Raw genomic sequence first — 288,358 nt, forward strand, 5'->3', positions numbered from 1 at the left:
CCATCACATTTGTTAAAAACAAAAACCAGAACAAAACCAAAAAATCCCCAAAGTTTTCCTATTGCAGCCAGTCCTCAACAATATTAGATAAAGTTCAATTAAAAAAAGTTTTTGTGAGAAAAGTGGGGAAGAATGGAAATGACTGATATATAAGATTTGTCAAATGTCAAGCTCTGTGACACCTCTGATTGGTCTCATCTGAAGACTGGCTTGGGTCTCCTTCAGGCACAGTTCATTACCCCTGGCTGTGTGCACAGGATAAACTCAATGTTTTCAAGTCATCAGGGCCAAATAATGCACTAGGAATTTATTTCCATGTCCAAATATAGGCTAGGATTTTTATGTCCTGGCTTAAATCATTTGTGGGTTTTGACTACTTGAGGAAAAATAATAAAAGACATGAACACAATATACCTTGCAAAACATTTTTTAAAGGGATGTATTTCATTTGCATCTTGTTTTGTTATTAAATCTTTGTGGACCAAAATGTAACCATTGATCTCAGAACAAAAATAGCTCTAGAGGAATACAGGGGAGTAAGAGCTGCCTGAAGAAGAACCGTCTTCTCTGTGTCGGTCACACCACTCTTCTCGACAAGTCCCTTTGGCAGCTGACACGCTCATTCTTGCACTTACACACACACCAGCATGAGCACATCCACTTTCAGGTCTATAGTGATGACTAGTCACGTGAATCTTCCATTCCGTGTACAAAGGCCTGCCTTCCTATATGGAAAGAAAAGTTAGGCTTGCCGTTATTACTTAAGAGGCCTGTAAATTACACAGGTTAGACCAGTGAATAGAACTGAAAGAGGTCTACTTGACCTTCTACTTTGCAGCAATTCAACCAAATTCAGTGTGAGAAGCGGAAGCCTGGAGCCATATACTGAGGATTTAACATATCACCAGTCAATGTTGCTGCATGCCTTGCACACATGTGGCACTTTATTATTTTTCTCCAGGCTGTGGTTCCTTAAGATGACCCTCAAAAGTTTAATAAGCAAATAAAAATATAAACAAAATAATGTTCACTCAAAATAACCCAATTAGCAAAGATTTTTTTAAGAAAAATTTCTGCCAGAAAAATTTTAATTTAGTATTGAAATCCCTTGTACTTTTTCAAAAATCCCAAATGATTTTATCAATTTATAAATTTTCTCATATACAAATAAAAAAGACACAGTTTTGAAAATATGTTTTTATTATGCCAAAACTTCAAAACTTTATCACCAACTATCTATCTATCACACAAAGCATACACACACATTTACAATGAATTAGCCATAATCTTTAAGTAGGTCAGAAGCTCTTGGCTTCAAATTTGATAATTTTGTAGCAATCATTAATATAAATTCTTTCAACAGATAGTTTTCATTACCAAAACAATATATTTCTACCATAATATAATAAATTCATACATTATGAAGATGAAGTGATATTTTATTAATATTTAGATAGATAATTTTTTCTTAGTGAGAATATATGGGGAAGTTGAGTACAGTAATTTAAATAGGTTCCATCTTTCCAAAGTAGACTAAATAAGACTTAGAAACTGAGAGAAAAGAAACATCAACCTTGTTGAAAATTCTTGTATATTTTTTCTTACATAGAAGAAAGCAGATTTTAATATGCTTATTAAATTAAAACAAGGTATCAAATTCTTAAGTTATAATAAATTCTGATATATATTTTTCAATGTATAAATGCACATATAATTACTATTTTGATCTACAGATTAATATAATGTGCATTTACAATTAATATAATACACATTAACATACATATTAGTATAAACAAGGTTTATATGAGAAAAATTCTGGCTGCTCTGAAATATCAGGAATTTTCTAATCTTCTTTATCAGCCTATTAAGAGCAAGGTACTATTTATTTTATTTGCAGCAGAGTTGTTTGATGGCAATAAATATATGGGACATATACAATAATGGTAGTCTAATTGTCTGAAAATTTAAGCCTGAATCATTACCTTGCTTAGGGGAGAATTCCAGAAACAGGGTCACCTCAACTCCCAAGTTCATAGTACCTCCCTCTCCTGAGCTAAGCAGTGACTTATCCTTAAGGACTCCAGATACTCAGGAGACACTGGAGTCTCTGAGAGTCCCCAAGGGAGGAAAAGTAGTGGCAGGCTTTCTCCCCTGTGGCCTGGTGGGAGTCTGGGGCTCAGTCTTAGGAGGATCCGCTCTCTGACCAGAGATGGGGGGGACCCTGGGAGACACTACATTTGTGTGAATCTCAATTCAAGATGAAGGCTGACATTGACCCCACTCACCTTGAACAGGACATTTTGGCTCCCAAGGAGACCACGTGGGGCTGCAATGGAAGGCCAAGTGTGTATGTATTTTTAAAATATTTAACAATAATGATGATGATGTTAATAACATCTATAATTTGACTATTCAGCTCTTACTCAATAATGTCTTAAACATTACCACGACAATTTGTCTTTTTGTTTTGTTTTGTTTTACCCATTCTGGACACTTATCTAGATTGAAGTTTGTGTTTAATATTGGTATTCATTTTTATAACTTAGTTGAGAGTTTTAAAAAACTTGATCAGAGCTACAGATTAATGACAGTGGCGCAGGCCCAACATCAGGCGGCAGTCTCAGGAAAGGCTACACCTGTGGGACGCCAAGTCTTTTGTCTGATGCCATCACTTCTGGGCCAAACAAGGAAGGTAAGGTCAAGGTCACTTAATGATATATTTTTGTTTGTTTGTTTTTAGCTTCTTGTTTATCTTCTTTGAACTTAGGCTGAATCTCAACGTTATTTCTTTGAGCTGTGAAGTCCTGTTAGTTTATTTCCTCATTCCATCTCTTTCATTCACTCACGTGGTCCTTAATATTTACTTGATTGCATTTTTTGTTATGACTTGACAAAGAGTTGACATTTTGTTTATAACACAGTAGTAATTGTGAAGATTTATTTTTTATGTTTTCAATTGCCCTGAAAGATCACGCAGGCCTCTGATGGAGCCTCCTGTGTTGGACTAATACAGCGCCACTCTGATGAGATGTTTCAATCATGGAGTTCCTTAAACCATGTGAAAACTTGCATTTAGATTCTTTTTTCTTTATCTAAGGATATATTATACCAGGAATGTTATTGTAGTTACTTTAACATCTTATCTGGATCTATTTTCTGTCATAAACTTGGTGTCTTCCATTTGAGAAGGGAATTTTTTTTCCTTCTTAAATCATTTCTCGCCCTGTGAGTTGCCATGGTGGTTAGGCTGGCAAAAGCCATTTCATAGAGATGAATGTGGTTAAAAGTTGGTGTTTCTTCCTCTCTCTTCCCCACATGCACCCAGTCATACAGAGCCGCAACTACACACACATACCCCACACCATGTACACACACCACACATTGAATATGCACACACAACCCAAAAAGCGATCCAGGGGAATTCTAGGTGTAAGAGTCTTTGGACTGCCCATAGGAAAGTGAATATTTTGTTTATGGCCTTTTGCAGAAGGACTGCTGAAACTGCTAGGGTGTGTACCACAGTCACATAGGAAGAAAAATGCCTCTTTCCCAGAGCTCCGGTAGAAAGTCAGTGTCATATTATTATAAGTGCTCCTATAATGCCCCACAGCAATAGATGTGTCACTTTCTCTCCTCTATTGCAAGTAAAACAGTGTGTAATGGCATATGGCTCTATGTATTATTCTCTAGTATCAAATTTGACCTCTGAACTACAAGTTAAATAATTCAAGATTAGAAGGCTCGAGTAACATGAGAGGTAAAAATTAATATATTACTAATTTTTAAATATTTCTAACACAGAGGCTGATGTAAATGAGCTATTTTTACTGTTCTTTCTGCCAATTGTACTGTCTGAAGACTCTGGCCAATGTTTGAAAGCTCTTTTAACTCAGAACTCCCTTAGATGTTCTTTTATGATAAGGAAAAAAAGGAGAAAGCAGAACAGCTCTGTGTTCTGTGGTAATGAGGGAAGGTCAGAAACCACAGCATATAGATTTTTGGAAAAGAGTCAGAACTTTCTGGAGAGAAAAGATAAAGATTATTAGCAACATTGACCTTACAATCCAATGTAACCATTCCTAAGGCTAAATTGAAGTCTTTGTGGAACAAATAACGTGTTGACCCTCAAAATAACCTCATTGCAACTGTAATTATAATGGAGACGTTAGGTAGCGGTGACAAAAGATTTTGTTTTAAATTATGGCAGCAACTTTAGATTCACAGAATAAGCTCTAAGCAGAGTGTCCTACTATCTATATCATTTTTTTTTGGATAGTAGGACTATAAATACTGTATTTTTCTTGTTTGCATCACTATAGTAACCATATAAATTATCCAAATTGAGATACTCTTTGGGAGTGATAGGAATACTATTACTATTTTGAAGCAACAGGAATAAGCTCAGGCTGCCTGGGGGAAACAAGGATGTATGGTCAACCCCAGAATATATTTGAGGTAGAGAAAATATTTTATTATCCTAGAATATGCACTAGTATGCACCCTGTGGACCCTCAATAGTAGCTTACAATTATTTATGACACAACCTAAAATTAAACCAGTTCAACCTGCAAAATGTGGTTGACATTGAGATTTGTTGCCAGGAGGAAAAGTGATTGAGTTTCATCCAAGTTTTAATCACAGCACTTTAAAAGCTGTGTTTAATAGAGAGTGATGATATGGTCTAGTAAATATTAGAATTGGAGTCTCGTGAACTGCAAATATGATATGAAACAGTTGTCTAAATACGCCTATCAGTGGAATATTCCTGGGATGTAGTTCTCGTTTTCAGTACCTGCACAATATTGTGGGAATTCCAATAAAAATACATATATGAATCATCACACAAAAATTCTGTAATGTTTCCATGTTGTAGAAGGATGTTTATAATTAACATCCAGTCTAAGACTGGAAATGTCACAACTAATAATACAGAGAAATTTCTTAGGAAAAAAAGCGCTATTGAAAATGGTATTGTAATTCACAGAAGAATAGAGGATTAGGCTAAATTGAGTTATTTCCCCCAATTTTCTACCATAATTTTTAAGGCTGATTTAATGTGAAATTGTGATATTTTACTAAAATGTAAAATTTTCCAAAGTTAGCTTATTTGATCTAGGACACCTAGTAAATACATGCATTTACTTTGAGTTTCAATTGACTACATTAAAAAAGCTGAAACAGTTGTAGGTAGTGGCCCAATGTGACTCTTCAGACGTTCCAAGTCCAATCTCAATCTACAGGTTTCATGGATGAATGAAAAGATTATTGAAATCACAATGAGGAGACCTGGCTTGGTGGAACAGGTCTCGAACAACTGTGCGTGAATTTGAGCCTCCCGAGCTGAAGTTTGGTTACCTACAAAAATGAAAGAACTGGATTAGATTGTACCTTGGGCCTTTCTAGCTCTCCCATTCCGTACTTCTGTCCCAGTGATTCGAACCACCAAAACCTTTTGGCTCTCATTTGGCCATTGATCTTTTGATGACTATCCTCTTGATCTTGTTAGTGCTGTACCTATTTATCATAGAATGGCTTTCACTGAAATGCATCAAAAATTAACTGCACTTAAAGGAATAATGGTAGGAACATTTCTGCTTTGGGGTTTGATCTGTAAGGAGTGCACCTTTCTCATAGTTTCCCTCTAAATATCTTCACGTTGGTCATCAGCGGCGCATAGCGGCATTCTGTCAGTAGTGTGTTTCAGCTGCATTTTAATTTCACCTTTACATGAGAAGATAATCCCAGTTGGTTCATAAGGATTCACTTTCTGGGGAGGCATGGAATAAATTTCTGTGTTGTTTTTTTTTTTCCTTTTCGAAGGTATCTTTGCCAGCTACAAGTGAGATTCCATATGTTGTGTGATATTTAAAGAGAAACAGCTCTTGATTTTTTTCACACCTCAACCACCCTGTTTTAGATGTTCCAAAGAATACCTACCTAAAAATGAGCTGCAAAATAGATTATAAAATTATTTTGACACCATTTACTGAAGAAAAAATGGATAGTATTTACTAACATATTATCACACCATCACATATGAAAAGGAGGCTAGTAACTTTGCTAGTTACTAGAGTACCGTTTAAAGCAATTGAGTGAACAGAAAGGTTTCTTTTATCTCTTTGTCTCGCTTGGAATGACTTCCACATGGAATAGTTACACTGGCTGTGTGCTGTCCAAGACACCCTGATTTTTCTCTGTAGCATTTACAATTATAATAGTAATTTACAAGTTATGATAGTCATTTACCATTATAAACCCATACAACCTTGGTTTTGTGATGACATATTTGAACACAGTTTAGGTGTTGTCACCTCCATAATAATTCGAACACACTCCTGTTATTCATGATGCTTCAGAGAGTAAGAGCTGTGTAGGCACTAAATAAGTACCTGCCGACAGAGGCTGCCCATAGCAGCCCTGCTTGTGGGAGCAAGTTCAGGTGCCTGAAACAGTTTTTAAATCAGATTCCACCATTTCAGGTTACTATTTGCTCACTCTCCAGAACCTTTGATATAGTAAGTATTAGTAAAATCTCTGAAACAGAAAAAATGAGAAATTGCCCTAAGAATAGATACACTCTTAGCGTGAAGGTAAATTTTACATACATCTCTCCTTTTTTAAAGACGTTTTTCTAGACTGAATTCTAATAAACTGACCCATTAAAAAAACCTACTATTTCCTGCTGCACAATTTTATGTTTCTGTGGCTATTTTTACAACACTAACTGAAACAAGATGCTCTACCATGGATACTATATACCCACAACATACCCATGGTAGAACATCTTGTGTATCATATTCAAGACCTTTTTTCTTGAGCCTGAGGAACAATGGAATGTAAATATTAATGCTGTGCTGTCTGAGACTTACTGGTGTCTCAGCAACAAATAGTGGAATATCATTTCTAAGTATGCCAAATAGACTTAGGTGCTAAGGATGTTACAGTATATATTTTCAAAGCATCTTATTTTTAAACCCAGAGAATGCCACACAAACCTTGAAAGTATTTATCTATGCCTAAAGCAGAAACATAAATATACATTTTTTTACCAGATGAAATTTAATCATTCAGCCACAGCTTATTATGTTAAAAAATAAAGAATAGTCCAGGAGATGTCTTAAAGTCTCACATTTGCTCTTTCGATTTTTAAGCCTGAATTAAACATGAATGTGTATCCTATGATGTGATGAAAACACAGTTCTGTATATAGGATTATTACAAAGCAATGATGACACCCACAGAGACTGTATGCAAATATCTAAGTTTAATTGGTATGTGTATGTGTATATATATACACACATATATGTATATGATATATATGAATATTACATATATATATATCTCAATCATTGATTGGTATACATACTTTAAATCACAGCTATCTTAATATGTAAAAACAAGACAACTTAAGTTTGATGTGCTACATTTAAAAAGGATATTTAATTTAAAATGCAAGTCTCCTTTATTGTCCTTTCAATAAACTTTATTTGTGACATTATCATTAGTGTCAAATGAAAATGACTTGATTATTTTAACAGCCAAGGGTGGAGCCCATCCTACCAGTCCCATTGCTGTGGACCCCTCTGCTGATATCACCTGATGACATGTGTGAAACACATTCACAGTGAAAAACAAACAAACATGTTAGTTTTTCTCCTTTTGTATTTGAGTAGTATTTCTAGCAAGGAGGAGATCTATCTTTTTTTCACTGAGAAAGCTAAGATAGCATGCTCCCAAATATATTACGAGAGGCCAGGGAGACGCATGCCCTTGTTAAGTAAGTCTTTTCTCTATTGGCTCTTTAACTGCATGTTGCAGAAGAACTATTCCCCTAAAATTAAAGCATGATGTGAACTTGGTCCAATGAATACTTTTTTAGTAAGCAGAACTCACTAGCTTCTTTAATGAGGATTAGCCAAAGGAAGGCAAAAACCATATCTTTGATTAAACAAGTATTTGAGTGCTTAGTGGTCATGAGAAGAAATCAGGGGTCTACACTGATGAATAAAGTCCACTGATTCCAAGTTAAAGCTCAGTACCCTACCAGCTATAGTGATAGAAAGCATCCCATTTATTTGCAACAAGAAATACCTAAGAATTATTTTAATAATAAAAGTTCAGTAGCTTTATGAAGAAAAAGTTTACTGAAAGACAATAAAGCTGACTTAAATGAATATGAGAAACATGCTCCTAAATAAAAACATAGATTAGCATAGAGATGTCCATTATCCCCTAATTAATTTTAAATTTTACATAGTTCCAAAAAAAAAAGACTTCATTGGAGTTTTATTTGCTTGAACTTGTTAGAAGTTGTATAAAGGTTTTCAGAGAAAAAATCAGTATATACTAGTGTTGGGTAAGGCAATCTGCTTTATTCAATCTATCAATTCAAATGTTAATCTCATTCAGAAATACCCTCACGAACAACCCAGAACAGCTTTATCCCAATATCTAGGCACCCCATGGCCCAGTCAACAAAATTGCAATCACAGGTGCTAAAGGGCAAAATTAGCTAAGAGCACTTTGAACAAGAATACTAATAAGAGAAGAGTGCTAACAAATTATTATATACTTGATAAGATGTGTATTTCATTATACATACGATATGCCATATTCAATGTATATAATATGAGGTCAAAATGATTAGAACAATGTAAAGCTAGTACTATCTGCACAGATACTTCAAAAGAATAAAATTTATAGTTTATGAGTATCTAATATCACAAACTTTTGCAAAAGGAAGAATTAGTCAATAAAATGGTACTAGGAAAATTAATTTTCCATTTTATTAAATTCAAAAAATTTAGATAAAAATATAGAAAATAAATTGCATATATCGCTTGATCTTTAGATATGAATGAAGAGATTATAAACTAAAATAAAATCACAAAGAGTGGTTGAGTTAAGACCATAAAAACTAGAAATTTCTGTGTGTCACAAACATGTCACATGAATTACAGAAGACAATGACAAACCTGAGAAAAATATTTATAGTGATTATGCAAAAAAATAATACTGAAAATCTAAAAAGGTTTAATCAAAAACTAGGCAAGGATTATAAAAGGTTATTCCCAAGAGAGCTAATACAAATGTGTAATAAATATAAGAAAAAATAGTTTAACATCATTAGTAATTAATCAAATAAATTCTAGTTAATATGATAGTACTTTTTGTACATTAGTATTGTCAAAGATTAAAAGTAGATTATATTCACTATTGGGTAGGTATGTGGTGAGAATGCACTCTCTCATTTACTGCTGATAGAATATTAACATGATAAAAAACTTCTGAAAAGATTATATATAACATGAGTTTAAATAATGATCATACTTTTCTACATTAATTTCTCTACTTTTATTCTTATTGAATTCTGCTAAAGAATTTATTCTAAGGCAATAATAACAAAAGTACGAGTAAGAATGTTTATTGAAGCACCACAAAATTCGGAGTAGTCCAAATGCCCAACAATTGAAAATGGCAAGAAAGATTTTGCTGCGTCCATACAGTACAATATTAAGAAAATGTTCTATGGAAGACAGAACATTTATTGAGATGAGGAATGAATGGCCACAGTGTGGGATAGAGCCAGAGTGGGGAACACCTGTTTGGGTTGAAGAACTTAATTTGAACATGCTAACTTTGAGATGTAGAAGTACCAGATGGAGACCGGAAATGGAATATATGAGACTTGAACAGGGAAGATATAAATTAGGGGGTTAACATGTCTTTTTGGCCTTTTTATTACTGTTTCTGGTATTCTGGTCATTCTGGTTAGAACTCTTTATGTAGTGACTGATTCTTTGTCAGCCCTTTCCACTGAAAAATACAATTGTTATTAAAGTCTATGAGTTACCCCTATAGTAATTCATTTACTAGTAGAATAGGTAATACTCCATTAAATGGGCTGAAGTTTTTTCAGGCAACCTGTATTATTAGATGCATAAGCATGGACTGTATTGTCACAAAACCAACCAGGGATTGTTTGTTCCCATGGGCAGTAACCTCTCCTTCTCTGGTACGTCCCCACATACCGTTCATATTTTAAGAATCACATGGTGTCTTTTTTCCAAGTCTCACAGACACAATGTTTCTTCAGAGTGAACTTTTCATAGTTTCTATTTTCACCTTTCAGATCGCACCTGTCCCACACCAGCCTATATTTTGCGTTTTAAAAAAATATTTTATGTCATCTCCTATTTTTAAGTTATTTTTAGCAAAGTTAGAGACTTACAACATCTTGATCTTTAGCAGATCTGTCAAGCCAAAAACAAAACAAAGTAAAACAACAGTAACAGAAACAAAACAATATGCGAAGGTAGTGATAGTTTGACAGTAAAGTCATTAACACATACAAAGCATTTCCTAAATAACAGCAGAGAAAACCTGTTCCTTTTCCATGCCAATGGGACTTCAGCAAAGCTGGTTATATTTTGGTCACAAAAAATCTTAATACATTTCAAACAGCAAAAAAATTGTGCAAAACTACCTTTTTTGATCACAATGCAAAAAATAAAATAAAATGAATAATAAATCAGTTTTAAAAATCCTTAAAATCCCAGTACTTTGAAATTAAAAAAAAATCTTATAATTTTGATAGAAATATAATAAAATTAAAATAAAACTACATACTATAAAAATTATTAGGATGAGAAAAATGATTTCTAAATCTTATGAGATACTGCCTGAATTTTTGTTAAAAAATACTTTATGAGGAAGATATAGTGACTTACCTTGCTCAGTACCCATTTGAGCTTCCAATTATGGGTCGGGGGGAGGGGTTTTCTGACTGACAGGAACTAGAAAGCTAACACCTACTTTGCATGACCTTCTCATGACTAAATTTTTGGATGTGAAATGAGTCTTCTGAGAGATGACTCTTGTGAGTTCTAGAACAGCATTGTCCAATAGAAACAATGTGAATCACGTGTAGTTTTAAACCGTATAGCCATCTTACAAGTAGTAAAAAGAAAACAGAGGAAATTAATTTTAATAATCCATTTTATTTTACCTAATATATTTAAAATATCATCATTTCACCATGTAATCAATATTTAAAAACTGGAGTTTTTACATTCATTTTTCCCATTGAGTTTGTGAAAGCTGGTATGCATGTTAAACTTAAAGGACATCGACATTTGGACTAACCACATTGTAAATGTTCAGCAGCCACAGCGACTAATGTCTGCCAAGTTGGGCAGCAGAGTTCCAGAAGATGAAAATGGGGAGAAGCAATTTCCTGCTGTGAAGGCAGTTTCTCCTAGTAGGCACTGTGGCAGATAGGTTGGATTTTCTGTAAGTGGTGTTTCAGTGTTGAAACATCAGACATAGGTGTGGTGGTGACAGTAACTTCCTGATTTCTGGGTAAAAGCTGGGGGGGGGGGGTGTGTTCTTGAAGTCAGCATTTCCAATGATGGCCTCCAAATTCCTCCCTTTCTAATTGTATTAAATGTGGTACCTCCCTTGGTAGGTCTTGTTCAGGGGTTATTCCTGCTGGATTTGAATCATCCCTGCCTCTTCAGACCTTCCAATATCTCTCTAAATGTACAATTCCACAAAATTTCTTTCTGCTTAAAAGAGAACGTTTTTTGCTCCAGCACTGGAACTCCAAATGGTAAACTATATCATCATAAATCTTCTTGTGGCTAAAGAAATAGAGATAAATGTGTTGAAGACTTAAAAATGCTTTTTATAAAACTACCGTCAATGATATACGCATAAAATGAAGAAATTAATAAAGAAAATACAAATTAATTAAAATAAGAAAATCTTTTTGACTGATCTAATAAGTAAATAAAAGCTACGCTGGAAATGTGTAACATTGGGAATTAAAAGAGCATAAGTGGTACAACAAACACTGTTTAAACATTGAAATTGTAATAATCACTGTGTTTACATCAGTGTCTATAAATTTGAAAATCCTGCTCAAACAAATAGAGACCATAAATTTCTAAGGAAAATTATCAAATGTTATTCAAGATATAGTAAAACCCTGAAGATCCATGAAAGAATCAAGCATCTCAGAAGGCAGAATATCATTTTTCAGCACAGGAACTTCCACTGATGGAAGCGTCACCCTTCTCCAATCCTTCTACCAGATGTACCAGATGGAAAAATCGGAAAAAATAAAAAAGAACTGAGCTGACACCAGAGTCTTTCAATTATTTAGGTGGCGTACTGCTAGCCTCCAAAGAAAGCTTCAGCACTCAGAAATATTCGTAAAAGTTAACAGAAAGAAACATAATTTTCAGTGATGAAAAGTATGATCTAGGCATCCAAAATGATATGAATGCATGATTTTTCTTATAGCAAAGTGGGTATTTGATACAGAAAAATAGCTACTGCTTATGGCTGCTGGCGCTCTCAAGTGAAGTGCACCCTTCAATTCAGCTAAGCCATAAAACAAATGACAACATCACTCAAGAGAGACAAGCTCTCTCACATGTGATTTATGAATAATAAATTAATCCTCACTCTCCATTCTTTAAATTACTGAAGAAGTTGTTATACAGAGCCTATGCTATGCAGCATTGCATTTATAAAAGGATGAATAAAACAGAAATAGAAAATATCATGTGATGTTCAAAAGATTTACACTTACCTCTTTAGTTATTTAATGATGACGTACCCATTTTGAATTTCTATGGTAGCCTAATAATCAGCTCCTGAGTAACTATTTTCACATTATTGAAGCATACCTTGCTTCAGGTAAGACATCATGTCTTTTCCATTTTATTCTCTGGTGTACACAATGGGATGCTGGTTGAATAGAATTGGAAATAAAATAAAATAAAATTTACTTTCCTTTACTGGTTTACTTTGTGGGTCATGTTCTTCAGAGAACAATAAAATAACTACCACCACCACCACCACCACCAGATTCTGCCACATCATCTTTGAATAGCATTAAACCCATGACTAGTTTCTCTCTCAGAGGTTCTGAGCGACCAAGCCTTTCGATGGCACATGGTCATGGCCAAGTGAAAACTAGTGCAGCGATCTGGATATTGCTGGTCATATCCCCTCCACCCATTATGCAGAAGAAAATGCCTTTATCCATATCCTTTTGTATGCAGAGGCATAGCTAGACAATGCTGCTGCACGCCCAGAAATGTGCCTCAAGTACTTTCTTTTCTTTTTTTTTTTAAATTTTATTGTTGTTCAAGTACAATTGTCTGCATTTGCCTCCCCTCCCCACCCCCACCATCCCCATCTCTCTCCCGATTCCAGCCCCCCCGACCTTGGTTTTGTTCATGTGTCCTTTACAATTGTTCCTGAAACGCCTTCCCCATTTCCACCCCCCCATTATCCCCTCCCACCTCCCCTCTGGTTACTGTCAGATTGTTCCTAATTTCAATGTCTCTGGTTATATTTTGCTTGCTTGTTTGTTTTGCTGTTTAGGTTCCACTTGAACGTGAGATCATATGGACAAGTCAAGTACTTTCTAAAGTACTAGCACTCACTTGCATTATAAAGAACTTGTGACAACCAAAGACTTCAGTCATCCAGCTTAGACCTTGAATCAAACTTGAAAATTCAGACTAAACTCAAAGAGAATGACTACAGCTAACTGAGATTCTTACTGGCTTATAAAATAATGTGGATCTCCAACTAGAACAGTTGTTGCAATTATTCTAGAAATGATGTAGTTGGACATGAACTGTGATCACTTCCATGGCTATTTTTCTGATGATCCATTCTAACACAGTATCATTAAAACATTCATATTGCTCATGTTTTAAAATTAATTAAAAATTTATGACTATATGTCATCTCATTCCATACATTTGTGTATTTGAATTATATTGGTTGATTGATTGAAATTACTTTTTCAAAATCACTAATTACAAAATTAGAATCCAGTCTGGTATTGCCAAATACAATGGAGGAAAAGAAATCATGTAAATCTTTACTTTTTTAATAATATTAGTTTTTACTTTAAAAACTAATCTATAAGAATTTTAAGAAGCTATATTAATAAGAATAGTTCTATGACTATATAAACTAAATTCCTTACCTAAAAGAGAGAAAAAGAAACCAAACAAGTGATAATATAGCCAAAATTAATTAATTAATTTTGTGCTCTATTTATTACTAAAAGAATATAATAAGAAAATATTTTGTCATTACATAGGTAGAGTTTATCCAATGAAGTCTTCAGGGCATAATGAGAGTCACCCTCACATGCAAATCTCAGAAATACTACATTTGAAGCAATAATTTTAAACATATCTAAAGTTACATAATCATAGTTCAACATTATATCTATTGCATTATATGTGTGTGAGTATAGAATATTGCTGTGCATAAGTATACATAAGCATATTCCTCAAAAATTACCATAGATAAAAAGTTTTGAGAGATTGTCAAAAAATAGTTTGAGATGCAATTAAATTAAATATATTTATTTATTCTATTCTAGGGGATACATATATTTTATACAAATGAATAAACATATTGTATATAAAATACATCTCCAAGAATATGTTTCTTTGGTCAAGGAATCTTATCCTTATTCCTCAGGAAGAATTTCTGATGGAACTTATGCTTCTTGGAACATCCTCAAATGTTACAGTCCTGAAGAAGTATGGAGTGTTCCAGATTTTCTAAGTGAGTACAAGTTTTATAATTCCCATAGCAACTGTAACTCTGAAACACTGAGAAACAATATATAAATGTGTAAGTGTAAAGCACATTTTAAATATGTATTACTTAAACCAAATGCCTTGATGTAAACAATGATGCTCACTGTTATTAACAATAAAAAGATTAAAATACAGAAAATTATAAAATACATGTGACATTTGGAAAGAAATATAAGATTGGTACCCCAGGGGAGATCTGAAGAGAGACTGTCTCCCATTTTTGTGTAACGTGAAGTCGAGGCTGAAATGAGGCCAGGGCGGGCAGACTTCGGAGAGCATCCGAGGAAGCAGACAGGAGCTGGATTCCTCTTTCATTCTCCCTCGTATTCTCAAGTGAGGACTAACACCCCTATGAAAATTCATTCCTTTTTCCTAAAGTGAGAATCATGGTTTTCACAGCACATTGTAATTTTTCATTTGTTTGTCATAAAAGTGGTTTACCTCATTGTGTCGAGTTGTGCCTGCCTTCTACCGTATTAGATTGTACATTCAGTCAAGGTGGTGTCCATGGGTCACTCATCTTTCTGTATTTTGCTGTTGATAAGTGTGTATTGACCTGAAACAATTAGGCATCATTATAAAAGTTGTAGTTATTACAACTACACTTTTCAGAATGAGCAGCATGCCTGGTGCCATGTCATGTGCTTTGAGAGTTAAGCCCATGATATTCTCATACTTACGTCCCATACTTATTTATTATACATTTATGTTTTGCATCAAAATGCACTTATTTAATATCTTAATTTCAGACAATAATGTTTTGTAGGATTAATAAAAATATAGTATAATTGTATTGCTTTAAAATTTGAGGATATAATTTTCAAAAATGTTTGCTAAAAAACCATTGTCAAATAACTGTCCACTTTTAATTATTTGTAAAATATAGAGTAGGCACATTATTTTCTTTTTTTCTTTGATACTACGCTTACATTATTATTGGATTTTTCACTGTGTTTCCTCTCATTCATGTGCATTTTTATTTTAGTTTTTTTAGTAACTCAGGGTACTCTGATGGTAATAACATTTCTAGAAAATTTGAGGGAAGTTTTCTAAAGGTATATGGAGTGGGCAAAAGTAGGTTTACAGTTCATGGAAAAAGACATGCAGGTTATGCTTATTACAATTAGCTTGATTAACCAAAGAGTATGTTACAATGGCATAATGAGGCTACTTTTGCCCACCCCTGTATATTTTTAAATATGTTCACCCTCTCAAACCTGAATCAATGTTGTGATCTGAATAAAGAAAAAGTTCAATACAAGCCTTGTGGAGGTCTCTTTATCTGCAGTTCCTATAGGGAAACACACAGGGCAAGGAAATTTATGTTGGCTGACAACTTCTGGTTCTCACTAGAGGTCGCAGGATATCAAAAAACTGTCCAGCCAACAGGGATACAGTTGCCAAAGTTATCCGCATAAAGCAAGCGTCCTCCTTGTACCGTCCTGGTAAGGCCTCCGACGGCACTGCCGTTAGAGCCCCGCACTCAAAATTACTTTAAGGCCAGTCGGATGCCTGCCTCCTGCACTGTTTCTGCCTGAAAGTGAGAGCTTCAACACTGCACGGCCTTTCATGACCTAAATGAAAAACAGGATTTGAAGGGTGGTACACAATTCTCCAGATCGAGTGCTTTAATATGGTTAAGGTTATCTGAAGACTTAGATTATTACTGGATTTTCTCTTTTTTTATGAAGTGTTAGAGATATGTAATTATTATCACAGTTGATATTATAAATTCAACACTTACAAAATCAATATTTTTTAAAGAGTTTTAAGCATATCACTAGTGAAGGAGGTAATATTGACCTGTCCTTTAACTGAACACATTTTAGTAGTTTTCATATGCAAGTATATCTTTGGTAACCTTACTTTTCAACTTTCCTCATACACAGTATTTTCAATATTCAAGCTCTGATGTCGAGCTCATACTTTTAATTTTTGTTCATCATATTAACTATTAGAACACTAATAAAACAAAATTTTCTCACAACTGTGGTATAAAAGTACCAAGTGTAAATCCAAAGAAAAACTTTAATTTTAAAAAATAATTTTTAATTTTTCAATTACATTTGTCATATATTATAATAGCATCAGCCAACTTTTTTCTTTCTTTCTTTAAAATATATTTTAGTGGTTATGCTATTACAGTCCCAATTTTTCCCCTTTGCCCCCCTCCGCCTGGCACCCCCTCTTCTATCTAGCAATCCCCCCCTTTACTTCATGTCCATGGGTCATGCATGTAAGTTCTTTGGCTTCCCCAGTTCCTACATTATTCTCAACGTGCCCTTGTCTATTTTGTACCTACCAATCATGCTTCTTAATCCCTGCACCTTTTCTCCCATTCTCCCCCGTCCTCCTCCCAGGTGATAATCCTCCAAATGATCTCCATATCTATGATTCTGTTCCTCTTCTGGTTGTTTGCTTAGTTTGTTTTTTTTAGAATCACTTGTTGATAGTTGTGAATTTGTTGTCCTTTTAATGTTCATGGAGGAATCATTCTGAAAACTTAGCCAGGAGTGAGCGATATGGTCAAAGGACTAATCTTGCAGAAAAATATAATAATTGGGGAAAAACAGATTTCATCTTTCATATAAATTCTAAAAAGCACAAGAAATTTTGCAGGTTGAAAACGTAGTCATCACTTCAGCCGACAGTATTTAACATTTGAAGGACGTGACAACTGATTTTGCAATAAAATAAGTTCTATTGAACTAAATTAAAATTTATCATATATTCACTTTGATGGTTATTATTTTGGGAAGTTGTTTATTGAAAATAATGAAACTTAGGTTGGTGCAGTAAATATCTAGTTAGGCCCGTTAATTTTCAGAGGTGCAATGAGAACAAAGTAGTAACTGGTCTACTCTGATACTGTGCTTTTTGTATAGCTAAGACCATTTACTGACACTCTATTTTATGAAGCACTTTGTGTTTCATAATTTTGTTTATCCTTTGAGATCATGTCCTGTGAATGGAGACGTTTATATACTGGGTTATTAGCATAAAAATAGCTAATAAAATGTTTCACTACATATTGAATTAATTGCTCTACTAATTGTTTTCCTGTTTTACTAGTAATTAAAGAGCAAACAGCTACTTTCTCTGCGTGTGGGCTGATGATTCCCAAAGTGTAAGCCATAAACTTTGCACTGATTTTAAAGCTAAACACGTGACAATTTCCATTTCTCAAAGCAATTGTTATTATAGCGCCAGAAAACAACAGAGGACCAACTTATTTTTAAAGGTTATCTAGAAATGTTTAAATCTTTTGTTACTTCTTTTGGAAATTATTAAAGTGCTATATTTTAAAAGGGAGCTGAACTTATAAATTGTTCTAGGAATAGGATTTAATTATTTTTATGTTGTTGTTGGAACTGATATAAATGAGCAGGCTTTTAAAAAATCCTTTTGAAGAACAGTGAGAACTAGAGATAAAAAAGATAGCAACTTTCTCCAACAATGTTACAACCGGAATACTTAATAGTAAAGAATGAGTTCCTAAACATGGCTTTACAATAAACCGTGACCTTAAGTCACAGATGGTCGTGTTTTTAGAGGAGTGGTAATAATTTGGGTATAACCTTCTATCAAATACATGTTAACTAAAGTAGAAAATGGAGGAAATTATCCAGAAATGTCAGCACTTTCCTGCCAGCAAAAATTTAAACCACCACACCTATTTCATCTGAAATAGTTAGATAACTGAGGATGAGGAGTGCTTTCAAAGCCTTGTCCGAATGGTTAGCTTTCGATAACCCAGCTCGCCTGTGTGCGCAGGCAGAAGCCTCGTGCGTATTCCAGCGCTCTGCAGACCTGCAAGACCCTCAGAATCCACTGTTCAGACAGTCGATATTCCTGGGCCAACTGTGCTCTGCCTGTTACCAAGATTTTTTTTTTTAGTTGTGAGAGTAAATCTGAATGAAAGCTTTCCCCAGGAAGTTAAGAAGAGGAAAAACATGAAGGAAATTGTCCCCTGTGAAGTGAAGCCACTTGAGCATCTCAGAATTTAGAATGTGTGTTGCCAGCCTCAAACAAACCATGTTCACCTATTTTAGGGACCATTAGTTAATGTTGTTGGAGTGCTTGGACGATGAAAAGCAATCTATCTATAAATAAACACACATCAGATGTTTCACATTGATTGGAGGTTGGTTTTATAGTGCGAAACTATTGCTTTAGGGGTTGGAAAAGTGACCCAAAGTGAGTTATAATGCCTGAAGATGAAGGCCAAGGTCATTAATTATTGCCACCTGAAAGCCAGTGCAGCTTACAAAATAAATTTGGCTTGGTCCCAGAACTAGAGTCAGAGCATAATGGAGAGTTTAGAAATACAGAAAAACTAGTGTTCAAGTGCAGCTGCGTATTATGAATAGAGTTAAATAAGTTATAAAATAACTTAGTGATTTTACAATGCATCATAAAAATGAAAGTCACACAAGTTTTAAATATATGCCAACCAATTACCCAACAACTTATTCAAGAAGTTAGCAGACAATGTCAGCTTTTCCAGTTTAACTCATTTCAGCACATTGCGGCTTTGTTTACTGATCACTGAAAGATGATCAGATGAATTTTTGCCATTCACCTAACAATTTTTTTCAATCACAGTTTACATTCAATACTATTTTGTATTAGTTTAGGGTGTTTAGATATTTATTTTAAGAAGATAAATTAATGGTGTTATTAGCTATGGAGTCTAACTACCATTTGGGCATTTAATTGTTTGTACGTAGACAGACAATGGAGAGATGAGACTGTGAAGTAAATGATTTCTGATATGGATAAAACATTCTCCTTTTCCAGGCTTCCTTTCTATGCTCTTTTTATCTGTGAAGGAATAACCTTGTTTTTTCCAACCATTTTATAAATACATGTACATTTATAATTTATAACTATTTAGTGACTTTCCTTTTAGAGTCTCTGGTTGGGTTGTTGGTGTTCCCAGGACCATTTGTATTTGCGGGCAGAGAAAAGTCTTCATAGTCACCAAGCTCCTGTTAAATGCCAGGCTCCAGGCTAAGTGACTTACACAGCTGATGTGTTAGCATCACAAAATAACTGTATGAGGTAAGCATTTTATTTTAAAGGTGCAAAAAATTGAGCTAAGAAAAAATTAGTGTTCAAAGACCTCTAACAAGCAGAGGAACAAAGGATTCAAAGACGTCTGACTCAGAGATGCAGAGACCAGACTGATGGTTGGTTGCCAGAGTGGAGGGGATTGTGGGGATCGATGAAAAAGGTGAAGGGATTTGGGGATTAAGAAGTACAAATTAGTAGTTAACAAAATAGTCACGGGGATGTCAAGTACAGCCTAAGAAATATAGTCAATAATATTATAATAACTATGTATGGTGCCAGGTGGGTCCTGGAAACAGCAGGGGACACTTTGGATGTGATCATCTAACCACTGCGCTGTGCACCTGAAGCTAATGCAAAATAACACTGAATGTAAACTGTGATTTCCAAAAACCCAAACAATCGAAAATAAAAACAAAAACAAAGATGTTGTTTGATCTCAAACCTTGCTCTTATATTAAATGTAGAGATATTTTAAATCAATTTTCATTCACCTTGGTAGTGTGGCTCAGTTGGTTGGGGAGTCATACCCGCAAAGCGAAAGGTCTCCCATTTGATTCCTGATCAGGGCACAAGCCTGGGTTGTGGACCCAGTCCCCAGTTGGGGCAGGTGTGAGAGGCAACCGATGATGTTTCTCTCCCTCTCTCTCCCCCTCCCATTTTCTCTCTCCAAAAATAAACGAATAAAATCTTCTTAAAAATTAATTTTTATTCTTATTCTGGTGTTAAATATTTCTAATGATTAGAATATGATTTAGGTGGATGACTGATGAAATAGATACAATTTTATTTTTGTCAGTAAAAAAGGTATTTTGCACTAATACGTGCAAAGTCTTTTGTGGGATTCATGCACAGAAAAGACCAGGCTTCTGTCATGGAAAAGATGTGCATGAAAAAGAGGCAGCCTTGATCTGATCCATGATTTGCCCGCAAGGCAGAGTCGAGGCACTTCTGTCTGGAATGTACCCTGGGGAGCTAAGAAGGCTGTAATTCAGAGTGAGGCTTGACCAGATGCCTGAAGGGAGAATGGCCTTTAGCTGGGGCTAGAGGCTTCTGGTCAGACATACAGCTCTCTGTTGCGCAGTGCTTGTCAGAAAGATTAGCAGGACGGCAGGGCCCCAAAGAGTGGCCAGCTGAAGGAGCCAGTGGAGGGTCAAAGATTATGAGGTGACGGTAATATGCTCACGAATGACTCACTCATTCCAACTCTTATTTCCTATCTTCAAAATAGCATGTGGTCAGACAAACCTTGGCAACTGGTTGACCTGGATAATGGGCCTCATGGAGTTTGGATGTATCTTTTTTCACAAGAAACTGGTACTATTTTATTATTTATTTTAAAAATTAAGTTATTCTCATTGCATCGTAAGTATGTAGTATGTTTACTGAAGGCTTCAGTATCTATTTTTAATTTTCGTGAATTAAGTAGAATGATATGTACAAATTTCATTTGATAGGGAAATTACATAGGAAAAATTGGGAGACCTACCTTATGCTCATAATACCAAAAAAAAAAAAGAAAGAAAAGAACACAACACCAAATTAGCTAAATTAAAGGGACAGAAAATGGCCAGATTGGAGACATTCTAAATTTCAGCTATGGAATTATACTATTGGGCAATTTATAAACAACAACCGCATCACCTAAATCATTATTTCAGTTTGGTAGGTTTTGTATCAGTGGAAGTTTTCAAAGAAAACTTCCCCAGTTCAATTTAATTTAATTTGTAACTTTTTGTGTAAGCTGCATTTCTTGCCTCATAGCCCACACAAAAAACAGGTTTTTCTCACATATCACTAGGAAAATGCCATTTAATAACAACCACCTTTTACATGTGCTTACACCTGCGAAGTACATTATATGTATAATCTCAATTTAACCCTATTTAGTTTTCATTCGTTTCAAAAATCAAGAGTGAATTAAGGGACATAATTTGCCTAAGGCAAAAATAGTGGACTGGCAAAACCAGACTTAAAACTGTTTTCTGTCAGTAAAGCCTATGTTCCTAACCAGTCTGTCGGCTTCGTCTCTCTGGCACACCTTTGAATGAGCTACCGTGCCTTAGAGTTGTACCATTTAGGCCAAAATGAAAGAGGAGAAGCCTTTTTCAAAAAATGTATTTAGAGGGTCTGGAAATAGTTTGATTTTTTTTAACTCACTCAAGATGATAATAATAGCAAACAGATACCAAAAGTTCACTATATGCTTGGTACTGAAAGTACATCCAGAATATAGTAAGTAACTGAGTCTTTATAACAACTCTATGTACTGGTGTTACCCCTAAGAATACCCCTGTTTTCTAGAAGAGGACACTGAGGACACATGAGGTTAAATGATGGAATGAAAGTTGCCGAGTTAGTAAGCAGAGAGCTGGAATTCAGGTTGAGGGATATTTCCAAGCTCCGAAGTCTCCATAGCTAGATGTTCAGGGCACTGGAGTGAGGATTTTGTACAGGTGTAGAGGTTACACAATGGAATCCTACTAGTGGGCCCAAACCTCCAAGTTCCACTAGGTGGGAAATAAGGTGACCCCCTTCTCCCTTCACTCCTTTTCCTTCCATTTCCCTTTGGCAAAGCTGATGCCTAAATGAAGGATACAATCATTTCCAGATGTTGTTTGGCAATAATACATGGTTTCGGAACAAACAAGTCAGGGGCTCCTCTTGAGACTGACATAGCAAGTAAGGCCTAAACAAGCAAACAACCCAAAGTGCTAAGAGTAAATCCATGCAACTTCTGTATCCAAATATAGCCTTTCTGTATTGGGGGGCTGGAAATGACCATGGGTGATAAGCAGGTAAGAGAAGAAAATAGCCCGAGGTACTGGTGTGATGAAAGGCTCAAAAGGTTGTTTTTCACAGTGTGGGGCGGGGGACATAGGGATTGAATTAGATCAGTGATTATCAAGCATCAGGTATCGTTGGTGTGCCCCTGTTATGGTTGAATTAACATCATAAAGCAACTGACTTGTTTAACCTCGGCATCATTATAAGAAATATATATACAATTGCAAATTTGTTAATAAGTAATCATTTTTCTAATACATACATGTATGTAACTATTAACAGTATTTTTAAAAAGTTTGGTGCTCTGTTACCTAAAATTATTGCAGGTACCATCAGTGGTTGCAGGATCACACTTTGGGACACTGAACTAAAATTAGAAGATGCTAACCTTGCTCTGTCCATAGAAAACCATAAATTTGTAAGAATGTTAAGGAGATACGGAAAACAAGAATGTGCATGCGTGTGAGAAGAGGGTAGAAATGCGCGTGGTCGAGTGAGAGCCTACCAGGAAAGGTAAAGCGTTGTATCTGTGTGAAGGGTCACGTCAGAATGGGGTGAAAGGACAGTTAAAAGGTCTTGAGTCACTGACAGCTATAAAAAGAAAAAAAACAAAGGGTGTCTCTGTTCCCTAGAACCAGGGAATGCTAGAGACAAGGGTCACACAGCCAACTACCTAGTACCAAGGAATGACCAGAGACTCTTAGGTCATTAGCCCTATTCAGACCAGAATCCAGGCTGTTTTTTTTTTTTTCTTTTCCTGGGGAAGTGTGTGTCTTTTTCTAAACAAACAAATCAACCAACAAACAAATCCCTTCTTTAGCACTGTAGCTGTGAAGCAAATATTGCCTTCTGTTCACTTTTCCATTCTGTGTCTCACACTATATTTGTTACTTAGGAAACCGCAACAAGCCCAGATTTTGCCTGAATGTAGTGGCATCCTAATTATCAAGGGTCGGGAACATACTCCAGTGATGATGGATGAAATACTGTGACATAAAAGTCATAGAAAACAAGGAAAATAGGGGACATCAGTAATAGTGTCAACAACAAGAAATCATAGAGTATAAGATTTTAGGAAAAGAAAATGTGGAAGTCAAAGGCCTCTTCACTTAAAAATATTTTCCTGAGATGTATATAGTATTAATTCAGAAGAACAGCAGTACCAATACAAAGCAGGATTTTAAAAAAGCCTTCAAGTAGTAAGTTTGAACCATATGAAATTGCCAATATTTGCTGGTTTTGACCTACAGTTAAAAGAATTTCATAGGAGTCCATCTACACACACCCTCTTCAGTTAACAGGTTAACAGAGGAGCGGGGTGAGATCAAGGGAGAGAGGGAAACCCATTTTACTCGGTACACATTTGAATTACTATTATTTTTAACAAGGGACATGAGGGGGATATATTCATGCATTCCTTGACTTCATAACAGAAAATAATCACAAGTAGCTTTTCACAAATTGACTAAATTAAAAATTGACATTTCTAAATGACATTATCTACAGGGCAAATTTATTTTAATTACTTTGGTAGCAAATAGACTATACCAGTTGGCACAGAAGGTGCCTCTCACTTCAGCTCTCTTGGGTGGCTTTATTCCGAAGGACGTCTGGGGGCTGATGGGCCCCTGCTGCAGGTGGCGATGCTGGCCATGGCCAGTTGCCAGCTAGAAACCAAGGTGACTTCAGTGCATGTCTTACTATGGGAATCTATCTCTTTTTATATTCCTGAGGAGACCGGATTCACATGGCGTACAGGTATGCGGCTACATTCTGACGAAACACTCAACTCCATTCTCATGGGGATTGTTTTTTCTGTTTTCTTGCAAATCCTTGCAAATTCATGTTTATCCATGGACAGAGCAAAGGCTATTTTTAGTTTGCAATCTTGACAACAGTAGAAATAAATTAAGCTTAAAAGGTATGCATTTTATTATTCTAAACTTGGGTGTTATAAATATCAATATTTAAAAATGAATCAAGGGTCAAGGCCTGTGATGTAAATAAATATTCTCTGCAATTATTTTAGCTAAAAAGAAACATTTTTATATTTTGATGCGAGGTTCTACTGTGTTAGTCATTCTGGATTACAAATTTATAAACTTGTAAAACTAATTCTTCAAGGAAATAAATTCTCTAAGGAAATAAATGTAAAATAAATTCTTTAAGGAAAACATAATAGGCATCATTATATAATGAGGCAGATGTCCCTATATGGTATCATTTTCTTCAGGACAAATGAATGAGATATTTATTCTTTCAAGTAAGTGATGCTTAGGCAAAGTCCAGGTACAAACTCTTGCCAATTTACATATGATCCAATCGTCTAACAAGATGTTTGCTGACATTTAGACGAACAAGGGACATTTTAAAGGTCTGGGGGCAGGGAGTTGGCACACTGTCAGCAGCTCAAGGGCAGGATCTCTAAAGGAAAGTCAAGTTTTCCAGGCTTTCAGATGGGCTAAGCAGAATACATTCTTGTTTAGCCCTGCACTAGAGCAACACCATTATTAATTATGCAAACATCTTTTTTTTTTTTTGTGGATGGGTAAAGGAATTTGAGAATGACTCAGCAAGAGTTTCCAAAACCAGGCACCTCTACCAGCGTGTGGAACATGCTCTTTTGGAACCTGCTCTGTCTCTGCTCAGTGACCTGGGGGTGAAGAGTTTGAGATCTACAGAAAGGAAGTGGGGTCACTGAGAAAGCCCCAGTTTTGCCAGTAGGTCTACGTGGTCCTTCCATCCTTTCACATTTAGTTCAAGTTGGAAATAATTGATATTTCTTCACGATTAGCCTCTACTTTTTCTTCAACAAACATAAAACCTGGTCAAATCCCCTAACCAAAGACCTGGTTTACTTGTCAAAGGTGTTAGCGTGTGTGGTTACCTTCATATTTCCCTTTAGATAAGACTGTATGTTGGTGGTCCCTTGGGAAAGGGGGAAATTTAAATGTTGAATAAACATGTGAAGGCAACGGAAGCGTTTAACAAGTCTCCACTAGAGTGACAGTTCAAGGTTTGGTTGGAAAAGGGAAGGCGCTCATCACCCCTGGAAATTTCGGGGAGACGTTCTCTCTCACCTATTTGGGAAACGACTTGCAGATGTGGGCAATGCTCCCATCAGGGGTTTTGCAGAGATTTCCTCTGATTTTTTTTTTCCCTTCCCAATTTCCCACAGCCTGTGTTTGTCTTGTGTCTGCGAGGCTGACATGCGGTTTACCTCGCTGATCCTGCTGCCAGGTTTTACACACTCTCCTCTGAAGTGAAACAACTGAAGCCCAAGGATACTGAGCAACTCTGGGCATGGGCGCCAGAACTGTCATAGAAAATTTGCTTCCCGAGTATTCCGTCCAACTTCCCTTCCTGCGCCCACGTGAGCCGTAGCGCCAGCCCATCAGTAAGGTCTTAACGTTTCCTGCTGCTGCAATCTGTAACTTGACTTGGGATTTTTTTTTTTAATTACAGTTTTGAGGATCTTAGTTGTTCGCAAAAGTTTTTGGTTAGGGGAATTTTAAAGGACTTATAAACTGTTTTCTTACCTAAGTCACGGAGGCTCCGATACTTTTTCTCCATTCCTGGGCTGTACTTTGGTTAATCGGCAGCGGAGGAAAGAAACACACTCGCTGTTTACTTGGGGGGAGGGGACGCAGACACTGCAGCTAAATTATCGTGATTCCTCGAGCCGCCCCCGGTCTGACGCTCAAGACTGACACGTACATCATCTGTTAATTGCTGTTCGAGGACGCAGATGCATAATATATTCATTTTTATCTTCGGTAAAATATAAATGGAATTGTCAGCGCGCTCGTGTCTGTTTGTTTGTATAAGGCTATCAAAAGAAGTCAGAGAGGAGGCTGTGGCCCGGATCCTGACCCTGATTGTATGAATAAGTAAGCAGGATGCAAGTGATTGGGTTAGATGCGGCGAAGATTTTTTTTTTTTTCAAGTTAGGAAGAGGGTAAAAAGACTGTCTGGGGGTGGGGGTGGGGGGAGGCAAACACTGCATCCCCCAGTCCTCACACTTTTGCTCTCCTTGCAGTGAGTTGGTTTGCTGGCTTCTGCAGGCTTTTAAGGTCTCGAGGCGTAGACATGCCTGTCCCCCACCCCCTTCCTCGGTCTCCCCTTTCAGTTCAGATGTGCTGATGTGCAGACCGGATTCATCTTCCCGGAGCGGCGGCGGCGGGCGCAGGCGGCGGCGGCTCGCGCTTGGCCGCCGGGTCCTGGCAGCGGTGTGGGCGCGGCGCGGGAGCCCTAGCTCCGGTGGCAGCTGAGCCCGTGGGGCGCCGCTCGCCCGGCCGCGGCCGTGGGGAGTTCGGCCGCCAGAAGGACGACCTGGCAGGGTGCGAGCGCCCGCTCCGCTAGAGGCGAGTTTGCCCGCAGCTGCCCCTCCCCGCCTCCGGGAGCCGAGCTCCTTACCTGCCCTCCACCCACCCGCGGGCCCCTCTCCAACTTCTCTCTGCAACTGGGGGTAACAGGCAGTCCTTGCCCCCTGTACTGTCCCAACGGCACTCGCATGTCTCCGGACACCTGAACACCCTGGTCCAGCCGAGCAGCCTCCCCGCGGGGAGAAGAGCACCGGTCCCCCTGGCCCCGCACATCAGCGCGGACCGCGGCAGCCTCACCTCGCGGTCCGGCCCCCTCCTTTTCCTCCAAGGCAGGAGGATGGGGCTGGAAACGCTTTCCCCGAGGATGCTCGCGTGCCTGGTGGCCTTGGGGATTATTGTCTACGGGGAACTGTGGGTCTGCGCTGGCCTCGATTATGATTACACTTTTGAGGGAAACGAAGAGGATAAAGCGGAGATGATAGATTACAAGGACCCCTGTAAAGCTGGTAAGTGCTACTCCAGGTTGGGACGGTGGCGCGCCGGGGGCCGCGGCGCTTGACTGTCGGTGGGTGGCGGTGGGAGCTCACCTGTTCCGTTCCCTCCTTGGCCAGCCCCTCCGCCGCCCCTCCTTTTCTACCTCTTCTCCACTTCCCTCCCCAGCCCGAGGTGACTGGAGTTCCGTGCTAGTGGCATCCAATGCCAAGCTCCGGTCTCCTAGTTTGGGGGGGAAAAAAAACCAAAAACGTCCTAGATAGAGTTCTGATTCCCCTCCCCTCCCCCAGCGAAACGAAACCAGCCGTAAACACAGCTGGCAGCCGTAGGTTTTAAATACCAACACTCAACCGGCTTTATGCCCGGAGGGGACAACACCTCCTCTTTGTTCCCTACAAGGTGGGTGGGGATGGAATTGCTACCTCGGGACACATTTACTCCCTCTTTTGCCAGGGGTTTCAAGTATGGGGTCCTGGCCAGAAAGGGGTTGTGATGACCTTGGAAACTCTCACGCTAAATGGAATTTAAATGCATTTGTCCACTTAAAATCTTAAAAAAAAAATCCAAGTTGCCACCCCATTCAAACTTGTGTCTTTCTTCCTGTGCACACCCCTGGGAACTGCAGTGGGCCGGCGCTGCCTGAAGCTCAGCTTCTCGTCGCCGGGTTCCGGAGCCCCCGGGGACCTTCCCCTCCCCTCCGCGCGCCCCGCGCCTCTGCAGGTCGGGTCTCCACTCCGGTGCGGGGCGGCGCTTCCCTCTCGCAGCCTCAGGTCCCGCTGCTCGCGCGGCGGCCGGAGACCACGTGAGCGCCGCGCCCCGGGACGCGGGCCCCCGCCGCGGATTCCGCGGGGCGCCCGGGGCTCTCGGACCCTTGCTCTGCTCAAGTGCGGTGGAGGTGGTCCGGATTCAGTGGGGACTCGCGGCCGACTTCTGAAGGAAGGTTACAGGGATTGTTGGGACGGACTGTACAGTAGATTTACAGTAGAGTTTTCCTAGCCGGAGGGCACGTCCTGTCCCCTCTCCAGAGGTGTGAGCTGTGAAGAGGGAGTGGGCAGCGTGCCCGAAGTGCTGTGTCCCCGCCTCCGGGGGCGGCGTGCGGGTTCTTCGGCCTGGGCCTGCGAGGTCCTTGCTTGCATCGCTAGGTAAACCTTACTCAACCTCTCTTGGGCCAGAAGGGAGGAGGGATGTAAAGTGAAGGAGGATGCCGGAAATCCCCTTCCACCTTGGATGACACATTGTTCTGACGAGGAGGACGTGTGTGTTGTGTCCTTCTTATCAGACCCTTCTCTTGCTGCAGATACTTAAAGCTCAGAGTAGCTTAAGAGGAACTTGGCAGTCCGGAACAAAAAGTTGTGATTTAATTCAGTTTTGGCTTTTGAATTTTCTGCTTTGACCTTTAACACCCAGTAAGTCCCACCAAGACTTTCCCTGAGGGCTCGCAGGACAGGACACGGTTCTGCCAGGGGTGGGCAACCAGAGGTCAGTGCAGCTCCTTTAACATACTTTTTATTGAGACATTTGTTTGAATAATATCTGCAACTGGGTGCAGGTTTTGTGCTTTATTGTTTCAGGTAAGATGGAAAGGAAGTGTTTTATGCCTAAGGATTGCCTAGGAAAACTATTCAGCTCTGTTGTGTGAAAGGTTCAACCAGCTATCAGCCTGGGAAAACCAGAGCATGCATATACATTGGTCCAATTTCAGGAAAATAAATACAGTTTCTATACAAATTAAAGTACAAGTGTCTGGCTTTGAAACATCATTAATTTCAAATGTGAATACATCATAAGAAATGTCAAAAATTAGCTAATGCATTTTCAGCAGTTCAGCTGTTTCAGGCTTATCTTACATTAGAAATTGTCCAGAAGATTTTTGTGAGCATAAGTGGTTTATTTTCTATTTATGAATGCTTTCAGTTTTAAAATTTCAGAAGTTGCACCATACGGATTGAAACACCTCAAGCAATAAATGTTTACTTTCCTCAGCAAAAAAACATCTAGGACAAGGAAAAAGAACCTTTAATAGCATACTCTTGTTTTTCTTTTTATACAGGTTGATTTTGGAACATAACTGTTGAAGTTAAAACAACAACAAAAACAACTTGGAAAGGATTATTACTCTAATCTTGTTTCTTCCCTGTCATTGAGTACAAGAGGCATACTTGTGTGTGTGTGTGTGTGTGTGTGTGTGTGTGTAGTGAAAGTGAACTAAGAATGGCCCAAGTGGAAGGTTGAGAAGTTTGCCCAAAATCTGAGATCACTTTTTAAATGATCAGCCCTGCTTTTTAATTTAGTAAAATGAAAGGCTTTAATTTACCAGCTTGGCTAGAGAATGGCAGAATCTTAGTGCCTCTCTTTTGGCACAGTATAAAACAAAGATTGTCATAACAATAAAATAAATAGTACATTGAAATCCCAAACAAGAGTCAAAAAAAAGGGTCATTAAAATAAGAAAGTTGGGGACAGATATGTGAAAGGTGGCCACACAAAAGCAAAGAAGTGGGTGTTCTCTAGACTCTGGGGTATCCTGGCTCCCCCCCTTTCTAAGGTGCAGAGTGGAAGGCAGGGCCTTGAAATAAAGTGTTCTTTTTGAACTTTTCTAACAGGGGTCTTAATATTCCCCAGACTACACAGTCCCTTGATGTCAAGTAGCTTTATGGTTTGAGAGCACTTTTGAGTACATTACTTCAGCTCAGCACAACAGCTTTCCCATATGGTGGAATTTGTTAATCTTCCCATTGTACAGATTGGAAAACAGATGCTCCGTGAGGCTAACTGTGTTTGTTAAGATTATCCATAACTTGATTACAAGTTCCTTAGCTGTGAAGTCTGGCTGTATTAAATGATACTGCAGTCTTAGCCTTTTGGAGGCCTTCTTTGAAATACAATACAAACAAGATAAATTCGTCCAGGCTTATTTGGAGTCTAGACTAAGAGAAATGCAGTTACTTTTATATCTAATATGAGTGGAATGGCTAAAAATGGTTTCATCTTTTCCAAACCCAATTAGAATATAAAGTCTTTGAGGGAAAAGGTCACACCTGATTCTTGATATTTGTCACCGGGATGGATTACCACTGTTATGTATTTAGTGTGTTCTCAATACCTCATCAGTATCTATAGGTTATTAATAGTGATCTTCACCCCTTACTCACAAACTTCTGTTTTAACCAAAGTGAAATGTTACCCAAAGAGGAATATTTATTCATCATGATAACTTATTAAACATTGTGCCATACTTATTATAGTTGTGACATGATAATTTTTATACCTATCAGAACACTGATTTCAAATTCATGAAACTAGGGGTCAAAAAGGAAGCCTTTGTATTAATTGCATTTTGATTTAGAAAGCCATTTTTGGTATCAGTGAAAGCAGGTAGTTAGTGCAGTACAGCTTCACATATATTTATATAGCCAAACCCATTAGGACAGAATGTAGGTAGTTAATCTCCATCTAAATGGACACCAGGGTGCAGATAATTCAAAGGAATGTCTGACTTTCTTCAGGGCAGTGCATGGTCACCTGAATTTGCAATCAGATTTCTCTTTCTTTAGTTCATAAGGGTCCTGAGGGACACTGGGAAACTGACGCTGCAGGAAGCCATTCCAGAACAGAACAGAGACTGAGGTGTCCTGTTTCACTGTTGAACTCTCCTAATTGGTGCTAATCTGAGTATTATATATGTGAAGAGCTTGGGCAAATTCAGTGTATAAATTAATCTCTCAGATTTGTCTGGAGATTACATGGAAAAGCGGAGACCTGATAAACCAAGTCAGTATTCACAAATACCCTCCCTCCCCTCCTCCTTTCCCCACTTCCATCCTCCCCCTCTTCCTCCCTCCCTTTCTTCCTTCTTTTCTCTTTATGTACTTAAGGGGATATCAGGAAAGCTCAGGCAATTGAAAATATAATATCCAATAAAGGAGACTGACGATATTAGTATTTTGAATGATGGGCGGAAGCTGATAAGACTAATGAGGTAAAATATTTGTCCAGAAGGTTAACCTTATCCACTTAGGGAAGTGTTAGCACTCTGAGACTTTCTACCTTGAATCTTCTGAGTAACTGACTCTTTTTCTTGGAAACAAATCCAAGTATGATTAAAGGTCAGTGACTTGCAAGGTTAAACTTGCCTTACAGTAGCCTATGCAAGCCTGTTGATGTAGAAGTAGGCTTTTGGCATTCTAGAGGATTCTTTTTTCTGCTTTGCTTTATAACCAGTGCCCTAGTTTCCTAGCATAATAATTCTTGGGATAATTTCCTAAGTCTATAATTTCTCGGTAAGATTTTTATCATTCTTTCAGTCCTCAGTGTTGTACTTCCTGGCTTCATGGGCAGCCTCTTAGGTGTGGCATTTTAGCATTGATGTTCAATGCCATGTCTACTTTATTTCATCATAATACTAAATACTTAAACATGTTTCTTGGTTGGCAGGACTCTAGGTTGCCAAACCCTCATATTAAAAATGCATTTCATGGAGCTGTTTCTCTTAGCCAGTTACTTCTGTTTCAGTTTTCATTTCTCAGATTTTGGACTTTTTTTCTCCTCCTGCCTTTGTGGTCCATTCAGAAGTGGCCAAAGTACAGTTTTTGCAAAAGAGGTAGATAAGGCATTATGTTATGTAGACCTGAGTTCTGTTCTTCATTTACCAATACTCATTCTTTAGCCTTTGTCATGGGGACCCCCAACCATTTTTGGCCCACAAATGGCAATTACTGTTATTAGGTATGAATAAGGTTATTTTTCTTAAGTACATTCCCTCAGACTAATAATTCCATGAATTATTACTCCCTGAGAGAAGGGATTCCAGGGAAGGGATTCCTCCCTTCTCTTTTTAGGCTTCCTTGGTCCACAGGGAATCAGTTAAGAGTGCGTAAGAGGCTAGTGAAGGCCTTTTGGGAAAGTTAATACATAATCCCACAGCTTTCGCTGTGGCCCTCATGACGGCCCACTTTCCTACAGAAGTCTTATATATGCCATTACAGAGTTCCTTCTATGGAATTCATGCCATCTTTCCCCGTTGTGTATGTATGAGTCTTATTTTTGTGCGTCGTAGCAACTTTCCCTGATTTAAAATTTAGACTCACTTGCCTTGTCGTTGTCACCATGTTCTTTGTAAACCTTAAGAATATCAGTCACATCAGTAATCCCTGAGGCCTCTCAATCACTGGGTTTCATGGGAAGAAATAAGCCCTAACATGTTTCTAGAACTCAGGTAGAAAGTATGAAGTGCTAGCGATTTACCATTACTGGTTTTTTTTTTTCTTTTTAGAATATTACCTCTTATGTGTTCCTAGCATTGCCTTAGACGTGTTAAACCTGGGTTCCTCCCCAAGCGTTTCTAAGAATGCTTAGAAAAAATAGAGGCAAATAATCCATTTAAAATGAGGCCTTACACATCCTGCTGGGACCATCTGGTGTCTGGGGAGGTGGGGGAAGGGCGCGGCGCTGCTCCCCTGAACGGAGGAAAGCCCCCTGCAGCATCTCGAGCCCCCAGCTAGGCCTGGCCTGGGCCGGGGCTCAGGTGTCTGGCAAGATTCCTGGGGATGTCGGATTTCCTCTACTGGGGACATTTTTGAGGCCTCTTACAGCTCTTTCACATTCCAAGACCTGGAATTAATCGTGGACTTATCCTTCCCAAATTAATTCGTGGAGAATCCTCTCCCCAACCCTGGATCCCTTAGAATGATTTAGCAATGCGGTTTGAGTGGTCTGTTTCCTCTAGTTATCTACTGAATACTAATGCTTGGGAAGAAAATTAAAAAAAAAATGTATAGCCTCAAAGCTACGGAATGAAACTCATAAAACGTGTCCTTCCCCAGAAAGTGGGAGGAGGGAATCCCTTGCTTATTTATTTAGCTCTTGCCATTGTCAGCCTTGAAAATGGGTTATGACTGTTAGATTTTGAGACGCTGCGGGCTGGCTAATGCAATGCATGTTTTTCTAGCTCCTTCCAAAATGTGTGCTGATCCTGTCAAGCCGGCCCGGAAGAGCCCATCCGTATATTTGTATGAAGAAGTATTGTAAATTAGGTGTTAATTGAAATCCAGAAAGTGACCTGGAGAGATTGTCTTACTCAGCTCTTCTCCTGCAGTTTACATTTATAGCTTAAGGTAAAAATTTGATATAGACCATATGAAAAACAAACCAACTTCCTTGAATGATAATAGCTCTAAGGTCAGACGTGCTTCCAAAATATATTCTTTCCCCCCAATCTAATTTTATGTATTAGTATCCTACTCAAAGCATTCACTTTCACTGTTTTAAAAAAGACATTTCGACAGCTTTTAATGCACTGGACTGTTTTACAAGTTGTGGTAGTCTTTACAGAGATGGAGACATACACCATGTATTTATATTGACATTTGATATCTTCTGTGTTGTTGAACTTCCTATCGATTACATTTAATTTGTGTGATGGGGTAGGCAGAGGTGGAGGGGCAAGAGGGCAGAATAGTTTCTTCATTCCTTATTTCCTTATCTGTGCCAACCTGTCAGCACATGGGTTGTGCACCACGGGGGCACCTCGAATGGCCCCCGGCCCCGTTGCTAATATTAACGTCTTTTGAGCTCGCTTCTTTGGCCATGAGTGGACTTGAAGTGTTTATTAGGATAACCCTGGCTCTTGTGCAGCATTGGGAACTGCCTTGGCACCAGTTCAGTGGACTGACTGTCCTGAAAGGAAGGAGCTCCAGTTCCCTGCCTCAGTCGTTTTCAGGACAAATGCCCACTAGTTGAGGGCTTATGGTATTTTATGTTTTACAGTCAGGTTATTGAGTTATGAAGAATGCCTCATCTCATGGAAGTTAAATCTTTAAAATACCCTGGGAATGCCCTCATGTATGACTACAAAACAGCCAAATGGAGAACTTTCAGGAGAGTAAATTCTCGGGCCCCATGTACCTCACTCACATCTAGGCCTCCATGACTCATGTCAGAACAACCTAGTTCATGGCTTATGTTAAACACCCCATCAATTAATGTTACTGTTACTCCTTTTGGACAGAAGGGGATGCTGAGGCTCCGAAAGGTTCTTGGCTGGGCTGTCATCACAGCTGGTAAGTGGTGAGGACTCGACTCCAGGTTCTGTGTTCCAGAGGCCTTTCTGGTTTTCCAGTCCTCTGTGCTGGCTCTCCAGCCAGTACCGATGCATTAAGCCTGGCAAGTCAAGTGATGGTATTTGTGCGGGGGCGGGGGGGGGGCATCCATCCTCTGTGATGTTCTTTACTGAGAATGCGCCTTGCCTTCACCGTCCTTACATTTTATAAGCTGTGGCCAGAGTGGGGAGAGCTGCCGGGGAAATGCCCCAGCTAGGCATGAAACAAACGAGAGCGCTAACTCATGCAGGAGAGGCACTGCTGGTGCGCTGCCCCAAGTATGTACAGCAGGCTCTCCGTGGTGATTAAGGCAGGGGTTGAGTTGGGTTTGCGTAGAATTCAGTCATTGGCGTAGCTTCTTGGCACAGGTTCCAGCATTTCATGTGGTACATGTTAACTTCTTTCACACTTGCAGTTTGCTCTCTGGGTATTCAGTGAATTCATGATTATGAGCCCCTGGCGTGTGAAGAATATCCTTTCAAATGCAGGCGGTTCAGGAAAGTGGTTTACAGTGTACATTAAGTATGCAAATGATGTGTGAATGCCTTTGAGAAAACAAATATGCTTTGAGAAGGTATCTAAGTAACTTGATGTTTTTCATTCCCAAACTTGCCTAAAAGCCCTAAGGGTCAAAAGCTTGACAGCACTTGGTGATCATAAGGTTAACTAAGCTTCTTGGAACTCCACTCTGGTTTCCTAAGTCTGGTACATTCAAAATATAGACTAAATGTACTATGTATTATCATTTCTTTGAAGAAAATGTTTTTAGCTAAGTGTCAGCTTTTCAAGAAGGAAAGTTCCTGCTTCTACTTGTTCTCTCACAAGTGGGTAAGAACAAAATCTGGTAAAACAGGCTTCCCTTTTCTGTCTCCTTCTTTTTTAAACCTAAGGACAAAGGGAACGTTTTCATTTACATATATATTTTTAGCCCCAGGAGAAGAAACGCTATATATCCAGACCTGCGTGGAGCATAGACTGCAGGCAGTCATCCCGGAGGAATAATTGGGATTTGCCATCTGGAATTGGCTTGTGGTGCCTTGTGTTTCTATGGGGAAAATGATTCGTGTGCAGTTTGCTGGGTGAGCTAGTGACCGAGGGTTAAAATATCGAAGGAAGATAGTGATTAAAGGATATATGTCCAGTGTGTCCAAGGATTAAAATGTTTATGGTTAGAACCAGATCTCTAGGCTATATAATGGAGCCCGGAGGTGGAATGTGACTTCATGCACACAACTGTAGGCTTCGTAAACAGGTATCCTATGATATATCATATGTCTGTATTGAATGGCACCTGTAGCCTGGTGTTTTAAGATAACTTGCCTATGTCATGCGGTGATGGGATTAGATTTTGAATACAGGACTCTGGATACCATGTATTGTCATCGTGGCCGTGATGCTCTTCTTTTTTACTTTTGAAGGGGAATTGATACATTTTGAAAATTGGGGTTGGCTTCAAAAATTATATTTTAAGATTTCAGGGAGGCAGAATAGTGCATCTATTAAAAACTTGGGCTTTGGTGTTTGGTGGACATGGGTTCGAATACGGGACATTCCAGGTAGTAACTGTGTGGCTTTTGCTAAGACGTTCAACCCCTTTGCATGCACTTTTCTGACCTGTGCAATGAAGATGGTGTTGTGATGCTCATGGTATTATTTTAAGAATTAAATGAATGTAAAGTAAAAATCACTTTATATGGGCCACAGTAGTAAACACTGTATAATTTTTATTCATAGTAGCATAAATATAGAGGAGGTAGGAGGTTTTTTTGAATTGCAACTATTTGTGTGAAGATGCTCTTTATAAAAACATTTAAGGGATGAAGTTCTTCTTTCTTGCCAGCATGTGCATATCTCAAGTCCAATAAACATGGCAAATGAGAGGTTAAGCTTCCAGATAGATCTTTTTGTCTGGAAAGGTATCAGAGGTAACCAATATAAACATGTCTGTATGTTGTTCTCTTGGCTACTTGCTCAAGTGCCTGATACACTCAAAATATATTGACAGTTTTCAGTTGACATTGACTAATGTGTAAATAGAATCTTGGCCATCTAGTCTTTCAGTAATTTCTGGTTCAGATTTTATTTGCCATCTGGATTAACTTGGAGAGCTTACATATTCACAATCCTATGTTTGTACAGAGTTAAATTTAAGCACACAGCTCTAAGCTACAAATATTCATAAATTCATCAAAGCTTTATTGAACACTTCCTGTGAATGAAACATGGATTTGTCCTTGGGGTTACAGGAGTATGAAATCGGATTCAATGCCTGACCTGGTGTAGTCTTAACTTTACCATTTACAGGTAGACAATAGTTTAGGGATAAATAGTTGTTTATCTTCAAATCATGTAATTGTATGGTAAAGTTATTTCAGTTTAGTATTTGAAAATGGATCCTATTATAAATTATGATAATCAGAATATATATTCTTATAAGTTTTTTCCTGGAATTTTCTTTTTTTATTGTATGCAGTAGTCTCCTTTTATCTTCTGGGTATGAATACATTCCAAGACCCCCAGTAGATGCCTGACGTCACTGATCGTACCAAATCCTATTAACAGTATGGTTTTTTCCTATTCATACATACCTGCGATAAAGTTTAATGAATAAAGTAGGCAATTTCATGGATAGGAGATTTGTGTTTACTGTAGATCTTAGCAACCTCAGCATATAATTTTTTCTTTCCTTATTTAGCCAATAATTTTCAGCTTTTCACTTAAAAGAAGCACTTTATAGCTTCTGTTTGGCATATCCAAATTGCCAGTCTTACTACTCTTGAACTTTGGGGCCATTATTACATAAAATAAGGGTTTCTCGAACACAGCACTGAGACGCTGCCACAGCCGATCTGATAACGAAGACAGCTGTAAGTGCCTGATGGGCAGGGAGCCTCTGCCAGGGGAGTCCGACCTTTTGGTGTCCCTGGGCCTCACCAGAAGAAGAAGAGTTGTCTGGGGCTACACATTAAATGCCCAGACACTAATGAAAACTGATGAGCAAGAAAAAAGTTTTAATTAAATTTACGGTTTCGTGTTGGGCCACATTCATAGCCATCCTGGGCTGCATGCGGGCCAAGGTTGGACACCCCTGCTACAGCATGAAGATGCTGGACGAAGGGATGATTCGCGTGTGAGGCAGGACAGTGTGGGACTCCTGAGATTTCATCATGATACTCAGAATGGCACATCCTTTAAAACTTATGTCAGTTTTGTTTACAGGTCAAGAGAAGCAAAAACACATGATGAACAGAATGACTGTCTAGTCTTTTTACCTGTACTACTTTACTGTCGTTTCGAAAAGCAAATACAAGGGTTGTTTTCTCTAGAAATTCTACATGGTTAGTGGTATGGAAGTCGGAAAACAAATTGTACTGGTCGTAGAGGAACCTGTGTTTGTGTGTAACTTTTAGGACATCCCTAAATGCCCTGTGCCTCAGCCTCTCAGGCTCGGAAATCCCTAAGGCTATTCAAACCCTAAATCTTTTTGAATCCTGGTGTTTCTGACATTGAAAGCAAGGGCTCCTCTGAAGTGGTACCAGGAAGTCACAAGGCCAGTGACCCCCATTGACCACTGAGAGAAAGGAAGGTATTTACGTTTCTCCAATGGTCACTGGTCCTGAGCCCTTGGGTTTCTCACGCTTCCAGCCGAATCACGGCCAGGCTGCAGCTGCGGTAGACTGGGAGTCCCCTGACTTGGCTTTGCCAAAATTAGCCTTGAAAACTATTCATGCGTAGTTTCCCATCTCTCTCTTCCCACCTCAGTCCGCCAGTAAAAAGCCTGCCAAAGAAGTGACAAGGTAGGTGCGCATCACCGATGTGCTTCTCAGGGCTTGTCAGTTTCCTGTTACCGTCGGAGTCCAAGGTTGCTGCGTAGGGACATTTCACGTCCCTACGCAGCAGGGAGAGGTGGTGTGCTTGTTGGAGGAGCAGAGCGTGTCCAGTGGCCGGAGTCCAGTTATTGCAAGTGTGGGGTCAACATTCACGGTGGAGAGAACAAGAGCTACAGGCAAGGGTATTGCCGGAAAGTTTTTCTGGTTTAAAGCATTTTATTGCATATGTCACACATCGAGAGATACATGCTTATATCAGTTCATCAGTTGTACCTGCCCTTAAAAACATTCTCCCACTTGGCACAAGTATATGTTGTTAATTATCTGAATTGTCTAGTAAGGAACTACTCTTTTAATCATGTTTCCTTATGTAAAATATAGCTCTTTTTTAAATCAAGAGTCTCAGATTCTTTAGCATATTGTTGCCAAAGGAAGCTTTCATTCTTGGGTTTTTATGATATCAATAGAAGTTAATTGCATGGATCTAGGTAGTATAGTTTAATTTAAAGAATGCTAAATATTTTGTCTGGAGACTTTGGTGCAAGTCTTACCTGTTCTATGTTGAATTAGATGGCCTTGGTTTACTTCATGTTTCTGAACTTAAATTCTCTTATTTGTAGCATGGGGATACTGATGCCTAGTGTATAAAACATGTAGATTAAATGCACAAGGTCTTGATAAACTGCGATGCACTGTTCAGATGTAAATTAGTACAACCAGTGTTTTGCATTAGATGTTTCAAGAAGATGCTTGAGGGATAAAAAATCAGATGTTTCCTTTCTATAAGGATTTCAGTCTCTAACAGGAAAAAAAAGCAATGAATGTTTTGATTATCAATGCGAAAGTGCAATAAACAAAATACTGTGATAACACAGAGGAAGGAATGTATTAATTATCTTTGGGATAGAGAAAGTTTCTTAAGGAAGGTAGAATTTGAGCTGGATCTTGAAGCCTTACAATATTTTTTCTGGAGAAAAGATGGTGTAAAAATTTATAGTTAAATAACTGAGATAAAAATGGAAGCTGTAAAGATATGTAGAATTTTATGAAAGTACAAGAAGTGGTCAATAGTCTAATGTAGGCAGAGCAAAAGCTTTGTAAGGGTTTGTGCTTTGGCAAGAAATGATTCTGGAAGGGGCAATGGAAAGGATCTTTAATGCCCAGGTAGGGGGTGTGAATTTGATCCCCTTGGCAGTGGGAAGAGCATTTGCTGAAAATTGAAGTAAATCATCACCTTAATTACAGCCATATTTAATAGATAGGTGAGGTTGTAAGGATGGTTGGATGTAGTTGGCGTAGGAAGTAAAGAGCAAGTGGAAGCAGGGAGACAACTGGTTAGAGTTACAGTAGAGGTGAGTGTTGATGAGTGCTTGCATTTGGATTGTGTCAGTACTTATAAAAAAGAGAGATTGGATTTAAGAGAGCTGTTATCAACTGCTTGGCCTTGAGGTGAAAGTCAAGAGAGAAGAGGAAAAGGAGTCACCAAAGATGGTGTCTTCATGGCTGCGTACATGAGTGTTTGGAGAGAGAGTGATACAGGTGAGTACGGTAAGAAACAAAGAATTAGACACATGTTCCTGTTTTGTAGAGCAAATAAAGTTGATTTTGAGATTCCTTGAAGCTGCATATAATTTTTGATGTTTGTTTCATCAGTTCTCCTGTATTGTTCTTCAGGAGTACATTGGTATTATTTGGATTTTTGTGGTCTATATTAGGTTTGAAATCCATTTGTCAAATCCCACTGTTTAAGTTTAGATTTGGAATTGCACTGATTCTATGGGTTAATTTTGAGAGAACTGTTTTTATGATATTAAATTTTCTAAGCCACAAATATGGTATATACCTGCATTTGTTTTGGCTTTCCTTAGTACTATTTAATACATTTTTAATATTTTTATCTGTAAAAGTTTTTTCTGAACCATACAGCCAGGGAGAAATGTATTTTACTTTTGATATACTTTTTTTCCCCAACATCCTTAATAGTCATTTGTTTTAATAACTTACCTGTGTAGTCTGCACATAGGCAATCAGGTAATCTGCAATATACATGTAGTTTTGTTTCTTCCTTTACCATCCTTATGCTTTTAATTTAATTTAATTTAATTTAATTTTTCTTGTCTTACTGTGCTGATAGTCTTCCAGGGTTTCAGAGAAGTGATGACTAAGGCTAGTTTACTCTGTTTTCAGTTTTTAAGAGAATGCTTTCAATTACTTATCAGTTATGCAATTTAGTGACTTCTCTTAAAAAGAAGATACCATTTACCAGATTAGGGATTCAGCATTTACTGAGATGATATAATTGTCTTTATTTCACTTTTCAATGTGGTGAATTGGGACAATTTATTTAATAATATTAACCTACTTTGCATTCCCCAGGTGAACCCAACTTTAAGCACGACCCATTACAGGAATATCTGGGAGATAGTAAGGGTTTGGTCCCAGACTGCCGCAATAAAGCGGATGTCGCAATACAGTGAGTCACAAATTTTGTGGTTTCCCAGTGCATGTAAAAGTTAGATTTACACTGTGTTATATACACTGTGCTCTGTAAACGGGCAATAGCATTCTGTCTAAAAAACGATGTACACATCTTAATTAAAAGTATTTTATTGCTAAAACATGCCAACTATCATCTGAACCTTCAGCAAGTAGTATCGGTTTTGCCGGTGTAATTGGCAAAAACTGAGTAATCTCTTGCCTCAGGGTTGATGAAAACATGCTATTTGCAAAACAACAAAATGAAGCACAATAAAAGGAGGTATGTCTGTACTCTTTCTCCATCCTTGGATTCAATGTATTGACATTTCGTTTGTTTTGTTTTTATGTTTCCTAGTTAAATTGGCCAGAAACTGTTCTTTTATTGTTGTTGTCGGTTTTGGGTGTCAAGACTATGCTAGCCTCTTCCATACTTGGAATAATTTGTGGAGGATTGGAGTTATTTGTTCCCTTAATGAATTTGAAAGGTTTCTTTGCTTCTGTTGTGTGTCTGGGAGTACAAACAGTTCGTGACAAGTTTAAACTATGTAAATTCCCTGCTTGAGCTACTGGGCTACCACGGTACGGCAATTTAGAATGCCAAACTTGCTTTGGGGATGATTTTTGCTCATGAGAGTTCAGAAGGTATTTGCCTTTCTTCCCTACTTAGTTTCAAGTTTGAAGATCTGTGCTGTTACCTGGGGTGGTATGAGTTGAATAGTTTTTCTTCCTTAAACAGAGAAGTCTCAGGCTTGGGAGTCTCGGCTTATCCTCTCAAGGTGCCTGAGACTGTGTATTCTGTACTCTGAGCCCGGCTTGCGACAGAATCCGACAGTCATTTCAACCAAGCTTGGAAATACCCTCAGTTGAAAGCTGGCTTTCTTTAGTCCTCTTCTGTTTGCGTTTCTGGATCCCTTCCTTCCCTCAACCAGGAAAATGTTTTTGCTCATCTTGTCATGCATGCAGAGAGATTTTGAAATGTGTTTTATTTAGTATTTTTATTTATATGGGAAGTTCGGCCCCAGTACTTAGTCTGCCAGGTTGGCAGAAACAACAGTTTCTATAGAGGACTTTAAATGTTAAAAAAGTTCTTTAAAATGTTAAACATTATTGGGCATTTCCTTTAAATTTAAAATTATGGTGATTAAAGGGCTTTATTTAAAACTCACTTATCATTTTATATTAAATATAACCACAAAGCCTTCCATGAGAATATACCATGTATCTCATTTTGTTAACATGGAAATTTCACAATGATTAAGCGATCATGGTTTTAGCGGACTTTTGAGGATATTCATTCCATTCTAATGTGCACAAGACCTCCAGAAATTTCACGAGTTATTTGTGAAGTCTTCATTGTAAATGTAATCACTTTTACGAGTGTCACTGGAGAGGATTCCTTTCAAATTTCCCGGGGGAAGATCACACAGATGTAACTCAGAGCAGCCGCTGTGATGTGCAAGGAGAAGACACCACTGGCATAAAGCAGTACAAGTTGTGTGCACTGACCAGTGCTGCCTGTAGGCAGATCTGATTACTCTTTAACCTTGTGGAAGGAGCTAAGGTTATGTTTTCCCTAAAATTTCCAGTGAGGAAGGTAGGCAATGTGTTTCTGCATCTTTTGATATTTAATGCATTGGGGTTCACTGATTTTTGAAAAGATGAAAAAGCAACTCACCATCATTCAAATTCCTAAAACACATTAGTAAGGTTTTTCTTTATTTTTTAAATTTAAAATGAGCAAGTTTTCTTTAACCTCTTCTCACATGTTTATTCAAACTTTTAATAATATGACTTTAACCTTCATTGACATTTACAGTGTTTTAAAATTTCCTGTGTAACCTTTCAGTTACAGGGCCTCAAAGGAAATTTTAGTCTTTAATTTGTAGAAATGTAGCTCTGAATATACTTCAACTCCTCATGTCAGAGGCACTAGAGTGCTATTCTGAAGTCCAAATCAATCCAATGTCACGTTTCCCCCCGTCTTGGAGCAGGTGATTTATGTGAAGTTGAGGATGAACAGAAGTGAATTAGAAAGGTCACTCATTGCCCCAAATGTGTCATTTACTGATTTATTGTGGTTTCCTGAAAATATGTCATTAATGATTTCTTTGCATTAAGCATTGCTCTCTCGATGTCTCTTTTAAAACATAAATATTCTCTGCTGGGTTAATATTAAGTTATTAACATGGAAATCATTAACATGAAAGATCAGACTCATTTCACAAATGTACTGGGAACATAGACAATCAGAAGGTGGAGAGAGCAGCTCTGAGGATGAGGCTGGCCTACTTTACACTGTGCTTTCCAGCACCTCCTAGTCTGGGCATCCCCAAGACTCTCCTGCCCTTTACACTTTTGCATCCCTTTTATTATTGCCTCTGCATTATGCTCAGTCATTCTTAAGTAGCCTTGATCTGGGGTGTGGTTATAGAGATTGTTCTTCTCTAAAGAAATTCTTCTGGCCTAACTTTGGGACTTCATCTTCAAGATGGTAGCTGTTGCCCTCAGCTCCAAACTGTGTTTGCTATTTTGAATCATTAGTGAGCCCTAGTGGGTATTGAGTTTTGGAGTGAGATTATCACTTGACAGTCTTATAACTTTCCACAGAATGATAATTTTTAAGCTGCTTCTTTAGTAAGGTTTTTTTTTATATGGGTGTTCATTATTTAAAGAAACTTTGCTCTAAATTGAATGGTTATATTTATTGACATGGGGTTGGATAAAATCTTCATAAATTGAAGTAATGTGAACTGCTTCTGGCCAGGATGGAGTTACAGGGGCAGATCTATTGTTGCCTGAAGCAACTAAAAATAGACAAGAAATGTGGAACAGTATTTCTCAAGGCATTGGGGTGTCAGGTGACAAAGGAAGGTCATCTTTGGACATAGGAAATAAATGAGGTTAGCCCTATGATTGCATCAGCTGACTACCTGCAGAACCAGGTAGGAGAATCCAGGCAGAGACCGAAGTGTTCCTGTCTTGGTATGCAGCTGTGAGTTCAGAGAGCCCGAGGCAGCTAGAGTTTGCAGGACAAAGTGCCCAAGAGGAAAGAACAGCACAGAGAAAGAATTCTGGAGACCTACAGAGAATCCCTGTCTTTAATCAGCAGAGTGTCCAACTGGAATATTCCACTGACGATTGGTTAGTGTGTTCATGTAAAAAGACCACCCAAGGCTCAGGAAATAACGACCCAAAAGGATAAAAGGGAAAAAATCCTTGGAACTCATACAGACTGGGTAAATAGTATTCTGTTCTCACCAAGCAGAGTGGAAAAACCTCATATTTATTGGACATCAGGTAGAATACTGAGAAGAGTTTTTCCACAATATTGGGGAAAACTTAGCTCTAAACTAAGTAATGCACTGGTCCTACCTAACAAAGCTCAGAAAAGAGACCACCGAGGATCCAAGTAACTTAACTGCTCCCCAGAACAAAAAGTAAACAGTATTTATAGGAATATAAACTTATCCAACAGCTAACAAGTTACAATTCAACCAGTATTGCATCTGGCATCCAATTGGTATTGCAGCATCACTTTAAGAGGCAAAAATATTGGAAACAATGGGAACTGCCTGTCTTAGGAAAATAGTGACCAAGTTTGTTATACCCTTAGTAGAAAATATAATGTAGATATTGAAGAGAATTAAGGGTATATTTGTTGATCTAGTGAGATATTCATAGTACAATAAATGAAAAAAAGAAAGTTTCCTCAAAACCTTCCAACAAAATATGTATATTTGTTTATTTATTATTTACATAGAAGAGATAGAGAAAAATAGAGGTATGGAAGATATGTACAAGCCTGTTAATATTTATTACCATATTTTTTCCGACTCTAAGATGCACCTTTTTACCACATTTTTTGCTTCAAAATATTTTACCCTATTTTCCTCTTCTAAAGCCTAGGTGGGTCTGAGGTTTGTACATAAGATGAATTTAGGTTTTAGAGGAGGAAAATAGAAAAAAAATTTTGAAACAAAAAATGTGGTAAAAAAGTGCATCTTATAGTCTGAAAAATATAGTACCTGAAGAAAACAAATTTGAGTAGGATGTAGAGGCTATATAACTTTTCTTTTATATAATTGACTTGCTTTATTTGTAAAATCAGCATAAATTACTTTTAATTTTCAAAACTTAAAATTTAAGAGGAAAAATAATAACAAAAACTATATGGGCATACTTAAAAATTATTGTAATATAGAATAACAGCATAGAAATATTAATTTGACTATATACTTTGATCACAACTATCAAATTGAGATATGTATGTGCATAAGGACCGGTAAAAACTCCAGAGTGATAGATATGTATACTCCCCTTTTTTATATCTAAATGTTTGTGAGCAATAATAACAATAGTTCTAATAAGTAAAGTATGTAAAATATAGATGGATATGGACAAAATAAATGTAGATATAAAATTGTAAAAATGAAATTGTTATTCTTATGATTCATTTTTGTTTTCAGTTTTCCCAAGCTTTATGTAATGTTGTCTATCTTAAAAAAAATATCTCAACTGGGCTTGTAAAGAACCACAAAATTTGACTCACAATGAAGAGAAAACTCAACCAAATGAAAGTCTCAGAAATGATATATATGATAGAAGTAGTTGACAAAAGTGTTAAAATAATTACAGTGGTATTTTATATGTTCAAGAAGCTAGAAAGAAATTTAACATAGAATGTGGTGACTTGAAGGATGTAAAAATGACCCAAATCAAATTTCTCAGATAAAATATCCAGTCTCTGAGATTAAAAATACATTGAACTATAGTACCAACAGATTGTATGCACTGCAGAATAAAATATTAGTAAATTTGAACCCAATATAAGGAACTATGCAAAATGGAAGATGGAGAAAAAGACCTTAAAAGCCTGAATAGATAATCGGTGAGCTGTGGGACAACATCAAGTGGCTTAATATGTAAGTAATCGGAATTTCTGAAGGAGAAGTGACCAATGGGGCAAGGTGTGGTGTGGCGGAATTACTTGAAGAAATCATGGCCAATTTCTACATCTGAAGAAAACAACAACTCTGTAGATGCAATAATCTCAACAAATTCCAAGTACAAAAAAAATGAAGAAAACTGCACTGTGTCATGTATAATCATATGTCGTAAATCCAGCGATAAAGAGAAAATACTAAAGAAGCTACAGAAAAGAACACATCCCAGAAAAACATACAAAGGAATTACATATGGAGGAGCAAAGACAGCAGATTTCTCATGTAAGTGGTGCAAACTAGTGGACAGTAGAGTAGTGTCTTCAAATTATTGAAAGAAAAACATTGCCAGCTTAGAATTCTTTACCCAGTGAAAATATCTTTTAAAAATGAAGGTAAAATACTGTTTTGAAGGTAAAAACATACAAAAGGTGAAAGAACTCATCACTACCCAACTTACCCTGCAAGAATTGTTACAAGAAGTCCTTTAAGTGGATGGCAAACAACAGATGACACTCTTACTCAAGGGAATGAAGAGCATGGGAAATGGTAACCACATGGATAAACAAAGACTTTTGTTTTCGTTATTTAAACACCTTTCATTGTTTAAAACTTTTCTTCTGCACTGTCTTTTATGTCTCATTTTGCAGAGGATTTGGCGTACTAAATGCTCCCTATTTGCTGTGATTTTCAGCACCGTCATGTGGTTCTCATCTATTGGGCCATGGGCTACCTTGTTTTCTCCCCTTCCTAGCTTCCTAGTCTTCTTGCTTCCTAGCTTACTGTGTTTGCACTCCCTGCCTCCTTGGACTTAAAAACACACATGCCTACTTTGATAAAGGTGAGATTTGGTGAAAAGTAATGTCAAATAAAACACCAAAGAGGGTGTAGAATAAGTAAGAGTGATAAATATTGGAAGTTTAGGATTCAAAGCTGAAGAGATAGTACTCAAGTGTGTTAAAACCAAAGTTAAGATTCCTAATCTGTTTTCTAAAAGTGTCATCAGTCACTTTGCTGATTCACTTCCCAGACTCTCACCCATGAGAACCCCACAAATGTCCAGTGACGTGGGTACTCTGGTTATATAGTTTAGAAATGATTCTGCTTATCTTTTCAGGGTAATACCATAGTGCATTTCTAGGATAGGAGCAGTGTGAGAGTCAGCAAACTGTTGACTTGTTTTTGTGAATAAAAGTTAAAACAAAGTTTTACTGAAACACAATTCTTTCACGCAGTGCCCATGACTGTGTTCATGCCACGACAGCAGAGGTGAGTAGGTGCAACCGCCAGAGTTGGTGTGGACGTCTTGCAAACCTAAATTATTTACTTTCTGGCCCCTTAAGAAAATGTTTGCTGACCCCTATAATTAACTAAAATTAATAATAGCAAATATAGCATTTATTATGTGCCAAGTAGCTTTACTATATGAAGTAAAATTATTAGTTCTAATATTCATAAAAGGCCATATAAAGTAGCTACTATGAAAATACCAGTTTCACTGAGGGAACTGAGAGGGGTTGAGCAGTTTGTCCTAAGTCACAAAGCTTAATGTGGTAGGGCCAGGATTTGAACAAAGGTGGCTGGACTCCAAAGTCTAGGCTTTTAACAGCTGTCTCACACTGCTGCTCCAATTAAAGAAATAAAGGAAGTACAGAATTAAAAAAAGAAAATCCAGCATGTAGAATACATGAATTTCTGGATAGCCAACTAATTTAAGTGAAAAGCAGGGAGTTATTTAAATGACAAGAAAGAAGATAAGATATATTAGTTTTAGATTAATTATTGCAGTGGCTTATACAAGAAAGAATGATTGTGTGACCAACCAATTTTTAAAAAAAAATTTAGTGTTATTCACCCTTAGTAAATGACTTCTTTGATTTAGGCTTGTATCTCAGTCTAGTATTTCACAGGACAGGAGATGCAGGCTTTTTTTGGTCAGCCTCGCTGTTCCTCAGTTTTATCTTTATTGTTTTTATTCAGTGTTATATCCATGGAACTGTTCCACCAAGGAATCAAAATCATTTCCAAAATTTTAGTTTCACAACTTGGATTTTCCTTAAGCCTGTTTTACATTTTCTGCATCACTGTAGTAGAGAAATCAGTAAGCATTTATTTCGGTAATTGTTTGCAACTCAAATATGTGGAACCAAACAGGCTCAAGAGATTCTGACAGCTTGCTTATTTTTCTTGAAACTCTTTGAGTTTAGGTTTTTGACACATTGGTCTCAAAAGAGTTTAAAAATTATAAACATACAATCTGCTAACTTTCTCCTTATGGAAATTATACCAGTGTTGAGCATGCATTAATATTTAAGAATGTCAGAATTATGCTTTTATTAAAAGACCATCAAGTCCATTTTTGGACTTCAGCCACAATGTCCTTTCCCTTTTAGGGCTGCAATAGATATTTCTTTCAATGTGTTTTGTTCATCATGAGATGTTAAAGCAATGTCTGTTTGTTGCGTCCAGACAGCCACATCAGTAACAGAAATGTGTACGATATCTTTTTCTAGACACCTGTGCACTATGTGAGGTATTAAAGAGTATCTTGGAGAGAGTGTCTTGTCCTGCAGAGAGATGATGCTATGGTTGGGAAGAATAAGTATATCACTGATTGTGATAAAAATGCACAGTAAGGTCAGTTTCACATAGGACACTTTATAAACTTGTGGTAAGGTAAACAGCATTACAATATTGAAATACCTGTTCAGGACAATAATTTAAGTTCATGAAAAATACAATAAATCTTTGCAGCATAAGTGTTCTGCTAGGAACATAATTTTTTGGTTATTAACATCAAGTTAATTTTCAATGCCTTCTATAGTCCCTCCTGGCAAAAGTTTTGCCAAATTTCTTGAGTGATATAACTGATCAGCAGGAACCAGTTAGAGACCAAGTAGAGAAAAGGAATGGATGTTAAGGAAAACGACAGAAGAACATTTAGAATACAAACGGTGCCCTGCTCCACAAGGGTGTGAGGAATCATGTTGTGGTGAAAAATGCACTAGGCTGAGAGTTAGGAAATTTGGATACGGGTCCTGGCTGTTGAACTTTTCGAAATCCTTGAAACCGATTTCGCAGGGTTTAGCATGTCATCGAGATCACGAGTTTCACACAGGAAAGGATTTGTCAGCACATTGAAAAGGTCTGGGAGGACACATAGGTCAAGGAGTTCCTTCTGCAGAGCAGATCGGGCTTGGAGGGGCAACAAAGGGAGACTTTTATTTTCCTCTGTAGTATTGTTTGATTTGTTTCTAATGAACAAGTGCTACTTTCTTTAGTTTCATCCAAAAAAGAAAAGGGAGAAAAAACTGTAAGACAAAATTTAATTAAGTAACTTTCAGACATCAGTGCATCTGATCTCTTAGTCTTAAATCCTCCAATAAAATTAGGGTGTTTGGTCCCTAAAACCAGTTTCCTCTCTTGCACCGTGTGATCCCATGGAGAACCATGAATATGCACGCTTCCCTCACTACCACATAAGAAGGAATCTTTGCATTAATGTGTTCAAGAAAATCAGGTAACTGAAATGCCCTGGTATACTGTAATGCTGAAATTGTAATTTGGGTCAGTACTATGTAATTGAGTAAAATAATACATCATTTCGTATAATCATACCAAACACTTGAAATAGTTACTGTTATTGCTGCCCATCATCCAATTTTACATAGAAGGACACTGGGGCTCATCCAGGTTCGCTGACTTGTGCCTGTTCACTCTGCTGCTAAGTGATGAAACCCAAGCCCGAGTCCTCGCCTGAAATCTTAATTACTAAGTACGTCTGCTCCCTCTGTCTTTTGGGGTATAAACGTTCCTCCATGTGTGGAAGTAATGATTTATTTTAGTTTACAAAATAGGAAACTCCAAGTCTGTTTGATTTTCATCAAGTGCTTCCTTTGTGACCCTCCTCCTTTCTTTTCAAGTTAATTTTTCAATACACCTGAGTTAACGGCTCCCAGCTCCTTCCCGTGCCTCACATGATTTGCCCTTCCTTCCTATTCTTCCATCATAAAATGCATTACTCACATTTTAGTCTTCCTGAAATACAAATGTCTTTCGACTTATGGGTCTGTTTCATGTGACAGTATTTCTTTTTTCTACAGAAGAATTAAAGTCAAAGATGTTTTTAAAAATGATACTGACTCTGAACCCAAAAAGTAAGACAATGCACTGTGGCCATCATTAACAGTCTAGGTGCCCACACATTCCGTTTCCTGACTACCTTCCTGGGCCTCACGGACAGTCTCACTCAGATCTTCGGTTGGAATCTCTGATTTCTGAGTCTCTCTGAATTGTCCACCACGGAGCCCGCCTAGATCTGCCTCACTCTGTTGTTGCCTCCTAATTCTCATTCCAAAATTTGGTTTGGTTTGTCTTCTGGTTTTGTAATCAGTTTCTGTGACTGATGTGAATAGCTCTCAAACCTGTCTGAGTATCAAAATCACCTAGAGAAAAATGTTAAATTTGGGATTCTACAGTACGGCTCCGAAGTGCAAAACCAGTTGCTTGAATTGGGACCTGGAAACCTATATTGAGTGCTTTTCATGCATAACCAGACTGGGAATCCTGTCACCGAGATATCTTTACCTGAAGCAGTTGGTCATGTAGGTTTTCTCCTGGTTCAGTGGTCTGGGTTCTTCACTAGGTTTTGGGAGTTAGGGAATAAGATATCATTCTGTTATGGCACTTTGATTATCAACTTCTTACTGGGAATTTTAACAAGTAGGCATTCTAATCTACAGAAACGTGTATGTTTATACTTACAGTTGTGTAAGCACATCATAGTAAATTGCATTTAGAATCATATTCCCAATAGAGGTGCTTATTTTACCATATAACAAAAAAAAGCCTTTAGGATTGAGTTCTTTTCTTTTCCATTCTTTAATCAAATATAAAATACTTTATGCATTGGAGTTTCAAGCAGATATTTTTAAAAATCATCATCATCATACCACGTGACTGTGAAGTAATGACATGTTTATTCCAAACAGTTTTTGAAATAAGAGATTTCAGCCAATTTCCCAATGGATACATTTCATATTTGAATAACTAGGCCAAATCATTGATTTTTTTTTCAATCCCCTTTAAGTGCTTGTGAGTTTGTTACGTTTAAAATCATTAATGAGAATAAATTTACTCATACTAATTGACACATTGAATATTTAATTCATGTCTACTAAATGCTAGGAATCTTATTAGATGCTAGAGAGAAACACGGCTTATGTCTAGGTGTTGCTGACTGTTGTCCCTTTTTATTGCGTGAAAAAGAGCCCTTCCACCGCCGAGTGAGTGTTCTTGTTCGGCCCCTCATGTTATTTTTCCCTCTGACGCAGCACACGCAGGTTACTTTTTGAACTACGGTTTAATTACAAAGAACTGTTTAAAGCAAATAAAATGATATATAATTTATTCAGGGCAAAGCTGATCCTGCTTAGCTATGAAAGTCAAGTTGAAAGTATGTTAATATACTGTGTTCCAAAACAGAATCCTGTATTACGGAGCCTTCCCTCCTGTGTCTTAGCCTTAATTGGCAGTTGTGCGAAGTAACAGCTGTCTCTTAGTAGCCGTTGGAACTGAGGTGCTATGTAAAACACCTGTATTGTAGTTTATAATTATTTACAGCACACACCGGGGAAGTTCTGAAACTCTAAGAAGTCAATGCAGAAAGTCTCTATAATCCTCTCATTCTTTACCCTCTTTAGTTGCTTATAGCACCAATAAGAAATGTCTAAACTCTTTTCAGGAATGTTTATATTTTTCTATTACCCTCATTCAATAGTGTTTTCTGCTTAGCTTTCCTCCTTAGCTATGTGTAAAATGTTCATAGGGCTTGTTTTTCCATTGCTGCCCCAGAGAACAATGGACTGTCTTTAAAACGTTGTATTTATAGGGATTTGGAGAAGTCTTGAACCTACTTCTGTTCTTTTTCTTAGATATTTTTCCTAAATGCACATTTATAGTTTTTGGAGTTTGTGGAATGCAATTTGTACTGCTTTCCAAACCCATGGAATACTGTGACTTCAAGAAAGGTATCTGAAGGTTGGATGTTTGAGCCAGTTAAGTGTTACCTGAGAGAGAGACAGGTGGTCCTCCATTGAGACAGAGGAATTCCCTGGATGACGAGTGTGGACAATGGCGATCCTCATGCAGAACAGGAACAGTCTGAGACGGGTGTACATAGTTCTTGCAGGCTCCTCGCTGGCTGTTGGGTTAGCCTGCCTCATTTTCACAGTTGCAGGCAGAACTTTTGTTTTAGAGACAAAAACTTTTGCTTACGTCCAGCCCAGCAAACAGTTTGAACTAAAGGTTTCTGAGTTCTTCCTGCACACCAGGTCCTTCAGAGGTGCCTTGAAGTGAGTCAGGTGGGTGGTGCTGATGCAAAGGAATCACGTTACAACTGCAGATTTTGAACTGGGGCACTCTTTTATTATGGACTGCAAGCAAGGTTGTCCAGACTTTGCCCTATGCTGCTCAGCAAACAAATCTGCCCCCTGCCCTATCTGCCTAGGCTGTTCTTTATACAAAAACCCTTGAACAGATAGCCCCGAACAAAGAACACCAGTCCTCCTGCTCACAGGGTATGCTCCCACGAGACCTCGGAGAATGGTCTCTTAATAGTCCAGAGCAATGAACATGTTCATGCTTTATTTAAACTGTTCCTACCAGAACTTTTTAACCCCACGTACCAACTCTGGTTTACGGGAGTTTACCCGAGGGTGTATCTTTTTATATCATCTTTATCATAGGTGATGCTGGTGATTAATAGTCCAGCTCAGACATAAATAACTAGATGTACAGAGGAGGGGAGGAGCAGGTCATCAGAGATCAGGCCCCATTTCATATTATATGGCAAGTGATAGCAGCCTTTTGAGGTTCTAGGAAGCATGTTAAATGTTTCCTAGAACATGTAGCCCCAACTGGAATTTCCTTTTAAAGAAGATGGTCTAAGAAAAAAAAATTGAGAAAGAAAAACCGCCAAAGAAATAAGGTCCAGCTATTCAGTTATACCTGAGTGTCAGGTATAAGTACTGAAAACAGAATGAAGTCTCTTTCTACATTTTGAGTGAAATATTGTGGTTAGGATTAAATGATTAAGACATGGAGTGCTCTGATGAATTACAGGTTTATATCTTTCTTTGCCAGGTGCTTAATTGCCTGCAAGGAAGATAGTGCTTTTGAAGTGAATTTTGTGTTACTGTTCATATAATTGAGGTTATTAGTACTGAGGATTATTTATTTGCTCAGCATTATCAACTAGAAGACTGAGGCCCAGGAAGTCTGGGAGACTAACATAAAGTCCTACAGGACAGACGGCGGAGCTAATCTCTTACATCTCCCTGGACAGCATGTTCACTCCTCCCCCTTTACTCAAAAGGTGCACGTAATATTAAGGTCAAAATGAGAAAGTGAGGGAGAGAGGGAGAGAGAGGGGGAGGGAATGAGGAAGGGAGGGACAGGCACACACAGACAGGGAGGGAGGGGGAGAGAGGGGCACTGATCTCAGCAGGAATTGTAATCCTCTCTGTATAGAAAACTTTACTTGTCACTGTAATTGCCTACCCAAATTAGTATTGTGTTTGGGCACTTGCCAGAATGAATGAAGGTGCATTTCGGTTTATGACGAGAGCTTGGCCCTAGTGTAGAAATATATTAATTGCCATTCAGAATCATTTAAAAAAAAGATGAATATCTGAGATGCAACTACAGAATTGCCTTAAGCTCAATAAACAAACAATTAAACTAATTATAATTTACCAGTGAGACTTTCAAGCATTGAGAAATTGGCCTTGTTTCTTGTGTGGTGAAAGACAGAGAATTTCAGAGTGGTTTAACTACTTTCATGTGTAGTCAGAGGCTTTGGCTGTATTAAGCTGGAAGGGATCTTAGCATCTGTTGAGATGATTTTTCTTCCCTTCCAGGAGGCCCAAGTTCTTGGAACTCTGAGGCAGGGCAGAGGGACCCACTGAGGATGAAGGTCATATAATCAGAGCCACTCTATTTTTACCACATCTTGGCTTCTGTTAATTAGAAAACAAACTCAAGCTCTGACCAATATAATATTTTATATCTTGATAGAAGTTTGTGTATAAGCATTTATTAAAACTAAGTGAATATACCCTTATGATTTGTTTTATTATATTTGCATTTTATGTAAAAAAACTAAACAATTACTGAACTCAATTATAACATGATGAAGTACTTAGAGGGAGGTGTGCTGATGTCTGTGATTTACTTGGAAATGCACCAGAAATAAGGTGGCTTGATGGATGGGTATGCAACGAAGCAAGGATAGTCACATATTAATGGTAGAATGTAGATGGAGGGGTATACATTCTATGGCTGCTGACTGCATGATTGTTTCAACTTGGCTAAATGTTTAAAAATTTTCTTAGTTATTTGGGGGGAAACTCACCAATGTAGTTCCCCTCCCATTTTTATAAATGAGGAAAGTGAGGTTCAGAGAGAATAAGATTAAGTCATTGGCAGAGCAAGAAGAACCAAAAATCTAAGAACTGGTTCTGCTTCTTATCTTTACATTCAAGTTTGAGCATTTGCTCCAATATTTCTTTTACATCAATGTCAGAAAAATCATGAATATTGTCAAAGATGGGAAAAAGGGCATTCTACAGAACTATCAAAACTCCTACTTTCAGGAGGAGATCTTTCCCCCTCCTTTAGGGTTTATTTTTCATGCTTGTAGCACTGAGGCAATTTTTGTGTTTCTCGCAGTTTAATGCGTTAGAACTGACTGGGAACTTACATATTTTATGGTATTTCTGAGCCAACTTTCCATTCTGTTTTCCACTCACATAAAAATAAATGCATGTGGTATTTCTTGATCAGTATATTCCTCTGAAACTCTATAAGTGAAGGTAAAACATTTTTAGAAAAGAAGGTCCATGAACTTGACATAGATTCTCCTGATATCTTTTTGGGGGAGGGGGGAACTGGCTTTGCTTCTGGTGTTTGGTATAAGTCATAATGAAAGACTATCTAAAAATGACTTTTCCTTTACTCTTATACCCTTCTAGAACATTTAGAGGGGAAGAATGTCTGGAGTCAAGACTGCTTAGGTTTAAATTCTGTAAATTCTGGTTGTGATATTTCTAAGTGTGAAAACTTGGGGAAGTTACTCAAATTCTCTGAGCCTTTTTCTTTAGGTATAAAATGGGAATAATAGTATCCTACAGATAAAGTATTTAGTAAAATCAGTTGTTACAACTTTTACTTGTGGTAACCTTAGAGTTTGTTAATGAAGGACTTATATATAACATTTTATATGTGTATCTTGTTTCATTTATTTTCCTTTTTTTTTTATAGTGACATTCACTTTCACAAGGGACTGTGCTTCTGGATATTTATAGAATTTAGATCTTCACTTTTCCTGTCAATAAAGCATGCACACTCTAATTCTAACAGTAGTTTGCACAAAAGCATGAGTCATCTATGGCACACATTTTAGTTAAGATTGGGTTTATTTATTCCCTAACTCTGTTGTCCTTTAAGAGATTCTTGCTTTCTCAGATTTTAGTGTTGATTACTGCTATTTAGTTTCCTCCCTAGGATTCCTAAATGTAAGAATTATAGAGTTGTAGATTTGTACATCTCAAGAATAAGAATTATAGAATTCTAAAAGTGAAAAATTCAAGTTTTGGTCTGCATAACTTTTAAAATTTCAATGTAAAGATGCTATCTTTTCATATTAAGTAGATGAAGGTATTGTTAATTGTAGACACAATTTCAGATTAATGACAATGTGAACTAGGAAGTTATTGGATAAGCATTTTTTATCCACCTCCACATTTATAGACACATGAAATAATAGTATATCATTGAAGGAGAAAAATGTCAAGTTTATATTTTACTATAGTTGAGTAGTTGTGTAATGCTTTCTTTGTCATTTGTAATCTTTTTAAAAAAATAACGTGATATTTCATAGTTTCCAAGAGTGATGAAATGATTTTATGGTACAGAATCATCAAATTTAGAAGGCTGGGAAGAAGCTTTGAGATCATCTGGAATTTTAGATTCCTGGTTTTTAATCCTATTTCAGGAAATTAAAAAGCATACTAATGTTTAGTTGTATTCCAGATGTATTAAATTAGAATTTCTGTGAATGGGGCCTGAACCGTCTTAGTTTTCAAAACCTTCCATGAGGTCAGTGTCGGAATCATCCACTTGTTTTCTGGCTAACATTTAGAAAGGAAGCAGAACTGCTCTAGATCTCTGTGAAGTCATAGAGCTGTTTACGTTCAAAATTGAAACAGAATCTCGGTCCCCTCTTAAACCAGTGGTTTTCTCACTCTCCCACGCTGCTTTTCTTTTGTTGGTCCAGATTGTGTTATTATTTTTTATTGAGTTTATGTGGCTCCAAAGATCCTTGGGGTAGATTGCTCATGTGCACCCAGGCATTGTTTTGGTGGATGAGCTTCAGGAATATTACGCATTTGTATTTCCTGAAACACTGGGGAGTGAGTGAAGATGTTGGCATAGCTCCTACATCCCTGAACTGGACTGGTCCCGCTGCTCTGCAAGTAGGGTTTTCTGTGCCAGGAGAAAGTGCTGTGACACTTCTAGTTGGTTACTCTAAGTTTTAAGCACCATGTATTAATTAAATTATATCCTATGTTATTCAGTAATAATAGAATATATGTACAAGGTATACCCGGAAAAACTCCAACCATTGTTAACATAATGAGAAAGGCTTGTGCAACATTGATGTAACTTGGCAGCCAATGAGAGTGCACTTGGGTGCACACATGTGAACAATGATGCCTTCCCTGTACTAGTCGGGGGGGTGGTAGATGCCACTGAGTGAGTGTGTGCACTGTGTGGCCAACACATTTCAAAAAGACTGAGCAAGTAGAGCAAGTAGAAAATATGATGAATCACCATCATATTTTGCCTTAAGCTTGAACATTCCTCCATGGATACTATTTGGATGATTCAGGAGGCTTGTGGGGATGATGTAATGAGTGCAGTGCAAATAAAAGGGGCACAACCGCTTCAAAGATGGTCAAGAATCTGTTGAAAGTGATCTATGTTCTGGAAAGCCTGCCACAAGTAGAACACCTGAGAATGTTGAATGTGTATGGGCTGCAACCAACAAAAATCGGCAACTGACAGAGTGAGAACCAGAAGATTATCTGGGGATTCCAAAGACTACATCATCTGAGATTTTGAGGCAGGATCTTGGCATGAAACGTGTCATTGGCGATTCCAACAAAAGATGTTGCAAAGTGTTTGGAACAGTGGGAGAGACACTGGGAGAACTGTGTGAGGTCCCAAGGTGCCTACTTTGAAGGGAACTGAGGCATCATTGTCCTGTGTACAAAGTTTCTTGTATCTTCTTCAAGAAATGACTCTATTTTCCATAGTACATAGCTGGATACCTTCTGGACAGACCTCGTATATTAGACTAGTGTTAGTTATGGAACATATATTAAGTTTATTTTAAAGATGGTAGGATAAACAATAAATATTCTGTACTTAAAGTTCATTGAAAATTATTTTTCCTGTTTTATGATATTAATTCTTGTGATTTTGTTCCTATTTATATACAATATAATTTATATATTATTTACCATTCATTAGCATTCTGTGTGTTCCAGAACTTTTAAAATACGGAGTTATAGTATTATCATGCCATTAAAGCTAATTTTGAAATAAATAGCAATATGAAATGATGAGTTTGTAACCCTTTAATGATACATTCTTTGGATAAATATAGTTTATTCTAGGTTTTCATCACCATTTCTTGCTGTGGTGGGATAACATTATAGTCTCAAATGGCATGCGGCCAAACGTGGATGCAGGGTTAGCGCCTCTCGCAGGCCTTGTTTAAAGCACTCACGCTGGCATACTACTGTGCTTCTTTACTTCCAGACCGACCACTGCTCTAAGCAGTGTGGGGGCAATGCCTGGGCTGCCGAGCCCTTCAAGTTCAAGAAGAAGCACCTGGACTTCTCATGATGGGAGGTCAGAGTCAATGTAAGTGACTTCCTAATTTGGGGGGCTAAATCCCTTCCGTGATTCAGATCTGTGTGAAGTCAGCCACATCAGTGATTATTTCCAGTGTGTGTTTTACATCATAACCCAACGTAATGCCACTGGACTAAAATAAAACTTTAGAAATATTGCCCAGGCAATAAATTCTTATGTATCTCTGGCAAAAAAAAAAACAAAAACAAAACACCAAACATAGTAAAAAAATGATGTGTTCAGGGTTTTTTTGTTTCCTTAGGGTTACTCATAGATATTTTAATTCTGTGAAAATATCACTTTGAGGACATTGGAGTTACTTTGAAACTTTGCATGAAGTATAGTTCAGAGAAAACTTAGAAAGTTTAATTTAAAATTTTCTTGGACTTTAAAACTGAGCATAAATGGGCTCATAAATGCATAAGTGGGCAAAGCAACAAAATATGTAGCTTTGCAAATAGTTTTAATTTTGATGTATTTGAGCGTTGTTGTTGAACATTGCTGCTCAGTACAGATTTCTTTGTTTTCAACGTTACTTCATGAATTCTTAATCAGGTAGGAGTTTCCCAAGGTAACAACAACTCAGTAAATTGTTACAGAAAATACTTGGTATATGCAAATGGATAATAGAAATGGTAGAAATAATGTTCATTTGTGACGAACTGCAGGAGACTAAGCGTGGATTTTTCCTTTAGGGCAGCATAATGAAGTTATAATATACTGCTTGTATGAAGATGGCATTTCATTATAAACAAAGATAAGAGGAGAAAATAAAGATAGAAAACATTAGAATAATGTCATTTTCTCTTCATCACATCCTGAGGTTTACATCTATTTTTGAATCATTTTTCATGCAGTTTATTATTTATAAGGTAATGGCATTTAAAGATCATGAGAAAATAACTTTTTGTACAGTTGAATTCTAGAACTCATGTAAAATTGTAATATTTCACTATACAGAAGGAAACAGCAAGGTTCTACAGTAAGCAAAGATTCAAATTAGTTTCTATTTCTCTACCTAATGGCCTGGATATAACTCTGATAAACATATTTGAACTGATATTATACAAATTAATGTTTTATTGCTCATTTCCTTCATTGAATTCATTCTATGAAATATTAAAACAGAAAGTCCTGGAAAGAGCATGGTGCACAGAGCAAAAAGCCCCAGGTGAATTTTAAGTTCCTCCTCCCAGCTTTCTCATGCATCACTGGAGGTCTCTGAGCTCCAGATCTGACTGCCTGTGCTGCCTACCCACCTAGGTTGTGAAGTCCAAATGAGATTATATATGTGAAAGTACTTTGTTAGCTATAACAAGCTGTCAAAAATTTGTTAATCTCTTGGGGCAACACTTGCAGCAAAACATTTAAAATAATTTGGGTATTTTATCCAGAAGCTTTAGAGAAAGTTATCTTCTTTATATAGATTTTATTTTAGAAAGAAGCAAGAAACAAAATAATTAATAAATAGGGGGTTGAAATAATGGGATAACAACATCAACATATTTACAAAAAGCAGCTTTAGTTATCATGGCATATCCTGGGATCTTCATTAGTCCTCCTCCCTATCCTCTTCCCTCTCTCTGACTCCCCCTGCTTCTGTCTCTCCCTTTCTCCAGCCTGTCCTCCACCCACTGACTTTCCAAGGTCGAAGGACTTTCTTGCCTGTTTCCTGACCTCAAGTTTTATACCCTATGGACCCTCTTCTTTACTGGTGTTATATCACTTAGACATTCTGGCAGGTTTTGTATGAAGTTTTTTGACGTCTTTCCCTTGATGTTTTGTAGTAAGAGAAGGCGAAGCTCCAAGCTGCTGGACCACAAAAAGGAGAGTAGTCTTTGATCCCCAGTGAGTAATGAAACCACAGGTAGTGTTGACAGGTGTGTATAGCCACACTTCAGCTGAGACAGTTTCTTGGTTTGAAACTCTTTAGTTAGCTCTGTCACTACCATTTTCAGTTAAAAAAATATTTTTTTAAAACCACAAGACATGTTTAGAATGAAAACTCAGAGAAAAGCTGAGACAGAAAAGTAATGCATAAAATGAAAAGTAAGCAGAGTTTTGAGAAGAAATATACAGAAATATGAATTGCGTGAAGACGACAACAAAAGTGAATTTTTGGGTTGGAGATGAGAGGAAGGCTGTTGGATGAGTGAGAAAGACAGAGAAAACTCATTTTGCCAGGTTGCCATGGCTTGTCAGGGCTGATTTCAGAGAAGCTGACTGTGTGTGTGTGTGTGTGTGTGTGTGTGTAGGGGGGTGGTCTCTGGAACCCAGGGGTGCAGTGCACACCCGTTGACCCACACCCACCAAGAACATTGGAAAGGGAGAACAAGGCTGAAAATGAATGGAATATCTGCTTTGAAACTATTTAAACGTATTAGCATCAGACACTAGTTGTGATTCTGTTATTAGTTGTTTTTGTAACACGTAATTGAAAGGGTGATTAAGAAAGCTCAGTGTTTGTGTGAGCATTGTTTGCCATTTTGTAATCACCGTAGGGCGGAAAATTGGGGGTGCTTTTCCTCCATCATTCCATTTCCTTCATTTCTTTATTATAATCATCCTTTCCCTTCCCTGCCTTTTGTTCCACGTCTCTTTCTCCCTTTCCTTCCTTGCTTTCGATTCTCCTGCTCCAAGATTTTAGAATAACTTCTTTAGACTTACAAGGCCTAACTTGCAATTGGGCTTCTCCGCAGGATTCTCGTCCAACACATCAATCATAAATAATACCAATTCAAAAGGGAATCACGCACTTCCTTGAGTTTTCAAATTATCCCTGTTGCCTAAAGAGGCTGATATTGATAAAGACATGAAGTTAAAAAACAGACTGTTACTTCAGTAATGTAGGTTATTTGTCAGCATTGTCTCACGATTTTCAAAATTTATATGTATGTAAAAAGCTGGGACTTGCTCTTTAGATAGAGGCCACCCTTCTCTGAGGGTTCAGGTCTAGTGGCCAGTGCTGGACTGATTGGAGGGGGTTGGCCTCTGCCCCTAGAGATCCCTTCCTTTGCTCGGTCTTCTGCTAGTGAGTGATTCCCGAGCTGCGGTAGCAGTGTACCCTGGCTCACAGGCCAGGGGTATCATCAACCAGCTTGGACTTGTCTTTGTGCAAATTGCAGAAAAGCACCCCCCTCTGAGAAGAGGAACTGCAACAAGGCACTTTTCTTTCTAGTTAGGGCTCAGGACTGCAAGTGGTCTAAGTTTAGGCCCTTACTGGCCACCGGGAACTGTTGCACTCGTGTGAACAGTGTGGTCACGTGCCTCCACACCACAGACAGGGCAGTGGGAAAGGGGGAGGTTTCCCTAAAAATGACGATGCTTTATACATGACGAAGTCCCCCAAATACAGCAAAAATCTTTTTTCACTCTTTGTCAATAATCAGAAATCACTGACTTTGGAACTAGTAGGTTATAACATTTTATCTGTCAGTTTTCAATGTTTTAGATAACTTATTATTTAAAATGTTATATAAATAAAGTACTAATTTTAAAGAAAGTGGAGTCATATGATATTTGAAAGGGAATATGAAACATAAGACTTGTTTCTATGCTATTTAATGAAGCTGTGGGGTAGGGAAATAAGGCAGTTGAAATGAAGGATTAAATTTTGAATACTCGCATGGGTCAGAGAGTTAGTGGCAGTAATTATGAGTTGCCAGCCTTGGTAGCATTCCAGATTCTCAGTTAACTTGGGAACTTTGGGAAGCTAAGGACTGCAATAAAAGTAAAATATCAAACATGTGTGTATGTGTGTGTAGATCTATCATCTATATCTCTTGTTTAAAAATATTAATTTAGGTTTTAAGACCTTACTAAGGAGATAAGCAAGATGGGAAACATTTCTGGTTAAAAACTTCATATGCAAAGTTGTGATATTCCTCTTCACTGCATTTAAAAATACAACTGGCTATATTAAAACCCCACAAGAAATGATATTTGGAAATAATGTGGTTGGTACTTTGCCTTTATTCTTTGGCTAAAGTTCTTATCTTGCAGACAGGAAGACCACAGGGGAGGGTGGTATGGAGAGGGAACCAGGAAGTTACTCTGTCTCAGGAGACAGAAGGCAGAGGGGTGAGTCTTGAGCATCTTTTGGTCCAGTTTGCACAACCTAATGATGAAATCACCTGAGTTTCAGGAGTCCCTGCTGTTATTCTGGATAGCGCAGCTGGCATTAGTACCATGTATTGTCTTCATTGATATTTAAGCCAGAGTGGGCAGCTGCCACCCAAGTGGTGCCATGCCAAAGCCAGGAGCTGGAAGCCAGACTCCAGAAGCTCCCAGCCAGCTAGCTATACTGGCCAACTCTGTTGTTTTATTACCTTCGCAGTAATGGGACCTCATTGTTTTTGCACTTGAACAACTATAGTTTTAGACTGTACCTATGAAGTCATGATAAGGTGTTGCTGCATTAGATGAATAGAGTATGTTAGCTTTGTGTTACACATTTTTTAAAACAATCTCAGCTTCTTTTTCAAAAACAAAAAGTAATATCTCTAGCCATTATTCATGTTTGATATTATAGTTTTGAAATGTAAATTGGTGTTATTCTAGTTATTGAGATACTAGAGCAGAACTCTAATTCTGAAGCTGACTTACCTTTATAAAGGACCCGTGGGTGAAGACGTTGGGGTGGGGGAGGGTGGACTGTGGGAGGTGGAGGTGGGTAAGGTGGAGGAGAGTAATAGGGGAAAAATGGGGACCACTGTAATTGAACAACAATAAAAAAGAATGCTAAACAATGCAAGTACATAAAAATCTCAGTTAGAAACTGTTGCATACTACGAGAGAAGGCATGGTTTTTAGAAGATACTATATGTACTAAAATCAAATGAAGGATATTTGCTTACTCTTTTACTAATTTTTATTTCCTTAGACTATTTTGTAGGAATATTGAATTACATGTGATGTGGAGGAGGGATCTTTAAGCAGTTTTAAAGTAGAACTAAAATAAAAACTATTAAGATGATCCCTAAAACATGTTAAGTGTATTTAATTTCCTTTAGAACTGGAAGTTTTACTAGTTTTTTTTTCTGCTCTAGCTGCAGCCATAGACCAAGTGACAACATCACTGTTTTTAATAAAAGAATTAATAAAACTGTAAGAGGATTAAGCATTTCAGGTTCTTGCTTCTATGCTTAATATGAGAGTATCAGCTTGAAGCCAGTATACTATACATGCGAATTTATTGGTACTTTGCTTGAAGTAATGTAGACAATTACCTCCTCTGAGGTTGTTTACCTGGAGTATTGTCATTCTTAACCAGGTGCAATTTTACCTACCGGGGACATTGTGCAATGTCCAGAAACAGTTTTGGTTCTAGGAAAGTTCCCCAGAGCAAAGCATTAGTCAGTCCAACATGTCAATAATGTCACAGTGCAGAAGCCCTAATCTAGGAGTATTTACAGTTTGACTTCTTCCTTATGTCTTTTCTCTTTCCTTTGCTTTCTTTTTTCATTCCTCTTACTGAAATAGGTATGTGCATTTTAGTATGGAGAAGGGTAGAGGCATCTGTTTTGTGCTAAGTGTGATCTTTTCAAAGTCATTTCCCAATAGATGGGATTGCAGAGAGTGAGAAGGAAGTCAGGAGACTGGTACTATAGCTGTATGACCTTGGACACATCACTTCAACTCGCCCATTTCTTTATCTTGTAAAAATCAGAACTGAGTAGGATCTAAGGGTTCTTTTAGCCCAATATAGTCAAAATAATTTGGCTAAAGCATTCATTCAACCTGACATGAACACCTCCTTTGTATCAAATGACATGCTGGGTGCTAAGGGTGAAACAGTGCAGGAGACCAGGTGATGTAGTTCCTGATTGCTAACTGTTGTGAGTCACTGGGGAGACACACGTGTAAGCAGAAGTGCGGTCAAAGTTCTACAGAACAGGAGAGGGCAGCCCTACTGTGGATAAGGAGAGTTGGGTAAGCCGTCAGAGAGAAGATAGAATCTGACATGGCTTTTGGAGAAGAGGCATTTGCCAGAAGGCAAGGAAGACATTCTAGGCAAAAGCAACTGCATAGGCAAAGACATAGAATTACGAAAGCCCTGGTATGATTGGTAATGTTGAAAAGTTTCCCTATGGTTGGAACATAATCACTGAATAAAAACAGTCTTCTTGTGTCACCTTCAATATCACAAAGTTTCAAAAGAATATTAAAGCTAGACAAGTCCATATGACCGTTTCACCCTTGCCCCCTTCCCCTTGAGCCACCAGCCTGTGCATCACGAGCACAGGCGGCCTCAGTGGCCGCCCAAGGATTCATTCCTTCAGGCTCCCATCTCTCCGACTTGACTCATTTTAACTTGTTTCTGCTCTGCTGCTTCATTGTTCATGCTCGGGCTCGTGGTGCAGAAAAGTCAGGAACAACAAATCCATATTTTTAAAAACGTGCCTGATATTTTTCCCCCCATCTAGTTCCCTTGAAATAATTTTGAATTTTAATAACCCCTTTGGGCAGTGGACTTTGGTAATTAAAATGTTTGATTTAATTCATAAATGCAAGTGAACCAAGCATAGCACCATCCCATGTGGCCCTTCTAAAACACGTAGAGAACCTGATGGCAGAAATAGTGCCGAAGCTTCTGGCACAGGCGGAAGACAGGCAGCACAGATGTTTGACTTCGAGTGAGCAAATTGCTCAGCATTGCCGAACAGTTGGCCTAAGTCACCACCACACTCAGTTTTCTCTTGCAGCTGTGAAAACCAGTATCTTCCCTTAGAGGACATCATGAAAGGAAACGAGAGTATTCTGGGGGAAATCAATCTTTCTATCATCTGTAAAGAAGTCCACGCATTTTGCATGAGTTTTCCCTCAGTGTGTCTGACTACTCAGGAGAAGAGCGTGTAAGAGGAGTAACTCCTTCTGTTGCTTTGCTTTGGAAATATCCAGATACAAAATGAAGCTATGTAGTAGGTATCAGAGTGACTTGAAGAGAGTTTAGTAAATCTGTCTTCTGATTCCAGCCAGGCGGCTGCATTTTTGTGACACTTAACTTCTTGCTGTCTGAACTTCTCCTTTTAGAAATAAATCTGAGAATACCTGCTGTTCATTGCTCAGGACTTATGAAGTAATGTCTTTTGAGTGTTTGAGAAGAACAAGGTTCTATAACACAAATAAGTATTTTTCCACCCTTGGTATCCGTTACTCCTTTGTTTATATGATTACATTCTGAGTAGTCCGACACTCAGCAACCTTCCCCCCGCATCAGAATGTAAAATCCACGGTTAACTGTTCATTATGAATTTGTCCCAACCTCGCTTAACCTAATAAATATCCCAGAAAAGAGCCGACTTGGCTGGAGTTGAATCAGTACAGCTTTGCTAATTCGGTCACTATTAAGCCAATATTTTTTAATCTCGAATGAGCTGAGGGAGCATGTTCAGAAATCAAGGAAGGCCTGGGTGCATTCTCCCAGAAATCACTGGAGTTCAGCTTGGCAAGCTTGTCTTTATCAGCTTGGTAAGAGGAGCAGGAGGTACACATGACTGTTTCTGGCCAAGTCGTGCCCTGTGGTGTGTACAGACACCCTCCATGGTAGTTGCCGTGGGACTACAATGCAGAATTAACGCGTACGCATCGTAGTGTGATAGATGAGAATTTAAAATGGTTTGCGTTCTTAAAAAGTATCCATTATGCAATAGGTGCATATTCCTTTGTTATTTATTAGATTTTTGTTTTCTGTATCAATAATGACTTACTACATGTTCTAGTGCAGGAGTAAAGTTTTGTGGAAATGGCCACACTCATTCATTTACATGGGGCCCGTGCCTGCTCGCGCATCACAGCAGCAGCGTTCAGTGATTATGATGGAGAATGTATGGCCCACAGCGACTGAGATAGAAATGTGAGCTGTCTGGCTTATTACCGAAAAGCTTTGCTGACCCTCGCTTTACAGAAATACCTTTTGTAAACAAAAACTGATTTCTGGAATTTACAGAAATTCTGTCAGGGAGATCATTCTTTCCTTTTGAAGAAGTGGTAGCTCCCAGTACTTTCTTGTCATCTTATTTGCTTTATGATACCTGAGAAATTATTTTAAAATGCAAAGTTGAAATAATATATAAAGGAAAATACATTTTTATGATGTGTTAGCACTCCAGAAAAAACATGCACATGGCAACATAGTGACTGTAAAGTGATATTGAATAGTATGTCACCAGTTATATTGGGGAAATGGATAAATAACAATAACAATACAAATGTTTGTAAAATGCTTGTTATTCTGTGTTAGACACCATCTAAACACTTTTTAATTTCTTTCATCAGCAACCCTTTGAAGTAGGATAATTATTACCCTTATTTTATACAGGACATATTTTAGTTGTGAATACAGTTGAGGAATTTAACTTGTAAGAAAAAATATACTAATAAAATATCACTTATAACTTATTTTATGGGTTTATTGACACACAACCGAATAGTGAAATTTCCAGGGACTGTAGAGCCCAGGCGCTGTGGTCCGTGATGAAAGGATGAGAAGGATAAGGTGTGGTTTTAATACCATAGAAGAGATGTCTTGAATTGTAATGTGGTAGTTTTCAGTTCTGAGCTTAATTTAATTTTAAGGTTTTTCTAGGCTTAATTATGTTTTTTAAAATATGGTTGGGTTTCTACTGAGTTTATTTTTCTTTTCCTTTAAAGTTAACACATTTGGATGTGCCCATATTGGAGATGGCAATGGCTAGATTCATAGTCTGCACAATTGGTTCTCCATTCAGGAGTTCATTCTGAGATGCTCCACTCACACAAAGAGGAGGTGGCCTGAAGCGAAGGTAGATTTCTAGCAGGTGGCTGGATAACTGATAAGCAGAGGATGTAGTCCTCTGTATGACTTTTAGCATACAGAAGCAAAGCAGAAGCTAGGTTAGGTTGATTCGTGAGACTGTCAGAGGAGTGATCGGTCGAGATTGACGGCAAGTAGAAGTGCCAGTTGAGACTTAGCTTTGCTGAAAGTCAGACGGGGGTTGGACGTGGTGCAATAGGTAGCGAGGCGTTTGCAGTGAGCACAGAACACCACCCCCCTCTGCCAACTCTGGGACTTGTCTTGGGGGAGCACAAAGGACACATTGGAAAGAAGTGAGGGGCAAAGGCAAAGAATGCCACCAGAGACATTCGAGACCAGAAGCTCCCCCAGATAGTCCACACTAATGAGGATCCTCCCACCCAACCTTTGTCTTGAACTCATGGTATTGCTCTTTCAACTATTTGGCGTGCTGTTGTATGCTTTTAACTACTCTGAAGTGTTATCTACCCTCTTCCTTGAACCACCATCTCTTCCAGATTGTTTCCTTATGCTGGGAAATTCTCATTCGAAATGTATTTTCGTGGGTAAAGAGCATCCGAACAAAAAGTATTCCTCATCACTGATTCTCATCATTTTTATAAAATTCTAACTATACAGCTGTTTACGTCAAGATAAAATGGCAGAATAATAAATAGGGATAAACCTTACAAACCTTTCAGCATCTGCAGGGATAACCACGCCACACTCAGAAGATAGACGTTAGTCATAAGGCAAGAAATGAAGACTCAGAGTGGGGAGTTAGTACTGTGCATAATGGAATGTTCTGACATTCAGATTTCAGATTTCCTCCTTAAGAATTTGTTACCTGTTGTGATTAAAGAGGTGTAGAATTATTTTTTGAAAATTTATTTTGAAACAATAATCATTAATTTAATAATCATCAAATTAGTTATATAGATTAATTTTAATCCTATAATTGATATTGCTTTGTTTATTGATATAAACAATATTGATATTGTTTTGTATATTTATATTTATTTATATTGATATTGTTTATGAAATTATTATCAATACATTAATAGTTCATTTTCTTACATTAAAATCAGCTATGAGCTCCTTTGACTCTGTAAAAAGAAGTCTTCCATTTTGTACGCATTCATTTGATATTCTAAACTTCCTCCGAAGAGGAAGTCCATGTATACAGTGGAACACTACTCAGCCATAAGAAAAGATGAAATACTGCCATTTACAACAACATGGATGGACCTTGAGAATATTATACTAAGGAAAATCAGTCAACATGGATGGACCTTGAGAATATTATACTAAGGAAAATCAGTCAATCAGAAAAAGCTGATTTCAGTCATATGTGGGATGTAAAACTGAGTCATAGACCCAGAAAACAGTATGTGGTCACCAGAGGGAAGGGGTAGGGGTAATCTAGGGTCAAGGGGGCCAAATATGTGGTCACAGAAGATGATCTGACTTTGAGTGGTGGGTGCACAGTGCAGTATGCCGGTCAGGTTTCATAGAAATCTACACTTGAAACCTATATGATCTTATATTACCCCCCAAATTTAATAAACAAACAAACAAATAAATAAATAAAATAAACTTCCTCTGAGACAGTAGCTCTGCCGAACTGTAGAATAAATTGAATTGTCTAATGTATGAAAAGAAAGCCGTGAAAGCTACGGTGTAAATGTTCATCGGCTAACACCTCCACCGCACAGTGAGACACTGCAGTTATCTGGCCACGTTTATCGCTTCTGAGCAGAAGGTTAAAACAGCTTTCTGTATATGAAAATTTCTCAAAAAATGCCTGTATAGGACTTCATAAGTTTATATTCTTCTATATGTGCCCCCAACACTCAAAACCAAGAACAAAAACCAAATCCTCACTTTTTTCTATCTCATATTTTGAGCTTTCGTTGCATGCTCTTGGTGGCGGGCACTGAAGCACCAAGGGAAGTCGCCCAGTCTCCTTTTGCATAATTGTTTAGTAAGTTCTCCGCCCTGTCTGATCAGTTTTTTCTCATACACTCCCTGGGTTGTTATCTGGTGCACGAGGGTGGGGAGGGAAGGTTGTTTTGTGACATCATGGTCTTAGGGGACAGGAAGCGTCAGATCTGAGCATTGTCCCTGAGTTCTCACTGGCCTCTGCTGGGAGGTGACAGTTCTGGTCTTGTGCCCACTGCTGTTTCCTTGGCTGGTGTTCATTGTGGAAATCAGGGATGATGAACTTGTGTCCCTGGTGACGCAAACCCTGTGGACTTACTATTGTTGAAAATTCTGAGGCTGACAGTCCATTCTATCCTGGCAGTCTGTCTGTCAGCTTTCAATTTCAGGACCACTGTGTTGCAGGAGCTTCCTTGGATGTCTTATCCAGCACCATCAGGACTTCTGCGTCCTGCACAGGGTACAGAGGAATATCCCGAAAGCCTTCCTTGCCCAGTGGGGCTTGAGGAGGGCTTGGGCGTACTAACTTGCACTGGCATTGTACTCAGAAGCCCCACACTGGAGGGGGTCCACTGGACGGTCACATCTTCCCAGGTCCCCAGGTGCTCCGCGCTCAGGTTTTCCCTCAGCGTGCCTCAGCTGCTGCTGGCCTGTATCCTTTGCTCTTTCAGCACACGGGGTGGGAGCTGGGACACTCTTGAAGACTGATTTCCCTGCTGGTTCTCCTACCCTTCAAATTTCTATGAACTTTTATTTCTCCTTTCTGCTATACTGCATATTATTCTGCATTGTACCCACCTCCTCATGCAGGCATTCATTCTTTCTTTTTAAGTGCAGAATGACTGCTGGGAAACACTTTGTGTCATAGAGGAAAAGTTTTGAAACTACAGTGATGTTTTCAGAATATCATTTCTACTAGTTGCATTAGTTAGGGCAACTGGAAGTTGGAGGATGAAGCCCCCCGTGTCAGGTAATGATTCAGATGTCTTTAAAAGATACAGAGTGGTGCTCATAACTCAGACACAAGGACCTCACGTCTAGCTGTAGGCAAATGTCCCCCAGAGCTGAAGGCAGTGAGGAAGAGCTTCATGTGAGAGAAAAGGCAAGAGATAAAGGTACAGGGTCTCTCTGGTCCATACCACGTGCTATCTTTACACAATTTCAAAGGCAATCCTTTTACTTCCCGTCATTCTCTAGAAGTGACCAGTTAGTATTTTTACATATCATTATGAACTAATGTACACATATTTGATGTATTTCAATCCACTGCAATTGAGATCAGGAAATACTGCTCTATAGTGATTTGGATCGTGTTTCACTGTTGGTCTCACTCCAATAGACTCCAAGATCACCTCTAACCAGCCTGCTGGTGGCTTCAGTCCCTCATTAGTGACCTTTGGGAACCCAGTACATTTTAATGTGTTTGTCACAATGGCCACAGGATCCCATAATAAAAAGATAACTGTAGTACTTCTTATTGGTTCAAAATATCTGGACGGCAGCCATGGGAAATGAACTAAAAATGTTAAGATTAATGAATCTGAACCAAAGTTTTGTGTTTCCTTTGTTATGGAACAGTCAGTATTTGGGGGTTTGTTCTTCCGCTGAAGTGACTCTGAGAATTAAAAGTGGAAGTTCTGTAATCAAAATAGCAAATGATATATCTTGAGTGCCTGAACTGCTTCTGAAGCTTTATATACTAAAAAAAATTTCAGCTTTAAAAAGTAGTAGTTATTTCCGTTTTGCAGATAAAGAGACTAAAAATCAGAAAGGTTAAATTACAATACTAAAAAGAGTGGGATTGGGATTAATTATTAGGCCTGTTTGAAGTCAACACCCATGCCCTTTCAAGTTATTAAGCTTCAGTAAATAGATTATGTTACAAATACCTATGTGACAAAAAAAATCTTGTGACAAATAACGTTTCGTGCTTCGTTGTCTTAGGAATACACTGAGAAAGTTATGCAGAAAGAGCCAGTATTACCTGTCTGACGTCAGTCTCTTTTGCTCTACAAACATATAAATTAAATGAAGTACTCACTTAGTACATTGAGCACAGGCCTGCAAACCAGAGGGTCATTGGTTCAATTCCCAGCCAGAGTACATGCCTGGGTTGCGGGCCAGGTCCCCAGTTGGGGGCACTTCCCTGGGAGAGGCAACCACACATTGATGTTTCCCTCTCTTTTTCCCTTCACCTCTCTCTAAAAATAAATAAATAAAATCTTTTTAAAAATGTAGTACTACCTTAATGCACTTGATCTAAGTTTTAGACCTTAGTATTATAAAATAAAATTCAGGTGTAGGGAACTTAACCAAACAAACATACAGCTTAGTGAGTATAAGGTGGATATGCTGGTAACCACCACCCAAGTCAAGAAAGAGAGCATTTCCATGCGCCCAGCAGCTCTCCGCGTGCCCCGCCCCGTCAGAGGCCGCTCCTGATTTCTGTAATAACCACTTTTCCCTCTGGTTTTGTCAGCTCAGAGTACCATCCTAGACACTGTAGTTTACCCTGACCCACTTAAACATGTGCTGGGTCTTTTAAGTCTCTTTTAATCTACAAGTTCCCCTTCAGTCTCCTTCTTTTCCTTATAATCGACCTGAGGAGGAATGTGTACCCTTTAACTGGTGTAGCTGACCATAGTCTAGATTTTGCTGATTCAGAACTCGAGCATTCAGCCTGCGTTTCTGCCGTCTATATTTCCTGCACTTGGCAGTCGCCTCCAGACATGTCATCAGACTTGAGTTAGATCCCTCTGGGGGTGGCGTGTTGTCTTATCAGGATATACATCATTGTCTGGTTTTAACTTAAAGAGAGGTATTAGTAGCTGTTGGTATTTAGTGCTTCTAATGATTATTAACTCCTGGAGAGTTACAAAATAATTATATGTTATCATTCTTCATTTACATAAATAATATTTGAAGAAATACTTCCTCTTCTATTTTTTTGTTACTTCAAAATAGAGTTCATATGGGAAAGGCAGGATAAGTGTTTGATTCTCTTTATTTGCACAATTCTAAGACAGTAATTTTGTTTCCTGTCATCATCTAAAAGCGACCACTTGGTATTTTTAAATGTCATTCTGAGCTGACTAATTTAAACATACTTGATATGTTTCGGTCCACTGCAGTTAAAGTTGGGAAATCTTGCTTTATTTGATTGTGTACCTTTGATTGTGTTTTTTATGGTTTTCCCTGTGGTTTCTCTGGGTACAGCATCCTCATGTGACTCATCACAGTGTACTAGTGTAAACACTTTACTACTTTGAAGGAAATAAGGAACCTTTCCTTCCATTTAGGTCCCTTTACCTTTCCCACATTTAATTATCATTGCCTTAAATGGTGTATGGTATTACTCATATGAGGAATCTAAAAAAAATGAACTCACAGAAACAGATTAAAAGGGTGATTACCAGGGGGTGGGGTGGGGAATGGTGGGGAGTGGGGAGATGTTGATCAAATAGTACAAACTTCCAGTTTTCAAATGAGTCAGTTCTGTTGCAAAAGGTAGGATTTCCTTCCTTTTTATGGCTGATTAATGTACTATATATTTTTTAAAAATCTACTCATCACTGATGGCACTTGGGCTGCTTCTACATCTTGGCAATTACAAATAGCACTGCAGTGAACATAGGGGTGCTTATGTTCTTTCGAATTAGTATTTTGGGTTTCTTTGGATATATTCCCAGGAGTGGAATTGCTGGGTCATACAGTGGTTCCACTTTTAATTTTTTGAGGAAACTCCATACTGTTTTCCACAGTGTCTGCACCAACCTGTGTTCCCACCAACAGTGCATGAAGGTTCCCTTTTCTCCACCTCCTCGCCAACACTTGTTTTTTATTGATTTACTGATGATAGCCATTCTGACAGGTGTGAGGTGATATCTCATTGTGGTACAGAATCAACTGACACACAAAAGAGAAACAGACTCATAGATACAGGCTGACAGCTGTCAGAGGGAAGGAGAGTTGGGAAACTGCTTGAAAAAGGTGAACAGATTAAGTAAAAAAAGCCACAGACACAGACAACAGAATGGTGATTATCAGCGAGAAGGGTGTGGGGTGAGTGGAGGAAGGTAAAGGGCGGATGGAGACAGAAAGACACCTGACTTTGGATGGTGAGCACACAATACAATATACAGATAATGGGTTATGTAGAATTGTACACCTGAAACCTATATAACCAATGTCACCCTATTTTGTTAACCATTGTCACCTCAATAAATTCAATAAAAATTTTAAAAAGTGAGTAAGTTCTGGGGATCTAACGTACAGCAGGGTGATTATAGTTAATATTGTACTATATACTTTAAAGTTGCTCAAAGAGCATGTCTTAAGTGTTCTTACCACAAAAAAGAAATGGTAGTCATGCAACTTGAGGGAGATGTTAGCTACAATATATAAATGTATCAAATGTTATGTCAATTATATCAATAAAACTGGGGAAAGTGAGTATCATTATCTTTAGCATCAGATGATGTTATAATTTCTGTATCAACCATCAACTATGATTCATGAGGAGGATAGTATATTGTCTACGGCCCAATTTCTGCTCCTTCTGCTGTTCTTCCTATTTTCTTCATTCTTCAAGATCCTTTTACCTATCATTTATCATCGTTTCTTGGCCTATTCACTGGGAAAACTTGGAAACATGTATTTTTTTAAAAATGTTTATTTTTAGAGAGCTGAAGGGAGGGAGAAAGAGAGGGAAAGTATCATCAATATGTGGTTGCCTCTCACACATCCCCAGCTGGGGACCTGGCCTGCAATCCAGGCATGTGCCCTAGGCTGGGATTCAAAGAGATGACCCTTTGGTTTACAGGCCAGCACTCAGTCCACTGAACCACACCAGCCAGGGTGGAAATCTGTGTTTTTAAAGATATGATAACTGATGAGTTTATTCAGATAATACCAAATCAAATTTTGAATGTTTGGGATTTTACTCAATTTCTTCATTTCACTTTGGTTCTCAAAGGCACAAAGGAAATTAGATTATTCCATAATTATCACACCTATGATACCCACCATTCTCTGAATAACAATACTAGGACTATAATTATGATTTTGATTGCTGAAAATAATAAAACATAAGCTACATCTATTTGCACAGGATACACCTATTAACCTCCATTTTTCTTTTTCGGGGTCAGAGCTTTTAGCCATAACGTACAATATTTGATTCCTTCTAACTTTCATTTCTTTTTGTTCTGCAAGTGAACTTATTATTTAGTGCTCCACATAAGCTTTTCTGAGGATGTCCATCTAGTCATTTTGGCTGTCTGAAATTTGTTCTCTAGTAGATTCCTTAGGAAGGGTTAATAGTAACCATATTCTCTGAGTTCTTAATGGTTGATAGCAGTTTGTATCCCTTATATTGCAAGTCAGTTTTGTTGGGTAAAAATCTTTGGCATGTATTTTCATTTTTTTGAGTATTTTATGTCTGTGGATATTAATTATACAATAGTGTTCAGGACATTTTTTCTGTATTTCTTCAAAGGTACCTTTTCTTCTTTGTTTTGCTTTTTTTTTCGAGTTGGATACATTTCTCATATGTCTGATGGTTCTTAACTGTCGAATCACGTTAAATGTGAAGTGCCGAAAAGTTGATTGGAAGCCGTCTGTGCCTGTGTGTGCTTGCTGGCTCTGGCGCTTCACTATAGAGTGATTGTATGACTGGCTAGTCATTCACTGGTAAGTCCAAAATTATTTGCACGTGTTTCTTGCTGTGATTTGCTACATTCAAAGAAAGAACCACCAGTGTTCTTCCTGGTTATAGAAACTGCTAGTCTTATACATGTGGGACAGGAAAAGGGAACCGTGGATCTCACTGATGGCTACGTAGAATTTCACTCAACACTTTTGCTTCGAATGTCACTCCTCATCCTGGATTTATTCTTTGATTAGTGTCCTTAAATCTGGCATCTTCATGGTTCAGTTTTCTCCAGAATCTATAAGACGTCTTTCTTCTGGGTAGCTTGACAGATCTGGATGGGTAGGAGTCTGGGCATCTAACTATTCTTTAAATGAATTTTCAGGCGACCCACCTGTGTTCAGCCCGTCTCGTCACAGCCTTCCACTATACTTGCAGCTAGCTCTCCACATGCGAGTCTTCCTAGGGTTTTACAGGGCAAGTTAACTTGTTTTCTCTTTGTTTTTTCTGTACCGTTTATCTTTCTTCCATTCTGGTGCAGCCTTATACTCTGGTGGTGGCCACTTTCTTCCATTTTGCTGAGTCACTTAGTATTCCTTTATCTATTTCCTGTTTGGATTACAGTTGTTTCCTAGTTTCCTTCATGATGATGTCTAGACTTTGTTTTCTTTTTTATTTATTGTTTAGGAAAGGTTTTTGAGAGTACAAGAGTATAGAAATATCTCCGCACATCCATCTTGAAATAAGAAGTCTGCAGCTATATCCTCAGATATCTCCATGGACTTCTCGTACATAAACTCTAGTGTTTTGCAGCATTGGACACAATTAATATACTACTATTGTTAGGGTTTCTTTTCCTTTAAATTTCATGCTTTTCATTACTCTTATTCTCTTATAGCTTCCTTTCTCTTTTATCTGTTCTTATGGTACCTGTTTTATCAATAGTACCTCTTAAACATAGATATAAATCAGGGCTTTATAATTATCCCTTTCTGTCTTTTGATCAGTAATCTCTTGGACTATCATTGCTATTGCATTTACATGTTCTATCGATTTTAATAAAAGTCAAATGGTAAATTCAAAAATATCTTTTTTTACCAAAGCAGCTTCTCCTCTTCATCTTTCTTTTGAGGGGTACTATAATTTTCCTATGTAATCAGGCTTGACATTTTAGAATTACCCTTAATACAGCTTACATATTTAGTTAAAAATTAAAACAGTCCATTTGGTTCTTACTTTAAAAGTGTATGTGATTGCATTCAATGCTTTCTTTCCATTGTTGCTTTTTGAATCTGATTTGTGCTGTTTTTCTTTTATTCTAATAGAAGATATATCATGCATTTGCATAGCTAAGGAAATCTGAGTGCAAATTCCATCACACTGAGCTAAGAAAGTTGAAATTCTTAAGAACTGTACAAAATAGCTGTCCCTCTGTACACACAGCGTATCTATATCTATATCTACATATGTGTGTATATATATACACTACACACACATACACACACACACACACACAGGGTCAGGCACAAATAATGCCCCTTTTTATTACAAAATCTTTTATTACAAAATCATAAGCATGTAATTCTGTAACATAACAATATCACACTCAATCATACCATATGCCATTTTAGGTGAAATGTTTAAATTGCTGTCCATCTTGTGTGAGACATTCACATACCTTACCAACCACACTTAAGCAAGCCCTAACTTCTGCTGGACCCTGGATATATGTATATATGTATGTATGTATGTATGTATTTTTGTGCATGTGCACATACAACACACATATATTATATAATGCATGTAACACACATATATTTTTTGTAACAATTTTTTAAAAAGTTTATTTATTTAGTTTTAGAGAGAGGGGAAGGGAGAAGGAGCGAGAGGGAGAGAAACATCAATGTGTGGTTGCCTCTCACATGCCCCTTGCTGGGGACCTGGCCTGCAACCCAGGCATATGCCCTGACTGGGAATCAAACCGCAACCCTTTGGTTCTTAGGCCTGCGCTCGATCCACTGAGATATAACACATATATACTGCATATAACATACATTATATATAATATTATTTTATTATTATAATATTATCATATTTTAATGCCTGGTATGTGTAAATATGTGTGAATATATATTTACATATACCAGGCATGAAAATAATTAAAGAAATTGGTAATTTTGTGGTGGATAAATTTCTTGTGTGGAGAAAAGTTTATTTCTTAATTTGTTCAAGAGAATAAGATTTCTCATCAATATACACATGTGTAAAGTAGAAATTGTTCCAAGCAAAATACCATGAGATTTTTGCCCTCCTGGATCTTTCTCTCTGTGTTATTGTGAGGAAGGACATGATGTGGCTGTGTGAACTATTACGTATTTTATATCATCTATTTTATTAAAAAGTGGAATGCACATGGCCACCATTTGTTACCTCATTTCCTGGCTGAGTACAATATTGGATAAGACCAGACTTGCTTACATTTTGTAAGCATTCATCATCTATTGGATGATTTCTTCCTGGTGTTTTCTAGCCTGCGAGTTAACTGGAAATGTTACACATTAGGTTAATTCTGTCTCTTAGAATTGCTTATTTTACTTATTCTACACCAGAATGATTCAGAATTCAACATGGTTTTGTTATAGCAGAGATTTCATGATTGCTTTACATCATGTAGATCTGAGAATAAGATATTTTTTATTTCTCAGAGGTTTGTAATTGGGTCAAGGTTATATAAAAATTTAAAATGTCTGTCTCAGCACTTAAATTTGGAAGACATGGTGTATTTATTTGTTATTTTGTTGGACTGTCTACTTCTCAGCATAATGCATGTGCTAAATAAGACTCTGCTATTATGATAATTCAGAGAGGGACTCTACTCTTTATTCACTAGTTTATAAAAGAGTCCTAGAGAAGGGGTAATTCCTTCAAGGACCTACTGAATATATTGAACCTGTTCTAGTGATGACGCAAGAATTAAATTTTAGGAGGAAAGTAGGAGTGAATTGTAGACAAGAAATTGTTTGAAGGTGTAAAGAGAACCTCTACCATGAATGAATGAAACAAAAGTGCAAACCATTATAGCATAGCTTAGAATTTATGAGTAGGGAAACAGGATGAGGTGTTTGGTGAATGATGAGGCTAAGGCATGTTTTAATTATTTAGTGTTGCTGAAATTTAGCAATTGATCTAACTTAGCATTGCACCCTAGCAGATTACTAGGACTTTTATAGCCCAGTGCCAATGTGAAAATGTATTTAAGTTTCAAGTACATGTATTGAAAAAAGAACTTAAAATTAAGTTAAAAATAGTAAATAATTGTCCAAATGAATTATTTGCACACACAGGGGATAAATACTATAACCAATAGCTGATGGTTATTAGCTTTCCTTTCCTTTCTTTTTCCCCTCCCCTTTCTTCTTTCTTTCCTTTTTTTGTTTCTTCCTATATTTTCCATTTTTTTTTACTTTTAAGTTTTTATTTTCTAAATCATGAAGCACTGTATTCAGGCTCTTTTTCTGTTTCTTATTTTGCTCTCTTTCTTTGTCACTTTGACATTTTTTTTGAAATTTTGGGAGCTCTTAAGTAAAAATGAGCAAAAATATTTGTTATTGGAATTGCGTGTTGTGTGTCACATACATATAGATTCAGCGCTTTAGAGTTCCTCTGAACTGAGTTTAGGGGTTGGCCAGGACACTTACTAGTTTTATGACCTGGACCCAGCTAGTTGTCTTTTCTTACATAATAGTAGCAAATATTTGGATATTTAGCATGTTCCCATCATTCTCTTAAGCTTTGCTTATTAATCCATCTCTTCCTCACACAAACGGTAGGTGTTATTAACCCATTTTACAGATGAGGAGATGGGAGCACAGAGGGAGACTAAGCAGCTATCCTGAATTTCTTCATCAGGAACATCTGATGATAATCTTTCCCAGGTTCGTTTTTGGCCATTCCTTTCTGCAAGACTTATGTTCCCAACAACTTTGTTATTTGCAGTTGCTGGAACATATCGGGTCATTTCATATCTGTGTGGCTTTGTAATGTACTTTGCTCCAAGGTTTTCCCTACCGCCCTCCTGGTTTTTTTTTTTTTTCTTTTTCCTGGTGAACTCTTCATCTTCCTCCGAGACTCAGTCCGAGCCCTAGCATCACTTCTGGCAGAAAGCCTTCCTTCCCTGGCCACCTGTGGCTGAATGAAATGAATGATGCTGAGCCCCCACTGTATTCTTTATGTTTTATCCTTTCACTTTGCATTATAGTCATTGCTCTATTGGTCTGCCTTCATGATCAGGCTGGGGCAGAAATGGTGTCCTGTCTTTCTAGTACCAGAATCTAGCTGAGTACACTTCAGTATAGAGTTGAAATTGTGAGAAGGATATATATAATTTTCAAACTATAAGTTGTATAATTTGAACAGGTTACTTCACTTAGGTTTGTTTCTTCATTTGTACAAAGGGTTCAGTGCTATTTTCACCCTCACAGGGTAATTGTGAGACTTGAGATAATACATGGGAAGTGCACGCATGTTGTGGAAAAGTTACTCAAGAAGTGAGAACTCTTTTCATGATCATTGTAAGTGTCCTAGATTATTCACATACGTAGGCTTTCTCAGAACACCAAACCATGTAGTATATTCCTAGTCCTGGGTCTTCTTGGGAACCATTTCTTTTCATGTCAGAAAGATATTTTCTCTGATGATGTACACTATTTCGTTTAATGGTTGGAAAGAGCAGAGAAAATTTCTTCAGTTATCAAAATGAACAGGACTTTAAAGTTCCCTATATTCCTCTTTAAATTTGCAATATTCATCTAGGTACTTTCAACCAAAATTAATTGCCCTGCAAGATTAACTCCATTATTCATTTGCTATACTCAGCATATCAGAAAGGATTGCTTGCTCATGCAAATAGAATAATTGCTTAAGTGGGTTTTTCTTCTTCCAATCTAATTATTTAATAATTTAAAAGCTTTTCTTCAAAACCATAAATAAATTTTAAGCTTTCAAGAAGAAAAGTGTTAATTTTCTTTAAAATCTCCTTGATTAAAAAAGAACTTTATTAGTTGTATGCACTGTAATGTCAGTTTTATTTATGCTTTTAGAAACCTTAGAGAGCTTTGGAAGTTCAAATTTGAAAAGGTTGTAGTCCCCTCTCTCTGTAGTATTTTACATTTTCTGTTTCTTCTGGATATTCCTAATAGGATTTCTTAAAAGAATAGATTACGTGCATGTAATAGAGAAAGCTTTCTTTAACAGAAAACTGTGTATCTCCATAAAATTGAACCTTTAAAATACTCATGCCAGGAAGTATTAAGTAAACCATGAATCTGAGCTCTAGCTGTGGTTATTTGGAAATTGTTTCCTATAGCCTTCCTAAGCCACATGTCCTCTATGGAAAATGTGAAGCAAAATACTTATTACTGACCTCATCATTTAAAGCCATAGTAAGGCAAAGTCATGAGAAAGAAAATGCATGCACTACATAAATAAGGCAGCTAAAGTAGATTGGAGTTATGTTTTCATTTTCGACTTTTTGCTGTGTATTTTATTGGAAATGGACATTTATAGCTATTTATTTTATTGCTGCTGCATATGCACAATATATATTGGCTTCTGCCCATCATAATGTTATTGAGTTTCACTATTTCACCTTCCATACAGGGATTGACTTCTTTATGCTCATGTGTATGTATTTTTAGTAGTTTCAAATAAATTCTTGTTTCAAGTTTTATGGACTCAGCTATTTGAGAATGAGCTGTCTTCTGATACAACTTCACGATAAAAGGATAAAATGCCCCTTGGAAGACATTCAGTGTCTGGAGATGCTCTTATTATTATTGGTGATCTCAATGGTTGATTTTAGGCTATATTTTTTGGAGATATATGTTTTAAAATGCACTACATTAAAATTATTTTTGTACATCAGATTGTGTCGTTTATTGTTTTAACAACTGCAAAAGCTATCCAAAGTACTTAATAAAAGCCAAATTCCTCATCTGGTCTCTCTCCAAGGTTATTGCAGGCTCTTCTCTTCCGATTCACAACGCTTCAGTCTCCATGGTCATATTTATGTTCTTCTAACACAGGACGCTTTCTGGACTGGGGGCCACTGTGCGTGCTCTTCTCTTTGCTTTGAATATTTTTGGCTCATTTACTTAGTTGACTTATTCCTATTATTCAGACTTCAATTTAAATATTAAGTTCTCAGAGAGGCCCCAAATTACTCCTTTCCCCATATTGTCTGTCATCATTATATTTATTTACTCGATTATGTGTATGTTACACTTTGTTTCCTTTTTAATTGCGTATCTTCTCTACCATAAATGGTAGACTTTGAGGATGTGGGATTTATCTCTATTGATTAACAGGAGTTCCTGCATCTGCCACCATGATTAGCACATTATCAACACTCAACAATATAAGACAGATTGAGATTGAATGATTAAGCATATATATATTTTAAAGATTTTATTTTATTATTTATTTTTAGAGAGGGAAAGGAGGGAGAAAGAGAGAGAGAGAGAAACATCAATGTGTGATTGTTGGGGGTCATGGCCTGCAAGCCAGGTGTGTGCCCTGACTGGGAATTGAACCTGCGACACTTTGGTTCGCAGCCCACGCTCAATCCACTAAGCTATGCCAGCCAGGGCTAGCATATATTTTTTTTGATACAAAGAGAACAGATTATGCAGAGTTCTTGAGGCAGGAAGGAACTTGATGTGTTCTTGAAATTGAAGGAGGACCAGTGTGGCTGGTCCACTAGAACACAATGGGTGGCATGATGAAAAGGTCTGAATTTAAATGAGTTCAAGTTCACTGCTGATGGAGCCTGGATGAGATGTGGGAAAGAGTAAACTGGCAAAACGCAGTAGGAATCTTGTGCAGCACATTGAGGAAAGGTGGTGGTTGCACTCCAGCAGTGGTGGTAGAGTGGGTAAGAAAAAGACGGTGGGAAATGAGAGATGATGATGATGATGCATCTCTGCAGATGTGTGAATTTACTATTGCTGTTGCAAGTTTGGGGGAGGGGGAATCAAACAAGTTCAGAAATGCTGTGTTAAAGATATCTGAGATCCAGGTAAAGATGTTAACTCGGCAGTGGTTGGGTGAGCTTCAAACTCAGAAAAGAAGTTTTAACAAAAACAATGGATTTGGCAGTCTTTGATGTGTAACTATTCTTCAAATACACAGAACTGGATATAACTAATGGGGGTGGGGGTGCTGTTGAGAAGTAAGCAAGTCCAGGGAAGAAGCTTGGGAAATCTTAACATTTAAGAAGCAGAATTTTGCACAGTAGGAAAATAGACTCAGCAGAAATAGCAGATCCTATAGGATGAAAGCCGGGATGGTGAGCAGTGGTCTGCCTCGCTGGATGCTACCAGTAGACAGACTGAAGGATCTGAAATATCACTAATGTTGGTGAGGGAAGTTTTCATGGTGTTTTGGGGCAAATGTTGTTCAGCAGGAGTGGATTAAAGAGGCAAGGGGGAACTTAAGGCAACATGTATAGACAACTTTTAAAAATTGCTCTGAATGGAAAGCACAGAATAGTATAATTGTTGCGCGTGGGTCCCCGGCCAGCAGTGACCACAGAATGCTGTGGATGGCTCAACGAAAAACACGCGAGAAAAAACAACATGCACAGAGACAGACTAGTTTCTGTGGGGAAGTAGGGATGAAATGGCCACCCCCCCCTAGTGGGGAGCGCACAGATTTACCATCCATACCTGCTTTTATTGGGCTCATTTTGCATAATAATTCAGGTAAAGTACAGTACTCATTCGGGGGAAGTAAGGAACTATAGAAAACAAAGAACTCTGCCGTTCTATTGAGTTGGGGTCAAAGAGCTGTAAGACTGAGGAACAAACTAACTTCCTCCTAAGACCCTTCTCATTCAACTGAGAGCATTCTAAACAAAGAAGGTTTCACAGTAATTTACATGTTCTTTCTTAGGCCTGATCACCCCGGGGAATCTGCACTTCTCAGTACAGAGCTGCACTACCCTGTCATTGTTTCAGGCTTAGGTGGAGCAAGGGAACTAAGGCAACTGGGAGACAAGGAGGTTTTTTCCCAGACACTGAGAACTCAGGCGATGTCAAAGCTGAGGAGCGAGGGTCCATCACCCCCTTTTGCTGCAGCCCCCCAAGTCCTCCTTTTGGGGGGCCTCCCAAAGTGATCGTGCCTGTCTTAGGTTGTTCCCCCCTTGGGGAATCTTACCCGTCTTTGGCTAACCGACCAAGCTTTTGGGGGTTCAGTCATGAATAAAGCAGCAGAAGCAGCATTCCTGCCAGGAAGATAAGCTTTTGTCTCCTTGCTGGCTCACGGTTCCAAGGGCGTTCCCTTAGCCTAGGCGGGGGTTTCAGCTTCTGATAACCAGTCAGGGCGGTTCCCAACATATAATAGTACAAGAGGCATTTGGGGTCAAGAGAGGTCTTTAAAAAGAATGATAGTATTGGAGCAAGTTTGTATATTTTTTTCAAAAATACATTTTATTTATTTATTTCTAGAGTGAGGTGAAGGGAGGGAGAGAGAGGGAGAGAAACATCAATGTGTGGTTGCCTCTTGAGTGCTCCCTACTGGGGACTTGGCCTGCCACCCAGGCATGGTGCTGAGAATCAAACCAGTGACCCTTTGGCTCACAGGCTGGCGTTCAGTCCACTGAGCCACACCAGCCAGAGTGCACATTTGTATGTTGATAGGAGTCATTCAGTAGAAGGAATGGCTGGTGATTCAGCAGAGCGGGGAAATTGTCCGATAGGGCTCCAGTGATATACATATGACAACTGATGCCATACAAGGGGACAGTAGAGGACCTGCATAGTTGTAAAGTATATTTATTTGTGCTGAAGTGGCACCATGATTAATTCTAAGTTGATGGTTTAATGTGAACTGTTGAAAACATCAGAAAACCTGAAAAAATTATATAAAATCTACATAAAAGACTATGTAAGAGTCTAAAAGTCAAGAGAGTATTAAAATGGGATTCTAAAAAAAAATTCAGATACCTGAAAAGAAGGCAGGGAAAGTCAGAGGGACACAAATGCGGTGGACAGATGCAGAAGCTGGCCCCGCAGAGATTCCTATCCACAGGTTACACACTCAGACACCAATCCTAGCGCTGCTGCGAGGGGGATTTGCAGATGGACTTTGGGTTACTAGGCCGTTGATCTGAAAATAAGGAGATTATCCGAGATCATTCAGGTGCGCCCACCTTAATCACATCAGCTCTTGAAAGCAGAAGGCAGAAGAGTCGGTCAGAGAGATGAAGCAGAATAAGTCAAGAGGGATTTGAAGTGTGAGAAGAATGTGTGAGAACAACTCAGCTGCTGTTGCTGGAGGTCCAAGGTGAAGAGGATGAATGCATGGGACTTAAAGGGGCTTAAAGAAGTTCCTAAGGAAAAGGGGATCTCGGGGACCTCTGCTGCATGGCCCCAAGGGAATTAATTCTGCCAGCGACTTGAATGCGCCTGGAAGCGGATTCTTCTCCGTATCCTGCAGAAAGGAGCGCAGCCCTGCCGACGGCTCCGTTTCAGCCCTGGGACACTCTAAGCACAGCCGCCAGCTGGGCCACACTGCGCCTGGACTTCGGACCCTTAGCAACCACAAGACAAACAGCATTGTGTTAAGCCCCAGCATTTTTCATAATTTGTTACGGTAGCCATCAAAATCAGTATAGATTCTGGTACCTGGGAGTACGGTGCTTCTGTAATAAAGACCTAAATTGGTAGAACTGGCTTTGCAATCAGGCTGTGGGCAGAGGCTGGGATAATTTTGAGGAACATGATAGAAAAAGCCTAGAATGTGATATTAGTAGCATATGAACATTAAGGGTGCCTCTGGTGAGGTTTTAGAAGGGAATGGAGGAGGGGCATGCTATGGGAAATGGGAGAAATTGCTACATAGTGGAGAGTACTTAGCAAAGTTGTGTCCTGTGCTTACGTTGTAGGCAGACATTGTAAGTGATGGACTGGAATATTTACTTGAGCTTTCCAAGCAAAGTGCATAATTTTATTGGATGACTGGAAAGATCACAACTATATACAATTTATTATAACCTGTAAGGAGTAAGGGCGGAATCTCTTTCAAACAGATTCAACATGTCTCAAGAGGTAAAATGAAGGTCAAAGTGAAATGTTAAAAGCAGTTATTGTCTTGTCAAGGCATAATGCCGTAAGTATTAGGTTTGGCATCCTGATTACCAGAGCGTGATGCTGAAAGGATGAGTGACTTCTACATTTTGACACTTAACCATAGCTTTGGGTAATACAAGGCCAAGTGTGGGAGGCAGGTCCAAGTGAGTATGTACAGTATTCATCCTTTGCTATTCACTGTCATTGCTCAGGTTCCCACCCAACCTTCAGTATTTTGGGACCGTGAGGTACACCAGATGGACAGCCTGTGCTTCTCACATACTCTGCCCCCCCAAGCTTCCCTTGTCCATCTGGAGTCTGGTTCATGGTGCCAGCACTGCAGCACAAGGAGCTAACTTCTACCTGCCTCTCCACTGCTGTGTGCTCTCCCTGGAGCATCTATTTATATATCGTATCACGCTGCAGCACCCAGCTGGTCCTGTTGCTGTTGCTTTCCATTTCCCACTGCAGTGGTATTTATTCGTCATTAAAGAAACACCTTTGAGATAGGTCATCCATTTGTTCTTTGTCTTTTTTTTTTTTGTACAAATGGCGAGAGTGAATTTCACTCATTTTAGTCAAGGACACCCTGCCATTTATACCCTTATGTTTATTTATCAGTAGACCATCATTTCCCTTAAATGTCTTTTTGTAACTTTATTAGGGAGAAGTGTTTCTGAACTGAAAGGTGAACAGAGTCTTTGTGATTGAGGTAAATTCCCTTGAAGAAGTCTTGTGATTTTCTAGACCTAAGAAGGGGTTCCCTGGCAGAATGGCTTGTACTAGTTAGACTATTTTCTCATCATTTTATTTATTATTATTTTTTGTAGTGATCTTTGTTACCAAACATGGGCACTCATCTAACGTATCTATTTCAGACTTTGGTGCAGAGAATTTTAAATTTGGCTATGACATTATGGTTTTGACTTTTAAACTCAAACGTATGTATCTTACATCTTATTTAGATCTTTATGACTTTAATTCTTCAAACAACCCCTGGTTTCTTTCCAGCAGTCAGTCATTGGATCTGTATTACAAGGGTGTTGCAAAGGGCCACACACCATTACCCAGTGATGGTGGAGGACGCCACAGAATATGGAGAGAGCAGGGTCCAAAACACATCTTGGAGTCAGATCAACCATAACTATATGAGTGCAATAATCAGAATTCATACACATTTGAGAGGAGTAGTAAATCCACTTAGAGGGGTCAAGTGGATTGGAAGATTTTTAAGGATCTGGAAAATATTGGTAAACTCATAAAAAGATACATGGAACAAATTAGGACTATAAACTTAACAATAATACTGAGGATGGAGGATCGTGGGGGAGGAGGGACACAGCGAAGCACAGTATTATGTGACAACAAAAGAAAGAAGTCTGAGACTCTGGGTTTTTAAGATGCAATATTACAAAGGCTGTCAAATAAGCATATATTTGGATTAGTTTCTTTTTATGATTGTCTTATCATTACTTTATGTTCATCATATATTGTATTTTCTTATTTTGTCAGGGCAAGTGGAGAAATTATATTCTGATAGCTCAGGGAAGTTGCATTTTGATTCTCTAATTTTAAGTTTTATAGTGAACATTGAAGAATAATAAACAAGAAAATATCTATCACCCAGGTGAAAGAAAAATGCATAACATTATTGGATGACTAGAAGGATTGCCATTGTCTGTACTTCATCATACACTGTGAGGGGTAAGGGTGAAATCTCAATGCATAAGAGTCTCCATCTACACCTGGTAGGAGAGGATGAGTCTCCATGGTGATGCTCTGAGGTTTATAGTTCACTGCAGCTGTGCATTCAGCATGAAAACAGATGAGGTGAAAAAGTGTGGTTGGGAGAAATGGAAGGAGCTAGCAGTCCCGTAGAACATTATGAAATACCACCAATTACTGAGATAACATGTGTGAGGCGATATCTTTGTTGAAGCGTATTGTCATTAAGACCTAATAAGAAACATCTCCACACCAGAATCTCAAGATTTTAACCTAAATATACCAGAGTCCCATTAAGATTTTACAACTCAGTGGGGAGACATCTTATCATATATATCAAAATTAATTAGGTGCTATAAAAGAAAGATACTAAAAAAGTATTTGTAGGTAAATATTACAGTCTAATCTGAGTGCCTGGATTTGAATCCATTCAATGATTTGCTGGCTGGATTTCTGTATGGCTCAATTTCATCATCAGTTTTTCAAAATCTGAGGCCAATAACTAGACTCCCTTGAAAGTTGTTGGGTATCAATACCTGTACCATGTCACTTTAGTGCTTGTTACACACAGTAAGTTAGTGATGAGAATAGTTACGGATGAAATGTTGTGAGGGCAACGTTGTAATACACAGAGCATAGGGCATCAGAAGTCTCCGTCTGGGTGGGAGTGTCTCTGTCTGTGTGAGTTCTTTGGGCACGAGGCACGGTGCACCCAAGAGCTCTGACTTTAAAGTCGTCACGCAGATTTAGGCCTGACTTCTGGCCTTGATGCTGCTTACTTTGGACTCTGGTGATTCACTAAGCCTCTCTTATTTTTAGTCTCCTCATCTGTTGTAAATCTACCTGAAAGGGGTGTGGTGTGGGTATTAAGAGACTCTCTAAATCAAATATAAATAAATCCATTTATCTCAATTACCCTTGCATAATTTGGGGCATATATTTTGTTCATTTTGAATATGTGAAGACTGTGTTGATCGATGTTCCCTAATTGTTTCTGTTCGGATCGCTGAGATTTCTAAAACTGCATTTTTACTTTGCCCGTGACTTAGTTTGCATGTTAACTTAAAATAACCAAAGCAGTATAAATATATATGTTTCATGTTGGGATAGTATAGAGGCTCAGAAAAGAATTAACATGTTTCCTGATAGAAATTTTTGGGTTATTTTGATGAGATTATATTTACCTTTAAGAAACTCTACATATTAAAATCTTTTACACAATATTTTATCAACACCCATTTACTCTGAAGTCATATTTAGGGCTTTTTAGTTCTGGGGAGTGAGATTCGAATCTTGAAGTAAATGAAGGACTGCGACATCGTTATACCTCTGCCTCCCCAAACCTTGCGTGAATCGGGCACTTTAATTCTTGGAGTTTCAACCAGAGCCTTACTAATTCTTATTGTAGAATTTTTAATAAACTTACCAGTTTTACTGAGCCATGTCAGATTGAATCTGAGAACTGGAAGAAGACCGAGCAAAGCTTTTGGGAGTAAGTAAACTGTTAGCTGGAGAAGTGACCCCATAGACACCAGAGCGGGACACAGTAAACTCAATGTCAACACAGATGCATATTCTTGCAGATCCCAGTCATGTGTGTTCATAGTGCCTACTATGAGTCACTGAGAAAGAATGTCAGCTACCACTGTCCGTGAAGGTAGACATGTGGATTATATTTTATTATGTTGCCACGTAAGAATTTGATGTGGAATGTTCACTTGCCCGGAATACTAAGAAGTGTTATAGTATTTAGAGTGGCAGCAGGAAGGATTGGACCTTAGGAAGTACAGGAATGAGAGGAGAGGGAGCAACTGCAAAGAGCTGGAATGGAGACAAAGGGGAGAACAAAACCCGTGGTCTTGGGGCAGCGACAAGACGAGCAAGGGATGAAGCCACACTTGGAGGGCTGGAGGGTTCTCAGCTCTAAGGCTTATAAACATCTCCCTGGGGCCTAGTTAAATGAAGGTTTATGGGCCCTGTCTTCAGGGAACATATTCCAATTCCAATGGCTGTAACCCATGGCTTGTACTTTGAGAAACGGTGCCAGGGAAGATAGGACCATTTGTTGAAGGTTCTGTGTGGAGGAGTGATGGTCAGAGCTGTCCAGAAAGATTAATTTGGTGGAGTGGCACATCTCAGGCCAGTGTGAAAGCTGCTGACCAGTTCGTCTAAAAAGGGATGAGAGCCGGCCCCACATGCTGACAGAAGCATTAGGAACGAAGGAGCAGTTACTGGGGGTGTGTGGAGGGCAGAGTCTGCAGAATATGGTGATTCGCACTCAGTACAGGGTAGATGAGGGAGAGGCCAACGCTGAATTAACATATAGAGATATCACTGGAAACTAAAACCATTTTAAAGGCAATCGATAGACCTTATGTTGGGCTTCTCTTTTATTTGGTTGTAATGAGTAGGGTTTCTACTCACAGTTTATTCATGAATTAATATAACTCCATGATAACATGCTTGGATTTGAATTTCACCCCTCACCAAAACTGAGACAAGTTTGTTTACCTCACTGAATTTCAGGTGTTTTAACCTATAAAAGGGTGATCGATCGATCTACCTCATAGAGTGGTTACGAACAGGAAGGGTAAGCATCCCTTCTCTGAACTGTGTACATCAGAGAAGAGCTACGTGTCTTTGGTCTCAGAACTCTGTTTGCAGAACAAGAATTTTAATTTATCTGTACATATTGACTTGTCTTTCACAACATGGAACTTGTAAACAAGATGTATCTAACTTTCTGAGGTTGTTTTGACTGTGTTTAAAGAAATACTACATGACTCATCATTGTATCCTAAATGTGAGGACTCATGTACTTCTAAGTGCTTTGGGGCCAGAGGATTTCAAAGTACACTTTTTCTGTGCCCGGTTCCAATTCTGAGTTCTTAGCTCCGGTTGCTAATTCATCAGTTCTTGGCTTTAGAACATAGACCAAGCAAGTAACAGTGAAAAACACTACTCTTCACTGCTCTTTCGGGCAGCGGTTACTGATTCCAGGCTCAGAGCATCCTCTTCTGGGCTGTTGTGAAAGGCCCATGTCTGCCCTGATGGTTGTATTAAATACGTGATGATTCAAATGAACAGAGAGGGACTGGCTCTCTCCTAGAGAAAAATCGATGCCAATTTAGCCACACTGATGGCTTAAGAGGGAAAGATAATGAGTTTTGTTTTGGCAAAAAAATTTTTTAGAAAAAAATTTAAACTGTAATGTTTTTAGCCAAAATGTCATTTTTTAAAAAAAACTATGAACTGGGAAATGTTACAGTTCATCCCTTAAAAGTCAGCTTTTCTCTCCATGTGACTGTAGCAGCCAGGATGATGAGCTGCACAGGGCCTGGTAATACCTCGGGCGGGAGAAATGCGCATTGTGGTTTTGGAAAGCCACTTTCACTGCTGCCCGGGTGGTGAAAAGAAGAATCTAAATGTGTATGAGTTAAGCCTGGGAGAACCTGGAAGTGTTTTTGAGTTTGGCAAAATTAAATTTCACATTGAGATGTTTTATGTTGAGCAAAATTCAAAACATATTTTGAGAATTGCTTTGTCCCTTAAGTTTATACCTCTGGGTATTTAAAGCAATATTTTGATTTCTGGTTCATTTCCAATATTTTATGAGAGATTTCTGATAACCACGGGACCTTCTTCTTTGAACTTGGGAATTTTGTTTTGCCAACATTAAATTGTCTCCCAATCCTGAATGCCTGAGTTCAGTTTGAAGTTTTAATTTGTGCCTTGATGATTGGCCAGATATTCTCAGTCACTACCTGTATGTTTATGTTTAATTATATTGAAATGCTTAATTAGTCTGTCTTTTGATTGGATATGTAGTTTTCCTTGTATTACAATGTGTTTCAGTTGCCATTCATTTAGAAAGAGATCAGGACCCTAAGCCATTTAGCATCAAGATTGTCTACAGCTTTTATTTGGTAGAGTTGGAGTGCACAGCATTGTAAGTATTTATATGTACACTGATTTTTATAATGCTGCATGTACGTTGGATATATTCAAACAGGCTCCAAATTCAGCAGTTCTATCTGTAAGCCAAGTTCTGAAAAAATATATGGAAAATCTCCTTGAACAGATACAAGTTATGATAGCAGAGAGTATCATAAATTGGCTGTTTTTTTCCTTTTTATTTTAGAAATGACCTAATGGAAGTGACATGGGGTCTACCTTTCCTGTCACAGATGTGTGGCATTCTTGAGGTCATGAAAGCAAGCTATAGAGCATGAGTTCAGAATTATTCATCACTGTTCTTAGAAGGACTTTTTCGTATTAAATGTTGAAAACAACTTATCTTTGAAGAATCTTGTTTTGTATATTTTATTATTGCTAGGGCACATTCTTATCATATAAAGTTTATGAGAAATTGTTATTCCTAGCTAGAGTTTTACTCTGTGTAATGTTGTATGTATAATTTTACAAGAGTCTCCAGTTCCCACACAGATTTTCATTCTGCATAACTCTAAAGGAATTCATTAACATGAAACACACTGGCTAAGAAAGACTCTGAATGTCTCATTACTTTATAAGATGTTAACATTGAACTTTTAGTGAGTATACTAAGGCCATAGAAGATACTTTTTTTGAATAAATATTAAATTCAAAAAGTTTTGTTTTCTGCTTTTGCCTATGAATATTTATAATTAAACAGATGATTTTTATATGTATTCACTACTTTTGTGCTTAGAGATACTCTATTCTAGAATTGACATATTTTTAAAGTACTGTAAACATTGTTATTTCTTTAAGAAACCTTCCTCTCTTTGATTTCTAAATGTGCAAAAGAAGGAACACAAACACACATTCACAATGACTTTGGGAATAATTAAGTGGGAATGCATGACAGTAAACTACACACTAACAGAAATATGACTAAATATAATATTCTTAAGCAGGTGAATTCTCTGAGACCTTTAAAGTGTGTTGGAGACTATCAATTTTCCCTGCCACCAGGCTGTATGAGGCACAACGTTTTTTTATGCTCCCAAGAAAGCTTTCTGGCTTTCACCTGCAGTTTGTAATGGCTGATAAATTGCCCTTTGTCTTTTGTTAGCATTTAGCAAGAACCATAGAGTTTAGCATTAGCCACCTTACTTGCTGTCCTCAGAGGTACTGTTTTTCCTGCACTGCACAAAGCATGATGCATCACACCAAGATGCCTTTTGTAGTCTATCATCATGAGTGAATGGTTATACTGTTAGCTCATGCCAGCGGCTGTTTGTGTTCCACCTCCAACCAATGATGAGGTCCTCACTGACAGCCCCAAATCCTCATCTCTAAAATCTTTCATTTTAGTGCCTATTTATGTGTACCAATTTGGGCACCAACTGTCACAATCTACTCGAGAAGCAGACTCTGTGATGGAGGTTAGCATATGGGTTTTATTTTTTATTTTTAAAGTATATTTTATTGATTATGCAACTACAGTTGTCTCACTTCCCCCCTCCTTTACTCCCCTCCACCCTGCATCCCCCCTCCTACCAGCATTCTTCACCCTCCTTAGTTCATGTCCAGGGGTCGTCTATATAACTTCTTTGGTTCCTCCATTTCCTATATTAGTCTGAACCTCCCCCCATCTATTTTGTACCTACCACTCATGCTGCTTATTCCCTGTACCAGCATGTGGGGTTTATCAAGAAGAATTCTTGGGACCACCATTTATGAAAGCAGAATTGGACAGAGGAAGAGTGGTCTATAATGTAGTCTCCAGTGAAGGTATCAGACAGGTCTTGAGCTTTGATTCTTGGGTAACCCATCAGAGATGTGCCAAGTTGAGTCGAGGGGGCTGTACCCTTTTGCACCCTCCTCTACTAGTCATTGGGTGCTAGCTACTTACAGGAAGTGGGTTTGCCTATGGATGAGGCAGCTTTACAGCAAGTGGGCTGACAGCTGCAGTCTTCCAGTCAACAACCATTCAGCATCTGGGAATAAATTCTCTAACAAGAAGTGGGATCTGGGCAGCCCATTAGAGCATCCTCTTAAACCACTGTAGAAAAGACTGGTAGTATTACCCCACCACCCATCCCTCTTCATATTGATAGGGGTAGCAGAAACAGAAAACTTCTAGGGTACTGTATAGAAAAAAAGTTTACCCTTAAATATAATACCACATCCAGACACATTTACAAATAATTTCTGCCAACTATTTAAGAAATAAAGAATCCTATTCTTAGAAACAAGTGACTAGAAAAGAAATAATATTTGCAACTCATTTTATGAGGTTACTATAACTTTGATTCTAAAGCTAGATTATAGAAATAACAGAAAAATAATATGGGCCAACCTCTTTTAAAATCAAAATGCTAAAATCCCAAATAGGAACCTTGGATTCTTTGAGCTGAAAAGTATCTGCCAAAATCCTTTAAAAGAATTAAATCCTTTAAAAGTGGTAAAATATGAGAAGGCTTCTCTTTAATGGTTGTAAGTCAGATATTCCTGCTGTCAGTGCTTATTTTCAATATTAAATGAGTATGAAACTAAATATCTTTAAAGTAACAATGTTTTTATATAGTCATGAAATTATAATTAAGATCTCAAAAGGATTTTCCTCATAGCTTGTCAACATGCTTTTAAAATTCATATGGAAAATCATCTTGCTAAGAGCAAGTGGGAAAGTTTTGAAAACTTAGGAGGTTAATCCTATTTTATAAAGAGATTCACCATAAAGAGATCGTTAGTAATATAGCAGGGTATTGACCAGTAATTTATCAGTAAAATACAACAGAGGGCCTCAGTGTGTGACACCTGGGACTGGGTGGTAGGTGTTTGGAGAAAGTAGGTCCATGCTTTATTCGGGGCCGAGAGAGTTACTTCTCCATGCAGAAGAGAAATTTAATTTTTCCCTGTCACAAAGGAGAAAGAGTTCAATGTGGACTAAAGACATACATGTAAAAAGTAGATGTTTGAACTTAGGGAAATGTAGGAAGCTATTTTTATAACCTCGGAATAAAGAGCTGTTGCTTAAATATGTCTCAAAATCACAAAATATAAAGGAAAGGGGGTTATAAAACTTGTGTTTAAATGCATTTATATAAATTGAGGATACTTAATAAACTGCACTCACTATAAACTAGAAACTACTTTAATGAGAGAAAAATTAGTATCCAGAGTATATAAGAAGCACCTATCGTCAATAAACATAAAAAACCTTCTGAAGAAAAGAACATGCCAAACTATGGGAGCAGACCATTGACAAAAGAGGAAGAGTCCCAGTCTCACTCGTCACCAGGCAAGGCGTTTTGTAAAATCCCTTTCTTTTTACAATGGTTGCAAAGCAAATGAGTTGATTCCCTAGCATCCTCTAAAGGTGCTCACTTTTTTTAGCGTTATTAGTGATCTAATGGACGTAAATATATGTGATTATGTGTTTTAATCCAGTCATTTATTCTTTATCTTTATCTATGCTCAAATTGTTCTAGTTTTGGCCAGTGGAAGCTTATTCAGTTGTTCCCGAATCCTTTAACACAATGCTTTTTTACTCTTTGTCACTTTATCGCTTTCTGCTATTGTATCCTGGGCTCGTCTTACTCAATTCCTACGTCAGACTTAGATCAGCCGTTTCATTCAAAGAACTCTGATTTTTCTACTGGGAAGTTTTCCTGGGAGCAGTGGGCTTTGTTACCTCTGTTGGCCATTCATTTTTCTCTAGGTTTTTTGATTGGCCCGAGGTAGGACATGTGTTTATATTATTTTTGTTATATTAAAGTTATCATTTTAGTGTAGTATTTATCATTATCTACTGAACTTCTATGTTGAACATGATGTTATGCTAGGTATTGATAATGAAGTTTATTTTGTTCTTTAGATTTCACAGATTTGTGAAACCATATCATATTTGCCTTTGACTTATTTAGCACAATACCTTCTAGTTCCACCTGTGCTGTTGCAAATGGTAAGATTCCATTCTTTTGTGGCTGAGTAATATTTCATTGTGTATATATAAACCACAATTTCTCTATTCACTCATCTACTGATGGGCACGTGTGTTGCTTCCGTATCTTGGCAGTTGTAAATAATGCTGCAGTGAACTTAGGGGTGCATACTAGCCCCATAGCTTTTGGATTAGTGTTTTGGGTTTCTTCAGGTATATGACCAGAAGTGGAATTGTAGGGTCATAAGGTACTTCCACGTTTTATTTTTTGGGGAAATTCCATACCATTTTCCACAGTGGCTGCACCAATTTGCATTTGCACCAACAGTGTGTGAGGGTTCCCTTTTCTCCACATCCTCGCCAGCAGTTGTTGTTTATTGATTTACTGATGATGGCCACTCTGACAGAAGAGAGGTGAAATCTCATTGTAGTTTTACTTTGCATTTCTCTGATGATTACTTCGAGCATGCTTTTACATGTCTATTGACCATCTGTATGTCCTTTTTGGAGAAGTGCCTATTCAGATACTCTGCATGGTTTTTAATCGGACATTTCCATTTTTCAATAAAGTTTATTATGTCTATATGCCAGTGCAGGTAACCACGTTGTTGCTGCAAATCCAAAAAGAAAGGAACCACCTATTTCTTTATGTCCCATATGAGACCTTTATGTGGTTGAGTCACCAGCATGACCTCAAACTGAAATTCTTAGCCAGCCTGTGCTTCAACTTAGTATCTAACCTTAACAAACGATCTAAAGGCAGTGATAATGAACTGCTGTATCAAGTAAAGGGTAGGTATTATAATACAATAGGCAGTAAGGGATAGTTAGCTTTTAAAAAGTAAATTATATCAGTAGGCTAGTGGTATGAATAAATATCCTAGAATTTTCTAAGCCCTGAAGGGGGTAATGGTGATGAGGATACTTTGTTAGTATTAAGCACCAGACATGTGATACTAGTATAACTTACTGACATTTGATGGAACTTTAAAACTTTAAAATGTACAAAATAATAATGACTAGGTATGTGTCACAGATCTTTCATTTTTTTTACTTGTTTTGGTGTGAATAAAGTTCCTTTTAATTATCCTCCCAACTGTTCACAGTCTCTGAGGCTATGAGCAGAAGAAATAGAAATCAGTGTGTGGAGTCAAGTTTTTAGAATGTCAGTGTATTTTACATTTTACAAAGTTTATTTCCCTGAGCACATGTTGTTCTGTGGGTTGTTCAGTGGGAGATATTAACCGAAGTAAAAGGACTCCAGCCTCTGTCTTGGGCCCAAGAGGAAATCGTTTACAATGATGAATAACAACCAGAAATGTTGGAATGCGACATTTTCTCTCTCAACCTTTCATAACCGTAGACCAAATGAAAATGGAAAAAAGTGGTAAAAAAGATTCTTCTGTTTGTGTGAAGCAGAGACCAGCCAGTGGACAAAACATAGCTAGAATATAGAAAATAGTAAATACGCAGGAACAGTTTTACTTCCAGGAGGACGTCAAGATTACTCCAAGAGCTTAATGTCAATATTTAGGAAAAAAAGCAAACTTAATGTAAGAGGTACCAGGGTTGACTGCTACATTGGCCACAGATGTAAACATTAAGGGAAGAAAAAAACAAGTGTTTGCTCTGTCGTTACAAGATGTGTGACGTGGGAAATAGAAATAAAACAAATTTGCTAGTGGTTGAATTTGGTATATTCATTATCTACACGGTATAAGAAAGGTAGTTTTAAAAAAACCTATGAACTACGGTATTTCCTTTAATTAAAGATTGTGGCAGAAAATATTAGGCTGAGCAAAAAATTTTAATATTTATTTATTCATTTCTTGATCAAAGTTCTTTTCTGTCAGTGTTTTTGCTTTTGAGACAAAGAGCTCAAAATGAATATTTGTGGTATGGGTGATATTTTAAAAATGTTCTGAGAAATCCTATCCATGGCATTGTGGGCTATAAATGCAGATTGATATGGTATTTCAATGGATCTTTTGTTATGGGAAAGTTTTTGTTTTCTGACTTAAAAAGAAAGCTGTGTTTATTTGAAATTTAACATTTAATCATATTGCTTTCAAAATGGAAACTTTAACATTTAATTAATTGCTTTTGAAACAGAACAAAGATTCTAAATAGACAATTTGCTGCTTGTGTTCTGTGTTCAGAATCAATTGATCAATCTAGATTAATCTTGAAACTCATTAATAGCATGAAAAATGACTTTATTATCAGATGTCTCCATATTCTGGAGGACTATGGAGTATACATATGTCTACTTGTTTTGTATTGCAGGTTGAGATTTTTCAATACTTTTGTATTGAGATTATATTTTATTTCTTGTTCAGGATGTAATTGAAGAAAACTGTTCAACTCTAGCAGCAGTTTTGTGTTCTTGGAAGAGACCTCTAAATATGGAGTATGTTTGTTCAGTGTACTTATTTACTTATTTTAATAACCTGATCCAAACAGTATCTACCATTTTATATTACACCAAAAAATACTTCCTGGCTCCAAAAGAAAACTTTGGTTGATAAACACATCTTGTTTCACAGTAGCTAGATAAGAGTCACGTTACTCAGAAGCACCTTTCAGTTTGGTTTATGAGGGAAAGATGAGTAACATGTTTTATTTAATTCATCATTTGTGGTTAACTACATGCACACTTTTTAATGTAGTGTATGTTATTTTTTTCAGTTTATGTGATAGAATACGGTGGAAGTGAGAATGCAGTTCTTGAAAAAAAAACCCTATAAAATATTTAAATAAAACATTGTATGGGAGGCTTTCTTAATGAAGGACCACTAAAATAATTGGACTGCAAATACCTTTTTATTGTTAGAAATTTAAGAAAGAAATATACTGAATGAAAAACATTCTTATCTTTTAAAAAAAAGATTGTATTTAATCAATGTATGGTTACCTCTTGGGCACTCCCTACTGGGGACCTGGCCCATAATCCAGGCATGTGCTCTGATCTGGAAATCGAACCAGCGACCCTTTGGTTCACAGGCCAGCGCTCAATCCACTGAGCCTCACCAGCAAGGGCCTTATCCTTATTTTTTGGAAGAGTATTTCTGAGAGTCTATATAAAAATATATCTTTATTTATTTTTGTATTGTATCAAGAGTTTTTAAAATTTTAGATAATTGTTTCCCACAGTTGGAACTTAAATTAAATTTCACATGTGTCATCTTGGGAGAAAAAAATTATTCTGCGCATATGAAATGCCACCAGGAAATTATTTTCTCTTTTAAGTAGTATAACATGGTCTCCAAAATGTATATATTAGAAATTTTGCCAAAGCTTACTTTTCCTTGGGAATTTGCTTAGAGGTTGTCAATCATGTAAAAATAGTTGACTTTTGAGCCTTCCTGTTGCCCTTGTCGGAGGACATTTTCACTTGGCCTTTATTGGAGACCAGAGCAGGCCTTCACATGATGTCATTCTTCCTCCCTAAATCCAATCTCAATAAAAGCAGAAAGGTTAAGCTCTATATTGAGAAAAATGTAATAAGAAAGTGCCCTTGGCTGTTGTTGAATCTTTGACCTGTTTCTCCAAATCCCATGAATCTCAAGATAACTAATCTGTTAGTTCAGTCACGTACTTTCTGAGCATATCAGTGTGGGGTTTAGGGGACCCATTTTCCATAACAACACTTAATATATACTACGGAAATACAAAAGAAATGTGGCTGCCTTTTAATTGTTTTTGTTCAAAAGTATACAGCAGTAATCCATTCTAGATTCAAAGAATTTGAAGTACTCTTTCTCTGGAATTGTTGAATATCTAGTATTTTGGATGTTAGGGCAAATTTGTGAAGTATGTAGCAAGCCTACACTCCTTTTTTACTTTATACAACTTATACCCCATTCTGTGGTATTTTCTCATTTACAGGTTTTTTGTGCCTCAGAACAAATATTGAGGACTTAACTGTATGTCAGGCCCCCAAGCAATGAGGGTTTAATGATAGCAACACACTTCCTGTGCTCAGTAGTTGGAAACTTAGGTTGAGGAATCATATGATTGAAAATCCAGTAAGAAATCTTGTGTGTTGCCTTATTACAGAGAGAAGCTTAGGCAGGATGTGGAAGCAGGTGATGCTCCTAATGATTAGTTGGGAACATGGGGTTGCTGGGAGGGCTTTCTGTAGGCGATGCCTGAGGAGACTCTGACCACTTGTCTATCAAAGTGTGCTCTCAAGTATTGCCAGTCACCAGACACCAGATCTCTTAGCATTAAGTCAAGTAAATATATTCAGATTCTCTAGGGTATTCAGTTTGCAAGTGTTTTCTCCTGAGCAGACTGAGGAAAGACAAGCATAGTGGGTCTTTACTTTGTGTGATCTACTGGTGACCTCTCCTCTGCAAAACATGTGGTGGCTGTGTTTATAAACTGATATATAATAACTCGTACAAACTCTGAGGAATTCACAGACTTGAAGCCCCCATGAAGCTGGTCCCTGGACCACAGCTTTAAAACTGGAACTGAGTGGAACAGACATGATTTAAAGTTTGACAGACACACTGCTGCCATCATACTCAACAGACAAAAACTACAAGTGTTCCCCTCAAGAACAGGAACAAGACAGGGAAGTCGGCTTACCTCTCTTATTCAACATGGTACTGGGAGTCCTCGGCATAGCAGCCAGAGAAGAAGAAGAAATAAAGGACATCTGAATTGGAAAGGAAGAAGTAAAGCTGTCATTATTTGCAGATGACATGATACTGTACATAGAAAACCCCAAAGATTCCCCCAAGAAATATTAGAACTGTTAAATGAATTCAGCAAATTAGCAGGATACAAAATTAATATTCAGAATCAGTTGCATTTTATATGCTAATAATGAACTAACAGAAAGAGAAATTAAGAAAACAATCCCATTCATAATTGCTACAAAAAGAGTAAAATACCTAGGAATGAATGCAACCAAGGATGTAAAATGCAATACTTGGAAAATTATAAGACACTGAAGAAAGATATAGAATAAGATACATAAGTGGAAGCATATACCGTGTTCATGGATAGGAAGCATTAACATCACTAAAATGTCCATGCTACCCAAACTACTCTGTGGACTTAGTGCAATTCCTATCAAGATTCCAATGACATTTCACAAAAAGAACAAATATTTCAAAAATTTACATGAAACCACAAATGGCCCTACGTAACAACAGTTATCCCAAGAAAGAAGAACAAAGTTGGAGGAATCATGTTACCTAATATCAAATATACTAAAAGGCCATAGTAATCAAAACAGCATGGTACTGGCATAAAAACAGAAACATAGATCAATGGAACAGGATAGGGAGCCCAGAAATAAACTCATACCTTTATAGAAAATTAATATTTGACAGAGGAAGCAAGCAAGCATATACAATGGACTAAAGATAGTTTATTCAGTAAATGGTGTTGGGAAAATTGGACAGATACATGCAGAAAAATGAAACTAGACCACCTTCTTATACCACACACATTAAGTTCAAAGTGGATCAAAGACTTAAATGTTAGATCTAAAACCATAACCTAACCTAAAAATCCTAGAAGAAAACAAGCAGTAAAATCTCGGACATTGTTCATAGTAATATTTCATCAGATATATCTCCCCAGGCAAGGGAAACAAAAGAAAAAGCAAATAAATGGGACTATACCAAACTAAAAAGGCTTTGCACAGCAAAGAAGTCATGAACTAAATAAAAAGACAACCCACAGAATAGGAGAACATATTCCTCAATACATCTGATAAGGAGTTAATATCCAAAATTTAAAAAGTCACCCCAGAAAAACAAACGGCCCAATTAAAAATGGGCAAAGGACCTGAATAGACACTTCTCCAAAAAGGACATACAGATGGCCAATAGACATGAAAAGATGCTCAATATCACTAATCATCAGAGAAATGCAAATTAAGACTACAACAAGATACCATCTCACACCCGTAAGAATGGCTACCATCAGTAAATCACCAAACAACAAGTGCTGGCGAGGATGTGGAGAAAGGTGAACCCTTTTGCACTGTCGGTGGGAATGCAGACTGTTGTAGTCACTGTGGAAAGTAGTATGGAGATACCTCTGAAAATTAAAAATGGATCTGCCTTTTGACCCAGTGATCCCACTTCTGGGAATATATCCAAAGGAACCCAAAACACTAATTCAAAAGAACATAAGCACCCCGTCTGTTGCAGTGTTATATGCCATATCTTGGCAATATACAATATACAATTGTCAAGATACGGAAGCAGCCCAAGTGTCCATCACTAGATGAGTGGATAAAATAACTATGGGACATTTACACCGTGGAATACTACCTGGCCATAGAAAAGAAAACTTTACCATTTGTGACTGTATGGGTTGACCTGGAGAACATTATGCTAAGTGAAATAAACTGGTCAAAGAAAGGCAAATACCATATGATTTCACTCATATGTGGAATCTAAGGAACAAAGAGAAGTAACAAGGAAGATGGGGACAGACTCATAGATGGAGAGCAGGATGACAGCTAGTTGCAGGGTAGGTAAGGGAGTGGAAGGATTGTGCAAAGAGGAAAAAGGACTCATGGACACGGACAACCATGTGGTGATTGCTGGGGGGAAGGTGTATAAGGGAGTTAAATGATAATGGAAAAAAATAATAAAGATTAAATTTTAAAAAGTTAGGGTGTAAGGAATCACAATCTTGGACTGTGTATTCTCACCATACACTTTTTTTTATAAAAGGTGTTTACTCTGCTATAATAAAAGAGCTCTGTCTTTCTTGGTCTCTGATGAAAATTTTTTTGGTAGTATGATGAATGCAAATAGCTGTTAGGAGAAAAATGAAACCTGTGGTTTTCCATGTAGTTTAACAATTGTTCTTCTTGACATTTTATTTTGACCTATTGGTTAGCTTCCAGCCCATTTTTGACCATAGGAATCTGAGTGGAATTCCAGATAGGAAATATTCTCAATGCACGTGAGCATTTCCCTAGTGTTGTCCTCTACAACCGTTTCTTACATTGCTTTCGGTTCTGCTGTCACTAACCTCAAATTACCATGATATATGGGACTGAGCATGTTAATTCATAGTTTTAAAACTTTTTCTCTCTAGTTTTTTTATTTTGCTGCAAAATAAATAGAAAATAAATAGAAAAACAAAGATCTCCAAAGTGCACTTGGGAGTTACAGATATTTGGGAGCTTAAATAACAAATATATGTTAGATTATAATATAATTTCTAAATCCATATTAACATAAATTGTCATGATCCAGTGTGTTATATCAATGCCTGAGTAAAATATTTAACATGCACAGATAGGACACCTTGATTTAACTAGTGGGGTGAATTAAGGAAAACTTCAAATGTGTGAAATATAAAGAAAGAAAGTGTGCATTTAGAACTATGTGATAGGTTGAAAATTCTAACATGTCTATTTTCTTCGATCGATAATGTTAAGATTTTTTGAGTTGTAATATTTTATTTTTAATCATTATTCAGTTATAGTTGTCCCAATTCCCACCCCCCACGCTGTTGCTCTCCCTGCCCTGCTCACCCTCCTTGATTTAAAGATATATAAGGCTTACAATCTATCAAATCTGCACTCTACACATAAATGAGTTGGCTTAGTCACTCACTCCTGCTTGTTCTTAAAGAATATTTGGTTTCCTGAAGCAATTCATGTTATGTTCAGAACCACCAAGCTATTCTGAAGCTATTAGATCAGAAAAAAATGGCAATAAATAAAAAATGGGCTCACATACTCCATAGTTGTGTCTCTGGAAGAGTCCTCTGGTCTCGTGCCTTTTGTTCTCACCAGAAGTGATGTTTTTGCTTCTGTGAAGGGCTGTATCCTTGGCTTGCTGTTCCGTGTTTGATGTAATCCGTCAAGACATGACTCCTATTGCATGTGGCAAGTCATTACAAGAAAATAAAAATCCAAAACACATTTGAGTTTTGTTTTACCATACTCTTTTTATTATATAAATGTCGTACTGACAAGTTGTGTTTTGTTTGGTTGGGTGCCTCAGCTTCCAAGTCAACCAGCTGATTCAGAGGGGAGTAAAAGTTTATTCTTGCAGGAAAAAAACCCCACCGCTAATAAAGATGATTACAATGATAATTACTTGTAGTGATGGGAGCTTGTTAAAAATGTAGGATTTGAGGCCCCTTTCCAGACCTGCTGAATCAGAACCTGCATTTTAACCAAGTCCATGTGATTCCGATGCAAATTAATGCTGGAGTAGCATTGTCTGAGCGTCTCCAGCCTCCTTCCGGTACTAAGAAAGGATGAGCCAGGCTGAGAGTCACCAGACCCAGCCAGAACCCACAACTGTTTACTTAATAAGGACACGTGATGGAAGATTTAAATAATTCGAAAGCTTGGATTTACCTGCAAGTGTGGTAAAATCTTGAAGGAAAAAAAAAGACAATGCAAAATTTACTTTTATAAAAACTAACAAGCCTTCTATATAATTGCAAAATGTTGTATTTAGGCAGGCCACCTCCTTCTTGGGATGTCTGGCTTTAGGGCCAGTGATGCATTGGAGGTTTCTATTGCCTGTTTGTGAAGCTGATTAGAATCTGGATTCAATTTTAGGTATCAAGATCAACCTCTTAACCAGGGCTATAAACTGTTTTATAGACTTTTCATTACTTGTTTCTATGACAGTAAAAGGTAGGAAGCATCTCTTTTTCTTTGATGCTGCCATTCCATTGGCGTGAGGACAGAAAAGAGGGGTTATGGAGAGAATTCTAACTCTAATAAAATTTTTGTGTATGTTGAACTGATAACCTACATGGAGCTAAATTTTATTTTCTTCCTTTCTGGATTTACACATAAACCCAACCTCTTATCTCATGACAGTTTTTTATGTGGGAACTAATCTGGGTGAATAATTCTATATGATAAACCTTCCATGAAAGCCTAAAGCATTGTATGGCTTTCAGGATTCAAGTTTAAATTTCATAAATTAACTAATTTTGTTAGTTTTTATAGCTAAAATGTATAATATGAAGGTTTGAATCCAGTAAAGATCAGTGATTTGAAAAGCATGGGTTTTGTCACTTCCTACATTTTTCATGTATTTTCCTACTCTTCTGGTTTTGCAGAAGAAAAATCTAAAGCAATTTTTAAAAAGGAAATTTGTAAACCTGTATCAAGAAGCAAATATCCCAGCATTTTCAAGGCACTTGTCAATGTTTTATTGTCTCATGATTAATTTATTCCTTCTCTTTTCTGTTTCCTAAAGTTATTATATTTTGATGTCTGGTAGTACTATGGGATTGATTCATTTTGGATTCAAAGAGGCCATTTTTTGTTATGCTTATTTTCTAATGAGCCTTGTTCCCATTGATTTTGCTTTTAAATATTCTACATTGTAATTGAGTGTTTCTTTTTTAGCTGTGTTTTGGGGTGACATTGCCTTAGATGATGAAGAGTTAAATATCTTTCAAATTGATAGGACAATCGACCTTACACAGAACCCCTTTGGAAAAGTTGGACATACCACAGGTATGGTTGATTATTTGATTTAACTTGCGTTTATTTCAAAGAAATATATTCTCGAAATGCTATATATACTTTTTGGATCATTTTTAGTATCCCTGTGATCAACTTTGATTTCCTAGACACAAATGAGCCTATGAAGAAATTTAAGATTTGTTCATAGTTTTTATTTTATGACTTTATTTAACCAACAGGCTGTGGTGTTTACTGTGCACCAGGCCTGGTTTCAGTGCTATGGAGACAGTGACTCTTTGAGTCCTTGTAACAACCCCCAGAGTGCTGGCACTGAGATAACTATGACTTACCAGTGCGGAGAAGCAGGTTTAGAAGGTCGTAGAGTTTGCTTATCATCACGTAGCCTGGAAGTGTCTGAGTCAGGACCGAAGTTCAGTTCTGAGGAAGGCCGAATTTCACACTCTGGGGCATCATCTTCAGTTGCCTCCCATTTGCAGTTGCAGATATTGAGTTGCAACATGTAGATAGAGTAATCATACACAAACTTATTTGGAAACATTCATCTACCTGCTTATATAGATTTTATGAAAACCCAGAAGATAATTTCAATTATAGTGTTTTGACATGTTTGAATTGTGCCCATGTGAGTCTTGTAGTATTTAAAAGGTGGTTTGGGTTCTCATTTTGAAATATTTTTATCAAAATTATAAAATTCTTTATATTGATATGATTTTTATTCTGTATTCTATTTTGGAGAAAATTGGAACATTAAAAATTCTTTTGGTAGTTATAATTAAAAAGTTTATTCAGTGTTATACTTTTTGATCTCATTGAAATTCTCCTTATACACAATACTGTATTTTCTTCTATTGTGTGGAAGATAAAATATATAATTTATTTATGGCATCCAGCAGACAAAAATTAGGCTTAAGCCTTTTTACTGTGAATTAATATCTCTGTCCAATTTATATTTTTGCGACTTTTTATTATGACAAATTACAAACATATGGAAAAGTTGATAGGATAGTGTAAGAAATACCAACACAGTGGTATTCCCGCTTACATATTCAATAATTGTTAAATTTACCATATTTGCTCTGTGTGTGACTACATGCATTAAGTATATATAAAACATTTTGTAATTAATTGCAAAAACCATAACATTCTGATATTAAGTAGGGTTGCATGCACTTCTAAAGAATAAGCATTTATTACTCTGTATAATCGAAATACCACTATCACATGTAAGGTATTTATGCTAGATAATAAAACAAAGGCTTATTTAAAATGATCACACACACTACTTTAAAAAGAGGATGCTCCAGCCTCTGCTGTATGTAGTGGTGGCCTTTTCTGAAACACACAGCAAATACAGGAGGAACACTGTGTCATGTTGTGGTCACAGATGGTCCGTTCCTGTAGGACACGGTTATTGGCAGCTCTCCAATAATTGCTGTCTCGCACTTAACGTGGCCACAGAGACAATGGATTCGGGACAAGAGAGCAATGATACAACTCAGCAAATCATAGATTTATTGTGTTACATCTCGTTTTTTATTTCTGTTTTCATTAGTTTTAAGCTTTATGTATTCAGGTCATTTCCTTAACCCATTCTCTCCCTTTGTATTGGGACCATTCATTTTCTGTGATTGAAACATTTTCATAGTATTTAATTTTGTCATTTCATGTATAGTTAAGCCCTGAAATAGTAATAGCTGGAAGAAAAATACCATTATTTTAGATAAATAAGCGTAAACCAGGTCATACTGTCAATCATGAAAAAAATTCTAAATTTCTATGTGAAAGGTACACGTTTGAAAGGAACTTACATTATTCAGTTGAATTTCAATGAGAAAGTACTCCATTTTAGTGCTCTTTAACTTTGCCTTTTCTTCTCAGTTTGTGCTGAGTTGATTATATTTCTTATTTCTTAACTTCAAAATATGTAGTTTTCCCCATAAATATTTAATTTTAATATTTTTATTTTGTTATTAGAATATGAGAAATAACCACTTATTTTATTAATTTTCTTTTTTCCATCTCATTGTACTATCTAGACAGAATTTTAATGACTATAAAATCATTCAAAATTCATAAATATAAAAACATTATATGCTGTGCTAGTCTTAAAAAATTATTTTTCCAAGTCTATAATTACTCTAATCTTAATTACCTAATACTAAGACTTTTTTCTCACAATCTGTTTCAGTCCTATAAATTATGAAACATAGTTGTTACATAATGTTCACTTTAAACATAAATGCCATCTTTTAAGAATGTTTCTTGTAATTGCTTAGGAATGGATACGTTTAAGTATTACCTCATCTTTAAAATGTTCAATGAAAAAAATTTCAAAAATTTTTCTCAAGGGTCACAGCAAAAATGTGGCTGTGTAATGCAGATAATTAAACAGAATCTTAGTGAATAAGCACTCTAACTTATTTACCTTATAAGGACTTGATTGATTGTCCTAAGGGGCTTATATGGTAATAGTTTTTATTATTTTTTATTAGCTTCAATCTAGGTCATTAAATTTCAGCATTAATCCAGAGGGGGAAAACAGATATTGGGAAGCAGTAGTTCAAAATCCAAGACCAGTTTGCTGTTTTCCTGAATTTCTGGTCTTCTTTCTCTGTTTAGCCCAGAGAGACTCATGAACCACACTCTTAGTGGCATGAATTCATTTACACTTGTTCTGATTATCATTAGTGATAATATTGTTTGTTTGCTCAATGATCCCTCTTGGTTATTTGTCTATTAAAAAGTCAAGAAGAAGGGAAACCAGAAGACAATACTGAGAGAGCATTTTATGAAAGCCTTTGAATAGGAGGATTTGATTTTCATCAAATGACCTGCTTTCTGACTTATGTCAGACTCATGACCTTTTCTAGTCTTTGTTAAATTGCAAGAAGATACATTTCCTTATTTTCACCCTCTCTACTACCTTTAAAGTTATGAAATTATTTCCATCTCTTTTTGTAAATTTTGTAAATTACATAACATAACACGATGTATTTTGCAGTTGAATCTCCTTTTGAAGTCTAACCTTGGAACTTTTCCTAATTAGGTGTTGTAACTAATTTTTAAAATTTATTATATGTATTCTAGAAATATTTCAAAATTGATCATTGCTGTGGAGCAAAACTCACACTGTGCATTTGCTCTTCTGTTTTTGTTTCCATTTGGTGACCTGACATCTGAAAATATTTAGTTTGCATTGGGGAAATAGCTCGAGTGCAGTCAGCGGGGCAGAACAACTTGCTGTCATCCTATGTGATGTCATGGTCACAGTGAAGAAAAATGTTTCAAATTATCCGTAGATGACTCAATTTCCATGATGTCCAAATAAAGTCATTGAGGTTGCTCTCCGGCTCTTCCCCAGTGCCATAGTTGTAGTTACCCAAATTTGTTAACATGTAGTTTTTATCTCCTAAGATGAGTGCATAGTTACGACACTCTCTAAGACCACATAACAAAGGTATCTGAAGAGAATTGAATATAGCCTATTACTTTTGTTTATTTATAAGAACTTTAAAATACGGTGTTTCATTTACCTATTTTCTTTGATTCCTTAAGGTGGATATGGAGACCATGGTATGTCACAGAAACGAGGGGCCCTCTACCAGCTTATAGACCGGATAAGAAGGACTGGCTCTGGTATATCAATGTTTAAAGTTGCAGACGCTTGACTTGATGTACAGTAAATATTACACTCATAGCAGTTCAGTTTGCCATTGTGATGCAAAATGTGTGAAGGATGTTTGCTAAGAAAGAGTCCCTTATTTCTGTTTTGTTAGTTGGGACTTGATGTAAGTTTTTTAGAACTTAACTGTGGACAACTAAAGTGTTTTGTTGACTTATTTTCAGCTGCTTTTTATTTAAAATGTATTAGATATTTATTTTATTGTTGATATTTATTTCCAGTAAATTGGGTATCACACTTACGGTATTTTTATCAAGCATTGAACTACATCAATTTTAACCAAATGAAAAATATTGTGACTGTTTTGAAATCAAATCCACTTAAAGTAAATGGACAAACTGATTTATTAGATCAGTTTGATCTAATAAAAGTAGCTGAAAATTTTTGACCCTTCCAAAAATTAATATAGAAAAACATTCAGAAAAACTGCACTCTGCTTTTATAGTTAGTTAGTATTTATAATATTGAATTTATTCCCTCCTATTTGTAGATTTGAGTTGTTTTCTAAAAAGGTATGTTCAAAGTTCATATCCTCATCCCTTTAATTGATGGTTTAATTATTTGAAATTACTTACATTCAAGTATTAATTTTCCTAAGTATAGATGCTTTTCTCCAGGATATTAAAAAATATGCTATATCCTGTAACTAAAACAAAATAATATTGAATGTAACTGTAATTGAAAAATAAAATTTAGAAAAAGATGTTTGGGACATGGGCATAAGGGACATACATTCAACATTTGTTGTATATGAAGTGTATACTAGTGGTAGGGTGTTTGCGTTGGCAATGATAGATGAATAAAAAAATAATTATGCCAGTTTAGTTATGAAAGGCCACCAAGAAAAGTTAGTGACTACAGATTTGAAAGATGCTCCAGAACAGACTGCATTCTGTGTTGACCTTCACTTTGTGTACCGATTATGCTGTGTGTCTGGGTATGGATTCAGGGGAAGTCGTAATGGAGGTGGCCCGTTGTCCAGAAGGCTGAGCCCTTACCTCTCTCAGTGTTATTTCATTCACTGACTCTGTGATGTAATTTCATAATTTTAATCTGTACTACAGAATGTCAATCCTGAAAAAAGGATTAAGGATTTGTCAGGAGTAAGAAGAGTTTTGACTGTACGGAGTTTTTGAACAACGTGTTTTATTCTGGTGGTGAATTTCTCAGTGACCTAGTAAAGTAGGATATTTCCGTTAACATTAACAAATTTTTCTGTGACCTACAAAGTTTGTCTGACTTCTACCAGCTGTAGGCTGTTGTAGGAAAATTCATGAAATTTGCTCACAGAGGATTAAGAAGTTGCATTTTGACATGATATACTTAAATATTTTAGTACTTTTTCAAGTATGTAATATCCATGAAGCTTTTCTTTCATGCATTTTGACTTCAGGCATACTTATACAAATATGTAAATAAGACATTTTAACTTTTGTCCTTTAGGAGGTAAATGACTCCCTGACCGAGGACTTCTGTTTCACAGAATCTTTTAAATGTCACTGCAGGCTCGGAACAAAACAACACAGTTAAGGAAAAAGTACCTCTAAAATTCTCAGGGCAAAATGAGAAAAATCGAGTTCCTAGAGCTGCTACATCAAGAACCGACAGAATATGGCCTGGAGGCGTAATTCCTTATGTTATAGGAGGCAACTTCACTGGTAAGATATTCCCAGTGTTTATTGTGATAAAGAAATAATAATTCTTATACCGATAAAGTGTACATTTTTATAGAATATTAGTCTAGAAAATATAGTATTAAATCAAACTTGAGAAATACTTCCCTCACTTCTGTAGTTAGTTTAGAATATCTTTACATTGAAAAGTATTTTTAGTCTTGAGTTCTAAGGGTCTCAAGTACAATTCTGGTTTTTAAACTGAGTTTCAAATGTGTCCATTAAATCTGGAAGCTGATTTCTCTTCAACCAACAGGAAGAATGTATGTCCCATTTACAGGGCCTTGTATACACATATTTTTTTTTAAAAGATTTTATTTATTCATTTTTAGACAGGGGAAGGAAGGGAGAAAGAGAGGGAGAGAAACATCAATGTGTGGTTACCTCTTGCATGGCCCCCACTGGGGACCCGGCCTGCAACCTAGGCATGTGCCCCGACTGGGAATTGAACCAGTGACCCTTTGGTTCACAGTCCGGCACTCAATCCACTGAGCCACACCAGCCAGGGTGTACACACAGATTTGTAGGGATAGTAAGCTTGGACCTTCTAATTATAAAGCGAGTGTCCATTCTTAACAATGACAAACTGGTGGAGCTCCAGGTGGGCATTCTTTGGTTGATGATAGTAGTGGCATCTGAGCTTCCCAGCCAGATTGGGGTAGAGGAGTCGGTGTGCAGCACCCCTCTCCAGGGAAGGTGCTGTTTTATTAACGCCATGCCATTTCTCCAGGCAGCCAGCGAGCCATGTTCAAGCAGGCCATGAGGCACTGGGAAAAGCACACATGTGTGACTTTCATTGAAAGAAGTGATGAAGAGAGTTACATTGTATTCACGTACAGACCTTGTGGGTGAGTAGAATCAGGGAATGCCTTAAGTCAATTTAGAAGGTGAAAAAAAAATCCACAGGTAGAATTCATTTTCTAATACGTGCTTAGTATTTTGCCCATGAGAAAGTGTGAATTTTACAAAACGGAATACTCAGTTTTAAGTAAATATGCTCTTTGATCACGGACCCCTGTGCATCTGTCTCAAGGGCATTCCTCCACTGCCCTGTCTTCTTCCTCTCGTGCTGGAAGAATGGCCTGTGCCCGCGCCCCTGAGTTAGAACCTTCCGTGCCATCGTCTGGTGATTCTGTTGTGCTTCCTCCAAACTCCCTTCAGTGATGGATTTTAGTAAGTTTCTATCGATGCGCGCTGTGCCCTTTGGTTTACACTGTCCTGCGGCAGTGCCCTGGTCGACTCACGTCTTTGTCACCTCGTGTCTGGTCCATTCCAGTCGCTGTTCTGTGTGGCCTTACCAGTTCACTGCCGCTGGCATTATCGTCACGGAATACCAGTCATGGCAGGATGCCACACTTTAGATTCTTTAGCATTTTTTCTAGAGTGTTTTCTAGATTTGTTTCTTACAGAATGATAACAAAAGCTCTCTCTAAAACAACTGTTCTGTCATTTGTGAAAATGCTGTGTGAAATTTTGATAGATATTTCTATAGCAGTGTGTTGATGACCATTATTAATATTCAACCTCTTGAAAAGAACAGCAAATAACAGGGTTCTCTAAACTTGTTTTTAAAAAGAAACACCCATCTTACCCTTTTGAAAGTGAAAAACACACAGCAGTGTCCTGGGACACATTTTGGGAAATGCTAGCCTGAGAATAAAAGCCAAATTCCTTGGTATAACATTTAAGGAATGCCATGAACTCACCACAAGTTCCGTCTGTAGCTGCTTCTGCCACCACATCTTTCCACAAACCTGGCGATCTAGCCAAGTCACAGTAGCAGCAGCCCCCCGAGCAGTGCCGTATACTGTAAAAGCCGTCTTATTGCAAAAGTTTTCAAATTATTTTCCTTGTGTTTCCTGTTCATTGGGAGTTATATTTGAATAATTGTTTAAATCCGGTTTGAATTTTTGTTTGCTGGTGTGCTAAGGGTACCTGGCAAGGTGTGCTGTCTACATTGCATCACCCGAGGAGGCACAGAAGCCCGGACCTGCCACGCTAGTGATTACGATGGGCCAGGGCATTCAAGTGGTGACAGCCATGTCCTGCCATCCTAAAAGTTCCCATCATTGCAAAATAGTTATTTTCTAAAGGTGTTCTTTCATTCCTTCTACGTTGGTTGTCTGAAATTCTTCTATAAGGAGGAAATTTCTCTAGTCGCTTGTAGCTATTAGAGTACCCTGTAGTATAGATTATATAGGGAAATAAAAACAATGTTTAATTTATTTGGAGGACATTGTTCTTACCCTATTGATGTATTTTGTAGGGAAAATCTATTTCACTAGGTACGGTGAGGAGGGTTGTCATTTCACTCTGCGCCATCATATTTTCCTAGATCATCTAACTTCAAAGTGATGGATTTTATTTGGTCCTGAGTGACATTAAGAAAAATTATATGTTTTCCAGCTATTTTTGGATAGTGCCATAATGTTTTAGTCATTACTTAATTCAAGTGATTTTTTTCTTCTGAGTTCCTCTAATTTTTAGCCTGATAAGTTTTGGTTAATTTTGAAATGCCTCCTAGTTCTTGATATCTGTTTAATATTTAAAAGGTCCAAATCTAGGCTGTCTTTCCTCTTGGTTATTTACTAGGAAAGGATACAGCTCAGCTTAGATATTTCTAAGTACATAATGTATTCAGATCAATACATCTATTTTCTCGCTCTGCAAATTTGTAAAACAAATATAAAAAAGCACCAATCACTTGTTATTTTACTGCTCGATTTCTGTGTATAACAGATTCATATTTATACTCATTTTTGTTTATTCATTTGGCTCCTTTCAAAAATTTTTATTTCACTTGTTTGATCCTGCTAAACTATTTTTCCCCATTCACTATCATTTCTTAATGTTTTTGCTTGTGATATTTTAGTCACTTGGAATGCCTTTACTTTCCTTTTTTTTATCAGTGGCTATCTTTCACATATTTCATTTTCAGCTATTTCTGAAATGCCCACAATGAAGCTTTGCTATGAAGTTTACATTTCCGCTGCTGGTTCACCTGCCATTATTAGTGGTGAGGGGGAGGTAGCTTACCTCCAGGTCCCTGGGCACCCAGCGCACTGCCTTACAAGTAGGGACCCCAGTGTTACAGGAAATACTGACAATTCACCTATTAACTCAAGCACATCGTGTGTAACTCAAAATAAAAGAATTTAAAGGAGTATTGAAGACAATTTTTGAGCAGTGGGAAAAAAGTCTTGATAGGGGTATTGCATCAAATGGAGGGTACTTTGAAGGTGACTGAACTTCAAGCATGTAAGAATAAACACACATTTTTATAAATAAATCCCTAAGTTTGTGGGGTCCTCCCTCATACATTTTAGGGTGGGGAAGCAGAAAGAAACATGAAAATAAATGAAATGTAAAATATATTAGCAGACCCTAAATTCTAGGGCAAAAAGTAAAGCGATGTAAGTGGGATAGAGGGCATTAGTGCAAAGACTTGACAAAGATGAGGAGACGAGACAGTGGATGTCTGGGGAGCATAGTCCCTGGCGGAGGGAACAGGTAGGAAAACGGCAGCGCATGTCTGCAGGCCCAGGCGCAGCGGGGCCTGCGTGGCTGCGAGGAGCGAAGGACGGGAACAGCAGTGAGGGGTGAGATCTGCCCGGGGAGACGTTTGTGAGTGAAGATCATGTAGGATCTTGCAGTTTTTTCTAAGTACTTTAGACTTTCTTCCTAAGTAAAAGAAAGAGCCTGTATTAGTCAGCTGAGGCAATTTATAAACTTCGTTTTATAGTTAATACTTTAATAATGGATTATTGCCAGATAACCAGGTTGACAAGTTAATATAATACTTTAGGTAGATTGTGAGGATACAAATTATATTAGTTTTGAATGTGAGTCGATAAGTCTTGAGTTCAACTATATGTATAATAGCATATTAATCAACATTATAATTTAAATTCTACTCCTAAAAGTGATTGAAAGCATATGTCTAATATATGAGTTAGTACCAAAAAAGCACTTCAAGTGATTAGTTAGAGACTTTTGTTATAGATAAATTAACCTAGACACTAGAAACTGGCCATATTTGGTGAAAGGCTGTCTGCCTCTGAATGTGTTGGACCTTACACTTTATCATAGTCCTTTAGAAAATTTTACCGTATTGTAATCACCCAGCATTGCCCATTCCTCCACCACCGCCTCTCTCTGCTTCATTCCAGATGCTGCTCCTATGTAGGTCGGCGGGGCAACGGACCTCAGGCAATTTCCATCGGCAAGAACTGTGATAAATTTGGAATTGTTGTTCATGAACTGGGCCATGTGATAGGATTTTGGCATGAACACACGCGACCAGATCGAGATAACCACGTGACCATCATCAGAGAGAACATCCAGCCAGGTGAGAGAATTGGGTTTAAGGTTGACTGAGAATCTTTTAGTCGTGTTTGTACTATTTATCTTTTAACTTCTTGAAAAATGTGAACTGACTTTTTTTTATATGATAAAAATCAACATTTTGCTTGATTAATAAATACCCATGATGGTGTTATATTTTTAGTTGTTTTTTTCTTCAGAATGAATGATCTTTGTTGCTTTTTTAGGCTTACTTTTTTCCTTAAGATATAGATCCTTTATTCCTAAACTTCTATGTTTTCCAAGAATGGGTATCAGCTCTTGAACCATAAATCCATATTATTAAATATTTCAAAGCATTTTTATAATTAGGTTTATAATTTCTGTGGTAAGGATTTAGAAAGAACCCAGAGTTTACAATCAAACATGCTGCTACCAGAGGAATCTATACCGTACCAGGGACAACTTCTGGAGAAAATTCCAGGGAAACGAGTCATTCCAGGATAGTCTAAATGGTTTCCCTTTCTCTTTAAACTGACTGCCCTACAGACCAATTATTATGAATGTTTTCAGCAGTTGAATATAGTATACAATCAAAATTTAATTTTCTCTGACAGTTGATGTGTGATGTTTTATTTTAAAGCTTTTTATTTGTTTTAACTTGGATAAATTCATTAACATCAGTACATTTCAATTTTCAAGAGAAAACTCTTAGGGTTGGAATTTTCTTATAAGGTAGTATGTATTTCAAGCCTAAGCAAAGTAAAAATGTGTCTTTATTTGCTTATTTGTGACCAGTTTCAAGTTATAACCATTGAATTCCTTAGAATTCCCAGTTATTAACAGCATTGATCTATTTATTTATACATCACATTTTTGGTGACAGTTATTTCTTGAGGCACTATTAGATATTGGAACTACTGTGATGAAAAATACAAAGCTTATTGTGTATGTACATATATACATATATATACAAGTGGTTGCGAGTGAGTGAGCAAAGTACCAATGGTCGTATGTTGAGACGTGTGACGTGAGACGTGTGACAAAATGTACCTTGGAGGGTCAAGGGAGGTGTCACAGAGGAACTGAAGCTTAGAAGTAAAGACGTGTTCTAAGGGCAGAAAAGAATGATGGAATTTCTAAGCTGAAAAAAGCATCATCATGATTAAAGATGTAAATACAGAAAATGGAATTATTTTTGTTTGCCCATTGTGGCTGCATGGTAAGTTATAAGTGGGCAGTTAGCTGGTGATTATCCAGGGGAGTTAGATCATAGGGGATCTCCTATATGAAGCTAGGGGACTTAGATTTTATATTTTTAGCTCTTGGAGGATAATTAGAGCATTGGAAGCAGATTGAGTTCAGATTTAAAAACATAATTCTTTTATTTTAGGGATTATTAACTGAGAATGGGAAAATGTGGGGTGGAAAAGGTGAACCCGAAGCCAGGGAAACTCATTAAAATGCAAATGAGTAGTCTACAAGATGACCAAGTCCTCAGTTAAAGTAGCACACGTCAAGAGAAGCAAGAGGGAATAACCTTTCAAAAATATTTGGAGAGGAACATCATGTGAGGCAATATTTTTGAGAGGAAGAAAGAAAAACAATGATTTCATTTAGTGTATCCTTGAGTTTGAGAATCTGTTGGATGACCCAAATTGAGATGCTTAGTAGACAAAGGGAAGGTGAGTCTAACCCTTAGGCTGCATCTGGATAGCAATTGGACTGTGTAGGGAAATGCTGGATGGAGAAGGAAATGATTGAAGATAGAAAATGAGGAGCACCAACATTTAAAATGTTTTGTAGAAAAATCCACAAGACTAAGAAGATTTGGTCTAAGATGCAGAAAATTAATGAATGTGATGCCTAAAAGAAGAAAGAGATCATTTCAAGAATGATGAAATAATCTGTAGTGTTGAATATCAAAGAAAAGTAAAGACAATGTATTCTCCCAAAATAAAAGACTATAATGTGTGAGCCAGCTGTTCATTTTATACTTTATATCATTTGGAGAGAAATAAAGAGGGTATAATATTTCTGAAAATCTTCAATTATCTATTAAAATAGTAGTTTTCTGTTAACCACAGTTATTAAGTTTCTCCTATTATGTAGACAAAACTTATAAAGGAAATACCTTTCAAGAGTGAAAGTTATTTCTTAAAATAGAGCTCTGGTTCAACATAATATTTTATGTACCTAAAACAAGCAAGAAATGTACAAATAGTATATGGGTATAAATGTATAATACTTAACACAGTGCTAAGCAAATTATGGCTGTTTATAAATTTTGTTGACTCTACATTCAGGCCAATAGAAAAAATAATTTATTGAGTGGTATTTCCTGCGTATTTGGAACTATTATAGCAGTGCAATGCTAGTATGTAAGAACAACAAGTTTATGACTTGCTTTGGCTCAGAAACTTCGGATCAAGTGTTGTTCGAGGGCGATGTCCAGTAAGCGCAGACTTTAGCTTCTGATGTATATGCGAAATTAGTGGCTACGAGAGGAGCCACATTGGTTGAAGGACTGGATTACCTTAATGCATTTTAGACTATGCGTTTGAGAAGGAGGGTTATTCTTTTGAAGTGTACTCTTCTTCATCAAAAGTGCTCTCCACTTAGAGCTTGGAGTGGATTCATCAGAGATTCTTGCTTAAGTTTTGGATGAAATTTGTTGCTCTTGTTTTACTTTTAGTGACAAAATCACATTGCTAGAGTCTGCTGTGTTGTGTGTACTTACAAATATTGTTTTTATATATTTTTTCATTTTGTAGAAAAAGAATATAAAGCAAATAGGAAGATCACTTTTGTCAGTCTTGGCAAATGTAGTCATAAAGAGAAGGTGGGAAACTCATTAAGTAAAATGTAACTTTTTATAATCTTTTCTACAGCACTGAAAAAAAAACCCCCATAAGATTTTAAAGAAATAAACATGAAACTAGAAAAGAGTATTCATAAAAAAAAACAGACCCAAAGTATGTTTTTGGTAATCCACCCTTTTGCCAAAATTAACTTGTTAATGAAATTCAGTATGACACTTTCAGTGTGGTGTAGAGGAACACGGTGGCACTGGATGTATACTTTTACCTGACGTGGATGTCAGTATTTAATTACAGTGTGCATGTAGTGAAGAGAAGGTGCAGGCGTAGGAAGGAGCTCTTCTTTTCTCTCCTCTGACTGTTGGAAGGCTTCTGAAATGTTGTTTGTGCCTGATTCTTAGGTCAAGAGTACAATTTTCTGAAGATGGAGCCGGGAGAAGTGAACTCCCTGGGAGAAAGATATGATTTTGACAGTATCATGCACTATGCCAGGAACACCTTCTCAAGGTTGGAGTCTCAGGTTATACCTTTTGACTTTTAATTCTTTTCCTCTGCGGGGCTTCTCACAAAGCTATGTCTATCATTAGAACCGGAAGCATTCTCAAATACTGTTGCCATGAAGCACGAAAATACTTGATTGGTATTTATGGCCAACACCAGGCATTTGAGATTTTAAAAACGTATTTTTATATTTCCTATCAAATACATAAATTCAAAGTAAAAATTAAAATGAAGTGTTCAAACTATTTTATATTGCTAAGTCATAAACAAATTTAATTAAAATGATGAAACCAGTCAGCATGTGAAATTGGCAAATTGTTATTTAACATAAATTAGGCATTCACAAGTCAGACGGGGTCCTTGTTGTTGCGTTGGAAGGTCATGCCCTCCATGTGACTTGTATTTTCTGTTGCTCAAGGAGTAGTTGTACTCAAAAATTGCTATCCTGATTTAATTCTCAGAGAACATGTTAGGGAGATATTTTACTTTATATAATTTAGAATTTCATCATGTATCAAATTTAAAATCATTTTATTAGTGAATGCTATTTTTAAAAAATGTAATAAATATGGGTTTTGATTACTTCATTCTAAAGATGATGTCATCAAGCAAATAGTTCTCAGGTAAGGAATTCAGAACCACTGAGGTCAACTGTCTTTCCCAGTTTATGCCCATTTCACACTCCGATGTCCATTTCAACTCACTCTTGTGGCCCACTTGCATTATTTCTCAATTTACCCACATCTGTTTCTAAAGGCTGGGTCAGGAACAAGACTTAAAAATTCAAATTAATCCCCATTTTGTTAAAAAGGAAATTCTTGGGGAAGAGTAAAGTAGGATATGTAAATAAACTCTTAATGCTGGGGTACATTTTAAGTGATGCTTTTTTGAAAAGGCCAATTTTTATTATTATAAAAATGTGAATGTTAATAATATTTAAAACTCTTCAAAGTATATATTGATATATACATATATATCAATATATTCATATGTTCAAACATAATATGTTCAAACAAATATCCAAATATCCATTGTTTCTGGAATTGAATTTAGGTTTTGGTCGAAATATACCCATAAATGTGGCCTGAAATTACTCTTCATAAACCTTTATGTCTAGGTCAGTGCTTGAAATTGAATTTTTTGTGGAAATATGTAACAAATGGGGATTTGGTCTCAGGTCACCAAGGGGCACATCTCATATGCTACTGAAGTATGTTGTTTAGAAATAAACTGAATTGTAATTCTTTGCAACACATGTGGTACTAGAAAGTAGAGAAAAAATTTATATTTTCTTTTCTTGATAGAGGATGAATCTATACCAAAGTTTAAAACATATTTCTCCTTATTCTGTATTCCTTTTACATGTTTAAATTGTTTTTTTTTCCATAAACCATTCTGCTCTTGCTGCCTGCAGCCCCTTACCTGAGCACAACCCCTGCATCCCCACCACCACCTCGGCTACTGCATGCCAGTCAGCCTTGACCTTCTTCATTGTCTCATTGCTTTAAAATTATCCTGTTCAGTTTTCCTAATAAACTTATATGTCTATAGTGAAAGTAACAATATCTGCCTGTCAGCAAAATTGATCTGGTTAACACTACTTTATTGTTTTGGTTTTTAAAGATGATGTTTATTAGTTCATACATAGGGTTAAATCACTGAATTCAGGAGATGAAAAATTAGCCAAGTTCTCAGCCTCCACCTCTAAAGTATTTGAAGTCTCTCTCTCTCTCTGTCTCCTTCTCTCAATCTCTCTAGTAAAAAACACACGATATAATATTTACCACCTTAGCCGTTTTTATGTGTACCACTCAGTATATTCACAATGTTGTGAAATGGGTCTCCAGAACTTCTTCGTCTTGCAAAGCGGAGACCCTATGCCCATTAAACAACTCATCTTCCCTTCCCTGCAGCCCCTGGTACCCATTATTCCATTTTCTGTTTTAATGAATTTGGCTACTTTAGACACCTTATTAAGTGGAATCACACAACATTTGTCTTTTTGTAATTGACTTATTTCACGTAGTGCAATGTCCTTAAGGTTCATCCACATAGTAGCATGAGACAGGATTTTCTTCCTTTTTAAGGCTGAATAATATTTTATTGTATGCCTATACCACATTTTGTTTAATTATTTTTCAAAAACTTTTTGGTAATTTGAAGTCTTGTGTGATTTCATATGTATTTAGGACTATATCTTTCTATTTCTGTGATAAATGCCATTGGGATTTTGATTTGGATTATGTTCAATCTGTAGATCATTTTAAGTAGTGTGGACACCTTAAGAGATTAAGTTATTCCATCCATAATCATGGAACGTCTTTCCATTTATTTGTGTCTTCTTTAATTTCTTTTAGCAATGTTTTATAGTTTTTAGTGTACAAGTCTTCACTCCTTGGTTAGGTGTATTCCTAAGTATTTTATTATTTTTTATGTTATTTTATTTTTTAAAGATTTTATTTATTTATTTTTAGAGAAAGGGTAAGGGAGGGAGGAACAGGGAGAGAAACATCGATCAGTTACCTCTCATACACCTCGAACCAGAGACCTGGCCTGCAACCCTAGCATGTGCCCTGAACAGGAATTGAACTGGTGACCTTTCAGTTCATAGGATGATGCCCAATCCACTGGGCCACACCCGTCAAGGCTCTTTTTGACGTTATTTTAAATGTATTTTTTAAAATTTCCTTTTCGAATTGGTCATTGTTACTATGTAGAAATGCAACTGATTTTTGTGTGTTGATTTTGAATCCTGAAATTTTGTTTAATTTGCTTATTAGATTTGACAGCTTTTTTTGGTGGGCTCTTTAGGGTTTTTTACATATAAAATCATGTGATCGACAAACAAAGATAATTTTACTTCTTTCCAGTTGGATGCCTTTTTCTTCTTTTTCTGTCCTAATTGTTCTGGCCAAGACTTCCACTGCTGTGTTGACTAGAGGTGGTGAGAGCAAGCAGTCTTGCCTTATTCCTGATCTTAAATGAAAAGTTTCCATTTTTTACCATTAAATATGATATTAACCAGAGGTTTTCATATATGGTCTTTATGATGTTATGGTAGTTTCCTTCTGTTCCTAGTTGGTTGAGTGTTTTTTATCATGAAATTGTGTTGACTATTGTCAAATGCTTTTTCTTCATTGTACCTGTCACTGTCTGGGTTATCATTTTTTTGTTTAGTGTCTTTCCTCCCTCCCATTAGAAATGTGAGTATCATAAGGGGAGAAATTTTTGTGCTTTTCATTTACTGCTATGTATCCAGACCTATAAACAGTTCTTAGTAAATATTTCCTAAAGGAAGGAACAAGTGGAACGGAAAATGTTATTCTTTTAAAATTGATTTTATTGGGGTGACATTTGTTAATAAAATTATATAGGTTTCAGGTGCACAATTCTATAATACACCATCTGTATATTGTATTGTGTGTTCACCACTCCAAGTCAAGTTTCCTTCCATCACCATTTATCTCCCTATACCCTCTATCACCTCCTCCCATTCCCCTTTCCCTTTGTTAATCATAGTACTGTTGTCTGTGTCTGTGGGTTTTTTGTTTTGGTTTTGTTTTTGCATAACCCCTTTGCCTTTTCCATCCAGCCCTGGAACTCCACTCACCCATGGGGTTCAGTGGTGCAGTCTTCTTGATCACCAGCGCTGGGTGCTCCAGGAATGTCCCTTATGTGAAATATGTGGGCCCTCCTGTTGTAACTGAGTCTTGATTGCTATTGGCGTGTTTATGCATGGGATCAACCCTCAGGCTCAACACTGATCGTAGTGTGCTGTCTGCAGGTGCCGAGCACACAAAGCGGAATTTGCCTCAGCAGGGGCTGGTGCCTTGTGAGACCTCCCTTCAAATATGCCACTTGCAAAGCTTATTGGGTTCTGCTCTGATGCTGTCTGCAGCTGGCCACTGGGTGTGTTGACTCTGGGCCTCTTGGATGGGACGCAGGTGCAGAACAATGTCAGACACTGTCTGTGACTGGCCCTGGGCAACTACTTTGGAGCAGTCTCGATGTGACATCTTCTGTAAATCTTTGGTTATAACACTTCTCCTCAGCTAGTTTTCAGTTGGTCATTGAAGGTGATTATTCTATAATTTAGTTGTAATTTCAATTGGGTCCTGGGAGGAGGTAAGTGTAGCTTCCACCCACTCCACTGCCATCATTTGAAAATGTTCTTTTAACCTAAAGTTTAAATGTCACTTATTAATTTAAAAACTTTGGAAAGGAGTTTCTCTCATTCATCTCAGTTGAAGAGATATTTTTATCTCATTCATCTCAGTTTAAGAGATATTTTTAAAATTATATTTCTTAAATATAGAAAATTTCTCTTTAATACACACTCCATTCTTCTCACTACTTGGAATAGTCTCCCATTCCATCTAACGTTCCTTAGAGCTATAAATGTTGGCATTCATTGTGAAATTAGACTATATTTTTGGTACAGTATATTCAGAAATTTTAGTCATGTGCATTAACTAAAGTTGTGAGTTTCTGTTAGAACCTTGGGTACAAACAAGTCAGTGTCTATACCTTACCATTACTGGGGAATCGCTTAGTTATTTGGTTATTAATTTTACCATGAAAATTGTATACTCTGTGTATGTGTATGTATGTGTGTGTATCACAAAAGTATTTTGTTTTAAACTCTCCTATCTAAAATTTGACACTTTATTTTTCCTTATTTTTTAACATACACTATAATACTTGGAAGAATTATTCTTAGAAGATTACTAAGGTTAAATTAGTGTTTAACTTAAAAAGGTAACCTATATACACGTGTATATGTGTATTTCGTTTCTCTTTTACAATTCTAATAACTCCAAAAATATTTATTGTAGGTTATCCTTAAGAAAATGTGTCTCTATGAGGAAGACTTGTTTTACAGCTTGGCAATCTAAGGGGTTCTTAGGTCTGTGTGAGAGACCAAAACAAAAGCCATGTGTGCTTCATGGGGACTATATAATATTCTAGATTTCAGAAATCTTACAGTATAGACTTCTAAGGAAAAAGTGGATATCGTCACTGACTTTAGGCTAGGCAAACATATTTAGTGCACAGTATTTTTCTACTTCAATGGAAGTGTTTTGAAAGTCTGAACACTCTTGAAAGCTCAGCACTGATGTATTTCCCCTTTGAACGACTTGAGTTTGGAAAAAACCCTATTACTTGCTAGGAGTAAATGTGCCTTAATTGGGTGACTTATGTGTGGCTTGCTTATGATTTTTTTCAGGGGGATGTTCCTGGACACTATTCTCCCTTCTCGTGATGACAATGGCATACGTCCTGCAATTGGTCAGCGAACGCGTTTAAGCAAAGGAGATATTGCACAGGCAAGAAAGCTGTATAGATGTCCAGGTATTGCACCATACAAACATGGAGCGTAACCGTGCCAGAGGGCGCTCTTCCAGATGAATCAGCCACGATTTACTCAACTGTTTACTCGTTTCTTTCCATGCTGGCAAGTGATGTGTTCGGTTCAAAGTCAGTAATCATAAAATGAAATAGGAGAGAACCCTGGAACACCCACTGATATAATTAAAAACAAATTACTAGAAATCAAATTTTAAGCGCAAAGATAGTAGGTTTTATTTCTTTCAATTTAAGGAGTAAAAGCAAAAAACATGTTTGTCTGATAGCTGTTATTAAATAGTTGCATGATTTCGCAGTCGAATACTGCATTTCCTTGCCAACGTAAAAAGAATGTCCTTTATTTAAACTTTAGTATTGAGTCCTGAATGATCTTTTCTTGCAAGTACCATCATTAATTGGATATAAATTAAAATGTTATTATTGGAATTGATAACTGAGTTGCAAAGAATAAGTTTTAACCATGTTGCTAGTGAGCTACTGTAAGGTCTTAATAAGAAAGTTCTAAGGGAACATAGTGCTTACTGGTCCAAGAAAAAGAGTCTGCTTCCAATTTGGAAATGCTGCATACTCGGTTCACCTACTGTACACTCAGAATGCTTTGAAACACCTTATATCAAAGAGGCATGTTTAACTTTACTTAACACAGCTTTTCCCAATTTTTGCCCCTGAATGTATGTAAAATATATATACATATGTAGCATTTTTTTTGGTAAATCTAAATTTCCACAGGAAAGATGAGTATATAAGCCAATGGAACCACTGTGACAAAAGGCATGGGTGATCCTTGGCTGATTTCTGGCAGTATTGGATAAATTATGCTTTTTAAATTTCAAAGTAGAAAATTTTAAGAAACATTCGGTGATTAATGGATAATGGATAAACTAAATAAATGGATAGTTCCCATATAAAAATCATTTTGATTGTCTTTCTAAATTTATGCATGTACATTATATTTAAAGAGCACACTAGAGGTGCATTTATACACTGAGCTGTAGCAAAGTCAGTCAGTAGGAATCAAAAAGTAATCATACACATGGCATTTAATTTTCAACCTATGACTCTTCAATATTTTAGTTATTAACAGGAAAAATAGTAAACAGTTTTCACTTGAGACTTTAATTATGAAAATGGATAAATGGACTATTTTCTTACTTGAAAAATGATAATATTACATTGCTTTGTTTTATATGGCAAAACCACATTCATTTGGGCACCACCTTTGAGAGTGATGTCTTGTGTTTCTAAAGCAGTATAAAACACAGGCCACTGTATTGCAGCTTGTGCAATTGTGTGGAGTAAGGGAGAGCTAAAAGAAGTATAAATTTTTTAAAAAGATATGCTAACTTTCAGTTCTCAAAGTCTTTGAGAATGACTTGTACTGCACTTTTTTTTTATTTAAGTGTAGTTGGTATTCAATCTTATATTAGGTTCAAGTGCACAATATAGTGATTCTGCATTTTTGTACCTTACAATGTGATCATCCCATTAATTCTAGCAACCATCTGTCCTTAGTACTCACCAATCAACTCCCTCTCTTACTTTTTCTTACTCCCCCTCTTTCTGTTCCTTGTTCCCATAAGCCACTGCAACCCCTCTTCCATTCTCTCTGTCTGTCTGTCTCTCTGGCTGTTAGTTCTGAGCCCTTCCTATGGTTATGTATTTAAGGTTCTTCATTCCCTCACAATGGGAGCACTAATGATATTGGTAAAAACAAACTTGTTTTTGGCAAAATACAGGTCAGCTACACTGGTGCAGTAGGTTTAACAGTAACTCCAAGTGCATCCATGGAATAGTGGTGAAGATCCATAATTAATACATTGATGTCTAAATAGGATGTCTTATGTGAGAATCACCTAAGAAGAAAGTAAGAATGTATAAGGTGATTAACTACACTGAAGCTCCATTTTATTGTCTGTAAAGTGGGAATAATAACACCTATATCCCAGAGTTGTTAAAAGGATTAAATAATCTATTATATGCACAGAACTTAATTCATCACTTGGCAAGTAGTAATTACCTTTTAAATGGCATTTATGGTAAATGTCATGCATTCCTCAGTGGAGTGCTTTTCATGTGCTCTCTCTGTATTTTCTGCTGCTCGTGGGCGAGGCTTTAAGGATGCAGACATCGAGGGATGAGCTAACACAGGGACCTCACCGTATAGGAAAAAAAAGAATTTATAAGTTGACATCTGGTTGTGCCTAGGTTTTATTACAGAAAGGAGGGGTTATAAAACTGCATACTTTTTTGAGTTTGTCTTACTGTTTTGTTAGAAATTGTTGATGAGTAGTCAATAAGAGGTATTTGCTACTTTTTACTCCAACACGTTTACTCTGCATCAGGTTATGCACAAAGCTCTGTTATTTCTGCATTTTTATAGAGATGCCCTTAGAGTTGAATCTTGAAAGGAGTGCCGGCCTCGTTCGCACATAGATATCCAGGCTGTGGCTTTTATGGCCTCAGATAGCTGGGGTACTGAGTCCAAGAGGGCAAGTGCATAATAGGCAGGTTGCAAATACTGTTGCTTCTCCTTCAATAATATAGAAGATGTGTTTTTGTCTATCAGAAGATGAACAACATTAAAAATGTGTATATTTTTAATTCCCTTGAAACAACATAAACTTATTTTTTGTAGGAGTTTCTAACTGATAAATAATTTGTAATTCATTATTATATTTATGTATTTATATATGCCAAAAATGTAAGTTAGATTGGTATCTGAAACATCAGTTACTTATTCTATTTCTGTGCATACTTGCCATGAAGAAGCTTCCTACAGGAATATAGTGGCGTTTTTAAGGTGATGCAATGAAGGTAAGCTTCAGTTTAGGATTGTTTTCATTGCCATTGCTTGCTCTTACTTTTAGAAGCAGGCAAGAAAAGTGTCCTGCACATTGCTATGTGAAGAAGGATTATGGTCCTTTATAGTCTTGGCACTCTCCTGATAGAAGAGGCAGTCATCCATTGCCAGACCACATAGGTCCATGAAGGAAAAAGGAGGGAAAGGCAGAGCTGCTCAGCCCTGGGAGTGAATAGGTTTCTGATCACTGCTGCCCAAAGGCCAATCCCATGTCCCTGACAGATTCCAACCCTGTCTAGAATTAAGACATTTTAATGGACATCAGCTAATGCTACTTGCCTGTCAAAATCTCTTGCATCCTACATACTGTCAGGACAAAAAATGTCCACATGGGGGTGGAGAATTAGTCATTTTTACAATTATTCATCTTCCTTTTATCCCAATAATTTGCATTTTGCTTGTGAAGCAGAACCTCTCTAGGCTGTATGAGTTATAGTGTATCTTCTCTTCACAAATGATTGGTTTGTTTTCTTTCTTTGGTGGGGGAGGCTGCTTCTTCTTGGGATCACTTTATCTTTTTATTTCAAAGTTGCTTAATTTAATTCTTCTCCTGATATAATCACTGGTCTTTATTTGCATTTTTTTCTTAATTTTGTTTTTCTGTATCCCAATGATCTTATTACTTGTAATTAGTTAGTACTTATATCAACTATCAACCCTAATATTCTGTCAGTGATTCTTAATTAAATATGTAACATAACAGTGAAATTAGTAGGAATGTAAAATAAATTGATACCTTAAAATAAAGGGGCTTCTGAGGATATCTTCCTTTTATATGTGTTATGTGCTCATTTTGTGAACAATGAAAGGTAAAGGTCTAAGTTCATTTATTTAGATGTGCATACCTAGTTACCCCAGCACCATTTGTTGAAGAGACTATCTTTTCTCCGTTGTGGAGTGTTGGCATCCTTGTTGAATATCATTTTACTGTATGTGCTTGGGTTTATTTCAAGTCTTTATTGTCTATCTTATGCCGATACAGATAGACATACTGGTTAGATTACCATAGATTTGTAATGTGTTTTGAAGTCAAAAAGTATGAAGCTTCCAGGTTTGATCTTCTTTCTCAAGATTGTTTTGGCCATTCAGAGTTTGTGATTCTATATGAATTTTAAGACTTTTTTCTGTCTTAAAATGCAAAAAATGTCATTGGGATTTTGATAGGGATTGCGTTGAATCTCTAGATCACATTGGGTAGTATGGAAATTTTAGCAACCTTAGGTCTTCTTATCCATGAAGACAGGATTTATTTCTGATGCTTTGTTTTCTTTCATTTCTTTCAGTGATGCTTTGTGGTTTTCTTCAATTTCTTTTAGCAATGTTTTGTAGTTTTCAGTGTGCAAATCTTTTGCCTCATTGGTTAAGTTATTCCTAAATATTTTATTCTTTTTGGTGTTTTTATAAATGGGATTCTTCATTTCCTTTTCAGATTATTTGTTGTCAGTGTATGGAAATGCGACTGATTTTTTCGTATGTTGATATTTTATCCTGCAATTTTGGTGAATTTGTTTATTCCAATGGTTTTTTTATGTGCATGTGTGGAACCTTTATGGTTTTATACATATAAGATCATGTCATCTGCCTAAAGAGCTAGAACTTTAACTTCTCAACTATGATTTGTTTTAGAGTAATTTCAATTAGTACAGTGATAAAAATTTCCTTTGTATATTTCTTAAAGACTTTTTTCCTGAATATGACCGTGTTTTGTAATTCAAAGACACGTTCTAACAATTAAGACTGCATTTTTCCTATCTGTGGACAAGGTACGTAGGAAGAAGACTTAGGCCATCATAATATTTTACCCCTTACAAAACAACTCTGTGACGTGCCTATCAATAAGATAGTCACTTTGCAGAAGAGAAAACTGAGGTTGAAACTTATGAGTCTTACTTGTGTGACATAATAAGTAACAATGCCATAAAAGTTTTCTCATCCATATACCTTGCAGAGTATATGGACAGATTGCATTTTACTTAGTGTTGGCACAGTTTCCCTTGCTATTTTTTCTTTAATTCTTTAATAACAAACTTTCCCTTTTACATTTGAGCATTTATCCACAAATGGCTGGGAAGACTGATGAAAATCTTCCATAGGAGAAGTTGAGTAGCCTGAGACAATCGCTCTTACTGAGGATACTGGACAAATAATTGCCACAATTTGACTCTTGTTGCTTGCACTTCTTAGTTATAAGCAGGTGCTATATATTTATTAAATTTTTGAATTTATATTCTATATTTTTTTTTCATTTATGGCCCCTTGTTTTCTTTCTATTATAGCATTATTGTTATATTTTTGGATTAACTATATTTCTTTGTTTTAATTCCACTTTAGGAAATACAGTACCAGTATTCTCTGTGGCTTAGTAGAGTTTTTGGTCATTGCAGAATTTATATTTAAACTCAGTGAACTAGTTTAAATGCTATGAGTTATAGTTCTTTTCATTGAAGCACACTCAATTTCAAAATGACTGTCTAACATCTAAACTGACTTTAGTAAGAAACATGTTGATTGCACTAATAAATTTTAACAAATTTTAATTTTTCTGAGGGTTCTGGTAATGTTATATTTGTCAAGGCCCTTAGATAATTCATGAAAAATGTCAAAGTACTTATTTTTGACCATGAGCATTTTTGTTTTGTTCTAAAGTTTCTTATTATCTACCAATTTATTAGATGAACATTGTTTACTCTTACTTTAAATTTATTTTGTTGGGTAAACATGACAAAATAAATTTAAAGTGTTTGTAAATAAATATTTATGTCGTATCAGACATTTTATATCTCTATTGTGTGTTTTCAAAGTCATCACCTTTCTTCATATAAGATATGCAGAACCATTGATAATTTATTGAGGGTTTAGTGAGACAAGAGTTCTCTTGCTGGTAGCAATGGCCCTGTAATATGGTAGTATCTCAGTATTTATTTCAGTTGCCTTCAGAGGGACAGAACTGTTCTTTCAAATTGTTGAGTAAAAATTTAAACATGACTGGCTGTTTTCGAATGTAGGATATTTAACAGCATCTTAGCTCATACCATTATAGAATGGTTCTGACCGCTAGCCTTGGCTAAACCAATGAACTAATTACTCTCTGCTTTCACTTTTGTTGAAATGGCCCTGGAGATATCAATCACACTGATCTGAAGGCTGTGGAGCTGATAATTTGCTATTTCAGATGACTGGTAATTACTTCCAAGAAATTAGACAGGCTTAGTAAGAGAAAAATGTAATTGCTTTTCCAGCAATTTGTACTTAGGATCAACAGAAAAGAGAGAATAAATAAACATCTATGTCCTGTTGGAAAATTTGAGTCTTCCATGATGTTTTTATCTTTCAGTTTTCATGGGGCTTATTTGGAGAAAAATTTTCATTGTGATGACATTTGGGAACCATTCTTACTGGTTATTTATTGGTTATTATATAAGATTTACTTTTTCAACTTTGGTATGGAATTTACTATTGAGCTTAGCCTCAGTTTACATAGAATATGTTGATCGAATGTTTCCTGTGGTTCCAGAGCTGCACCAACTAGGTATCCACGGTCCTGACTGAAATATGGGTCACTAACAAGTTGGCTACTAGCTCCTTGGGAATGAATGGCAAAGGTTTCCATGAGAAGGAACTTTATGCATGCAAGATTATTTATATCCTAGTCTTGTTATATGGGTAGCCCTCGTGATCTCATTAAGTATAGTCAAATTCTGGTAAGAGAGACATAAAAAGTAATTCCTTAGAAAGAAAAAGTCTATTATAAAATACAAATACATATTTCTGGTCTAACACCAAAAGATTCAAGGTTTTAAGTATGATACCCGCACCTTTCATAAAATTAAAGAATGACCTTATCCTTTTTAGGACACATGGATGTCATGTTTTTAAAAAATCAAATATATGTTTTTTTGTTATTTTTATTCCAGCATGTGGAGAAACCCTACAAGAATCCAACGGCAACCTTTCCTCTCCAGGATTTCCGAATGGCTACCCTTCTTACACGCACTGCGTCTGGAGAGTCTCCGTGACCCCCGGGGAGAAGGTAGTTCATTACAGCAAGAGTTCTCTTTCACTCTGATCTAAGTACAGAGGTTCAGTTTGCAAACATAAGTGGCTTTGTGTTTTATTTTTGTTGGACTCATTAAATAAGAGGCTAAATAGTTCAGAAAATTTTATAGTGAGTTTTCAAAGATTAACTATTCTATACAAAAACATACAGAATGACCAATGTAAAAGCAAAAGGCTTATTTGATCATTTCTTTATTAAATTATGCTCATTAAAAAGGAATAAAACATGGTGTAAAATGCCACTAAATTGGTCTCTCTGAAGATAATCACATGAATTATTATCTCAAACATCATAGCACCCTTTTGACAAACATTTGAGGATTATGTTTTCAGCATAGTGGGGATTTTTTTTAATTGGGAAATTTAATAAATAGATTTAAAGTCATAAGCATGGAAAATCTAATTTTAAAAATACATATGTTAGAGACAAAATTATGGAAGACTGTACCAAAACAATGGTTATTTCTCCCTGTTGGATTTATATATAGGTTTCATGTATTTTTCCTTTCATTACCTATGGTAAGCATATATTACTTTATACAGGAAGAAATTATTTAAAAAATAGATTATTATAGCACAACAATATGAATGTACTGAATGCTGTAGCACTGTAAACTTAAAATGGTTAAAATGGTAAATTTTATGTTACATGTGCATTTTGCCACAATAAAAAAAATGAGATTGTCAGTGCACATGTATGTCTTTGTCGGACTGAGCCTGCCAAGGTACAAACAGATTCCTGTCCAACCTGAGGCTGTTCTTGACGTTGCACAGTGCATGTTGGTAACAGTCCAGGATGTGCACCTGAGAATGTAGCTGTGTTCAGCTGATAAAAGCATACAATACTGATTTTTCCATCCCTCAGAACTGATGGACCTTTTAACAAGGGTAGACTTCTTAGGCATTGAATATAGTTAACATGTTTTTTTCTTTTCCTGTGTAACCCATTTGAAAGCTATCATTTGACTACTTTCATTTCGTAAAAGAAAATTTTGTTAACCACTCATGTAATGGTTTACACATATGGAGTCAGTTTACAATATAATGTTTATATTGCCAAAGGTACTGCTTAAATGTAGCAGTTACTGTATAGACAAACTGTTGACTCCTAAAACGTGCCTTCTGGTGTGTGAAAGAAATCTTTGCTATCAAAAATTTTATGCACCTATATCAAGGACAAGGCCTAGTAATATAATAGATGATCTTTGGAAAATAATGGAAGAAAGCAAGATACAACTTGCCATGGATTTGCAGAAAGATAAGAGAGCTCAGAGCTTGGTGCTGGTGCAGTCGATGCAGAGAAGCTTGGAGACCAGTGACTGAAAAGGAAGGAGGAGAACGTTTTTAGCAGCATTGCGAGAGTATCACTTATAGAAATTGCAATTGATTAGATAGAAGGTGGAGTGGGCCTTAAGGCAAGGGAGGTATACAAAAACGTCCCTGTGAGTAGCTGGCGCTGACAAAGCCAAATGTCAAAATCCAGATACTATCATATACATTTAAACAGGAAAAATATTTTCATAGCATAATTCAACTCCTGTTTTTTGCCTATCGTACGTATAATTAATCCCTGATGGAACTCCGGGTCTACCAGAGTCACACAACTAGTGTGTTGTAAGCCAGGGACTCGGACCAAGGCCGTTCTTCTTTAGATTTTAAAGTAAGAATCCTTTACTTTGACCTGTTGATTTTCCTGAGAAATTTTCATAATTAAGCCTATATTTTTATGTTTCCTGGTATAGTTGGAGTACCTAAATTGGATTAATACTTTTATTTTATAACTGTTTTCAGCATTTATATTGTAAGGGAATGTCTGGATGTGTAGCTTGGAAATAGTAGTATATGAGAATCTTAACAATGCTTCAGATTATTAGTGTTTCCTACGCATTATCCAGTTAGATCCTTGTGATTTAATTCTGCGGAGCTCAACTTGATATGACGGCCTCCAGTTTATAGTGAGAAAACTCATTCAGCCTCAGAAACGTGAAGTCAGCTAACCACTGAGAAGCTAGAACTTTAACCCAGGCTTTCCGACTCCCAGTCACAAATGGCTTCTGGTTGTAGCAGAAGATGCACGTTTTTCCCTTTCGTATGATTCAGTCAGGGCTGAACAAAACTTTAATCATCAATTATTATGCCAGGAGTTGGCATATTTTTCTGGAAAGGATATATAGTAAATATTTTTAGCTCTGCAGGCTATACAGTCTGTTTCAGATACTCAATTCTGCTTTTGTTTCTCAAAATCAGACCTAGACAACATGTAAAGGAATGGTTCCAAGAAGACTTTTTATGGAAACTGGCTGCAGCCCGGATTTGGCCCGTGGGGTCTAGTTTACTGATCCCTCTTCTTCTGCTCCTCGTCTCGTTTCTGAGAAGAGAAATGTAGTTTCCCTAAAGAGTTCGTAGACTTGTCCAAGCTTCTTCTGGCTGGAGCCCAGAAATCTATTTCGTTTACTGCCTTTGATTCTAACATCTCTTTTGAAAGAGCTATTTAATCATATTAATCTAATGGACGAGGTTTGTAGCATCTTCCTCAGCACTATAAGCTGTCAGTGCTGTTCTGCTTAGTCTTTCTGTGGTGCTTGTGGAATTAGCTGAGCTGGTCAGTGATGTCTTCGTTGTGCTGACAGAAGTTCATTGACATATTTTTCTCTGGAGACTTGCAGACACTCAGTCCCTGAACAGTTGATCTTCTTCAGTGTTCTCCACTCTGCATCACTGTGAAACAAAGTGTTTAATAAGCAAACTCCACGGCAATTGTATCAATTTGACTTCACAGAATAATGACCAGAAACAAATCTTAGACTTACTTGTCCCTTGTATCTCCCTCAAGCACAAGGGAATTATGGCTAATTTTAAATTGATAAATGGTGATACTTGTTATAAATAAAACATGTATACAGTCATGCTCAGTAGTTTTTATTTTGCCATTCTGTGAAAAAAGATGCAACATATTTACATACAGTAGCATTACATAAAACACACAAATATTTTCCAGTGTTTATCGTTTGTAATTCAAGTATGGACTCTGTTCGCATCCTTAGTCAAAGGCTAGCATTTTGCTTCTACATCAGAGCCCTAAGATTTGATTTTTAGAAAACCTAATCTTTATTACATTTTCTGCTTCGAAAGGACTCTGTGTTTTTTATTAAAGTAGGCCAGTTTTGTTTCTCCATGGTGCTTGGCGTTTAAAATAGAAGATTAAAAACAAGATAGGAAACTTTTCTGTTTAGAGTTGCTCCTTTTCCAAATGTGTGTGTGTGTGCGTGTGTGTGTTCCAGACTTCAAATATTAACTATTCATTAGCAATCCAAACACATTGTTTCAATTCTGAATAAAATTTGATGATATACATAGTTTCAGTTTAGCTGATTTTTTCCTTCATTGAGAAGGAAGATGGAATTATTTGCACGCTATTATAAAATTCCCCTTTAAATCCAAGAGGGAAGCCACAAAGTGAGCCTTGGGGTCTACTGTTTGGGTCTGTATTCTGCTGTAATAAATGAAGTCTTGTATGATCATACAGAGTTGAAACCCTGGTGATTGCTATAAGGAGAATATACATGCAAATAAAACTTAATATCAGGCACTGGTAGTATTCCCCATTTAATAGCAGACTGAAAGTAAATACAAAGTTAAGGAGAAAAACCACAAGTCATTTCCCAATTATGTCCCAAGAATAACTTAATATTGCATTGGTATTCAGAGATGGAAGGGAAAACATATTGGGATCTTCAGGAAAATAGTTCAGGAATTATATATTTTGATAATCAACTCTTTAGGATTATTGAAAAAGAAAGAAAATGATAAGTCCTTTGTCCTTGGTTATTTTGGAAATTTTTGTAAACATTTTTGGGAATATATGAAATGATGAAATTAGGTGAAAGAGAAGAAAAACAAAAAAACACTGCAAATAAGGTAGATAGAAATAAATGAACCATTTTATTAAAACCAAATTATGCCATATCTACTGTATTACACTTAAAAAAGTGTCTGCATTTTTACATCCTTGGTAGATTTCATCTCTGTAATCTAGAAAGCATGTTTAAAGAAATTGAGATACATTGAATTCAATGGTGAAATGTTAATGCCATATAAGGTATGATTGTCTTTCATTATAGTTAAATAAGTTCTTAGTTTCTATCTCTGTAAAATGATTATTTACATATGCAGTTATAACCAACTTTGGTGTACAATTTCATTGATATCATTGCAATGTTGAGATATAAGGTGCCATGAGAAATATTTATTGTTATACCATATCTTTATTCTGAGAAGAAGTAAGCTAGTTAAAGATTGATTTGCTACAAGTAGTACTTAACTTTCATTTAAATAATCAAGAAAGGGGAGAGATATGTTTCCTAATGCAAAAATGGTAATAATATCTAGAATATGGATTCAGGATTAATCGATATATTTTTTCTTTTTCTTTCTTTTTTAAGTCATTCCTTGAGAGTTCTCATATCTAGATTTTTATATCATCACAAAAGGATTGTATAAATATTGTTACAAATTATAGTTTTATATTAGAAGCATTTTAAATATTTATAATTTGTTACTTTTAGCTAAGGTCTATTTCAGTTTTGGGAATAAAGAACAGGTTCGCTATGTGCCTTAATCATTTTAGCTATTTTAAGCAGAATAGAGTTAGAATGAGTTTTTGAATATAAAAAATAGTTTCCAAGTGAATTGTTTCAGCAGGTAGGTGAATGTCTCATTAGTTTGGCTCTCTTTTTGGTGTTATGAAGTAAAAGAGAGTTAATTATTTGAAACATAAAGTCTTTTTATAAAGCAGTGAGAAAGTTGTCTTTCCAAGAGCTGTTCTTAAATTATCTTCACAAAAAGCAACATCATTTCAAAAAAAGGTACAGAATAAAGGGGCATGTGCAAGATCTAACTTGAAAGGCCTTTGAATATATATATTCTTGTATCTAGAGAAGCACAATGACATCTGCCTTTGATCATAGTTACATGGACAAATTCAAATTCTAGAGCTGTTCCTAAAAGATTTCAACATACACAGTAATATTATGCTCTAGGAATATGGTACATGGTGGCTCTTTTTAACATGATTATATATGTCTGACTGGTCGTCTTTGAAATACATTTTTTAAGAAAAGACATTTATGGTGAAATCAGAATTTTTCATGGTTTAAGCCATGTTTATCTTAGAGAATTCAAAATAAGCCACATGAATAAAGGTTTCTGTTTCACAGTTGGTCAGATTCACAGAAACTTTGGTTTAGTTGCTAAAGTGTTGTGCTTTTATATTGTTATAAAGTGTTGTGCTTTATATGAGAACGATGAGATTAGGTTTTCTGTGTTTTTTGTAAAGAAAAAATATTAGGAGAATACTAATTTAGGGCAAAAAAATAACATCTGTTCATTTTCAGAGGAGCCTTGGCATCCTAACCTCTAGGAGTCCGATCACCAGGTGCAGGTACAATCATTTTCACTGTCTGTTGTTTCACTCCATTTTGCAGATCGTTTTAAATTTTACCACGATGGACTTATACAAAAGTAGTTTGTGCTGGTACGACTACATTGAAGTGCGAGATGGGTACTGGCGGAAGTCCGCGCTCCTTGGTAAGACATGATTTACCTCCTGTGTGGCTATGCGTATAGTCTGCCTTGCCTACAATCACCTTAGAGTTAAAACTGTATGTGGCCAACACTTTTGTTTTATTATACTTTTGTAAGCCACCGTAAAAATACTCACAGACAGATCGATAAACGAGTAGATGGATTTAAACTAGTTTGAATGATGAGGGAGTACTCAGATCTGAGTTAGCATAATGATTTAGAATAGCTTTCACATGTATTGTGTTTAGAGTGGCTACTCATCACAGTGTCTGTATTTTTAATACTAAAAACATAGTTTTAATGAGGAAACCAGAGAAATGGTATGTGTCTGTGTTTTGTTTCCTGTGCTCAGGCAGTAGAATGGGGCCTGTCCAGTATGCTGTCGGTAGCTGGCTTCCTACACCAAGCATTTTAGCTTGTACTGTAGACGACACAGTTTTGCTTCGTTGAGAGTTGCTCTTGTGGCTGAGAAGAGACCTCTGTAGTTTGTGTCATCAACTGTAGCTCAGATTTGGTGCCCAGGAAAGCCTGCTGCCGGCGTTGAACCACAGACCACACCGTTAACTTGCACAAGGGACTTTCTTTCCCATTACCTCTGTGTTACCTAACAGCAAGAGCTGTTGTGAGCAGGGGAGCATCTACTCTATGTGGATTTTGGGGGGGATTGTGACTTTTCCTTTATTCTTAGAAGTAGCTTTGCTCCTTTGTGTGTTAAGTACTACACGGATCTTCTTTTTTCTTACCATCTAAAACCTATTGATTGTACACTATTGTATTCAAAGTGTCAGCAGCCTTCATTAAGTCCAGGAGACCTGTAGAAGTGTTTAAAAGGAAGGAGAAAGTAAAGACTTGAACTAATTTGATAAGTCAGGTTGAGGCAAACATGGTCTTGAGCATTTGGTTTCTTAGCCTAGATGGAGCAATTTCTGATATATGTATGTGCATTCCAGAGAAAACATTTCAGTTGATTCCTCATGTTGGAGAGTCTAATGTAAAACTAAAATCCTGGAGAACACGGCCTTTCAGAGTGTGCCCAGCATCACGCGCTGCCGAGGCTGGGCGCCCTTCACACTGCTTCAGTCGGATGGGCATTTTCGTGTGGAGAGCTCCCCCTCCCCGTGCCCTCCAAAAGCAAGCGTAGTCATCAGATTGGCAGCATCGGAATCGCTCTGAGGGTTGTTAAAAATGTGGACATTCATGTTCACTCCGTCCCTTCTGAATTAAAGACTCCCCAGCATTCACAGGCACATTAGTGCCTAGGAAACATTGTTCCCTTTTACATGCCCGTAATGTACTTTGCCAGGTAGGAAGATAGTTCCTCACCTGTTAGCTGCTGCTGTGAATTTATTTTACACTGACTGCCATTTGTAATATACTAGAACTGTATGACATCATGGCCGGGGGCATGCAAAAATGGATGACAATGAATTATTGTTTGTAGAATAATTTCATGTGCATTGTCATATTTAACCATTTTGTCATCATATGGAAGCTGATAGCACAATGGCAGACATACAAGAAGAATTAATTATTTGTGGAGTGTCAAGGAAAGAAAGATATGACAGGAATTATTATATTCACTTGGTATTATACTTGCCTAGGGATGTACACTTAGAAAAAAGCCAGAGCTTCCATTACATTTTTCTGGTACTGTTTGCCATGCTGCCTGCCGCACTACAGGTAAGAGCGCTGCAGGTGAGGGGGGACCTGTGCAGCAACGGAAGAGCCTCCCAGCAAGGTGGGGGGTTCCCTGATGAGTCACGCTGGGCCTGGCCAGACAAAGACATGTCCAGTTTGAGTTGAGACATGCTTTGACAAGTTACTGCCCTACTAATGACCAGACTGACAACTTGAACTGGTGTCTTGTACTTTTTCCTGTTCTTCGTAGAATAATATTCCCTGCCAAGATGTATCACATGACTATTTACAAGTTTGTCTTTTGAACTAGCCGTTTCTTCTTTTTATAGATAAGGTACTGACATCAGTTGGTTCATCTGAGCATATGCTCTAATAATTTATAAACGGATACAAAGAGATTGTTTTATTTCTCCACCTTTATTAAGTAAAGATTAAGGTACAGTTATGACTCTAGTTACTAAGGCTAGAGACAGGAACTGAATCCGATTTTATGCATAATTTATAGCGAATGTGGAAAGCAGTGAGAATACAGAGTTACATTCAGGAGTCCCTCTTTATTCTTGTATTTTTTAGGCAGGTTCTGTGGGGACAGACTGCCTGAAGTCCTCACCTCCACAGACAGCAGAATGTGGATCGAGTTCCGCAGCAGCAGCAACTGGGTGGGGAAAGGCTTCGCGGCGCTCTATGAAGGCAAGTGGGGCTGCGCTTCACGGGTTACGTCCTCTGAGAGCCCTTGACAGAGACATCCTTTCTTTCCAAAGCATGAAAGAATAAATACAAATAAGTCCAAATTCACTAGGGTGCTGTTGTAACTGTACTTTCATTATGAAGTTTTCAAAACTTATGTTGTCATACTCACCAGGATGATTTTTCATAAAACGACTCGTTAAGTACAAAGGGCAGGAACAACCTGGTTTCTGGTACCGGCGATGTACTAACACATACAAGTACTCAGGGATGTGTGTGGGGAGTGGGGAGGGCACGAGAGTTCTTAAATTGCAAATGTTTCTGCATGCTAGTGTCAGGACATTATGAAGAAATGATCGTTTTCTTTCATACCGGATCTGTGTCCCTTGGGTGCCTGTATTGCTGAAATGCTCTGTTTTAGGAAACTGCACAGAAAGTAATTGTGCACATTCTGGAGCACGCATTGTCCCACGGAGCGGGTCAGCGTTCAAGGAAGAGTTTACTGGGCGCTTTGTTCCCTCCTGCTCTGAGACAATAGGTCGGCATTGTACTCCCCGGCTCGCTCCCTTCTCGCCGGGTTGTGGGCAGAGGAGGAGACCCTTCTCGCCCCTGCCTCTGCCAGGACAGGAGTTTAGGAAATTCAGAAGATGGAAGATTCCTCCTTCCCTCAAACTTTGAAGTAAATGGAGGCGTTTTGTTTCAAAGATTAACTGCATGGCAGTGAAAAGGGTTACTTGGAGGGAGCCGCAGATGGCAAGCACATGGCGCCAGCCCACTGCCAGAGGCCCAGAGGGTCGTGCGGAACTCCTCCCGATCAGCGGTTTCACCTGAGGTCACAACACCGAGGAATGCTGCTCAGGAGTCACAGAGCAAACTCACGCTAAATGTGCAAAACCTCTGAAGGGTTTTTAGTGTTAAAATAAGCTTTTCTTTGGGGAGGAAGGTGTGAATTAACAGTGATTTTAAAAAATCATATATTCATGTTATTATCTGATACTTATAGCTAAGTGGCTAGGTTTTTCTTTTTTTTTTTTTTTTTAGCAGCATCTAAATATTTACAACAGTACTACCAGCCAACTTTGATTGTTATAAACTGGTCTTTACAGACTCAGCTCCAGGCACCGAATGAAAATGTTATCTTAGAAGAAAACGAAAATGAAATAGTGTATTGAGGTTTATTTATTTATTTTTGCCGTCCTCAGCCATCTGTGGAGGTGAGATACGTAAAAACGAAGGGCAGATTCAGTCTCCCAATTATCCCGACGACTACAGGCCGATGAAGGAATGTGTGTGGAGAATAACGGTGACAGAAGCCTACTACGTCGGGTTGACCTTCCAGGCCTTTGAGGTAAAGTCTTCCAGGCAACCTTCTGGAGGCGTGGGCTCCATAAACGACAGTGGCATTTAAAGGGATCCTCATTAAATAAGCAGAGGACCAGAGAATCAGCTTTTTAATCAGCCAAGAAGCAAAGGATTGCCCATAAAATGTAACATCAAGAGCCAAAGCAGTTTTCCCCCTACCATCTTTTCTCTTCCCGCAGACATTTTCTAGAAGATTAAAGTGAGTTTACATTATCTGTGCTATTTGAATTAGAATGTTTGAAGTACTGACAATAGTTTCTTTTGACAAATGCACTGGCTTGTTTCACAAGGCTGTTTGAAGGGCCCATTAAATAATAGAACTTTTATTTCTCTTTTAAACTAAGAGGTTAAAAGGTAGGCTGTCTTTTTTGTTGTTGTTGGGGGGAAATCCATTTTTGCCATTATGCAGAAAATTGTTTATATCAGAAATAGGGATTTAAGTGTTCTTAGGAGCTTTTGACTTCATGAGGAATACTTTTGGAGGAGGAGGTCGGCACTGGCATCGTGTTATTAAATGAGGACAAAGTGAACTGCGGGCCCGTCAGCATTGTGGACCACAGTCTGGGCCCCGAACTCCCAAGCTGGCTGATGAGTCATTTTCATGGGGTCAGAAGAACTGAGTTAGGGATTACGAGCCAAGAGATGGGGGGAGTGATCAGGAACTCCAGAGTGTGTTTAAATTTTAAAAAATCAGTCTAGAAATTGTGAGCCCAAGTGCATTGGGAAGGAATGATGGGATGGAGGTGATAAATCCTGGCACGGGTTGCATGGAGCCACAACCGGAGATTATGACTTTATTGCTTAGAAGGAGGATTCGCTGTCCAAGCAACCAGAAAGCAGAGGAGAACCCCATCCACCTCCAGAGTGTGCTGAGTGCAGTGACTGTGGCGGTGTCTCTGACTGCACAGCAGGAGCCCCAGGGGAATCAGGCATCACTCAATCATAAACCCAGAGAGTATTGCACCCCACTGCAAGCTGCGTCATATCATTTTTGAGCCTCGTCTCTACCTCTTTGCATGTGCCATTTAATTTCCAAGACATGTTTTTTTAATCATGAAAAAGCTATCATTTCTGCTGTAATCATGTTTATGCTCTTGGCGGTTTTGCATTTTTGGAAAACTTGGTTCTGAGATTATTTGATTCACATTTGCATTTTGGTATATTAATGGATCAATAAGATTGCAAACATTATTCAAATTTGAACATTATTCAAAACATTATTCAAACACTTTATCATTAACAGTAAACTAAAATTGAGTAGGATTCACCTGCTGTATAGAAAACAAAAGAACTGATTCATTGAAAAATTATCTACCTAATAACCTCAATACTTATATGTTGTAATGTTGCAAAAATTAAGCAATGAACTGTCTTTCAATATATAACTCAATGTTTTATGGAATTTCATTACAGAAGTGAGGTCAGAAAATGCATTTATTCCATGCATCTAAAAACTAGGATAGTACAAAGGACAAATAGGAAAGATTTACATCTCAGGCACTTAGAATCATGCCAAACACAAAGTAGTTACAATAAATACTTGTTGATTGAGTGAATGAATAAATTATTACTAAGCTTTAGGATCAGAGAAAAGTCATGTCATAGTTTGGCTCACAGTACATTTTGTTTATTATCTGTAGTTTCCCTGCTCTCTCTTGATTTTAATTTATTTCCTTATGTTTTTTTCCTCCTTCATTTATGTATTGAATATATTTGAGTATCTCCTAGGACTCATCTTTAAATGACTAGGCCCAAACCTTCAATTGTCCTACTCACTAACCCACACTTCTTCAGTTTTCCTTATTTCAGTACTTACTATTTCAGCATGTCACTATTTACTCAAAGAATATTCTCAATTCTACTTTTCTCTGCAACCCTGAGGCCAACCCATCAGCACATCCCATTTATTTTTTTCTTCCAAGTATGTGCCGTACATAACCACGTTATACCCGTGTCCCTTTCTGGCCACCGCTCTGTTCCCACCACCGCCCCTCCCCTTGAAACTTGGCCATGGCCCCACATCTCTACCCTGATCTCCACGTGGCCAGAATGATACTTATATAATGTAAGGTAGATCATGATGCTCCTCTGCTTAAATATTTCAGGGATTTTCAGTTGTACCTACAATAAAACACAGGTTTAATTATCATGGACAAAGGCAAACCACGATTGGGTCCCAAGCTCCCTCTTTCTCTCTTCATGGTCTGTGTCTCTGGGCCTTCCTTCTCTTCCTCAAAAACACCATGTTTATTCCCTCATCACAGCCTTCTACTTCCAGACCGTTGCTTTTTTTCCTCCTCTCTTCCTTAATTCAGATTTCTGCTTAATTATCACCTCCTTAAAAAATCCTTTCCCGGTAACTCGAAAATATTTTCTTACAAGTGTCTATAAACCATTATTCTGTTTTACTTTGGTTCATTTGCACTTAAACATTTTGGAATTTGTTATGAATTTGTTTATATGGTCTTTGTCTCTCACTGTATATGATCATCAGAGGGTAAGAATCTTAGCTAATTGATCACTGTATCTCCTGTACTACTAGATGCATGATAAATATTTGATGATGGGAGGGATGAATGGATGGATGAGTTATTTGTGAGTGTGAGAACACATGATGATCAGTGGCTGGAAATTAATATAGCCTTTCTTTATCAGGGGTGTGTAAGCTTCCATACTAAAGGAAACAGGCCTGAAGAGGTGAAAAGCTTTACCTTATGGCAGACCTAGCATGCAGTGTGCCTGAATTTAATTAAAGGTCCTGGGTTCGAAGACATTCAGAAGTGACAAAGAATTTAGAAATGTGCTAATAAACCATGTAAATCTTTTCAGATTGGGGAACTGAATTTAGGCCATTAACCTAGTATCACACAATGAGCACCAAACGAGCATTAAAACCCAGGTACGGTGGACTTTCATCACTCCCAGAGTCTGTATTTACAAATCTGCCTACTCCTTGAATTGTGTTTGTAACCCTCAAATCAGTACTCATGGTGCTTTCTGGGCTACTCGTGGACATGCCCAGAGCAGCAAAATATCTGAATCATCTGACATGCACATTCCCAGCTCTGATGTGCCTTGTGGAGAAAATACGTATTTTAAATAAGCATCATTCAGGCATGAGTTATAGTGCTTTTGGCCACGAGTTCGGTGTTAATGAATTGATGATATATATTAAGGTGCCTTTAAACAGAAGCACTTAAAAGAAGATTGTATATTGATTGCTTGACAAAAATTTCGTGATCAGAAGTTTGCAGATACCTAATCAAGTATTTTGCAGGAGCAATGTATCCATTAATTCAGTGTTTTCAGTGACTTTATAGAACTTAAGTACCATAAATACTGAGAATTGATTGTATGTATATTTTAACTTGTTCTAGTGGTTATCAGGTGGTTTGTTTCCTGTAGTCAGTTATCTGTTTATAACCACTTATTTTTGTTTACATAATATATTTTTGATATACAGTTGATACATTTAATGTTGAAAATGTATAATTTTTAGAAAGTCCTCACCAATCTACAGTGTTTTGTGCTTTTGTTGGTTATTATCCACTGATATCAGTCTGTCGTTTTTCAAAAAGTCTTTCTATTTTTGTAACTTTTTAATTGTCTATATTACCCTCTCCCATTTCAGAGAAAAGATCCCTTAAGACAGATTTGTCCATTGTTCTGCTGAAATCTATAAAGAATTTAGTAGCCGTCCATTATCTCTACCTTTTTGTGAATTTATGGCATGACTTTACCTCTCCTAATGATATTTAGATTTTAATGTAAGTACAGAAAGAAAATCTGAACGAGTGCTTTTGTTAGTGAGTCTCCGGTATCTCTGAGCAGAAAAGGACACTATTTGGGGATTAGAGATCCTGAAACTCCTGTAGGCATACCCTGCGGGAAGCTGTTCTTTCTGTAGCAGGTAGCGGTGCATCTCGTCTTAAGACCAGTTCTGACCTGACTGTGCACGCCTGCAGATGATGTCTAAAATCACTGTGGACAGCTTGTCTGTGGGCTGGCAGCAGGGATTTGTAAAGAAGCCTCTGTAGCACTGTTTTACTTGAGTGCTTCAGTAAGCTGAAATACAGAAGAGAAAATGTTTGGAATACTGAAATTGCTTATAGTACCAGCTTTCCAGAAATGTTAATAAAGCAGGGAAGAAGTGAAATAAACTCAGGGCTTACTTATGTTTACATTGAAATCTCCACCTATGTTACATTAAGTGGGGTTAAGTTTGAGGTATTTGTCCACGTTTCTACATACTATTTTGGCTATAGGTCCCTTATGATGTTTAACAGTCTTACTCATCACTACTGCAAGCTACAAAGTCCTAAACTATTTACAGAAGTGTTTATGTTTGTACTTTGTGGACTGCCTTACTAAAAGTAATCTTTTCATTCTTTTAAGGATTTTATATTAGTTTAAAATAGGTAGACTAGTCTTTGTTAATGACCTAGGAAGCCTAGACAAGGAGATCTTAATTATTTAACATTTTTATGCTTGGGATATGCTGTTTTGGGATGTTTGGCTGAGAATATATATATATATTGGTTAACAACTACCAAGGAGAATTAAGTACTTCTTCAGAATTATGATTAGGATACAATTCTACTCTGAAAGATTACCACTTGTATTTTAATTTTGTTTTAAAAGGCAGTTAACTGTTGTGAATCCGGTGTATGTAGGTGTTTTGTTCTGTAGGCTTGTTTTTGTATCTGCCCACGTCTGCCAGAATGTGGGCATCATTCGCGGGCAGCGTAGCTATTGCTACACATACCAGAAATGTTCCCATTTGACACAGGTAATCTGTCATGTGACCCTATCCATAATAATCTTTTCATAGAAGTCATTTCATCTATTAATAAGGTATGTATTCACTTGTCTTCACTCTTTAAGATTGAAAGACATGACAACTGTGCCTACGACTACCTGGAAGTTCGGGATGGGACCAGTGAAAACAGCCCTTTGATAGGGCGTTTCTGTGGCTACGATAAACCCGAAGACATCAGGTCTACCTCCAACACTTTGTGGATGAAGTTTGTTTCTGATGGAACTGTGAACAAGGCAGGGTTTGCTGCCAATTTTTTTAAAGGTAATTTGAAATCATTTGAAATGTGAGATTTTCCTTGTCAGGGGTAAGTGTGATATTTCGCCTTGAGGTAGGGGACACCTGGAGCAAGGTTTTACTGAAAATTGAAGTCCACCCTGTTCATAAGGGGTTTTTGGTGGGTTTAGACAGAAAAGGTTATTGGTAAAATACTGGGATTTTGGACTTTATAGCTCAGGATCGGAGTTCCATTAGGATATTCTACCATTTTTTTAAATGAAATGGACAAAGAAAAATCCCTAAGGGGATATATAGACTGGGAGAAAAAAGTTACAATGTAGTCAACAAAGGATTCATAGTCGGTAAAGGGTTTACCGATTTGTAGTTCATCTATTTGTTTTTAGGTGGCAGCACTCTGAAATCACCCATTACAGAATGGCTTTCACTGCACTGAAAATAATTTATGGCATCCTTATTGGAATACCTGAAATGTCTTTTTTTTTAAAGTTTGTTTTTAAGATTTTATTTTATTTTATTTTTAGACAGAGGGGAAGGGAAGGAGAAAGAGAGGGAGAGAAACATCTGTATGTGGTTGCCTCTCACACGCCCCCTTATTGGGGACCTGGTCTGCAATCCAGGCATGTGCCCTGACTGGGAATTGAACCAGCGACCCTTTGCAGGCCAGTGCTCAATCCACTGAGCCACACCAGCCAGGGCGCTTTTTTTTTGGACAAAGAATTATTACTGATCTAACACTTAAAATTTATTTTTGACAGAGTTATTACTCATAAGCCTTAATTTTATCGTGTAACAAAATTTTAGTTCATTTTCATGTTCCATATTTAGTGTATATTATTAAAGTAAAAAGAAAACTATTTTAGTAAAAATCGTAACATCAAATATGCATTTAGAGAATTTATAGATGCTTATGTTAAATTTGTCATTGTAGAATAAAATCTTTTATGGGAAGACAATAAATTTGTCTTTACTGATTTTTATGGGATAAGTGATAGATTCAGTTGTGTATGTCAAAATTTGGTGTGCTAAATAACATATTTTTGGACCATAAGATACACCTAGGTTTTAGAGGTGGAAAATAGGCAAAAAAATTTTGAAGCAAAAAATGTGGTAAAATATTTAATAACATAAATAACATAATATCTCACCAATGTAAATGTAAAGGTACATTCGGACTATAAGATGTACCCCCCCCCATTTTCCTCCCAAATTTGGGAGGGGGGAAGAGGAGCAAGAAAAAAAATGTGTGTCTTATATTTCGAAAAATACAGTTTCTATCATTTTCATTATTTAAAAAACAACAGTAAAATAGATATTTCCTAAGAGTTACTTAGGTATTCAGCATATGAATGGAAAGGCAGAGAACTTTGGCAATTTTACTGTCTACTATATTCAAAGTATTTATTAAAATGTACATTTACATGTTTTAATCTCTATGTGTTCTATTCTATAATATTCTATCAGGATTCTCTCATGTGATATTTATATATTTGGTTATCAAAAATGCTTAGTGTTTTGCTGATACATAATTATTTCAAAGGCAATTGTTTGCAAATTTGCTAACTCACATTAGGTTATTCCTAAAGAGTGAAATTATAGAGTAACTTGTTATGTATATTTTTTAAATAGTATGTATTTTTCACATATGTTTCATATATATTTTATGTATAATTAAAATAGCATATTAATTTACAAAATATGGAATTGTTATATTTTTGGATTAATATGTCTTTAAAAAAACACAGAATGCTTTAAACTTAAAGAGTTCCAGTAAGTTTCTGAGTTTTTTTCTTTTTAATTTATATTCATCGTAATCTATTTCTTTAAAAGCATTTTAAAGGCTCTCTAGCAAATTACACTATGAAATTGATAGGTGAAGCTGTGTTTTTTCAGTAAGTTTTTGTTTCATTCTGAAAAACCTCTCGGTTTTAAATAATGGCCTTTGACCTTAAATGTAGAAGCTGCACATAATGTGTGTGACACAAGGTGGTCTTCAGGGGGCCCTCCTCTAGGTTTCTAGGACTTCTGGTTCTTTCACGTTCTTGGGTTGCATACCATGAAGTCTTCTTTTTTTTTTTTTTTTTTACGTATCAAGGGCTTGCAAATTGTTCCTGCTTCTTTCTTGAAGCAGTTGTCTCAGTTTCATTCAGAGCTATTAAGCCTATATTTTCAAAAAAAATCCTACGTCTTAGGAAGCAAAAACGAAACACTGCAGCCACTCTCTAACTCTCTCGGTCTTTACAGAGGAAGACGAGTGTGCCAAGCCTGACCGCGGAGGCTGTGAGCAGCGATGTCTGAACACGCTGGGCAGTTACCAGTGCGCATGCGAGCCTGGCTATGAGCTGGGGCCCGACAAAAGGAGCTGCGAAGGTAGGACTGGCTCTGCGCTTTGTGCTCCCTGCCCGAACCCCTCTGCCCGACACCTTTCGTTCCCTATAGTCCCATTCTCTTGCTCTCTTTCTGCCTCCCCCTTCCTTTCTTTTCCTTTGCAGTAACTTCTTTCCTCAACTAGTAAGACTCAACTTACAGTCACCACTAATGTGAACCTGCCTAGGTTCTCATTATAAAGTCAATCATTTCCTCCTTGGGTTACCAACCAGGCCAATTGTTTATCAGTCAATCAATCATCAATCTAATCTATATATGTTTCTACTTTTGTCTCTCAATCAATCTATGTAATCTATATATGTTTCTATTTTTGTCTCTCTCTCTCTGGGCCTAGATTTTTATACATCTGTCTCTGCATCCATCATTTACTTTTTCCTCATGTAATTTATGGGTGCATCTTTCTTGTTAAACTGCAGACACCTGATTCTGAATCATCTTTGTATTTCTGGCACCTGGCACAGTCAGATATAAAGCAGAGCACTAAATATATTAAGAAAAGGTTCATGAGCAAAGACATTTTGTCATGTTTTCTACATTTCCTCTGTTAGTCCATGGTGATACTTCTTGTAGTGTTTTGTTACCCTGTCCTGTGATCTCTTCCTTCAGAGTTTTTTTTTAAAGATCTTATTTATTTATTTTTAGAGAGAAGGGAAGAGAAGGAAAAAGAGAGGGAGAGAAACATCCATGTTCAAGAGAAATATCGACGGGCTGCCTCTTGCAGGCTCCCAGCCAGGGACCTGGCCCGAAACCCAGGCGTGTGCCCTGACCAGAAGTCAAACCAGAGGCCTCTCAGTGCAGGCCAGTGCTCGGTCCAGTGAGCCACACCAGCCAGGGCTCTTCCCTCAGAATTTAAAGCTGACTCTTTTCCATGTCTCCTGTTCCACACTGTAGGCTTTATACTCCAATAACAGAAAAGTCCATAAACTGATCTGCCTTTCTCCATTCTAGTCCTCATTCATTCCCCTCTGAAATCTCTGACAAAGTCATTCCCAGTGAACTTATAGTGCTTTAACATCATTTATATCTGTGCATTTATTAAAGTTACTTCTGATGTTTCTCACAACAATGTAAGCTCCCCACACATGGGCACCTCATTTTCTAGTGTGTCTGTAACAGAGGACATAGTAAGTGGCAAAGGTAGCAGAATCATTTGCTTAATGAATAAATACCACACTCCAGTTGACCTATTTATAAAAATCAGGGACTCCCTGTTTCTTCCTAAAAGTTTAAACTTAAGAGATATATCTATAAATATAAAGATACACACACATACAGGGTGGGGAAAAAGTAGGTTTACAGTTTTTTGTATGGAAAATTATCCAATAACTACTAAACAATACAAAAATAAATGTTTCATGTATTCACAACTGTAAACCTACTTTCGCCCCACCTGCACATGTGTGTATACACACAAAGACAATTAAACAGAGAACAGTTACTTTGAGTAACTCTTGATTCCCTAGGAATTAATGGTAAACCATGTACAATATACTTATCATCTGCTTGTTCTCATATACCCTGATTTTGCTAAACTCCCTTCAAATAAGGAAGAGAGGTAACATAGGTAGTCACTCTTTTAAATAGATCATCTGGAAGGGAAAGAATGCCAGGTGTTAAATGGAGTTTTTGGGATTACAGCTATGTTCCATTTACTATAGTTTATCTTGCCTGCTAGTCAGGCAACTCTTTCCCAGAATTGCTTGTGTTGGAAAAAAGAGTTGAAAGAAATAAAGAATTGATTTTGATCTTACTGCATCAGACTGTGTTGAGCTTTACATGTATCTTTTCATTGATTCTCACAATGACCCTATATGTTGTAGATATTATTAAACCCACCTAGGAGACAAGGGTGCTGACACCCAGTTTTCCTTATATGGGTCACCCAACTTTACAATCTAAAATGTTGTAGTGCAGCCATACTTTGCTTGGCTCCACAGCTGCAAAATAATCAGTTAATAAGCGGGGATAGATGATTTAGAAAGTTGTACTGAAGTCTTCAGGGACAGAGAATGCAGCTCTCTAGATTCTGGAAGGCGGTTGAAATTTGATGTGAAGATGTTTGGTTATCGCAGGAAGGCACTAAGATGGGGATAGCTTTGTTCAGGGAAAACCTTCTGTTTCTGTTCTCCTCTAGCGGCGTGTGGCGGACTTCTTACCAAACTCAATGGCACCATAACCACTCCAGGCTGGCCCAAGGAGTACCCGCCTAACAAAAACTGCATGTGGCAAGTGATTGCGCCGACCCAGTACAGAATTTCTGTGAAGTTTGAGTTTTTTGAATTGGAGGGCAATGAAGTAAGTGAACAATAAATGTGACTTTTTTCTGTCATGTTTTTGGAATTCCTGTAGGCAAGCTGGTGAACTAGAAATGTAGAGAAGGAAAGACTGTAGTTCAGTGGCAGTAGTGTCGGTGTTGTCATCGACATTCTGCGCTCTGCTGCTCATTTCTGCAACTGCTTACAATTCCTGTTGGCATTGGGTAGTATTGTAGACTGTTTCTGGGAGGCCGAAAGTTACACTGAGGGAGTTTTTATTTAGTGTATTAATACACGGCATTTTCTGCTTTATTAAAGAACTAAAAAATTTAGGGTCAGCTTTATATCACATAGGTTTTCCTGAAAAAAATAAATCAAAATCTGCTGGTTGAGTCGTAACAAAAAATATTCTTCTGGGAGAACCTGGTACATTTGTGGAAATGGTTACATTTTTATTACATAAGTAATTTGTTATTATTAATGTGCTTGTGGTTCACAAGTAAGGACAGATGAATACTTTATCCCCAATAAAAGATGCTTTTAGTTGATACTACCTTTGATTTACAAGATTAATATTTTTAACCTCAGTAAAAGATGCATTTACTTGATACTGTCTTTCCTTTACAAAAGTTTTCTGTAGTAAAAGTACAGTTTTGTGTTAGGTGACCACATTTAAACAAGTGAAATAATTTATTTGAAAGGCAGTCCTGTGTGTTTTTAAATCTCTTACTAATGGCTTTGAGGTAAAACGAAGTTGTTTACTTTCGTGTTTCTTTAGAGGAAATTAAAGCCTGAAATGTGACGCACTTATGTATTTTAGAGAATTGTAGAACTGTAGGGCTCAGTGGGCATTTAAGATCTTTACATCATGTCTAAGCTTCATGATGGGAAAACCCACAATTTATATTCATAACATACTTTATACACACGGGACATCACTTTTCTTTAGTGTTATCTGAAATTTGGAGATACTTTGAAATGAAGAAAATAATTTCTATCATATTTTTTGGAAAAGCTTTCATATGAGTGACACTTTTTTGAAAATGAGAATCTCCCTGCCAGTTCTGTGGTTGGATATAACTCTGCGTTGAATGACTTCTGTTCTCTCAGTTTTCCCTAAAGCTGTTAGTGGTGCCAGGTATGACACTTTGATTCATGGATTGGTTGATGTTCCTAAGGAGGCTAGAAGTTTATATTCAGGAGGAAGAAAGGCAGAGGGCTTTAAATTAATTTGAAACACTGTGTTCCAGAAGCATTCTTCTCATGGTAGTGGACTTTATTCCTGGAGGGACCCCTCACAAACTATGTAATGTGTCCCAGAATTCTTCAACTTACAATGATGTTCCTTGTGTGGAAGGCTGTCACAAAATTCTGTGCATTTTCATAGTTTGATGTCCTAACTATTTTAAATGAAGACATAAGCAAACACTTGACCCATAGAATAGTGAGTTGTTAAAACTCGGTTGTTGTGTTCATTAAATTGATACCCAAAAGCAAAGTCACTGTCAAACAACTTTATCCTTGGTAACATTCTCCTCTGTCAGAGCCCTTCTCTAAACAAAAGTTGCAGCTGCAACAAAGTAGACAGAAAACTTATTTCATTTTTCCTAGCAGCATTTTGCTAATTCACCGCCTAATGAATATCACAAGAAGTGGTAATTTGAGTTGACATATTGCAAAAGTACAGATCATGCCCCAGGGTTCAATCATATGCATTGTTAAACCTGCTAATTTCTCATTTATGTAATAAGGTCATTCACGCAAGATGTATTCTTTAGGATGTACCCTGTCACAACTTTAAAATTGTTGTATGGAAACATCTGTTAATGCCCATAAAATTGCTTAAGGATACATGGCACTCACATAGCTTCTTCCATTTTGGTGGTGTTTGTGTATTACATAAAATTTGATTTCATTTTGGTATAAATTTCTGCCCCCATTCCACTGTTTAGAATTTATTCGCAATCCTGCAGCATTGCTGCAGAGTAACTTCACGGTACCTAGGAACTCAAAGAAATGAAGAAGTACTGGTTTGTTTGTAAGTTTAAAAGGCAAGGGATCCTTTTTATTATATCTATACCTCGTATCTATCTCACTTTGAGTGTTCCTAAGGGTGCTGTTTTGATTTGAATAAAGTTTTTGGGAGGCAACTCTGGACGAAGCCAAACTCTATATCACCACGCTGCCACTTATGATATGTATAAATTGGGGCAAGTTATATAAAATTTCTGAGCCTCAGTTTTCTCATTTGACAATAGAAAGGATCATTTCTATCACGAGTGGCTGTTTCATGGACTAAATGTACCAAATTCAATGTGTAATTATTGTTAGTATGAACTAAGACAGTACATGACAAGTTCTTTCCATTTCTAGTGAAAATGTAAACATTTAAAAAGAGGTATCAGATGCATGCTATAAATATATATTAACAAGCACACATTTGTATATAAGTCTCTTGGAAGGAGATATTCAGAGAATTCTCAAATCTGTTTTCGAAGGCTTTCTGTCTCATATTCGGACCCTTTTCTTGATTGTTTTTCCTTCACCTATTAAGGCCAGTTTGATGGGGATGTAAAGTACAGCACAAGGAATATAGTCAGTATTACTGTAATAACTATGTATGGTGCCCAGTGGGTAGTGGAAATAGCAGGGGGATCTCTTTGTAAACTATATGATTGTCTAATCACCATTCTGTACACCTGAAACTAATATAAAACAATACTGGATGCCCACTGTATTTGAAAAGTAAAATTTAGAAAATAAACGTGAGTTCTCTGATACTTTCAAATCTGGTGACCGACCGCAAGAGCCATTCTCCCCCTAGGTTTGCAAATACGATTACGTGGAGATTTGGAGCGGCCTCTCCTCCGAGTCGAAGCTGCACGGCAAGTTCTGTGGAGCCGAGGTGCCCGAGGTGATCACATCCCAGTTCAACAACATGAGGATCGAGTTCAGGTCGGACAACACTGTATCCAAAAAGGGCTTCAAGGCACATTTTTTCTCAGGTATCAGTATGTGCGAGCTGCGTGTGTATATTACAAATTTTCGGGGTGGATTGGCTTAAATCATGTGTTATACGTTCTTCATGGTTTTCTATAAATGTAACTTGGAGGTACACAGAATGCATGAGCATTTAGCCTAGGTTGAACAATTTACTTAAAATAGGTTGTTCACAACAGGGACCCTGTTGAAATGTAGCTGTCAAACACTTAAATCTTAAATAAACTAATCAAATATTATAAAAGCTAGTACAAGTAACACAAAACTACTGTAATAATATTCTCGTATAGTGACTTTACTCTTTATAAGCGGATGGGGTAATGATACCAAACTTCCAATAACTAGCAGATATTTTTCAAAATAATGTATTTTTGTTTTCAGAATATGTGGTCCCATTTTTTATTCTTACTACTTAGCAACATATTTCTCTTATTAGTATGTGTTTATTCTTATTAGCTGATATTAAAATCACACTTTGCCTCATCACCATAGAAGTGATTACAGAGAGAGCTAAAACTATGGAAATTACCACTTTACTAAAAACAGTGTTATTAGCAGATATATTTAGCCTTTGACATTTTGTGTTTGAAATTTAATGTTTAGGTTAATGAATTCACAGTAAAATTTATCTGTCTTAAAAAGCTGAAATTTGATGAAAGGCCCCCAGTTTGAAGAAAATATATAGAAATAGAAACACCAGTAAAATTCCTTTATTTTCCCAATTTCAATCTTATAAAAATATTATTGTGAAATGTTAAAAATAGATACAGTTGTAATCAATCTTAGTAGAGCAATCTATTCTGCCTTTCAGACTGGCAAGCAATTTAAAGCAACTGAATTCCAATTATGTTTTAATATTAGGTAATTTGGATTGAGTTAATTCAAAGTCCATTTATTCCAGTCCCCATGTGTTTAAAATTAATGAGATCTACAATGGCCAGGGTTTGTTTGGGGTTTTCAATGTAATTGAAGTTAATGGTTCACAAGCTCCATTGAGGTCCAAGTCATACAGAAAAGTATGTTCAAAATACAATGGATCCCAGCTACCTTGTTCTCACTCCCTTCCTCTCCCCAGATTTAACTGCCTTGTAAAAATTCTTCTCTGGCATTCATCTAAGATTTGTGTTATTCAAAATAGACTTTTAATATCACATTTCAATGAAAGAAAGACTTCCTTAATTTTCACTATTTTAAAAATATTATGTATGCTACCTAATCTAGATTTCCAACCATTAGACATAAGGTTTCTTATCTTAGGGCCACCTGAATATTTATTTTAAAAATTGAAATTGTAAAGTAGGTAAGTTTTATCATAATATTAATAATATTCGGGATCCTTGTCACTTTAAGTTAGGTATACATTTTATTTAATAATACTTGTTAAAAAGTATTTGTTATTTGTTAGTATAGGTATACTGGTGACAAAGTATGATTAAACTTAAAGTTACCAGAATATTTAAAATTCAGTCTCTGATATTTTTGGTCAGGTAGATCTTTCCAAATCATAAAGACAGACTATTTGTTTGTATCTTTAGAACAATGCTAGTGAAGTGTAAGGCACGCTACTGGAATTCTCATGCCATAGATATGAAGGCACACACGGGAGGTGCTGTTCTCCGCACATGGCAGGACTTAGTCTGCTCCTGTCTCTGTGTAGCTGTGTAATTGTAGCATCATCTGAGTAGCTTGGCCACACTGAAGCTCATAATAGTTAATTTGCTGAGCAAACCACATTTACTGATGCAGATCCTTTTAGAAAATCACCTCTGTTTTTAGTGTTTATCAGTCCTGTATTTAAAAATTATAAATCAACCAGTAGACAATACTTCATTAGCTTTGACAGCATCTAAGCTAAGGTTTTTGATGATATGTAGGTAGTTAAGTGTGCTGAACAATGAAGTTCAAAGTGAAATTAAACCCCAAACCTTCCAATAGCTGCCAGTTTGAGAACTGGCTATGCAGACACACGTTATCTCTTCAATAATCAGAGTAAGTCTGTAACATTCTCATCGTTATATTCATTTGGCAGATGAAGCAGCTGAGGAGTTAAGTAAACTACTTAGTGTCACCAAACATTTAAACCCTCGTTTGTCTTGGTTTGGCATAAGTCTGGGAGCTGATCATGCCCTTTGCGAATGGCATTAGTTACACTTACGCTGAACACATTTGTGACCTGAAAAACAGCAGCTATACTTTTCACCTCTTGATTAGATTTTTATTTTGTAAAGTCCAAGATAATTATCATTAAGTATAAACTTTCAGTGTCTTTTTTTGTGCATTGAAAAAGTCTTGGCAGTATGTCAGATTCATGTTTAAAATACAGTGGCTCTGAATGAGTAATTTGATCTATTTCATATTTAAGTGCCTGGAGGATCCCTTTGCTCAGGAAAAAGCAAGATAAAAACTTTATATTTGTAATAAAGACATGGTGTGGTACTATCAAGAAGTGGCAACAAATAGGGACTTTATGTTACCTACTGTCCTAATTATGGTCATCTCACAAAATCATAATTTATAAAAGATCACCTATTTTAATAGATAGGCGCTACTCACATTGAAAAGATTATCTGAGTTCTAATAACGCTTTAAGAATAATGATATATAGCCATGTGTTGATTTAATGATTCCATTGTATAAGTAGTTATCTATGATAAAATGTTAAGGGAAATCTAAGTAGAAAACTGCACTGTGCCCACAGCTGAGCACATGGGTGGGAGCAGACCTGAAAGGTTTACCAAGAATATATGTGTTACGGCTGAGAGTTGGTGCGTTCTAGTTTTTCTCCAAATTTCTCTCAGTTTTCATCTGCTTTAAATATAAAAACTACTTAAGGAGAAAAACACATATCGTACCTCTACCTATCTGTTACCCCAAATATTTCTAGACTTGCAAACATTACCTAATACATTTTGATCATTGAAAATTAACATTATGCTAAGTGAAATAAGCCAGACAAAGATAAATACCATATGATTTCACTCACACGTGGAATCTAATGAACAAACTGAACTAGCAAAATGGGGACAGACTCATAGATGGAGAGCAGATGACAGCTGGTGGTGGGGGAGTGGAGGGACTGAGCAGAAAGGGAAAAGGACCAATGGACACGGACCACAGAGTGGTGATTGCTGGAGGGATGGGGTGTAAGGGGGCTGAATGGTAATGGAAAAAATACTTTAAAGATTACATTTTTAAAAGTCAAGACAATTTTTACTTATTAATTAGCTAATAACCAATAACACAAGTTAATATGTTTTTAATTGAGTTAAATTTTATAATTTTACTTTTTATAGTTAATTTGTAATAATCTCTTATTATAGACAATTGAATAAATGTTACTCTATCCTGCCTGTTAATCAGGAGATATTTTATAAAGACTTTAGCCTTAAATGGTTCTGTTCGTAACCAGTGTTCTAAAAATGTCAGAAGTGTTATGTGTTTATGAAAAGCTAATGAGTGATATAACATGTTCAACTACTTTTTCACATTCTTTGTCTAAGAACAACTATCAAAGAATTCAATAAAAAAACAATATTTGACACCAGGTGATTCCATATTACTTGGAGAGGAAAACTATTTCAGAAGTAAATTCTAGCTTTCTTTCTGCTAACTGATGCATCAAGGAAAAATGAAATATACTTAGGTTTTTAGTGTATAGTATACAATGAAAACATTTATAATTATATAGAGATTTTAGTTATTTTTTCACATGGCCTTTGAACTTAAGCCCTTAAGAGACCTAAGAAATGGAACTAGAAGAATTACTCTAAGGTATTTTTTTATTTTTAAATTTATTATTGTTCAATTACAGTTGTCCCCATTTTTCCCTCATTGCTCTCCCCTGCCTGGCCCACCCCTCTCCCACGTGCAATCTTCCCCCTGTCGTCCTTGTCCGTGGGTCCTGTGTACAGGTTCCTTGACTTTACCCTTTTCCTTCTTTCCCCCGTTATCTTAGAATGATTAATATTGATTTCCTGTCACCTCCATGTTCATAAAAATAATAAACCATCACGTATGAATTCTCCTGTAATATCTTAAATTAGTCATGAAACATTCTATAGCTTGAAAATTTGGAATTTATTATAGCACATGACAGAAAGTCTATAAACTCTTCTATAAGATCAAAGTGTAATATATTGTACTAATTGTAGGGTACATTTAAAAGGCAATATAATGAAGTAATACCAAAGCAAATAAGGATATTAGAGCTATCAAAGTAAGGTCATTTGGACATGATATAGAATTATGTGTCTATTCAATTTTTAGCTAATTCAGAATATAGTGGCAGACATTTTATGGAATAAGAATACATTATGTTATTTTCTTGAACTGAATGAGGTTTTTTTCCTAGATGAGCAATATACTTATTTTATATGATAGTAAAACCAAATTAATTTTATGTGATGTTGTTCTTGAACTTAGTACACAAATATACACTGGTATACACAATGTAGTTTACATATTTTAAGTGGTCAGGCAATGCTATTTTTCAGTTATAAATTGTAACTAAGAAGAAAGTTATTTTTCTTTATATGGGTTATGGAGACTTAAGGAGACTATTAGTAAGATTTTATGCATTTTAAAATTTTAATTGTAACATTCATTATTTGGAAACAATATAACAAGTAACTTTAGGCAATGAGAGCTGAGCATAGACATTGTACCTTCCTAGGGAACCTGGTATTAGTGCAAAGATTCAATTATGACTTCTCATAGTGAGAATTCAGAATCTGAAGAATAAAGCTCATTTAAAAGCAGTCTTCCTCATGGGTAACTTCAATGGGAGTGTGATGTATTACTGATGGGCCTAGTGACTTAGTTCTGGGAAGAAATGGAATAAAACCCACATGTCCTGACTCCCAGCTTCCTCATTCACTTTTTACTGTATACAGCTATTTCTTTACGTTGTTCCTCCCATACACCATTCCTGTCATGGACTGTTCATAGGTATTTTAGGAGACATTCAACCTGATTTTATTCTAACAAAAGTTTACATATCAGTGTGATTAATTTCAAGCGGAAACACAATTAGAACTTCCCTATGATTTTGAATCATGTTCCAAGTTTTCGTTATTAATGACATTCAAATATTTGCATGTTTTAGAAACAGTGAGTTGTCTTGTTGTAGGTCAGAGTTTATGAGTGATTTTTAAAGGTGATTATTTATTCAGTAGTTCTGTGCTGAAACCTGTGCACACCATGCGTGTGTACACATGCATGGGAGTGTGTGTGCATGCACACAAGTATGCATGGGTCTGTTTGTTTTATGTTTGTGCATTTGTTGGGAGTATATCTGTTCATACGTGTTTCTTTTCTGGTGCATGGACCCTTCTTTTCCTACAGACAAGGAAGCTTTCTGCAAAGGGAAGATTTTTATTTTTGAATCTTGCATGAACTTGATACAGGTTGCCACTTCCATTCTGTCCAGTATGTATTATTCATGGACTGATGGCCTCTGGTGGTCTCGGAGGTACTCTGCAGGCCTCTGCTGGGAAAATGCCACCTCCTTTGTCCCTTATAATGGACCTGTCCTTCATCTAACATGAAGGAATGGGAAGGAGCTATGTCCATTCCTGTGAAGGAGGCTGATTTCCATCTTTAGAAAATAAATGTTTTTATTTCTACTCAACAAAACATTCATTTCTCTCACTAATAAAAGCTATCTTAAAAATTTTGTGCCTATAGTATAAAAATACTAGAAGATTTCAAATGAATTATTGATCAAATACTCAGTTATTAAGTTTATTGCATGGGCATTCTAAGAAATATGTAAAACTCTGCATCCTTCTTTCCTTTGGATTTTCATTGTTCAAAATATTTGTAATTTGTGTTGTAAGAGAGAAAAGGAGAAAAAAGTGAAGACATAATTGTGTTTGCTAATAGCTTCTTCCTCTGATGTGATGACCTTTCATACATAGGAAGTCTAGAATATATTTGTGGAATGAGGTCTTTTATGGTGTTGCTATGTCTCATTAACATAGATATTCTTGAATTGCATTCACTTCTATCATTTATTTACTTCTATTCAAACAAGTGTTTTTTAGAATAACCTTAACATATTCATTACTCCCTACACAACTTAAAATATTAAGTTAAATACCTTTCTTTATCTGAATGATATAAGATACCTGGGTAATTTAAGTATTCCAGTGTTTACTGAAATTTTCTTTTTCACATCACTCTTTGACTCATGGAGGCACTTTTACATGTTAGTTTGCTGGGCACAGTGACTTTCCTCTGGTGCTTTTAGTTACTGTTTTGATTAGTTCAGTCTTGAATTTTAGCCAAACTATAGATTAATGCATACATATATTCTAGCATATATTCTTAATTTTTTGCAATATTAATTATATTAATCAACATTAAATGTAGGGATAAAAGCAGGAAACACCAGTCAACTGGGAAACTGAAAAAATAATAGATACTTAGACAATAATATATAGATAATATTTTTCTTCATCCTCTTTCTCCTCTTTCTGCTCCTCCTTTTTCCTCCAAAAATATTTTAAAATTACTATTGTTTAGCAGAACAGAAATGTAAATAATTGGCTATAAAAACTACTTTTCAAATATGATTGGTTCTACTTTCAACATTTCTCTTTAGTTAACCAATACCACAGTTCAGACTATATTCTATTAAATCTAAAGAAACCATTCTCCTTAGAAATATAACCTAGTGACTTCAGATTTCCATGAAAATGAAGCTTTAATATTAGGAATATTTTTTGTATTGGAATTGTTCTCACTGTGAAATGACTATTGATTTAAACACTCAGCAGTAGTGACTTGTGATAAGTCATGTGTTTATTTTGACAGTTTTATACCCCTCGCGTATGTCGATGCAAACAGACCCAGATAAAAGGAGGATTCAGGCCATCCCTGCTGCCGTCGGGTTTGTCACTTAGCAACTACTTTGCTTACAGTTGTCAGATTTCCAGCCAGCTCTCAAAAGTCTTGTTGACCCACAGTACAACTAAAGGTCAGCTTTATTTTAAGCACAAGAGTCAGCTTTATTTTAAATACAACAAGCCATCATGATACAACATTTTCATAGGAAATATGTGTCTATTTCAGAGTAAGAAATTCTGGCACCAGAAGATTTTTAATTGGCTCTTTCCATTTCACAAAGATGAAGTGTCAGTTCTGTCCAGAAAAAGTCCAGCCTTTGTTAACATAAGGAAAATGGTTTGCACAGCATCGATGTAACCTGGCAGCCAAGGAGAGTGGACTGGAGTGTGCATGGGTGAACAATGATGACTGCACTATACTAGTCTGTATAGACTAGTATAGACTAGTCTGTATAGCCCAGTGGGGCTGGTAGACATCTTTGAGTGACCATGTGTACTGTGTGACTGTAATATTCAAAATGACTGAGCGAGTAGAACAACAAATCTGCATCCAATTTTGCATTAAGGTTGAACATTCCTCCACAGAAACTGTTTGGATGATTCAGAAGGCCATAGCAATGGGCAAATGGTGATTGGCAGCTTTATCACCATAATGTGCCCGCTCATGCATCAAGTCTCCTGCAGTTTTTTTGCAAAACATCCAATCACCTAAGTTTCTCAGCCCCCCTACTACCCAGATTGGGTGCCTTGCAACTTCTGGCATTTCCTAAACTAAAATCACCTTTGAAAGGGAAGAGATGTCAGACCATTGATGAGATTCAGAAAAACATGATGGGGCAGTTGATGGTGACTAGGAGAACTGTGTGGGGTCCCAAGTTGCCTACTTTGAAGGGGACTGAGGCATCCTTGTCCTGTGTACAATGTTTCTTGTATTTTCTTCAATAAATGTCTCTCTTTTTCATGGCACATGGCTGCATATCTTCTGGGCAGACCTCATATTTCTTTATCCATTTATGAGATAGTGTTTTATGAAGCATCTTAAATAAAGAGCCTCTGAAAATGTACATTAAAATAATAAATTTAGATCACTTACTGCTTGACTGTCGGAATTAGAAAATGTATGTGGCTGCTACCATGGCGGTAGGAAGTATGGTTTACCATCTACCTGTTCTGCCTAAACCATTAATAACTCAAACTATACTTTTCACTACTGAAGAAAATAAGGGAACAGGGATTTCAAATTATTATAAATGCTCCAAAGTTAATTTTATAAGGCTAATTTTCTATTAACTTCTAATTTCTGTACATTTTGGTGTCTGATGCTAGATGATTTTCTCTATTCTACATTTTTTGTGGTTTTTTAGTTTCCACAGTAAGTATTAAAAGTATAAGGGAACTATTGAGGATCGGTAGAGAACACATAAATCACAGATATATTGATGCTCATACATTATTTAAAACTTTGGGACTGCCTGAATGCATTTGGAATACTTTGATACTGTCAATGCATGAATATATCCCAGGGGTGTGTGAGTGCTGTGTCATGTCATCAGTCGCCAAAAGGGGAGAAGTAGATGTATCCTTAAAAACTACTCTCAGATGCTTTGATTAAAAATGTCTTTCCCAAACCCCTCTTCTCAGAGTGGATATTGAGTTCATGAACAGGCAAACATAGCTTTTGCTATGTGAGCCACCGTGAGCTCACAAATTCCCTTTGGAAAAACCCATTGACAGTGTAAATTATGAATTCATCCTCACGTCTGATGTGACGGTCCTGGGTCCCTTCTGTTCTCTCTGCTGTGGGAGTGGTGGCACTCTGAGTCATATGTCATCATATGTGTGTGTCATGAGCAGTCTGCCAGTTTGGACTTTAATGGACAAGCCAGCCATCGCATGAGAGCTGAGCGACATCATATGGTAGATGATGCTTCTCACTGGATTGATTGTCTGCTCATCTGGTTTGGCCGTTGCTCCTGTTGTGAATTTATTGGCTCTTTCATGACGCTCCTATTTCCTGTTCTAACCTTTGCCTCTAGCACAATAACAGCCCTTTTAGGGAATTACTTATTAATAAACTGGGCTGCTGGAGTAGGGGTTGTTTTTTTTTAGATTTTATTTATTTATTTTTAGAGAGGGAAGGGAGGGGGAGAGAGAGAGAGAGAAACATCAATGTGCGGTTGCTGGGGGTCATGGCCTGCAACCCAGGCATGTACCCTGGCTGGGAATCGAACCTGTGACACTTGGAGTAGGTTTTAAAAAATATGTAAATTAGCTTTCTTCTTTACGATAGTGTAATAATGGCTTTTTCTGTCTTGGAATATTATGAAGTGTCCAGATTCATCAGTGCTTAGCTGAACTGCAAAGTTAATTTAAAAAAAAAACAGCTACTAGTTGTGCTAACTGATTTTTAAGTGATTATACACAATTCCTGGAGCCTCGTTTCTCTTCTTGCATTTATTCAAACTACTGACAATTTTTAATTTATTTTTAACAATGGGCAGTCAATGTTTAGGACTAGCTGTAAGAAGATCTGTGCTTTTCCTCTCTCCTGCTCCAAACGTCTGCTCCAGGAGGGACAGGGGACTACAAGTTCTCCTCCTGGTGCAGCCGGTCCTGGAAACTTGATCCATGGTACAGGGCACCCAGCTCATCAAGGCCTGGGGGGAATTAAGACCCTATCAATTGTTTTGTCTTTTTGTTTTATGTTGGGAACAGGAAAAGCTGTGGCTTAGTTGACCCTTTGCCAATGTTAGCCACAACTAAATGATTCCGCTTTGCTATTCTTTGTTTCTCAAGCCACTTGCTAAACTATGGGTCGTCTTTTTTGCCAGACAAAGACGAGTGCTCCAAGGATAACGGCGGGTGTCAACATGAATGTGTCAACACGATGGGAAGCTACGTGTGTCAGTGCCGTAACGGATTCGTGCTGCATGAAAACAAACACGACTGCAAGGAAGGTATGGAAGCTGCGTGCCGTCCTTGACGGCATCTAGAATTTCATGCTGTTTGGGTAAAACACTGCTTCCAGGGAGAGTTAATGATATCAATAAAGTGATACCATTTTTTGAGTGTTCAAATGTCAAAAAAAAGTATGAGTGTGGGTGCAGTGCTCAAAGATCCAAGGCACACTGTGGGAAACCTCGTATTACCTAACCAGTCAGCACTTCACACGCAGGTGGCATTGGGATAACCTTGTACAACAGACGTCGGCGCTGCTAGGATGCCATCTGGCAGTCAGAAGAACCCCACTGTATCCCCAGGTCTTTGTAGAACGGGCCTTTGTAACAGTATATTTAAACTTAACTTCTGCTAAAGGCCTTACATTTGGTCTAGCTTCTCTCCCCAAAATATCTCAAGTATATGCTCTGTGAGTGATGCCACATTAAATGCCAGGAGAGTCAAATGCCATTGCCTAGCAGAGGACAGACATTTGAAAGTGGCAGATCCTGTGCCACTGAAACAGTTTTCAGGCTTGTTTTAGAAGAAGAAGAAGAAGAAAGAAAGAAAATCACACTAGGAGCACACCAGTAGCCTCCCAGAGCCTTTGGCCCCTGGGCCTTACAATATTCCAAGATTTTATAAAAACAATGATCTTAATCTCCTCAGCCAGGAAGAGCTCGATGGGCACAAGGCATAGTAACTGTTTTCATTTCCCCCTTTGAGGGTCTGTTCCTGAATTTTTGACTTAACTTGGACTTATGCCTACTTTGAAAGAATTGCTATGGCAGATTTTATAACTTGTGTCATTAGCACATGTAGAATGACAGGCATCTGACTAGAACCACAGTTAGATAGCAACTGTTGTTTGCACATTCAGATAATACCCTGAATTGGTCCTTGTTCCATTGTGCTCCATTCAAGTGTGGTAATGGGTCAAGGTTTTTTTCTTCCTGCTTTCATTGAGCTATTGGCATTGCCCAGAATCATATGCAAGCAGGCTTTTTGTCTCTCTTCACTTTCATATGAGCACAGACCCACGGGAATTCTGATATTTGTAACTTGATAAAGTGTTCTATGAAATAAACAGGCTGGGGAATAGGCCCAGTTGTTTTGCAGCTATGGATGATAATTCAGAGCAATAGAGACAGCTTTGTAGAGTAAGCAGGTAGCCCATGGTTCACAGGTAGGAAATACATGTAAGTACCCTAAATCTCTGTTCATTACGGTAAATATTTCAAGAAAGGATTTTATAGGAAACTTCCTTTTGGGTAGAACCATATTCAGGTTCTCCAGTCAAGTTCATTTTTACTATCAGTAAAGAGGTCACATTTTCTTTTACGTTTGCCATGGTGTAGGCGCTGTCCACGGTTCATCAGCCAGCCTCTTGGCATTGTCTCATGGGCTCTATGCCAGATTCTGGGGACCCACATTTCCTGTGGCAAAGACAGGGGTCAGGAATTGAGAAAACCCTTGTCGAGACAGGGTCCTGACTTTAAGACTATTTTCTTGCATATGACCCCATATTGTTGGGAAAGAGCTGCATTTCACCTCCTTTTTGTACTCCTCACAAACCCAAAGCTCCCAATGGACACCAAGCACAGTCAAGGGCAAGGCCTAGCCGCGAGGACTGTGATGACAGCACCTGGACGCTGGCCTCGTCCCTGCACCGCGGGCCCTGCAGTGTAACAGGGGTCCTGTCTGTTCAGCAATGAAGTTCCTCGAAGAGATTTCTTGGAAAATTTCAGAGAATTTGTTGTATTTCAGAATGGGATACACAGCATATAACAAATAAGTCATAGTCTTAATCAGGATGTACAGGGCACTGCTTCATAAACTACCAGAACGAACAGAGCCCGCGGCTACTAAGTGTTCTTGAAGTTTCATATTAACAAACGGTTTCCTTTAAGATGAAGTTATTTTAATTGTGAAAAACCTGAAAGAAATTTCATGTTCATTAAATATCCTTGGAAATTAGTTTAGAAGCTATCTCCATCGCTAATAGCTCTTCACTTATTTTTCCCCTTAGTGCTTCATTATACTTTCATGAAATTAGAGTTAATTTATTTTAGCAGCTAAAATTTTAGTTTCAGTGCTCAAGCATATACTTTAAAGAAGAGAGAAGTGTAAATACATAATTCATAAAGTGGCTTGATGATGTTAATTAGCTATAGATTATGTTTTTGTTAATAGAAAAAAATGAACTGAAATGGCATAGTCCATTGATTTTGTTTGTGACATTGCATTAAATATTTTGCACATACCAAAAGCCGATATGCTTGATTGTCAATATATGTTGCTATGTTAAAGTCTGAGCTCACAGATCCAGGAGTTTAAATAGTTTATTTCCTTTTAGGCATTTCTAAAATGCATTGTAAATACTCAATTTCATGAAAGCAAGAAAACAAACATTGCTGGATTATACTAAGTAACATATATACCAAAGCAGATGGACATGATAATAGAGACTGGAATAATGATTAGTATTCAAGAAAATCTCTCAGTAGGACAGCGGGTACATAGGCTGCTTTCTTGTTGGTCCACTCCTGGGCTAGATCCCTGCACTTACCAATATTACCTTTGCTGGCACAGCTGAGTGTGAGCAGAAGATCCACAGTCCGAATGGCTTCATCACCAGTCCCAACTGGCCAGACAAGTACCCAAGCAGGAAGGAATGCACATGGGAAATCAGTGCCACTCCAGGCCACCGAGTCAAATTAGTAAGTGAGCAAGTCATTCTTTTTTTATTAAGCTACCTGTCTGTGTCTTCCATGGAAGCAAAGTGAATGTTTATTGAATTGAATTGAATTGAATTGGTAAGCAGATGGAAAAGATTTTCTTTCATACATTTGTATACTAACACTAAACAAATCCCTGATTTCCTAGATCAAGACCACAGTAGTGGTAGCCGTGAACTGCTCTTACAGTGGTCTTACCTGGATGTGTAAAAGCTATTAACAAAGCTACTGCAAGTATGTTGGTAATATGTTACTTAAAATGATGTTTCCAAATGGAGAAAATAAAGGAATGAAAAAATCAGAAATTCATCAAGACATCAATAAAATACGTATTCATTTAAATACACCATAGTAAATTCTACTGGCTGTGTCACTTCAATATTCTTCATATACAGAGCATGTAGGTGGTTTATAATAAGCCAGTTTTGTTCTGTGGTTTGGGAAATATTATTTTTCTGTAATATAACTGCCCTCTTTAGATGGATACTGATAGCCTTAGACTTCTCCCAAATTCAAAAATGAATATAATGTTTGTCCTCTCCCCTGTGTTCTTTGAGCCTTGCATTCTGTCCTTGTCACCTCAGAGTAATATTAAGTCTCATTACAGGCTGAAGGATACTTGAAGAGCATTTTAAAAATATAAAGCCATAAGAATATAGAAATTTTAATAGCTTCCTGCAGTATGTTGTTGTCAAAAGCAGGAGGGAATGCCAACCAGCGAGGCCCTGAGGACAGTCTGAACAGTTGCCGTAATAAAGGACAAGAACTTGTGTTGAGAATGAGGCTACCAGTCCATGATGGCTTACTGGAGCAGTCCAGCCATAGAGTTTAAAATTTTTTGAATTCTTGTCTTCAGTGAATTTTTTTGGCCAAGAAGGAGGCTGTATTTCTAAGCAGCATTATTATAATGATAAAATTAGAGACAGTCACTGACGCATTCATAATCCTATTATGGAACTCCTTGCCATCATCACACTTGTGAAATATTAGTAAGTGACTTTCCAAACAGAGATGTCGGTTCATTCCAGCCACTCTTTGAAAGGACGCTTGATGCTGAGATGACAGCCCTGTATGAACTTGAGTGCTTTTCAGTCCTGTCCAAGGTCCTGACTGAGAGAACGGTATTCTTTTCAGCAGTGCAGTTAGCTGAGGGAGATGGGAACATGATTTTTTTCTGTGTGTAGATCCAGGTTTTGTCTGGTATCAAAGTCTTCTCTGAAGAATTTTGCACATGCATGAACATGTATATATTTTGTATGTAGAGTATGCCCGTGTAGTGTCACTATATGAAGACATTTTCATTGGGTATAGAATACTAGGCTGACAATTTTATTTTCCAGTCTGCACTTTAAACCCTTGACTTCATTATTTTCTGACTTCCATTGTTTCTAATAAGTCTGCTGTAAACCTGAGTTTTATTCCCATGAAAGTAATGATTCTTTTTCTCTATGGCTTCATTCAACATTTTCTTTTTATCAGTAGTTTGAGCTCAGTGTATCTAGGTATGTGTGTGTGTGGTATTTTATCCTTCTCAGAATTCTGTGAATTTCTTACACATGTATTGTGGTGTCTGTCATGAATTTTTGAAAATTTTAACCATTATTTTTTCACAGATTTCTTCTGCACTACTGTCTCTCTTCACCTTCTTGGACTTAAGTTACACATACGCTAGGTTGTTTCATATTATCCTGTAACTCTTGGATGCTCTGTTAATATTTTTCATTCTTTTTTTTGAGCCAAACTTTCAGCAATTTCTATGAACCTGTCTTCAAGTTTCTAAGCAGTTGTTTCTTCTGCTGTCTTGAGTCTACTGATAAGCTTTTAAAGACCCTTTTTATCTTTCTTATAATGTTTTCTATCTCTAGCATTTCCCTTTGACTCACTATTACAGTCCTCATGTGTATGAGTCTGCTCAGGCTGCCATGACAGATGTCTAAAACAACAAAAATGTATTTTCTCTCAGTCCTAGAAGCTAAAAGTTCAAGGTCAGGTGCTTTCAGTGTTGGCATCTGGTGAGGCCCGTTTCCCTGGCGTGTAGACGGTGCTTCATCGCTCTGTCCTCATATGGCCTTTCCTCTGTGTGCGCATGGACAGAGAGGGCTCCTGTGTCTCTTTGTCTTACGAGGACATTCGCCCTGCAGGGGTGTCAGACCCACCAGGGGCCACATCAGCCTCGAGGTTGCCTTCAAAGGGCTGAAATAATTTTAGGATTGTATACATATAACTACTCCTTAACTGTTAAGGAGTTGAAATTACATTCGGCCCTTTGAAGGCAACCACAGGGCTGATGTGGCCCCTGGTGAAAATGAGTTTGACACCCCTGTCCTGTAGGGTTAGAGCCTCTCCCTTATGACCTCCTTTAACCTTAAATACCGGTACCTTCCGAAAGGACCTCTCTCCAAGGGCAGTCACACTGGGGTTTAGAGCTTTAACATACAAAGTGAGGGAGAAGGGTAATTCATCCAGAAACACAATCTCTCCGCTGAAATTCCCCACCTATTTTTGCATGTCGTCTGCATTTTTATTAGAATCCTTAGCAAATTAATCATAGTTACTTTAAATTCTGTTTGATAGTTTAAACATAGGGGTCGTGTTTGAGTCTGTTCTGTTATTTTCTCTGCTAAAACGGTATCATTTTTTTCTTGCCTTTCTGCATGTCATGTAATTTTTTATTAAACACCAGACTTGATGTATATAATAGTAGAGACTTTGTGTCTGGAAGTAGACACATCTCTTCTCCCGTTAGGCTATTAGTGTAGGTGTGTGTATGGTAGGGGGTGTTGCTGAGTGAATCTAGTCAGTTACTAAGCTGACTTGGGGTTTTCTTGTTCCGGTGATTACCCTCAGTGCACCATTGGCTTCAAATTCCTTTGAGAGGCATTTTCTCAGTGTTTGTCCTTCGTCTTTCACTTCTCCATTTATGTCCTCTGTGAACTGTGTGCCCTCCGCACTTTCCTTGCCTTTCCCAGTGGTAGACCGCAGTTGCTTGTTACTTGGCGCTTGCTAATCCGGTGGTGAGGCAAGGGGTTCTCTATTCTCTCAGCACAGCCTCCTCATTAAACGTACTCTGTGTTTTTAGGTCTCAGGGATGTCCTTTTGCACTGGCAACCAAACTCCACCTTGGGGCTCGGGGTGGTCTTCCACGGGAGAGTTTCTTTGCCCTCTTACAGTTGTAGTAGATCTCCAATGTTATTGGAATAGGATCCTGTGCCCAGGCCTTCCCCAGGGGTAGAAGTGTTTTTCATTTAGTTTTGTTTTAAACATTTCCCTCGGCTACCCTAGGTCTATACCTTTGCCCTGATGGTGACAGTGTTCTGCTGCTCCCCCAGAGGCTTAAGGCTTTGCTTCCCAGAGAAGAGCCGTCACAGGGCTTCATGCTTTTCCCACGGCAGCGACCAGTTCCCTTTCCCAGGCCTGTAACACTGAGGAAGGCACCTGGCCATCTCCTGCTGTGCCTGCAGCCCTTCTCCTGAGTGGGAGGTTGAGGTCGCTGGTCACGGAGAAGAGCCTGTGCGTGGTTGCAACCTCCCTGTGTCTGCAGCTCCCAGGGGTTTTATACTCTGAGCCTCACTCACACCTGATCTTTACCAATCCATTAAAAACTGTAGCTGAATGCTTCATACCTGGGTATATGGCATGTGACATCCCTTCTGAACTCCGTCACTGTGAGCAGGTGCTTGTGTCCCAGCTCTGCTTGGAGGGGCCTGACATTCAGCGAATTGGATACAACTTGGTTGACTGGTGACTTCAGTTCTTGGACATGTTCAGCAAAGTTGTGATTTTTTTTTTTTAGTTCACATGGGTTTTCCCTATTAGAGTAAAAGCAACACTATTTTCAGCTTTCTACATCCAGGGGGAAATAGAATTCCTGATATCCCTCTGTTTTTAATACTTTACTCACTCTCAATTATATGCTTTCTAGCTGATTGAATATCCCTTCCAACTCTAAGTCTGCTTCTTCATAAATTACAGCCTTTATGTTTTACGCAAATCTTTCTTGAGGAACGGGATGTAAGCATGTCTGTTCAACAACGGTCATACTTGCCATTAGCCTATGAAGGTGACTTTCAGAAGGAAAATGAGAGCTTTGAGGCAAATACGGATCTTTGTTCAAAGAATTTGACTTTGTGATCTTAGTACAAGTGCTGACAGTTTAAGCCAGGTTTTCTCAAATGTTGGCTCGCATCAGAATTACCTGGGAGACTTGTTAAAACACTCACTTTTGCCATCCCAAGTTCCTGAATAAGAGTATAACGTTGATTCCACTTTTTTTCCCTCCATCGTGTTTTTATAAAACACTGTAAGAATCAGGATTAGTAAATAAGAAAGCAGTCTCAGGTAGTTTAAGTCAGGGGCAAGTTTATAAAACTAGCAGGTATATTAATACCTTCAAGCCCACCCTGTCTCTGCATTTAATCTTAATTTTAGTTACACCATCCTGCATCAGAGAAAAAAGAGATCCCAAATTGCTGTGTATGTGCACATATGTAATACTTTAAGTGGAAAACAATCATGTTAGTAAGACACACTTACAATGATTGAGTAAAACCAAATATACAAGAGGCCAAAGGAGCTGGTTGAATTAAGGATCTTGGAATGGAGGGATGATGCTGGAATATCTGGGTGGGCTCCATGGAATCAGAGGGTTCCTTCTGGGAGGGAGGCAGGCAGGCAGGCAGAAAGGAGAGATGTTACGCTGCTGGTTTTGAAGACAGAGGAAGTGGACGTGAGCCAAGGAATGAGGGCAGCCTTTAGAAGCTGGAAGAATGCGAGGAAACACATTCTCACCCAGGATCTGTAGAAGCAGCACGGTGCTGCCCACCCGTTTTTATAGGCTACTGACTTCCAACAGCCCTAGGACAATACACTTGTATTGTTTTAAGCCCCTGGTTTGTGGTCCTTTGCCATAGCAACAACAGGAAACTACTAGATTTGCCTCGTGTGTGTTTAATCATGAGATAGTTACTACCACATGATAATAGCTACCAAGTAAAAGAAACCTTGGCTGAAAGATATATGGAAAACTCTTCTTACTAAAAATGGGATAAAGTTCTAAATGAGTAAGGACAAGGATCTGTTATTTCTGGCTTCATCCTGTTTTGGTTTTGAGAGACCTAAACCGATCATCCAGTTTCAGGTACCTTTTTCATTAGTTTGAATTACTCTTCATTAAAAACAGAACAGACAGTACTGAAACAAAGTTCCAGGCAAAGGGACATACAGCAATGGGATAATATACTTATGTCATTTTTATTTGTTGTATCATAGCCTAGAGTTTTGCCAAGTTATATAGTTGCAATGTATAGCTTCACGTATGGGATATTTAGAAAACAAAAACAGCCACAAGTGTTATAATTCTCTGCCATAAATCCATGAAGAGTATACTGAGCACAGTTATAGAGGACTCACGGGGGAAAGGGGCCCTTTGAATTAGAAGACTGGGGTTTGTATTCCACTTGCCATTCTTTTCAGTGGCTCCTAATTCTTCCAGTATCTTGTGGGAAACCAGGTGACAGTTCTTGCCGCAGACAGGAAAAGACGAAAGGTGGCTGGGACCGAGGAGCTCTGAATCTTGTTTCACAGCTGCTTGAACTGCATCCGTCTCTTTAAGTCTCTTACATGATCACCTGGCTACATTTTATTTCTGCATGAAGCACTGTCGCTTTATTATCTTGTCCTGTGTGAATATAGGTCGTGACTGAATGGCCTTATCCTTTAGCCAGTGCCCATATTCTCAACACAAGCGCTTCCACAGATGCTCACGTGGAGGTCCTGTGCATGCAAGCCTGGCTGGCGGCCAGCGAGGTCGATTAGGCTCGCTTGGGTGTTCCCGAAGCCCACGGTTATTCTTTCCACAGCCTCAAATGAGAGTTCAGTTTTATTTCTTTTGAATGGGACTCCTTAATCGCTTAGTTTGTCTTGTGGAAAATACATTAAGATTCCTGTCTAGAGCTTACAGTCATTCCCTCTTTCTTGGTTCTTTCTAAAATCTAGATGAGTAAGCTTAAAATCACAGAACTATAATCATGGAATGAATAAGGTTTAAGCTTGAATGGTAAAATATCTGTATAGTATTAGTGTAAGTGCTTAATAAAAATATTTAGAAGTCCCCAAAAGGAGGGTAGTGTTTCCACGGAAATCAGAGTTCCTTACAGCTGCATAGCTCAGCTTTGCTGGCTGTCCTGTCCTCACTATAAGGTTGCAGGGCTTTGGGGGCATTAAGTGTCTGTGGGGCATTTTAGTAGCCTTGGTCCCTGGTGGCTGGAAATGTTCGCATTGCTGAGATATAGAGATTCATGACTCAGCATGTGTCATAGAATAAAGTATTAATTGTGTATCTCACTTGATCTTTGGAAACTTTAAAACATATTTTGAAAGATTTCTAATTTCCCATGGACTCCCAGAATACTTATCTGTGGCCTAGAAATATTTTGTATTGAGGTAAAGTCACTCTACATGGGGGTCCCTCTACGTGGATGTCTCGATGACACTAAGGGCCAGATTTATGAGATCTCAGCGTGTGGGTTAGTCATGCCTTTGCCTGTGTGTGGCAGAGCATCGGGTTAGGCCGGCTGCTGGAGAAGGACCACCCTGTCGTTGCCGTCGACCTTACACGCTGCTACCAATTCCAAGAGGAAAATTCACTAATACCCTAATGAATGAGAGTTGTTTGCATTGCTCAAGAATATGTCGCTACAAAACCTTTGCCTAATTTGATTCCCACAGAGTCAGTCTGATTTCATTAGTAACCTGATAAAAAGCTGGAGCCAGGTGGCTCCAGACCGGGTGTCAGTATGCCTCCAGCCCCCCAGCTCAATGCCACTTTGTGTGGGGTTGCTCTGTTCTGTACAGCAGATGGCATGGTTTCCTCTGCGCATCCTGCATCTCGTTGGGGAGGGAATGGTCATGCAGTTATTTCACTCACTTAGCTTTCAGTGGACCAGTCAATGGACTGAACGTGTGTGGTCTGTAAGTTCTGATCCCATGTTTAACTTTTACTTAGAGTATATGCTTAGAATGCCGTTACCCCCATTATTCTTACAGTTTTCTGCACAGTTGGTTGCTCTGTTCTTTATATTTATAGACAAATTATTCTAAGTTACATTAAAAAAGACAATTAGTTGACATGGCTTTCAGATATTATTTTCCTCTTGAAATAATATTGATCTCATAATTCAGAAGCTTGATTTCATATTTAATAAAGTTCTCTGGGTGCAGTTAAGCCAATTTTCTCTTACTGGTTTTTTAACAGTTACAAACTGATAGAAGGCTGTAGATGTGTACACAAGGATCAGGGAAGCTGATGAGTACTCTCTCATGAGAGGCAGGAAACAAGCAGTCCCAGTCTGCTGCTCCCAGAGCACTTCCACTCAGGGGTCTGGCCACGAGCATGGGGTGGGTGGGTAGGCACATGACTGGACAGGCTTTCAGCTGACCTTGCATTTAGGTTCTTCCACATCCCATGTCTCCTCACCTCCATTCTCTGCCGCTGGATGATAGAGATTGGTAAGTGACACACTCCTTCCCAGACCACCTACCTTGAATATTGTTTCAGGATGATGAAACTCGGTTCACTATGTTTCCTGCACCATTTTTGTTTCTTTGTTTGTGTGTGTGTGTGTTTCCAGTGCAACTCTTTGTGGGATCATCATTTTTTTACACTATCCAGTTTCTTTGGTCAAACACAGTGAATATTTCTTTTTACCCATAATGATTATAACAAATAATTGTTCTCTAATGCTTATTTGTTATAACATTTTAACTTAAAGAGAAGGGAAGGGAGGGAGAAAGAGAGTGAGAGAAACATGAGTTCGTGGTTGCCTCTCATGTGTCCCCCACTGGGGACCTGGCCTGCAATCCAGGCATGTGCCCTGACTGGGAATCAAACCAGTAGCCCTTTGCTTCACAGGCCCGTGCTCAATCCACTGAGCTACACCAGCCAGGGCTTAATTTACACTTTTTATAAATTAGAGTGCAGCGGAATGAGACATAAATGATCAGTCTTCTTTCTTTTCTTTGATTTCTTTTATAAATATTTTCATTCCTTTTCTCTACATTCTAATTAATGTAAGTGGCTTCTTTCATTTACACCCTTACTCCCCTAAAGTGACAAGGGAAAGTAGACAGTGGTGTGGTATGGAATACATAACCATTCACCAAGAGAGAACTGTTCTTAGTCACTTTTTCTTTGAAAAGTACAAAATGTGTGTTTTAGTTAAACTGAGAATTATGATCACTTCACAAAATTACATTAAAGAAAACATGTATATAAAAAGTTTATGTGTGAATATTTTATGCTCCAGGGATTATAGAAAAATTAATAAATTTTCAAGTATACTGTATATTTCCTCAGGTTTCTTTCTTTCTTTTTTCAGCTTTGCTCTATAGACTTAAATAATAATGATGGCTCATTTTTTTGTAATGTACGATGGTTTTTCTGGGGAAAGAAAAAAGCCTAAATTGGTAATTGCAAATAACCTGTAATTCCTGGAATTATTAATAGTTTTGATAATGTTATTTTTACTCCACCACAATTAAACCCTTCTTTGTGATATTTTAATATTATACATTTAATGAATTTTTATTTTAAGAATTTGAGAAGACCTACACACAAACAATTACTACACAGGTAACTTAAAATGATTTTTAAATGGCAAAGCACCTAAACTTTGTGAGACTCCAAATATTAAAGTAAGTGTACCATCTGTCTGAAAGGTAAATTTAAAAATCTAGCCTAGAGACATATTAGTGTTTTCTAATAATATGGGTTGTAAGAGCTAGAGAAGTAAACACAGTGAAAATTCCCTTTGTTTTAGTTATTCTATTAAGATTTACTGCCTTTAATTTTTGTCAAAACATGCTAACTACTCTATGGATTTTTCTTCTCAGTTTAGGTTCCTAAAGGTAAGATAGTGTTCAGTAGTTTATGATCATCAAAACTGCAAGGAATCACTGTTTTAATATAGTGGTTTAACATTTTCTGATGTATTCATAAAAATTCAGATTCAAAGTCAGAATAACATATTATTTTGTTACCCTAAATTGTCTCAATACCGAGTAGATTTAATTGCAATAGTAGATTTAGTTACAATAGTTGAATAGTAGACTATCAGCTTGAGTACTACATTTTTTTCCCTCGTGTTTTTCCTGGAGCTTTTACAGTCCATTGATTTTACAGCCCTTTCAATAATGTGCTATATGGATTATCATTTGCATGGCCTGGAGATATTTTATTAATCTGTATTTGTTTCAAAACCAAGAATCTATTTTTAATGATATGTGATTTTTTCTCTTTATAAACAGGCCTTCAGTGAGTTTGAGATAGAGCAGCATCAAGAATGTGCTTATGATCACTTGGAAGTATTTGACGGAGAAACAGAAAAATCACCAATTCTTGGACGACTGTGTGGCAACAAGATCCCAGAGCCCCTAGTGGCTACTGGAAATAAAATGTTTGTTCGGTTTGTTTCTGACGCGTCTGTTCAAAGAAAAGGCTTTCAAGCTACACATTCCACAGGTCAGCAAACTAGGGCTCTGCCTCTCCTTTCTGAATCAAGTCCAGGTTTTTCTTCCTGGGAAGGCAGTGGATCCCATAACAGGATCATCAATGGCTCCCCAGACACAGCAGAAGAAACCTCACTGCAGCATGGTGTGAAATGTTTGGGAGCCATGTAGCATCCGAACTGAATAGCTTTGTAATTGATGGATATTTAGAAAAAAAACCAGTAGTTTCTTTCAAGTGCAGTATGATCAAGTAGAACTATTTCTCAGTATGTGTATAATGTATTTTATATTAAGTGTAACAGTTCAATTTATGTCATATTTAACAGATAGAAATCTATAGCTTAGTATTTAAAAATTGTGTGTTCTCTAAACCCTACGTGGTTAGCTAGTTTTTGCATTAATGTGTTTTTGTAAACCAAATTTAGGATTTATCTCTGTTTTATAGAGCATCATTTTCTCCCTTTTATTTGGCGTGCAACACGGTCACCCATACACCTAATCCTTACAGATCACAGCTGTTCTAGAAGTCTTGAAGAAATAAAATGCAATTCAGAAAAATATGGAAAATTTTAGGCAAAAATGTAGAATAACATCAATATAAGTTGGAGCCCATTTAATAATATATTTCATAAGTGTCTAGGAAATGTCTTTTTTTTTAGTTAAAAAAAATCAGTTCATTGCAGATGTTTACTGAAGTCATTTAGCTTATAGTGACATCTAGTGGCATTACCTATGTATAAACTATTGAGACACTTCTGGGAGAAGTCTATCTTGATGTAAAACATAAAAAAATAGTCTACGTAGCCGATTTTCAACTTTTTTCATCTCGTGGCACATATAAACTAATCACTAAAATTCTGCAGCACACCAAAAATATATTTTCTATTTTTTGACGATCTGACAAAAAATTAGGTATCATTTTGATTCATTCACACTGGACAGCTATGGTTGTATTGGCTAGTGTCGTTTTTTTTTTTAATTTGACAATCTAAGGGGTAATCTAAGTGTCCCTGACTAAATAGGCAGGTATTGCCTATTTTAAAAATTATTAAAATTCTTACAGCACACCGGTTGAAAATGACTAGTCTATATATTCGTCCATGAAACAATTTTAGTGAAGTAATTTTTGTTACAGTTTCATGCTGATTGCTTTTCTTTTCTTGTTTCATTTTGTTTTAGAAATCAGAATTTTAATTATTCTCATTGTCCAATATTATTTTTCACTCTAGTTTGTTTTATTATGGGCATAGATTTACATTGAATCTGAGAACGTGGATATTAATTGTCAGGGTACTTGTGTGATTTATACTAGTAATGATTGGACTCATAAATAATGCAGATTAATAATTTTTTATGGTTAATGTAAATATTTTGGTTTGAGAAAAATCTTTTATGGACCATAAATTTCATACTAATGAAGGATTTTCCATACATATGACATTCACTCTTTAAATATTTTTTTGATAATTTGTCCTGTGTTGAAGGAATGGAAAAATTGGAATTCTGTTACTCTGTCAACATTTTCCTGACCATATAGAGTTCATGGCATATGTTTAATATTCTGGTTATTATAGGTTCCCAGAATGCAGTAAGAAAACATGCTGTGAAAACTTTCAAAATAGATGATGATATAGTATTTTTAAATTGTCTATATATAAATTTCCTTTTTTTAGCTTGATAAAAATTTTATTTAACAGGGGACACTTCTTTTTATTCTTTGTGAATGGATGATAAAGATTATTTTATGTTCCATGGTGTCAGTACGTCTGGGCTTTTGGTCCAACTATGCCATTACATATCTGGGAACTTGGGAAAGATAATTTCTTTGGATCTCAGCTTCCTCATCTGTAAAATAGTAATTTCAAGGTTTCGCCCTGGCTGGTGTGGCTCAGTGGATTGAGTGCCAGCTTGCAAAGCAAAAGGTTTCTTACAGCCATGGAAGCCTGTGCCTCCTTAAATTGCCTGGCATCTGCTTGTGGAGCCTATTTGCAATGCCCATTTTACCAATAAGAATCCATTGATAGGATCTAATTCTGTATATGTTTTCATTTTATCATTGAAGTTGATATTTAATATTATATTAACTTCAAGTATATAGCATAGTGGTTAGATGTTTATATAACTTAACAGATGACATCCCTGGTAAGTCTAGGACCCACCATTGCAGGCACGTACTCGTACATATACTTTAAAACACTGAATATTCAAAAGAGCTGTAGGATATAGATACTATTTATTTTAAATTTTTTAATTGTTTTTAGAGAGAGAGGAAAGGAGATGGACAGGGAAGGAGAGAAACATCCATGTGAGAGAGAAACATCAATTGGTTGTCTCCCACACATGCCCTGACTGGGAGCTCAAACCCACAACCTAGGTGTGTGGTCTGACCTAGGATCGAACCAGCAACCTTTTGGAGTATGGAACGATGCTCCAACTAACTAAGCCACCCTGCCAAGACTATTTTTATTTTCCAGATAAAGGAATTGAAAATCTGGATGTGTTATTAACTTGCAAAGATTTCTAAAATTATGTCAAAGCCTGGGTTTTATCCTTATTCTGTCTCTAAAGCTTATGTACATTCCACTACAGTGTATTTTATCTTACTATACGAATTTTGGATTAGGAGGGAAACCGATACAAAAATGGACCACTACTATTTGAAGCAATAGGTAGAGAGTGAATGCTTCCTTGTGTAAGTTTTAAGTGAATCCTGTGTCGGAGGACTCTCACTGATGAGTCTCACTTTTTCCCGATGCAGTTCCCATCCATTCAGATTACCCGTGGGAACCACCTCAGCCTCCTTTTGTTTAGTGATATGTGCCTTGGTATTGCCTGATCCAGCACTGTCCGCTCAGCAATGAGGATTCTGAGACCTAAATGACAACTCTCGAACACAAAAAATAACAGCTGGAATTAGAGTTCTGGCTCCCAACTTTTTGTCATTTGCTCTTGTCAAAATTTTGTTTGTATGTGTGCTTTTTTCCTTCATGTATAAATTTTGCCCTCAGACAGCTTTCTTGGGATTTTCTAGATAGATTTATTTTATTCTGTTACTTTCTAGTAGTCATAACTCGTGAAATATTCTTATGTGCCGCCTGCTATGTATTTCTCCCCAAAGCTTTCTTTTCAACAAGTTTCTATTCCATAGTTTTTCACCAACTATTTATTTAGTACAAACTTTGGATAGACACTGTACAGTGTTAGTAATTTATGAGGGAAAGTTAGGAATTTGAGGGGATTTATGGAAGCTAGAAGGAATTCTTGCCTGTGGACAGCTTACAGTCGGATAAGTTAAACTGATTTTCAGTTTCTACTAATAAGACAGCCAAGTCCACTACCATGTCTGTCTACTATTTTTGCTACATTTATAAAGTGCTTATGCATTATTTACTGCCTTCTGGAATATAAGTAGCTATATGAATGAGCCCTGACATATGCATTTTTATTTGTGTCAGTAAATTTATATTTCTGCATATAATTTTAACTTTATCCACAAGAAAAGCCTCTCTTCTTTTAAAGATTTTATTGATTTATTTTTAGAGAAAAGGAAAGGGAAGGAGAAAGAAAGGGAAAGAAACATCAATGTATGGTTGCCTCTTGCCCGCCTCCCTCTGGGGATCTGGCCCTCAACCCAGGCATGTGCCCTGACTGGGAATCAAACCTGTGACACTTTGGTTTGTAGGCTGGCACTCAATCCACAGAGCCACACCAGCAAAGGCTACAAGAAAAGCTTCTAACATTATGAATTTTGAAACCAGGTGATTGGAAATATGCTTTAATATTGCTTTATGGCGACTTTTTCCTCAGGCAATACTGTCCGAATCCACAGGAAATGGACTTTATTGGAGAATCTTGTTTTCCTCTGACAGTAGATCCAATTTCTTGTAGGTCCCAATGTATTTTAATCACAGAGTGAATGGTATTGTTACAGTTTTAAATAAACTAATTGAAAGAAACGAATGATTCCACTAACAAAATCCTATGTATTTGCTCAGAGGATACCTACAACAAAGAAAAAGGGGGAAATGTGTGTGGAGAGAAAGTAGTATTTTAAAACATGGCATCGTCTGGTAGGACTTTTCCAGAGCACAGGTCATCACACTGTCAATGCCATTTAAAAATCAAATGATACATTATTAAGGTTTTTAGAAAGGAAATTATTTCGATCCAACTCAATTACATTAGAATGCCCACTGAAAGCATTTGTAGGTCAAATTATAGGGCCTCTCCTGGAATTTAATACTTCACCAGGAAGTAAACAAACTTGTCCTTCCAAATTAAAATGAAGGCCACCCCTGGGCTTCTCTTCCCTTATTTCACCTTCCTTGCTGAGCTTCATTTTCCGTTTCCCAGAATTCTGCAGTGATGCTCCAGGAGCTTGCAGAGTGTTTCCACGCAGTCCATTTAACAATGGTATCGCTCGCATGCTGAACTCCTCTGTTGATGTTTTTCTGACTTGGTAAATGAATTGGGATATTTGCAGGAAATGTGTTTAATTACTCTGTTTAAAAATCTTCTTTTAAAGAGACGTGTTAGATGACATATTGAACATATTTCAGAAGCACTCATAGGCAGCAGGCCTCATGCTGCCTATTATTTTCTGCTCGTGGAATTCCTCTCAGGGCATGAGAAAACCGTACTTCTCGCATTTAATATTCAAGTGTTTGTCCTGAAAAATGTATCCTGCAGACTAAATTCTCTTTCCTTTTCTTTTCATGGTTGGGAAATTAATTCCAGATTTATTATTTTGAGCCGTCCATAGGAACCCGTAGGGCTCAATGCACAGGATTATTTGAGTGATTTATAGGAATGCAGTGATGCACGGAAACAGATAAACAAAAGCAGGACCTTTTTGAAATATTTTAAGTCATTTGTTTTTGAAACTCTGCCACTTTCTTGACGTTTTCAATAAAATTGAATAATAATGCCTTTTGTCATTTTTAGATAGAAATAAATGTAGAAGTTAGAGAATGGTGAGACTCCACCAAAATTCTGTAATAGTGTCAACAGTAAAAATAAAGTTAAAAATAATATCATACTTAAAATTTAAAAAGGAAGGAAAGAAATTGAACCTCATTGAACTTACTCATTTTTATTTCTTTCCCCCTGGGCAGAGTGTGGTGGCCGGCTGAAAGCAGAATCCAAGCCCAGAGACCTGTACTCGCACGCTCAGTTTGGTGATAACAACTACCCAGCACAGGTCGACTGTGAATGGCTGTTATTGTCAGAACGGGGCTCACGACTGGAGTTATCCTTCCCGATTTTTGAAGTAGAAGAAGAGGCTGACTGTGGCTACGACTACGTTGAGCTCTTTGGTGGTCTCGATTCAACAGCGTTGGGGCTTGGTCGCTTCTGTGGATCAGGGGTAAATATAGTACCAGCAGGATACCGTACACATGATAAGGAATGCCTATTGATTCATGATTGACATGTGTAACATATACCAAACAGCAGCGTTTTTATAAAAAGACTTGCAATATTAATGGCTTCACACATTATAACATGCCTCACCAATTCTTACCACTTCCCATCTGTTACGAATTTACTTAGAATATCAAGTGGGACAGATGAATTGAGTAGTTATAAGTTCTTGTCACTGTCCACATTCTACATTTTATAATCTTGCTTTTATAGTGCCATAAATATTTAAATTTTTAAATAATATAAATGGAACATACTTATACACACATTTGACAATTTTGTTACTTCCTAAATTAAAGCATCAAAGAGAACAGAATGTGCACACTATTCAGATCGACATTCTCTTTACAACATTCTCTTGTGTACAAGAGAGAATGCCAGATACAGGTCGGGAGTGTGTCACTATGAGAAATAAGAAAAAAAGCCCTGACTGGTGTGGCCCAGTTGGTTGGGCATTGTGCCATGAAGTGAAAGGTCACTGGTTCGGTTCCCAGTCAGGGCACATGCCCGGGTTATGGGTTCGGTCCCTAGCTGGGGTGCGCATGAGAGGCAGCCAATCGATGTTTCTCACATTGGCATTTCTCTCCCTTTCTCCTTCCTTCCCTTCTCTCTAAAACTAAATAAATAAATATATACATATTTTAAAAAAGCAGACTCTCAGGATGGACCCCAGATCTACTGGACTAGAATCTAAAAAAAAAAAGAAGAAGGAAAACTTAATGTTTCCTCAATGCTTTTCCCCCTAGAATTTATTGCACTAATATCAAATGGTCTTCTGAATATGTATTTTGTTAGGAAGAAATTAGTCCCAATTTTTGAATGTCTATCAGTTTCTATTACTTAAATAATACTATTAAGCTCCTGTCCAAATAGCAACTGAAATGAAACCAGACACCTTCTCAGTACTTAGAGTATTAAAACAAGGAGGAACAGACGGTTTGGATCCTGCAAGCGGCTCTGCCTCAGAGTCGTGCCTGAAACAAGGCTAATGTCTCTTTACCCTCTCAACTTCATTTTATTTATTTATAACCAGAACTTAGCTTAAAAATTGGGGAAAAGCACTGAGTTCCAGAACTTGGAAACAGATTTACGTATGTTCAAAGCCCAGCTCCCTCACTGACTAGCCATGTGATCTTGACCATGTCATTGCTTCTCTCAAACGCAGGCTTTCTCATCTACAAAATCCATATCCGCCTTTTAAGGTTTTAAAAGGATTAAGTTATATATCCCCCCGAAAAATTCCCACACATGAATTACATTAAAAAGAAAGTGACTCATTCTGTTTGTTTGCTTGTTTTTTCTTCAGCCACCAGAAGAGATCTATTCAATTGGGGATGCAGTTTTAATTCATTTCCACACTGACGACACAATCAACAAGAAAGGATTTCATATAAGATACAAAAGCATTAGATATCCAGACACCATGCACACCCAATAATGACTAATACCAAAACCTCCTCCAGAAAATAAAGGAATGTGCGTAATGGGGAGAAGACATATTTTTTATTAAATGAAGATATTAGCACAAATGTTTTATATAATGAATGATAACAGAAGAAAACTGTATGACCAGAATTCTCTCTGTGCTGAAAGAGAGGTTTCCAGCAGCTAACCCCGAACGGCATTACCAGGATATCTGAACTCCATGCTTGACGGTATAAATAAAGCTGGTGGAAGGGCATCGCATGCTCCAAGGAAGACTCCACAAGCTGTTGTTCACAGCCTGACACAGATGCCTCCCAATTCAGACGGTCAGGGTCAGGGCCTGTGACCCTGCAGAGTGTTCCTTTTGACAATTGCACAAGATGTGGGGGAAATAAAATGATCTTGCAGGTCATAAACTGGAAAACCCTCTCCTTGTTTCTTGGGATAAATGCTTTGGCTTTGTGTCTCGGACGCAGTGTAAACCAGATCCATAGAAGGTGTTGTGAAATGGCAGTCTTTAGAGGGTGATTTGTACTTTCAGTGTAGGTGGGTCCAATGTTTGGAAACTGGAATATTTCAGCTTCATTATTTTCACTCGCAGGCCAGATTAACCTCTTTGAAACACAAATGATCCTGAAACCACTTTATTTTACTGATATTTTGACAAGTTTGAGATGTCGAAAGTTTCTATTATTGCAGTTAAACTGTAGACAGCATGTATTTAAGTGCTGGAAAGTGCTCAGTTGATCAATAAACTCAGTTCTTTCAGTGGAAATGCTGCCTTTTCACACCAAATCCAAGAAGCCTTGTGATGTCTTATGAACTTCATGAGAAAACTCCCAACAGGTGTGAACAGGATTCTTCTAAGTGACTGCCAGATGGGTCATCCTCAAGTTACCACTGCTGCTATTGTCTTTCTTCCATTGTTGATCTGTTCTAGTTGTTATTGTTGATGTTGTTATGATTCATGTTGCATTTAAAAAAGTGAAGTGGAAGTAGGCCTTGTAAGAATTGAAAAATCTTTCTTTTTGTCCTTCCTGGGATTCACTTCTTAAAAATGCAATGTTGGAAAAAAGAATTTGTTTCTGAAGGACTTTCTATGGTGCTATTCAGTAAACATTTTTTAAATAGTTTTTGACCTTCGAGCCAACCACCGGTACACTGCAAATGTCTCCTCGTGTCTGGCTGGTGGCATCTGAAGACTAAAGACTTGTTAAATGTATCAAGAGTGTGTCATTGCAAGGGTGGCACTTGTCCTGTGGAATGACTACTTCTAATGCCTTAGAAATCTTGCACATGATCAAACATCCTTCTAGAAACACATCTTTTGAAATATTGAACATAATAGTGTATGTTAATGAGCATCTCTTTGAGGACGGTCCATTTCTGGGACAGAATATTGGGTATAAATATGTTGACATGCTTTTGTTGTAGAAAATGATTTTCTGCTTTAAAGCCATGTGTGTTTTTAATATTAATGTATGTATATGTGAGCCTGTCTGAGTGAGTGAAGCTATAAGAAGGTGAAAAGTACTGGGTGGATGGTTTGAAAAGTTAAGATTTATGTGCCAAGTTCTATGAGAATCCTGTTTGAAGTAGCACCTTTCTGAGGGGGTTTCATGGACAAATAATGGGAACTTCTCATTATTATCAATCTGTTAAAAAAACTGGCTCTTTCCTTCAGAGAAACTCTATTTTGATATTTTTTGATGTAGATTGCTCTATGAAGTAGCTTTGTTTCTGTTAGCTGTCCATGAACACTCAATATTAATAAAGGTGGGGTGTTTTTCTTCATTTTTACAAAACTAAACTATACACACAGATGTAGTTTATTTGTTTTTCTGTTATTGTTGCCCTAAAGAACCTTTTCTTGCATACAAATTAAATATGTAAATACATTTTTAAGACCAATCTTTGGATCTTATTGAATGTTACTTTGGAAATATATAATTATTGCCTGCAAAATAATGAGTTTTTAGTGGAGCTGATTTATTCCAGTAACTTCTATATTTTTCACTAATCTCCAATTAGCCAAAATTTATCAGGAATGGGAAAGAGAAAAGAAAAAAACATTAACAGCCTGGTACTGGGCACACGCACTAGCTCTTTGTACCCTGTATGCTACCCTTTGAAAACTGTGTTGATGTTCTCATTTTGTAGTTCAGGAACTGAAGCTCACAGAAGGTATGTGACATCCCCAGGTCACAGTGTAAAGGGACATGCTGAAACCCAGCGTGTCTGATATAAAAATCTGTGCTTGTCCTACAGAATGTAGTAGAATCAATCTTGGCAGACATAAATAGTAGATTTTTTATGATGAAACTTTTCCACACTGAGTAAATTTTAGGGGTGAACTACAGTGAAACTTTCAGGATAAACCTGTTGTCCCTTTCAGAAATAGCATGACAATTTGAGTATCAGCTGTAGATAGCTTTAAGGACCACAATTAGTACTAGAAATTAAAAAAAAAAGAAACCTGTAGTTCAGCTTAACAATAACCTACAACCTTCGGACCAACTGAAACCTGTAGTTCAAAAATAGTAACCATGGACCTTTTGTTAAACATTAAATTATTTTATCTGCTGTGGTAGGGGAAATGTAGTGTTCTACTTTAAGAAATATTGTGGACATTCCAGTTGATAGTAGGCTACAAAGTGCTGCTTCCACAACCAAAACACTAGAGTAAAAAGGTGTTTAGAAAGCATATAGAGATGTTGTCACAACTTAGGTCTTCGATGTGGACATGAATTTCTATTGTATCTTCTGTCATTTCAGTTCACTGCATATTTTTATATTAACTCAACTTTGATTTAAATGTGTTGTTAAATGCAAATACAGACAGCTTCATTGTTTTGTTGATAATTGTTACTGTTCTAGACACTTTATTAAATTAATTGTGTAAATTATTTTCAACCCCGACATCAGTATATTGATTGTTCTATTTGCCACAGTTCTTACTCCTGTGCATTCTATACACAGAAAAAAACTGCTCCCATGTCATATGATTTTATTAAGTTATTTTAAAGTCATTAATCGAGTTTATTACCATGCCTTAATGTACCTGAATAAAATAACATTTTTTAAGAAATGAATGAGAAATGGAAATTATATTTTCAAAGTCCCCAGAATGTTCCCTGACTATATCGGCTAGATTTTTGCTATCTAAGACTAATTTTAATATATCACAGTATCAGATTCAAATTCTTTCCAGTTCTGTTTTTAAATATCTTAGTCTCTTTTATTTGGTTTTTATTATTACTCTATTTTTTATGGTGAGCCTCAAATAGGAAGTTATGTTCTCCCATACAGAAAATCTCTAAAAGCATCTAATAATTGTTATTTTTAAGAAGAATAAAAGTTATTTTTTAAAAGAACATAAAATTACATACTTATATCTCATAAACTATACTCATATGTTGCATTAAAAATGACTTTCACTTAGCAAAATGTTTGGAAATTTTATTTAGTGAAAATGAAAATAAGACTTACTTTTTGGAAAAAGTTTAATACCACTTGTTAAATTTGGCATGGGAGACGAAAAACAGAAAAAATAATTACCTCTTAAAGTTTTATACCTTGAACTGCAAGAATGCCTTCCATTTTATAGGAAAAGGTGTAATATGAGCTTATCAAAAAGAGAAAAGCTGGTCTATAAATGGATTGAAGCATTTCATGCTTCACTGTGATTGATATCCTCCACTTATGATTTGCTGTGCTTCAATACATAGTAAATCATTGTCGATGAATACTTCATGAAGTTGAAAAATTTAGTAATTAGCTTAGGAAACAATTGTTGGCGAGGCTGGCTCTGGTACTTTGTGAGATACTATTATTAGTCTCTAAACTTTCTTTCAACATCTGCCTTTTACACTGTCCAGCCTTGAACCCACCTGTCCTTCACTGTCCACCGCTGGACTCACCCTGAGTCCTGGCTCACCGTGTGAGCCTCTTCTGCAGCGGGACACCTGATTCGTGCTGAAACCGCGGTGGGAGGATTCCAAAGAGATTATTGGCCTGGGGCCCTGTATGTATGTCCTCCCTCTAGCACAAGATCTTAAATAAAATTTGATGCAATATCAACTTCAAATTTTAGAAGACTTGGAGGTGGAAATACACTTGAACGAAAGCTTACGAAAAGAGAAGACCGAGGGAGCCAACATGCGGTGTAAGATGTGTAGCTAGGAGGCCCCGCAGCTGGGTCTGCTCTCGTCTTTGTTGCCCAGGTGAAGGTGCTGAGTAAATGGTGAAATTACGTGTGTTGCTCTGTGTGGTTTCTGTGTGAATACAAGCTGTGGGCTTTACCCCTCCCTCTGCCCTGGCTCTGCTCACTCTGCCTGTATTTTTCAAATAGCAGGATTCTACGTACTCTGTTTGCATGAGTGATATAATTTCTCCTCCAGTTGTATGGCCCCTAGGTGTAATATTAGAAATCCTTCAAATTTACATTCCATATTCAATTCAGTACCAAGTCTTGCCAATATTACCTCCTAAGTTTCCCTCTGTTTGCTTCTCTTTATCTCTATTGCTGCTTACTGAGTGCAAATTACTGTCATGTCTTTCCTGCTCTTTTGTAATACATCGTTATATACCAGTCATGTAAGTCCTCTACATATATTAACGTACGAAACCCTTAGCCTATGAGGCCAATATTAGGATTACCCTGATTTCACCTTTGAGGCAATCTGTTTAACATCACACAAGCAGTGAGTGAAAGAGCCAGAATTTGAACCAGGTTGTGTGCCCATGTATACAACATTACACACAGAGCCTTGTGTCGAGAAATAAGTATTTTATTTTCCTTAAGTTCAGGAAAATGGATTGTGAATGTTTTCACTGAAGTTATCTTGAGTCCTTTATACAGCCTTATGAAAGGGAGCATCATATTTTTCGTACTGGAGTTTCTTAAATTATGCCTGAGCAAAACGAAAACTATAACATTGAAAAATGTTAGCTCACTGAAATTCTCTCTACGGGGAATTAACATAATTCGATCCAGATCTTTTTTTCTTTTAAAACCTGACATTTGCCTTAACTCGGGATAGAGCTTGGAGAAACTCAAGGGCAAAGATTTCACTTGTTCTTAGAAAGTACCCGTCCTACGTCAGCACTCTCGAGGAAGGCTTGGGCAAGTGCCCGCCCAGGTCTGCGTACAGTGGACCCTGCAGCCAGAGCTGGAGGGCAGCTCTTCTCACCCCCGCCCCCCCCAATGGGGGGGGCAGAAGTATCCCTGTGATTTAAACTCCAGATGCACAGGAGGCCTCCTGTTTTGAAAACTAAGGAGAGTATCTGGTCTGCATTATCAAGCCTGTCTCAAACTGACGCAGAGATCCACTCCATAACAGTCTGCGGATTTACTTAATTAGGATTAGACTCTATTTGAAAGTGACTTGATTTTCCTAGGTTATATTTGGGTATGATAGATGAATCCAAAATCAAAATCTCTGTAAGTGGGTTGACACCATTACCCAGAATTAAAAAGCCCTAAAATCCATTAAATTTTCTGGAGAAAACATTTTCTCTCCAGAGCAAGGGTTGTTTTGGGAAAAAAAAATCAGTAATTTGTACTGTCTGTCCTGATGGCATGTCTTCATCCATTTCGGATGGTGTTGAGTCCAGTGATTCTGTTGTCTTACTGTGTGTGTGTGTGTGTGTGTGTGTGTGTGTGTGTGTGTGTCAGAGAGAGAGAGAGAGAGAGAGGCCATCTATTAACAGTTTCAACTCTGGCCATTGGCTTTTCCCTCGGCTCCATCGTTTGCTGAATTAGGCAGCAGCTCTTCAGAGCTCTCCTCACCGTCTTCTGTGACAGCTCCAGGTGCCACTTTCTAATTGAGTTGGTCTTCCCAGCATCTCACCTTCTCTCACTGTTTCCAGGTGACTAAGGCACTGTCCCATTTATAGCCTGTACATAACTCCAAGGACATGGCGTGGACTTGGCCAGCTCCCCAGGGGCATTCCTCCACAGGCCTATGTAAAACCAGAGGGGCACCCCGATTCTGTCTCTTTGAGCTTAGCTGTTACTATTGCCTTCAGATGCACTGACTTGCAGCTCAGAATGAGATCTCATCCCCAGTGAGGTAACCATGCACATCTACAAAGTCACAATTTAGCAGGTTGGAATAGCCTGTGGGTAAGTCTAAGTTTACTGCCAACTCTTTTTTTAGCATCAGCTTTCCTGTTTTTATCATTCAGGGTCCCTGCCTGGAAAAAGATATTAAAACGTGGTATTTAGGGGTAGAGATAGTTATGGAAAATTTGAATGTTTCCTCTCCTCATTTCTACTCCAGGCAGATGTGATGACAATATAAAATTTTCAGTGATGTCTCCAGATTGGGGAAGAGAAGGCCTGAGGTTTACACTTACTCAATTCTGTTTCTGTTTATTGGTATAAATGTTAGTTTTGTAGAGATAGGGAAAATATGATTTTGCAAATGTAAGACCAGTGTATTATTTTGATCTTGGAAGAAACTGAGTTCTAAATTTTCTCTTGTTGGATCTGGAGTTTATAAGATCTCTCAGACTTGGGTGGTCATGGGGTTGGAGCAGTTTTTAAATCATAAAAAGAAACTGAATAGGTTTCTAAGCAGAAGAAAGGAATTCCGAAAGGATGAGACCATTCTGAGCCAAAGTGCTGAGGACAGATGGTGGGCTAAAATTCAGACGGAGACAGTGGAGAAAGCCATGAAGGGAAGCAGGGAGCTGTGTGGCTGGAAGGGTTCCTTCCCTGAGACAACAGACGGCAGGCCGGGCTGGGCCAGGCTGGGCACTTCTCTCTTACTCTGCTCGAGAATATTAAGTTGGCCCTGAGCTACACAGAGTTCTCAAAAAGTGTATGTTAAAATTAACATTGTTTGGGATTCAAAATTTTAAAAACTAGTTTGAGGTTGTTGCTTCACAAAGCATACTGCATTTTATATATATGTTTGCTACAGTATTCATGTGTGAAACAACTGAATAAAGTAAAATACTTGAAATATTATTGCCATCTGTTAGCTGGCTCATAAATCTGTGATAAGTTATTACAAATCCAATTCAGCATTACATTGCATGTATTTTTTTAATGAGTGTGGTTATCTATTTCTTCCCTCAGGGTTGGAGACGTGGTTTTAATCCAGGGCAAGGCCCACTCTCTCATATGAAGTTATGCACGCTGGCCGATTTCAGTAGTGAGCCATGTACAGATGCTTCCTATTTTCAAGTACTAAGTAAATTAATGTGGTTTAATTGTTTTTAGATACAAAGTTGTGCTTGATGGCCAGATAACCAGAAAAACAACTATTTATCAACAGAAGAGTTTCATTAAAAGTTACGGATGCAGCAGAGTTTTTCAGCACATCCGCTTTGTTTTATTTCTGGCACAGCTAGCTGGGTGAGGAGTCGCTAGGATGGTTTCTACTAGTTGTAGTTCGTAAGATTCGAGAAGGGACCTGGTGAGTAGCGACCCTCAGTGTAATGTCTCCCAAATGAAGTAAACTGTCTGAGAAAGATGCCAGGGACCACAATGAGAGTCTCTCAGGTAAGTCCTGTAGACTTCATTTGACTCTTTCTTTGCCCAACTCCGGAGAGGAGAGCACTCGCCCAGTCTGCGTGAGAGCTGACTCCACCCGCCATCGTCCGATTTCAGTCCTCCATGCTCATGGCACGTGCTCTTTCCTGGCTTTGGAGGAAATAAGCTTAAAATTCCTCCTAATGTGCTTGGCTACCTACAGCCCTTCTAAAATGTGCTTTGGGGGGTTATTCAAACATTTTAAGATCCAGCTTGGACGTGCCATCATCAGACTGTCTTTGAAGCACAATTTTCATCAATTATATAACTGGACCCCTTGGAAGGAATTCAACATAAGTCACCTTACAACACATATTTTTTCGGGCCTTTCTTCATTCCTGTGCATACTAAATTTCTTTTAGGTGCACATTTGTCCAAAAGTAAGGATGTAATACTAGACAATGATGCTCTGTGGGTCACTGGATAGTTTCAATGTTTGATATTGGAGAATACAGGTAATAAAAGTAAAAAACTTGGCAAATGGGGAGGAAAATACCTTGCTAAGCATTTGTGCCAATTTGGCTAAAGAAATCTTGTTAATTCAGAGCAGAAGTAAGAGGCAGAAGGAGCAAAAGCTTGTCGAGCTCTGAGTTAGGTAAATGGGATGGTAAAGAAGACGTGACAATTCAGAAAAACAGCCCAAGTTTTGTTTTGGCCTCGTGACCTCCTCCCTTCTCTCTTTCTCTCTTTCTCTCTCTCTCTCTCTCCCCTTCTGTAGCTGAACCAAACAAAACTAATGGACAAGTGGAAAATCAGATCTACATTTTATCTGGGGATTTTTGCTGACACTTGGCAATTACAAGCTCAAGGAGTAAATAGAAGACCACCTTCTCCACACTGAGGAAATAGCTCACTGAAATCTTTTTGTTGGAAGTTGTATTTGAGGGCAGGATGTCCTCTAAGACATGGATTTGGGAGTGTGGCATCAAGGATCCCCGGTGCCTCATGGGTGGGATCCCACAGCTCACATGCAGGGAACAAAAGGCTGTTAACATCTTGTTAGTCTATAAAACACTCTGCACTATTCTCTGTCAAAACAGATGAAAGTTTAAAAAGTAATTTAAAGTTTGGCTGATAAATATTTTGGAGAAAACATTAAAAGCCACAAAAATTAATTTTTAAGAATTGATAAAATGCTACCCTTGCATTGAACAACCAAATTTGAAGTGCACTATACTTATTTGTAAGGAAAATAAGGATGCTTATTTAAACATTAGTGGTTGGTATCACTTTGCAGGCTTGAATTAAAATAAGTGGAAAAAAAATCACAAAGTTATCCAAGCATACCTTCAGTAGTATAAAAATGAAACATTTGTGTTTTCTGAAATACATAGGAAGTGGGCCCTAGGGGCTTCATGATATTAATAATACCCATAAAATCAGAAGCAGATAGAGTGAATGACCTTTCCCTGAAGCAGCTCGGAATACTCAGTGTTGTATTCCTTATACAATATATGAACGAAGAGCAGGCAATGTGCAAACCGTGTGGGGGCAGGGAAGCCACTGCATGAAATGCTTTAGACGTGATCACCGCGCCCTTCTGTTCCTATCAGGTAGAAGGAACCAGACGTTCTCAAGCCCTTTAAAGTTAAATGAGATCGGGACAAATGGTACATTATGTTAGAGTTATCACTAACCAGAGGCAATATTTAGATTATTTTCCCTATTGCCTTCTTGTGCTTGCGACCTCCTCCCATTTCACTCTCACGCTACCATAACTCCCGAGGGCTTGCAGCCACCAGCCAGCACTGGGAAAAGTGAAAAGTGATGAGACACAAATTAGATTTACAGCCACCCACTGGCTTTCCTGAGATGCTAGCAATCATTTAGCAATAGAAGGACTCTTTCAACCTATACAAGCCTAAAGTGCTAACATCTGTTACACACAAAGCTATTTTTAAGACTTGACATTTGTTGAAAAGGAGAACATGGAATCGTATTTGCTTGAGATTTTACTCAGTTACATCCCTTGCACTCACCAAAATCCTCAGTGAAAAACTCAGCAATACAAAACAACTTGTTTGCTTATGTTATTATTTAATGTAAGAACGACCTTGAGTCCGGGTGGGGGGTTTGTCGGGCCCCTTTCCTTCACAATTCTCAAGAACGGTAGAAGCAATCTGTGCTGTCATTGAAACGTGGGCTTGTAACTCACAGGCACACCATTTTCAAGTTACAGGAAATGTGTCCTTTTCACTTTGGAGCCTCATCTCATATCTCATTAAAGTTATTTTTTCACTGAAAGATGTTTTGCTGGCACCTTCCCGCCGAATCCCACGTCTCTTCGGCGCTCTTGCCCCAACCACTGCATTCCGTCTGCCCAGGCCCCCTGCTGCGAGTCTAGGAGCTGTTTCTGATGTTCACTTTTTGCATAGCCCATGTTTAATCAAATCACCACGTACTGTTTATGGGACTCCATGAACGGTTTTTGAATCGGTCCCTAGTTCTTCACCCTAACTCACTCAGTGCCCACCTAGGCTGTCATCATTGTTGTTTGGATTACTCCACAGTCCCCTAACCGATGTCCCTGCGTTAGGACTGTGCTTGCGGTTCCCACACCCTCAGAGCTACAGAAGGGGTTGATCTAAGCAAAACCCTGGCCATGAGACTGTAGATTAAATTCCTTTGGCGATCCCCATTACCTCCAGGGTAAGTATCGACCACACTGGGCATGGTGCTGATGACTCTCTATGGGGACCTTTATGAGACACTTTAGTTTTCCTGGAATTATTAGGAGGTTTGTACCCTGGGTGCCTCTCTGTTATGCTGTTGTCTATGTTACAGTACGTTGATAAGATCAGCCCTATTGCTGCAGGCTAGATCAGAGAAGCAAACTACCACACCTTCTAAAAAGTGACTATTCCTAGTGTTACTGAAAAAAAAAAAGAACCTGAATTTGTGAGAAACTTCTATTTTAACTCACATTTTGGTATGTGTGTCATCACCTCAGTGATTCTGGATTTTGCCTTTTATGTTTAAGTTTTCATTCTCACATCAAGAAACTGTGGGCATTAAGCAATACAATAGAGTTAGAATAAGTCAGAGATTGTAAATTCTGTGCCCTAGATTAATGCTTTGAAAAAGACAGTTTAAAAATAGAAAACACTCATGGAATGAAATCACTGTGTTAATCCTGAGGCTGCTGGGTTTCTGTTTTGTTTGCATCTGTGTAATCCCAATTCTTTTGACACTCGGCTTAAACACATCACTCCCAGTCCTGGCTCTTTATTCCAAATTCCAGCCTGGAATGAGGTTTACGGCAACGTGATTTAGAGTCTGGAGAAATGTGTTTCCTGGCAGAAGTGATGATAACACCGCCATGGTCGCAGTGGCGTGGAAAGTGTGTTCACTGCCTTTTGTATGGGTCGCCACTGGTGGTCTCCCATAGGGTGTCTGTCCCAGGTAACCCAAGGCAGGGAGCACCCTGCGCAGTGCTCTGTGGCACAGCCCCCAGGGGAAGGACGCTACGTGGGCATCTGCCATGGGTGCCGTGGTGGGAAGTTTCCTTCAGGACCTTCTCCTCTGAGAGCCGTTCTTACTTCCATAAAACCAGAATTTCTCGTTTGGAAGGGCACCATTATTTCTTGCTTCACAGAGAGATGTTTATGTCAGGCAAAAAAAATTAAAAGCATGTAAAGAAAGCTGACAGTTAGTACATTTTGTGTTTATTGGTCATTCAGGCCAGCCGGGATTAGGGCCGTGGAAACTCGGTCTGCTCCCCGCAGTGGGGGGCATAGAACCGGGGTGGCGAGCAGGGAGCCCTCACCCTGCAGGGACTTCACGAGGTCTGCCTGGTGGTGCTGGTGCATGGATCTATTTCCTGGACTCTGGGTCTAATGTGTGGATTTAAAAAATTGTTGTTTACTTATTTCTTTGGCTAATTTTCCAAATTTGGAGGGGTTCCCCCAAATATGCATTTGCATTATTTGCGCATGTTTTTAAAGTATTAGTGTAACTCTGCTGACTTTAAGTCTTGTCAAGAGAATGACTCTGGTGGGAAGATTAAAAAGATAACCCAGAAGCTACACTGAGGCAATGCACTGCCACTATCTTCCCTTTCACACGTGACGTGAGGCACTTTTAAATGTGTGTCTTTCTTTTTGGCCTTGGCGCTTGAAAGGCATTTGGTTAATGTAAATAAAAGCCCCAGGCGGGATGGGGTGTCACTGATCTTCGTAATGATTTTTACAGGAGGGTCGTTCACCAAAAATGTTGTAATTATAATTAAGAGCAGAAAGCCTGAGAGAAACTATATTTGTAATATACAGAAAGAAAAGTTATTATGCATAGTGCATATGGCCTCCTCTAAATCGGTTATAAAAATTTAAAAGTGCTTAATTAAAACACACACACACAGTAGAAAGACCACAAGGGAGCAGGAAAACTACAACCACAAGGAGATAGATTTTTCACGTGTCGTATTAGGAACAGGAAGGCAGTCGCTTCTCTTGCTCACCCATGACTGCTGCTACTTCATCCTGGTGTGTGAAAGAATTACATTTCCCAACTCCTTTGCAATTAGAAGGGAAAGGGGATGAGTGCCAGTGGGTGGGGAGAGGAAATAATAGTATCACTTTTGGATCTAGATGTTTAAAAACAACCTCTCTTCTTCGGCAGCTACCTTTGAGAACATTGATTCCAGATGGTTTAGCTGCAAGGTTAGAAGAGAGAGTTTTGGTGGTACACAAATAAAATTTTGGTTGTAGTAAACCACTGGGATAAAACAGTTATGTGATTATTTAATTTTTGTGACACTGTAACACTATTTTGACCGATACAAAAAGTAAAACAGATCGGTGACGCTTGGTGGGGGTGGCCATGTGCAGTCACGAGCACCCACTGTTGATGGAAGTGTAATTTGGTACATTCTTTTGGGGGAGCAATTTAGCAATTTCTATAAAAATATAAAATTTTATGCCACTAACAAACAGTTTCACTTCTATGATTCTACCTAAAAAATGTATTTTCACAAAGGAAAAAAAATGCTCCTTGAAGAAAATTTTAAAGCAAACTATTGAAAATGAGCTAAACATTCATAAATAAGCAAAATGGTTTATCCGAAAAGATACATGCTGATGCAGGACCTCGGCTCATGGGGTCTGTCTCACTGTGGATGGGGGAGAGGCATTCGCACGGACTACCGAGTCCTGTGGAGGAAAAGAACCAGTGGCTTCACTCTCGAGGGGAGCCAAAAGCCGAGGCCTCCACCATGACAGCCTTTATTTCTATTCTCAGCACATTGCATGATGGTCCTCATTTACTATGCACAGGTTCCCTTTAGGTGGTTACCTTTTACAGAAAACAAAGGAGACAGATGCTGCTAATCACATCACAGAAGAAGGATATTTGCAAACAAAAAGGGAAAAGTGGTTGAACTGGTTACACTCGTCCTTGGAAGATTCAGCATGGATTTTAGGAAGTTACAGTAAGTACTTGCTGTCTCCATTCAGGGTCAGAGAGTTTTAGCAAAAGCAAGTCTCAAAGCGGCCTAGGTACATTGCAGGCCTGATCCCCCACAGGAGGACCTATCCGTGGGTGTGGGTCCTGTGCATCTCCAAGTGGGAGCTGGGCCCACGCCACTCAGAACGGTGTCGTACAATATGCAAGTTTAAATAATAAGGAATGTTTACATTTATTACTACTATAAAACACCCTTGATGTATCAGAGAAAACAAGAAAGCTATAAAACAATGGAACGCATTTTATAGTTTTCTGTGTTATACCCAGTTATATGTAGAAGAGAATGCAATTTTTTAAAAAAATATTTATTTTTTAAAATTCAGAGAAAGGGGAAGGAAGGGAAAAAGAGAGGGAGAGAAACATCAATGTGTGGTTGCCTCTCACACCCCTGGCAATGGGGACGTGGCCTGCAACCCAGGGATGTGCCCTGACTAGGAATCAAACTGGCAACCCTTTGGTTCAAGGCCAGCACTCAATCCAATCCACTGAGCTACACCAGCCGGACAGAATGCAAATTTAAAAAAATAAAAAAAATGCTGTGATGAGTGGATAGATATGAAATACAGTAAAAAAATGGAATGATACTCACTGAGCTGTTGAACAGCGTTGTTTATCATGAATGGGGCAGGGAGGGGGAAGGACTTTGGGATTCATTTCATATATTGCTAAGCTGCTCAGAATTGCTATGACTATCATAGAGGTTTTTGTAACGGAAAAACCTGTCCATGATAAAATATTTACATATTTCAGGATCTCTGAGGCGATTCATACCCTAGCTGTTAACATTCATAGTAGGAATGTGACTATAGCCTTTGGTTTCATTGCTAACAGATGCAAGGTATTTGGTAGTCGTGACTGGTCTTACGTCCCAGGAATAAACAAAGCTAAATCATTCATTTAGTAAGACCACAACAAATAAAAACAGCTATTAAATGGAACTTATTTCTAGCTCGATGTGTTATGGGCATATGGACTTTTATCTTGTTCAGTTCCAAACTCCAGTGAAATGACTCAAAGAAGAAAAGTAAAAAAGCAATTTGGTAGTAGCGTTAAAATAGGATTGCTTTCCTTGCATAAGCCGGAAGTATTAATAAATGATTGTATTAGGAGAATTTTCCAAAAAGGGTGTAAGAGAAAAGTCTTCAGAAACACAACAATAATGCTCCTCAGGGCTGGGGGAGAAGAAAAGGAAGGTAGTAGGCAAAGCACAAATCTTGATCTGACTCATATCTCCAAAATATACAAACTTCTCAGCACACCGCACTCACAACCAGATATAAGATAAGCAAGGAGGTGTGCTAAGGGAAGACGGGGGGCTGCTTGGACTGGCCCCTAGAAAGTACAGCTCTGATTACTAGAGAGGGGTGATCTTGCCAACTTGCAGGATTCCAGCCTGAGAGTCCCATGGTGACATGCCTTTGAAAACACCTGACTCCTGGAAAGCAAACCTTGTTTTTAATAAAAATCATTGTAATGGCTTCATGGCCAATAAATGTTACTAAATGATTGGTAATGCTGTTGCCAGGCAGGGACGCTAACAGTTCACATGGGGAAGTGCAGACAACACGTCCGTCATCACAGCCTAATGCAGCAGAGCTTGCATCTAGTTTTTAGGTTCTCTGCAGAAATGGAAAACACCCTGACCTTGAACCAGCTCATGCAAGAGAATCAGAGCAGGCACATCTCTGATCTGAATGGTTGGACAATGCTTTGTGTAATTTCAAGAGCAATTAGCATCAGAGTGATTTTTTTCCCAGAAAACAGAAAACAAAGTTAGCGATGATGAGTTGACCTTGATGCTTTACTCAAAAGCAATCTGCCTGAAGCTATTTACAGCGTGAATATGTGCTCCTCCTTTGCTGGTTTGGCTCCTGCGTCTGTCTTGGGAATGAGCTATTCAACGTGGATTTCATACCCAGCCAGTTTCAGTGTGTGGGCGGCAAACGAAGCTGCTGACACAGCCTCACTCCACCCTACCCGGGTTTTTCCAGTGTGAGGCCGGCTCCCGGGAGAAGGGCTACACAAGTTCAAGGAAGATGAGCAGAGAAGAACGAATATATTTCATGTTTTATAACTTTCGAAATCCAACCTAATTTTTAAATATTACGCACCAACTCAACAACAAACTCTTTCTTGAAAGAAAATAGCTTGGCCTTGGGAGCCTGGGCTTTTACCGGTGTACTTTAAAGGAATCTTCAATAAGGGGCCTCAGAAATAAGTGCAGACTATTTGAAATGAACTTTGCAACAGGGGAGGTGCCTTCCAACTAAGGAGGAGTAAGTTTTAGACCCTTTCAAATATTTTAGATAAGCGTTCCCCGACTCTCTCACAGTTCTCTATTCCCTCTGCACAAGCAGACACTGTGTTTCCCACAGATTTTGACTAAAATTTTCGGAAGCTTAAGTTCATGGAATGACATCATTTTCCACGGTTGTCTAAAGAGTGATGGCATTCTGTTTTTCCTGCGGCCTCCATGAAAATGATTTCTAATTTTTTCCTGCACCCATTCGGAAACCTGAATATTATATGTCTGACAGCAGTCAGTGAAATCTCTGGGAAAATGTATGTATACTTTGAGTTCATGGGTGATGTCTAAACTAATCACCAGCGATGGGGAAATTCTCTCCCATTTTAGTGCACATGACATTTGAGTATTTCAGTGAAATGGCATTTCAGTGAAATGTTCATCTCCAGTTTCATCCTGTACAAAAATAGCTGTCTTCTAAATGATAAAAGGGGGGTATGTAATATTTATATGATTTTTGAAATACTTTCTGATTCTTTCCTTCTTCCTAATGTCTGTTGACATTAAAGTCCATAAAAGGAGGCTGAGAAAGTTTGAAGAATGAGGGGAATCAGCAGAGTGTCTGAAAAGTGAAGTGCTTTAAGTATAGGATTAATTTACTGAGTCCGGTGCTACCCAGAGGTGGGATCAAATGAGGACTGCCCACTGGGACTGGACTCATAGGGACTGGCAAGGTGGAAGTCATTGGACCCCAGTCAGAGCAGGTTCAATGGACTCGATTCGTGGGCACGCGGGTCTTGCTAGAACGGGTGAGAGAAAATGGAAGGACTTGCCCACAAGTAAGAAAGTCAGCCTTAAACTAGAGTAGTTTGAACATACAATCTATTTTTAACAGTCAGAATTTTAAATAAATGAATATAAATGTAGGCCAGCGCATGTGTGTGGTGGTGGGAAGACAAAGAAATCTACTCAAAGTGATTTCCCCAGGAAACAGGAGGCAGAGTCATCGTGTGAAAGGCAGGATGAAGAGTGGGTGTTGAAAACCTGAACTGTCGAGGGGGATGTAGTAGGGTTCCTGACCAGTGCTAAAGGTTGAGTAGAGATTCAGGTGGTGAGGAAGCAGGAAGGCCGAGTTAGTGGATTAGTGATGTTTGGGGGCGGGGGCGGATAAAGGAGTTGTCCCTGTGGATGGCTAGAGCAGGCTCACTGGGAAGATGGGAGTTAATAGTCGGGAGACATGCAGAAATCTCCTAGGAATGAGTCATTGAGTGGGATTGGAATTGATCTGCTACATGGTTATGGAAATCCCTCAAAATGATGGCATGAATATTGATCGGTGGAGAGAAACATCATAATCTAGTATTGCAGTGAATGAGGAAGATAGTTGACTGTAGGAAGTGAGTGATATTGCCTATTGGTTTTCGCTTCAAAAAGTTATGCTCTCAGGGGAAAAGGAAAAGTAAATGTTCTAGAATGTGTACTAGAGCTCAGTGAGGTTACCTCCTCCTGTCTTGGGCAGATGTCAAAGCACAGTGATTAATGTTATGGATTTGGTGTCAAATTAACTTCTGCTACTTAGCAGATGTGGTGATCTTGTGTAAGTAAGTGCTTCAAATCCCACTTTCCTTATTGCTTAATTAGGAATGATATTTGTTATCCCACAGAACTGTTTTAAGGACTAAGTGAGATTAATTGATGCAAATTTCTAACACATTGTGATTATTCAGTAAGTTTGGATGTCACCCACCTTTAGCCTGTGGTGAGAAGAGCATGGGAAGGAAAACCCGTGTTGCGTCTTGACAGGACTGCAGGGTAAGTCATGCCCCAGGGAGTCATCTGGTTTGGGATAGGGCAGTGAGATGTTCAGAGGGTATCTTGGGGATGTAGATGATTTTGCTGATGGCCAATGCAGAGTCCATGGAGTCCGCTGGTGGCTTTAAATACATAGAAAGATTGGGTTCATGCTCCATGGGGATGAGAATGTGGTGGTGGGTGGAATGGAAGTCTTCCATTAGTGTTTGGGGTATATGCTTTATAACATGTTTTGGAATCCTTCTACTATTATTTTCAGAAATTCCCATTATAATTTAATTAGAACTTCCTTTTCAACTTGACCTTTCAAGCAGTTGATAGGCATGGAGTAGTCATGACATAGTGTCATGAGCATCTGAAGTACACACTGGCCCAAAAGCTCTCACTGCATGAGAGAATGGGGGATTCGGCCACAGGCGTGTCTTATCTCTGCCAGAATACTGTGCACTGATTTTGATTCACCTGGAAAAAAATAAGTAAGAGAAGCCAAACATGATGAATGTAGAATTATAAATAAACCTGGGTCTAAGTTACCTAAACAAACCCAACCATGTAAAACATAAAACAAAATGACTATTGAATTAGGTAGTGATCTGGTGCACTTTAAACTTGCATCCAGACTTGGGTTTTTCAGTTCCCTTGTAAGTCGTCAGCTTTTTGTCAATATGCCTTATCGTTTCTCTCTTCGAGAACTTATGTGCATTTATGCTTAGTCTCAGAAGAGAAGTTGTAATATAAGTAGAGCACAGAGAGTTTTAAGGAATTAGTGAAGCAGTCGGGTTGTATTAAGTCTTAGAGGCACGCACTAAGGGAGTACTTACAGAGACAAGTGGAAATAATCACAGACAAGTGGAAGGTGCAGAAGATTGGCAAACAGAGGACTGGGATAAAGGCAGGTGCCAACCCAGCACAGAACTTCCCCATCCCCTAACTCTCTGAGGCTTTACAGATTACCCTGGAGATCTTGTTAGTACATTTATGAGAATTTTAGAAGTTTTCTAAATTGCAAACTTTTTTTTACAGGTCATGTTTTTAAGATCCATATGTTACACATTTTGCAGAAAGGAAATCAATTGAAACAAGAGGAGGCCAAAACCTACATGATTTGAAAATCAAAAAGCAATAAAGAAAGCACATGCTGGCCATTACAGATGTTTGCACAAATTAGAAGCCCTGCTGCTTTTCAGAGATTCTGGGTCAGCACAAATGAAATATCGCATTAGGGAAAGTTTTCCCCTTGAGGAACTGTTGTACTAAACAGTTGACCCAATAAATTATATTTTACCATAAGCACTCATTAAATATTTATGGATGGATGTGTGTTACAAGAAATAGAACTGTTTGTGCAAACACAATTTTATTCATATGTCGTTATCAACATATAACTAATAAAAATCACAACATTTGTAATCTGATTCATAATTTTTTGTTTCTTCCTTTACATTTCTTCTTGATGTTAATCTTTCCACATTAATTCTATTATCTCTTTTTTAAGTTTTTTTACACTTGTGCCTATAATGACATTTTCACTATGTAACAAATGAAAATTAAAAATGTCAGTCATATTAAAATATTAGCACAAAACTTAAAGACTGGGTGCAGATGATTTAACAGAAGAGTTAAAAATGCCCAAAAGAAGCTTGATTTTTTCCTTTTTTTAAAGTGTATTTTATTGATTGTGCTGTTACAGTTGTCCCATGTTTTCCTCCCCTTTCTCCTCCTTCACCCTGCACCACCCCTGCCTCCAGCATTCCCCACCCCCTGTTAGTGCCTGTCCATGGGTTGTATGTATACGTTTTTTGGCTTCTCCATTCCTACACTGTTCTGAACATCCCCTGTCTATTTTGTACCTACCATTTATGCTTCCTATTCCCTGTACCTTTTCCCCCATTCTCCTCCTCCCCCTCCCTGCTGATAACCCTCCATGTGATCTCCATTTCTGTGAATCTGTTCCTGTTCTAGTTGTTTGCTTAGTTTGTTTGTTTTAGGTTCAGCTGTTGATAGTTGTGAGTTTGTCGACATTTTATTGTTCATAGTTTTGATCTTCTGCTTTTTCTTAGATAAGTCCCTTTAACACTTCATAAAATAAGGGCTTGGTGATGATAAACTCCTTTAACTTAGTAAACTCTTTGGTAAATTCCTTTAACTTGACCTTATCTGGGAAGCACTTTATCTGCCCTTCCATTCTAAATGAAAGCTTTGCTGGATAGAGTAATCTAGGCTGTAGGTCCTTGCTTTTCATGATTTTGAATACTTTTTTCCAGCCCCTTCTTGCCTGTAGGGGCTGGAAAAGGTTTCTTTTGAGAAATCAGCTAATAGTCTTATGGGAACTCCTTTGTAGGTAACTGCCTCCTTTTCTCTTGCTGCATTTAAGATTCTCTCCTTTTCTTTAATTCTGGGTAACTTAATTATGATGTGTCTTGATGTGTTTCTCCTTGGATCCGATGTCTTTGGGACTCTCTGAGCTTCCTGGACTTGCATGTCTAGTTCTTTCACCATATTGGGGAAGTTTTCCTTCATTATTTTTTCAAATAAGTTTTCAATTTCTTGCTCTTTCTCTTCTCCTTCTGGCACCCCTGTGATTCCAATGTTGGAACATTTAAAGTCATCCCAGAGGTTCCTAAACCTCTCCTCGTTTTTTTTGAATTCTTCTTTCTTCATTCTGTTCCAGTTGAATATGTATTTCTTCCTTCTGTTACAAATCACTGATTTGAGTCCCGGTTTTCTTCCCTTCACTGTTGGTTCCCTGTATATTTTGCTTTATTTCACTTTGCATAGCCTTCACTTCTTCCTCTATTTTGTGACCATACTTAATCATTTCTGTGAGCATCCTGATTACCAGTGTTTTGAACTCTGCATCTGGTAGGTCAGCCATCTCCTCATTGCTTGGTTCTTTTTCTGGAGTTTTGATCTGTTCATTCATTTGGGCCATATTTCTTTGTCTGGGTGGGCCTGTTATGTTCTAAGAGGCAGAGCCTTAGGTATTCATCAGGGCAGAGCAGCCCACTTCACTGTGTTGTGGCACTGCCTGGGGGGGTTCTGAGAGGGAACAATGCTGCTTGCTTGGCTCTCACCCCACTTTCAGTCACTTCCCTCACTTCCTCCCAGCAGATTGTGCCCCTTCAGGTGTTGCCCTGGTACTGATTCCCAGGTCGGTGGGCTTATGTACAGTCTAGGATCCCATGGGCCCCTCCAATGGGCTCTCTTATGAGACTGGGAGTTTCTCCTTCCACTGCAACCCCCACAGGTTTTTATAGCCAGAGGTTTTGAGGCTTTAGTTTTTCCCCACACTGAAACCCTGGGTTGCATGGTCTGCCTCGGTCCCCAGTTGTCCCTCCTGGCTTTTCCACACACAAATGTGGGAGCACCCAGTCTACCAGCTGCTACCTTACGATGAGTCCTCGCTGCTCTGGCTTCCCGTCTCTGCCCCTCCTACCCTTCTGGATGAATGTTTCTTTAACTCCTTGCTCATCAGACTTCCATACAGTTCAATTTTCTGGAATTTCTGGTTGCTTTTTGTTTTTAAATTGCTTGTTATCCTCCTTTTGGTTTTGTGAGGAAGTGAAGCATAACTGCCAACATCTCCATCTTGGTTGGAAGCTCACCAATTCTCAGACCTCTTCTAATATAAATGATTGAATCCAAAATAGTGTAAAGATAATACAGAGAAGTACAGAGAATTCTCGTGTACAATAATGGCCATGCTGATGCTGTTTGAGGACTGGCACATACTTCAGTAGGTCCACACTAGAAATGAAGAAAAACATAACACTGTTTAACGGGAGATAAAACCTGAGCTCTCACACACTGAGGCAGAATTCAGTGTGTTACTAAACTGCCTAAGAGCAAACACTGTCAAACATCATTTAAACTTTGCACAGACACTGAGATGAAGTAAAAGTAAATGGGAAAACCAAGCAGGGTTTGGAGGGACAAAATGAATTAACACTGTTGAAAAAAATCTGGAAGAAACTGGCAAGAGCACAGTGGCATCGGCAGCATAACTGCAGATCTTCCTGAATGTCCATGTTAAAACACGCAGTATTGGAATTAGTCAAAGAAGATCCAAGTTCTCAATAAAGGTGGTCCCTAAAGAAGAGAACAAACAAAAAATATATTCATTAGGAGGAGAAAACCAGTCACACAAAAAATAAAAGAAAAAAGAATTTGAAACAACATAGTAAATGAGCATATGGAAAAACTAATACCAAGACTTAAGTTAATAGAATTAGCAGACCTTAAAGAAAAAGCCAGAAATTACTTTGAGAATCTAGGTAAAAAGATTATGTGATGCAGCCCTGGCTGGCGTAGCTCAGTGGATTGAGTGTGGGCTGCGAACCAAAGTGTTGCAGGTTCGATTCCCAGTCAGGGCACATACCTGGGTTGCAGGCCATGGCCCCCAGCAACTGTACATTGATGTTTCTCTCTCTCTATCTCACTCCCTTCCCTCGCTAAAAAATAATAAAATCTTAAAAAAAAGATTATGTAATGCATAAAAATATTTAAAAATTACATTAGACTTTCAACAATACCTTAGGACATAAAAATGGAGTAATATATTTAGTCTTCTCAAGCAAAGAAAATGGGCACACAGTTTTTACATGCAGCAAGAACAATCTCTATCTAGAAAAGATTAGAAAGAACAGTTATTAAAATGAAGTGAATATCGCCCTGGCTGGCATAGCTCAGTGGATTGAGCGCGGGCTTCGAACCAAAGCATCGTAGGTTTGATTCCCAGTCAGGGCACATGCCTGGGTTGCGGGCCAGGTCCCTAGTGGGGGGCCATATGAGAGGCAACCACACATTGATGTTTCTGTCTCTCTCCCTCCCTTCCTGTCTCTAAAACTAAATAAAATATTTTTTAAAAGACCCCAATTCCATTTTTAAAAATAAATAAATAAAATGAAGTGAATATCAACATGCAGCTACCTAGAATATTTTCCTACCAGGCCTTTTCTCAGGTGTATACCATAAAATGAGCTTCCCATCATCAGAATGACCAGAGAGTCATCGAATTTTGACTGGCAGTTTGCATTGCTTTACTATGTAGTTACTCATAGAATTAAGGATGGAAGAAAGTAAAATAAAGAGACTACAGAGTACATAATAACAATACATTTGATGATGGAGATGTAAAATAAACACTAAAAAACTAAGATGGCATATTTAAAATTTTAACTGTTTTCATTCATCGAAGTGGTGTTAGAATTGTACATCTGAGCTTGTTCTGTATGCACTGCAGCTTAAAACCAATGAGCGCATTTGGATAAGCTCCTTGGACCTATTCCTTTGGTTGAGACAAAAATGCCTCTTTCAAGGCTTCGTCGGTAGAGCGGCAGAGGTCTGCAGCACCTTGTTCCTCTGCCCCAGGACTGCAGTTGTTTTTAACTCATGTTGTCCTGAGAAGTTGCCTGTGCTTGTGCTCGTTTTCCGTGAAAACACATCATCATTGTAACTGTTTATATTTTGTTAACCAATAAAGCTCTTCTTAATAATGACTATTAACTTTTTATGAAGAGCATTCTTTGTGTTAGACATTTATTTTTAAAATTTGAAGCAATGTACTAGGTAACTTATAGAGAGGCTTACTATGTATCAGGGACTAATTTTCATGAACTATGAGAATGAATTACTCTTTTCAACATATGAGGCAGGCACTTCCATTTTTCCTTACACAGGTGTTATGACCTGAATGCGTCCCTCAGAATTCGTATATCGATGTCAGGAACTTAAGTCTTTTGGGAGGCTCTCAGAATGAGAGGAGATCATGAAGATGGAGCCCTCACGAATGGGATTCGTGCCCTCATAAGAGTCGTGAGGGTCCGTGCTTCCTCTTTCTGCTCCCCACTGCGGGAGGATACAGGAGAAGGTGGCGGCCTGCAGACTGGAAGAGGGCTTGCTCCAGAACCCAGCCATGCTCAGACCCTGCCCTTGGACTTCCAGCCTCCAGGGCTGTGAGGGAGACATGTCCGCTCTTTAGAAGCCACCTGGTCTACAGTTCTCTGTTGGGGCAGCCTGGACTGACAAAGACAACAGAGGAGGAAACTGAGCCACAGTAAGATTAAACATTGATCATCGGTAAGTGGCAGAAGTGAATTTTGAACCCAGGCACTTTGTCTCCAGACGCCAAGTTGTTAAATAGTAACCACCCCGCTTCTCGATGATTCACGAAGGGTCGCATTGGGTTGGATACCAGATCACATCTTTCTGCCTAGATATGTATTTTCTATACCTTTCGGTCAGAGACACTGTAGTTCTTTTGACAGAGTCATCTGCACCTCACTAAACAATCAGGAGGAATTCCCTTGTTGAACTTTTGTGAGCAATTGGTGAAGATCATCTTTCAAATGTTACTGACTTAGAATGTAACAGTTCTATTCAATGATTAAATTCTGATTGTAGAAGGCACATCTGACCTCAAGGAAGCAAAATGTCTGTGAGACAAGAATTATAATTTATACATGCTCATTATGATTGAATGAGTAAAATATTAAGAAAACATAAAACTTTCCTCACTGTAGAGAAAGTTGTTGTTTCTTTTCCATACCTAGTTCTCATTCGTCATTTGTATATAGCTAAGTTAGAGTGGAAATTTCTCTCTGTATATTTTTAAGGTCAGTATAGCCTGATACGGGGACTTCGGTGGATTTTGGAGGCAATGGTGGAGCACAGTTCTGGTTCCGAAGTTTAACTTCAGGGACACTTAGAGATGTCTGACACCCACTGTAGATGTATAGCTCAATAAAACCAGAGCTAGAGAAAATAAATGCAGACACAATTTTCCCCCTGAATCATAGTAGTTTTCTGTAGGTGTCTCTAGAAATATTTAAAGTGGGCGAAACAGATACGGTTGAGTTTCCTTAGACAGTACAGCCTTACTGCCCCGTTTACACGATAACCTGGCTTTACCTCTGACAGCTGACAGTTATCGCGGATGAAAACATCCAGTGCCTCCCGGTGAGTTCTGGTGTCCTGCGGGAATTGGCTGCTGTGGGAGGGTCCGGAAGGCGTGGCCAAGCTCTGCGCGAGGCCCCTCCCACAGCAAGCACTGCTCCTATGGCACGTGGGTTACTTGATTTCCCGGCCCCCCACCCCGCGCCAGGGGGTCGAGTTGGGAGCCAGCTCCCACGAGTTGAGGAATACTCATCGTCAGCAACGGTGGGCTTTTTTGTATTAATTTACCCTCAGTGCCATGGGCATCCTAGGGATGTCTGCCATTCCCGGGCTCTAAAATGAGTGCTAATATCACAGCTTCTGCCAGCATTTCCTTAAATTCTCTCTCTCTTTTTTTAGTGAGTATCTGTCTTCACTTGGCAGGAAGTCTGAATCAAACACAAAGTGATTATGGAAATCACTAGTTATTGTAATGTCAGCAATACACACTCATTGCATACCTGGGCCTTTCTCACAAACGTAAGCACTCCGTGAGATAACTCTAAGGTTGGGCCGCAAATTGAGGCTGACCCTTTCCCCGCGTCTGTAGCCCAGGTGTCTGTCTCCTCGGCGTGATTCAGGTCATTTAGAATTCATGCTCCTGAAGGAAACTATCAGCCCTGCTCTTACAGATCATAAACACTAGATGGCAGCATTGCTCTTGTTTTCCAAACAGAGGGATCGTGAATTGTGTCATCGCCTCTTCAATCTTTCAGACAGAACATTCTCCAGACAGAAAATTTTGCAGTCACAGAATCTGCTGAGATGGTACTTGCCATGTACTCCCTGGTTTGCTCTGATATGGTTCCTGTTGTTGCAAGTTATAGGATTACTATTTTTCTTATGTGAATAGCAATATATTTATGGAAAAATTAAAGGCAAAATAAAATAAAATAGAAAAAAGAAGGTGTCTGTCAAGGCCTCATTAATCACACTAATATAATGGAATGTCATTAGCACTAATCAGCTTCAAAAAAAGTTGCTAAGAATGCCAGGCCTCTTTGAAATCTTGGTAAATGAAGAGCAGATTTGATACAAGTAACAGCATTCAGGAAAGCATTTTATGTCAAATATATATATTCTATGTTGTCTCCCACTATGTATCTTTTAAAACCTAGTAGAGCAGAGAGTTATATTTAAGCATTTTGACTTTGGCAGAAAGCAAAAGCAAGCCCAGAATACCTTGAAACAAAACTTGCCTCTCTGCACTCTCTGTCTTCAGGATTTTTCTTAATGTTCCTTCCTAATGACCCAGACATTTCCTTCTCTGCCAAACCTCCCTCTGCTAGTGCTCCGATCGCTCAGAGGCAGAGAGAGCCAACTGAAGGAAGTGCTGCGTCCCCAGAGAGGCCACCTTTTCCTACGGCCATCTCCCCAGAGCGAATAGATCCTCCAGCGAAAGATCAGGTCAGCGGGAGTTCAATATGTGCTGCGTTTGGACTCATTTCGCTTTATTGAAATCGGTTGTCAGCCTGAGTCTGGACCATATCCAGACTGACAGTTAATTCAGTCTCCACGGATGGCCCTTTCATCATTGACTCTAATGTAGTTCAGGTGAGGGCTTTTTGAGAATCAGGTGATTCTCAGGAGAGACCAGTGTGACTGCAGAGTCAGGGGGAGTCAGCAGGAGGAGACAGAGAGAGGTGATTGGGTAGGAGGCTAGGGGAGTCCTCCCTGAGACTAGACTTTGACCAGCCAATCATAGTCCTTCCCTGGGACTTGACTCTGGATCAGCTGCCAGGTGCCATAAATGTTCCCTCTTACGGGACAGGTTACCCACGGGGCAGCCATGACCCCGGCCTGTGTGGCAGAACACGACAGGTCTGTGGCCGTATCTTGGTCCACTATCCCAGTCAATTCTGCAGCCCATCGCAGCTGCAGTGGGCCCTTCCAGGTTTCTGCTACCTGAGCCAATGAGTCTCCCCCCTACCTTTTTTCACTGTGGTAAAATAGACACAACATGTACCTGTTTTGAATCACTGTTAAGTGTACAGTTCAGTGGCATGGACACATTCATTCACATTGTTGTGCAACTGTCACCTCCATCCATCTTCTCTAGACCTTCATCTTCCACTGGACATTGGAGCCCTGCCCTCACCTGGGAGCTGCCTGTGCAGGCCCACAGCATCCCCTGCCCCCTACATAGTGCCCCGACCCCCGCTCCCCCACCCCCATCCGCATGCAGAGACAGAATGAATGTGTGGATTTGGATGTTGTGGGGCCTAATGGAGTTGTTGTTGGTGCCAAGTGTGTCTGCACACACTGTCATGGTCATTGTCCCTGTGGCCAGGACGGCCCCAGTAGGGGAGCAGGGAAGTCAGCGCTGAGTCCCAGGCTGCCCCCAGCCTGCTTCCGCTCCCTTGTTGGGAGCCAGCAGCCAAGTCCTATGAGGGGTGAACATCTGAAAATCTCCCATGGAAAGGGCAAGGTGGCCACGGCCCATTGTGCTCCACTTTGCCGATCCCCGGAAACGTCAGTGCCCAGCGCCCTGAGGCCCAGCGCCCTGAGCCCCAGCACCCTGAGCCCCAGCGCGTTTGTGTGTGGTTCTGGCTGTTGGGAGGGCCCGGGCTGTTCAGGCTTTTAATTCATTCAAAGTAACAAATGAAGGCAGAAAAACCCTGTGGGACGGGAGATTCTGGGGGGTCCCCAGGTGCTGATGTTGGGAGCACAGAGGTGCTGGGAGGAAGGTCACCAGGAAAAGGCCCTTGCCACCCTGTCATTCTGGCTTTTGCAGGGTCCCCAGCAGAGGACATGGCAGCCCTCCCACGGGGCCTCTTGGTCAGGGCTGCATCAGGTTGCCTCTCCGGGCCTGGGGGACCCTGGAGGGGACAGGGCTGGGTCCATCAGGCCCCTGCCACTCTCACATTCCTCTGGGGCAGTTCTTGGAACCAGTTACTTCACCCTCTTCTTCTGTAAACAAGAGGCTTCTAAATAAGTGGTTGCCGGTGTGGCTTCACAGACGCCCGTTCCGGTGTAGTGTCAGCACGCCTTTCAGCTTGGCCAACCTGCTGGCTCAGGGAGGCTGAAACCCATTTCTCACTGCTCAGAAGCTCCTCTGCGACTATCCCAGAGAAGAATTCAGGTTCCCTGAGCCCCTCCCTCACAGCTGCACCCAGCAAAGTCTCCCCGGAAGCCCTGCCCCCAGGGTCTTTCTCCTTAACCATTTAGGTAGGGCTGGATGCACACCTGTTGGGTGAATGAACAGGAATAATGAGATGATGACTTGGCACCTGCAGAGGCCAAGCAGGACAGATAGACCGGCTTCCAAAGAAGTGTGATTGACAGGTTGCTCTGATGGGGAAGGTGAAATCGCCATTCCTTGCTCATTCAGTCACTCACCCAACATCCACTCACCAGTGGGGCTGGTACCTCAGGGCGGGGGCAGCCCCAGGTGAGGAGAAGACACTAGGGCACAGAGTCAGACACAGGCATCCCCACCTATTTGGTCAGGACTGGGCCTGAGGGAGGGACCCCGGGGCTAGAGGAAAGGTTTCCAGAGTTTACTGCCTTCTTAATTTCTTCACTTCAGGGTGGTCCTAAAAGTGAAAATATGGAACACAGAGCTTAATCACCTTCCCTTTGCCTCCCAAGTCTGTCCCTACCCTTGAGCCCCAACTATCTCAAGTGGACCCTAACTTTAGTAGTCCCTTCCACACATCCTCTCGCCCTGGGTCTAGTTCCCCATCTCCAAAGGGAAACTGCCCCAGCCTCACCATCGTCTCCCACGCCCATCATCTCCTTCAGGAAGTCCCCCACCAAGAACCCCGGAGGACCACTGAGGGGGTCCACATCAGGACAGAGCCCTGTGGGTTTCCTCCTGGCATTGGGACCTCTCCATGGCTTTAACGGCCTCTTCGAGCCCCGCGCCCAACAATGCGCCTGCGCATAGGAGGTGTGAAAACCCAAGCTCAGATTCAAACCCAGGTACCTGCATATTACACACAGGTGCATCCCTCTTCCGCCCTTACTCCCATACTGACCCTGCCCAATCTACTTTACTCAGGCCCAGCTTTACAAGGTCCTGACCCTAAAAGACAGGCCCTTTAATACCCTGGCGCAAATTAAGATCCCTTCTATCCCGCCCCACTGTGCAAGATCCTGCCCACTGACCTGCTGCAGCAACCTGTACGCCTGTACCACTCCAGACACCTTCCCAGGCTCGGCCTCTGCCCTGGCCCCGCCCACAGGGCCCGCCCTGCAAGGCCCTGCCCTGCGCCTGCGCCCCGGGTTTCAGGACCCTGGGCCGCAGCTTAACGGCCAAAACGTCTGTAACGGGTCCGGTAAGTCCGCTGTCCTGGGCACCTAGGAGGTTTCCAGTTGGGCAGGCCACCCACACAGGGACAGAAGCCCAGAGGAGAGAGGGTGATGAGGCCTGGAATGGAGGGCACCCCAGGTAGAAGGGGAGCCCGGAAGAGGTGCCTGTTCAAGCTGAGCTCGCCTGAGAGCCACGAGCGGAGATCAGAAAGGTGAGGAGACGTTCGCCAAGCACGCGGGAAGGGTGCTCCTGGGCGTAGGGAACAGCCTGGCGAGGGCTTGGAGAGGTGCTGGGAGCGGGGTGGGGCACGCTGGTGAGACAAATTCCTGGCATTGAAGGAGTGACCATGAACAAGGCAGTGGAAAGGCTGGAGTTGGCCTCCATCACAGTCGTAACTGCCTGGAGGCCACGCTCGGACCTCTCAGAGCGGCTTGTGATATAGCATGCAACCCAGGGGCCCGTGCAGTCATTCAACAAACACTGACGGAACCCCTACCTGGGGTGTATTGTGTCGCAGGTGGGAATTGGGGCAGGAGGGGCAGCACGGAGACCTGGGAGGCGATGGCAGCCTGGCCGGAGGACGGCCCTGGGGGTGCGCAGCCGCACCGGAGGTTTGAGTCCCTCATTCTGGGGGCCCGGCGGAGGTCCCCATACCCAGGGTAGGACACAGAGCCAGGGGCTGGGCGTTCAAAGCCCAGGGAGGGGGAAACCGAAGGAAGTGGAAGGTGACATTTTGGGGAGGGCAGACTTTATGGACAGTGTCTGGCAAGGGCTGGGCCACTGATGTGACCGTGGGCCCCTCTCCCCAGCAGCTCCACCGATGGGGGCAGCCTGGGCTATGGTGAGGACTTCCAGAAGAACAACTCAGGTGCATGTGCTGGGGCTGTTTGTGGGGTCTGTGAAGGAAGCCAAGGGGCATCGCAGAGGTGTGTGGCTGATGGGGAAGACCCGCCCCCTCCAAACGCATTGGACAGATCCAGCATGGGGTTCTCCTTGGGTTACAGATAGTTCCAAACCCCACAACAATGCTAGACTCAAGAACTGGGAGCTGCAGACCTGGAGTAGGCGGGCTGCCCAGGCTGAGCGAGCAGCCGCGGTTTTATCCCCTCTGGAGAAGGAATGGGTGTGAGCCGGCCTCCCGGGGCCTGGCCTCTGAGCCCAGGGAGTGGCCCAGGGTGGTGGTCGTTTACCCGCCCCCACAGCCCTGGCCAAGAGGCAGGTATTCCCCAGCGTCTGGGTTCCCCCGGGCTCCCATGAGCCCTGCTCTAGGGGATCACTAGGTGGTTTTGTGCCCTCTCCGAGGCCCCACTCTTGCTGACTTCAGCGTTCAGCTGGGAGGTAAAGGCCAACGACAGGACCTACAACAACCAGTTCAAGGAGCGAATTTTCCTGTTTTGGCGAAGGAAGAAGTACAAGGTGGGTGGCCCCAGCCCCACAACCCTCCCCTACCTCCTCCCACCCAGCCTACCCCTCCCCCTAATTTTATTGTGAACAAATTGCCAGTTTGGTGCTGGAATTTGTCCTGTGTTTCCTTGCCAACCCCCACCCCAGTTCATGGTAAAATGAGTTAATACTAAACCTTCAAAGTACAATGGGTCTATTAGGCTTTCCTGAAAATCCCCTTGCTTGTGTGACTCACTGGGAAATAGTGGGGTCACAGACCTGTTCAATGAGTCTTTGCATCTGGTACTGTTCGAGTAATGCTGGCTTAAGGCTGCACATGCAGCTGGCACACAGGAATTGCTGGTCTGAGGGCTTCACATTCAGCTGGTGCTCAGTAGACCTGGCTTGAAGCTTTGCATGCACTGGATGCTCAATTATTGCTGATTATGGCCAAAGGGCGGGGCAAGGCCAGGGTAGGGCCCTGGCCTGGGCAGCACACTAACGCTGGCTCTCATCCCAGGACAACAAGATCTGCACAGCCAAGTACAACTTCTTCTCCTTCCTACCCTTAAACCTGTATGAGCAGTTCCACCGAGTGTCCAACCTCTACTTCCTTTTTATCATCATTCTCCAGGTAGGGCAGGGGTCAGCACCTGTACACATAACCAATCCTTCTACCTGCTCAAATTGCCCCCTCCAGGAAGCCCTCCCTGACCTCCTTTGACACATGCTTCTATAAGACACACAGAGAGTTTAAGTGTGTCTGCACTGTTGGTTGATTGGTTGGGTGGATGGGGGAGATGGGAGGGTCAGTGTCTGTCTCCTCCCACACTGGGAACACCCCCATAGCTTCATCCCCACTGCCTAGCCCAGGGCCTGGCATATAGGAAGTGCTCAATATATGTTCAATGGTGAAGTTAATGAGTGACTCCCCCAGCTCTGAGGGGTCACAGCCCTTCCCCAGGATGGACAGCCTTGGTCACATGAACCCCCTTGGCCCCAGCCCACCATGTTAATCCCAGAGGGTGAGGAGGAAAGAAGGGTTGAGAGCAGGTACTTGGGACCTGCAGGCCACTTCGCAGCACCTGAGTGGCTCTGCCAGAGGAGCAGATGTCCATCCCAGGCAGCTCCCTCTCTCAGCTGGGTGGACAGTTTACAGAGCAATCCCCACCCAGTGTCTGGTCTGACCCCCTGCCTCTATCAATCCCATGAATATACCGTGAGCAGGTCCTATGCTGGACACTGGGGATCCAGCAGTGGCCCTGATACCCACTGTCATTAAACCACATAGTGGGGCCCAGGGATGGGAAGGGGACCCAACCTCGACCTAGGCTGGCCTGGTGTTCACTTGGAGCTCAGGCCTGAAGGGTAGCTGGGGAAATAGGGTTACCAGGAGGGGAGCAGTAAAGCTAAGGCTCTGGGGAGGGAGCAAGGTTGGCGTTCCTGGTGGATGTGGCCTGGGGCCTGGGCACACAAGTGAGACAAGTTTTCTAGGGAGGAGTTTTGGGTGGGGAGTGGAAGTAGAGAGGCAGTTGTCTCAAGATCTGTGTGGGGGAGGTGGCTGGCTTTAGGCCCAGGTGGTACTGGCAGGTGGGACACAGGATGCCAGGTTGGGAGGCTGGGTGAACGGGCAGGGGGAGACGGTTGGGAAAAATGTGGGGGCACGGTGGGTCGGTGTGACACGCCCTATTGTCAGGGCGTCTTCCCTGACATCTCCACGATGCCCTGGTTCACCCTCCTCGCCCCACTCATCTGCCTCCTTGTCATCCGGGCCATCCGAGACCTGGTGGACGACATTGTAAGTGGGGTCGAGGGACAGCTGGGGAGGAGATTGGATGCAGGGTGGGGTCCTTGTCTTGCTGTCGCAAGGGACAGGGACAGGTACCCCATGGCCCTTTGGTACTTGCTGTCCTTAGCCATGGTCCCAGTAGCCTACCCCCTTGCCCTGCCAGGATCCCTGGACAAAATGTGCTGGTGTGAGCTGGAACCATGCTCCGCACCTGGGCCCTCCTCATGGTGGTGTGGGGATGGGATGGGGGGCATGACGGGGGGCCGCCCTTCTGACCCATCCCTGTTGACTCAGGGGCGGCATAGGAGTGACAGGATCGTCAACAACAGGCCCTGCCAGATGCTGGTGGGGGAGAGGTGAGGCTTCTGGCAATGCGTGGGGGAATTCAGCTGAGGAAGGGGACTCTAGCACAGCTGTGTGGGGGGGGGGGGAGGTCATGTCAGGGTGGGGTGCCCAGCAGAGTGCCTGGAAACTTCCGAGCTGCCTGGACATCCTGGTTGAGGCTGATATCTGAGACCCAGCCAGTATTTATTGGATACTTGCTGTCTACCAGGCCTAGGGATTGGGCCCTGTGATGGGGACAGAGGCTGAGGACATGATTGGTAACACCTGCAGGAAAGTTCAGCTGAAAGGGGAGGCAGGGAAGGTCTGAAGGGACTTGGATACAGAACTGGGAGGAGAGGGCGAGGTTAGGGGAGGCTGGACTTCCTGTACAGGCTGACACCCCCATCATCATCCCCCGAAGACAGGCAGGGGAGCAAAGCAGGAGGGGCATCTGCAGGCCCCGCCTTCCTCTGTTCTTCTAGCTTGCGGGTGGCACAGGGGGCCAGGGGTTCAAAGATGGGCCTGGTTGGGGCCCTTTCCCACACCTGCTGCCTTCCCCCACTAGTTTTCTGTGTAAAAAATGGGAGGACCTGCGTGTGGGGGACCTGATTCGCCTGCATGATGACAACGTTGTCCCGGTGAGCTGGTGTCAGCCTGGCCCAGAACTCTGCTCCTTGGGGTGGGCTGCCTTCCTGCTTGTCTTCCCCCTGTCCCCCCTGCATTGCTGTTTCCTTCCTCCTACCCCAACCCTCCCCACCCAGGCCGATGTGCTCTTGCTGGCCAGCACGGAGCCAAGCAGCTTGTGCTATGTGGAGACGGCTGACATAGACGGGTGAGGTGCTGGCCATCAGCAGGGGGTTGGGGGCCTGGGAGCCAGCAAGGCCTTCACCATTCCCCAACAGCCACAAAGCGTGTCTCCTGAAGCCCACTGAGATGTTTAGGTCATTCATTCTGGGAGCATTGTGGGGTACCTGCATGCTGGCAGGGGTAATAACATTAAATCAGGTGAAGGGACCCACCTTCTTTGGACCAACATTTCTGGAGGCCCTACTGCGTTCCAGGTGTGGCTGCGCAAAGTGAGAAGGCCTGAGGTCTGGCCTCAGCCATTGTGAAACTGTCCTGTGTGACCTTGGGCAAGGCCTTCTCTCTCTCCGAGCCTCAGCCTCCTAATTGGCAGCTAGGCTCTGAAAAGGGGCTGGGGGTGCCTTGCCTGGGTGCTGCCTGTCCCCACCTCTTATCTTGATCTCCTTCTCATCATCAGGGAGACCAACTTGAAGTACAGGCAGGCCCCCATAGTCACACATCACGAGCTAAACAATGTGACGAGCATGGCATCCTTCCAAGGTGAGAGGCGGCAGTTCATCCGCCCCATCTGGGCCTTCATCTGCCCCTCCGTCTAGTGGGCATGAACGTTCCCCCGCTCACTGGGCTTTGAGGGGTGGTGATGGGGCCTGCTGGGGGGTGCTGGGGGTCGAGATAACTGTTAATGGGCCAGCTTATCCCAGCCCTGTTTCATGTCATTTGAATCCATGTAACAGTCAGGCATTTTCCATTATTGTTACAAGACATGCCACACCATTTTATCAGGCATTACATTTTATTTTTAAAACATTGACTACATTAAATCAAATATTTTTAATTGCTTGATCAAAAAGACAGTCTGTTGCATGCACAGAGACAGGGAATTGACCCATCTGTGGTGGTATATTCTTATTTTCTACCTGAAAAGTGAGATATTTTACACCTGTGAGTTACAACTCCTCTTTGCCAGAGGCCCAGCCGGGGGATACATCTTTTATTTTTTCTTGTCTTGTTGTGAAGACAAGTTACTCTAATTGGTGCTGGAACAGAATCTTTCTCTCAAACCACAGCCCTCTTGCTCCTGGCATTCAAAGACTGTGGCTGTATTTGTTTTCATTACATCTGAGGAAAAGCCTCTCTGACACGGAGGCCAGGAGTGTGCCCCCGGTGCTGGGCTGGGTCCCAGTGTCCCTAGCATGACAGAGACGAGGCTGGTGCACCCTCTCATGGAACTCACAAGCATTTAAGACACCATCAGCAGGCATCGATGCCTGGTGACCTCCCAGGATGGTAATCAGAAGGAAGGAGGCTCGGTGGGGGAGACCAGATCTGGCTGGAGGATCAGAAGAGGGGGTTTTCCTGAGGAGATGAGTCCTGCCACTGGGAGCAGCATGCACAAAGGTCCTGAGGCCAACAGAGCGAGCTTTTGAAGCATTCAGGAGAGGAGGCTGTAGGGCAGTAAGGTGGAGGTCCCAGGAGGGCAATTTTGGGGCAGTAAGAGGGTGGCTAGAGCCTGAGGGTGACAAGGAATGTTCCCCATACCCTGCCCCACCCAGCATTGTAGAGGAGTGGCCCGACCCAGCCGCAGGTCTTGGCTCCCTGATTGCCCTGTTGTCTGTAGGCAAGGTGGTGTGCGAGGAACCCAACAGCCGGATGCACTACTTTATGGGGCGCCTGGAGTGGGAGGGCAAGAAATACCCTCTGGACAGTGGCAACATCCTCCTACGTGGCTGCAAGATCCGAAACACAGACACCTGCTACGGGATGGTCATCTATGCTGGTACGGCTGCTCTGGGGCCTCGGCAGCATGAGCTGTTTCTGTGGGGGTGGGTAACAACCCTAAAGTTGTTGGCAAGAAGTCACAAGGCCAGGGCTTGGCTGTCGCATGTCTGCTGCCACAAGATGTGGGACTCCCAGCGTGGCTTCGATGGGGCTTGAGGTTCTAAAACTGTGGAAATGGACATAGTGAGCCAGTACTCTTATATGTAGATGGATGGGTGGCTGGGCAGGTAGGTGGATGGACGGGTAGAGGGTTGCGGTGACAAAGGAATGGAAGATGGGACAGGTGGGTGAATGGATGGATGGATGGACGCAAACCTTGCAGGTGTTGACACAAAGATCATGAGGAACTGTGGCAAGATCTATCTGAAGAGAACCAAGATGGACCAGTTGATGAACAGGCTGGTGATCCTGGTGAGCCGCCCAGAGCCCCTGCTCTTGGGTGTGTGGGGGGCACAGGAGATGGGAGGCAGAGGGGGCCTCCCCACAGACAGAGGCCCCAGCTGTCGTTTTTCAGTCCTCGGTTTCCCTCCTCTGCAAATGCGTGAGCCCGACCCTACAGATGGAGGTCTGTGGGCCAGAGAATCTTACAGTCCTGATAGTTTTAAAAAGTCTTTATCCTGACACTTTTCCAAACCCACAGGAGATAATAAAATGTTTACCTGCACTCCATGGACATTTATTTAATAATCTTAACTTCTGCCTAGCCAACTGTCATTTTAAATAGAAGTCATTTAATACATTTTAAAATAGCAGCTACAAAACTCAGCAAAACCCCTACAGGTCCCCGTCCCTGTAGACTGCCAGCTACCCCCTTCCAGTCCCCCGCCACCATCCTGACGGCAGAGCTTGGACGGGGGTGCTTCCCATCTCCCATTTGTCTTTTACACTGTGGTGTCTCCGTGCTGCTCTGGGTCCCTCCACACACTCCACCATCTTGCGCTTGTTGAGCAGATCTTCATGTTCGTGGTGCTGATCTCTATGGCGTTGACCTTGGGCTTCTGGAGCAATGTGACAAAATTCAAGGTCAAGCACTACTACATTCCTGAAAAGCACATGTACAGTGTGATCAGCAAGTCTTTCTTCATGTTCCTGAGCTTCCTCATCCTGCTCAGCGTCATGATGCCCATGGCCATGTTCATCATGTGAGTCCCTGGGCCTCCTCCCTACCCACTACTTAGCTTGAGAGAAGCAGGAACCCCGGTGGGCTCTGGGCCAGGGTGTGACCCAGCTTGTGTTCGCAGAGCTGAATTCATCTACCTGGGGAACAGCATCTTCATTGACTGGGACAATGAGATGTACTATGAGCCCCAGGACATGTCTGCCAAAGCCCGCAGCACCAGCCTCAATGTCCAGCTGGGCCAGGTGGAGTACATCTTCTCGGACAAGACAGGCACGCTCACACAGAACATCATGACCTTCAAGAAGTGCTGCATCGACGGCATTGTCTACGACCCGGATGAGGAGGACGCGCTACATAAGGAGAACGCCTTCCTCTGGAACAAATTTGCCGACGGGAAGCTGCTCTTCCAAAATGTGAAGCTCCTGAGCACTGTACGTGAAAACAAGGACAGGGTGGTGCAGGAGTTCTGGCGCCTGCTGGCCGTGTGCCACACAGTGATGGTGGAGGAGAAAGACAGTGAGTGCTTCGCCGGCTGCTGAAGCCCTGGGGCTTCTGAGTCTGTGCTCTGGCCTTAGAGGTCGTCCAGTCCAAGCCCAGGGCTCCCGTCATTCAGCTTAGAGGGTGCTCAGGCCTGGGGCTTGAGATCTGTTACTGAGCTGGGAGAGGGAGGGTCATCTAGACAGGACCCCAGTGCCCACCTTCTTTTATTCGGCTTAGAGGTTGTACTGGCCCAAGAGACCATTGTCTTGTCAATATCTGGTAAACACCCACTGTGTTCACTTCCTTCCCTGGGCATCGAAGATGGGTGGGGGGGGGTCCCCAAAAGAGACAGCAGGTTCTCAGCAAATGTACCCCTCTCCTGTCCTGCTCCCATGGTCCCCTCCCTTGCCAGACCAGCTGTTTTATCAGGCAGCTTCCCCTGATGAGGAGGCGCTAGTCACAGCAGCCCGGAATTTTGGCTACGTGTTCCTGGCACGCACGCAGGACAGCATCACTGTGATGGAGCTGGGGGAGGAGCGGGTGTACAAGGTCCTGGCCATGATGGACTTCAACAGCATCCGGAAGCGGATGTCAGTACTGGGTGAGCACCCTCGGCCCAGGATGGGGGTGGGCATGCAAGGAAGCGCTTATGGTGAGCTAGGATTCTCCCTCCACAGTCCGAAACCCCGAGGGCTACATCTACCTCTATACCAAAGGCGCAGACACTGTTATTTTTGATCGCTTGCGTAGGAAAGACTTGTATAAGAAAGAGCAAGCCATGCAAAGGGCCACAGAAGAAGCTTTAAGTGTGAGTTCCTGTGGGAAGGGAGGGTGGAAGGGTTGAGGGGTAGAGGGAGGAAGGATAGAAGAGGTAGAAAGAGGGAGGGTGGAGGAAGAGGGAGCTGGCCAGGCTGTGCTTTTACCCTTACACACAAGGGCAAGGAGGAGCTGAACTCCATGCTATACCCACTCAAAGGGGGCACTTTTTTTTCCAAGTGACACAAGGGACCCTCTGTGGTTAGGCTTTGGCCCTGGACACCAGCCCACCCTCCCACCAACCTCTCCCAAGTGGGCCTGGATTCTGACATGGACCCAAATCTTGTGTCTCTGTGGGTGAAGCCCAAACTGCTCAGCAAGCTTTCGAGGCTGTGTCTTTGTGTCTCCTGCTGGCCTCTCTCGACTGGCTCTCCTTGCACCTTAGGGCATTCCCCAAGACCCCAGTTTCTGGCTTGCAGTTTTCCCCAGGCTCAGGTCCCAGGACCTGAGCACACACTGTTCCCTCTGCATGGATGCCTTCTTCCACTGTGTCACTCTGGGTCATATGGTCCTCAGGGCTCCACCATTTCCAGTGAGACTTTCCTGCCTGACCCCAACATGGGCTGCCATGCCATGCCAGGTTCCTCCTCTATGGCCCAGCCCTGACCCTTTGGGTTACCCAAGGGTCTCGCTGGGTCCCCAGCCTCACCCAACATAGGTGTCAGGGGGCATGTGTGTGCACAGACTGCCCTGGGCTCCCTGCTCAGGACTTCTCAGAGTGCCCTGCTCTGCCAGGAGCCCAGGCAGAGGGAGGAGGCGCTGAGGGAAGCGGTGGCAGGAGAAGTGCCCTGGGATGCAGCGTGGTGACAGGGTGGCACCTCCCGCCCGGCTGGCCCCAGTCCTTTGCCGAGGAGACGCTGCGCACGCTGTGCCTGGCCTACAAAAAGGTGGATGAAGACATTTACGAGGAGTGGCGCCACCGGCACGAGGAGGCCACCATCCTCCTTCAGAACCGGGCCCAGGCCCTGCACCAGGTGTACGAGGAGATGGAGCAGAACCTCCAGGTGGGCGAAGCACTGGAGGCTTGGGGGGCTCCGGCACCCTGCTCCGGCCTGCTGTGGGACCCTGGCTCCCCCACTCCTACCAGGGTTAGCTGGATCCCTGCTCAACCTGTCCTCTGTCTCTCCACACCACCCTGCCTCCAGCTGCTGGGAGTCACAGCCATTGAAGACAAGCTCCAGAACGGCGTCCTTGAGACCATCCAGTCCTTCAAGAAAGGGAACATCAAAGTGTGGGTGCTCACAGGGGACAAGCAAGGTAGGTCCCAGGTTGGTCAGTGATGGGTGAGAGAGAACTCATATGCCCCGAGCGCCACCATCAGACTGTCCTGCTGGTCTGGGTTCAGTCGGAGCCCCTACCTTGTCCTGGGGAAGGGAGAAAGGAGACGATCAGACCTGCCAGCATCCCCCAGGCGCCTCCCTGAGGCCAGTGGCACCGTGCCGAGCGCTTTCAGAGTGTTTGGCTCTTGGGACAACACCATGAGTTGGGACCCTTGTTACCCTTGTGTGTGAGATGGGCTCAGCTGAGTTCGGAGCCCTCAGGGCGCCTGCTGGAGGCACTTACAAACAACGCTGGCATGGAGCCTTGGGTCCTGTGGCCCTGGATCACTGATTCTCCCAGCCCCCACCGTGGGTTCTTTGGGCCCCACCGGGCATGGGGGCCAACAGGGTCCACATTAGCTCTCATGTGGGTGGGAGGCACATACACAATATTTAAAATGACATTTTATAGCTGTGTTGGTATAAAGTCAAATGTCCAGGCTGGAATACATACTCACATTTTTATTCTGGTTTTAAAATTACTGGTAAGTCAGTTTTGCGGGTTCCTAAAAGTGCCTGTGGGTCCTACAGTGATAGGAGTACTGATCCCTTGGCGACAGCCCCAGCCAGCCAGAGTGCAGACCCTTTTGCTCAGAGCTGCCGCCAAAGTCTCAAGGGCTGGCTCTCATAGGCCTCTTCTGAGCCAATCGCCATAGCCAAGGGATGGAACAAGGTGGGTGGGCCTGGTCCCTGGGCAGGGGGCTGAGCTGGGCTGTTTTGCAGAGACCGCAGTGAATATCGGCTTTGCCTGCCAACTGCTCTCAGAGGACATGCGCATTCTGGATGAGGAGGACATACGGTAAGGAGTCGGTAAGGAGTCAGGAGTTGGGGCAGACGAGCTGGGTGGGGGCAGGGTGAGGGTTGGGGGATGGTGAACACACATGGCTGCCCAGGTATGGCCCTGGGGGCCTGCAGAGTGTCCTCAGCCTCCACCTGGCTGGACTCCCCAGATGGGAGATACCTGCGGGGGAGGAGGGGGAGGAAACGTGTGCCTGGGCACGGCTGAGCCCCCGCTGGGTCCCTGCAGCCCGCTCATGGAAGCCTGCCGGGAGACCTGCAGCAAACTGCCGCACGTCAGGATGGCCGCCATGGTCGTTACCGGCGAGTTCCTGGTCAGTGTGGGCTCAGCCCGACTGAGGGGCCCCTGGCACATGGGATGGGGCTTGGAGAAGCAGCTGACTGCGGGTGGGGGTGGACTTTCAGAAAAGCCAAAGTGAATGCCATGCCAGGAGGTTCTCAGAGGGACTAGAGCCCATGTGGTCAAGTCCAGCCTGGGGTTTGGAACAGGAGGCAGGAGCGGCCAGTGGGGGCGTTCACAGATGAGAGGGGTGCAGCCAGAGTGATGTGCTCCCTTTGCCCGCCCCCTCACCGGACAGGACCAGCTGGTGAAGAGTGCAACACGGATGAAGCCGAAGAACTCCATCCCCTTAAGGGGCCCCGAGGTGTGGCGCGAGCGGGCCTTCGTGGAACTGGCCTCGAAGTGCCAAGCAGTCATCTGCTGCCGGGTGACACCCAAGCAGAAGGCCTTGATCGTGAGGCTGGTCAAGAAGTACTATAACGTGGTGACCCTGGCCATTGGGGATGGCGCCAATGACGTCAACATGATTAAGAGTGAGCGGCGGGCACCGGCTCTGGGGGAAGGCCTCTGGCAGGCTGGTAGTGGCCCCGTACCAACACGCTGTCTGTGCCCCTGCAGCTGCGGACATCGGCGTAGGGCTGGCAGGCCAGGAGGGCATGCAGGCGGTGCAGAACAGCGACTACATGCTGGCCCAGTTCTGTTTCCTGAGGCGGCTGCTGTTCGTGCACGGCCGCTGGTCCTACATGCGAGTCTGCAAGTTCCTGCGCTACTTCATCTACAAGACGCTGGCCATCATGACGGTTCAGATCTGGTTCGCTTTCTACAGTGGCTTCACTGCCCAGGTGCACTGCAGGGGCAGCCGTTTGGGGATGCTTGCTGGTGGGGGTGCTGTGCCCTTCCCCTGGCCTCCACGAGGATGGGGGCACTGCCCACTCACACTCTGGAGTCCTCTTGGGCCAAGGCTTGCCTGAGGTCGCAGGGCCACGCAGCCTTTCCTATGGCTGCATAGAGTTCGGATAAAGGGAGGGGACGGTTCCTTCTCAGCTCTGTGCCCAACATTTCAGAGGTATTTGGTAGATTTGAGCTCTGAAGCAAGGGTAGGTCCTTCTAGGGGAGAGATGGAAAGCCTGAACCCCAGAGAAGGTAAAACTGGGGGGGGGGGGGGGGGGGGGCTGTGACCCTGAGCTCAAGACATTCTGTGCAGTATAATGGTGAAGAGTAGATGGGCCTCCTGGCGCCTTAGAAGACTCATAGGGTGGTGATTTCCCGTGCGTGTAAGGACATCATCTGCAAATAGATGGCCCTGATAGGGAGCAAGTTCCCTGTCACTGATACCTGGGCATATGAGAGGGAGCTTTATGGAGGCACCCTTGAAAAGTATATATTGTTTTATTTATTTATTTATTTATTTTTGTTTCTAGATATTTTATTCTTTTAGATGCTGCAGTGCATGGAATTTGTTTTCTTAATTTCCTTTTGGGATCGCTCATTGCTGGTGTGTAGAAATACAGATTTGTGTGTGTGTGTTGATCTGTGCCCCGCAAATTGCTGATTCTTTTTATTGGCTCTGGGAGATTTCTGGCGAATCCTTTGGGATTTTCTGCATGCCATCTGCAAGTGAACACAGTGTTTCCCTTTACGTCCTTGCCAATTTGGACACATTTTATAACCTCTTTACCTGACTGCTCTGCTAGAACTCCCGGGGATGGTGAGGGCTGGTACCCGTGTCTCCTTCCCAGTCTTAGTGAGGACAGCATTCCATCTCCCTACGTTTGGGAGCTGGAATTCTTCTGTAGGAAGAACTGGCCAGTCCTCATCTCTCATTTATTTATGAAATTACTTATTTGTATCAGTAAGGATTCCTGGGTATTTTTGATTGTGTATTTCACTGCTCCAGGTGCCCCCAGTTTGTCCTTTTGACGTGTGCCTACTTTTTCCCTGAGAACAATCTTCATTTTCTGGTGCTACAGGAAGTTCCAAGCTCATTTTGTTTTTCCCTTGCCCCAGGGCTAGAACCAGCCACTCCCAGAAGGAACTCCGGTTCTTGTCATCAGAGAAGGGCAGGGTTCACCCCAAGAGCTAAGTGCTCGGCATGTGCTCACTGCTCCTGGGGTGCTGCTACCGTCTCAGCAGGCAGAACTAGAAATGTACCCGTGTTAGTGCATGGAGAGAGACACATCTCCACGTCTGTTTCTGTTTCTGTGTCCACCCATCCGTCTGTCTTGTGTACATTAAGAAGCTATGAGGACCTCTGGTACCTCCGACCCCAGCCCCACAGGACAGGGCTCAACTCGGCTTTTCCCAGGTGCTCATTCATGACTCTCCTTGAGCAGTGAGAAACTTGATTCTTGCAAAATCAGTGTTTGTTACTGATTTGCTCGCTCGCAGAATGCTCATAAAATGGTTTTTGGAACCGAACACCCGCCCCCACATCGTTTAACTGGACTGGATTCGTGCATCAGGAGGGCAGTTAGTTGGGCACGTTGTCCGGTGGGGGTCTCCTCCAGCTCTTGTACCCATCAGTGACTCCCTAAGTCTAAAATGGCCCCAAAGCACACTTTGTAGCCGTCTTTCCTCCTGTAGCTCTTTGTTTGCAGCCCTCCAATTAAAATAAACACTCAAAGGTGCTGTTTTAAAATAATGAGACCCTGCTTCTTATCTCTTTCTGCCTTTCATCTTCCAGCCTCACTTAACCCAATCTTTGATTATAACGGAATTTTCTAACTCACTGGGAATTCTCCGCAGGTGCTGAGCTAGCTTGGGTGGGCCTCCTCAGGTAAAGAACATTTCCATTTCTGGCCATTTGGCATCTGACGGCTCACCACTAACCACATTCGCCCACCCGTTTGCCTCCCTAGCCACTGTATGAAGGCTGGTTCCTGGCACTGTTCAACCTGCTGTACACCACCCTCCCGGTTCTGTACATCGGGCTCTTCGAGCAGGTGAGCAGGCCAAGGACTTGCCCCTCCTTCCTTGTAGATGCTCCTGTCTCTACCCCACCTTCTTCCCTGGGGGGCTTCGATAGGGTGGGGTGGAGGCAGGGCTGGGAGACCACTACCATGTAACTGTTCCCACAGAGCCCAGCCTGATAGTGCGTGAAGCCCTCTTGCTCAGCTACCGTCCCCAAATCTCAGTGCCACCGTCTGTTCATCTGTACGACAGTGGGGAGGGGACCACTGTTGTCTGCTGTTCACCCGCTGCCTCCCTGAGTGGGGTCTGGCTATGGGATCCAGATGAGGGCAGTCCCGTGGAACGTTTAGGGTGGAGGAAGTGTCTCAGGCCTGTGCTGTCCAGGCGGGAGCCACCAGCCTGCCACAGGTGGCTAATGATGGGGATTTGAGGCATGCCTGGTGTGACCTGAGGAATGGGACTTTGTATTCCTTTTTTTAAAGTTTTTAAATGGTGGCAACATGCCAGTAACTAAGTTCGCCATCTCATTGTTCTCGTGTGCATGGTTCAGTCATGCCAAGCACACACGTGGCTGTGAAACCAACCCCGGAATCCCCCACCCGCCCCCTCCCCAGGATGTGAGCGATGAGCAGAGCCTGGAGCTGCCCCAGCTATACATCGCTGGCCAGAAGGATGAGTTCTTCAACTACTGGGTCTTCTTCCAAGCCATTGCCCATGGCCTGACCACCTCCCTGGTCAACTTCTTCATGACCCTGTGGATCAGCCATGACACTATTGGGCCCCTCAGTGACTACCAGTCTTTTGCCACAGTCATGGCCCTGTCGGGCCTGCTGTCCGTCACCATGGAGGTAGGCAGGGCTGCTGCCCACCCCCCAACCAGGACTGTGGGCACAGGTCATGGAGGTTCCATCACCTGGTGACCCTGCCTGAGAGGCCTCAGCAGGTGCTATCCTCCAACCTGCTCCCCGTGGCCTTGCCTGGGGTCTGGCCCCACCTGGCTCAACCCTCCTTTTTCCCATTCAGGTCATCCTCATCATCAAGTACTGGACCGTCTTGTCTGTGCTGGCCATTTTCTTCAGCCTTTGCTTCTATGTGGTCATAACTTGGACCAGCCAGAGTTTCTGGCTCTTCGCAATGTCCCCCAAGACCTTCCCTTTTCTATGTGAGCCCCTCAGCAGGGGATAGGGCGGCCAGGCCCGGAGATGGGTGGGCCCTGAGTCCCCAGGGGATTTGCCCAGAGGCACCCTGGGGGTGCAGGGTGAGGAAGGGCTGGGGTGTTGGGAAGAAGGGGCACAGAACAGGCTCTGGGGAGGCTTCACCCTGGGCCCGGCTGTGACCCTGCCCTGTCGCCTCCAGATGTTGACCGAAACGTGATGTCCCACCCCTCCATCCTGCTGGTGGTCCTGCTGAATGTGTCATTAAACACCCTGCCTGTGCTGGCCTTCCGTGTCATTTACCAAGCCCTCAGGCAGCTACGTCCCAAGGTGAGGGTGGTTGGGCCCCCCAGTGCATATTGCTGGAAGTGAGGACTCCAAGGAGCTGTGGAGCGGGGGCTAGGGGGGAGGAGACCCAGACACACACCCTGTGCCCTTGAGGCGGGGTGGGGGGTGGCAAATAACGGGCCCCAGGACCTAGGGAGGAAACCATGCTTCCTGGGCAGCCGGCCTGGTTCCAGCCCTGATGTCATCAGACCACCTCCGTGAGCTGTCGAGGACTTGGGGGCTGAGATGACAGAAACAACCTGGAAAAGGTTTGGGCAAAAGGGGGACCTTAGAAACACCCCTGAGCGTGTCCATCAGTAGGTGAGTGGATAAACACGGTATGCGGTTCATCCACACAGTGGCATTTACTCAGCCTTTAGAAAGGAGGAAATACTGATGCTCCTACCTACAGTGTGGATGAACCTGGAGGATGTCATGCTCAGTGACATAAGCCAGTCACAAAAGGACAGTAGTGTGTGATTCTAGTCATAGGAGGAGGCCCCTAGAGGAGTCAGATGCATAGAAACAGAAAGTAGACGGTAGGAGCCAGGGGCTGGGGGAGTTGGTGTTTAATTGGGGACAGCATCAGTTTGGGAAGGTGAAGTTCTGGAGGTGGATGGAGGTGACGGTTGTGTAACAATGTGAATGAATGTGTCCATGTCACTGAGCCGTACACTTGAAAATGATTCAAAACAGATACATGTTGTGTCTATTTTACCACAGTGAAAAAAGGTAGGGGGGAGACTCACTGGCTCAGGTAGCAGAAACCTGGAAGGGCCCACTGCAGCTGCCATGGGCTGCAGAATTGACTGGGTAGTGGACCAAGATATGGCCGCAGACCTGTCGTGTTCTGCCACACAGGCTGGGGGCATGGCTGCCCCATGGGTAACCTGTCCCGTAAGAGGGAACATTTATGGCACCTGGCAGCTGATCCAGAGTCAAGTCCCAGGGGGGACTCTTGTTGGGTCAACTTGGGGAGGGAAGAGCCTGGCCAATAAAAGTGGCCAAGAATTTTATGAATGACACCCACTGGGAGCAGCTGACCCAAGAACAATCAACACAGTGTAGGAGCCTGGTGCCCCTTGATTGCCCCTTTTCTTTGCAGGAGGAGGAGGTGGAGGAGGAGGAGAAGGAAGAGGAAGTGATGGAGATCCCAACTGAGGAGATCATCACAGCACCACGTGCCCGGCGGTCCAGCTATGCCTTCTCCCACCAGGAGGGCTACGCACACCTCATCACACAGGGCACAATTCTGCGGAGGTCCCCGGGGGCCCACGGACAAATGAACCCAATGCAATCTGATGAAGAACTCTCCACCAGCTTTGATGTCATCTGATGAATCGTCTGCAGGCATAGCGTCACCCTGGTACCAGTGGAAGGCGCCAGTCCGGGGGGAGAGGAGGTTCTGGCACCAGGGGGGGAGGTGTCCTCGGGGACATGCAGCCCTCCTTCGCAATGAGCCCTGCTTGATGCTGGAGGGAGGGGCAGCCCTCTTTCTTTTTCCTCTTTGGTATGTGTAATAATGAAAAAATTAATTAGGCCACGAAATCTAGAAATTCATACTGTTTTGAGTTGGTAAAATGTTTTTTTTGAACACGTATTTCTGAATGTCAATTTTTGTGTAACTCTCACACAGTGCGAGGGGGGACCACACACCTTGGAAGGTACTCGCATGCTCCTTTAGAAATTGTTCTAAAAGGAGGCACAGTTTGCGTTATCCGGACCACCATAGAGGTGTGTTTTGAGCTTTTTACAGAATAAGGATAGACCAGTTTTCCTTGTATGACGGAAAGAAAACCAGACTTCTAAAATTCCAGTAAATGACAGACTTAGAAATTTAGGCCCCTTTCTTCTGAGATCTCTTTTGGCAATCATTGGAATTTCTTACACTTACCCTTACATACACACACACACACACACATCCTGGTTGAAGACTGGATTACCCTTCTCACCTAGAAGGCCTTAAAATCCCCAGCAAATCCCAGTTCCCCCAGGGGCTGGGGCAAGAGAGGGACCCTGGGGCTTAAGCTTTATTAGCTTCATGGTGAGCCTGTATGTGCACCTGTTATATCCTCACATGAAGCTCCAAGTACTGGCAGTGAGGCAGATTGGGACCCCTGGGGCCTGCGGGCCGCAGTGCTCATTGGGGACACAAACTAGTAACACACTCTTGAGGTAAAAAAGGAAAACTCACTGATTTGAGCTGTAGCTTCTAGATAAAGTAATTTGGCAAAACTTTCTCAGGTTTTTAGTAATTGATGTTTCTTGATAATGTGATTGACTTAAGGACATTGTTTCTTGTGCTGTGTTTATGGCACCCTTAGCTCTTTCACTACTTTTAACTCCAAAGACACATTTCAAAGCCTCTTTCCTAAATACAGGAGAATTAATTTCATCTGTTTTCAAACTATTACTAGAACACATCATGGAAGATGTGTGTGCCATGCAGATAAATATGCCAGATATGTTGGTTTCTCTACAAAATCACATATTCTATTCTTATAAAAATCTTACTCAGTAAATGCCAGTGTAACCCTTAGTTACGTGAACTGAGGGCATGAAAACCCCAGTATGATAAGGAGTCATGCTATTCTTAAATTACCCATATTTTGTGATAATTCATCTCTAAAATTTTTAAGAAGTTTTAAACAATACAACATCAAAATTTTGTGATCTCCAGTATCCTCATTATACTAAGAGTCTGACAGGTGCTTTGCAGTGTGTGGATTTCCTCGAAGAGAACTACAGGGGGCTAATCTCTGCTCTGTGTGCTGGTCTCACCAGTGAACGCAGCCTGGCTCTGCTCAGGATCCTCACCCCTCCAGCTGGTCCACAGGGTCTGCTCACTGATGCCTCCCAGCAAATGCACACCCTATAACCTCTGAGTCATGTCATTGGCACGCTGTGAACACCCTCGAGAATCCAGGAGAATGCCAGGCAGCTTCTCAACCAGTGTCAGGGATCTCCATCTTTTCTCCTTGTGCTTCCCCAGTGAGACTTCAAACAAAGAAACAAATGTCCCAGTTAAGTCACTTTCTCTGTATCCATTACCACCTGCCATCACTTCTAAATCATACTTCTCAAACTAAGTGGGACTGTGTGTCCTAAGGGCCATCTTTCCATTTATCACATGCCAGGGAAAGAGGACAATGTGATAAAATGATAAAATTACACAACTTATTTTCTCCTTTAGTGAGCTTTTTTCCTAGAAACTTTCTTCACTAACCAGATAAAGATGAACCAATGCACAAAAATCATTCTGAAGTTTTGAATATTTAACATCCTTGAGAGCTGCAGTTTTGGGCCATACTGCCCCCTAGAGGTCTTTTGTGGCAAGGCACAGACTCTCTGGGTCCCTGAAAGAAAAGGTGGTTGTGTATTTGACACATTGATACATTTGTTGAGACACATCTTTTGAGCTCAAAGATTTTTTTCATATCCTGTTGAAATTGCAAGAGGAAAAAGCGTGAGAATTCCTGATTATTTGTTGAGAGAATGAGAGGCTTCTTCTTTCTAAAATTCAGCATCTCTCACCCCACCCCTACCTCTCAAGTCTGCATTATAAAGTAAGAACTGTGTCCAACAGGGCTACTGTGGGAAATGTATCTAAGAATTGGTGAAAGAAGAGCTATTCTGCAAGACAGAAAGAAAAATTCTTGGAGGGGGAGCACCCACTGGGAAGTGGGGGTCAGCCCTGCAAGGATGGCAAAGCTATGGATTCCCCAGCAGAGGGAGCCAAATGCTTCAGACAGACCGCACATTTGCACTGTACGTGGGAGCTAGCCCCTTCCCCAGGAAATGCAGAGAGCATGCGCACAGAGGGAAGGGTGATTTCAGGAGGACTAAACTTCCTGCATACCTAATACGATACCTAGCAGCTCAGAACACCTCTAGATTTGGGATTCTGCTATAAATATGATACAGTTACTTTCAGTAGCTAGTGAAGCAAGGGGAACTTGACTTCATAAATAATACTTTGATAAGTCATTTTCTTTTTATGTTTATATATAATATTTTAGCATAATATAAAGTCTTGTTCTCTAATATTTAAAATTTCAAAAAATCTAAACAGAGCACTATACATTATAAAAGGGAAAAACTTTAATATTAAATGTTTTTACCCCAATCAGAAAACAGCTGAGTCATAAATTTGAATCAGTTGCTTGTTGCCTTTTCAGTTCTAAGTAGATCGGAAGACAGAGCAAACTTTGACCATCAGACTTGTTCCACTGTTATATTTTCACAGATTAAAGTGCAGAGAATAGACAAATGGGACTACATCAAACTAAAATTTCTTTATACAACAAAGGAAACCATCCAAATGAAAAAGCAACATACTGAATGGAAAAGCATATTGTCTGGTACATCTGATAAAGGGTCAATATCCAGAATTTAAAGAACTTACACATCTCAACACCAAAAAAACAAACAATCTAAGTTAGAAATGGGCAAAGGACCTGAGCAGACACTTCTCCAAAGAGGACATACAGATGGCCAATAGACATAATGAAAAGATGCTCAACACTAATGATCATAGAAATGCAAATTAAAACCACAATGAGCTAACACCTCACACCTGTCAGACTGGCTATCAACAGTAAATCAACAAGTGCTGGCAAAGATGTGGAGGAAGAGGAAGCCTAGCTCACTGTTGGTAGGAATGCAGACCGATGCAGCCACTGTGGGAAGCAATATGGAGAGACCTCAAAAAATTAAAAATGGAACTGCCTTTTGATCCAGTCATCCTGCTTCTGGAAGAATATCTGAAAAAAACCAAAACACTAATCCAAAAGAATATATGCACCCCAATGTTCACCACAGTGTTATTTACAATAGTCAAGATTTGGAAGCAGCCCAAGTGCCCATCAGAAGATGAGTGGATAAAAAAGTTTTGGAACATTCACACAATGGAGTACTATGCAGCTATAAACATGAAGGAACTCTTTCCTTTTGTGACAGCTTGGATGGACCTGGAGATTATTATGCTAAGTGAAATAAGGCAGTCAGAGAAAGACAAATAATGTATGATCTAATACCTATTTCTAAATGTCTCTCGAGACAGGGAGATTCACACATCCCCTCCAACTGGTGCCACGATAGAGAATGCTGCAGCTGTGTGTGTGTGCTAGTGTCACAGCACCATGGTGCTCTTGTGTCTCTCTCCCATCTGCGTGGGAGCATGCCAGTGACAAAGAGGAGGGCTCATGGTCTCAGTAGCCTCGTGGCAACAGGACAGAGCATCACCAGAAACACGGCAGCCGCAGCCCCATCTCCATGAATGGCCCTTGAATATGCCTGTGTCTGTACAGGTACCTGGCTTTTCATCCTTCAAACCCCATTTGTGTACAGAAGATGTAGTCTGATTTTGCTGAAATATGCACAGTAAGTTCTAGGTTGGGAAGGTGGAGGACAGAAGTGCAGTGAAGCATGGCTTCGTTTTTCAAAGTGATGCACAAACTTGTCCCTCAAGCCAAGAATCAGAATCAGCCTCGTGGTATACACAAGTACGTGAAAGAGAAGAGAGATGAACTGTGAAATAATGTAAAAGAAAAACTTACTCTTGCATATTAAATTATAATTCTTTAATCAGGAAGAATCTCTTAAGCAAACAACCAAAACAGATTAAAATAGGTCCTATTTTATAAAGTAACTGGAATTTGGCCCGTGGTACTCTCTGTTTGTTTTCTGCAGTATTCTTATGTCCAAAGAGAACAAAGCTGATTAAGCTTACAAAGCTGCAAAGGGAAATAATAAGCTAGGAAAACAGTTCCTCTTAAACAGTAGCAAGAAAAACAAATAATTGATATCAGTTAGCCTTTTCCATCATGGCCTATTCCTGAAATGAACATCTGAATACAAAATTATGTAATAATTATTGAAGCTCATGAGAAACTCCATGTTAGATCAGAACAATATTCTTACAGGTTTCATTCTGATATTCCAGTTGCCTACACTTTCCATTAACAAAATAGCCATTGGATGTAGGTTTTCCTCCCCTACCCCCAAAGAATAAAACTGAATTAGTAGTAGCCTGTACGAGTGGGACCAAAAAGAACACAGGCTTTGGGATTCAAATGACCTAGGTTTACATCTCAGCTGTTTTGCTTAACAGTTAGTTATGTGGCTTGGACAAGAATCTGAAAGCCTCAGTCTTCTTACTTATAAAATGTACAGGATTTGCAACATTTCTGTGAGAACAGAAAAACAATGAGGATAGTATAATGGTGCAGAGATGCCTTGCTGGAGATTAAATTTGCTTTTTTAGAGAGTTGCTCTTCCTGATTTAGCTAGTACGCCGGCTACAGAAAAGCTTCTTTGGTTCCCCAACTGAAGAATTCAGAGATGCTGTATTCCTCCCCAGGCTTTTGGAAATTATTGACTAAAATCTATACTTTATTCAGATTTGCTTAATTTTTACCCAGTGCCCTTTTTTGTGTCCCAACAGCTCATCCAGGCCACCGCATTATGTTTACTTGTTATGTCTCCTTGGGCTCCTCTTCTGCCATGGTTTTTTGATTTTGCTTGGTTTTGGTGACTTTGTTTTCACCACTTTGAAGAGTACTGGTCAGGTAGTTTGCAGAAGGCCCCCTAATGGGCATTTGTCTTTTTCTTTTTTAAAAAAAATTGCACTAGGGTTATGCTGTCCGATTTTGCTGAAATCGGACAGCGTAATGGGTTTTGGGTTATGGGTTTTGGGGAGGAAACCCAAAGGTGAAGTGGCTTTCTCATCATGACCTGTCATGGGTATTAAAATGATTTTGACACCTGGGATTTTAGCATGAGGAAATTCACCAACAGCTCAGAGAGGTGGCCAGGGGAAGCAGGCTCGGGGCTCAGTTCTAACAGAAGCAGCTGGATGACTGTGACCCCGGGGGTTGGCCTTCTCCGGGTTCTTGTTTACTCATTTACAGAAGAAATTTCCTACATCTCTAAAATTCTGTCATTTATATCAGCCAAGGACATTGAGCCTGTTCTATAAGCTCACGCATTTCCTTGGAATCTGGGTCATCTCTTCTGAACAGACGTTTGTGTCGTTCACGGAATGCTGGTAAGAGGAATGGTCCAAGGTCCGTCTTTGGCCACGGGTCACTGCGGTATGGTGCAGAGTGCCCACGTGGTGCCGAGTGGAACATTTTATCAGTGCCCCATGAAGAGCTTAGTTCAAAACACAAAGGGGATCTTTGCGCCACATTCTTCCCTGCCTTGCCATCCCTTCTGTTCTCATTTTGCAACTGTCACAAAGCCACGTCTGAGTTAAAGCCAAGCTTCATTACTGCAAGTTTGAGAAAAATGTTCTATTGCTATAATAATTGATACATATGTAGAGCTGCTATATCTTCCCATTTATGCACAGAAGTTAAAATCAGATTTTCTTAGAAACCCCATAGCCAAAAACTTTAAGTATTTTTTTTAATTCCTCTTCTTGCCATCTGGTAGACTTTCCAAAAAGCACTAAAAAGGTAGCAGGACAAAGGAAAGGAACTTGTGTGATCCACAAATGGGGCCATCTGTCTTTGACAAATTAAGAACTTGGCACATGAACTGTGTTACGGGTCCACACCTCACACCCCCTCAATCCTGCAGAACTGGGGGGCCTTTGCTTTCACATGTGGTCATTGATAGTAAGTCACCAGGAGAAATCTAAGCAAGGCACACAGCCCAGATTCCCGCAATGTTCAGGAAGTTTGACAAATACAGATGGTGTCTTCGAAGCTATAGGCAAAGGCACCAGTTTTTGTCGAGTGCAAAACTGCTATAAAGCAGAGAGAAAGTTCTCCCTGACATTTGGAAAACAGCGTCCACAGATGGGAGGAACGGTCTATTGGCAGTCAAATCAAACTTCTACACTTTAAATAGGCAAATCACCAATCCCAGAGTGTGCCTGTATGCATTATTTGCTAAACTGTTATCCTGACATGGAATAATTTCTATGTTTCTATTAAAATTTTTCTTCCTCTCAACTTTTTGTAGAAGTCTACTTTTCTAGTAATCCAGAACTCACTGTAGACCTTGAGGAGTGACTTTAATATTTGGCAGAAAGGAAGTCATCGATGGAAGCTGGTGTGCAGTGGGAATGTCAGGGCATACAGATCCTGCTCGCCCCTACGCTACCCAGCTCCCTACAGTACACAGAAGACGACTCATGATGCAGAAGGTGTCTAGAATGGAGTTCACACCCAGTGTCTGCATGCCGCAGTTTCACTCCTGTCTTCCTCCCCCTCACAGACAGCATGCCCCTCAGACTTCCTTCACCCAGCCTCTGCTTGCCTCTCCAGGGTTAGCCTTTGCTGCCTTCTGCCTGACGACACAGACTTATACTCGCCCATCTCTCAAAATGCATGTTTTTGCACTATTCTTTCTCTTTGTATAAAGTAACATTTAGGGGCTGTCGGTCAAGATGGCAACGTACACAGATATGGCTCGCCTCTTTGCACAACCACATCAAAATTACAAGTAAAATATAGAACAGCCATCACACAGGAATGTCAGGAATCAAGATGAATTGAAGTCTGACAACTATGGAATTGAAGAAACCACATCCATCCAGACTGGTAGGAGGGACTTGGAATGGGCTGGCCCCACACCCACATGGATAAAAATTCGGGAGGGATATCTTGGAGTGAGGAGTCTCAGGCCCACAGCAGGTCCCCCAGTCCAGGATTCCACTGCCAGGAAGATAAGTCCCCACAAGTTCTGTCTGTGTCAACTAGGGGGATTGAGTTGGTGGAGGAGGCTGCTGGAGCTCTAAGGAGTTCCTCATGGGGAACCTACACATAGATTCACCTTCTCAGACTCGCTCCCTCAGAGCTCCAGCACCGGGATGGAAGCTTGAAGGGCACCAGTGGTACACAGGGGGAGACCAAAGAGTTTGGCATCAGGGTGAGCAGAGGCCATGGTCCCTTTGCTGATCCCTCTCCTCACAGAGTCAGTAGACTGGTGCCATATCTGAGACTCCATCAACCTGGCTGACACTGTGTGACCCACCTTGGAGATCCACAGAGGTTCTGCCCCACTCAACTTACAAGCCCACCCAGGCTGCTTTTCCATAAGAATGGCTGGTCTTGGTGCCTAAATCCTCTCAGACAAGCAGCAGCTGGCTTCAATGAGCCCTAGAGGCAGCCAGATCAGAGTCATAGCTTGGCTTCACCTGGGAATCTCCAACCCAACACAAGTAGCAGCCATCTCAGATTGCTTTGTAGCTCAAGAAAGGTGCCCTGGGCAGAACACAGGTGGGCACAGATCTTGGCCTGGGGAAAACCCCAGGCCCAGTGCACTCAGTGGACAATGTCACCTGCCCCTGCACAGCTGATTTTCCATGGAGGGTGGAGATTGGTGGTAAGTGGTCACAGCTAGTTCTTGCAGCTGATTGGCCTGGGCAAATCCCTCCCATTGATCTGCCAATAGCAACCATGGCTCAACTACAAGAGGAGGGTGTATTCAGCCCACACAAAGGGCACACCTCAAGTACCCAGCTTGGGTGATAGGGGAGGCTGTGCCACAGGACCCTACCAGACACCTACTACTTTAGGTCATACTACCAAGATGCAGAGTCAAAGCAGCTCCACCTAATACAAGGGGGTAGGGGGCAGGGAGCAGGGTGGCTGCCAAAACAAGGAGAGAAAGAAACATGGCTCAAATGAAAAAAACAAATAAAAACTCTAGAAAAAGAGCTAAATGAAATGGAGATCAGCAATCTGTCAGATGCAGAGCTTAAAACACTGATTATAAGGATGCTGAAGGAACTTAGTGAGGACCTCAGCAGCATAAAGAAGACCCAATCAGAGCTGAAGGATACACTAATTGAAATAAAGAACAATTAACAGGGAAACAACATTAGAATGGATGAAGCCAAGAATCAAATCAATGGTTTGGAATATAAGGAAGCAGAAAACAACCAATGAAAACAACATATAGAAAAAAAGAATCCAAAAAAAATGAAAATAGTATAAACAGCCTCTGGGAAAACTTTAAGAAGTCCAACATTCTCCTCATAGGAGTACCAAAAGCAGAATAGAAAGAGCAAGAAATTGGAAATCTATCTGAAAAAATGGTGAAAGAAAACTTCCCTAATTTGGTGAAGGAAATAGACATGCAAGTCTAGGAAGCTCATAGAGTCCTAATTATGATGGATACAAAGAGGTCCACTCCAAGACACATTATTAGTAAAAGGCCAAAGGTTAAAGATAAAGAGAGACTCTTAAAAGCAAGAGACAAGAAGTTAGACAAATAGGTGGTTACAGAATAGCCATGGGGATGTCAAGTACAGCATAGGAAATAGAGTAGTTAAAGAACTTATACACATGACCTGTGGGCATGAACAATGGTGGGGAGATTGCCTGAGGGAGTGGGGGATGCTGGGTAGAGGGAGGCAAAGGGGCAAAAATCAGGACAACTGTAATAGCATGATCAATAAAATATAATTTAAAGAAAGCATTTATACAAGTTATTCAGGAAGCCAATTCTCTTCTCATTCTCTTAACATTGAACTTCCATGCCTCCGTCATGGCCGACTGCAGTGCTCACTGCCTTGTTGACAGGAGGCGCCTTCCCAGCACTTTCCGGGGATTAAAGAGGCTTTATTATTATTTCACTTTAAAAAAGACATACATGATTAAACAATAGTGTAATTATTTCTTACTTCCCTAACTAGACCATGAACTATTCAAAGCAGAGTCTTTGTCTCATCTTTCTTTTGTTCTAAGTTCTTTCCATGGTATAAAACTCTCTACTTATTTGTTAAAATAATATTTTGTTTTGTATATATCTCAAGTTAGTTGGTTTTTTGAACCACTATTCATTTTATAATTAAATTAATTAGTCAAGTCTTATGTTTTCTTACTGAGACAATGCAAAGATGTTTTAATAGCACTTTTCAAATATAAATTCACCAAACATCTTCTGTATACATACTATATTTAAAATTCATTTATCATACCCCTACCCATTCTTAAGGCACTGAGTAGATACCAGGAATGATCTCAAAGTTTAACTATAAAGAGATAAATAATAAGCCAGAAAAAACTATAATATGTTTAGTGTTATGCTATAGATATTTATAAAATGAATGGGAACATAGAAGAATAAGTGATAAATTATGATTAAAGAATTCAGAAAACAATCACTGTTGTATTGGCACTTAGGCTGAGTCTTAAAACATATGCCAGCAAGTTTGAAACACAGGGTTGGGGATCCTAGGGAATGTCATGTATGAAGATATGTGGACATGGAAGAAGTATGAGACTGTTATAAGATAGGAAAACAGGTGGAGGTGGGAAAATCAGCCAACATAATTCTGTAAAGATAGGTGTGCCTTTGGTTGTGTCAGAAGAAAGGACAGAAGGCTGTGGGAATTGCACTAATTTGTCATTAGGAAGGTTTCATTGTCTACCCCATTGGCTTCCATTGGCCAATCATTTCCATTCTTATGCCTTTAGTAAACTCTGAAGTAACAGCAAAAATGATATCATGCATCCATTTTAAATGATGCCATTCTTCCTGTACAAACCAAGATGAGCTTAACTTCTCCCTCCAAAATCAAAACATGAGTCCCAAAGGGGATAGCATTCCTATCTGTATTATGTTCTTTCCTTTTAATTAGTCCCAATCCTGAATATCTTATGACCTAGAGACAAAATTATTAAAGTAACCACCATCAACACTCCTTATGTAAAACAGCCTGTTAAATGAAAAGGGAAAATGCATACCTAATACATACACAATAAAAGAAGGAAGAAACCATGCATAGCTGCTGCAGCCCTCATCTCTATGACTTCTCATGAGGCCATGGATGATATTAATTCCATCCTGTGGACCTAAGAGCTTTCAATCAGTACAGCCCAAGGCTGCATTGATGGCAATCACAGATTTTGGGAATGTGTCATTAGGTGTAGAAGGCAGTTTATCAGTCTTAAACACTATTGACATTTCGGACTGGACTATTCTCAGTTATAGGGAGCTATTCCGTGCATTCCAGGATACTTAGCAGCATCCTGCCACCTACTTCTAGATGCCAGTGGCACTTCCAGAATTATACAAATAAAAATGTCTCCAGACATGGCCAGATGTCTGGGGCGGGCAGAAATCATGCCCTTTTGAGAACACTGTGTGGGAAGATAAAAGCCATCCCCCTTCCACTCCTCACTTCATGAACCTCTATATACTGCTGTTGTCACAAAACACACAGCAAGACTTCAGAGGGCAGCTCAGCATCCTTGCAGGGTTTGTCACCCAGATAGAGACATGACTGAGTCATTACTAGGCTATTCCACCATCTCATCGTGCCAGTCTCTGGGGTGTGTGACAATACCTGAGAATCTCATGCACACTGGCTTCTTCCTCACCTATTTTACTGGAAAATAAGTTCTTTGCTGAGAATGTTGTGTGGGACACCATCTGGCAAATAAGGCGTTCAGTAACTCCACAGATGGTGATGCTGATAGAAGCAGGTAAGGAATGCAAATTCATACCCCAATTCATAGGGTAAGTGTCAGTGAACACATCTTCACTGGTGCCTCTATAATAAATCGACCACCAACTGGTTGGCTGGCTCCCTGAGGAATGGGGCTCAACAATGGTCTCCACCCTTGGCAGGTTGGAAACTCAGCTGAGCACTGAGTAGCCATTTAAGGCACTCAGTTTCCTCATGACCTCAGATTTGGGGGATAAGGCAGAAAATTCCCTCTGCTCCTGGAGAACATTCTAGTTGATTATCGTAGGAAGGAGAGCAGGCACACTAGGAAGTATGTGAAGAGGGCTATTTCTTTCTTTTTTTTTAAAGATTTTATTTATTTATTTTTAGAGAGGGAAGGGAGGGGGAAAGAGAGAGAGAGAAACATCAATGTGCAGTTGCTGGGGGCCGTGGCCTGCAACCCAGGCATGTGCCCTGACTGGGAATCGAACCTGTGACACTTTGGTTCGCAGCCTGAGCTCAATCCACTGAGCTACGCCAGCCAGGGCTACGAGGGCTATTTCTTAGACTCTTTCCAAGGCCCAAGTTCAGTTGTACATTTTTCTAATCCCTTGCCTTTGTTTTCACTAATTTCACATTATAAAAAGAATTCAGTATTTGTAATTTGTTTAGACATACCAGTCTGACTTTCAGAATCACAGTTAACAAGAGCTTCATTATTGCTGTAAGATTAGCATTTTAAAATATAATAGCCTACCACACTCAACAACTAAAATGTTTTTGACTAGTGAATAGGTAAGATAGGTTATTTTCATACAATGAAAGTCTATGTATCAACTGAAGGGGAAAAAACAATTAATACACATAATAACGAATGTCTCAAAAATATACTGAGAAGAAAATATCTAGAAACAAAATTAAACACATTGTATGACTTCATCTACATGAAATTCTAGGATCAGTAAAGCTAACGTGTAGTTGGCAGAAGCCAGATAGGTGGTTACTACAGCTGGGGAATGGAGCAAATAAATGTAATGGAGCAGCAGGGATTCCTTTGAGATGATAGCTATGCAACCTTCATTAGGCAATAGCTACATGCATGAATGTATTTTCCAAAATTCTTTAGTCACTATATAAGTTCCTAATGTAAATTGGACTCAGTTCTGTTGGTTTATAGAGAAAAAAATACAAAAGGAATAGCAAGCGTCAGAGATGAGGATAAGGAATTCAGGTTTCTCAGTAGGTAGTTGGACAAAAATTTCTTCAGGTTCTTTGAAGTATGTTTGGCACAGATTTGAGTTTAGGATCTTGAGAATTGAAAGCCATGACTCTCACCATAGTTGCATGTTAGAGCCGTTACGAAAGACGGGTATGCTGATTCCTGGGCCTCACCCCTGAAATTCTGATTTAATTGGTTTGGAGAGAAGTGCAGAATGCAACAATTTTTTAAAAAGCAGCCAGATATTTTTCATGTATAGTCAAGCTTAGAGACCATTAATATAAAGGGTTATTGAAATTATGGAAGTAGATAAGACCTCTTTCAGATAGCTCCTACAATAAGAAGAGGACTAAAAATCATCATAGTCTGGAGGATCTTAATATTGTAAAGGTTGAAAAAATGTCAAAGTAATGAGTCTTTAAACAAAGTCTGATGATGGTGTGCGTATCAATAAAACCATTAAAGGATAATGAAATAATACCATGAGCAATTTTATGTAAACAAAGTTGAAAACTTAGGAGAATGAATGAATTTTTTAAATATACATGCTCTGGGCCACGGGAGTCCCCACTCTGCCAGAGCCGCGTGGTTCTCCTCTTAGGGCTGAGCATGGTTCTCCTCCTCAGGGCTATGAAGGGTTCTCCTCTCAATGGCTGCCGTGTCTCCGTTTAAATCCCCCGCACCCGTCTTCCTCTGCAGCCCCATTTCCGACTCCTCCCACACTCGGCTTCACATGCCAGCACTCATATCCTTCCAGCTTTACTGAGCTGCCATCATGAGTCTGGGCAGGTGTGGCCCCATGTCCTGGAGCCAATCTTCTCCAAGCTCCCACGCAGGCACTGTAGCTAGGGGCGGGGGCGGGGGCGGGGGCGTGGGCGGGGGCGGGGCGGGGGTGGGAGCCCCCAGTCACATCTTGGTGGGGAAGTTACTTCCATTCCCCTGGCTCAGAGCGTGGCCACAGCTATTTAACATATCCAAGCAACCAGCCAAAGGCTATAGATATGTTAAATGGCCACACCAGAGGTTAGCTACAAGGCTGTTGCTATGCAAAACAGCTCTCAATGGCCCTGCTCCATTTGTCCCTTCCCCCAACCCACACCTGGGGAATGGGGGTGAAGACATCTTAAAATCTCCTGGACACCTTAAGTTCTGGACCCCATTTCAAATGCCTATTTGGGGTCCCCCCTCTTGGCTGCACCCTGTAACAGTCATTGTTACCCAAATATTATCCAGTATACTGCTTCTAGAGCAAGACACATTTAGATGATTATCATCATCTCTGTAGGATGTAAGCATCATAAAAACTCTCTTGAAAATGGAAGCTCTTACTTGTCGCTACATTAAAAACATACCAAAATCATGGCATCTAAACATAGCAATGCACAGCCAATTAAGCCTACCCTAAGTAGAATGTGTGAAGCTTTGAGGAGTATGTTCTTCATGCCTTTTCAGTTACATCCCAGGACTTTCCTCTTGTGATCTGGCATCTGCTTTGCTTTATCCTTTGCATTCTTGGCTGATACTATAAAAATTTAAATGAAAACCATCATTTACTTGCAGAGCTATCATCAGGTTTAATCAAGTAACCAAATCTCTAGTGCAGACTTCTTTTTTTATTCATCTTCCATCATTCACAAATTGGAAAGAAAACTGAAAAAAAAATTCATTTAGAGACAGCGGGACAGAGCACTTGGCTGGTCTACGCTTACTGCTTTAAGATGTGCCAAGGAGAGCAACGCAGAGCCATCGTAAGTTGTGCTCTTTGGTTTCGTAGCTCAGAGGAAGTAGCTCCTTTAACCTCAGTGCCAATAATAGAAATAGATGGTTTTCAGAGAGGGTGTTGGGTGCAGTTAGCAAAAGAAAGGCAAAGGAAAAGAGACATTAAAGGAGAAAATAATATTAAAAATTATGGAAATGTAGACATGACTAGATACTTTCTCGAATCTAGTGCTAGAAGGCAATTGTCATGGCAGCCAAGGTAATGTGGTATGAAAAGTCACCCTTGAATCTCTGGGTCTTAATCATGCACAAGCTACACACTCCAGGCCCATTGCGATCAGCAGAGGAGCTCTGTTCATTGTACCCATGCCCAGGCTGCTGAAGCAGCTCCCTCCTGGAACACCATAGTAGACCATCCTGCGTGGTGTGGGCCCAGCCCCCAGTGGCAAACATTTACTGCAAAATAACCTAAAAACCATACTAAACCTTCCAAGGACCAGTATAACTGGTTCAACCACTTGTGCCTTTTCATTTGCAAATATCCCATTTCTGAGATGTGATTACCTTCATCCTCTCCTTTGTTTTCTGTATAAGGTAACCGCCTAAAGCAAGCCTGTGCATAGTTAATGAGGACCTTCTTGTGAAGTGCGCAGTAAGACAATAAAAGCTCATTGGAGCAAAGGCTGAGGCTTTTGCTCCCCTGGAGAGAGAAGCTGCTCGCCCTTTTCTCCCACAGGATTCAGTAGTCCGTGTGAATTTCTTTTGTTTTAGCTACAATACTGTGGACTCCAAGTGTGGGGGTCTGCGACAGAACACTGCCAGTTCCGTGCCAGAGTAGCAAATGCACACCAGCTCTTAGCTTTCCGGGAAGTGATACATTATCATTTCTCTCAGTGCTGTTGGCTGAAACAAAAAACATAGCCCCACCTCATTTCAAGGACATGAAGAAGTACTATCCTGACAATATATTTATAGGAGAGTCATAAATATTTGGACAATAATAAATGATACTATTACCACTCCTACCATATATGAAGTATATACCACCTAGAACACTGTTTAATTGACTACCCAGGATCCAATTTTCTTTCATTCTCTATCAACAAATATTCTCTTTCTTGAAGGGCAATTTTAACACCTAAAAACTACATATTCCATTTTCCTTTGTCCATAGAGGTAGCTTTGACACAGTCCTGGCTAACAACATATGGAAGACTTCTAGGACACTTTGTAAAACAGGCACAGATTTAACCAGTTTATGCCTTTTTCCCTTCCTTCTAGAAATCAGTTGTGATGCAGAGGAACTGGGGAAAGAGACTCTTGCAAACCTGAGGATAAGAGTAAGCCCGAGACACGGATGAAATTGTGATGCTAATGCGCTCACCCTGGATGACCAACGTTTGGACTCCTACTTGTGTGAGAGGAAAGAAAAACCCTCTATTTTGTTAAGTCCCTGTAAGTATGATGTTATGTATGCCACTGAGCCTATTCCTAAGTGATCCAGAATTTGAAAACAGGAACGTGGTGAAATAAATAACAAATTCCAAAGCAGAGCTCTGACTTAGCCGAGACCTTGCAGTAGCAGGCATTTAATAAGGTTCCAATCATTTTATTTCTCTTTAATCTCAGTTCTAGGGCAACAAATCATTTTATTCTGTGGCAAATATCTAGAATCACTTTCCACATTGTTTAGTCTTTTTGTCAGTCTGTGTTGCTATGCCGTGAAGCAAAGTGGAAAATATGAGCATATCAGCAGCTTCTGACTGGGCCATGGTTCTGAGATGTTCTTCTGCTCCCATTGGTTGGCTTTGGTACATGTAAGGGTCATCAACAAATGTGAGCCATTTATTCTTTAAACCCCCTCCCCTCCCGGGACCTCGCTATGCTTCTACAGTTCTGCATGTACGCTGTCCCACTGGGCTCCCTACCTCTCTAAAAGCCTACAGTTTGCTTTCAAGTCCCTTATTTCTAAGGTAGATGTATTGATAGGATGACATTAGGTGAATGTCTAAAGGTGGAAGCGAACCCTGAGACTAGGAGGAGAAAGTGAGGAAGACAGGACAAGCAGGCGGAGTTCTATTTCTTGAGTTATCGCTGGGACAATTGCATGGTTACAAGCTGTAATAGCTTTTGTCTAGTAAGCATCTTTGAAATGTCTCCATGATTTTCTTCCAATCATAGAAATATTACCACATCTTGGTCTGTTGATGGGTTGTCCTAGTAAAAAGTGTTCTTTGGAGATTTGCTGTATGTGGTGGCCGTGCTTCCCACCTCTTCTGTATCCTTCTCTCAGTGCTCGTAGCACGTCCCACAGAGTGAATGTCATGGCGTGACTCTAAGTTCAAGCCACATTTTCAGAGAACTGAAGAACAAAATGACCAGGACACAGCTGAGTTCAGTGTTTTTCTGAGGAGAAAAAAGGTAACTGCAAGCATCTCTCTCTTTAATTCCCTAATGAATTTGCTATCTTTTGTATGTACCTGTTGTAGAATGACAGGTGTCAATTAAGAGAGGTTCTATTAAAAATATGCAAAATGTTGTTAGTAAAAAAAAATATATGTCAGTTTAAAATCATCTCAGAGAAAGAGATAAAGAGCCCTCATAAGATGTATGGCATATACCCTTCCAGAAAATATATTGTACAATTATAGCACTTTTAGAACATTTCTAGAAGGAATTTTCTTGAAATTTCTTTTACATGAAAGACAAACTTTCATTAAACAACAAATGGTATTTTTTGTGTCCTTCTCTTCCACTCGAAGTCAATTGAAATACTAGAAACAAATATTTTTCAGGCCAGGGTTTTAAAACAGTGTTGCTGCCTATTGAGAGATGTACATGGAGGCAAACCAGCAAGCCCACAGACCTGACACCGAACCCAAGAAAAACCACCGAGGAGAAGCCGGCCTCGTGAGGGAGGGTTCAGGAGCCTGCTGCTGTGCTGAGGGCGGTTTCTGGAGCGCAGGGTGGCCACCTTTTCTTGCGGCAGCTGCAGGCGATAAAGATCGGGTTCTGCATAAGGAAGGGAGATCGGAGGGTACCCATTCTCAAAGACAGTGCTTCAGTATTTGAAAGCGAATGAGAAATAAGCCCATGCTGCAGAAGGCGATAGTAAGAAACTAGCTAGTATCAATTACACTAGGCAAGGGGGGCGGGGAATATTACTCAACTTATATAGCCCTCCTGTAGATTTACAGACTGATTTCAGACCTTATGTGTGGCAGGAAAAAAACTCAATCAAATAATTTTAATTAAATGATTTTAGGATAGTAGCACTCCCAGGCAACTGAGAGAAATATTGTATATATTATATGATACTATATGTTATGTATTATATATACACATATATAATAATTCCATGTATTGTAGGAAGGTACGTTCATCATAGACCTCAAATGAATGCATAGAGAGAATTCTAAGGACCATCAACCTGTTGCAAAGGAAGCACGAACACTACTAAGGCGGTGAAGACCTCAATGGTCAAAATTCCAGGGAGAAGGGAAGCTCACGGTGGTGGTCTCAACATATGGTGCCGCTTTCCCCCAAAGGCAGAAAATAATACAAGCTGAATAAACCTTTGGTACTCTCTCCTACAATCAGGCTGAGGAGGAAGAGCTCTGGTCCTCACTGCAGACTTTGAGCAGAGACAACAAAAGGCTAATTGGTGAGAGTAAGAGTGGAATGGAATTAGATAAACACTCAAAAAGACTGAAGCTCAGATTCAAAACAGATGAACTCCATATGATATTAAACTCTTCTGTTCCTGCCAAAAGAAAAAGCAAATCTTATCTAGAAGACAATAACATCCAGAGTATCAAATTAACTATAATTTTTAAAACACAATGTCTAGCATTCAAACAAAACAAGAAGGTATTCAAAAAGGCAAAGATTGGACAATGACCAAGAGGAAAAAAATGATATTATAAACTTAAAGGGAAAAATTGCAAGATACCAGAGGGAAATAATTACAATAAAAAATAACAGCAACAAAAATAGTAAATATGTGGTTAAATTTAAATAACAGTTAATACACCACTAGGTATTCTCCAGGAGGACTTTTAACAAAGCAACCAGGTCTTTCTGGGGCAGAGAGGTACTTTGCATAGCTCTATGGACTTGGGGAGAAGAGAACAACCTCCCACCAGGTAACAATGGAAAGTAATATGATTTCTTAGATGACAGCATTTAAGCGATGTGTATGAAGCACCTATATCAGAATCTCTTAAAATGGAGTCCCATCCACACAGACCGAACCAAAATTTGTGGGTCTCAGTCCCTGGAAACGGCCTATTTCATGTACCAGATAACTCTGCTTCACACGAGTGTTTAACACAAACTGTTATTGAATAGAGTATGGGTGCTTCTCTTTCTAGAGTAGGTTATTCCCGTTTTTATATGATACAATTGGAGTAATGGTAATGACTACACGTAAGACAAAAAAAAATCCTTGCCATGGCTCCATGCATTCAGGCAAGTCAGTGGTTACTTCATTTGCTATAAGTGACAGTGTAAGATAAGATGTGACAATAAAAGGACTGTTATCACAGATTAATAATTGTAATGGCCAGTAAATTTGTCTTCTGCTTAAATGAAGTATCTTTTACTATAAATTATAGTGTTTTGTCTTTTTTGCTCATAACTGAATTAGAAATAGAAAAGTTCTTTTCATCCTTCTTTTAAAGATTCTTTGAACGTTAGAAAGCAGTACTGCTTATCGCAGTTCTTTCTTGTTTGCTCGCCCCTTGCTTGGTGCCACCCTGAGAACCGGAGGGAGTGGGGAAGATCAACGAGACACGGTTCTATGCCTAAAGGTTTCAGAGGCCCAAGTGCAGATGGGCGAGCCACATGGATAACTAACTAGACTTGAACCATTTTTGTAAACCTTTGGAGATTTGTCCCAAAATCACAGTTCCCTGTTCTTCGAGAGCTGCTCTCCCGTGCAGCGAGGGCTGATTACCATGAGACATGTTGATATTCATGACCTTCTCTCACCACAGTTCGCTTAAACCAGGGGTAACCATTTAGCCCATGATGGACCCTCTACAAACACCAAATTTGAAGTCACAGTAATAGCAAATTAGTGTGTAGGAGTGGTCAGAAATATACGCTGTAAACTCAGCAGCTTCAGGTAGTCACATCATGAATATAAGCACCTGATCTAAAGAGTGAAAGTGCCATGCCCCTGCCCTGCTTTCCCTTCTGGTAAGGCAAGAACTTCAGCATGTCTGCACCTTCCTCTAGTCTTCCCGTTCTCCCACTACCAAATTGTGGCAATGAAGTAGCATAATTTAGTAAATAATAACAATTCAACATGGAATTAACTGCCAGCTCTGCAGCTGATAGATCTGTGACCTAGGACATATCAATCATCTCCCTTTTCTCACCTGAAAATGAGAGTAATAGTATTAACTACCTCACAGCATTGTTGAAAGAATTAAATAAATCAGTACAGGTATCTTGGCTAGAGTCTAGCAAGTAATAAATGCTATGCATGTAGTATTTTATTAAATAAATAAATACTAGTATTTATTACTAAGTAAAAATTTTCTTAAATTTTAAATGAAAATCGCCATGGCTAAACAGTTCAGTGTCTTTGTTAATAACATTCCGTCATGGCTAGTTTTGAGAGGGGTAATTATTACTGTCCTTTATTCGGCCTCACTTCCATATCACATAGCTTACTTTCTCCTGAATCTATTTCCTCTTCAATGTTTTACAAAAAAACATTTAGGTGTGATATACACACTTAAAAGTTTGGTTAGAGTTTTCAGCTAATCGGACCCCAAAGTCTATCGTAAAATAATATACACCTAACAGGGCTTCTACTTGAGAAGCTATATCTCAGAAAGGTCAGTGTGATTCATTAGACTAAGTAAAAGGGGAAAATTCTACACAGTCTTCTCAATATGCACTTATTGTCACCTATCTACATCTATGTATGTTTATAGTTTTGGCAGATTTCATCTTCAACTTTGCTGTAATATACCCCATTGCAGATACCAGGAAACTCATTTCCTGGAATCTCCCTCCCTGCATAGTTTCAGGCTAGAATTTGCCAACGAGAAGAGCTTGCACAATATTTGGAAAGTGAACGAGAGGAGAGGCTTTCATCCCAGTGAAGCTGTGGCAAACCGGCGCCACGGCTTCACAGTCTGCTCCACAGGCTCCTACTTGGCTGCGGCAGACCAAGAGCAAGGCCAAGAGCATGGCCTTCCCCTGAGACCTGAGAGTGACTAAACTTGGGAGACTGGGAAACTCACTGGTCTTACCGATGCAGGTTGAAGTCATCAGTGACTCCTCGACCTTCCACTGCAGCAATTCCAGACCTTCACTCACCCCGTTCTTTTTACATTCCTGTTTGTCCATTTTCCCTTAAAACACTTTATCACAATAATATTAAGAGTACTTTCATTTTATTGACCAAACCAAGACTGATAAAATGATCTAAAAATTAGAAAACCAGGAATAGATAAAAATGTTCATCTGGTCATAAAATGTATCTTTAAAAAAATCTATGAATACAGTTTAACAAATTGATACATTTAAATAAATCCATTCTAAGGTCAGAAATAAGGTAATGATGTCCATTATCACTACTGTTCAACAGAACTGATCAGGTAATTAATGACTTAGGAGAGTTAGAGGTAAAGAGATAAAATGTTTAAGGGTAAATATAGACATTTACATTTAAAAAAGAAAATCAGCAAATAGTACAAAATGATAAAGGTACTATGTACTATTACATTTGTGGATGAAAATATTAATACTCTTTTATACTACAAATAATCGATTATGATATATAATTTAAAATACTATTCTACTTTATGCATGGAGAAACAAGCGATCCTCCAGAAGCATCAGGACTGTCTCCCGAACCCGGCCACGCTGCACGCTGATCTCCTGACTTCCGGCTTCCAGAATGTGAGAGAATAAACTCCTGTTGTTTCGAGCAGCCCAGTCTGTGGCATTTTGTTTTGGCAACCCAAGCTGACTGAAACACTAAGATAAATAAAAAGCACCTGACATAGAGTAGGAGTTTTTTGTTTTTTGTGTTTTTTTTTTTTGAATAATGACAGCTGCTATTTTTCTATGGGCAAGGGAAGGAAGAAAAATAAATGATGAGTAAACCACAGTCACTAATCTTAGGAGTTTACCATCTGATTTTAAGATTTCTGGATAAAAAAATGAAACAACTAGACATGCTTTGTAAAACAGCTTTAGATATTTTTTCATGGTGACCCCAAAATTTAAGTCATCAGGATCCCCAATACCTCTCTTATTTTTTTCATTCCTCTCTTAATTCATTGATTACTTTACTCATTCATTCATTTAATGAATATTTGAGTTACTGGAAGATGCTAAACAGTGTTAGGCACTAAAGCTACAAAGCTGGATAAGACTTAGTAGAAAGAACATTTTTTCTCTCGAGATTTTCATAATGCCATTTCCATACCGACTTTTATAAGTGGATTAGCAGAGAGTATGAGTCTCTCCATTATTCTTGTAGAAACTGATGCTCTTTATTTGAATACTAGTGATTGTTTAAAATTTTACGTCTAGTCCCACCTTCCCAATATTTTGTTGGAAAAGAACATTTTGAATGGATTTTGGTTTTATAATACCCACCATTTAACCCCTCTAACTAGAGTTAAGAAAGGTTTTCTAGCCCCACTTCTAGCAATTTTATAGGATCTTATGTCATAAATACTTGAGTGAAAACTTTCTCACTTGCATTTCTCACTTGCATTTCTAGATGTTCTCTTCAGGTGTCACTCCTTCCTTGTAAAATTCACGCATTTCTATGAGACACTTTAAATCTTTTGTAGAAGAAGGTGTAGTATAAATAACAAAATTGTCTAGTGTTTTTTTTGGAGAACAAAGGTGAATATAGCTGTTTTTATAGATCATAATACTTAAGTCATTTTCAACAGCTGGCCTAGTTTATTTTTTTATCTCAAATACAATCCCATAATTAAACTCTAAGATCTTAAGTACTAAGAGCACGGCATAGTCACGCCAAACATCTTGAGAAGAAAGGGAAGGGTTAGGTGTTAAGTTTTCTCAGCAATTCATCAACTGATAAATATTTGATGGATGTCTGACATCTTCAGATATGAATTACATAAATTCTGATCAACACGTAATGATAAAAATAAAAGTTTTTTTATAGATATAGGAAAGTGGGCAAGACAGTGTTCTGAAGTCATGTTCAAACTATATTCCCTGATTTCAAAGAATTTAGGGGGGAAAGACATATTTTCCCCATTGAATTTTGAAGAGACTCATAGGATTTTCATGACATTTTGCTCCAAGTCAAATCATGATGCCTCCTTTTCAAGTCTGAAGCAATGGCTTGTCAACAAAACCTCCTAGATGTATGAGTGTGCATGTGAGAGCGAGAGGAGAGGACTCCGTGTGCCCCTTGTCAGCGGGAAGGAAGTCAAAGAGCATTTAGGAAATGGCTGTGAGAGCAGTTGACGATTTGGAAAATGCAGACTGAGGTTACTTACCCAAGATCTACCATTACAGCTAATGCGATACCCCTGTGGCTTTATTCTCTCCAAAATACACCCAATACAGCCCAATGCGGTCAAGTGTTTACTTACTTACTGCTGCTTCCTCCACTAATGAATTTAAAATGACTTGCAGCCCCTGTACCTTTCAGTTCTGGGAAGTGGGGCTTCACGCAGCTTAATTACTACTCACCGTATTGAACATGCACTACCATAAAGCCTGCTGGCGAAACCAGCCTCAGGACAAATATTCTGACTGCTGCGGACAGAGGTAATTACTGGTGGTTCCAGTCCTTTGCAACAGGTGGCTGTTATGTTCCCGAGGACAAGAAAAGAAGGCTCAGCTCACAATAGCATGCTTGTGGGCGACACACTGTTCTCTGAATGAATTAGCGTTAACTTCTGAGTCTTTAAAAATGCATTAAGTTTGGTGTTTCCCAAGTAAAGTGGCCTGGGAGAATTCTACTGTTTTGGTTAATTTAAAACTAAGAGTATAAGTCAGTAAGCCTAAACTTTAATATTCTCTTGCTTTAAATAGTTGACAGGCAGATTAAGGGCTGAAAGTCTCATTTATTGGTAATGAACCAGTACTGTAAAATTATATTGGAGATGAAATACAGATTTTCTATAGGTTGTATAACTCTAAACTCTTAGCATTGTTATTGATTTATCTATAATATAAAAATGAAAACAAATTCTTGTCTACTTTTTTTTACTTTATGTTGGGATAATGAATAAAATCTATTAACACTAATGATTTTCTAGCATTTATAGTCTAAATATTCCATCACAAAAACAGATAGACAGATATAAATATATATTGTAATGCACACAAAACCCAAAATACCACTTATTCTCGCCAAGGCTGTACATGTCTTTTGAAAATAACATGTTTCTGAAACACGTACCTATAAAGCAAATTGTTTTGGGTTAATCAAGTATATTTCACAAGTTGAAGTTTTTTTAAAAAATAAAGACATAGATCATTCTAGACTGATGGGGGAAACAAAGCCAGGCAGGGAAGAACAACTTGGTAAAATTGCACTTCAGTCTGGTCAATGGCACGCGCTTGGAGTCAGGCCTGTCTGGGCCTCATGTCAGCTGTGCCCCTTCAGTGAATGTACTTAACACGGTCCAGTCTCAATGTCTTCGTCCTTAAAATTAGGTAATAACTTTTACCTCGTGCCTTTTTATAAAGATTAAATGAATGTTATAAAGAATGCAACTCAGAATTTTACATGTGGTATGTATTTTTTAAAGATTTATTTATTTATTTTTAGAGAGGGAAGGGAGGGTGAAAGAGAGAGAGAAACATCAATGTGCAGTTGCTGGGGGCCATGCAACCTAGGCATGTGCCCTGACTGGGAATCGAACCTGTGATACTTTGGTTTGCAGCCCACGCTCAATCCACTGAGCTATGCCAGCCAGGGCTTACATGTGGTATATTTTTAAAAACTCATACTCACTAAATTTACTCAAAATTAATTTAACATTTATTGAGGTCTATTGTATGCCAGATACTATTTGCTCAGTATTTGGAAAAAAAAAACAATAAGCAGAAAAGCAGACACGGCCTGTATATTTTTTTAAAAAGAAAGTACAGTGCTAACCCTCTTGGAGATCCCCAGTTTACTGGGGGCCATAGTCAAACTATCTCACATAGAAGTTTAAAGTTATGAAAAGTACATGACACTGTAAAAGCATGTGACAGGGAAGACACTTTAGTTAAAGAACAAAACAATATCCTTGAGAGTGATGATTCGAACTAAAATATGAGGGAAAAGTGAAAATAAGATTAGCAAAGAGAGAAGAGAAGACTTTCGCAGGCAGCGTTTAGGAAGCCCTGTAGGAAGAGGCCCACTGCTGGTTAGGAAGCTGAGAAGACCACTGTGGCTTTCTGGGAGTGAGGGAGGAGACGAGCGCAGGGCAGGCCCCCAGGAAGGCAGGCTGCGGAAAGGACTGATGTTCTTGTCTTGTTTTTATAAGATCATTGCACATAAAAAGTAGAGGTGTCATTGCTGACCACTAGAGCAGCAGGATTTAGCACATATTCAGGGAAAGAAAGACTGGGGGTGGGAGGTGGGGATTGAATGTTGGAACAAACGATTTCCTGAAACTATTTATCTCAATTGGAGTGTGCATCAGACTGAACCAGAGGAAGGCAGAAAGCAGAACAGTACATGAAATGAAACGAACAAAGGCTCATAACAACTGGTTAGGTTTTGAGATCAGAGTTACAATACCACATAAATACATGCACTGAAAGAGTGTACTTTATGATGAATTTAATAAAATAAGCTATAAGGCAGCTTATATTCCTATCATTATAGACTCCTTCAGCATTTCCATTTAATTTCTATATTAAGCATTCAAATTCTCACTATACATCTGGCATAAATCAAAACTGATGAATTTGTTAAAGGGTTTTTTTGTTGGTGTTACTACTTGAACAAATGAGTTGATTCATAATATTTTATAACCTGTTTCTAGTGGACTAAAAACAATATTGCAATTTTGATGTGAATAAAAATGAGGATCTCAGCATGGAGAGGCTAAAGGTATTTACATGTCATTCAAAAAATAAAGTAGCAACTGAGGCTTAAAGATAGGTACTAAAATATGTGGAAGAAATGTTCTATTGATCAAACTTAACACATTTTCATCTAACTTAGGTACCATTAATAATGCAATATCTTCAGGTTTAAAAAAATAAATGAAGGTAAGATATACATTTAGGATAATATGGCATTTGGTTTTCTTCTATGCTTAGGTAAAATGGGTATTTAGAAAATATTACTAATAATAATGATCATGAAAAAGTTGAAAGTCTCAACTTTTCACTGCTTAGAGGATAAAGTAACATTAATTTTAAAATATACATATCATCATGACTATTATGTACAAGACATTCCATAGCTGTAAGTTTAGGGCTGCATGGTCCAATATGGAAGCCACTAACCACCTGCGGTGGCTGTACACTTGAACTATGGCTAATCCGAATCAGAATGGGCTCTAAATGGAAAATCCACATCAGATTTTGAAGATTTTATCCTTAAAGGAATGTAAAATATCTCATTAAAGACTTCCAGTATCCCCCCCAGAATGGAGAGAGAAAGGAAGAACATCACTCTTGCTTTTTATTTTAAAAAATGGCTGGAATAAGGTCAAATTCATGACTCCTTTACAATCTATTAGAGGACTGAGATTGCAAAGCAACTAAATGTCCAAACACTAAGGAGAGACAGGCACCTTTGGGGACAGAGGAGACATGGGCACTTACTTATCAGATCCACTGGACACTAATAGAAAGAATTCAGCTACAACGGCTGAAAAATGGGTGGAGACCTGGGGTGTACTAGCAGGACAGTGCACTCCTGGGGACTAGAGAAACTGAAGAAGTAAGTCCACACCCTCCTGCAAGACTTTCCCCCATGAATCCCACTATGTATTCACAGAAAGGATCACAGAGCCTAAAGAAAATGTTGGATTTGGTGAAATGTTGGAGGCAGGGAGCTTTGCAGGAAGGTTAAGAAATTCCTGTGCCAGGGAGGATGATTAACACTTTCAGGGTTTAGAGCGCTGGGGAGGGGAGGGAACAGGAAGAACAAACTCCTAAGAAGGGGCGGGAAGGCAGGCCGAGCCCACACACTCAGGAAAAGACCAGAAGGACTGCAGGACTGAGAAGGCCACACCTTGATGCCCAGGGCATGATTCCTGGCTGAGGCTGAGGCTTAATCCGAACAGAGAGCACCTGCCACCAACAGGCAAACACGCTTCAAGCAACAGCAGCAGCAATGAGACTTTGTCCACGCGACAGTGGATGGTGTAACCAAAATCAAATTTTAGAAGCTATTGTTAAAGAAGAAAATTCAACTGAGTAAATGTAAAGGTCTTATTTACTTTATTCAGCAATTCATGCATCAGGCCATTCTGGGTGATTGATAGTCTACATCACAGAGCACTTTGTTGGCGATTAAATATGTGTGTGTACACATGCATGTACGGTCTTATTCTTTTTGACAATGCATGTTGTTTTCCTACGAGGAGGGCAAAACTTAAATTAAAAATATCCACTTGTAAATTTTCCTTTTGTGTCTCATGAAGATAATGCAGCGCATTTTAATTCTAATGTGATGACACATGCCTGTGTTGTGATCGACTATGTGGTGCTTTGCAAGGAATTTGTCAAAGTGTTGAAATTTGGCACTGAGTTGTTTATAAAGGAGAACAGATTCAGGGTTAGTCATGTTCATTCACTTCCATTTAGTTCCACATTGACGAACTCCCAGGAAAGCACTGGGGTTACAGACTGCACGTGAATGGCCACAGCCCGCAGGCTGTCTTTCCTGTAACCTCTTCCATACCAGGAGCACTCGTGAAGTTTGTGGCCTTCTGACCAGTGCACCAAGGCAGAAAAAGGTCAATCAATGGTCTAACAGACAGGTGTCCTTTATAAATCCTCGCAGATCAAAGGGTTTAGTGACCCTTTGTTTAATGAAATTCCTACCTTTAAGGCCATGAGACATAAGCATGAAGACACTTGCATTCTTCATTATCTTTGTGTTCTTTCTTCATGTTCTCTGTTTTCTTCAGGAAAAGTAAACTCTGTTTTTTGCTGCCATACATATTGATTTTTCATCTCTTATCAACCTGAAAAAAAGCAAAGACTATTTTCTTCCCGGGCATCATTTCCTTTGCTATTCCTTTTTTTAAAGATTTTATTTATTTATTTTTAGAGAGGGAAGGGAGGGAGAAAGAGAGAGAGAGAAACATCAATGTGCAGTTGCTGGGGGTCATGGCCTGCAACCCAGGCATGTACCCTGACTGGGAATCAAACCTGTGACACTTTGGTTTGCAGCCCGCACTCAATCCAGTTTTTGCTATTCTTAAGAAGATAACCCAGAATTTATATGCTTCTGTGGTTTTCAGATTGTTGTTGAAGGCTTAATATAATTTTTCCCTCCTCCATTCCAGTTACCCTATCTGGGTAGAAAACGGTCTTTACTTATTCTTGACTCCTTGGTTCACCTGTGCTAATGGGGCAGTTCTAAAGAATGTCTTTAACACAATGACCTTCATAATAGAAAAAGAAAAAGAGAGAGAGTCAACCCACATCACTGAAATTCTGAAGAACCCAAAGAGGTATCGAGAGGAGAGGTTGAGGTTGAAACTATAATTTGGGCAGAAATTATTATTTGGGCAGTTCTTAAGATTGCCAGAACTGTCAGATGGCAATAAAGCAGCACATTGTCCTTTGCATAAAATTTGAGTTTTTGAAAAATCATCCTGGCTGGTGGGTAAAAGTTGGATTGGATGGGAAGGTGACAAGATATAGAGACACCAATTAGGGAATAATTACATTAAACCAGATGAGAGATTATAGGAGACTGGGGAGGTAATCACAGCCTGAACTACTTACTGTAGGGACCACAAGGATGGAGAAAAGTGAATTGATTCAAGAAACATCTACAGATTCAGAACAAGATGTGAGAACTAATTCAGTATGTGTAATAAAGAGACAAAAGAGTCAAGGGTAACGCCACCATGTAAGGCTTTGGGGAACTGAACAGAGAGCAGCGTCATGATTGGGGCAGGAAATACAGGAAAACCAAATGGAGGTGGCGTAGCGTGTGCATCCCGATGACAGGCTGTGTCTCAGACACACTTGCTTTGCTCTGCTGGTGAGACAGTGGCGTGCACATGTCCAGTCTGCTGATGGAAATCCAGGGTCAAGTGAAAGGTCTGGTCTGCAAAAAAAAGACTCAGGCATTGTCAGTGGACTCTCTGACACAGGTTTACGTGTGGAATGGAAGGGAGATGAGTTAACTGATGAGGAGTCACCATTCATTTCCCATTTTTAATTGTGTGAAAGGTCTACTATCTTGGCTTGAACAGGAACAGATATAAACTATCACTCAATTTCTCTAGTTTCCCAAATTGTTTTTATTTCAACAGATGAAGTCACTATGTAAAAAGATATTTTAGTGAGTTAACAGAGTGAATTAGATCATATATTGATTGGATCATTAATTAAATTCCAATAATTTACTACTAAAACAAGTAATATAATAGCATACACATTTCCTATAATGTAAGAATTCTCAAAGAAACTTTTAACCACAATTTTCTATTGGTATCTTATTCAAAGCAACTGCTATTTAAAGAACAAAACCTTCCCTTTGGATATTTATGTCAAGACCAACAGAAAAACGAAATCTTTAATTATATGATGTATTACAGATATACAGTATTTTTTGTTTACTTCTTAATCAGTCTTCCACCTGATCTAAATTCTATTGTTTTCATTCTTTTTCTGTATTTCAAAGTGTAGTCTTTTTCAAGACCAATCTTTCATTTCCAGCATGGAAGTAACTCAGTGAGAGCCACAGTACAAATTTTAAATATATCCATAAAATAAAACTCTCCAGTTCAAAAAGTTAATGCTTGTAATTAAATGTAATACTCATATGAGACTTATTTAAAATTTAAAGACTGTATTTACAAAAATATGACTGCAATGAAATTTCTTTAACAGCATCCAAAGAAGTACAATTATTTTAACATCTTGATTATTTGTCATGAACATAATAGGATTTTAGGCATCTTTGGTTGGACCCTATTAAAATGAAAATTATATTCCTAAAATCATTAAATGAAAAATACTATAATATCTGTATCCCACCATGTATAAGTACAATTTTATTATGTATATATTCATGTTGTCCAAATAATTTAGCTAATAACTTTGAGAAGAGCATAATTTATGTTGAAGTTGGTCCAAACAGAACATTTGCAAAGTGGAATGAATCCAATGTTTTTAAGATTTTTTCACCAGATGGGTTCTATTTTGATGAAATTATGCTGTTTTCTTGGTCATGAATGAGCCCACTAAGGATGAATTTAAAAAAAAATAACACTGCAGTGTTCTGTAAACACATTAGAGCTATGTATCTGCATAAAAATTGTTTACAAATAACCACAAAATGTTTCAAAAGGTCACAAAATTATTTTCTAATTGGTTTAATTTCTAGTAAAGACAAACTCAGTTCCAACATAGGTAGAGTACCTGTTCAAAGTGATAATTAATATTAATTAATTAAATGACTACAATATATTACATTTTATGCTTATTTGTTATTGAAGCAGTATCTATAGAAAGCAGGGAAAACTTGAAATGAGAAGTTAATGATGGTTGACATTTTCTGAGAATTTCAACCTTTGATTGAGTTGAAGCAGCTTTTCACTAAACGTGCACTTGGTTTTAAGAACAATCAGCTGAGCCCTGGCTGGTGTAGCTCAGTGGACTGAGCGCTGGTCTGTGAACCAAAGGGTCGCCAGTTCGATTCCCAGACAGGGCACATGCCTGAGTTGTGGGCCAGATCCCCAGTAGGGGTGTGCGAGAGGCAACCACACATTGATGTTTCTCGCTCTTTCTCTTCCCCTTCTTCCCTTCTCTAAAAATAAGTAAATAAAATCTAAAAAAAAAAAGAACAATCAGCTGAGTATTAAGGATTTTCCCCATCATTTGCCAAAATACTAATTATAAGGCAAATTTCAGTTTATTTCCTTGAAGTCATGCAAATGCATGGTGATATTTACCTGCAGTGTTTCCTGGTGGATTCCTAATTTATAGAAAGATTCATAAAAAAACAAGTATAATAAAAGAGAACCTGTGGCTCTCTAAAAAACTGGTGTTTGGTCATCTTTTCATCAGATGGGGGGAGCAGTCAATCATATATCATCCCCATTCTACTCCCTGATCTGATCTGAAAGTCAAATTATTTAGCCACCACCTCCTAGTGATGCTGTTACTCTAATTCCTTGTTCAGGTTTCCTTTACTCGGGGCAACAGTCACAAGCATTGCTCTCTGTTTTTACTCCTAGTCCAACCTATCAGCCAAGCAACTGTGCATGACCGTTTTGTTGCCCTATCTTCAAATGTGCGTGCTTCCACCTCGCCTCTGCCGAGGAGGTTCCCATGAATGACACCGAGGGTACTTCCATTCAGATGCTCATTTTCTTCCTTAAAATGGGAAATCAGGATGCACCTGGAAGCTCTCTGCAACCAGATTTGTAGCTCTGGTCAAAATTCATCCATACTTTTTCACACCAGAGCGTCCTTAGACGTTGGTTGCCTCTGCAAAAGAGCCACGATGCTTTTTGACTTCCAGGTTCTTTTTGGCCTGGAAAGTCACAGGCACCTCAGAGTGAATGGTGTCCAACCTCTGCTCACAGCGGAAGGCAGAGAGGAAAGCTTTCCTGTAGTTGCTGTTCATCCAGCCGTAGAGAAGGGGGTTGGCAAAGGTGGAGCACATGGCAATGATGTGGAACACGGTGAAGAGGAGTTTGTACTCCCTCAGGTCCAGGACTTGATTGTCAATGTCGACAGCAAGTTGGAAAGCATGGAGAGGCAACCAGCTGACCGCAAACACCACCACCACACACACCAGCATTTTGGTGGTCTTTTGCCTTCGCTGATGGTAGTGATCATTAGCAGTTCCAGGGCTGACATGGTTCTTAAGTTTACTCCAGATACGAGTGTAGGAAAATGAAATGATGCCAAGAGGCAAAACATACAGGATTAATAAGGAGGAAAGACTGTAGACAGTGCCGTATACACTCTTCCCCTCACCAGGCCACTTCTCGGTACAGGCCACAATTGCAAAGTCAGGAATAATCTCAATTAGTGAATACTCACGGAAGATGGCCAGGGGGCTTGCTAGGAGGGCACTGATGCCCCAGGCCAAGGCAATAATAAGGAAGCTGATTCGCTTGGAGATCTTGCTCTCCAGGTGGTAGACGATGCAACGGTGTCGGTTCAGGGCAATTACCGTTAAGGTGATTGTGGACACTTGTACTGCCAGGGCCTGGGCATAGGGTACCAGGTGGCATAAGACAGGACCCATTTTCCACTCTCCCATTAAAGTGTAGGTAAGAGTGAATGGCAAGCACAGGGTGTTCACCAGAAGATCTGCCACAGCCAGATTGGCAATGAAAAAGTTGGTTACTGTGTGCATGCTCTTGAATTTGATCACCACATGGATCACCAAGGAGTTGCCAATTACCCCAAGCAAGATGATGGAGCAATAGGCCAATATGAGGATAATCTGTACCTCAATCAGCTTGGTGCTGTCTATAAGCTCGGGCTCAGAGTCAGGGGCCATCTCACCTCTAGTGGTGGTCTGCTCTGGACCATAATGCTCCATGTGCATTTCTTCCACTGTCTGGTTCTCATCAGCCTCTGCACCTAGTGGGCCCATTTTCAGCATGTAGCACAAGAATCTACAATTGAAAAGGAAGAAAGAAAAAAGAAAAGAAAGGAAGAGAAAAGAAAAGAGAGAGAAAGAAAGAAAGAAAGAAAGAAAGAAAGAAAGAAAGAAAGAAAGAAAGAAAGAAAGAAAGAAAGAAAGAAAGGTTACCTATCAAACAAGGAAAAAGCAAGGGTGAGGCAAAGGAAGATCACAAAAAAATTGGTTTAATTTTGGTGGGGGCTCAAAACACCTGTCCTCTGATACTTCAAACTGTACACAGGATAATATTTTAACAAAACAGGCCCTTTAACAGGTCAATTCTATGTCTAAGTCTAAATATGGATAAATTAAATATGGTCCTTGACATGTATATTATGATGGTAAAACATAATACTTACAGTATAGATGTAATTCCTGTGTGAATGCCACCAACCTGACTCAACCCATTTTATGAGAGATGAATATTAGAAGCTTTATTAATTTTATAACTTCTATAAATCATTAAATTAATTTTAAGTTAGAAAAAGAAAATTTCCTTCAATATCTTGACTGTTCTAAATTTATAGATATATCAACAAATTGCACAGAAGGAGATAAATATTGAAACCTTCTGCTCTGGACCATAATGGTGCCTGAACCAATTTGGGAGCAGATTCTGTTTCCAGCCATTGTTCCTGGTGTAGAGGTGAGTGTTAAGAAGTGGCATGCGCAAAACAGTTGCTTTTTTTTTTTTGGATTATCTCAAATAAACTTTCTACCTGACATACAGCAAGCAGTATCCTACACAGGAACTATGCCAAAAATATGTCCAAATCTGAACCACATCTCTTTCTAACCCCTATATATTCAAGTTCGAACCCTTTTCTTCCCCAACCCCCAACCCCAGACTCTCTCCTTCCATTAAGCCAAGGTCACTCCAAGAGCAAGTAACCATTCTAGGATTTTTCATCTCCTTTACCCCTCACATTTAAGAAAATCCTCAGACTGATCTCTAACATATTTCTCCTAGTGGTCCTCTTATTCTTTCTACCATGTTAGTTTACCCTTGATCTCTTAACATATTATTTTAATAGTCTTCTAACTTATCTCCCTTCTTTTTCTCTTCCCTTTCTTTCCTTCCTTCCCTATTCATTCATTGAACAAAAATAATTGAGCATCTTCTAAATGCCAGGCACAGTCCATCCTTGCATCCAGCAACCATTTAAAAACCTATGTCAAGAACTACAATGTGTGCTGTGGGACAAGGCAACAAGACAGGGACTGTACTCCACGGCTGTTACATTTTACTGGACAAAGCCTATTTTGACATTAAAATGGTCTTTCTGACATTCAAATGTGATCATATTATTTCCCCAAAGTCCCCAAATTGCTTAACATAATATAATGTATTGGCTTTAATATATAGTTTCCTTTTCAAGTCTCTAAAAACACCCAGAACCCAACATCATAATGGTAGTACCTGTTGAATATAATCATAATGACAAAAGGCTTCTGCCATTAATTAAGAACCTCCTTTAAATGACTTTGTTTTTTATTAATCATGATGTAATCTACCTACATCGGTGAGTCACATTTACTCAGCCTACAGACCATGCCTGGCTGGGCCCACATGCCCCCAGCTGATTGCTCACCCTTCCCCTGGAGGACTGGCTCTTGCAGGCTGTTCTTGCAGGCTCCTGATTCATCTGAATGCTGGCAGGGTCTGGCCAATGGGAAGTGCTGGCAGGTAATTAACTAGAGGGCAGGAGGAAGGCAGAAGCCACTGTATTCTTCCCCCTCCCTCTCTCCTCTGAGCAGAGCCTCAGCAGTCCATCCACAGTCTTGGCTCCCACAGGGCTGGCCCATAGTGGTTCTGTTTCCAGTGGATGGCCCTGGTGCCTGGGCTTCAGTCACACTGCCTCCACCCTGAGTATCCCTAGATGGGGGTAGTAATGGCTCCCTGCTCTTGTCAATCCCTGGGTGACCTCAATATCCCTCATTTGGCTTTCATCACTTGTATAACCAATTCTCTGCAAGTAATTCCTTCTCTTTTACATTCTTGAATAGCTTCTGTTTTGCAAGATCTGCTGCTTTCACGGGTGTGCTCTTGCAGGAAAGGCTACGCCTGCACAGGCTGACAACACGGACCTGTGAAGAAATTCCAACTTCATTGTATGATGTTCAAAGCTTTTCTTGAACTCACCCCTGCCTGCTCCTCTGCTTCATTTCTCCTGACATCCCGATATACGCTCGTGCCTCTGTCTGCTAAACTACTCCCAGTTCCAGCAAGACCTCAGCCTTTCTGTTGCCTCTCTGCCCTCCCTGCCCTGACGGGGGAAGCTTCTCAGTTCCCCCAACAACCTGTGCTCACTTCTGATGCAGAAGCTCCACATGTCACATTGCAGTTGTATTCTTTTCAACAATCCACTCAGCAACCTCTGTGAGGACAGAAACTGGATCTTTCCCACCCATTGTTTAATCCGTAGCACACCATCAACAAATTAAAGGTACTCAGTAATTTGGCAAAACAAACATGAAGTTAAAGGAGAACAGAATTTTGCTGAATGATTGAGATCAGCAAAATACCAAGTAATTTTTTCCTTTACTGAATATAATTGCCTATACAGAATGTCTTGCTCTGATATGCCATTCTTGTCATTATTTTCTTGGTCTTAGTCTGGTAACCACTCCTACGAGAAAGTTGTCCCAAGATCCCTCTTAAGTCAACCTCTGATTAGAACATTGAAAATAGTCAGTATACCCATCAGGAAACTTTCTGTTTCAAGGGCTTCCTGCGTGCACACACACATAAACACCTTAATAGGATCCTTTATTATAGAGATTTCCATGTACTCATGTATTTGATTTACTAATATATTCAAGTTCTCTCTGTATAAATTTGAAATAGAATATTCCAAGAAGCCCAGGTCCTCTTTTGTATTTGCTTCCTCTCTTTAGTAATTAGAGAAAATGGAAACTATCTCTTCAATTCTTAGGGTGTATATTTGATAGGCTGCACCATTTCCCTTAAACTAAGAGACTTTAGAGAGCATAGTCAGCCCTGACAATTCATTAACAGCCTTAACAAGACTCCAAGAGGTCTGAGTTACAGGTTTGCAGCAAACCTAATTGAGAGCAAGCCTAAGATAGAAGACTATTAGGACTATATTTTCTGTATTAACTTTCTCTTCTTTTTAGCCCTGTTTTATTCATTTCAAAGCCCTTTAATTGGAAGCCTCTCTGCAGGAATAGTTATTGATCTACAAGCTATTAGCATATGGGTGTTAATAGCTGTTCTCAAGCACACTACTGGCCTTCAGCCAGGTCAGAGCTTCCCCAGAGCACATATTTCATAATTACATTTCTGGAAAATGGGAAGGGGGAAAGAGAGTACCTAGGGGAGTTGCCACATTAGAAACTCAAGAGCACAAAAATTAAAAGAGAAGTAGACAAGAGGAAAGCCCTTGAAATAAGGCAGATGAGGCATTCATGTTTTTCAAGACATTTAAGGAAAACTATGAATGGTGAAGTTTTCTTGAATAAGTGACTTTTTAGAGGTTCTGTTACAGAAATATTTCTTTTAGAATAGGAAAGTGACTTTCTTTTTTCAGATTCAAAGAACTTTAAATAGTTTCAGTGAGAAAGCAGTTGATGCTTTAACTATATATTTAAATTTGCAGGAGTTTTCACCACAGTGGGTGTTCTTATTGTCACAGGTTGGCTTTAGTAAAACATCTCATCAACTGCACAACCTTTCAGGAATTTTTCCCGAAGAAAAATTCCAGAAATCATGCTACTCACCTTACACTCCTTAGTCCTGGGAGAGAGAGGAGTGGACCTCCAAGAATGCTACGTACAAGACATGGCTGTTTGCCTAATAAGCAGCAAGCTGAAAATATTTACCAAAGTGTTTGAACATCTCTCTTCAGTATATTTGAGTTTGTGGGTTTTCTTTGAAAACAGCACTGTCTGTTTCTTGTAATGGAGTTTAAACAATGCATCCCTATTGGCAAAAGAAGTCTTAAGACCTTCACATTTGACTCCCTCTCATCCACCATATATGCTCCAACCAGTGGGTGAACCCTTTTGGTGGAAAACCAGTGGACGCTTAAATAAACGTGTTTATCTGTGAAGAGCCTGGAAGAATACAGTATGTCCTTCCCTTTTAGACAGAGGTGTGATTTTTAAAGGCAGAGGCAGGAATGGTAATAGCTTGCTGTTCTGGAAGGAAGGGTCAAGAACCTGGGCAAGCATCTTCAGTAGAAAAGCAACATTCTAGCAAAAGTAGAAAATGGGGATGGCATCGCTCCCAACCTCCACCTTTGACCTAAGTGAGGGGGGAAAGTTCCTACATTCTTGAGGACCTCCCCTCCCCCATGCCCTCTTCACGGACCTGAGCGCTTTGGGGGTGGGGTGGGGGGCTGTATTTCAGTTCCCAGAAGGTGAATCATAGTTAGGACTTACACTTACTGACCCAGCCCTCGCGTTTCTGCTTAGGCGCGCAAGCAAGACGTGTGCAGTCCGTCAGAATGATGATTATCTAGCTGCCGACCCGGAGAAGGCACTGGAAGGTCCCCAAACACAAGTCCAGTTCAGTCTGCTCCGATGGTGCGGGGCAGCCCAGCACGCAGCGTGTCGCCAGCGGTGGAGGTCGCTGCCAGGCTGGCGCAACGCCTGTGGCCAAGCGCGCTCCGGGGCACTGCGCTGCACTGAGCAGCCGGGGTGAGCCGGCGGGGATGGGAGGCTGCAGAGGAGGTGGTGGCAAGGACGGAGAAGATGTGAATCCCCTCCTCGGAGACAAAGAAACCGGTGCGGAGGTGGAGGCCGACGGTCCCGCAGGGAAGAAGAGTAGATGGGAAGTTTGCGTGGCGAGGCAGCAAGGGACAAGCAACCACAGCCTCTCCGCTGCCTCCTGGGCTTGGAAGCCTTTGCAGCAAGACCCTACTCAGCACGGCGCCCCTCGCGGGTCCCTACCACCGCCTGCCAACTGCCACTGTCACTGCCCACGGGCAACCCTCAAATTTGATACTCTTCAGAAACGTTTGTAGCACGTCTACCTCCTTTCCTTTCCACGAACCCCTCGCCTTGCTCTTTGCTCCTCAGTTCCGTGAGCGATGACCTGGTGAGGATGGACCCCCGGATGCGGGTCTGTATTCACCCAATCCGCTCCGGAAAAGAGAGGGGTCAGGGCGAAGGCTGGAGGACAGACCCAGCTGCGGGAGAGGGGCTGTGGTCCCTGGCGCGGCAGGCAGGAGATCTCCAGCTGGCGGGAGGCGGACTTGGGAGGCAGAAGTTCTTCCTTTTCTTTGCTTGTAGGAGCAAAAGTGACACGCCAGACCTGTGCAGAAACTGGGCAAAGCTCCCGCACAATTGCGCGAGTGTCAACTCCAGGCACCTGGGTCCAGGGCTGGAACGCAGGGCGCTGATGCGACTCAAAGTGGGCGGTGGCTGCGCTCCCACACGAAGGGAAAGAGAGTTCAGATTCTTGTAGCCCACGATGAGCAACTGCCTTAACAGGTGTCTGCTGACAGTTCAAGTTGGGTAGCGCAGCGGCTTCCGATTCTGAAGCAGTCGGGGTGGTGGGTCCAAGCAAAAGCTGGAATAGGAAGAGGAAAACTACGGGTCACCAATAAAACCAAATGGCGCTTTCAGCTGACTTCTCAATCCTTCGCTCTTTGGTCATTTCCCACAACAAGCGTCTGTCCCCTCCTGGCGAAGCTCTCTGCTAACGCCTGCAGCCTGCCTGGCTGAGTTGAGTGGTTCAGAGAAAGGCAGGCGGGATTGTGGAGCTAGTTCACACAGTTGTGGGGTCTATGTCTTGGGTATTTCTTTCCCAAACTCGTTATTCAGAGCCGTTTCTTCTAGAAATTCACAGCCAGCTTCTTGCCCGTGTTCATTTTTAGCGGGGACAGCAGACCCTATCAAGTTAGGAAAGGAAAAGCCTGAAACTGGAAAACAGCTTTTTTCTTAACTCCTGTGTTGGGGTTTGGCACACACTACTTTCTTTGTATGCACCAGTACCTTCATTTCTTTCTCTTTTTAAAAAGATTTTTATTTATTTATTTTAGAAAGAGGAAAGGAAGGGAGGGAGAAAGAAAGGGAGAGAAACTCGATGTGAAAGAGAAACATCAATTGGCTGCCTCTCAAATGTGTTCAGTCCAGGAGGAACCTCAACCCAGGCAAGTGCCCTCATCAGAATCTAACCAACCTTATGCTTCGAGGGAGGATGCCCAACCAACTGAGCCACATGGGTTGGGGCAGTCTCTGCATTTCTGAAATGAGGATGGTCATACTGGTTTGCTTGGAAATAGTCAAAAAGGAGGAGGCATTAAACTACTAAAAAATACTCTCTCCAAATATTAGTTAAGGCCTGACCTCAAAAGGATTAGGTTTTCAAACCTCAGTGCATTTATTTACCTGCCCCAATAACATTGCATTTGTAAGGCATCTTTCACAGCCTATTCTGAAATGATCTTTGGTTAATGTAGAATTGTGCCCATAGGAGCACAGGAATTACTTATAAAATAAAGCAGCTTGGGCTTTTCCATTACCAAGAGATGAAAGGAAACAGAACAGGACATTCCCAAGATGCCCTACACAGCTCCACTTAGAATACTTGTGTAGATGTTCTTTTACCTTGAAATATTCCCTGATTGCTTGTGTGTTTTATGCAATAGGCTCCAAGCTTCTTAATGTATTTGCTCCAGTGAAGAATGAAGTAGGTACCAAGGAGTTGTAATGGTAGAAAGTAGGAGTGGCTTCAAACAATACACAGGAGAGCAGAGGGGTGCTGTCCTACAGAGTAATTGCTTTGCAGGACTTAACTGATTTTACTGACACTGACTGCACCAAACATTTTTTGCCTCCTTTAGAACAGCCTTTCAAAAGCATCTAAGCAATCATACACCGATATTTGCCTCACTCCCTTATGGACATCTATGGGTCTCAGAAGATTCATATAGTTTCACAGACATCTGGTCAACAGCCCTAATGAGAGTAAGTGACCTCTTTGACTAGTGTCTTCTAAGAAAGAATGGAATTGGATAAGTAACTAAATCCATTGCAATTAAAGTTGCTTTATTCTGTGTCATGCTATCATGGGTAGCTTTGACAATAAACTCATGATATTTTTGTCCATATATTTTAATGTGCATATACTGCATGCCATAGTAACAATGAACCACTTGGTGAATACCCATAAAGCCTATAGACACTAATAGAAGTTTGTGGAACAGGTAGTGAAATATTGATTAGTGCAAATGGAGATAGGATAGGAATATTGCTGCCTGATTTCTCTTGTGTCAAATCATTTAGTTCCTCAAGCAGTTCCACATCTCACCAGGCTGTGTACTGACTGCTCTCCAGAGAGGGAGCAAACTAAACTCGGATGCCTGCGTGGCTGGAGCCAGTGACATAAATACACCAGCAGGCAAGGCGGTGGGAGACATAGGGAGTGGTGGGGCATCCACACCCGGCACAGCACAAAAGCACACTTTTCTGAAGGAAGAGGCTTCTTCTCAGATTCCACTGGGCTGCCCTGCACAACCCAGATCTAGTATTGTCAGATCTGATATTTTCAGAGAAGCAAAATCCATGTTCTTAAACTTTTTCAAAATTTAAATGAAGGCAATTCATTTTTAACAATCCAATCCCCCCAGTGGGCAATATCTATGAAGATAAAAATAAATAAGGACATAGATGGAGGGGTGATGAATGATTGGATAGATAGATGAATATATGCAACTTGGCTAGTGAATCTTCTCTGATGTTAGTATATGATATTTGAGAAACCTCCTAAAATGTTTCAAACATCTACTACCATTCATTTCCCCTATTCCACATGCCATACTTTCATGCACATAAATATAAAAGGAATACAGCTAAAGATTAATGGTCAACCCTGGCCAGTATGGCTTAGTTGGTTGGAGTGTTGTCCCATAGACCTAAAGGTCATGGGTTTGATTCCCAGTCAGGGCACATACCCCAGTAGCAGGTTCGATCCCCAATCATAGGTGCAGGGCCCTGTGAGGGGGCAACCAATGGATATTTCTCTCTCTTCTCTCCTTTTTCCTTCTTTCCTCTTATCTCTAAAAAAGCAATGAGTAAGTGTTCTTAAATGAGAATAAAAAAAAAGATTAATGGCCAAATAAGTAACTTTCTTCTCCACTGCTTGTTGAATAGACATTTTCAATGAGACTCTGAAGTAAGGGACCTGGTGAATAATTGAACAATTCAGTATTTTAGCTAGAATGAAGAAATTTCAGAGGGGTTCTTTGTTTAAAAAGAAAAAGTTGGATATATTAGTGTGGAACACCATTTATGACATATTTTTAGATAAAATAAATCACGATATAGATTTCTTTCAGTCTAAATGTATTTTGAGAGCAAGGAAGCTTCCCATAAGGTGTAAATAATTTCATTGTCATTTTGATTATAAAAGTCATTTATAACCATGGTACAAGTTAGAGAAAACCCATAAAAGAGCAAAGAAATACACATTCTCTGAAACAATGCTGCCAGTTGAACTTTCTGCAGGGACAGAAATCCTCTATGACCACATGCACTGTCCAATAAGGTGGCCACTAACCACATGTGGCCTCTGAGCACTTGAATGTGTCTAGCACAACTGAGAGAATGACTTAAATTTTAATTATTTTAAAAACCCACTGAAAAGAATAAGTATGTTTTGATTCTTGGGGCCACATCCTCCTGGTTGCCTTCTGCCAGAAGCTAGTTTTTATCTCCTATCAATGTCAAGGTTTCCGGAGAAAAGTTAATAACTTTCAAGGCAGACCAACCTGACTTCAATCACAGACAGAAAGAAATGGTGTAGTGCAGCTGGAATGTGGAAACTGATTCCAGCAGAAGAAAGAAGCATGCTCCATAAGTCTGGATACTATCTGAGGAAGACATCTGAGGGAAGGAGGAAGAGCAGAGGACCAAGCCCAAGCAGAGAAATTCTCTAAACCCCAGGAACATAAGGAAAGCTCTGTGAAGCTAATAAAATAACTTAGACTAAACAAACAAAGCCTACTAACTAGTCCCTAGTTAGGAAATATTAATAATCAAATTACTTTAACAGGTAGTCATAGGGTTTAGTAAATTTGAAATGGATTTTATCTTGCTTTATTCAAATATTCAATAAATTTAGTTATTATTGATCCTTAGGCTTATTAAGTCCAGCGTACACAAATTCTTTTTAAAGTTTCAATAACTCCTTTATAGTAAGAGTTATGGAACCTAGCTATCCTAATGGCCATTTGACTCTATTGGTTCTCAATTGGTTGTACATATATTTCTGATTGGACCTGTGCCTACCTTTCTTTTCAGCTCAGAGAAGGAGCAATGGGATGTATGTTAAGATATGGATACGTGGGGGTTGCATCAAGTAGACACAGAAAAAAGAGGTCAGTTTATATGAACAGATCTGAAAGTGTTAAAACTTTTTAGATATCTCCCTTTCTAAAAAACTAGCCAGTTTAATCATGCTTGTTTGATGAAAAGGTAAAACTACTTCCTTCTACTTCATTACAAACTTGGTTCTTTTGTAACCAGTGAACCAACAAATGTGTGACTGGGCAGAAATGGTCACCAAATACTGAATTTCACAAGCTGATAGGCTAGATTTTCTCAAAATTTTGTGTGCGGTATGTGATGAAGACAGGTGTCTCATTCAAGAACAGCAAGTGGAATGAATGCTGAATCTGCAATTAGGCATAAATATCATCTGCTATGATTTTCACTTCTATGGATTTGAAGAATTTTATTTTTGTCTCGAATTTTTAATTACATATTCAAAGAAATTAAGCAGGATTGTAAGCAACATAGACAACATTTTCCTGAGATTTTTATCTCTCAATGACCATACAAATGGATATCTAAAAGTATTTAAATGAAAATGATTCATGGTTCAAATTTAAGGTAGAACAAAGGAAGGGACATTTTAATGTGGAATTCAGAATTTAATCAATGCAAATTTTCATTTGATTATCTGAAATGTGCATAGCTAGAGAGGAAACATGCACCTTTCTGGAAATTTACATTTTATTTAACAAGTGTTTATCCTTGTACCATATGTAGACGTAACTTAATACATAGTTTTTTGAATCAGGCACTCAAAACAAAATTAATTTTTAATTTTTCTCATAAAAGAACAAGCCAAATCAAAGCTCTCTCTCATACTAAATTACTATTGGTGTCTCTTGAAAGATTAGAAATCAACAATTTATATATCATTTTCATACATCATTTTGGAGTTGCTAAAATTGCTCATTCAACATAAAAATTCAAAACATTAAAAGAACAGTGCAAGTAGGATTTAATTCAGGATTCCTTACTCTTTGTCGTACAAAGGAATTATATAAAATCCATAGAAACACTTTACTACTCACAAACCCTTTAACAAATCATTGAGTACATACCATGAAACACAGAGGACAAACGACAATCTTCAGTTGACTCTAAGCCCATGGTTCCTACACTGTACACTGAGGCACCCACGGTCACCGCAAGCACCGCTGGTGCTTTTGGGACATTGCAAGTTTGAGAGAAAAGCACAGCCATGCTTGACATCTGTGGGTGTCAATGCTTGTTAGACACTGCACGAACTACAGCCTGCTTTAGTCCACAGTTTCAACGTAAATGACACTATCAATGATGTCGTATCTCTGGGAAGGGGGTTTGTAGTGGCTGCTGTGATAAAAAGCAATGATGATATAAAGAGTCAATGGATAATGGGAAGTGGGAGTGGCAGTTTCCAAATTGATTCCAAGGTGTGAGAAGTTTTGCAGAACCCAAGAGGCACACATATGTGGCAGTAGTGCTACTGTGTTTATTTAAGAATGAAATTATACTACATTTTTTTCAATTTGTGTATATTGTGTTTTTAAATGGCTATAAAGCTTCTAGGACATTAATGCTTATAAAGTTGTTTGGGCCTAACTACTTACTAAATGGCACTGTTAGGTGTGTCTTTTGGCCTAGAAGGTACCATTCAGCCCATGCCTGTATGGGGGTAACACTTTCTTCCTGCAGGAATTAAAGAGACTATTTAATTTAGTTATGGTAGTCTTTAATATTTGACTACTCCAGAAGGGTGTTTTTCCAGGACAGTTACTACTGGAAATCTGTTCGTTCACTTAAAGGGAGAGGGCTTAATAAAACTGTGTGTGTATGGACAGGTATGCATGCCTGTATTTTCAGAGTTTTTTGAATTGGCCTGCTTTATCCCACTCTAGCATGGACAACAGAGAGCCTCCTAGTCTGGAAAGAAGGAAGGAAGAAAGAAAAGAAGGAAGAGACATATAGGCACATAAAGGAAAGTAGAGAGGGTGCACTTAATAGCATAAGTCATCATTTAAATTTATTTATTTATTATATTTTTTTGTGGCAAGAACACTTTTTTTCGTCCACGGACATTTTTTTGCCCCAAGGACATTTTCATTTGCTTTTTTTTTTTTTTAAGAGAGAGACGAAGGGAGAAAGAGAAATGAGAGAAACATCAATGCTAGAGAAGCATCGATTGGTTGCCTTGGTGTGTACCCAGACCTGGGATCTGTGCCAGGACCATACATATCCCGACTGGGGTCACACGCACCTGTGCCCAGACTGGGGGTGAACCTGCAACCTAGGTACAGGCTCTGACCAGGAACCAAATCCACAGCCTTTTGAACTACACTAGCCAGGACAAGAACAGTTCACAAGAGATCTATTCTCTTAAATTTGTAAGTGTACATTGTTTTTTTTAAATTTTATTTTAATCATTGTTCAAGTACAGTTTTCTCCCTTTTACTCCCATTCCAGCCCACCCACCCAACCCTCCCTACTTCCCTCTCATTACCACCCACCCCTAGTTTTTGTCCATGTGTCCTTTAAATTTGTTCCTGTAAACCCTTCCCATTCCCCCCTGAAATTCCCTCTTCTCTCCCCTCTGGTCACTGTCAGTCTGTCCCCTATTTCAGTGTCTTTGGTTATATTTTGCTTGTCTCTTTGTTTTGTTGTTTAGGTTCCTGTTAAAGGTGAGATCATATGGTATTTTTCTTTCACTGCCTGGCTTGTTTCGCTTAGCATAATGCTTTCCAGCTCCATCCATGCTGTTGCAAAGGGTAGGAGCTCCTTCTTTCTTTCTGCTGCATAGAATTCCATTGTGTAAATGTACCATAGTTTTTTGATCCATTCATTTACTGATGGGCATCTTGGTTGCTTCCAGCATCTAGCTAATTGTGCTGCTATGAACATTGGGATGCATAGGTTCTTTTGAATTGGTGTTTTAGTATTCTTAGGATATAGTCCCAGCAATGGAATTGCAGGGTCAAAAAGCAGATCCATTTTCAGTTTTCTGAGGAAATTCCATACTGCTTTCCATAGTGGTTGTACCAGTCTGCAGTCCCACCAACAGTGCACTAGGGTCCCCTTTTCTCCACAACCTCTCCAACACTTATTGTTTGTTGCTTTGTTTATGATGGCCATTCTGACTGGTGTGAAGTAGTATCTCATTGTGGTTTTAATCTGCATCTCTCTGATAGCTAGCGATATTGAACATCGTTTCAAAAGTGTCTTTGGATTTTCTGTATGTCCTCCTTGGAGAAGTGTCTGTTCAAGTCCTTTGCCCATTTTTTTAATTGGGTTACTTGTCTTCTTAGAGTGAAATCGTGTAAGTTCTTTATATATTTTGGAGATTAAACCCTTGTCTGAGGTATCATTGGCAAATATGTTTTCCCATACAGTTGGTTCTCTTTTTATTTTGATACTGTTTTCTTTAGCTGTGCAAAAGCTTTTTTATTTTGATGAGGTCCCATTTGTTTATTCTTTCCTTTATGTCCCTTGCTGTAGGAGACATGTCAGTAAAAAAGTTTCTGCATGAAATATCTGAGATTTTCCTGCCTATGTTCTCTTCTAGGACTTTAATGGTGTCACGGTTTATATTTAAGTCTTTTATCCACCTTGAATTTATTTTTGTATAAGGTGTAAGTTGGTGCTCGAGTTTCATTTTTTTGCACGTAGCTGTCCAGTTCTCCCAACACCATTTGTTGAAGAGGCTATTTTTATTCCATTTTATGTTGCTGCTTCCTTTGTCAAATATTAATTGACCATAGAGACTTGGGTTTATTTCTGGGCTCTCTGTTCTGTTCCATTGGTCTATGTGCCTGTTTTTATGCCAGTACCAGGCTGTTTTGATTACAGTGGCCTTGTAGTATAGTTTAGTGTCAGGTATTGTGATCCCTCCTACTTTACTCTTTTTTCTCAAAATTGCAGCAGCTATTCGGGGTCGTTTCTGGTTCCATATACATTGTTGAAGTGTTTGTTCTATGTCTGTGAAATAAGCCATTGGTACTTTAATAGGTATTGCATTGAATGTGTAAATTGCTTTTGGTAGTATGGACATTTTGACGATATTAATTCTTCCAATCCATGAACACGGTATATGTTTCCATTTGTTTGTGTCTTCCTTGATTTATCTCCTCAGTGTTATGTAGTTTTCTGAATACAGGTCTTTTACCTCTTTGGTTAGGTTTATTCTTAGGTATTTTATTTTTCTTTTTGCTATTTCAAATGGGATTTTCTTCTTGATTTCTGCTGGTTTCATTGTTGGTGTACAGAAATGCCTTTGATTTCTGGATATTGACTTTGTATCTCACTGTTTTGCCAAATTCATTTATTAGGTCAAGCAGTTTTTTGATGGAGTCTATAGGGTTTTCTATGTACACTATCATGTCATCTGCAAACAGTGACAGTTTTGTTTCCTCCTTTCTCATTTGGATGCCTTTTATTTCTTTTTCTTTTCTGATCGCTGTGGCTAAAACTTCCAGTACTATATTGAATAGAAGTGGTGAAAGTGGACAGCCTTGTCTTGTTCCTGATCTTAGTGGAAAAGATTTTAATTTTTGCCCATTGAGTATGATGTTGGCTGTAGGTCTCTCATATATGGCCTTTATTATGTTGAGGAATGCTCCCTCTATTCCCGCTTTGCTGAGTGTTTTTTATCATAAATGGGTGCTGTACCTTATCAAATGCTTTTTTCTGCATCTATTGATATGATCATGTGGTTTTTGTCTTTGCTTTTGTTTATGTGATGTATTACATTTACTGATTTGAGAATATTGTACCACCCTTGCATCCCTGGAATGAATCCCACTTGGTCATGGTGTATGATCTTTTTAATGTACTGTTGGATGCTGTTTGCCAGTATTTTGTTGAGGATTTTAGCGTCAATGTTCATCAGCGATATTGGCCTGAAGTTTTCTTTCTTTGTTGTGTCTTTATCTGGTTTTGGAATTAGGATGATGTTGGCCTCAAAAAGAGTTTGGGAGTCTTCCATCTTTTTGGATTTTTTGAAATAGTCTGTGAAGGATAGGGGTTAGCTCTTCCTTAAATGCTTTGTAGAATTCTCCTGTGAAACCATCTGGTCCAGGGCTTTTGTGTGTTGGGAGTTTTTTGATTACTGCTTCAATTTCTTTTGTTGTTATTGGTTTGTTCAGGCTTTCTGCTTCTTTTCCATTGAGTTTTGGAAGATTATGTTTTTCTAGAAATTTGTCCATTTCATCTAGGTTTTCAAATTTCTTGGCATACAGTTCTTTGTAGTAATTTCTTACAATCCTTTGTATTTCTGTGGTATCTGTTGTAATCTCTCCTCTTTCATTTCTGATTGTGTTTATTTGGGTTTTCTCTCTTTTTTTTCTTGATGAGTCTGCTTAAAGCCTTGTCAGTTTTGTTTATCTTTTCAAAGGACCAGCTCTTGGATTCATTGATCCTTAGAATTGTGCTTTTAGTCTCTATGTTATTTAATTCTGCTCTCATCTTGGTTATTTACTTCCTTCTGCTTGCTCTGGGCTGTCTTTGTTGTTGTTCCTCGAGTTCTTGTAGACATAGGGTGAGGTTGTTTGTTTGGAATGTTTCTAACTTTTTTAGGTGGGCCTGTATTGCTATAAACTTCCCTCTCAGGACTGTCTTGGCTGTGTCCCATAAGTTTTGGGTTATTGTGAGTTCGTTTTCATTTGTTTCAGAAAACCTTTTGATTTCTTCCCTAATATCATTCTTGACCCATTCATTGTTTAATAGCATGCTATTTAATCTCCATGAATTTGAGTGTTTGGATTTTTTTCCTTGGGGTTGGTTTCTAGCTTCAGTCCCTTGTGATCCGTGAAAATGCTTGGTATGATTTCAATTTTTTTGAAATTGTTGAGGCTTGTTTTGTGTCCTATCATGTGGTCAATCTTTGAAAATGTTCCATGTACATTTGAAAAGAATGTGTATTTAGCTTCTTTGGGATGGAGGGTTCTGTATATATCAGTAAAGCCCATTTCATCTAGGGTATTGTTCAATGCCACAATATCTTTGTTGATATTTTGTTTGGAAGATCTGTCCATTTTTGATAGTGGGGTGTTAAAATCCCCTACTATAATTGTGTTGCTGTCAATATCTTTCTTGAAGTCCTCTAAGATTTTCTTTATGTATTTGGGTGCTCCTATGTTGGGTGCATATATATTTACAATATTTATGTCTTCTTGGTGGATTCTTCCCTTGAGTATTATGAAATGACCTTCTGGGTCTCTCTTTATGGTCCTTTTTTGGAAGTCTATTTTGTCAGATATGAGTATTGCTACCCTGGCTTTTTTTTCCTGTCCATTTGCTTGGAAAATTTGTTTCCAGCCCTTCACTTTCAGCCTGTGCAGATCTTTTATCCTGAGGTAGGTCTCTTGTAGGCAGCATATGTGTGGGTCATGTTTTCTTATCCAATCAGCTATTCTATGTCTTTTGATTGGAGCATTTAATCCATTTAAGTTTAAGCTTATTATTGATAGGTACTTATTCATTGCCTTTTATGTACGTGTGTTCCTCTCTCACTCTCTCTTTTCCTTTCCTTCCTTAGAGCAGTCCCTTTAGCATCTCTTGCAGAGCTCCTTTAGTGGAGATGCATTCTTTTAGACTTGTTTTGTCTGAGAAGCTTCTTATTTGGCCTTCTATCTTGATTGAGAGCCTTGCTGGGTAAAGTAGTTGTGGTTGCAGGCCTCTGGTTCTCATTACTTGGAATATTTCTTGCCATTCTCTTCTGGCTTGGAGTGTTTCCATTGAGAAGTCAGCTGTTAGCCTTATTGGGGCTCCCTTGTATGTTACTTCCTGTTTCTCCCTTGCTGCCTTTAAGTTTCTCTCTTTGTCTTGAAATTTTGCCATTTTAATTATGATGTTTCTTAAGGTGGGTCTCTTTGGGTTCCTCTTGATTGGGACTCTCTGTGTTTCCTGGATTTGTGTGACTTTTTCTCTCATCAGATTAGGGAAGTTTTCCATCATTATTTTTTCAAATAGGTTTGCTATCCCTTGCTCTTCTTCTTCTCCTTCTGGTATCCCTATTATACGGATATTATTACGTTTCATATTGTCTTGCATTTCTCTTAATCCCTCTTCATTCTTTCTGAGCCTCTTTTCCTTTTCTTGCTCTTTCTGGGTGTTTTCTTCTACTTTGTCCTCTAGCTCGCTGATCTGATCTTCTGCTTCATCGATCCTGCTTTTCATTCCTTCTACTGTGTTCTTCAGTTCAGAAATTGTATTCTTCATTTCCTCTTGGCCCTTGTTGAGAGTTTCTATTTCCTTTTTCATGCTGATGTAGTTTTCAGTGAGTTCATTGTAGCTTCCCTGTAGTTTCTGGTAGCTCATTGTGAGCTCATTGAGCTTCCTGACAATCACTGCTTTGAACTCAAAATCTGATAGTCGAGTTGCCTCTATTTCATTTAGCATTCTTTCTGAGGCTTTCTCCTTTCATTTCATTTGGGGATTGTTTCTTTGTCTTCTTATTGTTTGTGAGACTCTGCTTGTTAGCCTCAGCTTCTTATAGTGATCTGTTCTGGCTCCCTGGGTTTATGTTGTGAACTTCTTTAGTAGAATAGCAGTGAGTTTCAGTGGTGCAGTTTCCTTGATCTCCCAAGCTCACTGGTCTTGGGCTGTCATTTAAGTTAGCTTTGTGTTTGCCTTTGGATTTTGATTGTTGTTGAGACTTTCTTTGGTGGTTCCTTCCCACCAGCTGGTTAAATGAGGGTCACTCTGTCCACCACCTCCTGTATTTTGTTGTGCTGGTGAGGGCAGGTTGTGTTGAAGCTGCTTCTTCCATGTGTATAAGGTTTAAAGAATTCTTGTTCAGTTGTTTGTATTGAGTACTGTCTCTACTGTTTAGCTGTATTTCCAGATAGGTCCTGGATTGAGGTTTGTGTGGTTACTACTCCCTCCTTCACCTTCTGTTGTTATCTGTTAGTGGTTCCTTTGTTGTTGGGTTTCCTCTTCCAGTGGGTATCCTGGTGTTCACCACCTCCACCTATTCCTTTTTGTCATCAGTTGGAGGGGGAAGGCAAAGTGGTTTAAGACAGCTACAGAGAATTCTATGCTATTTACAGCAGTAGCAAGTAGGGAAGAGATAGGAGATCCTTTGACTATGTATAGTGTTAACCGTGATCTTCCACCCAGCTAGCTGATTTTTAGGAAGGATGGAAAGAAGATGAGACTCTTGTTGGGGAAGGAAGGATTATGAGTTGGATCTATAAAGCAGGGAGGTTGTGGGAGGTCAGATTCTGAGGTAAGGTAAGAGCAAAGGACAGTAAATAGGTGTAGTGTGTGAGAGAATAGAGTTAACCACTACAGTAATAGAGTTCAGGAAACTTTGAAATGGGCTAAGATTGGGGGTGGGGTGTTGTGAAGTAATTACAATTTCATGGAACAGCAATTATTTACAATAATATTATGGCAACAATCATATGACAGAATCTATGAGATCTAGGTAACAAGAATAGGGAGTACAGAACCTCGAGTAGTATGCTAATGGGACACAGGTGAGTTAAAAGACAGTAGATTAGCAATACAGTATGGAAAGAGATATCAGGGGAAAGCTGTCAGGTCATACAGTTTACCGAGCCTAGCAAAGCAGACTATACAAAAAGAAGAGGGATATAAAAATACTATTAAAAAAGATGTAGAAATACTGGAAAAATAATAATAATACAAATATGCAATAACTTGCAGGTTCTCTGTAATAGCAGAGTGAAATTTATCTCACTGTCCCAGCTGTTGTGATGCCCCTTCTTTGGGTTCAATTTTGGTCTTTTCACAGATCCAGGGTTTTGTCTCACTTGTAGGTATTTAGAAAAAATTTAAAAAAGTGAAAATAGAAAAGGCAGACAAAGGAAGGAAGAAGAGATAAAATTGGAGGACAGGAAGGAGGAAGGAATAAAACAAGAAATCAGGTAAGAGAGGAAAAAGAAATCAAAAGAGAATAAAAACAATAAAAATTAAAAAATTAAAAATTGTTAAAAAAATAGAATCAAATTAAAAAGTCTGTTGGCTTCAAAGTGGCCAAACCGGTTTTTCTGCTCTTGCTGGCTGCAGCAGGCTGAAGGGTGATTGGTATGGCTTTTCTTTCTCGGCCAGCAGAGCTGGCACTGGCTTCTCAGCCTTGCACCCTGGGTGTGGGAATCAGGTCTTTCCCCAGGGTTACCGCTGTGGACTGGGGTGCGGGGATGCTCTCCCTGTATGCATGCCCGTGCGCCCATCCGCCCCGCGCCAACAGCTGGGTATCAGGGAGGCTGGAGCCACTGATCACTTTAGGAGAATTCCCCAAACAGTGTCTGTGTCTAGTCACTCCTTCCTCTTGAAAAATTCCTCCTGTTCAAGCCTGCCGCTTCCCACAGTGGCCTGGCTTCTCCCACTGCCAAACGTTCCAGCCAGACCGGGTACCGTGGGGGTCTGGGTTTGCTGCGCGACCCAGCCTCTCTGGTGTCTATAGCCTCCAAAGGTGCTCACAGCCCTTGTGTGTTTGCTAGCACCTCGATTCCTCCCAGTGCCACTCAGACCTTGTTTGGCTGGGGAGGGAGCAGTTGTCCCAGCTCTCTCCCACGGACTTGGTGGCAAACCCAGCAGCGGGCCCTGGGCCTGCAGCCCCCAGACCACACACTGGTCCCTGGGACCCTACCTTGTTGCAGCACTCTTCTTAGGGGCTGGTTTTTCCGTTCTGCCACAATCCTTGTTCCCCTATTTTCAAAAATGCTGAAGTACGTTGGTTGCTTGCTTCTCTACTCCATAGATCGGTCAGGATTTTCTCCCCTGAGCAGAGGGAAGCCGAATCTGCTCCTTCCTAATCCGACGCCATCTTAGCACCCCCTGTAAGTGTACATTGTTGACTGTAGGTCCAATGTACAGTAGATATCCAGAGCTTGTTCATCTCACCTGATTGAAACTTTATGGTGTTGATTAGTAAATCATTAGTATTTAAATTCTCATATGTGACCTTTGGTTTATCCAGAGATGTGATATCTATACATAATATAATAATAATTCAAATATTTTATTACACTAAAATCACTACCAGAAAAACTAGGATAACATGGAAAACAATATTCATTTTAAATGTAAGATATGAAGCTGTATGTATAGTATAGCCATGTATCTTTAAACATGACAGTGAAAAATGGCTGGAAGAAAATATATCCAACAGGTAACCATATTTATGCCACACTAACTACATGTGATTTTGTCCCTTTAATTTTTGAATTTCTTGAATTTCTGTAAATTAACCTGATTATTTTGAGTAATGAAAACAAAATGTCATATAAAATTTCTTTAACAGAGGTGATCTGGCAAAGTGAAGCACAGAACTAAGTTCATTATCCAGATAATTCATCATATCTCTTTAAAATGAGTGGACAACTTAGTGTCCTATCCACATAATTCCTCCCTCAAACTCTACAGCTCAGAGGAGCCCTTCTAAACTGGGGGTCCACCTCAGAATCGCATGTGGCACTTTATACATGAGAGATTCTGATTTGGTAGGTCTGGCTGGGCCTCCAGTGCCCACACATGATTCTGAGCTTTACTCTTGCCCGTCTCAACTCAGACTCTTTTCTTTCTTTAAGTACCTACACCCCTGCGCTCTGCCCATTTTGGAATGCTGTTGGGTTACTTTTGTCTTCTCCCTAATTCAAACTACTACTCAAAACTGAAACTAGGCACAACTAAAATCGTATACTCAAAAGGACATAGATATCTTTCTCTCTAAACCCTATTCATTTTTTAGTCACTCCAGCCATTTCAAATTCCCCTGAATTCAATCTGTGGAAACACGGTACCAGGTGTTAGCAATGAGTTAGGCCCAGTGTGGGTTTAGCCACTCGGGAACTTGAGTTCTTGGCTAAGAATTCATAGCCAAGGCTCGAACTCTAAGAGAACGTTTATTTAGAAAGCCACAGAGGTGAAAGAAGTGAGCCATAAAAGAAATGGGCTCAGAAACAAGTTAGGGAGGCAAAAGAAGGACCCTTGGAGCTTAGGAGAATGAAAGAGACAAGGAAAACACACCTGGGGATAAGGAGGTAGGGAAAGGTGCAGGCATACCCCATGGAGAGAGCTGTGCAGGGGTCCCTATACCAAGGGGTTTTTATCTGGCAGCCTTAGGGGAGGATCCCAATAATGCATTCATCAGTTTTCCAGGTGTACCCCCTTCCTGGTCTCCCCTGACTGGTCAGCACCAGGGCAGGGAGTCAGTAGTTAATGCAGCTGGTCCTGACGTCAGCTGTGGTGTTGCTTTTTCTGATTCTGCTGCTTCTCAGGACCTGGAGCTGAAACACAGCCACAGCCTAGATGTCATCTCCAGGGGTTAATACTTAAGGGGGTGGTCATGCAGGGACAGGTAGTTTTGCCTGTTGTTAGGCACCAGGGGCTCTCCCTGCTGGTGATCCTCTGCACTGGGCCTGTCCTTCCAACTCAGCTCATGTCTAACTACCTACCACAAATCTATTATCTCTCTCAATTTCAGTCCCTTTTGAAGCCATGATTATGCCACTACTGTTCAAGAAAATTATATTAGCATTTGTCCAATCTCTTTGCCATCTTTCTTTTCCCCATGACCCTTAAGAGTTTAAAAGGTAAAAAGGATGTGAATTTTTTCTTTGGTGTTTTTTCTTTCTTACCTTTCATCATAACCCACTCTCAGGAAGGCTTCAGAAGTAATTCATGTTGACGTGTCAGTAGCCTTCATTGGGAAAAAATTTAGCAGAAAAAGTGGAGCTAAGAGAAAGGTGCTCTCACTCTGAATTGTTACTCACCAGACAGTCTGTATAAAAGAGATGTACTCTGTTTTTGTTTCCATTTGGGGATTTTACCTCCTGAACTTCTGAAAATCATATTAGCATGCATGGGTGATATATTCAGGGTTTCTTTGGTTGAATTCTTGGAAATAATTGCTAAGACATTCCATTTAAGCATTTAACATCTAGGTAACACTTTCATAAAAATTTCACTTCCTGGACTTATTCAACATTTTATTTATTATCAGAGTTACTCTCTCAAGACTAATAACTAAGAGCAAATATTATAGAATTGTATAACCTTTTGGCATCTGTCTTCTGACATCTTTTTCATTTCTCCTTTTCTGTGGCAGTATAAAAAATGGCTCCAATAAGGCTCTTGACTGATTCATTCATCTTGCTCTTTGTTTCTTAGCACATTGAAGGCTGATAATGAAATTGCTATGTATGGAGATGCCAGCTGTTTAATTAAGTTTATCTGTAACAGGGAATGCATACAGAAATGTAAATATTACACCTTCTGTTAAGGATTATATATTGTAACATGGGTACATACTAAGATTATATGGAGGGAAGCATGGTGGAGAAAATACAAGTGCAGAATACAGTTACAGAGACTAGGGCCATGTTGATCAAGCTGTAGTCCTATGGGCCCTTCCATTAAAATCACCTGGACTCCCTAACAACAATGCAGGTTCTAGGACTCTATTCCAGACCCTGCAGCCAAAGAATCCTTTGGGGTGAGAGATGCATTCTACAATTATTAAGCTCTCATGTAACTCAAATACATGTCTCCCTTTGACAAGCACTAAGCTGGGGGGATGCCCTGCTCATAAACCAATACATAGAAACAGACTTATAGGTGCACAGAACATAGAATAGACTGGCAGCTGTTAGAGGGCAGGGGGGTTGGAAGGCCTGGGTGAAAAAGGTGAAGAGATAAAGCAAAAACACCCAAACAACAACAAAAACTCGTAAACACAGGCAACAGTATGGTGATGACCAAAGGGAAAGGGGTTGGGGGGGGTGGAGGGATGTAGACAAGGGCAAAGGGGGGATAAACGTTGGCTGAAGGAGACTTGACTTTGGGTGGTGAACACACAGTACGATATACAGATGGCGTGTTATAAAATTGTACTCCTGAACCCTATATAATTTTATTGACCAATGTAACCCCAATATATTCAATAAAAATTAAAATAAAATTTTAAAACAGAATAAATAAGTGAGAATGGCAGAAAGAAAGAATTTTACCTGAATTATTCAGAATTTTCAGAATTTTGATGTTTTTCAGAAATCGCCAGGCAATTCTTCCCTTTCCATTGCTCATACAGATTTAATGGAATAATACCTTTTGTTCCCATAGAGAAAATTATTTGTAGATGTAAATTATCTAATGTAAATCCCTGGGGATACATCTTTTTGCTTAACTAACCTTCTCGTTAGAAGTCAGAGACTCGCTCTTTTAGGCAAACAGTCCCGCACCGTGCTGAAAAGGTCAAGTTTTCCTGTCAGAAAAATTCTTAGCCCCCTGGTGCCTCTCTTCAACACTTGCAGCACTTTCAATTTTACATGTTTATGTGCTTATTTTACTACTTGATGAAAACCTGTCATTCCAACTATACTTTGAGACTCTGAGGGCAGCTCTGTGTTTGTTTTTACCATATTGTGTGGTCAACATATTGTGTGTCACCATTTAACACAGTGCCTCTAACACAGATGTGAGTAAATGTATCTTGCACATTTGTACGTACTGGGGGGTATGCAAAGGTAGTCTACCAAGTACTTCTCCTTTTAAACTTGTTAACTTACTGCTGCACAAAGTATTTGAAACTCTCTTGTCCCTTCTTATTAATCTCTGTCAATTGCCTACTTCCTGATTCATCATCGCCGTAGCCAGTTGGATCTTAGTTCTCTTACAGAGACTACTGAACAGGTCTTTCCTTCCTCCTTCACCTCCTTAAGCACAAGTCACCCTTCTCCACTGCTAAGAAAGTGGGTATCTCTAAACTGCAAAGGAAGTAGGTATGCCTGAACTGCTAAGAAAAGTCGATATTTTTCTGACTCAGAGACACATTTTGCCAGTCACTAGAGTAAGGGATGAATAAATTCCCGTTCTTGTTCTACAGGGCTTAGAATCTGGTTAAAGAGCTGAGGTGTGAAAAATAATTAAGTTTCAATGTGCTATGTGTTACCTCAGAAGTCCACAGGTTTAGTGGAGAGAGAAGTACAAGACTCTTGTCACATGGGCCTCCCTGACTTCATGGAAGCCAGCAAGGGAGAGAGTGTGCAAGCAAAAGGGAAAGAATGATCACATGTAACACAATCATGGAAGAGCCCTCACATCACCTTTGCTTTCTTCTACTGGATAAAAGCAGAGTAAGTCACGAGTAGGGTGTTATCCAAGGGCTGGAATGCCACAACACAGGGAAAATTGGGGCCACCTCAGCATCTGTCTATGACACACTTCATGTGATTCTGATAGGGTACATTCATCAAAAATGACAAGGATGAAACTCAGAGGACAGATCTCAAAAACTTTGGAAAAAGATATCTGTAAACAGTGATTATTTGGATGGGGAGGCTGTTGGAAAAAGGAGAACTTGATTATCAAGCATTCAACTTAGTCATTGAGTAGATAGGGATGCTATCAACCAAAATGAGAGTTCTGTTTTGAAAGAACAATAATGTATTTAGTGTTAATTTGTTGGTGTTGATGTGCCTATGGGGTATGTTATGAAAAAGTATTTACAGCTTTGAAATATAGCAAAAAAAGTGGCTGGTATGTCTTTATAATGACACACAGAGGTATTGCTTACCAGGCCCACAAAATGTTTATTTTATTATCTAGGAGAATGTTTTTTTTTGTTCAACTCAGTGTTTACAACTAATTAAAGCTCCCAGACCTAATGAGGTTGCACATTATCCTGTATATTTTTGTCCAGTAGAGTTGCAAATAACTTTTTCCTAGTATAAAAGATAACCTAGAGGCTGTGCCTTATTTTGCTGTGGCCATTAAACACCTTTGCAAATACATTAGCAATCTTATGTTAATATTCTTTCACCAAATTAACTACAAATAACTAAATCCTCAAATGCTCCCTGAATACAACTTACCATCTCACTGTTTCTATAATTATTTAATAACTTAAATAAAATAGTTGGCACACGTTGTTTATATTTTTTGTGTCACATTTTTATTTTACTTCTGCTCTTTGAAAATTATGCTTTAGTGGTTGTGGACGTACCACCAGGATGCCCCAGCAAACGCACTTCGAGGAGCCAGTTACAGCGTGCTGACCCAGAGGGTTCTCATTCTCCCTCTCTCCTCCTCTCTCTCTCACTGTCATCTCTCAGTTGCTTCTGAAGAAATTTTAAGTGGCTATCCAACTTTATCTTTGCCGAGACTCTGAATCTTCAGGTTTTATTTCTACTGATTTCTTTCTTCTTGTTTCTGGCCCTTGTCTGCTTTCAATTCTACTTCCAGTTGGCACACGACAAATGTTATTTCTCTGCAATGGCCTCGGAGGACAGAAAACTGGTTTTATGTTCAAACTGTTCCATGGTCCCCACCAAAGGAGGAGGGTCCATTCTGTTCTGTGATAAATGACAGGAAAGTCACTTTTTTATTCTTTTGTGTTTATTTATCTGTTTGTGCACACAAATAGATTAAGGAATTGTTTTGTGCCCCCTGGAAAAGTGAACATTTTTTTGAGGCCTGGAGTAGTAAGACGTTGTGCTTCTGTGTTCACTTCACCCATCGCCAAGTTTGTAGAACTGAAGCTGCCAGTTCTGTATCTGCACATCTAAATTGAAAAAGCCTTTATCTTTTGTATGAGTGTAAAATATTTCCTACTTTCCTTAGGTACTCATTAATTAGATTTTGAAGTTCCTCTAATTAAAAGAACCCTGTTGTAATTGATTTATAGAGAACAATGAGACTCATATAAATCTCAAATTCTCCCATGTTTGTAGACAATAAAGATGCTGAACTTTTTATATTTCCTCATGCTGGACTTCTAAGGAAAATTTTTCTCCTCACTGATAGCTAAGAAATATAAAAGAATCCAAGTTCATGAAATCAAGGTAAATCCTGAGATATAGATTACTTAAACTTATTTAGGTTTCATTTAAAATTACAGCTATATGGCTTATCTTTAATGTGATTATCAGATCTCTGTTTTGACATTAATAGATATTAGTTCATCTGAACTTCTTAGATTTCTTATACTAGTTTACTGATCAAATAAGCTAATAATGTTTTTTGATCATGAATAATATAAATTTGTATTAATCTAAATTAAATCAAAAGTCTGACAAATTGTTTTATATCAGCAGTAATGTTTTCTAATGTATCAGCATAAAATCACATATCCAAGATTCTTAATTAACTTCACAACCTTGGATTATTAAACCTAGTTAATACATAATCTTTGATCCCTGAATAATTTTTTAAGTAAAGAGTAATAGTGACACTTTGCTCCCTGTAGCATAGTTTTTAATATGTCACCTTCACCCTTAGTTTAGTATATTATAAAGTAGCTATACTTTTGTGTCTTGGTAATGAATGTTTACTGTTATTCTTGTTACTTTTCAAAGGTATGAAAGTGATCTGTGTGGCTCTAGTGGATGAGCTTTGCTTACCTGATGAATAGCTTCTATATGATAAATAATTATCAATTATGTACTTCTTAGTTAAATAATTTGGTTAAATGTTATAGTTCTTATGGGTAATTGAGCCTCCAGTGGGAGCATATATATGTATGAAATACAGTGGTATATGAATAGGAGGTTTTATATGTTTTCAAAGGAAGAAAAGTTTTCTCCTAAAATAAAATGTGATATTCACTCAAAATATAAAAGAACATAATGAAGAGCAAAGCATGATTTAAATAGCAAGCTGAAGAAGTTTTGAGAGAAGTGAAATTTATATCCTTTGATTTACATTACCTGAGATATTAAAGAATTATTAAGTATGTTAAAATCTTGGCAGAGTTGACTCAGGGCGATGGGCTTATTCAGAAGGTGTTTGGTTTTAGGAGTTTATAATCTTTTTATTCCCAAATATAATATTAATGCATCTAGAACATGGTTTTATTGCTAGTGGGATAACATGGTTTGGAGCAGTTAGACTGCCTTTAACAAGGCATAGCAAATCATTTGTTTGCTTGCTTGCTTTACCTTCTATGAAATCTGTCCAGACTGTAGATAATCTGGAACAATTTTCTGTGCTCCAAGTTGACTGTATCATGCCCTTGATCATTTTTAAAAAATGATAGAAAATAAAAAGATGTATTCATTCACATTATAAAGGAGGGATCTAGAAACAGTTTCTTTTTTGTTATACTCTATATTTCTCTTTCTAAAAGACATTTTTAAAATTGATATTAGAGAGAAAGAGGAGGGGGGAGGAGGGAGAGAGAAAGAGAGAAACATCGACGTGGTTCCACTTATTGCTGCATTCTTTGATTATTGTATGTGCCCTGACCAGGGATCAAACCCACAACCTTGGCATACTGAAAAGATAAAGATTTCATTGTTGCTTACACAATAATAGAAAGAATCCCACACAAATTGGTGAAAAATGAAACTTGTCAGCTGCATGAGAAGTACGATGATGAAAAAAATCCAAATAAAATAATTTCATCTACTTCACCGAGCAATTACATTGTTTCAAGATGAGGAAGAATGCAGAAAATCATCATCATATGCATAATGAACTGCATTCGAGCATATTTTCATGACAAGGAGACATGAGCTCCCTTTGTGTTCAAAGGGAAAAAAAGGCCCCTCATTTCATACATAGGGCTTATAAGGAATAAAAGAAAACCAGAGAGAAAATGTTCCTTTCAAAATTACTGATAGCAACATTTCTGCTTCCTCACAGAAGAAACAGAGTTTGGAATTACCTTCCTCCTGTAAACAACTAGAAAATTGAGCAAAATATAAGAAACAACCATACTTACAGATTAGAAAATAAATAACGCAGAACTGTGGCTCCTGATGACAAGTCCACAAATGTGGTGAGCACTAGGGGTCTGCTCACTTTCTTCCCAAAGAAAATTTCACAAGTGCAGCAGAGAGAGCGAAATTTTACACAGAATCCATTGTCCTCAATGAGGTGAGGGAACAGTGATCGGAGTTTCGGGAGGTCAAGAATTTATGGGACAGGATATCAGGAAAGGGGAGGTTAGCAGTGAAGGAGTTACAAAATCTGCAGGGGGATCTCTTGAGTCTTTGCTTCAACACCAGTCTGTGTGTGCACAGGGTGAGACCTCACGAGAAGAGAGAAAGAACCACTTCCTGATAGAGAACAATTACCAGAGAAATGTAAGGAGAACACTCTCCAGAGTGCACATTGCAGATGCTGAGAATTATCTGAGGTCCAACCCGTCAGAGGCGAGAGGACTCGCTGGAGCCATCAACAGGGATTCCAGAATGGTCATGTCTTAGAAGTGGGGCTGAAAAATCCCAAGGATAGAGGATACTCTAGACAAGCTAGAAAAGCTTTGAAAAGCTTAAAAGCAAGCCTTCAATGGATCAAACTGTCCCACAGGTTACTCGGCTACTCCCCAGAACAAATTCCGACAGTATTCAAAGGCATGCCATACGATGAGGCCCTCAGCAATGTAAAAATCACAGTATCTGGCATCTAGGCAAAAACAGACAAAGAGGGAGGAAGGAGTGGCCCAGGAGAAAAATCAATGAATAGAAACAGACACGGAATGGCAAATATGATAGAACTGGCAGGCAAGGGAGTTAAGTATGTTTTAAGTATGTTTAAGTATTCTCAGGGATGTAAATGAAAACATCTTATTGTCATAATTAAGAGGGAAATGGAATATAGGAAAAAGACAACTTCTAGATAGGAAAAATACAGCAGCTGAAATAAAAATTTCACTAGAAGAAATAACCAGCAAAGTAGACCCTGCAGGGAAAAAGAACAATGGATTTGACGGTAAGACAACGGAAACCAGCCAGAAGGAGGATTAACAAGATGCAGATGCGCGCTGACCTGGGGCAGAGAATGGAGTCATCCGACATGCGCGCAGTCGGAGTCCTGGAAGGGGAAGGAAGGGAGACGAGACAGCAAAAATATTTGAAGAAATGATGGCTGAAAGTTTCAAATTTAATGAAAAACGACATCAGACAAAGCAGACTTCAGAGCAAATATTAACAAAAACAGAGAGGAATATTTTGTAGTGTTGTTTATAATATAAATATTTGTAATGCGACATGTTTATAAAATAGTTCCCTAATTTCAATAGACAGTCCTGCACTGTGTCCGGACAATGTATTCGTTCCCCATGGACACTCTCTGTCAGGGAGAGCCAGTGCTAACAGAGGAGTCGTTGCTTTCTCTTAACGGTTCTTTGGGCAAAATGCTTCCAACTGTCCACTGATGAGTGTTGCACCTCGGTAACCGAGTGTTCTGCAGCAAGTGTTATTCAGTCTCGCAAGGCCTCCCTGTCAGTCATCTGTTTAGTGTTTCACAGCCCCTAGTGGACAGCAGGCAGGAATGCACTTCCTGGGGCAGCTCTCACAGGGGGCACCGTCACACCCCTTCCAGCAGCCCACTGTCACACCCCTTCTAGCGGGCCCCGCAGCTGATCAGCCGTGAAACGCTTAGGATCAGGTTTTCTCTCTCTCCCTCTCTCTCGGTCTTTTATTTTCCTTTCATAAATATGATTAAATATAATTCAAAAGTGTGCAATGAAAATTCAATTCAGTTCAATCTTTGATATGTAAAACTCTATCACTAAATGTACCCTCTTATAGCCAATATGAGTATGTGAATAAAGAGCTAGAAATCTGTATTTTTCATCAATACAGTACAAATAATCCAACAGAAGATTATTTCAGGCTAAATTTTATTTTTTAACCATGAGAAGGAACACACTACTTGTTTGAATAGCTCTCAGAGACCCAAAAGCCAAAACCCTCATCAAACCATGCCTGGCCTCTGTCCCCCCAGAAACTGAGATTATACGTGTGTGCTGTTTTAACTTGCTAAGTCTGTATTAATAGTGTTATGCAGCTACACATAATTTACACAGTACATGATGTATGGTAAATGTTCCCCAATAGTAGCTATTATGGTCACTGTTATTGCAGATTATTGAAATCTGAATTAACAATATTTAGTTTTGATTTTTCTACAGACTCATGAAGACTACATTTTCTATTCTTACCACAGCTTTTGAAGTAGTGATTTCTCCATTCTGAATTTGCTATTTGTCCATAAAAAGAGGGTGCTATTTATCACTGAATCTTTTTTGTCCAAATTATTTTTTACAACTGAGCTGTGGGGAGGAGATGACTGACAGGTAAGGATTTTCTTCCCTTTCATATTTCATGTTAGGAATTTAAATGCCTTGAGCCAGAGAAAAACAAGACCCAGCTCCTGCCTCCAGCTATGCAAATGACATACTTTCAATGGAAGTTACCTTCTTCCTGTGCAAGATGAAAGAAAACAAGTGTATTTATATTTGTGTAAGAATGTTTCAGTAGGAGAAAGAGAATTTTGGAGGTAACACTTCTCTTCTTAAAAGCATAGTTTTTAATTCAAGTAAAACATCCATTAAAAGACAGCACCAATTATAAGGATAAGCTCAATGAACTATCACAGAGTGAACATACTCCTGTAACCACCACCTGTGTCTACACATACAACATTTACTAGAATCGCAAGAGTCTTCTTAGTACCCCCACACTTAGCTATGATCTTGGCTGGTAATAATTTTTCCCTTAATTGAAAAACAAAACAACACAAAACAAAACCTCACAAGCTGCAACCCTTCCAAGGTACTTACATAAGCATCCTTCCGGTCCCATTCCAAGTAAACTGCTGAATTCATTAGAGCATTCATGGATTCCTTAAGTGCTTCCCCATTTTTATCAGGTTCTCATCTTTTTATTTTTCATATGTCACTGGCAAACTGTGAGTTCTGTGCCCTAGCCCCATTTTTCCCATAAGCCCTGAGTTTTTATTGCAGGATTTTGCATGGCCCAGTGGATTGGAGAGACTTGCATGTTAGGGGAGGGGCAGAAATGACTACCTGAGTAGAGCTGACCCCACTCTCTGGGAGGAAGTCCTTACCCTTCGTTTTCTGTGGCATTAAGCTCAAATCCAGGGACTTTGTTCTCTGTCCTTTATCCTCCTCACCACATCTGAAGCAGGTGTGTGTGCCCTCCCTAGAGAAGGCACAGCGTTATAAGCCTGTTTCCTGCTCGAAGGGATGATGCTGTGTTGAAAAGAAACGAGCCAGGGCACCAGGGTGATGTCCTCTGAGCTGTCTCTTGTGGCATAAATCTGCTGTGGGGCTCCTAGGAAAGTTTTACTCTGTCTCAATAAGTAACACAAGACAGGCATTTATACTCTTTTTTGCCTTTAGATCTTGTCATGTGAGAACATTATCTAAAGTCTGCAGCTGCCTCAGCCAGCTTGCACCATTGTTTGTGCTGTTCAGCCAGGGGGCAGCTATGAAAGGAAAGCCAAAAAGAATCCCAAAGAATTGGAAACCTAACAGCATTGGCCACTGAATGTACCCCTCTAATAAACCGCTTTAGTCTGGTTCACTCCCCCTTGCTGTGCCTCATGGGACATACAAAGTAAATGCCTGGTGATGAACACAGTCCATCTGTGTTTTCTTCTGGAGGACGTCAGCTGGAGTGTACAGATCAAAAGAGTCTCTCTGCATTTCAGAGAGTTCATTTTATGCAAAATGCATTTGGCAAAATTTTCACATTATTCAATAAAAGGAGCAGTATGGGAAAGGCAAATAATATATTTTGGTTCATAACAAATGAGAACATGAAAATACCTCAATTTTTTTTCAACTATTTGTTCCAGAGACCGCCTTTGTATAATTTCTGACAAACATTTTCTCTCCTTTCCTTCAACCTTTTTCTGATTCCCCATGTGGTTCAAAAACTAAAAATCATAAGGCTATAAGGTTTAGGAAGGAAAAAAATCCACTTGGTCACACCATGCATCTGATATTTGAATTCTCCCTACACTGAGAATCATAACGTCCCTTTATTAACCTCCTAGTGACAAGGAACTCATTTCAATTTGGGATGCCTACTCTATCTTCAAAGAATACTAATGTATGAAAAGTTCTCTTTTCACAGTCAAAATCTCTCCCCTTGTAAATTTTATATGTTATTTCTACCCACTTGCACTGCAGAGAAGTTTAATTCCTCTTCTGTGTAGTGGTCCTTATTGTTTGCAGTCTGCCACCTAATATGTCACTTTTTTCCCAGTCCCCACAATTCTCATTCACAGATTTTTAAAAACTCTATTCCTTCTGATTGTTCTTCATACAGAGGGTAACTATGTAATTTATACTCCAACCTGCAGATTGCTAGGGCAAATGATAAAAATTTGCATATCTGAAAACTTCAGTAAATGTTAAACAGAATACATGCAGAGAATGCCATGCCTAGTTACATGATAAACATTTGAAAAGCAATGATAAAGAGAACATCTTGAAAGCCATCAGAGAAAAATCACATGTTAAATATACAGAAACAATTATCCGAGCAACTGTAGAATTTTGATGAAAAACATGGAGACCAAAAGAGTGGACAGCCATCTTTAAAGTGCTGGAAGAAAAGTCATCACCCCAGGATTGTACACTCTTGTGAAAATAACCTTCAAAAATGAGAAATCGAAAAAGGATATTTTCATATAAAAGAAGGCATTATTTTGTTTGTCTCTAGCACATAGATGCTCTGTGGAAAGACATATATTAGAATAAATGGACAGGAAAAGTTATACCATGCAAACAGTAAGTTTTAGGAGGTCCGAGTGTGTACATTAAAGTCAGTTAAGTGCAAGATATCGAAACAAAGATTAACAGAGATAAAAATAAATAATTCATAATAATGGAAGAATTAATTTATATGAAGTAATTATAAATAGATATATAGCTAATAAGAGAAATTCAGAGTTCATGAACCTAAAATTGACAGCAAGTAAAGAAAGAAATGGCAAATCTATGTTAATGATTGTAGATTTTGTGTGTGTGTGTGTGTAAAGGGAGAGTAAGGGAAGGAGAAAGAGAGGGACAGAAACATCAATGTGTGGTTGCTTCTCATGTGTCCCCCACTGGGGACCTGGCCTGAGACCCAGGCATGTGCCTTGACTGGGAATCGAACCAGTGACCCTTTGGTTTGCAGGCCCGCCCTCAATCCACTGAGGCACACCAGCCAGGGCCAATGATTGTAGATTTTAATGGCTTTGCCAAAAATTGGTAGAACTATGCTGAAAGCAATCAGCAAAGATACAGAGGGTCTGAACACCATCAATAGCATTGACTTCATTTATGTGTTTCTTCACCTAATTATTCCAGCATCATTTTCAGTGTAGTAGTCTAACGGCTGCCACAAGACAT

General features: G+C 39.5%; 3 protein-coding genes across 4 annotated transcripts; 2 read left to right on the plus strand and 1 right to left on the minus strand.

Moving 5' to 3' along the window:
* Positions 1-26,343: 26,343 nt before the first annotated feature.
* Positions 26,344-182,337, plus strand: TLL1 (tolloid like 1). Its single transcript, XM_045831767.1, has 22 exons — positions 26,344-26,392; positions 26,632-27,333; positions 103,103-103,213; positions 106,739-106,819; positions 108,371-108,523; positions 109,269-109,386; positions 112,708-112,886; positions 116,061-116,166; positions 121,388-121,512; positions 128,302-128,417; positions 133,927-134,029; positions 136,238-136,354; positions 137,554-137,699; positions 142,598-142,793; positions 145,011-145,136; positions 147,289-147,449; positions 150,234-150,414; positions 160,089-160,214; positions 162,787-162,914; positions 172,236-172,449; positions 177,551-177,801; positions 179,164-182,337. The coding sequence occupies exons 2-22, from the start codon at positions 27,165-27,167 to the stop codon at positions 179,293-179,295; spliced, it is 3,039 nt and encodes a 1,012-aa protein (XP_045687723.1). The 5' UTR covers positions 26,344-26,392; positions 26,632-27,164; the 3' UTR covers positions 179,296-182,337.
* Positions 182,338-207,618: 25,281 nt separating this feature from the next.
* On the plus strand, positions 207,619-224,149 carry LOC123813961 (phospholipid-transporting ATPase IK-like). The gene is made up of 26 exons (XM_045831409.1): positions 207,619-207,741; positions 208,343-208,398; positions 208,855-208,946; positions 209,434-209,547; positions 210,610-210,711; positions 210,997-211,058; positions 211,592-211,664; positions 211,788-211,858; positions 212,288-212,370; positions 213,449-213,607; positions 213,932-214,020; positions 214,561-214,751; positions 214,851-215,245; positions 215,622-215,810; positions 215,887-216,017; positions 216,865-217,029; positions 217,171-217,282; positions 218,068-218,143; positions 218,372-218,456; positions 218,721-218,955; positions 219,041-219,264; positions 221,281-221,364; positions 221,947-222,180; positions 222,356-222,494; positions 222,689-222,816; positions 223,919-224,149. Exons 1-26 carry the CDS (start codon positions 207,641-207,643, stop codon positions 224,147-224,149), a joined length of 3,621 nt encoding a protein of 1,206 aa, XP_045687365.1. The 5' UTR covers positions 207,619-207,640.
* A 30,025-nt stretch (positions 224,150-254,174) lies between these two features.
* NPY2R (neuropeptide Y receptor Y2) lies at positions 254,175-261,444 on the minus strand. Of its 2 annotated transcripts, none has more exons than XM_045831387.1 (2): positions 260,368-261,444; positions 254,175-255,955 (listed from the first exon to the last, which is right to left on the minus strand). In XM_045831387.1, the coding sequence occupies exon 2, from the start codon at positions 255,940-255,942 to the stop codon at positions 254,794-254,796; it is 1,149 nt and encodes a 382-aa protein (XP_045687343.1). In that variant the 5' UTR covers positions 255,943-255,955; positions 260,368-261,444; the 3' UTR covers positions 254,175-254,793. The 2 variants fall into 2 exon arrangements, with proteins under 2 accessions (XP_045687343.1, XP_045687344.1); XM_045831388.1 differs by having other exon boundaries at positions 260,378-260,425.
* Positions 261,445-288,358: the final 26,914 nt, after the last annotated feature.

Source organism: Phyllostomus hastatus, unplaced genomic scaffold (assembly GCF_019186645.2).
Source record: "Phyllostomus hastatus isolate PE091 unplaced genomic scaffold, TTU_PhHast_1.1 phas_contig_159, whole genome shotgun sequence".
Taxonomy (NCBI): Eukaryota; Metazoa; Chordata; class Mammalia; order Chiroptera; family Phyllostomidae; genus Phyllostomus; species Phyllostomus hastatus.

What these genes read in the sequence shown, in the direction of transcription:
- NPY2R (XM_045831387.1), bottom strand. Translation starts at nt 255,942, where the DNA reads ATGCTGAAAATGGGCCCACTAGGTGCAGAGGCTGATGAGAACCAGACA.
- LOC123813961 (XM_045831409.1), top strand. Translation starts at nt 207,641, where the DNA reads ATGAGGCCTGGAATGGAGGGCACCCCAGGTAGAAGGGGAGCCCGGAAG. An exon ending in CTTCCAGAAGAACAACTCAG is followed by an intron (nt 208,399 to 208,854) that starts GTGCATGTGCTG and finishes TGCTGACTTCAG; the next exon opens with CGTTCAGCTGGGAGGTAAAG. An exon ending in TGCTGTCCGTCACCATGGAG is followed by an intron (nt 222,181 to 222,355) that starts GTAGGCAGGGCT and finishes TTTCCCATTCAG; the next exon opens with GTCATCCTCATCATCAAGTA.
- TLL1 (XM_045831767.1), top strand. Translation starts at nt 27,165, where the DNA reads ATGGGGCTGGAAACGCTTTCCCCGAGGATGCTCGCGTGCCTGGTGGCC. An exon ending in AAAAGTTGGACATACCACAG is followed by an intron (nt 103,214 to 106,738) that starts GTATGGTTGATT and finishes TGATTCCTTAAG; the next exon opens with GTGGATATGGAGACCATGGT. An exon ending in GATAAGAAGGACTGGCTCTG is followed by an intron (nt 106,820 to 108,370) that starts GTATATCAATGT and finishes ATGTCACTGCAG; the next exon opens with GCTCGGAACAAAACAACACA.